Source organism: Pseudophryne corroboree, chromosome 3, assembly GCF_028390025.1.
Source record: "Pseudophryne corroboree isolate aPseCor3 chromosome 3, aPseCor3.hap2, whole genome shotgun sequence".
NCBI lineage: Eukaryota > Metazoa > Chordata > Amphibia > Anura > Myobatrachidae > Pseudophryne > Pseudophryne corroboree.
This window is the reverse complement of record NC_086446.1, coordinates 290,134,398-290,422,755: the sequence shown is the minus strand read 5'-3', so window position 1 is coordinate 290,422,755 and position 288,358 is coordinate 290,134,398. Positions and strand designations below refer to the sequence as shown.

The following is a 288,358-nucleotide window of genomic DNA, read 5'->3' as shown; positions in this document are numbered from 1 at the left end:
GCGGGACATTCACTATCCTCATTAAGACACGTTAATTGATCACATCCCATCATCATTGCATGGAGGAGATCGCAATGGAAAACTTCTACGTTGTGAACCAAAGTGGATTCATTACTTGAATACGGTCCACCCGGCAGGGTCAAATGAACGCCATAATTGGAACACTTTTCTTTAATATTATATGTAGAGGCTGCCCTAAGGATAAGACACCATCACTGTATACACTATATAAAACTACATCTGAGGTAGTGCTAGCATTTGGGCACTGTATATATGCCCCCTATGGGGTCAGTGCCTCGTTTAGCTTTCTGCCAGTAACAACTATTCAACCCTCGTCCATATTATCACCTTAGTTTGAATGGATTAACCACTAGGGTATTACACTAGCATAACTCCATTAAGATGTCAATGCAGCAGACTGGGCATCATTAAGTATATTATAGTAATTTGATACAACAGTACTTTAAGTAGATTATTATTGTATATTTAGCTTAAAATTACATTACATTTTAGATGCCTGTCACACTGTTTGCTATTTTAGGTGTGATTCTCCTGCCTCCAGGCGGGGCCGGGGAGGCAGATCGGCACCCTGAGTCTGGTTACCAGGCAGCGCAGGACGCGTTGCCGTGGAGATACAGACGCCAGTGGGCTGATGTCACCATAAGTGACGCCCGTGAACGGAACTTGCAGGAGACGCTGTCCGGACCTGGTTCTCTCTGGCGGCGGAGGTCCTGCTCTATTTAGGTAAGAATCTTTGTTCATTTACCTTTTGTTATCTGCCATGTTGCACTACTAGGTAGCTTTGAAAACGGTACCGGTGTGGTACTGAAACGTCAGTTCTTTAAGTATGCTGCAACGCTGTTCTCTCACTAAAAAAACACTTTATAATTTTATTGGAGAGCCGCAGTTTATTTTGCACCTTATCTTTCTTCATCACAGAAGGTACCCTCCAACCTTGGATTCTACAGCGCAGAGTGCGGGTTCATATACATGGACTATATATATATATATATATATATAGTTGTAATGACGAAGAAAAAAAATCATCTGGTCGTTATCAGCAAGGTGTGCTGCTCCCCATCAAATGCCGCCCCTAGGCACTTGCCTCACGTCCCTAGTGGGAAATCCACTACCGCATACGACAACATCACTTGGAACGCTTACAGCGAAGATAGCCACTGAAATAGAAGAATGTCTCCTTAACTATGGAAATGCAAGGAAGTTGCTGGACACAGGCCCAACTTTAGTAAGGCCAGTTACGACAGGAAAACATCATGGGGGATCATTGATGAGTCCTTGTCATTGCGGCTGCTTACCAATGTCTAGTCTGGCTGAGGAGGTCTTTAATGTTGAGGTTTCAGAAAGCCACTGCGAGGAGGAGTTTAAAGGGGTACTTGTAGAAGATCTAGTCTGGATAGCAGTCAAGGTTTTTCAGTTAATGTGATATGTTACTGTCAGAAACCTGCAGTAGGAAGGGAAATTCCCATCTTTAGTGAATATGATGTTGTCGAAGGATCTTTGTTACTGTTTGAAAGTCTCTGCATTTCTGAATTGTGGAAGGAGCTACATCTTGAAAGATTTGAAGCTGCATGTCTTGGAAAGAAGTAGAAGGGTTGTCTCACACAGCCAGGACAATATTTTCTCTTTTGAGCTGTAATAATGCAGGCGGATGATGATGTCACTAGAGAGCTGAGATTATGTGGTTTTGGCTTTGATGGATCTGTGAGCTCTGTCCAGAAGGCATTCCTCATTGGAGAGAACCGGAGCAACAGGTTGGAAAAGATCTTGTAGGAAGGAGGGGAATATTGAGTTCAAGAATGTTGCGGATCCAAATTTTATTGTGTCAAGAGTGATTATCTAGATCATTCAGATTTAATTTCAGCATGAAGACAGGCTAAGGGGGTCATTCAGACCTGACCGCACGTTGCCGTTCATCGCAGCACAGCGATCAGGTCAGAAGTGCACTGCAGTGCGCCGGCGCATTGCTGACAGCCAACGGCTGTCATTGCCTAACGATTGCCCTTGCCTGATTGGCAGGCAGAGGAGGTTGCTGGGTGGGAGAGGGCGGCACGGCGGCGGTTGGCCACCGTTTTGTGGGCGCGGTACGGCCAACGCAGGCGTGGCCGGACTCTGCGGGGGGGGCGGGCCAGCCAGTGACGTGTAGCTCCCGGCAAGCGCGCAAAAGCTGCGCGGGTAGGGAACTACTCCTGAAGTGCAAAAGCATCGCAGCTGTGCAATGCTTTTGTACTTTTGAGGATGCTTGGGGGGGCCGGGCCTGACATGCGGGCGGACTAGCCCTGTGATGGGCGTCCCCCCGCATGTCAGTGTGCCTGATAGTAGCCCTGCAAAATTTTGCAGGGCTACGATCAGGTCTGAATTTAGGCCCAAACTCTTTATCAATGTGACCATGGGATCAACAGAGGTCATCTGCTTTTGTTCCCACGACGTCCGTTCGAGAGCGCACCCAGTCAAACAACCAAAAAGGACACAGTCTTACAGCAGAAGCACAGGCAACAGCTGAATAAGCATATCAGTAAGATGTAGAAGCTCACCCTTGCAGTATGAGAAGGCTTTTAATATGTGCAGGCTCAACCTTGTAATATGAGCAGGTTAGTAAGCTGTGCAAACTCACTCTTGCAATATGAGCAGGGTTATATGATGTGCATACAGGGCCGGTGCAACGTTTCTCAGCACCCTAGGCAAATAGTCAGTGACAGACGCCCCGACCTCCGACCCCCCCATGCAGACACGCAATTTTATAAGTTCCATAGCCACCGCCTGATAATTTTGCGATTTGGGTTAGGGTATCAGCAATAGTATATTAGGGCTGATTTCCCAGTGTGGGTTAAGGTTAAGGGTTGTTATTATTAGGGAGAGATGTGTGTATATATATATGGAGGCACGCTGGATTCACTCCCTGGATACTTTGGTACCCAGGGGACTGAATGAACAATTGAACTGGAACTGTTTTCTTTAGTATATTTTATCTGCTATGGCCTGTGCGGTATTTATTTATTATAGTGCACGGTAGTTTATAGTTTGGCGATTGAGCAGTGCATTATAAAGTAACAATAAGTAGTAAAGTGTTTGGGTATGTTTAATGCGATTCTGGTTATCCTGCCTACCAGTATTACTTATGGATCCAGACGTCATCTGTCCTGTTGTTATGGTGATGGTGTTGTATTGTTTATTCTGTCTCCTAGTTACGGCCCGACCGGAAGTAGCGCTGCAGAGCGCACGTCGCACTCACGTGACGTCACCGGAAGGCGCCGCAGTCAGCGTCCACGCTGTCTGTTTCACATGGTGAACTCAAGGTATAAAGGTATGTACATTCTATTGCTTCTTTGTTCTGACGAAAGTTTATGTATTAAACTGAAACGTTAACCTCTGCCAGGCGTTACTACGCCGTTTATTCATTATCTTTATACGAAAGACCCGCTGAGTGCCGCTCCTTTTGGACTCCTACATTGTCTGCCGCAATACAGATAAGTGAAGGCACCGGGGCAAATATTGTCTATTATCCAGAGTGCCAGCTTTTGTGTCCTTATATATATATATATATATATATATATATATATATACACAGTATATAATATACGTATGGATCACAAACAATATCCCAGCGATTGGGATGCCGGCTGTCAAAATAAAGACCCTAGATTAAAATCCCAACACTAACTAATTAAGTAAACTAACCCTGATCCCTATCCCTCCTAACCATTCCTCCCCCCGCAGCCTAACCCTAACTGGGGGTGCCTAACCCTAGCTCCCCCTACCCGCAGCCTAACCCTAGTCCTCCCACCACTGCTGACTAACCCTAATCTTCCCTACCCACAGCCTAACCCTAACCCTCCCACCCCTGCAGATTAACCCTAACCCTCCCACCCCTGCAGAATAACCCTAACCCTCCTACCCGTGCATACTAACCCTCACACCCCCTATAGTCTAATCCTAATCCCCCCCTACCCGCAGCCTGACCCTAACCTCTTCCCTCCAAATAGTAATCTGGAGCCATACTACAACGCTACACTGGTTCCCCCAAGCCCCGCTGTTCATAATGGAGATGCACAAGAATAGGGTGGTCTTCAGGTTGCCGGCAGCTGGGCTCCTGGCGACCACCATACCGGCGCCGGAATCCCAACCACCGGCATACCGACATCTTTTCTCCCTCTTGGGGGTCCACGACCCCCCTGGAGGGAGAATAGAAAGCGTGGTGCGCCACCGTGCCCGCAGCTCATTTGCACTCATCCAGCTGTCGGTATGCCAGCGGTCGGGATTCTGGCGCCGGTATGCTGGTCGCCGGGACCCCGACCGCCGGCAAACCATACTACACCCAAGAATATACTGCATTTATATATACTGTACATATATCTATACACACACACACATATATATATACATATATATATATATATATATATATGTAGAGGAAGGAATGGCACTCCCAAAGCAATAGCAGGCAAAACAGCCGGTGCCCTCACAATAAATGCATATAATAGAATGGAGGTGCGGCACTCACGGCTTACAATAACGGACACATTGCGGTCACGTCCTTATAGTAACGTTTCAGTGCCCTAGCACTGTCGTCAGACTTTATTAGAGAATAAAAGAATAATACACATACCTTTATAGCAAGTGAACAAGAAAAGTGAAACCACGCTGGACGCCGGGACCGGGACGAAGCACCCGCCCTGAGGCAGCAAAATGATGACATCATATTACTGAGCACCAGTAAACGAATATCATTAAACTCTCATCACCATGGTGATACTAAAAACAGGAAGTGAGCGGAAGAAATACAGCAGCATAGTAAATGATGGATATAATACCATAAACAGCACAGTACAAAATCAATAATGTAGGCTGGCATCAGAAATAGCAACAAGCAAATCAATGAATTATAATGCCAACTATTTAACCAAGCTAACACATAAAAATAGCAGCATGTAGAGCCAGACAGAATGACACATTCAATAGAAACAGGCATATGAAATACCATCATTAAGACCTTTGGGTGCTAAAACACCCAAGCGCATAATCCAACGGGTCTCACACTGTAATAGTTTGCGTGATCTATCACCCCCTCTAATGGAGGGAGGGATCTGATCGATCATACGTTAACGCAAACTATTAAGAGGGTGGCGTATATACATACACACACATATATATATATATAGTAGTGGTCATTCCGCGGCACTCACTAATGAATCACAGTATAGAGTAGATGGTAGTTAAACTGCAATCTATATATATATATATATATGAGATGAGCGCCTGAAATTTTTCGGGTTTTGTGTTTTGGTTTTGGGTTCGGTTCCGCGGCCGTGTTTTGGGTTCGAACGCGTTTTGGCAAAACCTCACCGAATTTTTTTTGTCGGATTCGGGTGTGTTTTGGATTCGGGTGTTTTTTTCAAAAAACACTAAAAAACAGCTTAAATCATAGAATTTGGGGGTCATTTTGATCCCAAAGTATTATTAACCTCAAAAACCATAATTTACACTCATTTTCAGTCTATTCTGAATACCTCACACCTCACAATATTATTTTTAGTCCTAAAATTTGCACCGAGGTCGCTGTGTGAGTAAGATAAGCGACCCTAGTGGCCGACACAAACACCGGGCCCATCTAGGAGTGGCACTGCAGTGTCACGCAGGATGTCCGTTCCAAAAAACCCTCCCCAAACAGCACATGACGCAAAGAAAAAAAGAGGCGCAATGAGGTAGCTGTGTGAGTAAGATTAGCGACCCTAGTGGCCGACACAAACACCGGGCCCATCTAGGAGTGGCACTGCAGTGTCACGCAGGATGTCCCTTCCAAAAAACCCTCCCCAAACAGCACATGACGCAAAGAAAAAAAGAGGCGCAATGAGGTAGCTGACTGTGTGAGTAAGATTAGCGACCCTAGTGGCCGACACAAACACCGGGCCCATCTAGGAGTGGCACTGCAGTGTCACGCAGGATGTCCCTTCCAAAAAACCCTCCCCAATCAGCACATGATGCAAAGAAAAAGAAAAGAAAAAAGAGGTGCAAGATGGAATTGTCCTTGGGCCCTCCCACCCACCCTTATGTTGTATAAACAAAACAGGACATGCACACTTTAACCAACCCATCATTTCAGTGACAGGGTCTGCCACACGACTGTGACTGATATGACGGGTTGGTTTGGACCCCCCCCAAAAAAGAAGCAATTAATCTCTCCTTGCACAAACTGGCTCTACAGAGGCAAGATGTCCACCTCATCTTCACCCTCCGATATATCACCGTGTACATCCCCCTCCTCACAGATTATCAATTCGTCCCCACTGGAATCCACCATCTCAGCTCCCTGTGTACTTTGTGGAGGCAATTGCTGCTGGTCAATGTCTCCGCGGAGGAATTGATTATAATTCATTTTAATGAACATCATCTTCTCCACATTTTCTGGATGTAACCTCGTACGCCGATTGCTGACAAGGTGAGCGGCGGCACTAAACACTCTTTCGGAGTACACACTTGTGGGAGGGCAACTTAGGTAGAATAAAGCCAGTTTGTGCAAGGGCCTCCAAATTGCCTCTTTTTCCTGCCAGTATAAGTACGGACTGTGTGACGTGCCTACTTGGATGCGGTCACTCATATAATCCTCCACCATTCTATCAATGTTGAGAGAATCATATGCAGTGACAGTAGACGACATGTCCGTAATCGTTGTCAGGTCCTTCAGTCCAGACCAGATGTCAGCATCAGCAGTCGCTCCAGACTGCCCTGCATCACCGCCAGCGGGTGGGCTCGGAATTCTGAGCCTTTTCCTCGCACCCCCAGTTGCGGGAGAATGTGAAGGAGGAGATGTTGACAGGTCGCGTTCCGCTTGACTTGACAATTTTGTCACCAGCAGGTCTTTCAACCCCAGCAGACCTGTGTCTGCCGGAAAGAGAGATCCAAGGTAGGCTTTAAATCTAGGATCGAGCACGGTGGCCAAAATGTAGTGCTCTGATTTCAACAGATTGACCACCCGTGAATCCTTGTTAAGCGAATTAAGGGCTGCATCCACAAGTCCCACATGCCTAGCGGAATCGCTCCCTTTTAGCTCCTTCTTCAATGCCTCCAGCTTCTTCTGCAAAAGCCTGATGAGGGGAATGACCTGACTCAGGCTGGCAGTGTCTGAACTGACTTCACGTGTGGCAAGTTCAAAGGGCATCAGAACCTTGCACAACGTTGAAATCATTCTCCACTGCACTTGAGACAGGTGCATTCCACCTACTATATCGTGCTCAATTGTATAGGCTTGAATGGCCTTTTGCTGCTCCTCCAACCTCTGAAGCATATAGAGGGTTGAATTCCACCTCGTTACCACTTCTTGCTTCAGATGATGGCAGGGCAGGTTCAGTAGTTTTTGGTGGTGCTCCAGCCTTCTGTACGTGGTGCCTGTACGCCGAAAGTGTCCCGCAATTTTTCTGGCCACCGACAGCATCTCTTGCACGCCCCTGTCGTTTTTTAAAAAATTCTGCACCACCAAATTCAAGGTATGTGCAAAACATGGGACGTGCTGGAATTTGCCCATATTTAATGCACACACAATATTGCTGGCGTTGTCCGATGCCACAAATCCACAGGAGAGTCCAATTGGGGTAAGCCATTCCGCGATGATCTTCCTCAGTTGCCGTAAGAGGTTTTCAGCTGTGTGCGTATTCTGGAAAGCGGTGATACAAAGCGTAGCCTGCCTAGGAAAGAGTTGGCGTTTGCGAGATGCTGCTACTGGTGCCGCCGCTGCTGTTCTTGCGGCGGGAGTCCATACATCTACCCAGTGGGCTGTCACAGTCATATAGTCCTGACCCTGCCCTGCTCCACTTGTCCACATGTCCGTGGTTAAGTGGACATTGGGTACAACTGCATTTTTTAGGACACTGGTGAGTCTTTTTCTGACGTCCGTGTACATTCTCGGTATCGCCTGCCTAGAGAAGTGGAACCTAGATGGTATTTGGTAACGGGGGCACACTGCCTCAATAAATTGTCTAGTTCCCTGTGAACTAACGGCGGATACCGGACGCACGTCTAACACCAACATAGTTGTCAAGGACTCAGTTATCCGCTTTGCAGTAGGATGACTGCTGTGATATTTCATCTTCCTCGCAAAGGACTGTTGAACAGTCAATTGCTTACTGGAAGTAGTACAAGTGGGCTTACGACTTCCCCTCTGGGATGACCATCGACTCCCAGCGGCAACAACAGCAGCGCCAGCAGCAGTAGGCGTTACACGCAAGGATGCATCGGAGGAATCCCAGGCAGGAGAGGACTCGTCAGAATTGCCAGTGACATGGCCTGCAGGACTATTGGCATTCCTGGGGAAGGAGGAAATTGACACTGAGGGAGTTGGTGGGGTGGTTTGCGTGAGCTTGGTTACAAGAGGAAGGGATTTACTGGTCAGTGGACTGCTTCCGCTGTCACCCAAAGTTTTTGAACTTGTCACTGACTTATTATGAATGCGCTGCAGGTGACGTATAAGGGAGGATGTTCCGAGGTGGTTAACGTCCTTACCCCTACTTATTACAGCTTGACAAAGGGAACACACGGCTTGACACCTGTTGTCCGCATTTCTGGTGAAATACCTCCACACCGAAGAGCTGATTTTTTTGGTATTTTCACCTGGCATGTCAACGGCCATATTCCTCCCACGGACAACAGGTGTCTCCCCGGGTGCCTGACTTAAACAAACCACCTCACCATCAGAATCCTCCTGGTCAATTTCCTCCCCAGCGCCAGCAACACCCATATCCTCCTCATCCTGGTGTACTTCAACACTGACATCTTCAATCTGACTATCAGGAACTGGACTGCGGGTGCTCCTTCCAGCACTTGCAGGGGGCGTGCAAATGGTGGAAGGCGCATGCTCTTCACGTCCAGTGTTGGGAAGGTCAGGCATCGCAACCGACACAATTGGACTCTCCTTGTGGATTTGGGATTTCGAAGAATGCACAGTTCTTTGCTGTGCTGCTTTTGCCAGCTTGAGTCTTTTCATTTTTCTAGCGAGAGGCTGAGTGCTTCCATCCTCATGTGAAGCTGAACCACTAGCCATGAACATAGGCCAGGGCCTCAGCCCTTCCTTGCCACTCCGTGTGGTAAATGGCATATTGGCAAGTTTACGCTTCTCCTCCGACAATTTTATTTTAGGTTTTGGAGTCCTTTTTTTACTGATATTTGGTGTTTTGGATTTGACATGCTCTGTACTATGACATTGGGCATCGGCCTTGGCAGACGACGTTGCTGGCATTTCATCGTCTCGGCCATGACTAGTGGCAGCAGCTTCAGCACGAGGTGGAAGTGGATCTTGATCTTTCCCTAATTTTGGAACCTCAACATTTTTGTTCTCCATATTTTAATAGGCACAACTAAAAGGCACCTCAGGTAAACAATGGAGATGGATGGATTGGATACTAGTATACAATTATGGACGGGCTGCCGAGTGCCGACACAGAGGTAGCCACAGCCGTGAACTACCGCACTGTACTGTGTCTGCTGCTAATATAGACTGGTTGATAAAGAGATAGTATACTCGTAACTAGTATGTATGTATAAAGAAAGAAAAAAAAAACACGGTTAGGTGGTATATACAATTATGGACGGGCTGCCGAGTGCCGACACAGAGGTAGCCACAGCCGTGAACTACCGCACTGTACTGTGTCTGCTGCTAATATAGACTGGTTGATAAAGAGATAGTATACTCGTAACTAGTATGTATGTATAAAGAAAGAAAAAAAAAACACGGTTAGGTGGTATATACAATTATGGACGGGCTGCCGAGTGCCGACACAGAGGTAGCCACAGCCGTGAACTACCGCACTGTACTGTGTCTGCTGCTAATATATAGACTGGTTGATAAAGAGATAGTATACTCGTAACTAGTATGTATGTATAAAGAAAGAAAAAAAAACCACGGTTAGGTGGTATATACAATTATGGACGGGCTGCCGAGTGCCGACACAGAGGTAGCCACAGCCGTGAACTACCGCACTGTACTGTGTCTGCTGCTAATATAGACTGGTTGATAAAGAGATAGTATACTCGTAACTAGTATGTATGTATAAAGGAAGAAAAAAAAACCACGGTTAGGTGGTATATACAATTATGGACGGGCTGCCGAGTGCCGACACAGAGGTAGCCACAGCCGTGAACTACCGCACTGTACTGTGTCTGCTGCTAATATATAGACTGGTTGATAAAGAGATAGTATACTCGTAACTAGTATGTATGTATAAAGAAAGAAAAAAAAACCACGGTTAGGTGGTATATACAATTATGGACGGGCTGCCGAGTGCCGACACAGAGGTAGCCACAGCCGTGAACTACCGCACTGTACTGTGTCTGCTGCTAATATATAGACTGGTTGATAAAGAGATAGTATACTCGTAACTAGTATGTATGTATAAAGAAAGGAAAAAAAACCACGGTTAGGTGGTATATACAATTATGGACGGGCTGCCGAGTGCCGACACAGAGGTAGCCACAGCCGTGAACTACCGCACTGTACTGTGTCTGCTGCTAATATATAGACTGGTTGATAAAGAGATAGTATACTCGTAACTAGTATGTATGTATAAAGAAAGAAAAAAAAACCACGGTTAGGTGGTATATACAATTATGGACGGGCTGCCGAGTGCAGACACAGAGGTAGCCACAGCCGTGAACTACCGCACTGTACTGTGTCTGCTGCTAATATAGACTGGTTGATAAAGAGATAGTATACTCGTAACTAGTATGTATGTATAAAGAAAGAAAAAAAAACCACGGTTAGGTGGTATATACAATTATGGACGGGCTGCCGAGTGCCGACACAGAGGTAGCCACAGCCGTGAACTACCGCACTGTACTGTGTCTGCTGCTAATATATAGACTGGTTGATAAAGAGATAGTATACTCGTAACTAGTATGTATGTATAAAGAAAGAAAAAAAAACCACGGTTAGGTGGTATATACAATTATGGACGGGCTGCCGAGTGCCGACACAGAGGTAGCCACAGCCGTGAACTACCGCACTGTACTGTGTCTGCTGCTAATATATAGACTGGTTGATAAAGAGATAGTATACTCGTAACTAGTATGTATGTATAAAGAAAGAAAAAAAAACCACGGTTAGGTGGTATATACAATTATGGACGGGCTGCCGAGTGCCGACACAGAGGTAGCCACAGCCGTGAACTACCGCACTGTACTGTGTCTGCTGCTAATATATAGACTGGTTGATAAAGAGATAGTATACTCGTAACTAGTATGTATGTATAAAGAAAGAAAAAAAAACCACGGTTAGGTGGTATATACAATTATGGACGGGCTGCCGAGTGCCGACACAGAGGTAGCCACAGCCGTGAACTACCGCACTGTACTGTGTCTGCTGCTAATATAGACTGGTTGATAAAGAGATAGTATACTCGTAACTAGTATGTATGTATAAAGAAAGAAAAAAAAACCACGGTTAGGTGGTATATACAATTATGGACGGGCTGCCGAGTGCCGACACAGAGGTAGCCACAGCCGTGAACTACCGCACTGTACTGTGTCTGCTGCTAATATAGACTGGTTGATAAAGAGATAGTATACTACTAATATTATATATACTGGTGGTCAGGTCACTGGTCACTAGTCACACTGGCAGTGGCACTCCTGCAGCAAAAGTGTGCACTGTTTAATTTTACTATAATATTATGTACTCCTGGCTCCTGCTATAACCTATAACTGGCACTGCAGTAGTGCTCCCCAGTCTCCCCCACAATTATAAGCTGTGTGAGCTGAGCAGTCAGACAGATATATAATATATATAGATGATGCAGCACACTGGCCTGAGCCTGAGCAGTGCACACAGATATGGTATGTGACTGACTGAGTCACTGTGTGTATCGCTTTTTTCAGGCAGAGAACGGATATATTAAATAAACTGCACTGTGTGTCTGGTGGTCACTCACTATATAATATATTATGTACTCCTGGCTCCTGCTATAACCTATAACTGGCACTGCAGTAGTGCTCCCCAGTCTCCCCCACAATTATAAGCTGTGTGAGCTGAGCAGTCAGACAGATATATATAATATTATATATAGATAATAGATGATGCAGCACACTGGCCTGAGCCTGAGCAGTGCACACAGATATGGTATGTGACTGAGTCACTGTGTGCTGTGTATCGCTTTTTTCAGGCAGAGAACGGATTATAAATAAAACTGGTGGTCACTATCAGCAAAACTCTGCACTGTACTGAGTACTCCTAATGCTCCCCAAAATTAGTAAATCAAGTGTCTCTCTAATCTATTCTAAACGGAGAGGACGCCAGCCACGTCCTCTCCCTATCAATCTCAATGCACGTGTGAAAATGGCGGCGACGCGCGGCTCCTTATATAGAATCCGAGTCTCGCGATAGAATCCGAGCCTCGCGAGAATCCGACAGCGTCATGATGACGTTCGGGCGCGCTCGGGTTAACCGAGCAAGGCGGGAAGATCCGAGTCGCTCGGACCCGTGAAAAAAAACATGAAGTTCTGGCGGGTTCGGATTCAGAGAAACCGAACCCGCTCATCTCTAATATATATATGTGTATATATATATGTGTGTATATATACTGTATATATATATATGTGTGTATATATATATATATATATATATGGAAGGGATTATCCGCACTGTGCTGCTCATCAAAATCCACATAAGATGATGCTCAACTCCACGGAACAGTTAATTCCATTAGACAGTCAATTGTAAAGGAGGGCACTCACCAGTTTTTTGTAAAATAATAGCTGTAGTTTTAATATTGAATCATCAAGTCGACGTTTCGATCACATCCCAGTGATCTTTGTCAAGACACCAAACAATATTCCAGGCAACAGGACACCACAAGTAGCATGCTACTTGTGGTGTCCTGTTGCCTGGAATATTGTTTGGCCCTCCTTTACAATTGACTATATATATATATATATATATATATCAACACAGGGTAGGGCGATGCAGTGTCACAAAGAAGCCTAACCTCATTCCTCCACGTAGAGGCCCCCCTGCATGACCACGGCAAAGGTGACAGGACTGGCGGGGATAACAGTTCCACACAGCGGTCACTGTGTGGGAGGATGCGGCTCACTCCTCGCTGCACACGGAGCACAGGGGCAGACGCCGGTCACTGCCAGGGAGCCATGTACGGATGTACAGTGCGGCGCTGTCAGTGTGTTACCCGCCGCCTGCACTGTGCTGCTCACCTTATCCCTCTGCTGGGCTAGTGAGTCAGTGAGTTGCGCCGTGTGGAGATCCCGCCCCCGGCCGCCTCCTCGAGCTCCAGCAGCTCCGTGCCATGGTCTACATTGCTTGGTAGACCCGGCGGAGGGAGCAGATCTTTTACCCTGTCACCGGGTCGGGAGGGCGGGGGTAAGCGAGCGACACAGTCACTTCCCTCAATTTTTTTTATTTAGTTGAACTTTTTTTTTAGTTGAACTCAGCGACGCCCTTTAAGTGCTACCGCCCTTAGGCAGCTGCCTAAAGCTGCCTAATGGTGGCGCCGGCCCTGTGTGCATACACCCCCTTGTAGTTTGATCAGGCTTGTAAGATGGGGAGGGTTAACGTTGTAACAAGTACTGGCTAGTAAGATGTGCAGGCTCACACTCTAAAATATGGGCAGGCTGGTAAGATGTGCAGGCTCCTTCTCAAAGTATGAACAAGCCTATATGAAGTGCAGGATCACCTTGGCAATCTGCAAAGTCCTATAAAATGTGCAGGCTCGTCAGATAATAAGTACAAGCTTACAATATAATAATATGAGCAGGCTCCCAAATTGTCTACTGTTGCTCAGCACTAGGAGCATCCAGTGAGGCAGACAATTCCTGAACAGTGGTGCACAGCCTCGCAGTGCAGAGATCCGGTACAGGCAGAAGGTAGTCTGGAGAAGTTTTAAATGTCAGGATCAAGGAGTCGCCAGCAGCAGCAGGGTCCAGACTCGAGGTGCCAGGTCTGACAGAAAGCACCAGTGCAGAGGCAGCCCTCAGCACAGCTGGTCAGCAGAAAAGTCTTAGGTGCCGGGACCAGGAAGCTGCCAATAGCAGCAGCAGACGCCAGGCACAGAGTGTTGGGGCCAGCAGGAAGCACCAGAGGAGCCTCAGCGCAGCATGACTGCGTGAGTCGCACACCAGAGACAGCTGAGGCAGAGCCATCAGGGCTGAGAGAGGTAAGACAGGACCCTCTTGTGGATGTTGCACAGAGCAGGGAAGGGGATCCACCAGGTAGCCACCAAACTTGAGGAAATGGTGCGGGCAGCGTGGTAGACCCAATGTGGTGAGGTGGCCAGGCAGATACTACGGGCATTTAAAACCAGTCCCTGACGTGCCGCAGTGGTCTATGAAGGGGATCAGGGCAGATCATCCCTCCCAGACCCAGGATGGTCAAGGAAAATGTGCAAAAAAGGAAATAAAAGCCAGAGCTCCTCCAAACCATAACCACCTACGATAGCTGTCAAGCCATACCCCCGTTAGTTTCTTTTTCTTAGCTGTCAGGAGTGGAACTCAATGTGTCATCTGCTGTTGTACCCCAATAACGTCTCTTCTATATACCACTGTTGTAACACATTGTTATTTGAATCACTGTCAGTTTCAGTCAGTCTGGCAATTCTCCTCTAACCTTTCTCATTAAGAAGGAGTTTTTGCCTACAAAACTCTGTGTCACTGGGTGTTGCTTGTTTAGCGCACTATTTATCTATGAACTAAATTACCAGTAGATCAGCATCTGGCACTAACAAACATCCCACAGTCAAAGTCATTTAGAGTAGATGCCATTTCTTCCCTATTCAGGTGTTTGGTCTAAACAACTGAACCACTTGACCATATCTGTATGCTTTCATGCATTATTGCTGCCACATAATGGGCATTAACAAGCACATGTACTGGTGTACCAGATAATAAAGCCACCGAGTATACATGCTCATTAAAATTGGTGCCTCAATGATGTCACTAGAGTGAATTGTTAGGCTGTATTCTCATCTACGTTGGTTAAACCCACAACATGGCTGCCTACACTGTGTGACAGGTAAAGGTGCATTTAAAACAGATATTGATAGCATGAATAATACGGACACTTCTTTTTCCAGATTATTCACTCCTCAACCTTAGGACAGCGACCGCACTACCAGAGCTTTTTTCACAACATGACAGCGAAGAATGATTATCCCTCTATTGTAAGAACCATTTGTGATTTTATAATTGAAAGAAAGGCATTACAACCGATAGCTAAGTCTTACTGCCTGGGCAGAAACCGAGCATGGCTCCAGATTATTCCCCTCCTTTGCCAATAAAAGGAGTGTTATGATTCTGGCAATGATATAATCAGCAGGGTTTATAGTTGGGATGCAGTAAAACCGCATTGAGCAATGAAGCCAGGACATTTAAAGGACTTTCATTGTCTAAGGGGGTATGATACATAGTGTCACAGTTAAAATAGTCAAATATTGTACCATTTTTTTTCTATCAACCTCTTCAAGACTGGAGATTGTTTCTGTTTAAAAACCAGATATCTTATGATTTATGTCCTGCTGTTTATGTTCATTTCCTAAAATACTCAAGTTTATCCAGCGGCGGCTCCTTACATGTGTGGCCATATAAATGTGCATATAAATGTGCATATACATTGGATCGCAACCCTGCACATGCATCGGCCGACTTCAAGCGAGTGCATTGGCTGCAGATCCTAGAAGCCAGGAAGATCTCTTCAGGAACAAGCAGAGAGCTCTCTGCTATCTTATGCTGGCCATACACTAGGTCGATATTGTGTACGAATACACAATATGCATCCGTAATTCAACCCAGCGCTTGCATATTGTGCATGTTTTGGGTGCAAATACGATGCGATGTGCGACCCCGCGGGTCGTTCATCGCATCAACTGATCATATGTATTACACATATGATCAGTCGATCCCGGCCGCCGGCAAATGCGGAGGTAGGATAGATCGTACTGTGCTACACTCTGTATTAAGTGCAGTTTTCATCTAAGTTGCTTTGCCAGTTCCAGTCCTGTTCAGAGGCAATGTTAGTTCCAGCCTGAGTCCGGTGATTCCATTGCCAGTTCCAGTCCTGTTCAGAGGCAATGTTAGTTCCAACCTGACTCCGGTGATTCCATTGCCAGTTCCAGTCTGGTTCAGAGGCAATGTTAGTTCCAGCCTGACTCCGGTGATTCCATTGCCAGTTCCAGTCCGGTTCAGAGGCAATGTTAGTTCCAGCCTGACTCCGGTGATTCCATTGCCAGTTCCAGTCTGGTTCAGAGGCAATGTTAGTTCCAGCCTGACTCCGATGATTCCATTACCAGTTCCAGTCCGGTTCAGAGGCAATGTCAGTTCCAGCCTGACTCCGGTGATTCCATTGCCAGTTTCAGTCCGGTTCAGAGGCATTGTCAATTCCAGCCTAACTTCAATGACTCCAATGCCTGTTTCAGTGCGGTCCAGAGGGATAGTCATTTCCAGCCGGTTGCAGTCCAGTCAAAAGCACGTGTCAGTTCCAGCCTGACTCCAGTCCCATTCCAGCTGTTTTCAGTCCAGTCCAGAGACTCTTATCTGTCACATCCTGTATCTAGCATATTCAGCAGCTAGATATATCTCAGTTCTCCTGTTTCAGTACTGCCTCAAGCGCAAGAACGCTATACACCCATCTAGTTTCCTGCACTCAGCACCAACTACTGAACCACCAGTTTCATCCTCGGGGACACAAGAATTCCCTGATATGACTGTACTTCTATAATTTGGATTAATTATACTCAAGGAGATGACCAACAATTGTGAAATATATACATTTAGAAGGTGAGATTACACTTTTCCTTAATCTTTCAGATAGGTAAGGTATCCTCTAGGAAGCCCAAATTCACCACAAGGCAGCAAAAACTTGTTTTTTTATATTAAATCTCTGTCTTACAGACACCAACCTTCTGGTCTGTTATCCTGCATAAGTCTGGACTCCCTGAAAAGTAGAATAATAAATAGCTGCACTTGTCTCTATACTGGGTAAGCCTATGATCATGATTGTCCAGTAAACGGTTTAATTTTTTATTGTGAGTGGCATGCAATCTGCACGCAATGGTGATGTTCATGTAGCTGAGCGATTACTTGCAACTGCGCATGCACAAAATATTCTGAAAACCCTTACGGCACACACATTACACAGTGTGTGCAAACAAAGGCACTGTTGCGATCGATTCAGACAGTAAAAGAAAGTTGGCAGAAAAGTGACAGTGTTCCTAGACTGCGACTGGAAAGTGACTACTGGTGTATGCAAAAATAGGCCATACAGTGGGCTTATCAATGCAAGTGGCTGCTCACATAGGAGGCCATACTTAATGGAGAAACTGCACCTGCCATAGGGCTGGTGCACGTTTCAGTGGTGGAATATAAGTACGTGCCAATTAGAACTCCAGCGTGGAGACAGCCCTAAAAGTAGGCATTTCAATACTTCAGGGACGTGCAGTCAGGGGAGGCACCCCCTGTCATTAATGATTAAAATATTATAAAGAAGATACTTATGACACATATTCTCTGTCATGAGTATCTGCTTTATATTATCCTAATCATACCTCCTGTCTAAAATGTGTTTGGGAGGCACCGATCGTGGTGCCTCCCTGTCAGATAGGGAAAGGTATGGAGAGCGGGGGGCGGGCACGGGCGGGGCCTAGCAGTGGGCATTAAAAGCCCATTGAAATAACATGGGAAACTGGCACCATTAGAGGTGCCGCTTTCACACAGGGACGTGCTTTTAACCTATGAAAGCACGTCCCCTGTCAGTCAGGCCACAGTGATTGACCAGCGGATCCGTCACTGGATCCGCTGTCAAACACTGTTGTGGGCGCGGTGGAGGTGCGGGTGTCGGTGGAGGTGGGGCGGCGGAGGTGCGGGCGGCGGAGGTGCAGGCGGCGATAGGCAGCGGAGGTGCGGGCGACGGAGGTGCAGGCAGCGGGGCGCGGGCGGCGGTGCAGAGTTTGGGCAGCGGAGCGGTACCAATTTAAAAAATGGCGTCATAGCGTCATTTTTTAAATTCAAGATGGCCACCCCGCCCCCTCCGGCTGACTTATATAAGTCAGCGCGAGGGAGCGGCTGTCAGTCCGACGGCGGAGGAGGAGCGGAGAAGAGCTCCCGAAGGCAGAAGACGTTGGAAGTCCTGGATGGGCGGCGGCTATGCAAAAGAGCTTAGCAGCCGCCGCCCACCAGGTGAAGATGCTGGAAGCCCTGAGGAAGGCGACGGCCATGCAAAAGAGCTTAAAGGACCCCATTTTCATTTTTTGCGGTCCCCACTTCCGAGGAATTCCAGATCTGGGCTGACTGGTTTGGGGGGTTAGATTAATGTTATGGCAGGGGGACCCCATACCGAGTGTCTCCCCTGCTATGGCATTATCCCCCCTGGCTGGTTCTGCCTGGTGCTGGTTTCACGAATGTAGGGGGGGTACACTTTTTTTTTTTACCCCACTCTGTTTTTGGGGGGGTGTTAGCTGTTTTTGCCTCCCCAGCCACTGACCTCACCGCACGCCACTGCAATACTTGCACACTCAGCCGCATGAATGGGCGACCCGCATGGATGTATACAAAGAAAGTTGTATGTAGGACATTTGCATAAACTCGCATATGGGCAACCTCCAGAATCAGGACCAGAAGGTGTTACATGTTAATGGGATGCAGTCAATTTACCTCCAATCAAAATCCCGACGGTCGAAATCCCGACAGCAATTGACCGACGGTCAAAATCCCGACATGGGCAAAATACCGACAAGGTCAAAATACCGACATGTGAAATGCCGACAGGTCAAAATGCCGACATGAGCTTTTCATGATGTTATCATTGAAACCGACTTGTTCATACTTTACCATCCCAGTGGACTTGGAGGGGGAATATAATAGTGTGCCGAGCACGGCGAGCGCAGCAAGCCATGCGAGGGGACGTGGTACACTTATATGGTGTCCATGTCGACCTATGTTGACACACACGCACAAAAAACAATGAAAAACGCATGTCGGTATTTTGACCTGTCGGCATTTTACATGTCAGTATTTTGTCCATGTCGGGATTTTGACCTTGTCGGGATTTTGACCGTCGGTCAATTGCTGTCGGGATTTAGACCGTCGAGATTTTGATTGGAGGTATTTCATACCTATCCCATGTTAATGCCTTCAGGGTTTGCAATAATTTGTATGTTCTGCTTGAAAACTTATAAAGATTCATCTATCTACAGAGTACTTTGGATTAATCTAAATTACTGTGTATTTATTAATTTGGATTATATGTGCTGTTCAGTCCAGCTCTGCGCAACCACATTATTTCAAACATTTAATTTCTACAGGGTACATCAAATGACCCACGAATGCCATATTAATACAGATGTGTTTTTGTGCAGGGGCAATTAGACATACAAGGGAGATTGCACATTTCACTGACTTTATACCTTTAGATGTTAATTTTAAGATTATCCTTACTTTCTTAGGGGGAGATGTATTAAGAGATAAAATGAAGTAGCTGACCGAAGCAACCAACCAGCTTCTGTCATTTTAAAGACTGTGGGGGTCATTCAGATCTGATCGCTGCTGTTCGTTTTTGCACAGCGGGCAATCAGGTCATAACTGCGTATGCATCGCAATGCGCATGGTGGTCGGTCAACAACAACGGGCATCGCCGTTCGCAAGGTGATTGACAGGAGGAAGCTGATTGTGGGTGGTAATTGACTGTTTACTGGGAGTGTTCAGGAAAATGCAGGCGTTCCCAAGCGTTTTCAGGGAGGGTGTCTGACGTAAGCTCCGGCTCCGATCAGCCTGATTCTATCGCACTGGAAGAGTAAGTCCTGGGCTGCGCACAGACTGCACATACAGAACATTAGCAGCTCGGGCGTACACATCGCATCGCACACTTGCACGGCTTAAATACACTCCCATTGGCGGCGACTATCTGAACGCAGGACAGCAAAAAACGCAGCCCAACGATAAGATCTGAATGACCTCTTGTGCTTGATAAATGTCAATTAGCAGCTGACTGGCTGCTTTTGGTAACTTTTACACTTTATCTCTCTCCAAGGCTTGATACACATCCCCTTAATCTTTACTTTTGCAACTCAGCTGTTCTTGGATGAATCTCTTTTCCCAGAGCCTTTTAGGAGAGCTGTGAGCACTCTGATGTCTGTAGTGCCACCAGTAAAAGCAACTGAAGTACTGGAGTGAACAGATCTAAATATCAAATACTGTATAAATTCTCCCTTTTACCCAACTCATTTCCTGAAGGAATGCTCCTGGCCACCAGAAGAAACAGAGTGCTTCCCTGGGACCAGGCGATCACATTTGGGTCATTCCATTTCATTTGGCAGAAAACAGATGAGACTCGGGAGATAAGAGAGAATGGCTGCCCAGGAATCATTGGCAGAAAATATCACTCCCATTGCCTTATTACAGTATACTGCACATAAACCATTGAGCAGATACAATCACTAATGTAAAAAGCAAAGAGCTAGCTTTTCTTTAACTCAGTAACAGCAGCCACTAGAATATTCCCAATACTGTTGATGTCAGTGCATCTATACCATAGAAATGTGCAAGAACTTGCAGTTGTGATAACTTACATACCAGCTCAAGAAGGAGTACATACAAAATACTGGCGGCTGGGATGCTGGTGGTCACATGACCAACAGTGGCATCCCAAGAGTATTTTTATCCTCCCCTGTCCCCTCCCCTGACCCCCTAGGAGTGGCAGCTATGGCTAACCCTCTATGGGTGTTGGCTATGGCCAACCCTCGGGGGGCTATGGATAACCACTGCCCTAGTGCCTAACCCTAAGCCCCCCTAGTGCCTAACCCTACCCCACCCCCCCTCCCGAGTCCTAACCCTGGACCCTGATAGTCACCTTCAGGAAGTCGGCTGTTGGTGATCCGGTGCCGGTCTCCTGAGAGGCGTTGGGGCTCTGCTGTCAATCACATGACCTCCGGCTTACCGTCAAGACATACCATAATCACATCTACACACAAGTGGTAAACAATGGTTTGAGGAGGATTCATTTAGCTATATCTTATAGAAAATTGTGTCTTTTTTATTATCATTATTTGGTAAAATGTGTAGGAATCTTGAGAACCTTGATCCATTATATTGGGCTATTTGGGATGGAAATATGTTTATTTATTGAATGTGAATACTATTAATTTAAGGTTTGGATGTTTGTTGTGAAATAGATCTATTTATGAAATACTATTAATGTCAGCACTAGATGCAGTGGAACAAGGCAGACTTATTATATGTGGTTCTATTGAGATTGCTACACTTTCCATGTTTCATGTACCTATTCGTTTTCCAAACAGGGCTCCAACACTCCAGAATCCAGTCAAGCAAAACTTGCTTTAGACAACATAAGTAACAGCAGGTAGGGAAACCATCAAGAACAGGTAGGAGAGAGCTCTATAGCTGAGCATACACAACTATGGGGCAATTCAGAGTTATACGCATCAGAGTGTAACTGGGTGGCACTGGCAACTGGGCAAAGGGCGTGTAGTAGACATGTAAGCACTATGGCGGTCTATGCTGGGTTGTGTGTAAGCAGACATGTCAGGCGGATCCTTTGCAGCACGTATAGGGCTGCTGCATATACGCGCTGACAGTGATGGCAACTGCTTTCACAAGCCAATGGATAGAGCTGGTCTGGTCGCATAGATGTGGCCTTCTCTGAGTACAGGCAAAGATCCACATTCATTTGTGAGCAAACAATGTGTCGGACTTGCCTAGAATGTGAAGAAAACAGAAAAAATGTACTTATTGGCGAGAAAAGGTATTGTATAAAACTAGCTCAACTGGCCTTCATAAGTGCAGATAGAGACTTTGCACACACTTTGTATGAAAGTTAAAACTGTGACATCTGGATGGGAAAGCGGGGTTTGCAGGATGACACAATTTAATTGACTTTAGGGGACAGAAATTGCATATTTTTGGGAGGTGTTTCTGATTAAACATCTCTATCTTATGTCTTTCCTAACAAAATGATTTTTTTTCACCTCCGCTGAGATGGTGGAAGTTAAGCACTAGCATTTATGTTTAATGGAACGCCTTTTGCATCATCGTGGGGCAGTTTATACAGGAAGGCGTATATTTAAAGATATACAAAGCACTTAACAGAATACATTATAATATACAACAGTGACACCTGTCCCTTAATGCCCCCTAATAAAGGTTCCAACAGACAGTATTTTAGAAGAAAAATACAAACATAAAAAGCTAAAGTAAAAAAGCAAGCAACTGGGCAAAACCATGTTGCACGGCAGGTGGGACAGATGTAACATGTGCAGAGTGCTAGATTTGGGTGGGGTGTGTTCAAACTGAAATCAAAATTGCAGTGTAAAAATAAAGCAGCCAGTATTTATCCTGAACAGAAACAATATAAATGTATTTGCTCCACACAAAGGGGGTCATTCTGACCTGATCGTAGTTGTGCTAAATTTAGCACAGCTACGATCACTGACACAGACATGCGGGGGGACGCCCAGCACAGGGCTAGTCCACCCCGCATGTTTGGCCCGGCCCCACAGCACATGTACAAAAACATTGCCCAGCGGCATAGTGCAATGTATGGGGACACACAGGGGGGCATGTAGAGGAACACGCTGTGGGGGAGCATGTGACACTTAGGGCATTTGGGTCACATAGGGGAATATTGTCCAATAGTATCCCCTTTTTCCCCAAAAAAATATTTGATAATCCGATTATTTTAGTCTGAGAGTTTTTGGTTTTTTTTTGGGGGGGGGTGATGAAAATCCTAGTTTCGGCCCTGAAGAAGAAGTACACATTAGCCCTAAAGCACAAAAAGTAAGGTACAGTATAGTAGCTTAACATGCTTGGATGCATATTAAAAAGCTTTCTATTAAAATCTGTATTAAACATTAACATAAACAGGCACACACTAGAAAGCCATAACACAGTAGCGGAACTTCTGAGTGGTGGACCCAGATGCAAAAATACCCCTTTCAGACCAAAAATGCAGGGTCTAACCCGGGAATTCGGTCCCGGGATCATGCAGGGACATTCCCGGGTTGGGCCCCGTTTATACCAGCATTTGGAGCCGGGACATCCCGGGTCGGCACCTTTCATACTGAACCCGGGATGGCCCTGCATTTTATGAGAATGTCATTAGAAATGGCCCTTTTTAAGGCCCACAAATATGAGGTCATTACAGAGAGGGAGGGAGAGAGGAAGGGAGGGCAGGCCTGCTCACCTCATTGCAGCAATCATGGCCGACGGAGTACCACTGTGTATGCCTCTGTTCCTGATTGTTTGGGCTTTACTGCTGTTTGACCCAGCAAGTGAGAGTCTGATGCAGCTTCTGACTTTGTGCTCTATAGTGCAGAGTTATACCTGGAGGAGGAGAGCTTTATTTTTGGCAGAGAGGGCCAGGACTCGGAGACAGTATTTGCGCAGGAGGAGAAACCTGATTTCGCAGACTCTGGCTTCTGTTATGCGAATTAGTACCGCGTCCGACCGAAGAATGTGGACCAGAGACCGCCCTCATGGTGATGTTTTCATGGAGACTGTGGAGGCTTATCAAGATGAGGAGTGGATGAGCCACTTTCGCATGTCACGTCCAACGTTCCAATACCTGCTGGACCTACTCACCCCTGCACTTACTATGCAGACCACCCACTACCTGACACCTATCCAGCCAAGGAGGAGACTGGTGATTGCACTGTGGTGGTATGCTGCGCCAGGAGAGTACCGCACAATCTCCTGCTTGTTCGGTGTTGGGATCTCCACTGTCTGCAGTGTTATACACCAGTTGACGAAGGCTATACTGGATACACTATACAAAAGGTTTATCTGCTTACCGCAAGGGCAGCGCCTAGATGACCCATATCCCCATCATTGCCCCTCGTGACAACCCGGCAGATTATTATAACCGCAAGGGATGGCATTCCATTGTCTTACAGGCTGTGGTTGACCATAAATACTGGTAAGTAAATTTGTCAATGTGTTTTGCTTTTTTTTTTAAATGCAGTGTGCCTTTATTTTTTGTAAAAATTGTTAAAAAATTTCTTTTAGCTTCACTGATGTATATATTGGCTGGCCTGGGCGAGCACATGACGCTCGTGTTCTTGCCAACTCAGATTTGTACAAGATTGCGGAGGACAAGCGGGGTGGATGGCTTTTTCCCAGAGAGGTAAAAAAAAAAAAAATATATATATATATATATATATATTATTCACCCCCCACCCCCTCCAATGTTTCTTTAAAGGGTTTGCCAGATTTCACTTTCGGTTGTCAGTTGTGATGGAATATGTGTGGCCTGTAGTGTTTCTCTTTGTAAAAGGTTTATTGAAATAGGAGTCCCTGTAGATTGCTGTCACCTGCTTCACCCCCATACCTGTTTCAGCAATCAAGTGATGCCCATACTCTTGTATTTCTTTTCAGAAATCAAAGACAGTGGATGGGGTGGACATCCCAGTCCACATCATTGGGGATGCAGCCTACCCTTTACGCCACTGGCTAATGAAGGGGTACACCCAGCATTTGCAGCTGTCTCCCATCCAAGTGGCATATACCCACACTCTGAGTTCGGCACGGATGTTGGTGGAGAATGCCTTTGGCCGCCTGAAAGGACGTTGGCGCTGCCTCATGAAGAGGAATGATGTTGACCTCAAATTTATGCCCCATGTAGTAGCGGCCTGCTGTGTCCTTCACAACATATGTGAACTGCAGAAGGAACAGTTTCCAGAGGCGTGGACTGTGAAGGACCCTGAAGTGACACCCTCTAGTGTAGATTTGTAGGTGTCTGGTGGGCAACATTCCTCTAGTGCCGAACTCATTAGGGAAACCATTTGTACCAACCTTAACGAGATGTTAAAATAATTCAGAATGTTTACAATTTTACATGAACAAAAAGTTTGCACTGTTTTATCCTTTGTTTTAATTGCACAAAACCAATCGGTTAAATGCACAGGCATATATATATATAGTAAAGCTTGGCATAAAATGAGAACATGTGGCGAACACATAGCAAACATATTAATATAAAATCCCCCGAAAAACCAATCCCACCCTTCCCCCCTTCCAAACATGAAAATTGGGACCGTATAACTGGGCCAAACTATCAAAGTTAAATACACAGTTCAAGGCAAACACTGCCTATGGCAATTGTCTATACACTTTGTAATCTGGAGATGGATTCGGGTTAGGGGGGTCATAGTAGGGACCTCTAGAATACGGGGGATAACTCTGCTCGGGGACAGGAGGGGCCTAGATAGCTGGGTACATATGAGTACCCTGAATGCGAGGCAAGATGCGTTCCAGGAACTGAAATTGCCGGTCTTGGTAGTCGCACAAGATGCGTTCTTGGTGTCCCATTATCTGCGTTATGAAGGATTGCTGCAGCTCTCTTTCCGCCTCTATAAAACGGAGTTGGTGGGCATCCTCCTGTTGCTGCATGTTGTTGTCCATGTCGCGCAGTTCTTCAACTAGCACCTTTGTCATTGCCCGTGCAGCAAGCTCCACTTTGTTGACTTTGCGTTTCCTCTTGGGAACTGAAAATACTGCAAGGGGGGTAAGAAGGAAAAAAGGGCATATAAGAAAAAGCAGTGATGTGATCGGACGTGTTTGTGGCATCCTCCCACCTGCACTAGATACAACTATATGGCGGGCGGTTATGGGGGCATATAGTGCAGAATTCATGTTTATTGGAATGCTGGTGTTTAGAACAGAAATAATGGTAAGCAAGGACAAATACTTACTATTGGTGCGCATCACAGGGGGATTTGCCTGGAGGGCCGCGCCCACATCTGTTTCCTGGACAGTCACAGCGTCCGCACTGTTGCCGGGTAAACTGTCTTCAGTCGGGTTGGCGGATGAGTCCAGATCGGGGTGGATAGGATCATCTTCAAATAGTATGGGAGATGATGTTGTTCGCCCACATTGGGTACTTTCCATGCTGGACTCACTCTCCTTAGCAGCCACAAAGGGTGAGGGAGTGGCAGAGCTGGAGAATGACAGGCTGATGGGGTCACTGAGCGCAGTGTTGCCAAAAACTGACGCACATTGCTCATAAAACATCCAGTTGCGCCTTACAGCCCCACTTTTGTTCCGGTTGTGGTCATGGATGCGGTTAAACTGTTTTTTTAGCGTTTTCAGTTAATTCACCACTTGTTGTTGGCTACGGATGATGCCCCGCGAGGCCAGGGTCTTCGCTATGTTATGGTATATCTGGGCATCCTTTACAGTACCTGTGATCTGGCGCCTGATCTCCTCTTCCCCTCTAATGCTTAAAAGCTCCCTCACCTCCTCATTTGTCCAAGACATTGCAGGGCTGCAGGGGTTAAAAAGCGCTGCGGGGGTCTGTTGTACCACAGAGCTGCAAAGTACCTGCCTCCATGCTGTGTGATGCCTCTGCGCGTCTCTGAAAAATCACAACACCAGGAAGTGCCCAGAATAGCCAATCAGCATCAGCAAAGGCAACCCGGGAAGGCGGGACATGTCCCTGCACCGTTCATACTGGCCAGGGTCCCGGGAAGATCCCGGGACCAACCCTGGAAGAAAGCAGGGTTGAAATGCAGGGGCATGGTTCCCGGGATTCTGTCCCGGGACCCTTTCACACCAGCGCTATACCCGGGTTGTTGCCGGGATCATCCCGGGAAAATAGGCTGGTGTGAAAGGGGTATAGAAAGCCATGAAACAGTAGCGGATATTCTGAGTGGTGGACCAAGATGCAAAAATATAATTTGGGCCCCCCCAACCCAAGTTCAGGAATGTGCAGTGAGCTAAATGGCTCAGGAGACACTGGCTAGCACCAGAGCCAGATTTACACAAATATATGAGCCAAAGGGTACATATGGGCATTACATACAGTTGGAGCAGTATAAACGCCTGAAAATTTGGTGAGTTTTTATTAGAGATATGAGGAAAAAATAGGAAGGTGAGGCACTGCCTCACCTGCCATAGACTTTTTACTCCAGAGTTTTGGCTATAAAAAATATTAGAATAATACAAAGAAGATATTTCAAACATAATCTTTGAATTTTTCATATACTTTATACAGTCAGACCTCTGACTCAAACGATAGTATGACAGGAAAGGCTCTGCCTCACCCCACCGCACGTCACTGCAATATGCCACATTGCAATGGGTGACAGGGAGAAGCAAAGGGTGACAGCAAAACACATGGGGAGGCAGAGGATGAGAGGGAGAGACAGTGGGTAAAGGTGGGTACACACTAGTAGATATACCTGCAGATCAATTGATCTGCAGATATATCTATGGACGGATCGGGCAGTGTGTTCAGCATACACACTGCCCGATCCGTCGGGGACTGACGTCATGAACTGGGCGGGTGTGTACACACGCCCGCCCAGTTCAGCTGTCAATCACCGCCGCAGCATGTGTATGGGCGGTCGGCCCACCTCCCCGCACACACACAGCGACGCGCCAATATATCGGTAGATATATTGGCCATCGGCTGTGCTGCGCGGCCGACGCGATACGTCTGTGAATGACGGAGTTCACAGACGTATCGGCCGTACACACTGGCCGACGCTCCCGCGATATATCGGCCGTTCAAGAGAACGGCCGATATATCGACCAGTGTGTACGGGCCTTAACAGAGGAAGGGCCATAACTAGGTGTGTGTGGAGTGTGCCACTGCACACAGCGCTGCAGGATAGGGGTGCTGTTGTCAGCACTTGTCAATTATCTGTTTTAAGTAGTTTCACTTGTAGCTTACCCGCTTTTTGAAGCCCAGCATCTCCTGACCACCCGTTTCCATCCCCCACCCCTTCCTTCACTAATAGGGATACAGCATTCATGAACTTAACTTGAGAGCTCTTTGTTATTTAGTCACACTGTCCTTTAATTCATTTCAAGATGCTGATTCTACCCACTGCATGTGGCATTGCAGTCAGACACTCTATTCATTAAGCTATCTCCCCTAGATAGAAAGCTCGAGAATTCTAACTATTTGGAATTTTCAAGTACTTAAGTTATCAATGAGTTGGATGTAATTGTCAACATTTTAAAAATAAGAATTTACTCACCGGTAATTCTATTTCTCGTAGTCCGTAGTGGATGCTGGGGACTCCGTCAGGACCATGGGGAATAGCGGCTCCGCAGGAGACAGGGCACAAAATGTAAAAGTTTGACCACTAGGTGGTGTGTACTGGCTCCTCCCCCTATGACCCTCCTCCAAGCCTCAGTTAGGATACTGTGCCCGGACGAGCGTACACAATAAGGAAGGATTTTGAATCCCGGGTAAGACTCATACCAGCCACACCAATCACACCGTACAACTTGTGATCTGAACCCAGTTAACAGTATGATAACGTAGGAGCCTCTGAAAAGATGGCTCACAACAATAAACAACCCGATTTTTTTGTAACAATAACTATGTACAAGTATTGCAGACAATCCGCACTTGGGATGGGCGCCCAGCATCCACTACGGACTACGAGAAATAGAATTACCGGTGAGTAAATTCTTATTTTCTCTGACGTCCTAGTGGATGCTGGGGACTCCGTCAGGACCATGGGGATTATACCAAAGCTCCCAAACGGGCGGGAGAGTGCGGATGACTCTGCAGCACCGAATGAGAGAACTCCAGGTCCTCCTTAGCCAGGGTATCAAATTTGTAGAATTTTACAAACGTGTTCTCCCCTGACCACGTAGCTGCTCGGCAGAGTTGTAATGCCGAGACCCCTCGGGCAGCCGCCCAAGATGAGCCCACCTTCCTTGTGGAGTGGGCATTGACAGTGAAATATATATTTTCAATGCTCTGACAACGTCCAGCAACTTGGAATCCTCCAAATCGCTAGTAGCCGCAGGCACCACAATAGGCTGGTTCAGGTGAAACGCTGATACCACCTTAGGCAGAAAATGAGGACGCGTCCTCAATTCTGCCCTGTCCGAATGGAAAATCAGATATGGGCTTTTATACGATAAAGCCGCCAATTCCGACACTCTCCTGGCTGAAGCCAGGGCCAGTAGCATGGTTACTTTCCATGTAAGATATTTCAAATCTACCGATTTGAGTGGCTCAAACCAATGGGATTTGAGAAAATCCAAAACTACATTGAGATCCCACGGTGCCACTGGGGGCACAACCGGGGGCTGTATATGTAGTACTCCTTTTACAAAAGTCTGGACTTCAGGAACTGAAGCCAATTCTTTCTGGAAGAAAATCGACAGGGCCGAAATTTGAACCTTAATGGACCCTAATTTGAGGCCCATAGATAATCCTGTTTGCAGGAAATGTAGGAATCGACCCAGTTGAAATTCCTCTGTCGGGGCCTTCCTGGCCTCACACCATGCAACATATTTTCTCCAAATGCGGTGATAATGTTGTGCAGTCACCTCCTTCCTGGCTTTGACCAGGGTAGGGATGACCTCTTCCGGAATGCCTTTTTCCCTTAGGATCCGGCGTTCAACCGCCATGCCGTCAAACGCAGCCGCGGTAAGTCTTGGAATAGACACGGTCCCTGCTGAAGCAGATCCCTTCTTAGAGGTAGAGGCCACGGATCTTCCGTGAGCATCTCCTGAAGTTCCGGGTACCAAGTCTTTCTTGGCCAGTCCGGAGCCACTAGTATCGTTCTTACTCCCCTTTGCCGTATAATTCTCAGTACCTTGGGAATGAGAGGCAGAGGAGGGAACACATACACTGACTGGTACACCCATGGTGTTACCAGAGCGTCCACAGCTATTGCCTGAGGGTCTCTTGACCTGGCGCAATACCTGTCCAGTTTTTTGTTGAGGCGGGACGCCATCATGTCCACCATTGGTCTTTCCCAATGGACTACAATCATGTGGAAGACTTCTGGATGAAGTCCCCACTCTCCCGGGTGAAGATCGTGTCTGCTGAGGAAGTCTGCTTCCCAGTTGTCCACTCCCGGGATGAACACTGCTGACAGTGCTATCACATGATTTTCCGCCCAGCGAAGAATCCTTGCAGCTTCTGCCATTGCCCTCCTGCTTCTTGTGCCGCCCTGTCTGTTTACGTGGGCGACTGCCGTGATGTTGTCCGACTGGATCAACACCGGCTGACCCTGAAGCAGAGGTTTTGCCAGGCTTAGAGCATTGTAGATTGCTCTTAGTTCCAGTATATTTATGTGAAGAGACGTTTCCAGGCTTGACCACACGCCCTGGAAGTTTCTTCCTTGTGTGACCGCTCCCCAGCCTCTCAGGCTGGCATCCGTGGTCACTAGGACCCAGTTCTGTATGCCGAATCTGCGGCCCTCTAACAGATGAGCACTCTGCAACCACCATAGCAGAGAGACCCTTGTCCTTGTCGACAATTTTATCCGCTGATGCATCTGCAGATGCGATCCGGACCATTTGTCTAGCAGATCCCACTGAAAAATTCGTGCATGGAATCTGCCGAATGGAATCGCTTCGTAAGAAGCCACCATTTTTCCCAGGACTCTTGTGCATTGATGCACAGACACTGTCCCTGGTTTTAAGAGGTTCCTGACGAGTTCGGATAACTCCCTGGCTTTCTCCTCCGGAAGAAATACCTTTTTCTGAACAGTGTCCAGAATCATCCCTAGGAACAGCAGACGTGTCGTCGGGATCAGTTGGGATTTTGGAAAATTCAGAATCCACCCGTGCTGTTGGAGCACTACTTGAGTTAGTGCTACTCCGACCTCCAGCTGTTCTCTGGATCTTGCCCTTATCAGGAGATCGTCCAAGTAAGGGATAATTAATACGCCTTCTCTTCGAAGAAGGATCATCATTTCGGCCATTACCTTGGTAAAGACCCTGGGTGCCGTGGACAATCCAAACGGCAGCGTCTGAAACTGATAATGACAGTTTTGTACCACGAACCTGAGGTACCCTTGGTGTGAAGGGCAAATTGGGACATGAAGGTAAGCATCCTTGATGTCCAAGGACACCATAAAATCCCCTTCTTCCAGATTCGCTATCACTGCTCTGAGTGACTCCATCTTGAACTTGAATTTTTGTATGTACAGGTTCAGAGATTTCAGATTTAGAATAGGTCTTACCGAGCCGTCCGGCTTCGGTACCACAAATAGCGTGGAGTAATACCCCTTTCCCTGTTGTAGAAGGGGTACCTTGATTATCACCTGCTGAGAATACAGCTTGTGAATGGCTTCCAATACCGTCGCCCTGTCTGAGGGAGACGTTGGCAAAGCAGATTTTAGGAACCGGCGAGGGGGAGACTTCTCGAATTCCAACCTGTAACCCTGAGATACTACCTGCAGGATCCAGGGGTCCACCTGCGTGTGAGCCCACTGTGCGCTGAAATTCTTGAGGCGACCCCCCACCGCCCCTGAGTCCGCTTGTAAGGTCCCAGCGTCATGCTGAGGCCTTTGCAGAAGCCGGCGAGGACTTCTGCTCCTGGGAAGGGGCTGCTTGCTGCAGTCTCTTACCCTTTCCTTTGCCTCTGGGCAAATATGAATGTCCTTTTGCTCGCTTGTTCTTATAGGAACGAAAGGACTGCGGCTGAAAAGACTGCGTCTTTTTCTGCTGGGAGGGGACTTGAGGTAAAAAGGTGGACTTCCCGGCTGTTGCCGTGGCTACCAAATCCGATAGACCGACCCCAAATAATTCCTCCCCTTTATACGGCAATACTTCCATATGCCGTTTGGAATCCGCATCGCCTGACCACTGTCGTGTCCATAGACTTCTTCTGGCAGATATGGACATCGCACTTACTCTTGATGCCAGAGTGCAGATATCCCTCTGTGCATCTCGCATATAAAGGAATGCGTCCTTTAATTGCTCTATAGTCAATAAAATACTGTCCCTATCCAGGGTATCAATATTTTCAGTCAGGGAATCCGACCAAGCCACCCCAGCACTGCACATCCAGGCTGAGGCGATTGCTGGTCGCAGTATAACACCAGTATGTGTGTATATACTTTTTAGAGTATTTTCCAGCCTCCTATCAGCTGGATCCTTGAGGGCGGCTGTATCAGGAGACGGTAACGCCACTTGTTTGGATAAACGTGTGAGCGCCTTGTCCACCCTAGGGGGTGTTTCCCAGCGCGCCCTAACCTCTGGCGGGAAAGGGTATAACGCCAATAACTTCTTTGAAATTAGCAGTTTTTTTATCATGGGTAACCCACGCTTCATCACACACGTCATTCAATTCCTCTGATTCAGGAAAAACTACAGGTAGTTTTTTCAGACCCCACATAATACCCCTTTTTGTGGTACTTGCAGTATCAGAGATATGCAAAGCCTCCTTTATTGCCGTGATCATATAACGTGTGGCCCTACTGGAAAATACGTTCGTTTCTTCACCGTCGACACTAGATTCGGTGTCCGTGTCTGGGTCTGTGTCGACCGACTGAGGCAAAGGGCGTTTTACAGCCCCTGACGGTGTTTGAGACGCCTGTACAGGTACTAACTGGTTTGCCGGTCATCTCATGTCGTCAACCGACTTTTGCAGCGTGCTGACATTATCACGTAATTCCATAAACAAAGCCATCCATTCCGGTGTCGACTCCCTAGGGGGTGACATCACCATTACCGGCAATTGCTCCGCCTCCACACCAACATCGTCCTCATACATGTCGACACACACGTACCGACACACAGCAGACACACAGGGAATGCTCTGATAGAAGACAGGACCCCACTAGCCCTTTGGGGAGACAGAGGGAGAGTTTACCAGCACACACCAAAGCGCTATAATTATATAGGAACAACCTTATATAAGTGTTGTTTCCTTATAGCTGCTTAAATATATATAATATCGCCAAAAAATGCCCCCCCTCTCTGTTTTTTACCCTGTTTCTGTAGTGCAGTGCAGGGGAGAGCCTGGGAGCCTTCCTAGCAGCGGAGCTGTGTAGGAAAATGGCGCTGTGTGCTGAGGAGATAGGCCCCGCCCCCTATTCCGGCGGGCTCTTCTCCCGGTTTTTCTGAGATCTGGCAGGGGTGAAATACATCCATATAGCCTCATGGACTATATGTGATGTATTCTTTTTAGCCAGAAAGGTATTAACATTGCTGCCCAGGGCGCCCCCCCCAGCGCCCTGCACCCTCAGTGACCGCCGGTGTGAAGTGTGCCTGAGCGCAATGGCGCACAGCTGCAGTGCTGTGCGCTACCTCATGAAGACTGAAAAGCCTTCAGCCGCCGGTTTCTGGACCTCTTCTTACTTCGGCATCTGCAAGGGGGTCGGCGGCGCGGCTCCGGTGACCCATCCAGGCTGTACCTGTGATCGTCCCTCTGGAGCTAGTGTCCAGTAGCCTAAGAAGTAAATCCATCCTGCATGCAGGTGAGTTCACTTCTTCTCCCCTAGGTCCCTCGTTGCAGTGAGCCTGTTGCCAGCAGGACTCACTGAAAATAATAAAACTATCAAAACTTTTACTCTAAGCAGCTCTTTATGAGAGCCACCTAGATTGCACCCTGCTCGGACGGGCACAAAAACCTAACTGAGGCTTGGAGGAGGGTCATAGGGGGAGGAGCCAGTACACACCACCTAGTGGTCAAACTTTTAAATTTTGTGCCCTGTCTCCTGCGGAGCCGCTATTCCCCATGGTCCTGACGGAGTCCCCAGCATCCACTAGGACGTCAGAGAAAAGTAATTAGCAGCTCTTCCAACGCACCCATGAGGTGGCTGCCTAATGTCGTTTTTTGGGGGTGTCACCAGTAGCCCTAATCCTCAGCTTTCCTTTCTGTTTAGTTAAATTGTTTGTTTTTCTGTGCAGGGTAAATACTAGCTGCTTTTGCATGTAACCCACAAATGTTAGGGTGTGTACACACGGTGAGATAAATCTGTGAGATTTTGACTATATAGTCAAAATCTTATGAAAAGTTAGTGCATATCTCATGGTGCTAGGCAGCTTGCGATACAGATTCGATCCCGATGCACGCTCACGTGGGGTTGGTATCGTAAGGCAGGCAAGTCAATCTTGACTACCTAGTGTACAATCTAGTACAAAGTATAGTCAAAATTGGCACTTAGTCAAAATTGTACATAGACAAAATCTCAAGCACAGATAGTCAAAATCTATGCTATCTGGGCTCTGGGGGAGTTCAAGGGAAATCTCATAGTCAAAATCGAACATAGCAGGGATCTCACCGTGTGTACACACCACACGGTGAGATTCGGACTTAACCGATTCTCACTGTGCGACAGGGGCCGGGTTGGCACTTAGCCAGTATCGCAAGCACATAATGAGTGTGCTTGCGATCCTGGTTCTGTGCGATTTTGGCTAAGTGTCAATCTTGACTATCTCTTCTATAGAGATAGTGAAGATTGACTTGCCTGCACAGTCTATTTTTTCTGCCGATGCTGACCGAGCGGGGCCGCGCATCGGCATCGAATCGGGATCGCAAGGTGACTGTCACCTTGCGATCTGCACTATATGGTCAGAATCGGAAGAAAAGATCTCACCGTGTGTACACACCTTAAGACAGCTTTATTTTTACACTGCGATTTAGATTTCAGTTTGAACACACCCCACCCAATTCTAAATCTGTATGAACATATTACATCTGCCCCACCTGCAATGCAACATGGTTTAGCCCAGTTGCTTGCTTTTTTGCTTTACTTATAAACATGAATCAGGCCATTTGTGTAGTCCCACAAAGGGCCTACACAAAAAGTGCCGGCTGTAATCTTGCCAGTTCTGATGCATGTGTCACCCCAGAGAAGGGAGAAAGCATTTAATGATTTTTCCGTACAATGGGGGTCATTCCGAGTTGTTCGCTAGCTGCTTTCGGTCGCAGTGCGGCAATTAGGTGAAAAAGCGGCATTTCTGCGCATACGTATGGTGCGCAGTGCGCACGCGCGACATACTTTCACACAAAACTATGCAGTTTCACACAAGGTCTAGCGACGCTTATCAGTCGCACTGCTGATCGTTGAGTGATTGACAGGAAGTGGGTGTTTCTGGGCGGAAACTGACCGTTTTCGGGGAGTGTGTGTAGAAACGCAGGCGTGCCCGATACAAACACAGTAGTGGCTGGGAAAACGGGGGAGTGGCTGGCCGAACGCAGGGCGTGTTTGTGACGTCAAAACAGGAACTAAACAGTCTGAAGTGATCGCAAGCTAGGAGTAAGTTTCCAGCTGCTCAGAAATTGCACAATCTTTTTTTGTAGCAGCACTGTGAACCTTTCGTTCGCACTTCTGCTAAGCTAATACCCCTTTTCCACTAGCTTTTTTAAACACGGGTAAATGTGCGGGATATATATACAGTATATGTATACTGTATATATATCTCTCAAACAGAATTCCTGGAGTGCGCTATATTCCTTGAATATTTATTCTTCAAATCTTCCAAACAATGGAAGCAGACTGTAGGTTGGAGAATTCTTAAAGAGATTATTCACACGGTATCCTGTAACAGATATCCCCTCACCGGAAAATCACCCAGACAAAAGGCCAATTAGTACCAATTATTGGTTTATTTACACAATTTTTAACATACACAATACAAATGTTGTACAGAAATAAAATTTGTATATCAGTGAGAGAAGTCCAGATCGTGTAGATGACGAATTAGATCCTCCCTCACCTTCACGAGGTGTGAGCTCAAAAGGGAGAATTATTATTATTACCAGTTATTTATATAGCGCACACATATTCCGTAGCGCTTTACAGAGAATATTTGGCCATTCACCTCAGTCCCTGCCCCAGTGGAGCTTACAATCTATATTCCCTACCACATGTACACGCACACACATTCACACTAGGGTTAATTTTGTTGGGAGCCAATTAACCTACCAGTATATTTTTGGATTGTGGGAGGAAACCGGAGTACCCGGAGAAAACCCACGCAAGCACGGGGAGAATATACAAACTCCACACAGTTAGGGCCATGGTGGGAATCGAACCCATGACCTCAGTGCTGTGAGGCAGTAATGCTAACCATTACACCATCCGTGCTGCCCTTGAGAATCTTCACAATCTGGATTGGTGACTCATAGCTGACAGACCCTGACTTCATCAGGGGTAATTCCTTAAAGGTGAAAGGTGAGAAAAGATATTTCTTTAATAATTAAAATTTTATATAATGCGGAAAAAAAAAGTGGATTTTTAATAATAAACAAATACCACAAAAAAGGGCAGGACCACAACATTGGAGTTTATATAGAGAAATAAGCATACAAAAAAAAGACAAACTCTTTAGTTGGTCTCACTAGCAAAAAAAGGTGCTTTTTAAACTAATAGACTTAGGGGGGCATTTACTAAGCAGTGATAAGAGCGGAGAACTGAGCCAGTGGAGAAATTTCCCCATCAACCAATCAGCAGCTCTGTATCATTTTATAGTATGCAAATTATAGATGTTACTTCAGTGCTGATTGGTTGCCATGGGCAACTTCTCCACTGGCTCACTTCTCCTCTCTTATCACTGCTTAGTAAATGTACCCATTAGTCCATTAACACATACCTTGGTGAGTCTTTTTCTCTAAACAAACCCTATCAGGGTCCTTAATCACAAAAATTTGCGATGAAAGTCATCAATAATGATCGTATAGATGTCCTTAAACACACATAAACAGATTTAAAAGACAAGGTGTGTAATACAAATCTAAATAACACCAACTATTATAGAAGAGTATCGAACTCCACACCTACATATCTACATGGACTAAAATAATTTAAATTGATTTAGATGAAGAACATCTCATATATAAAATTTTGTCTAAAAAGAGGGATTTATATAGTAAAAATCTAAATAGCGTGTGGTGTGTCAGCCATCATAGACTAAAATACAAAGCATACATACCATAGTAGTACAACAGAGGTTAAAAATATGTTGACAATGAAAACCTCCACAGTGTGATTCACATATAAATCCTTAGAATAAAATAAACTGTTTCAGCATACATATAGACAATTCTCTTGTAATTTCTCCAAACAGTAACTTTAAACGGTTCAAATGTAACTCAAGTTTACAAATCAGAGCCAGAACTAAAATATAACACTGAACATTGGGGGTAATTCCAAGTTGATCGCAGCAGGAAATTTTTTAGCAGTTGGGCAAAACCATGTGCACTGCAGGGGAGGCAGATATAACATGTGCAGAAAGAGTTAGATTTGGGTGGGTTATTTTATTTCTGTGCAGGGTAAATACTGGCTGCTTTATTTTTACACTGCAATTTAGATTGCAGATTGAACTCACCACACCCAAATCTATCTCTCTCTGCACATGTTATATCTGCCCCCCTGCAGTGCACATGGGCCCTCATTCCGAGTTGATCGGTCGCAAGGCGAATTTAGCAGAGTTACACACGCTAAGCCTACGCCTACTGGGAGTGTATCTTAGCTTCTTAAAATTGCGACCGATGTATTCGCAATATTGCGATTACAAACTACTTTGCAGTTTCTGAGTAACTTCAACCTTACTCTGCCTGTGCGATCAGTTCAGTGCTTGTCGTTCCTGGTTTGACGTCACAAACACACCCAGCGTTCGCTCAGACACTCCCCCGTTTCTCCAGCCACTCCTGCGTTTTTTCCGGAAACGGTAGCGTTTTCATCCACACGCCCATAAAACGCCGTGTTTCCGCCCAGTAACACCCATTTCCTGTCAATCACATTACGATCGCCGGAGCGATGAAAAAGCCGTGAGTAAAAATACTATCTTCATTGTTAAATTACTTGGCGCAGTCGCAGTGCGAATATTGCGCATGCGTACTAAGCGGATTTTCATTGCGATGCGATGAAAAATACCGACCGATCAACTCGGAATGAGGGCCATGGTTTTGCACAACTGCTAAAAAATTTCCTGCTGCGATCAACTTGGAATTACCCCCATTGTACCAATTTACACATAGATGTTTATTTGAGACCTTACAACAGAGGTCTCTCCTGTAGTGTTGCTTTTGTCTGTGCCAGGGACGTGCAGTCAGGGGAGGCAGTGCCTCCCCTGTCATTAATGAATACAATAATACAAAGAGATACTTATGACACATATTGTGTGTCATAAATATATGCTTTAGCACTGATGTTATTGTAATAATTTTTTCCTTGAAGAAACCCTGTGTTATGTGTTTTGGAGGCACCTCTATCGGTGCCTCCTGCTGTCACTGTGAGAGAGCAGGACGGGGCCATGCGCTGGGCAGTGAAAGCCCGTTAAAAAAAACAGCAGATGCGGCACCTTACAGAAGTGCCGCTTTAGAATGGGGCGTGCTTTCAGCTCATATGAAAGCACGCCCCCACCCCTTTCAGCAGCTACCTGGCCGAGAATGCAGACATGTCACAGTCTGACATGTCTGCAGCAGCAGCAGCACAGGATGACTGCTCCCCCCCCTACCCTCTTTGCATGGCCACTCCCTCCCCTGCACCAGCAACCAATCTCTACTGCAGCATACATACATTCTTCCTCCCCTCCGGAGGCTCCGCCCCCTCGCGCCGGAGGCCACGCCCCTTCCCGATCTATCTGTGAAGATATGATTTCTCCCCAGCCAGCTCCGTGGGATGAACCAGGGAGGGAATATATAGAGACTGCAACCCACCACAATCATATATATATATATATATATATATATATATATATATATATATATGGTTTGGGGTATATATTAATATTATATAGGGGTTTTGTATTAATATTATCTCTAGGGGAGTGGGTTGGTAAATAATATTGTGTGGGGGTTGTATCACCATCATGGGGTTGCTGCCTATGGGCGCCAGCACTTGAAGGGCGGCGCTGAGTGGAACAAAAAAATGAAGGAAGTGACTGTTGACTGTGCAGTGCGCTCGCCGTGAGGGGGACCCATTCCCTGCTCGCCCGGTGTCAGATCTGCCGTTAGAGCCACATGTCCGGGGTTGTTCCCACCAGCACCTCCAGCGTCGCTCGCTCACTCCCCAGCCCCCGCCTGGGACCACAAACCGTGTAAGCGGTGACGGAGCTGCTGGAGCCCGAGGAGGAGGCCGGGTGCAGGTGGCATTTAGTATATTACTTATCATGCAGCCTGGGACCCGCCAGCAGGAGCCAGAGGCCTAACTTTACTATGAGGATGACGGCTCAGGGTGCCATTGACTTCCTATAAGCCGGCGATAGAGCACATCGCTGGGGCCAGCAAAGCTTACCATGTACTTGCAGGTTGCTTGCTGACCCCTTACCAGGGACAAGTGGCCGCCTCTCTACAAAAGCTCCTCCGGCTCAGACACCTATCATCTGGTTGGTGCGGAAGTCAGTGATTCCACACTTCACAGGATCAGCCACGGGGAGTGAACATTCCAGGAGCCCCATCAATGGACACAGGAGGCCGGGGGGCACCAAGACTGGCACTGCTGCTGCTACTACTTCAGGTAAGTCATTGTCACTGTCTCTACTTGCCTGATGTACAGTACACCCAGAGCAGCTTCTCTAGTACAGCCCCATGCCCTACATTATGCTGCACATCTGACGGCTCCCTATGCCCCTGACTGCTCCCTATTGCCCTGATACACCCTGACTGCTCCCTTTGTGTCCCTGATATACCCCGACTGTTCCCTATGTGTCCCTGATACACCCCGACTGCTCCCTATGTGTCCCTGATACACCCCAACTGCTCCCTATGTGTCCCTGACGCACCCCGACTGCTCCCTATGTGTCCCTGATACACCCCGACTGCTCCCTATGTGTCCCTGATGCACCCCGACTGCTCCCTATGTGTCTCTGATGCACCCCGACTGCTCCCTATGTGTCCCTGATGCACCCCGACTGCTCCCTATGTGTCCCTGATGCTCCCCGACTGCTCCCTATGTCCCTGCTGCACCCTGACTGCTCCCTATGTGTCCCTGATGCACCCCGACTGCTCCCTATGTGTCCCCGATACACCCCGACTGCTCCCTATGTGTCTCCGATACACCCCGACTGCTCCCTATGTGTCCCTGATACACCCCGACTGCTCCATATGTGTCCCTGATACACCCCGACTGCTCCCTATGTGTCCCTGATACACCCCAACTGCTCCCTATGTGTCCCTGACGCACCCCGACTGCTCCCTATGTGTCTCTGATGCACGACGACTGCCCCCTACGTGTCCCTGATGCACCCCGACTGCTCCCTATGTGTCCCTGATGCACCCCGACTGCTCCCTATGTGTCCCTGATGCACCCCGACTGCTCCCTATGTGTCCCCGATACACCCCGACTGCTCCCTATGTGTCCCCGATACACCCCGACTGCTCCCTATGTGTCCCTGATACACCCCGACTGCTCCCTATGTGTCCCTGATACACCCCAACTGCTCCCTATGTGTCCCCGACGCACCCCGACTGCTCCCTATGTGTCCCTGATGCACCCTGACTGCTCCCTATGTGTCCCTGATGCACGACGACTGCCCCCTATGTGTCCCTGATGCACCCCGACTGCTCCCTATGTGTCCCTGATGCACCCCGACTACTCCCTATGTGTCCCTGATGCACCCCGACTGCTCCCTATGTGTCCCTGATGCACCCCGACTGCTCCCTATGTGTCCCTGATACACCCCGACTGCCCCCTATGTGTCCCTGATGCACCCCGACTGCTCCCTATGTGTCCCTGATGCACCCCGACTGCCCCCTATGTGTCCCTGATACACCCTGACTGCTCCCTATGTGACAGCAGTAGGTGACAGGTAGAGGGTGATGCCAGGGAGCTGGTGACAGGGAGAGAGTGCTGTCACCCTTTCCCTGGCATCATCTTCTCCCTGGTGTCACCCTCTGCCTGTCACCCACTGCCTCTCTCCGTCACCCTCTCACTGTAACCCACTGCATCTACCCTGCATCACTGTCTCCCTATCACTATCTCTCTCCTGTCACCCTCTGCCTTTCCAAGGCATTACCCTCTCCTTCGTCATACGAATACAGCATTCCCATTGTGGATTTGTTGTGTGGCTACACCCTCATTGCAAGACCACACCCAGTTTTCCGGGAGCACATGTGCCTTTGGCACACGCAGGGACAGTGGCGGTAGCGGGTATGGTAGATGCTAGAACCAAGTGGGCTAAAGAACCTCTGATATCAGGAGGAGGAGCTAGGCTGGCGGGACAGTTCTTTCACTATGCACGCCACCCACTACTACCTTTAGTAACCTGTGGCGAGCGGAGCAAGCCACCGTGCCCAAAGCGTGGCGAATAAAGCAAGCCCACAAGGGTACATTTCGGGTACCCTGTTCGGCCCTGGTGATGTCAGAGGTTCTTTCTCCAACTGGGTTTTAGCCATAACCTAGCGGGCATCGGCTCGGGGGTGGCAGCGGACATTGGCTCGACGGCGGTAGGGGTCATCAGTGGGACTCGGCAGACATTATGGCTGCAGTGCCTCACCAGCCACTGACCTCACCGCACGCCACTGGTCTGTGCGCAAGATAAGGATGTTGTTTGTATGTGTTTTATATTTTATATATATATATATATATATATATACACACACACACATTCTAAAAAAATTATTGGTCTAAAAACAAAGGGGAAAAAAACAAACAAGGTCACTGCTATATATTTTTGATGTTTAGATTGGGTCCACTGCTTCTGCTTCTGTTTAGTGTCCTTCAAATGAGATGGGAAAAATGCCAAGGTCATAGCACGTTGTGTGGCACTTAGAACAAACGCTGTTCATCTGTAGCCATTGTGTCAGGCAAGTGACATGGAAGGTATGGTATCCAGATGATACAGCCATTTCCATTCCAACTTTAATGTCAGACATGCAGATGGTACAGTATTCCACGTCCTCTCCTTCTGCAACAGTGCGTCTGCTGTAGGTGGGAATACTGGGCAGAATGGGCCTAGGGATGTTCTCCAGCCTCAGGAGTCCTGCCCTCAGTGCAGCTGGCTGATTTTCACTGGCACTGGGCTCATTTCTTCCTCTTTCTGATGATGGTCCAGCTCTTTCTCTTCCCGATGATGGTCCAGCACTTTCTATTGCCGATGACGGTGCCGTTCTTCCTGATGATAGGCCATCTCTTCCTCTCCCAAATGATGGTCCAGCTGTTCCTCTTCTTCATGATGGTCCACCATTGGATGGTCTGCAGCGTCCTGACCTCAGCCATTTTTCACCGATGTTATGGTTTGTTCCTTCATTCCCAAGCAGCTGGGCTAATTCCCTTCTGCTCATTGTAGCTGATGACAGTAGCTGTAAAAAAAAAGAAAAAAAGAAGTGAGTAAGAAATAAACCACAGATGTGATTGTGCACTGAGATACAGTCACTGTTGAATCGACGGCTGCAAATACTAGTAAGCAAACATGATCTCTCTTGGGAGGCTCTTTCTCATGCGTCAGCAGCAGCTTCAACTCAACCATGGAGAATTCAAATGTGGCATGCGGGCGGCAGTTGGTGATGGCCGTGCTTCACATCAGCAGCATCTTCCCACTGATATTACACAGTGATACATGTAGGAGATCAGTGGGGAATAAGTGGGGAATGACATGTTAGTGCTGATGAGTCATTACACCAAGAAAAGGATAGTTTGGGGCATCTACCGAAACGATCTAATTTCTGCTGCTGACCCAGTGAGTTCAACTGTCATTGCTGCTGCCATCCCTACTCCTCCATTGCCTATCTCTGTGGCCTCTGTCGTGACAGCAGCCAACATTATAACTTTATATTGGATATATATATTTCTCTTACGTCCTAGAGGATGCTGGGGACTCCAAAAGGACCATGGGGTATAGACGGATCCGCAGGAGACATGGGCACACTAAAAAGTCTTTTACTGGGTGTGAACTGGCTCCTCCCTCTATGCCCCTCCCCCAGACCTCAGTTAGACTCTGTGCAAGGAGTGACTGGACACACACTAGGGGAGCTCTCCTGAGTTTCTCTGGAAAAGACTTATGTTAGGCTTTTTTATTTTCAGGGAGACCTGCTGGCTACAGGCTCCCTGCATCGTGGGAGTGAGGGGAGAGAAGCAGGACCTACTTCTTCTTAGTTCAAAGGCTCTGCTTCTTAGGCTACTGGACACCGTTAGCTCCAGAGGGTTCGATCACTTGGTGCGCCTAGATGCTTGTTCCCGGAGCCGCACCATCACCCCCCTCACAGATGCCAGAAGAAAGAAGCCGGGTGAGTATTAGAAGAACAGAAGACATCAGACGGCAGAAGGCTTCAGTAACGGAGGTACAGCACAGCGGTAGCGCTGCGCTCCATGCTCCCACACACATCACCAACGGCACTAACAGGGTGCAGGGCGCTGGGGGGGAGCGCCCTGGGCAGCAGTTACTGGGGTCAATTCTGACTGGCACAGAGTACTTTCGGTGCCCGGGCACTGTATACCATACCCCCGGCAGTATAAATATTTAAAATTATAGCGGGACTATAGCGCGCCGGGAAGGGGCTGGGCTTAGCCGCACAGCTCACCAGCGCCATTTTCTCTCTCTTCACAGCCGCTGCAGAGACGCTGGCCCGGTCCTCCAAGCTCCTTCAAAGTAACAAGGGAGCAAAACAGGGGGGGGGGGCACATACAATTTGGCGCTTTCTTGTGATTAATGACAGCGCTATCCACATATATTATTGCTGGTTGTATATGGGCGCTGGGGTGTGAGCGGGCATATTCCCTCTGTGTTTCTCTCTGTAGGCTTCCCTGTGGGTCTGTCCCCTTGTTTGAGAGTGTGGGTGTGTCGGTACTACGTGTCGACATGTCGGAGGCTGAGTGTTCCTCCCCAGAGGAGGTTACTGGGGGCGCAGAAAAGGATTTGGGAATGACTCTGTCGGCACAGCCGACTGCTGATTGGGTGAATATGCTGAGTACACTGAATGCAAATGTGGCTTTATTGTCTAAGAGGCTGGATAAATCGGATTCTCAGACACAAACATGTAGGAAATCCATGGAGGACGCTTTGTCTCAGGTACAGACCCCCTCGGGGTCACAGAAACGTTCATTTACCCAGATGGTAGATACATATGCCGACACGGACTCTGATTCCGATGTCGATTTCAATGAGGCTACTTTACACCCAAGGGTAGTTAGGAGTATTCAGTACATGATTGTGGCTATTAAAGATGTTTTACATATCTCTGAGGAACCTGCTGTTCCAGACACGAGGGTTTGCCTCTTTAAAGGGAAAAAACCTGAGGTGAAGTTTCCCCCCTCTCATGAAATGAACGCTCTTTGTGAAAAGGCTTGGGAGTCGCCGGATAAGAGGTGGCAGATTCCCAAGAGAATATTTATGGCGTATCCTTTTCCCTCTGATGACAGGGAGAAATGGGAGTCATCTCCCAATGTCGACAAAGCTCTATCCCGACTGTCCAAGAAGGTGGCGCTGCCGTCTTCTGACACGGCTGCTCTCAAGGATCCGGCGGATCGCAAGCTGGAGACGACATTGAAGGCCATTTTCGTTAATACTGGTGCATTGCTCAGACCTGCTGTGGCGTCGGTATGGGTGAGTAGTGCTATTGCTAAATGGGCTGACAATTTGGCTTCTGATATGGCTACCCTTGATAAGGATAACATTCTTTTGACTCTTGGTTATATCTAGGACGCTGCTGATTACCTAAAGGATGTGGCGAGGGATGTTGGCCTCTTGGGATTAAGAGCCAATGCCATGGCGGTCTCGGCCAGGAGGGCGCTGTGGACTCATCAATGGAATGCTGATGCCGACTCCAAGAAAAATATGGAAGCTCTCCCCTTTAATGGTAGTGTCTTGTTTGGTGACGGCCTTGCTGACCTGGTGTCTACCGCTACTGCGGGTAAGTCATCTTTTCTTCCTTATGTTCCCACACAACAGAAAAAGGTGCCCCATCAGCAGATGTAGTCCTTTCGGCCTAATAAATACAAAAGAGGTAGGGGTTCGTCCTTCCTCGCTTCAAAGGGTAGAGGAAGGGGAAAGAGGTAGCCTGCAGTGTCAGGCGCCCAGGACCAAAAGTTCTCCCCTGCCTCTACCAAGTCCACCGCATGACGCTGGGTCTCCCATGCGGGAGTCCGTGCCGGTTGGGGGCCGCCTCCGAGTCTTCAGTCAGGCCTGGTTTCAATCGGACCTGGATCCTTGGGTTTTAGACATAGTGTCCCAAGGGTACAAACTGGAGTTTCAGGAGATGCCCCCGCGCCACTTTTTCAAGTCGGCCCTTCCAGTTTCTCTTCCAGAAACAGCAGTAGTAAATGCTGCGATACAAAAGCTGTGTCAACAGAGGGTCGTGGTGCCGGTTCCCCGTCCCAACGGGGGGAAGGGTTCTATTCAAGCCTCTTTGTCGTGCCGAAGCCGGACGGCTCGGTCAGACCGATTCTGAACCTAAAATCTGTCAATCCATACTTGAAAACTTTCAAGTTCAAGATGGAATCTCTTCAAACTGTAATCTCCAGCTTAGAAGGGGGGGATTTTATGTCGTCAGTCAACATAAAGGATGCCTACTTACACGTCCCGATCTATCCCCCTCATCAGGCCTTCCTGAGATTTGCGGTTCAGGATTGTCATTACCAATTTCAGACGTTGCCGTTTGGGCTTTCCACGGCCCCGAGGGTTTTCACCAAAGTTATGGCGGAAATGATGGTACTCCTTCGTAAGCAAGGGGTCACAATTATCCCGTACTTGGACGATCTCCTGATAAAGGCGAGATCAAAGGAAAAGTTGTTAAGAAATGTGGAACTCTCCCTGTCGGTTCTGCGACATCACGGTTGGATTCTAAATTTGCCGAAGTCTCAGTTGATCCCGACAAATCGGCTGCCCTTCTTGGACATGATCCTAGACACGGAACTACAGAGAGTGTTTCTTCCGGCGGACAAAGCTCTGGAAATCCAGACCATGATCAAGGAACTTCTGAGACCGGCAAGAGTGTCGATTCATCAATGCACTCGAGTGCTAGGGAAGATGGTTGCGGCTTACGAAGCCATTCCGTTTGGCAGGTTTCATGCTCGGGTGTTTCAGTGGGATTTGCTGAACAAATGGTCCGGGTCTCAACTGCACATGCACCGGAAAATAAGTCTATCTTCCAGGGCCAGGATTTCTCTCCTGTGGTGGCTGCAAGGCTCTCACCTTCTAGAGGGACGCCGATTCGGAATCCAGGACTGGGTTCTGCTGACCACCGATGCCAGTCTCCGAGGCTGGGGGGCAGTCTCGCAAGGAAGAAGTTTCCAGGGAAAATGGTCAAGCCAGGAGTCTTGTCTCCACATAAATGTTCTCGAGTTAGGAGCCATTTACAACGGCCTCCTGCAAGCGATGAACCTTCTTCGGGGTCTCCCTGTCCTGATCCAGTCGGACAACATAACAGCGGTGGTGTACGTAAACCGCCAAGGCGGAACAAGGAGCAGGGCGGCGATGGCGGAAGCAACAAGAATTTTCCGCTGGGCGGAACAGCACGTGAGCGCTCAGTCAGCAGTCTTCCTCCCGGGCGTGGACAACTGGGAAGCAGACTTCCTCAGCAGACACGATCTCCATCCAGGAGAGTGGGCTCTTCATCAAGAGGTATTTGCAGAAGTGACGAGGCGTTGGGGCATTCCTCTGATAGACATGATGGTGTCTTGCCTCAACAAGAAGCTTCCGAAGTATTGTTCCAGGTCGAGGGATCCCCAAGCCTGTGCGGTGGACGTCCTGGTAACTCCGTGGGTGTTTCAGTCGTTGTATGTGTTCCCTTCGCTTCCTCTCATTCCAAGGGTGTTGAGGATCATAAGACGAACAAGGGTTCAGGCTATACTCATCGCTCCAGATTGGCCTCGGAGGGCCTGGTATCCTGATCTTCAGGAATTACTAGTGGAAGATCCCTGGCCGCTTCTTCTAAGAGAGGACCTGTTACTGTAGGGGCCATGCGTGTTCCTGGACTTACCGCGGCTGCGTTTGACGGCGTGGAAGTTGAACGCCAGATCCTAGCCCGGAAGGGTATTCCCGGGGAGGTCATCCCCACTCTCCTTAAGGCTAGGAAGGAGGTCACGGCGAAACATTATCACCGTATTTGGAGAAGGTATGTGTCATGGTGTGAAACCAAAACAGCTCCTGCAGAGGAGTTTCACTTGGGTCGCTTCCTCCATTTTTTACAGGCAGGCGTGGATGCAGGCCTGAAATTGGGTTCTATCAAAGTGCAGATTTCGGCTTTATCTTTTTTCAAAAGGAATTGGCCGTCCTTCCTGAGGTTCAGACTTTCGTGAAGGGAGTGCTGCATATCCATCCTCCATTTGTGCCACCCGTGGCACCATGGGATCTTGAAGTGGTATTGCAGTTTCTTATGTCTCACTGGTTTGAGCCTTTGCGTAAGGTTGAGTTGAAGTTTCTCACTTGGAAAGTGGTCATGCTTTTGGCTTTGGCGTCTGCCAGACGAGTGTCCAAGTTGGCGGCTTTGTCTCATAACAGCCCATATTTGATTTTTCATGTGGATAGAGCGGAATTGAGGACTCGTCAATTTCTGTCGAAGGTGGTGTCTTCGTTTCACATAAATCAACCTATTGTGGTACCTGTGGCTTCGGATGCTGTGGCAGTCCCAAAATCTCTTGATGTTGTAAGAGCTTTGAAAATTTATGTCGCCAGAACGGCTCTTACTAGAAAAACAGAGGCTCTGTTTGTTCTGTATGCTTCCAACAAGATTGGAAATCCTGCTTCTAAGCAGACTATCGCATGCTGTATTTGTAATACGATTCAGCACGCTCATTCTTCGGCTGGGCTACCGTTGCCGAAGTCAGTAAAGGCCCATTCTACCAGGAAGGTGGGTTCGTCTTGGGCGTCTGCCCGAGGGGTCTCGGCGCTTCAACTTTGCCGAGCAGCTACGTGGTCGGGTTCAAACACTTTTGCTAGATTCTACAAGTTTGATACCCTGGCTGATGAGGAACTTATGTTTGCTCAATCGGTGCTGCAGAGTCGTCCGCACTCTGCCGCCCGGTCTGAAGCTTTGGTATAGACCCCATGGTCCTTTTGGAGTCCCGAGCATCCTCTATGACGTAAGAGAAAATAGGATTTTAATACCTACCGGTAAATCCTTTTCTCCTAGTCCGTAGAGGATGCTGGGCGCCCATCCCAGTGCAGACTGTTCCTTTCATGTGTTTTGATACTGGTTACTTTCGGTTACACAAGGTTTGTGTATCAGTTGTTTTCAGCTTGTTGCTGTTGTTAGTTCATACTGTTATCTGGTTTCCTGTTGCTCCTGTTGTACGGTATGTTTGTGGTGTGGGCTGGTAGTTTTCTCGCCCTTAGTTAACAATAATCCTTTCCTCGAAATGTCCGTCTCTCCTGGGCACAGTTCCTATAACTGAGGTCTGGGGGTAGGGGCATAGAGGGAGGAGCCAGTTCACACCCAGTAAAAGTCTTTTTAGTGTGCCCATGTCTCCTGCGGATCCGTCTATACCCCATGGTCCTTTTGGAGTCCCCAGCATCCTCTACGGACTAGGAGAAAAGGATTTACTGGTAGGTATTAAAATCCTATTATATACAGTATATGCCGTGTAATAATAGTGAAGTGTGATTACATTAAATTTAATGATCAACAGAAATGAACATATTTTGAATGCTATAAGGATTGATGTTACAGGTCTGAAGGCATGGGACAAGCTGCCTTGAGTGGTATAGCTATTGGACAGATGGAGGTTATAAGCAGTGAGTGGGATGTCCAAAATGCAGAGGATTCCAGCCAGACAAGCTATGATATGTGAGTTGCTATTAATTCAAAGTATGTTTATTTCTATTGTTTGCTAAAATAAGAATTTACTCACCGGTAATTCTATTTCTCGTAGTCCGTAGTGGATGCTGGGGACTCCGTAAGGACCATGGGGAATAGACGGGCTCCGCAGGAGACTGGGCACACTATAAGAAAGATTTGGTACTACCTGGTGTGCACTGGCTCCTCCCTCTATGCCCCTCCTCCAGACCTCAGTTAGGATACTGTGCCCGGAAGAGCTGACACAATAAGGAAGGATTTTGAATCCCGGGTAAGATTCATACCAGCCACACCAATCACACCGTATAACTCGTGATATTAAACCCAGTTAACAGTATGAAATATAACTGAGCCTCTCAACAGATGGCTCAACAATAACCCTTTAGTTAGGCAATAACTATATACAAGTATTGCAGACAATCCGCACTTGGGATGGGCGCCCAGCATCCACTACGGACTACGAGAAATAGAATTACCGGTGAGTAATTTCTTATTTTCTCTGACGTCCTAGTGGATGCTGGGGACTCCGTAAGGACCATGGGGATTATACCAAAGCTCCCAAACGGGCGGGAGAGTGCGGATGACTCTGCAGCACCGAATGAGAGAACTCAAGGTCCTCCTCAGCCAGGGTATCAAATTTGTAGAATTTAGCAAACGTGTTTGCCCCTGACCAAGTTGCAGCTCGGCAAAGTTGTAAAGCCGAGACCCCTCGGGCAGCCGCCCAAGATGAGCCCACCTTCCTCGTGGAATGGGCTTTCACTGATTTAGGATGCGGCAATCCAGCCGCAGAATGCGCCAGCTGAATTGTGCTACAAATCCAGCGAGCAATAGTCTGCTTAGAAGCAGGAGCACCTATTTTGTTGGGTGCATACAGGATAAAAAGCGAGTCAGTTTTCCTGACTCCAGCCGTCCTGGAAACATAAATTTTCAAGGCCCTGACTACGTCCAGTAACTTGGAATCCTCCAAGTCCCTAGTAGCCGCAGGCACCACAATAGGTTGGTTCAAGTGAAAAGCTGATACCACCTTAGGGAGAAACTGGGGACGAGTCCTCAATTCTGCCCTATCCATATGGAAAATCAGATAAGGGCTTTTACATGACAAAGCCGCCAATTCTGACACACGCCTGGCCGAAGCCAAGGCCAATAACATGACCACTTTCCACGTGAGATATTTCAGATCCACGGTTTTAAGTGGTTCAAACCAATGTGATTTTAGGAAACTCAACACCACATTGAGATCCCAAGGTGCCACAGGAGGCACAAAAGGGGGCTGAATATGAAGCACTCCCTTTACAAAAGTCTGAACTTCAGGCAGTGAAGCCAGTTCTTTCTGGAAGAAAATCGACAGAGCCGAAATCTGGACCTTAATGGAACCCAATTATAGGCCCATAGTCACTCCTGACTGTAGGAAGTGTAGAAAACGACCCAGCTGAAATTCCTCTGTAGGGGCCTTCCTGGCCTCACACCACGCAACATATTTTCGCCAAATGCGGTGATAATGGTTTGCGGTTACTTCTTTCCTGGCTTTTATCAGCGTAGGAATGACTTCCTCCGGAATGCCCTTTTCCTTTAGGATCCGGAATTCAACCGCCATGCCGTCAAACGCAGCCGCGGTAAGTCTTGGAACAGACAGGGCCCCTGCTGTAGCAGATCCTGTCTGAGCGGTAGAGGCCATGGGTCCTCTGATAACATTTCTTGAAGTTCCGGGTACCAAGCTCTTCTTGGCCAATCCGGAACCACGAGTATCGTTCTTACTCCTCGCCTTCTTATTATTCTCAGTACCTTTGGTATGAGAGGCAGAGGAGGGAACACATAAACCGACTGGTACACCCACGGTGTCACTAGAGCGTCCACAGCTATCGCCTGAGGGTCCCTTGACCTGGCGCAATATCTCTTTAGCTTTTTGTTGAGGCGGGACGCCATCATGTCCACCTGTGGCCTTTCCCAACGGTTTACCAACAGTAGGAAGACTTCTGGATGAAGTCCCCACTCTCCCGGGTGTAGGTCGTGTCTGCTGAGGAAGTCTGCTTCCCAGTTGTCCACTCCCGGAATGAACACTGCTGACAGTGCTAGTACGTGATTTTCCGCCCATCGGAGAATCCTTGTGGCTTCTGCCATGGCCACCCTGCTTCTTGTGCCGCCCTGTCGGTTTACATGGGCGACTGCCGTGATGTTGTCTGATTGGATCAGAACCGGCTGGTTTTGAAGCAGGGGCCTTGCCTGACTTAGGGCATTGTAAATGGCCCTCAGTTCCAGAATGTTTATGTGTAGGGACGACTCCTGACTTGACCAAAGTCCCTGGAAATTTCTTCCCTGTGTGACTGCGCCCCAGCCCCGAAGGCTGGCATCCGTGGTCACCAGGACCCAGTCCTGTATGCCGAATCTGCGGCCCTCTAGAAGATGAGCACTCTGCAGCCACCACAGTAGAGACACCCTGGTCCTTGGAGACAGGGTTATCAGTTGATGCATCTGAAGATGCGATCCCGACCACTTGTCCAAGAGGTCCCACTGGAAGGTCCTTGCATGGAACCTGCCGAATGGAATTGCTTCGTACGAAGCCACCATTTTTCCCAGGACTCGTGTGCAGTGATGCACCGATACCCGTTTTGGTTTTAGGAGGTCTCTGACTAGAGATGACAGCTCCTTGGCTTTCTCCTGCGGGAGAAACACTTTTTTCTGTTCTGTGTCCAGAATCATCCCCAGGAACAGTAAGCGTGTGGAAGGAACCAGTTGTGACTTTGGAATGTTTAGAATCCAGCCATGCTGTTGTAGCACTTCCCGAGATAGTGCTACTCCGACCAGTAACTGCTCCCTGGACCTCGCCTTTATTAGGAGATCGTCCAAGTACGGGATAATTAAAACTCCCTTTTTTCGAAGGAGTATCATCATTTCTGCCATTACCTTGGTAAACACCCTCGGTGCCGTGGACAGTCCAAACGGTAGTGTCTGGAATTGGTAATGGCAATCCTGTACCACAAATCTGAGGTACTCCTGGTGAGGAAGGTAAATTGGGACATGCAGGTAAGCATCCTTGATGTCCAGGGATACCATGTAATCCCCCTCGTCCAGGCTTGCAATAACCGCCCTGAGCGATTCCATCTTGAACTTGAATCTTTTTATGTATGTGTTCAAGGATTTCAAATTTAAAATGGGTCTCACCGAACTGTCCGGTTTCTGTACCACAAACAGTGTGGAATAGTAACCCCGTCCTTGTTGAAGTAGGGGTACTTTGACTATCACCTGCTGGGAATACAGCTTGTGAATTGCCTCTAGTACAGCCTCCCTGCCCGAGGGAGTTGTCGGTAAGGCCGATTTGAGGAAACGGCGGGGGGGAGGCGCCTCGAATTCCAGCTTGTACCCCTGAGATACTACTTGAAGGATCCAGGGATCCACCCGTGAGCGAACCCACTGATCGCTGAAATTTTTGAGGCGGCCCCCCACCGTACCTGGCTCCGCCTGTGGAGCCCCACCGTCATGCGGTGGATTTGGAAGAAGCAGGGGAGGACTTTTGTTCCTGGGAACCTGCTGCGTGGTGCAGCTTTTTTCCCCTTCCTCTGCCTCTAGTCAGAAAGGACCCGCCTTTTTCCCGCCTGTTTTTCTGGGGTCGAAAGGACTGTACCTGATAATACGGCGCTTTCTTAGGCTGTGAGGGGACATGGGGCAAAAATGCTGACGTCCCAGCTGTTGCTGTGGAAACAAGGTCTGAGAGACCATCCCCGAATAACTCCTCACCCTTATAAGGCAAAACTTCCATGTGCCTTTTAGAATCTGCATCCCCTGTCCACTGCCGAGTCCATAAGCCTCTCCTAGCAGAAATGGACAATGCACTTATTCTAGATGCCAGCCGGCAGATCTCCCTCTGTGCATCTCTCATGTACAAGACTGAGTCTTTTATATGCTCTACGGTTAGCAATATAGTGTCCCTGTCCAGGGTGTCAATATTTTCTGACAGGGAATCTGACCATGCAGCAGCAGCACTGCACATCCACGCTGAAGCAATAGCTGGTCTCAGTATAACACCAGTGTGTGTATATATAGACTTTAGGATAGCCTCCTGCTTTCTATCAGCAGGTTCCTTTAGGGCGGCCGTATCCGGAGACGGTAGTGCCACCTTTATAGACAAACGTGTGAGCGCTTTATCCACCCTAGGGGGAGTTTCCCAACGTGACCTATCCTCTGGCGAGAAAGGGAACGCCATTAGTAATTTTTTTGAAATCACCAATTTTTTATCAGGGAAAGCCCACGCTTCTTCACACACTTCATTTCATTCTTCAGATGGGGGAAAAACTATTGGTAGTTTTTTCTCCCCAAACATAATACCCTTTTTTGAGGTACCTGGGTTTATATCAGAAATGTGTAAAACCTCTTTCATTGCCTCAATCATGCAACGAATGGCCCTAGTGGACATTAAATTTGACTCATCGTCGTCGACACTGGTATCAGTATCCGTGTCGACATCTGTGTCTGCCATCTGAGGTAGTGGGCGTTTTAGAGCCCCTGATGGCCTTTGAATTGCCTGGGCAGGCACGAGCTGAGAAGCCGGCTGTCCCGCATTTGGCATGTCGTCAAATTTTTTATGTAAGGAGTCAACACTTGCACTTAATTCCTTCCATAAGTCCATCCACTCAGGTGTCTGCCCCGCAGGGGGTGACATCACATTTATAGGCATCTGCTCCGCCTCCACATGTCTCCTCATCAAACATGTCGACACAGCCGTACCGACACACCGCACACACACACAGGGAATGCTCTTAAAGGAGACAGGACCCCACAAAAGCCCTTTGGGGAGACAGAGAGAGAGTATGCCAGCACACACCAGAGTGCTATATAATGCAGGGACTAACTGAATTATGTCCCCTATAGCTGCTATAATATTTACTGCGCCTCAAATTTGTGCCCCCCTCTCTTTTTTACCCTTTTCTGTAGTGTAGACTGCAGGGGAGAGTCAGGGAGCTTCCTTCCAGCGGAACTGTGAGGGAGAAATGGCGCTAGTGTGCTGAGGGAGATGGCTCCGCCCCTTTTTCGGCGGACTTTTCTCCCGCTTTTTCTGTATTCTGGCAGGGGTAATTACCACATATATAGCCTCTGGGGCTATATATTGTGGTTATTTTGCCAGCCAAGGTGATTTTATTGCTGCTCAGGGCGCCCCACCCCAGCGCCCTGCACCCTCAGTGACCGGAGTGTGAAGTGTGTATGAGGAGCAATGGCGCACAGCTGCAGTGCTGTGCGCTACCTTGGTGAAGACTGAAGTCTTCTGCCGCCGATTTTCCGGACCATCTTCTTGCTTCTGGCTCTGAAAGGGGGACGGCGGCGCGGCTCCGGGAACGAACACCAAGGACGGGTCCTGCGGTCGATCCCTCTGGAGCTAATGGTGTCCAGTAGCCTAAGAAGCCCAAGCTAGCTGCAAGCAGGTAGGTTCGCTTCTTCTCCCCTTAGTCCCTCGTTGCAGTGAGCCTGTTGCCAGCAGGTCTCACTGTAAAATAAAAAACCTAATATATACTTTCTTTCTAGGAGCTCAGGAGAACCCCTAGTGTGCATCCAGCTCGGCCGGGCACAGAAATCTAACTGAGGTCTGGAGGAGGGGCATAGAGGGAGGAGCCAGTGCACACCAGGTAGTACCAAATCTTTCTTATAGTGTGCCCAGTCTCCTGCGGAGCCCGTCTATTCCCCATGGTCCTTACGGAGTCCCCAGCATCCACTAGGACGTCAGAGAAATTTAATGTAATCGTACTTCACTACCGTGCGCCCCCTTTTTCATATTCTTATGCAGATACTGTTGTTACATTGAGGAATAGAGAATGGAGGGGTGCTGCATGAAAGATTATTTTACTAACATGCATACTGGATTAACTCTGCACATGGTAATAAAACTTTTCTGTGCCAATATATATCATGGGGAACGTACGTACGTACGTACATACACACACACACATATATATATATATATATACACACACACACATATATATATATATATATATAACTGTATACACCTGGTATACACACTAGGGATGGCAGCATCAATGACAGTTTAACTCACAGGGTCCAGCAGCAGACCAGAGATGATTTCAGTAGATGCCCCAAATCACCTTGTTCTTGGTGTAATGATTCCTCAGCACTAAAGGTGCATACACACGGAGAGATTTTGACTATGAGAGATTTTGACTAACTTTTCCCTTGAACTGGCAGTAGGAGATTTTGACTAACTTTACCAGAGATTTTGTCTAACTATGCAAGAGATTTTGGCTATGGGAGATTTTGGCTATGGGAGATTTTGACTATCTCATTTAAATAAGGGGATGAGTGTCATATATAGGATGATTTTACAGGGTGGCTGGTATTTAAATAGCTAAAAGTAAAAAAAAAATTTGCGTGGGGTCCCCCTTTCTATGTAAAACCAGCCTCGGGCTCTTTGAGCCAGTCCTGGTTGTTAAAATACAGAGGAAAAAATGATTAGGGTTCCCCTATATTTAGACAACCAGCACCGGGCTCTGCGTCCGGTCCTGGTTTAAAAAATACGGGGGACAAAAGACATAGGGGTCCCCCGTATTTTTCAAACCAGCACCGGGCTCCACTAGCCAGGGAGATAATGCCACAGCCGGGGGACACTTTTATATTGGTCCTTGCGGCCGTGCCATTACCCCCCCAACTAGTCACCCCTGGCCGGGGTACACTGGAGGAGTGAGGACCCCTTAAATCAAGGGGTCCCCCCCTCCAGCCACCCAAGGGCCAGGGGTGAAGCCCGAGGCTGTCCCCCCCATCCGTGGGCGGTGGATGGGAGGCTGATAGCCTTTCAATAGTAATATTGTTCTTTACAGGTGGCCTACAGGTCCCAGCAAGCCTGCCCCAGCATGCTGGCACTTGGAGAACCACAAGTGCCAGCATGCCTGGACATAAAGGGCCCGCTGGCACCTGTAGTCCACCTGTAAAGAAAATATTGGAAAAAAAACACGACACATTCTTTAAAAAATCCTTTATTAAACTGGGTCTTCACCTGGGGGCGGCGGCCTTTAAGCTCTTTTGCATGGCCGCCGCCTTCCCAGGGCTTCCGGCGTCTTCACCTGGGGGGGCGCCACCTCCCCAGGGCTTCTGGGGTCTTGCTCCGGCGTCTTCACCTGGTGGGCGGCGGCTGCTAAGCTCTTTTGCATAGCCGCCGCCCATCCAGGACTTCCACGACGTCTTCAGTCTTCAGGAGCTCTTCTCCCCTCCTCCTCCGCCGTCGGACTGAAAGCCGCTGCCTCGCGCTGACTTATATAAGTCAGCGGGAGGGGGCGGGGCGATGACGCGGCGAGCCGTGATTGGCTCGCGGCGGCCATCTTGAATTTCAAAAATGACGCTGAGGCGCCATTTTTGAAACTGGTACCGCTCCGCTGCCAAACTCTGCAAGATAAAGGTAAATTTCCCCCGCCCGCACCGCTGCCGCAACCCGCCGCCGCCCGCACCGCCGCCGCCCACACCGCCACCGCAACCCGCCGCCGCCCACACCGCAACCCGACGCCGCCCGCACCGCCGCCGCAACCCGCCGTCGCCCACACCGCCACCGCAACCCGCCGCCGCCCGCACCGCCGCCACAACCCGCCGCCGCCCGCACCACCGCCGCCTGCAACATCGCTATCGCTGGGAAAAATCGCTGGCCTCTTAAAGTATTAGCGATTTTGACTAACTTTTGCAGCGACATAGCCAAAATTGACTTGCCTGCACTGACTATTTTTCCCAGCGATAGCGACCTAGCGGGGACGCGCATCGCTATCGCTGCCTGTATACACACGGAGCGATCTGCACTAACTTTCTGAGCGATTTTGACTATATAGTCAAAATCGCTCAGTTATATCGCTCCGTGTGTATGCACCTTAACATGTCATTTCCTACTTATTCCCCACTGATTTCCTACATGTATCACTGTGTAATATCAGTGGGAAGATGCTGCTGATGTGAAGCACGGCCATCACCAACTGCCATCACCAACTGCCACCCGCATGCCACTTTTGAATTCTCCATGGCATAAAACACCAGTGCACGGCAATATCACCGGCATTTCTTGAGTTGAAGCTGTTGCTGATGCATGAGAAAGAGCCTCCCAAGAGAGATCATGTTTGCTTACTAATATTTGCTGCCAGAGATTTACCAGTGACTGGATCTCAGCGCACAATCACATCTGTGTTTTACTCTCTCTTTTTTTTTTTTTACAGCTACTGTCATCAGCTACAATGAGCCAAAGGGAGTTATGGCTAGGTCAGGATCATCCAATGGCGGACCATCATCAGGAAAAGGAACAGCTGGACCATTATCTTGAAGGGGAAGAGCTAGCCCATCATCAGGAGGAACAGCACTATCATCGGGAAGAGAAAGTGCAGGATCATCATTGGAAAGAGAAAGAGCTGTACCATCATCGAGAAGAGTAAGAGCTGGACCTTCATCGGGTTGAAAAAGAGCTGGACCATCATTGGGAAGAGAAAGAGCTGGACCATCGTCAGAAAGAGGAAGAAAGTCCAGTGCCAGTGAAAATCGGGCAGCTGCACTGAGGACAGCACTCCTGAGGCTGGAGAACATCCTTAGGCCCATCCAGCCCAGTATTCCCACCTACAGCAGACGCACTGTTGCAGAAGGAGAGGATGTAGTGTACTGCACCATCTGCATGTCTGACATTCCATGTCCCTTGCCTGGCACAATAGCTGCAGATGAACAGCGTTTGTCTTGTGTGCCACACAACATGCTACAACCTGGGCATTTTCTTCCATGTTATCTTAATAACACCAAACAGAAGCAAAAGCAGAGGACCCATAAAAATTATAAAATTGCGAGCTTGTTGTTGTTTTTTGTCCCTTTGTTTTAAGACCAATATTTTTTTATATTATATGTGTGTGTGTATCTCTCTCTCTCTCTCTCTCTATATATATATATATATATATATATAGCAGACTTGGAGACTGCGGCACTCGTAATTGATGAAAAAAATGCTGTTTAATGAGTCAAACCCATAATAAGAATGCCATGCAAGGCCGACGTTTCGGTGCCGTGCACCGTTTTCAAGGCAGGCATGTAAAATGGACAAACATAACACATGAATTACACTCACCTAAATAGGAGACATGTCACAGCTCACGGGAGAGCCGGGTCCGGTGTGCGCTTCCGCCAGCCGCAGCCGCTGGTGCGTCACGTCCGGTGACGTCAGACGGCATCCGCTGTGGCTACCTAGGCGACGCGTCCCGTTTCCCTGGCGACGCGTCTGTTAGCCGGGCCAACTGCAGGATACCTCCAACTCATCTCCCCGGCCCTCACCGCAGGCGTCTACAAACAAGCAAAGGTGCATGATCACAGAATAGGAATTAAACATTCAAATGTCTATATTCAACATATACACAACATATTACTCGTTACTGTGAATGATGCATATAGCGGACGGCAAATGATCACACGGCCCCTAGCAGCAGCAGTCAAAGCACCTGTAGGTGGACAAAAATTCCATAGGCTGGCATGGCTAAGGTGCATGTCAAACAAATTGCGGGAACCCAGATGTTACCAATATCTGAGTTCCAGCAAATAAAGAAAGGTAAAGAGAGATGCTAAATAAATATCAATAAGCTGAAAGACAGTCCATGAGACAACCTCACAACGAGGCTGTCAGCGAAATACGTTCCAGTTGAGTCGCTCGTTCATGCCATGGGGGGCCACAGTATTCAGGACGTGAATCCACCTGCTCTCGCACTTGAGCAGTTTGCCGTCCCGATCACCACCTCTAAGAGACACTGGTATGTGGTCAATCAGGATATGTTTCAGTTGCGCCAGAGAATGTCCTGCTGAGAGAAAGTGACGGGCCACAGGCTGGTCCGCCACCTTAGTCTTCAATGCTCTGTTGATTGATGAACGATGTAAGGCCATTCGTTCACGGACCGTTCGTGTTGTCTTGCCCACGTAATACTTGGTACATGGCCAGATGATGATATATACCACATGTGTTGATAGACATGATAACGCAAAGTTAATCTTAAAGCTGCGGTCAGTGTGTGGACTTTTAAAGCAGCTACCTGTGATCATATGATTGCAGGTGGTGCACCTTGGGCATTTATAACAGCCGGGTGTGCTTCCGCTGGTGTCTGGCTGAACCCGGTGATGTCGGTATGAACCACCATGTCGCGTATATGTTCCGTCCCCTGGTGAAGCAAGCCATCGGTTTCTTTTGTCTAAAGCACTGTAGGTCTTTGTCTGTGGCGACAATTGGCCATAGTGCCCGACTGGCTCTTTGCACAACCTGACTTGCAGTGTTAAACGCCATTTTCCATGGTATAGCAGTGTTATTTGTACGTTCTCGCGGAAGCAGCAGCTGATCTCTGCCCATGGATTAAACCTCCTGTTTTTGTTGCTTCAAGGAGTTAAGGCTATAACCCCTTGTGATGAATTTATCTATAACAGCGTCAATCCCTCTAGCGGCTGTATCGAGATTATCTGCAATTCTGGCCACCCTCATCATCTGGGACTTCGGCAGGCCCTTTTTAAGGGGTTTAGGGTGGTGACTTGATGCCAATAGAAGTGTATTTCTGTCCGTTGGCTTAGAGTATAGCTCCGTGTGCAGGCCGTCCGGTTGAAGTGTGACAAGTACGTCCAGATAATGAATGGAGGACATGCTCTGTTGAGAAGTAACCTTGATAGTGGACTCTCTACTGTTTATTTCTTCCACCATCTGATGGAGCAATTCCTCACTTCCGGTCCACAAGATGAACAAGTAATCGATGTAGCGCATGTAAATTTTAATGTGCCGTCGGTAATCTTCTCTTTGAAAGAACATGGAGACCTCTTCCTGAAACATGAAAATGTTTGCATAACTGGGTGCCACATGGCTACCCATGGCGCAGCCTGACAGTTGGCGATAGAAGTGGCCATTGTATATGAAGTAATTTCTAGTCAGGGTGAGTTCTAAAAGCTGCATGAACGGATCTATATCCATGTCTTTGATGCCTTGGGATTCATAGAACCACCTAGTGGCCGCCATATATATATATATATATATATATATATATATATAGCCAAACAATCATAAGCGGCACTCACGGGACTCCTCAAATGAACGGGTCAGACCCGTTCATTTGAGGAGTCCCGTGAGTGCCGCTTATGATTGTTTGGCTATTTTACAGTTGCAGAGCTGTTTAAGAGGGCACCAGGCGAGTTGACTTCTAAAGCACAGAGTGCCGAGTTCCATATGCAATATATATATATATATATATATAAAATTTTCATACATAGTTTGTTTTCTGAACAATAAGTAAGAACATAATTGATACAGTTTTTCTTTAAATAAATGTGTCAATGTACACTTACAGAACAAACGTACAATCATTCACTGCTTTGTCCCTTCCCTGAGGTGACAAGATTACAGTCTGCACTTTTTGTGCAGACCCTTTGTGGGACTACACAAATGGCATGATTCATGTTTGTAAGTAAAGCAAACAAGCAAACAACTGGGTGGGTTGTGTTCAGACTGAAAATTAAATTGCAGTGTAAAAATAAAGCTGTATAACATTTGTGGGTTACATGCAAAAGCAGCTAGTATTTACCCTGCACAGGAAATATATAACCCAATGTAACTAAACAGAAAGGAAAGCTGGGGATTAGGGCTACTGGCGACCTTCCCCCCCCCCCAAAAAAAAAAAAAAACCCAACAACAACATTAGGCAGCCACCTCATGGGTGCGTTGGAAGAGCTGCTAATTACTTTTTCAAATGTTGACAGTTACATCCAACTGATTGATAACTTAAGTACTTAAAAATTCCAAATAGTTAGAATTCTCTAGCTTTCTATGTAAGGGGAGATAGCTCAATAGGTCCGACCCGGGAATTTAAACATGGATCCAACCTGGCATCGACCCAGGTCAGACTTAGGGTTGCCACCTCTCCCTGATTTCCTGGATTCTCCAGGATTTGGTGGCAACCCTCCAGGAGGCTATTTTCTTCACGCGGATTCCTGGATTCTCCAGGAATAAGGGGACCCTGTGAGCACCAGCAGTGCTCACAGGAACTCAGTGAACTACAGTGACTGTCTCGTGAGATGATGACATCAAATCTGGCGAGACTGTGTTCAGCCCAGACTGAGCCGAAGCTGCCGTGATGCTGCCATCGGCAGCTCTTTCTTAGCGTTTCCCGGGCTGCGCTTGCGGACCGCAGACTGAGCCAAAACTGCCGCGACGCTGCCATCGGCAGCTCTTTCTCAGCATTTCCCCAGACTGCACCTGCGGACCGCAGACTGAGCTGAAGCTGCCGTGACGCTGCCATCGGCAACTCTTCCTAAGCGTTTCCCCGGGCAGCGGTGGTGAAGTAACGCCGGCCCGCCTCATGTGAAAAGAGCAACGAGAGCTGACAGGCATGTCACACATATATTTATAATATAATGAGCATGCATGAAACAAATAGAGGCTCAAGTTATATATACATATATGTATATTTTTTAATCACTAACAGACACCTTTTAGTAGTGCATTTGTTTGTTTAACCAATTGAAGCTTGATATTGATTAGGTTGTGTGCATGGTTTTTCCCTCTTTCACACAATCTAATTTTAGGGCACCAAATGTCTGTAATTTATTAAGTATTTAAGTGGCGACTATTATATTCCTATTTATATAGATACACTGTTTCATTTAGACTGTTTGTACGTAAAATATTTTAGAAATATTGTACATCATTTTATTTACATGAACATTGCGTGGTGCTGCGGGAGGGGGGGGGATCTCCAGGAATCGATGATGCATGAGGTGGCAACCCTAGTCAGACCCCTTTATACTGCACTTCAACCCGGGTTATTCCCTGGTTGGCCCCTTTCACACTGAACCCGGGTCAGCCCTATAAACACTATGGTTGTCATTTAAAATTTACTTTTTCAGGCTTTGTCCAGGGCATTTTCTGCTGACATCATCAGAGAGACACAGGTACATGCCATCAGCAATGTTTTGTGAGTTCCGGGTTGGATAACCCGGGTCAGACGCTTTCACACTGCACTACAAACCTGTATCAGACCCTCGTATAACCCTGCTTTAACCCCTTCAGTGGCAAGTTTTGTATTTAAAAACATACCCTGGGGGGCGTGTTTTTAAATTGAAGTGGGAGCGGAGAGGGGGGGAGGGGGGGGGAGCGATGGGGCAGGGCGAGGTAATCGCCTTGTGATCGTCAGCATAAGGTATTTTACAGCTAAGCCCGCCCCCCGGCCAATAGGAGTCCGGGGTGCGAGCTAAACTCCATAGTGGAGTATACTGATTCCCATGGCTGTCCCTGTGGAATCAGTCAGTAGTATGCCCGGAAATCTTCCAGGGTAGCCAGCGATTTCCGGACAAACCACTGAAAGGGTTAATCCTGGGTTGAAATGCTGGGTTGCTCGACCCGAGGTATATCACTTTGGCACTTTCACACTGTACATCGACCCAGGTTGACCCAGCAATAACCTGGGTTATTTTGGCGATGTGAAAGGGGTATGAATAACAAAGAGCTCTCAAGTTAAGTTCATGAATGTTGCATAGGTATTAGGGACAGAATGAGTGGAGGAAGGAGACAGGGGCAGTTCGGAGATGCTGGGCTTCAAAAAAGAGGTAAGATACAAGTGAAAGTAATTAAAACAGATAATTGACCATTTATTTATTTATTTATTAGCAGTTTCTTATATAGCGCAGCATATTCCATTGTGCTTTACAATTAGAACAACAGTTATAGAACAAAACTGGGCAAAAACAGACATAGTGGTATGTGGTATCTTGTGGCCCTGCTCGCAAGCTTACAATCTATAGGGAAATAGGCATTGATACACAAGGATAGATGCTACCTATTGCATAATGATCCACCAGATTGCTAGGTTCTTAATGGGTTGTATGATATGATCACCCAGCAATGCTGGAAGACAATGTGAGGTTATGTGTACTGTACAGAGAGGATGTGATTAGAAAGAGAAGTATTGAAGGTTATGTGGGTGGGTCTGGAATTTGATAGGCTTGTCTGAAGAGGAGAGTTTTCGGGGAACGTTTAAAGGTTTGGAGACTAGAGGTGAGTCTTATTGTGCATGGGAGGGCCTTCCACAGAGTGGGTGAAGCACAGATAAAGTCTTGTAATTTTGAGTGGGAACAAGTAATACGTGTGGATGAGAGACGCAGATCTTGTGCAGAGCGGAGAGGTCTGGTAGGAAGATATTTTGAGATGAGCGAAGAGATGTATGTTGGTGCAGTTTGGTTAATAGCCTTGTATGTAAGTAATAGTATTTTATATTGACTTCCAGTTCCGGCACGGCTGATGTGAGGCGGCTCTCACCTCAGCTCCGGTGCCGACTGCCCGTTTACACTACTAGGGCCCACCCTAGCGACCGTCCACAAAGCCGCGGCAGCTGCCGGGTACTGTGTGGGTGACTTTTCATGTACTTCCGTCACCCACACCACGAGCCGCTTCGCCCGCCGCACCCGGATCCTGCCTGCCATTTGTCCGGAGGAACTCCCTCACTCACCCACCCGCTGCTACGGGATCGTCGGTGCTGCCCGTCGTCTGCTCCACGCAGCTCCGTGACCTGCTCTCACTGACCGGCAGGCTACCCTGCTGCGCTGACGTCATCAGCTCCACGGGCCAAGCCGCCCGCCACGCCTGCAGCCTGTCATCTCCCTCTCAGGGGTCATATCTCCACCTCGCTTCCTGGCTGCTCATCGCCACCCTCCTCAGCCGCCTTCCTTGGAGCTCAGGTGATGGGACTGCGGTCCTGCAGTGAGACATGCTGCGGGCTCTCCTGCTGGCCGCAAATGGAGCATACCTAGTGACATTCTTCTGCCACTCTTCACTTCACGGTCCCACTGGCTGTGTCGTAATCTGCAAAGCTGTGAGTACTTTCTGGTGGGCTAGGGGACATTCTGAACAACTTCTGTAGCCACTACTAACCTTGTGCCGCCTGGTTAAAGCTCACAATCAGCCACAAGTATCTAGTTGTTTCTAACTACATCTCAAGGCAGGGCTTGATATACTATACCTTCACGTTCCTCTATGGACAGGTCCAATGACTGGAAAGCACCCGTGCCCAGACCGCTCTGCATCCCACAAAATGAATGTGGGGACAGCTGTAGACATGGACACCTCTACTATCAGCCTCCCTCAATTGTCATTACTTTCTACTGCTCCTTCTACGATTCAACAACCCCCTGCAACCACCGCTGCAGCAAATCATCCCACACTTGCTTCCCCCCCTTCCTGTCTTACATATGCTGATGTGGTACAAGCTGTGAGGGAAACAGTGCAGCCTATGCTAAAGGAACAAGCTGCAATTAATGCAGCTGCACTCCAACAAGCAGTCACGGATATTAAGAGCCAATGCAAACAACTGGCCAAAAGAGTCTTGGCAGTGGAACATACGGCCGTGGAAAATTTCCAAGCCATTTCCTCTCTGCAAGATCTCACTGCGCAGCTGAAACAATCTGACACTCAGGTATGGGCTAAATTGGACGACTTGGAAAATAGATCCTACAAAAACAATTTGCGGATTATGGGATTGCCAGAATCCCTTAAAGGGCCGGCCTTATACCACTTTTTGAAGCAGACCCTGCCTGAACTACTTGACATCTGAGATGCTTGTTCGGACCTTGTAATTGAACGGGCCCATCGGACAGGACAGCTGCATGACTCTTCTTCTCCTAGGCCCAGGGTTGTTTTGTTCAAATGCCTGAATTAAATCCACAAGGAAGCCATCTAGTCCACCTCTAGGAGAGGGAGAGATCTCACGTGGAACGGCACCAAACTTCTTATTTTTCAGGACAATTCCCCTAAACTGACGCTACTTCGTAAAACATTCACCCTAGTGTGTTTACAACTAGTCCAAGACGGGAGGAAATTCGCCCTTCTTTACCTGGCTCGTCTACGAATCTTCAATGGCACGGCCTTCAAAGATTTTACTTCAGCTGAAGATGCGATGGCATATGTTCAAGAGCAGTTACACTCGTTTATGGAAGCTGACACCTGAGGATATTGCCTTTTGATTACAAGATGTCCTTGGGAGCTCTCTACTGCATCCATACACTTCTTCTAGAGACCATGTACACGGACTTCTCCTGCCTTTTGTCACTCTATTGCTGCTGTCACTGTTGGGACATTCATCTCTGTGGTCATGTATCAGTTACACGTTTGTCTCTATCCTCTTTCTTTAGTTATTTTTGTTGCATACACTTTCTTTTTCTCTACTGGATATTTTATTATATGCCATATTATCTCCTCCCCTCATGATAATATTGCTATGCCTTACTTTTTAACATTGTTCATTATTGTTATGGCAGTATTGCCGATTTTGGTTACATGTGTGATGGTTGTTGGTTAAGTTCTCAACTTATGTTCTCTAAACAGGGCGGTTTTGGCTGGGAGCTCCGCCTTCCAAACAACTTTACACCCTGTTTTATTTCAATTGCGTGAATTGTGAAGTTGTCTTTCTTCCAACTATTATTGGAGTACTCTTTGTACTCCTTCCTCTTTCTCTTCTTCTTCCACCCTTCTCCCTCTCCCCTTCCCAGCATTTTTCTATGATATTTTTTGCGGAGTCTGTGTCATTTATTTATTACCTGTACTTTACAATATATGGAATCGATTAAGTGGGGCTCTTGGAATGTGGGAGGTATCCACTCTCCAATTAAACGTAAGAAACTACTTGTTAGGGTCTCCTGCTCTGTGCTGCCACGTCGTCATGGCAACCGGGAGACAAGTGCTAGCGGAGTAAACTGAGCGTAGCTGATACTCCGGTTCGGGTCTTTTGCTGTGCAGTGGTTACAGGCTCTGTGTACGGCAGGGGATCCGGTGCTGGTTTTTGTGCTCACAGTCTGTGAGGTCTGAGTGGGGCGTGGACAGCACCTGCTATATAAACCCTCTTTCTCAGGTTAGGCAGATGCTGCTGAATCTTTGTTGGTTAGTCAGTTCCTGAAAGCTAGCTAGTACTGTGTAAACTTTGTATTTGTTTGTTGCTTACTGCAAATAGGCCTTGGGATTTGGTATTACACTCTGCCAATCCAGACCTAGCAGTAAGACTGGAGTCAGTCGTTTAACCTGCTGGGGTTCTTTTGCTACTCTGTGAACCTAGCAAGTTTGCGGCTGTATTCTCAGACTTGCCTGCCAAAATCCTTTCTCACTGTGCAAGGTGTTCAGGTGTCAGTTTAGTGGCAGTAAGCTGAACCAGTGCACTGCAAGTGAAGACTAGGATTGTGGAGACTCTCCTTGTGTCTATTATTCCATCTCTGACCAAGGAGTTTACTGCCACACCCATTGGTAACCCTTTAGGGTTTTGCTGTTGCCCTTAGCAACAGCATTTCGGGTTCTCTACGTATTAAATCACAACATCTCGCTTCTTTCCATCTGAGCATTCCTAATACTAGAGAGACACCCAGTTTCTTAGCCTTTGGGCTTCTCTGTTCACCTTGTGTTTATTTTGTTACCCTATCACCTTCTGTGTATGTAATGTCATATTCCCCAGTCTGTCTGTGAGTTCATTTGTTTTGCATCCCTCTCCGTTCAGACACCAGTACATTCCTGCTGGCTCTGGTGTGCATAACACTACTCCTCTATTTAAATAAACTACATTTAGATTTAGCACTATTGGAAGAGACACACTTAACACTTTCAGAAACATTAAAATTATCCACCCTGGGATGGACAGTTCTTGCAACTGCCCCCTATTCTTCCAAAGCCAGGGGAGTTGCTCTGTTGGCAAAAAAAGTACTCCCTATAGAAATACTCCACACTGATATTGACCCTGACGGTAGATATGTACTGGTTAATCTTTCCCTCTTTAACTCTCAGTATACTTTTTGTAATATCTATGCCCCTAACTCTCACCATGCTACATTTTTTCGCAGATACTACGCAAACTGACCCCTTTTATGTCCAGCTATTTACTTTTAGGGGGCGACTTTAATGTGGATTCCTTCCCATTTATGGACTCTAATTCTTCTGCACGCAGAAGGCCTTCTGTTAAGATTGGCATCCCTTTTCTTTTGCAGGAGTTAATGCTAATTGATGCCTGGAGAGCTCTGCACCCCATCGATAGGGACTTCACATGTTTATCTGCCGCTCATGGGTCACTCTCACGAATTGATTATATTCTTTTGTCTGACCCTCTCTTTTCTAATATAATAGATGCTAACATTGAGCCAATGTTCCTTTCTGACCATTCCCTTATCTGGGTATCCTTTTCTCCTTCTTTAGATATGGGCTCCTATAAACTTTGGCGCTTTCCATCTTACTTCGCTTCTTCCTTGGGTTTCTGCAATAAGCTTGATGTGTTTTGAGAGGAGTTCAGACTTTATAATCTTTCCACTTTGGAGTCAGACCCTATCCTCTTCTGGCAGACATCTATGGCTGTGATTAGGGGTCGCATAATTCAATATGTCTCCCAGACTAAAAAAGGACGTGATTCCGCACATAAACTCCTCCAATCTCAACTAACAACAGCCTATCAAGTTTATAAGACTTCCCCGACTCCAGGTAATAAATCTGGTTTTGTTTTGGCTAAACACAAATTTGATGGCCTCCTCGCTTCTATGGGTGTTAAACATTCTTTTTACAAAGACCATAGGTTTTATAAGTTTGGTAACAAAATCGGCCGCCTGCTTTCCAATTTAGTGAAATCCTTCACACCCTCATCTCTCATACACTCTATCCAGCGCCCTGATGGCACTTATACCTCCATGGGCAAAGATATTGCTTCCTTATTTTAAAAAAAATTACACAGATATATATATACCCAACCCCCCAGGGATATTTCTGGTGAATTTTCTTTTTGGGAGTCTACTGATACCCCTTCCATTCCAACCGACTTTCATGCTGCTATATGCGCACCATTTACACCTCAGGAAATTGAAGCAGCCATAAAACAGCTTAAACCCGTGAAGTCCCCTGGTCCAGATGGGTTCCCGGGAGAGTATTACAAAATACTCCTCTCAAGACTCGTAGGCCCATTGGTATTGGTTTTTAATGCCCTGCTTATTGCTCCTTCTATGCCCAAATATTTTACAGATGCTATCATCCGCCTGCCGGGCAGGAACCCCCACTTACCTGGTTCCTACAGACCAATATCTCTACTCAATGTAGACTATAAATTGTTCACTAAACTTATGGCAGGTAGGATAAAATATCTGCTGCCCGGGGTGATTCATTCGGTCCAGACGTGCTTCATAGTCGGTAGACATTCCTCGGCTTATATCCGCAAGGTTATTGTGGCTTCCCATTGGATAGGCTCCACTTTAGATACTACCGCCTCTTTTTTACTATCACTCGATGCTGAGAAAGCGTTCGATTTGGTTTCCTGGGAACATTTATTTAATACCCTTAACAAATTAAATTCCCCTCGTCAATTGACCTCTCTTCTATGTATACTATATACTGACTACCACTCTCGTATTATATGTAATGGATACCTGTCAGCCCCTATACCCCTGGGCAGAGGCACCAGACAGGGCTGCCTCCTCTCCCCCCTACTATTTGCATTGGCCATTGAACCCTTAGCGATTGCTCTCCGCAACCTCCATGAATTTCACGTTGTACATATCGCTCATCATTCCCTCAAAATAGCGTTATTTGCGGATGACATGTTAGTGTTTCTATCTGATCCTCTCATCTCCATCCCGACCATTCTTCACTCCATTAATTCTTTTGGCCTCTTCTCAGGTTTTAAAATAATTATGACAAGTCTGAGCTCCTCCCATTATCCTCTTCTGCGTCTGGTCTTCTCACTTCTTCTCCCTCTTCTTCTGTCCTATCTATATTCAAACATAATATGTCCAGATTAAAATATTTGGGCATATACATTCCGCCCTCTTTGTCCACTATTTATGCCCTTAATTTTACTCCTGTTTTACAAACCATTGCAACGCAATTAGAGACCTGGACGCCTCTACCCGTGTCCCTTATGGGAAGAATTGCTGTGCTGAAAAGCATTATTTTTCCTAAACTTTCTTATCTTATCCAGATGCTACCATACGCTTTGACGAAACTAGACACCCGATACTGTGAGAAACTTTTTACCAAATTTCTATGGTCAGGTAAGAGACCTCGTGTGGCCCTGGCCAAACTTAAACTACGCAAAAGTGCAGTTGGCCTGGCTGTGCCAGATATCTCTGCTTTCACCAAAGCTGTAGCATTTAGATATATTTTTGACTGGTTACTTTCTCGTTCTACCTATTCTGACTTCACTTTAGAACAAACACTTTCCGCTCCATATGATCTTCGTGCTCTCCTACATACCCCTAAAACTGCTCTTCCTATGTCTATCCGTACTAACCCTCTCTTTTGGGATACCTATTTGGCATGGTGGTCTGTAAACAAATCACTTAAGAGAAACCCGGCTCATTCTAAATTTATCTCCTTTTGTGGTAACCCCTGTTTCCCAGCGGCTTTAGACAATGCAAGGTTCTTCCATTGGCAACATAAAGGCACTGCACTAATTAAAGACGTGTTTGATCCTGGGGTTGTATTGATGTCCTTTTCTGACTTAATTAACAATTACCAGATCCCACATGCAGACTTTTTTATGTACCTGCAATTACGACATTATGTCCTTTCCTTACCCCTCCATATGACCCGACCCTTGGCGTTGACCCTCTCATGCAAACTGTTGCTTTAGTTTCATGTTCCTCTTATAGAACCTCCTATATATATTGGGACATCCTATCTGGATTTGAATTAAAGCTCTGGGCTTCAACTGTTAAGAGCTGGGAGATGGACTACCTCTCTCCCATGTCTCACAAAGTATTGACAGATAATTTTTCTACTATCCTCAAAGCGCTCCATTCAACACAACTTCAAGAGACACATATTCAATTTACACATAGAGCCTACATCACACCAGGCCAACGAAAACATATGGTTCCTTCTGAATCTGCTAACTGTCTAAATTGTGGAACTCCCAATGTTTTGTTCCTACATTGTTTTTGGAACTGCCCTAAGATAAAGAAATTCTGGTACAAAGTCTTATGGTTTATTAACTTAACATTCCATCTTAAACTAAAGTTAAATTGCAAAGCAATGCTTGGGCTGATTTTCACGGATTGGGACATCCCTTCACAATACAAACACCTTTTCCCATTACTATATGTTATTCTAACTTTAGGGAAAAAGTTGATCCTTACTAATTGGATTGTCAAATCTCCCCCTAGGCTTGATACTTTGCGATCATGCCTTATTCGTACCTTATACTTAGATCACAAGTCAACCTTGCCCAATGTCGACAGTAATGTTATACGCTTTTATAAAAAATGGGGACCATTTATAGAATCTTTGGATTCTTCCCAACAACAACATCATGTGCTATCTCTATTTGATTCGACAACATGGTTCTTACTACATTTCATTGCCACTGGCCTCTAAGTATGTTTGTTCCTTATACTACTGATTATTCAACTGGCCTGTTATGTGAATTATTTTCTAATTTTTGATACTCATCTTGTTACATGCCTGTTGTAGGAATGTTTTTCTATGGTCTTTGCCGACACAGCCTCCGTAAACTCTGTCCCTCCCTTCCCCCCTCCCCAGTTCATTCTCCTTGCCCTTTCTTTATCTATCTTCTCTAATTTTACTCCCTTTATTTTATGTACTATTTGTGCAAGTGTATCTTCTCACCTGATTGCAGGTTAATACGGAACTATTTTGAATACTGTATTGTTCTATTGTTAACAAAAAAACTCCATGATATGCTTGTCTCATCTTTTGACATGTTTGATTGTCTTCTTTCTCCCGCTTTCAAGAATGCATAAATGTATGTACAGTTGTGCTCATAAGTTTACATACCCTAGCAGAATTTGTGATTTTCTGGCCATTTGCCAGAGAATATGAATGATAACTCACAAAATTTTCTTTCACTCATGGTTAGTAGTTGGGTGAAGCCATTTTATTGTCAAACAACTGTGTTTACTCTTTTTAAATCATAATGACAACAGAAACTACCCAAATGACCCTGATCAAAAGTTTACATACCCCAGTTCTTAATACCGTGTATTGCCCCCTTTAACATCAATGACAGCTTGAAGTTTTTTGTGGTAGTTGTGGATGAGGCTCTTTATTTTCTCAGATGGTAAAGCTGCCCATTCATCTTGGCAAAAAGCCTCCAGTTCCTGTAAATTCTTGGGCTGTCTTGCATGAACTGCACGTTTGAGATCTCCCCAGAGTGGCTCAATGATATTGAGGTCAGGAGACTGAGATGGCCACTCCAGAACCTTTACTTTATTCTGCTGTAGCCAATGACAGGTCGACTTGGCTTTGTGTTTTGGATCATTGTCATGTTGGAATGTCCAAGTACGTCCCATGCGCAGCTTCCGGGCTGATGAGTGCAAATTTTCATCCAGTATTTTCTGATAACATGCTGCATTCATCTTGCCATCAATTTTGACCAAGTTTCCAGTGTCTTTGTAGCTTACACATCCCCAAAACATCAGCGATCCACCTCCGTGTTTCACAGTAGGAATGTGTACCTTTCATCACAGGCCTTTTTGACTCCTCTCCAAATGTAACGTTTATGGTTGTGGCCAAAAAGTTAAATTTTGGTCTTATCACTCCAAATGACTTTGTTCCAGAAGTTTTGAGGCTTGTCTCTGTGCTATTTGGAGTATTGTAAGCGGGATGCTTTGTGGCATTTGCGTAGTAATGGCTTTATTCTGGCGACTCGACCATACAGCCCATTTTTCTTCAAATGCCTCCTTATTGTGCATCTTGAAACAACCACACCATTTTTTTTCAGAGAGTCCTGTATTTCAGCTGAAGTTATTTGTGGATTTTTCTTTGAATCCCGAACAATTTTCATGGCAGTAGTGGATTAAATTTTTGTTGGTCTACCTGACCGTGATTTGGTTTACACAGAATCCCTCATTTTCCACTTCTTAATTAGAGTTTGAACACTGCTGATTGGCATTCTCAATTGCTTGGATATCTTTTTATGTCCCTTTCCTGTTTTATACAGTTCAATTACCTTTTCCCGCAGATCCTTTGACAATTCTTTTGCTTTCCCCATGACTCAGAATCCAGACATGTCAGTGCAGCACTGGATGAAAGATGCAAGGGTCTTTCAGGAGTCCAGAAACTCACTGACCTTTTATGCACACACACTGATTACAAGCAAACAGATCACAGGTGAGGATGGTTACCTTTAGTAGCCATTCAAACCTGTTTGTGTCAACTTGTCTGCTTGTTATCAGGTCAAAATCTCCAGGGTATGTAAACTTTTGATCAGGGTAATTTGGGTAGTTTCGGTTGTCATTATGATTTAAAAAGAGTAAACACAGTTGTTTGACAATAAATGGCTTCACTCAACCACTAACCATTAGTGAAAGAAAAGTTTGTGAGTTATCATTCATATTCTCTGGCAAATGGCCAGAAAATCACAAATTCTGCTAGGGTATGTAAACTTATGAGCACAACTGTATGTATCTTTCTTTGCTACCTTATAAAAACTCAATAAACATATTTAAAAAAAAAAAGTATTTTATATTGAAACAGCGCCCCCTATCCTGCAGCGCTATGTGCAGTGGCACACACCGCACACACCTAGTTATGGCCCTGTACAGCAGTATATTTTAGTACCTGCATCACTAGATATTAAATACAACACAGTAAATTGAAGCTCTGTGACATTGCTCTAGCATCTGATAAATAATAAAACAGACCTGTACAGTACATCACTAGAGTTTATTTTCTCCACAGACCAAGATATAATGGAGACCAGAAGTTCAATGGTCCACATATATCCTGTCTTTGTGTCCTACCACCACCCCAAGAGATGCAGAGGCATGGGGGAGGTTTGGAAAGTTATATTTTACATCTTCCTTAGTTCACACATTATTGCTAAGTTAAAGGGAATTCTGTTCAATGAACTTGTGTTATTGTATGGTCATAATTTTACATTTGTATGCAAACGAAATCCAATGGGCTCTATGGGTAAAAAACACAAACCATGCATCTAACCAAACAGGCAGGCCCGGCGCTACCCGCTCAGCAAAGGGATGCAGTGCAGGGAGGCACCAGGCTGGAGAGGCGCTCTCCCCACTCTGCATCCCTGCTGCTGCGCCTGTCTCCCCTGCTGCTGCCGGCTGCTATGCCTGTCACACTGACAGGCAGCAGCGCTGGCAGCTTCAAGCCTCCTTCCCCCTAACCTGCAACAGCAGCTGTTTGCAGTGCACTATGCAAGTCCTGAAGAGGGAGCGGAGCTACATGGGATGGATGGGGCAGAGCTACATGGACCAAGCTGTTGTACAGTGTAGAGTGAGAGGAAACAGATCTGGCCAGCCAGGTTTAGGTATGTGCAGGGTGAGAGAGAAACATGTGAGTGGTTTGTGTGTATGTTTGTGTGTGTGTGTGTGTGTGTCTGTGTGTGCATTATGTATAAGCGCCACTTCGATGGGCATTATACATAAGGGCGCTATTACTGGTGGGCATTATGTATAAGGACGTTACTACTGGCGGGCATTATGTATAAGGACGATACTTCTGGGAGGCATTATGTATAAAGATGCTACTACGGGGGGCATTATGTATAAGGACGCTACTACTGGTGGGCATTATGTATAAGGATGATACTTCTGGGAGGCATTATGTATAAGGACGATACTACTGGTGGGCATTATGTATAAGGACGATACTTCTGGGAGGCATTATGTATAAGGACGATACTTCTGGGAGGCATTATGTATAAAGATGCTACTACGGGGGGCATTATGTATAAGGACGCTACTACTGGTGGGCATTATGTATAAGGACGTTACTACTGGCGGGCATTATGTATAAGGATGCTACTACTGGCAGGCATTATGTATGAGCGGCGCTACTACTGTAGGCATTATGTGCATAAGCAGCACTGCTACGTGAGATGTATTGTGAATAAGATTGTGCTACTGTGTGGCGTAATTTGAAATGGAGGTACTATTGTGTTGCCATGCCTTTTACTTGTGAGACCACAACCCTTTTCTCAGCGGCACACGCTGCTCCTTTATGAACTATGGGAGGGGGCTAAATTCAGATTTTGCAGGGGGGCACCGAACACCCTAGCCCTGACCCTGCAAACAGGTACCAAAAAAGAAAAAGAAAACAAGATATAAGTAAATGAAGGAAAACTATAAGGGGATAAAACAAAGTTGAATGCAAGTGCATTAAATGTGCATTTTGGCTTAAAAACAGAGTGGCAGCCAGATAGGTTTGGTGTCATAGCGTCGCTGTCAGTGTACACTTGTACTAGTCCTATCGATGCACAACTCTGCTTAATGCGTAATTCACCTGTCACACCTTCACTGACATTAGTCAACATAAGAATGTCCGTTTGCAGCCTAGTTCTTGGTCAGTTTGTGACATAATTGCGTACAACTCATCCTCGCCTACACTTGCATATACTTGGCAGTGCAGAGCTACAGTATTTATTAAACATCTAACACTGGAGAAATCGTTGACATAGCAAATGATTACATAGCTGATGGTAGATACTGCCACCCCCGTGAATCTCTATGGGGATGGTAAAATTTACCAAATAACTCCAGGTCCAAAAGGCTTAGATTTCTGGAGGTTGTCACATTAGCTAATGCCTTTCTTCGTATGGCATTAGCTACCATTCCCATTGGTAAATCTCCGGCAACAGTGAGCTTTACAATTCGCGAATGCACAGCAAATAAGCAGTGTCCTTCTGGAAGTGATGCCTTTCATGCTAGCAGCGAAATACTTTTAAATGATAAATACTGAATTGCTCCTAATGACAATTTGCACAGCTGAGCTGAAAAGTGCACGGTAAGGATACAGTACCCTCCACAGCTGACTATGAAAAGCAGTTTGCTCTTGATTGAGCTTTGCACATAGAATTGAAATGTGTGGTACAGTATGCAGGCCAGGCATTCATTTGGCTGCTCTTAAATGCCTCTTAGCATGCTTATCACATGATATCTGATGTGTTATTTTTAGGATGAGCTGAACTGAACTTCTCTGTTACACTCTTCTAAACTTATCTGTAAACTACTGCACAATATTTTGCTTAGTCTACATGCACATATTAAAGAAACAGAAATATTATAATATTTAAGAATTGCATATTACTGCAAACTCACACTAAACTCAAAAGCCAATCATAGCTTTTGTAACTTGGGCAGGAGACAAGAGTTACAATGGAGTTCATAGTTACATGGAATGGCACACCCTTTACATTGTGGACCAACTTGTACACAGAAGAATTACCATTTTCACCAAATTATTCTTGGCTTTTCAGTTGCCAATGCATTGGTCAGTGGTTCCACCTGACACTCACAATGGAGCTACGGGTTGGTGGTCCAGGACCAATTCAACTTATTTATGGTCAATGTTATAGGCAAAACCAGTGCTGTTGGCTACCAATCATAAAATATGTGGACAAACAAAAGTGCATCCCTGTCTACTATGGGGTGTGGATCATTAGGTCCACCAATATTAGGTTGACAATCACTAGGTCGACCCCATATGGTCGACATGCACAAGGTCAATGGGCCGACAGTGAAAAGGTAGACAGGTACAAAAGGTTGACACAGTGAATAGATCGACATGGAAATGGACGACACCAAAAAGGTCGAAACATGATTTTTTGCATTTTTGGGTGTGATTTTGTATGTTTAACCACGTGACCCCAATTAGTGTACCATGTCCCCTCACATGGTTTTGCTTCATTCACCATGATTCGGGCAAGGTGACACTATTCCCAATTATAGTCCACGTGGATAGTAAAGTATGAAAAAGTTGCAAAAATGAAAAAAAATAAAAATCCCCAAAAAGTATGTCGACAATATGAGTCAAACATTGTCATGTCGACCATTTAAACATGTCGACCTTTTGTACCTGTCGACCTAATGCATGTCAACCATATTGGTCGATCTATTGACTGTCAACCTTATTACTGTCTGGATACTTTACCACCATATAACTGAACCTATGGATGAAAGGTTAGCAAACTTAAGTGCACTTAATTTAATACTATTTTCTGAATTTCTCAATAAGAAACTTTTTTCCTAGGGGTGCCATGAAAAAACTGCTGATGTTACAGGTGCTTGTAAACCACTGCCTTTTCTCATCCCCACCACCTCTTTGAGGACAGCAGGTGTTTGCAATGGTCCTGGCTGCTGACAGCAGTGAGCATGATACTGAGGAAAAACACCCAAAACACAGCTACTCCAACACAGGAAGCAATCTCAGTTAAAATAAATGATGTAGGACATTCATGATTGACAGCATATCATATTTTAAGAGTAGAAGGAAGAACAATAGACTGCTTTCACAACGCCTCAGGAATAGATAACTAATAAATAAACAACAAATTTCCCTGATAGATGTGCAGCTGAAAAACACTAAGTGGGTGTTTGTAAAGAAACAAATTAAAACAAAAGAATCAGCTGTGCTATATACCAGGGAGAAAAACAATAAGGGGTATGAGAGCCGATGTGTACAAGATAGATTTATTAACCATAAATGTAATAGAACAATTGATTAATAATCAAATTGTAACAATACATGAAACATTAAAAATGCATAGATTAAATAAAAAATAAAAAAGCACACCTCGAAGCAGTATATCCCATTCAATGGAATAACAGCTGTTTTAATTCTCTGAGTGAAAGTCCACACGTGGTATGAAGCTCAGCTGATATATAGAGCAATAAATGACAGACAGTCCCGAAATTATGAACACAAAGCTGAATGCTGAAGACACAGTGAAAAGTCAGCTAAATGTATGTCCCATAAGCATCCAAAACGGGCAGTCCCGATTGTGAGCACAAAGTGAGGTGATGAAAGTGAGTTAATACCTCTCCTTATGTAGGCTGGTCCAGAGCCGAGCGTCCTCGGCAGTGTGTCCTGCAGTGCCCACTAGTGCGAATGCCGCAGAGGAGAGGGAGCCGTAAATTCACTGTGAAGTTAGAGCCGTTTGTTGATATGGACGGGTCCCGCCTCCTTCAGCACACCTTGCAAAGGTATCCGTCTTTGGAAGCAACTTACAGAGATTGTAAGAGCAGTTGCGGACTCGTTCTCCCCGCCAGCCGTCCATATCAACAAACGGCTCTAACTTCACAGTGAATTTACGGCTCCCTCTCCTCTGCGGCATTCGCACTAGTGGGCACTGCAGGACACACTGCCGAGGACGCTCGGCTCTGGACCAGCCTACATAAGGAGAGGTATTAACTCACTTTCATCACCTCACTTTGTGCTCACAATCGGGACTGCCCGTTTTGGATGCTTATGGGACATACATTTAGCTGACTTTTCACTGTGTCTTCAGCATTCAGCTTTGTGTTCATAATTTCGGGACTGTCTGTCATTTATTGCTCTATATATCAGCTGAGCTTCATACCACGTGTGGACTTTCACTCAGAGAATTAAAACAGCTGTTATTCCATTGAATGGGATATACTGCTTCGAGGTGTGCTTTTTTATTTTTTATTTAATCTATGCATTTTTAATGTTTTATGTATTGTTACAATTTGATTATTAATCAATTGTTCTATTACATTTATGGTTAATAAATCTATCTTATACACATCGGCTCTCATACCCCTTATTGTTTTTCTCCCTGGTATATAGCGCAGCTGATTCTTTTGTTTTAACATATTTTAAGAGTGACTGATTTGTTTAGTGTATTCACCTCCTGCTGTCTCTCCTCGTTACAACCGTGCCACAGCACCACAACCTTCCCAATGACTGCTTTATTAATGACCACATGCATATTCACCATTAGCAGCTACAGTTGTTATTCTGCTACTGTAACTTATGTATCGAGTATATCCAGGGTTGCCTCCCATACACTATTCCTTCCCAACTCTTTCCTTCCCTGTGACTGCAAAATCTTGAGTGGATTGTCTACAACCGCCTTTCTTTTCTCCCACTCCCCGCTTGATCCATTTCAGTATGGCTTTTGTCCTCTCCACTCCACTGAAACTGCATTCACCAAAGTTAGACTCATCAATGACCTCCTTGCTACCAAATTCAAGGGCCACTACTCTATGCTCATTCTCCTAGGCCTCTGTGCTGCTTTTGACACAGTGGACCACCCACTCCTCCTGCAAATCCTTCACTCCCACAGTCTGCATGACACTGCCCTCTCCTGGCTATCCTCCTACCTCTCTGACCATTCTTCCTCTCTTTCCTTACATGGCTGCACTTCCCCTCCCACTGTTTCTTCCAGTAGGTGTCTCCCAAGGTTCTGTTCTTGGATTTCACCTTTTCTCCCCATCCTCTTTCAGTGAGCTCATCAGCTCTTTTGGCCTCCAATATCATCTTTATACTGATGACAGATCTACCCCTTCTTCCCTGACTTTCACTTCTCTCCTCATTCATATCTCCAACTGTCTCTCTGCTATTTGCTGCTGGATGTCCCAGCACTTTCGTAAACGTAACATGTCTAATGCTGGGTTTACGCTGGAGTGGTGTACCTGGCCGATATCGAAAGCAACGGCACCCTGCATTGGCAAGTGCATACACACTTGCTGATGCAGCGGGGTGACAGAGCAGAGGGGGATGCCATGCTGCATTTGTCAGCATGGCATTGCTTGCAATGTTTTCTGATGGACTCTGCAGCAAGGTAGGACAGAATACATCGCTAACAACGGCTAAGGCATGCAGATCGGATACATACACTAGACGATATGGCCGATATATCGTCTAGTGTGTACCCGGCTTTAGAATGAACAGATAATCTTCCTACCCTTCTGAAAAACCTCACCTCCCTCACTTTATCTATTGACAGTACCATCATCCCCTCTAGCCCCCAAGTGCGCTGTCCTGGAATTATTCTTGTCTCCTCCCTCTCCTTCAGACCACACATTATGTACTTTTTGGAGTCCTGCCATAACAAGACAGTATAGGGTGAAACAGTACAGTACAAAGAACAGTACAATATAGTAGACAAGTAACAAATAGCACTGCAACTCTGACTGACTGCACCCCTTGCATCAGTGACTGATGCAAGGGGTGCAATGGAAACACATGGAATTAGCTGAAACCTGTACATATTAGTGTGGGCACAGATAACAGGTCTAGGTTATCTGAAGAAGTTAAAACAAGGCAGGGGTGGAGCCCTGGGCAGTTCAATTCACCATCTTAAAGAATATATGTAAAATTGACAGTGCTGCTACTTAATGTTCTAAGTTCCAAAAATATAATATAGCAATACTGTATTCAGACTTGTCTCTACTTATCCTCTATAAACAGTTTTCCAAGATAACCACTTACTGGTAATCCACTGGATAATTAATCATCCACAAAGTTTCTTATACTCTATAAAATATTTTAAAAGTCATTAAAAAAGGCACAAAAAAACCCAACAACTTTAAAGTAGAGATGAGCAGGTTTGGTTCGTCGAGATCCGAACCCCCCCGAACTTCACGTGGTTTACACGGGTCCGAGGCAGCCTCGGTTCTTCCCGCCTTACACGCAAAACCCAAACGGGGGAAAATGTCATCATCCCGCTGTCGGATTTTCGCGAGATTCGGATTCCATATAAAGAGCCGCGCGTCGCCGCCATTTTCACTCGTGCATTGTCGAGATAGCAAGAGGACGTGGCTACGTTCTCTGCCTGAATAGCCCAATATCAGATAAATATCATCTCAATATCTGTGCTCAGCATCAGTGCTGTATTGTGGTGACCAGTAGTACAGTACAGTAGTCCATTGCTGTATTTTGCTGCTCCTTGTCAGTTCTTATCCTGAACAGTGCTTAGTATCTGTGCTCATTATTATCATTGCTGCATTGTGGTGACCACTGACCAGTATATAGTAGTACAGTACAGTAGTCCAGTGCTGTTCTTGCTGCCCAGTGTCAGTTCTATTATCCTGAACAGTGCTCAGTATCTGTGCTCATTATTATCATTACTGCATTGTGGTGACCACTGACCAGTATATAGTAGTACAGTACAGTAGTCCAGTGTTGTTCTTGCTGCCCAGTGTCAGTTCTATTATCCTGAACAGTGCTCAGTATCTGTGCTCATTATTATCATTGCTGCATTGTGGTGACCAGTATATGGTAGTACAGTCCAGTAGTCCAGTGCTGTTCTCGCTGCCCAGTGTCAGTTCTATTATCCTGAACAGTGCTCAATATCTGTGCTTATTATTATCATTGCTGCATTGTGGTGGCCAGTATATGGTAGTACAGTACAGTAGTCCAGTGCTGTTCTCGCTGCCCAGTGTCAGTTCTATTATTCTGAACAGTACTCAGTATCTGTGCTCATTATTATCATTGCTGCATTGTGGTGACCAGTATATGGTAGTACAGTACAGTAGTCCAGTGCTGTTCTCGCTGCCAAGTGTCAGTTCTATTATTCTGAACAGTACTCAGTATCTGTGCTCATTATTATCATTGCTGCATTGTGGTGACCACTGACCAGTATATAGTAGTACAGTACAGTAGTCCAGTGCTGTTCTCGCTGCCCAGTGCCAGTTCTATTATCCTGAACAGTGCTCAGTATCTGTGCTCATTATTATCATTGCTGCATTGTGACCACTGACCAGTATACAGTAGTACAGTCCAGTAGTCCAGTGCTGTTCTCGCTGCCCAGTGTCAGTTCTATTATCCTGAACAGTGCTCAATATCTGTGCTCATTATTATCATTGCTGCATTGCGGTGACCAGTATATGGTAGTACAGTCCAGTAGTCCAGTGCTGTTCTCGCTGCCCAGTGTCAGTTCTATTATCCTGAACAGTGCTCAGTATCTGTGCTCATTATTATCATTGCTGCATTGTGGTGACCACTGACCAGTATATAGTAGTACAGTACAGTAGTCCAGTGCTGTTCTCGCTGCCCAGTGTCAGTTCTATTATCCTGAACAGTGCTCAATATCTGTGCTCATTATTATCATTGCTGCATTGTGGTGACCTGTATATGGTACTACAGTACAGTAGTCCAGTGCTGTTCTCGCTGCCCAGTGTCAGTTCTATTATCCTGAACAGTGCTCAGTATCTGTGCTCATTATTATCATTGCTGCATTGTGGTGACCAGTATATGGTAGTACAGTACAGTAGTCCATTGCTGTATTTTGCTGCTCCATGTCAGTTCTATTATCCTGAACAGTGCTCAATATCTGTGCTCATTATTATCATTGCTGCATTGTGGTGACCAGTATATGGTAGTACAGTACAGTAGTCCAGTGCTGTTTTCGCTGCCCAGTGTCAGTTCTATTATCCTGAACAGTGCTCAGTATCTGTGCTCATTATTATCATTGCTGCATTGTGGTGACCAGTATATGGTAGTACAGTACAGTAGTCCAGTGCTGTTCTCGCTGCCCAGTGTCAGTTATATTATCCTGAACAGTGCTCAATATCTGTGCTCAGTATCAGTGCTGCATTGTGGTGACTAAAAGTCCAGTGTCTTGTGCTGCATCTTGCTGCTGTAGGGTGCTGTGGTAGTGTCCTGTCACTGTGCATAGGTCATCATCATTCCAGTCACAGAGGTATCTGGTATCTATCTAGTGGTATCTAATTCCAGACATTACTGCCGCCTAATTCCAGATATATTACTGGCATATAAATCCACACATTTAAAAATGGAGAACAAAAATGTGGAGGGTAAAATAGGAAAAGATCAAGATCTACTTCCACCAAGTGCTGAAGCTGCTGCCACTAGTCATGGCAGAGACGATGAAATGCCATCAACGTCGTCTGCCAAGGCCGATGCCCAATGTCATAGTGGAGAGCATGTAAAATCCAAAAAACAAAAGTTCAGTAAAATGACGCAAAAATCTAAATTAAAAGCGTCTGATGAGAAGCGTAAACTTGCCAATATGCCATTTACGACACGGAGTGGCAAGGAACGGCTGAGGCCCTGGCCTATGTTCATGGCTAGTGGTTCAGCTTCACATGAGGATGGAAGCACTCATCCTCCCGCTAGAAAAATGTTAAGCTGGCAAAAGCACAGCAAAGAACTGTGCGTTCTTCTAAATCACAAATCCCCAAGGAGATTCCAATTGTGTCGGTTGTGATGCCTGACCTTCCTAACACTGGACGGGAAGAGGTGGCTCCTTCCACCATTTGCACGCCCCCTGCAAGCGCTGGAAGGAGCACCCGAAGTCCAGTTCCTGATAGTCAAATTAAAGATGTCACTGTTGAAGTACACCAGGATGAGGATATGGGTGTTGCTGGCGCTGAGGAGGAAATTGACAAGGAGGATTCTGATGGTGAGGTGGTTTGTTTAAGTCAGGCACCCGGGGAGTCATCTGTTGTCCGTGGGATGACTAAGGCCATTGACATGCCTGGTCAAAATACTAAAAAAAAATCACCTCTTCGGTGTGGAATTATTTCAACACAAATGCGGACAACTGGTGTCAAGCTGTGTGTTGCCTTTGTCAAGCTGTAATAAGTAGGGGTAAGGACGTTAACCACCTAGGAACATCCTCCCTTATACGTCACCTGGAGCGCATTCATCAGAAGTCATTGACAAGTTCAAAAACTTTGGGTGACAGCGGAAGCAGTCAACTGACAACTAAATCCCTTCTTCTTGTACTCAAGCTCCTGCAAACCACACCACCAACTCCCTCAATGTCAATTTCCTCCTTAGACAGGAACGTCAATAGTCCTGCAGGCCATGTCACTGGCAAGTCTGACGAGTCCTCTCCTAACTGGGATTCCTCCGATGGATCCTTGAGTGTAACGCCTACTGCTGCTGGCGCTGCTGTTGTTGCTGCTGGGAGTCGATCGTCATCCCAGAGGGGAAGTCGGAAGACCACTTGTACTACTTCCAGTAAGCAATTGACTGTCCAACAGTCCTTTGCGAGGAACATGAAATATCACAGCAATGACTCAGGCCTTGACAACTATGTTGGTGTTAGACGTGCGTCCGGTATCCGCCGTTAGTTCACAGGGACTTAGAGAATTGCTTGAGGTACTGTGTCCCCGGTACCAAATACCATCTAGGTTCCACTTCCCAAGGCAGGCGATACCGAGAATGTACACAGATGTCAGAAAAAGAGTCACCAGTGTCCTAAAAAATGCAGTTGTACCCAATGTCCACTTAACCACGGACATGTGGAAAAGTGGAGCAGGGCAGACTAAGGACTATATGACTGTGACAGCCCACTGGGTAGATGTATTGCCTCCCGCAGCAACAGCAGCAGCGTTGGCACCAGTAGCAGCATCTCGCAAATGCCAACTTGTTCCTAGGCAGACTACGCTTTGTACCGCTTTCCATAAGAGGCACACAGCTGACAACCTCTTACGGAAACGGAGGAACATCATCGCAGATTGGCTTACCCCAATTGGACTCTCCAGGGGATTTGTGACATCAGACAACGCCACCAATATTGTGCGTGCATTACATGTGGGCAAATTCCAGCACGTCCCATGTTTTGCACATACAATGTATTTGGTGGTGCAGAATTTTTAAAAAAACGACAGGGGCGTGCAAGAGATGCTGTCGGTGGCCCGAAGAATTGCGGGCCACTTTCGGCATTCAGCCACCGCGTGCCGAAGACTGGAGCACCAGCAAACACTCCTGAACATGCTCTGCCATCAGCTGAAGCAAGAGGTGGTAACGAGGTGGAATTCAACCCTCTATATGCTTCAGAGAATGGAGGAGCAGCAAAAGGCCATTCAAGCCTATACATCTGCCTACGATATAGGCAAAGGAGGGGGAATGCACCTAACTCAAGCGCAGTGGAGAATGATTTCAATGTTGTGCAAGGTTCTGCAACCCTTTGAACTTGCCACACGTGAAGTCAGTTCAGACACTGCCAGCCTGAGTCAGGTCATTCCCCTCATCAGGCTTTTGCAGAAGAAGCTGGAGACATTGAAGGAGGAGCTAAAATGGAGCGATTCCACTAGGCATGTGGGACTTGTGGATGGAGCCCTTCATTCGCTTAACCAGGAATCACGAGTGCTCAATCTGTTGAAATCAGAGCACTACATTTTTGCCACCGTGCTCGATCCTAGGTTTAAAGCCTACGTTGTATCTCTCTTTCCGGCAGACACAAGTCTGCAGATGTTCAAAGACCTGCTGGTGAGACAATTGTCAAGTCAAGCGGAACGTGACCCGCCAACAGCTCTGGAGCTGCCAGGAAATGGATAACATTTCCAAAACCACCCGCTGGCGGTGATGCAGGTCAGTCAGGAGCGATAGCTGACATCTGGTCCGGACTGAAGGACCTGCCAACGATTACTGACATGTCGTCTACTGTCACTGCATATGATTCTGTCACCATTGAAAGAATGGTGGAGGATTATATGAGTGACAGCATCACTGTAGGCATGTCAGACAGTCCGTACGTATACTGGCAGGAAAAAGAGGCAATTTGGAGGCCCTTGCAAAAACTGGCTTTATTTTACCTAAGTTTCCCCCCCTCCAGTGTGTACTCCGAAAGAGTGTTTAGTGCAGCCGGTAACCTTGTCAGTAAACGGCGTAGGAGGCTACTTCCAGAAAATGTGGAGAAGATGATGTTCATCAAAATGAATTATAATCAATTCCTCCGTGGAGACATTTACCAGCAATTGCCTCCAGAAAGTACACAGGCACCTGTGAAGGTGGATTCCAGTGCGGACGAATTAATACTCTGGGAGGACTGGGATGTGCACAGTGAAAGGGGTGAGGAATCCGACGATGAGGATGAGGTGGACATCTTGCCTCTGTAGAGCCAGTTTGTGCAAGGAGAGATTGATTGCTTCTTTTTTGGTGGGGGCCCAAACCAACCAGTCATTTCAGCCACAGTCGTGTGGCAGACCCTGCAAAACACGTCCGAATCCAAAACACAACAGCGTAACCGAGTCCAAAACACAAAACACGAAAAATGTCCGGTGCACATCTCTACTTCAAAGTACCAGAAATAAAAAGTCTCCTTATATTGCATATACCGGGTTCCAACAGATTTAATAGAAGGAGCTCCCTGCATTACTTGAAGTCCTATAAATGCGGTGTTTCTTATGCTGTGTACAAAAGGTGTTATCCCGGGATTCCTACTACTGTATGTTGCACCGCTAGTTTTCCAGGTCTCCGATGGTCAGTGTATATCCACACTCTAGGCTGCTGTCTCACAGTAGTAAACGGTATGGGTATCCCGCCAATTAATAGCTCCAAGCAGGTTTGCACTGTCCGCTGTGCTCTCACCCCAGCTGCAGATGCTGCCATGCTGCCACTCTCCCGTATTACTTCAAGGGGACCCAAGCTGTCTCTTTTTTGTTCTTAGTGACCGCTTCCACCTGCCACCAATGCATTTCAACCCTAATGTCGGTCTTTGTCAAGGCACCTATACCAGTTGTAGAGTGTAGCTGGTATATAAGAAGTAGGAATGAGAACAAGAGGAAGAGAGCCCTGAGCATGGAGTCTAAGGGGAAGGGGGGAGGCAAACAGAAGACATAAAAAGTAAGCCAGTGTAAGGGGAGAGTAGGAAGCAGGAGTGGGAGAATTGGATTGTGCAAGAAGGTGAGTTAGACTACATGGCGACATGGTTAGCTGGAAGATGGCTATGCTTTTATGAATAGGTGGGTTTTCATTGCCTGCTTAAAGCAATGCAGGATGGAAGATAATAATAAGTCTACTGGAAGGAGGGAGATTAGACCTTTAATCACCCTGGAGACAACTAAGACCCTCACCCACTCACTGGTTGTCACCACACTGGACTACTGTAATCACCTGTTATTTGGCCTCCCTGTCTCCCACCTCTTTCAACTCCAACCTGTCCTCAGTGCTGCTGCCCGGCACATCTTTCTCTCCAATGCACTTTTGTCTGCCTCTCCTCTCCTACAAGCCCTACAATGCCACCTCTCCTCCTTAGTGACTACTTCCTCTTTACCTCCCACTGGAAAGCTCTCTCTCTCAGACTCTCCGCCTCTCTCTGCAAACTTTCTCTCAACCCACTTCTTTATCAAAGCTGTCCAGCTGTCATCCTAACCCACTGCTCCATGCTCCTTAAGATTGTAAGCTCTCATAAGCAGGGTCCTCTTCCCTTATGTGCTTTTCCTTCGCACACTTCTATCATTTCCGTCACACTGCCCCACTGTTCATTTGAATATTATAATTGCTGCTTCAGCAATGTCAATAAACCTTGTCTATGTTCTGCAATGTTCTGTACTGTAAGTCACTTTTTTCTTGTTTTGCTCATACTTTTATGTACTGTAATGTGATGCAGACCCCTTGTGACTCTATATAAATAAAGGATAATAATAATAATATTAATAATAATACTATATTTCTAGTGCTTTTAAAACATATTGGAGCTCATTTAGCTGTGGATTCGTTTGCGATCCTTACATACTAAAAATAAATTCATTGGATGCATATCTGTTACAAGTGTTCATATGCCCTGACTTAGAGTTGTAAGCTATGCTGTTTTCGCAATTGAACGTTTATTGGCAAACTGAGCATGTGCTGCAATCACACTGTGCATGTGTTATGATGACTTGGTGAGTCAACTTGCAGTGAGGATTTCATTGCAGAGTGATTGACAAGAAGTGACCGTTTAGGGGCGTTAACAGGTAGTGGCAGCAGAAATGCAGGCATGTCATGGCCATTTTCGGGGCGTGTATATGATGTATGCAGAGAAACATGGCGCCTGCGTCGTGTGAAGTGGGCATCTCATTTCATTACTGGCCAGCAGCTTCAATTGCTAACATTAGCAGTTCCGTAGCCTAGAGAACCGCAATTGCATTAGCGTACAACTCTGAATCAGGCCCATACTTAAACCCCATAATACAGATGTTATATACTTGCTGCAGTCATGCTAAACAGCCCCTGTATTTTGTATGAAAATACAGTTGAAGTCACACACAGAATATAGACTTTCTGCATATCATTTTAATCAGCAGAAGCCGCTCGGCACTCACACATGTGTAACGCGATTTATAGCGCACGGAGCAAAGATGTAAGAGGACACATCTGTAACATATGTGGCTGAAAGGGTCGCAGAGAGGGGGTGGGGCGGGTACTACTTACCTGGGCTTGTCTGGGGGCCCAGTGGAGGGCTGAGTTGCCCATGAAGGAAGAGCAAGGCACCCATAGGTGCACACTGCCACTTCCCACACAAAGGGGCAGATGTATAAAGCCTGGAGAAGGGATAAAGAAGTGATAAACCAGTGATACGTGCAAGGTGATAACGCACCAGCCAGTCATCTCCTAACTGTCATTTTTCAAATCTGTAATGACTGGCTGGTGCATTATCACCTTGCACTTATCACTGCTTTATCACTTCTTTATCCCTTCTCCAGGATAATACATCTGCCCCATTGTCCACATTCACTGTTTTTCTGTGTGGGCATGGCCACACCCATCTCTCTCTCACCTGGGCCCCCAAATGTCTAAGCAGCCGTGTTGATCGTTTTTTTTTTTTTGGGGGGGGGGGATAATTTTGCAATTCCCTCCTATTTTGTTAATTAGTACCCACATGCAAATTTAGTAAATTTCCCTGAGCAACTGCCACACTTTTTTACGGAACATGCTCAAGGAGAAGTCGCTTGCATACAACAAACAGAATATCAGATGCACTTTTTTTTAAACAAATGTTTTTACACAGAACAGTTTACATCCAATTACAATTCAGACATGGAGCTTCGTCCTTGTCCTTTCATGATGCTTTGCTTGCCATACATAGCAGGGGATCAAGAGCACAATAAGGGAGGAGAGAATTCAAGAGGAGACATCTCTTAATTTGGCCTGGTTAAAAATAGCACAAAAAGGGCGACGAGAAAGCCAGGCTAGCAGGTCGAGTAGTCAATGGATTTAGGGGAGAGATAGTGTAACCGCTCTTACAGCCTTGGTGTTCTACAGCTCACAGGTTATTTTTACAGTGACTGACTAAATATGGTCAGAGAGGCACTGGCACAGGAGGCCAATCACAGCATGACCTAAGTGCTTAGCTGGGAATATACACACATGAAAGGTGGTTTCCCTTTCTAACCACTGTTTTGTAATCCTATCCCTAACACATACACTTACTGCCTACCACACATTCTTGACCTGCATTAAAACTGACTTCCTTTCCTTTGGTTCATTATGTTTTTTATTAATCCAATTTTTCTCCAGTGACATATGGAGTCCCACTAAAAAAACAAAAACGGAAAAAAAAACATTTATTACCAATTTTGGAAACGCTGGTCTGTAACTTGCACGTGAGTGCTGATATTTACAGCGGGAGATTATTTAAACAATGGTGAACATTTATTAGGAAGTCAGGCTAGCTTTTCACAGAACACTGGTGCAAGAGAGGCTGTCCTGGCCCACTGCTACAACACAATTTTTACACTGCACTTTTAACACAGCATTTCAAGCCAAGAATAACACAGCACTGCATTGAGGAAATATGCACACCCTTCATCAATGCATGTGCTGTGGACATCCATTCCTTTGCGATGTCCCTTTACGTGGAGCCTTGAGACTGTGAATGCTGCCTCTATTTCATGCACCCCTCCATGTGCCACTTCCTATATTACTGGAGATCTTTATCCTGAAGACTCTCTATATCACCCATCGCAACATTATATCTCCAGGGAGGATGCAAAGAATTGGGCTGTGTTGAGGTGCCTGAGATGATTACGAGTGAGGTGAGGAGGTGGAGAAGCCGGTGAGGGGGTGGGAGGAAGCTGGTATTTTCTCTCTTTTAAAGTGTGTACTAATACCATTACAGGGCCTGTTCTCTTTCTCCTTTCCTGCATTAGAGATTGGCTCTGGGAGAGGGGAAGGCGGTTGCAGCATAATATTACCTTGTGATTCCATGACCCTCCTCTATGCATCCCTAACTCTCAAAAGCTGATTCAGCTTTCAGCTTCAGCTCTGGTGACTCCACTGCTGCAACAGACTCTTCTAACAGGGTATGTCTCTCTCTCTCTCTCTGCTGTTCTTTCTTCCAGTAGCTGCACCACAGCAGCTTGCTCTTAATGCTAGCACAGAAAATTACCTGGTCCATTCAAACTTGCCTAGTGAGTTTAGATGAGCATCTCTGCTTGGGATCGGATGCCTCCTCTGTGCTTTGCAGCTGGGGTGCATTGATGTGCTTCTTTGGTTGGCTGTGTGTAGGATGAAATTACTCATTGCAGAATTCTGCAGAGCAAGCAACTGAAGTAGATGTATCAGGCTGAAATCTTACAACTTTGACATGTAATCGTTGGGCAGAGTTAACCTGTTCACTGCTGGCAGAGGCCTGCTTTGCCAGAGGCATTACAGCCCCTTAGTTGCTGCAACAGAGAACTGATTAACCCAAGCTGTGTACAGCTTTTATCATGACAGGGAGTATTGTACAGAACCCGGAAAGAGCTTAGTGTTTGTTTAATTAATAAGGAACATTCCCTCTATGAAATCATATTCCACAGTTAATGAGTGGTCACAGCAGGCTTATTGTAACAAATGTTATTTAATAAGAGCATGCTCCACGTCCTGCAATAGGACGAGTTCATTCATTATAATTTAAACCATATACCTAATTGTGTACATAGTAAAGCGGCAAATATATCTTATAAAACATTAGAATACGTCATTGCATAGGAACAAACGTTACGTGTATATGAGACAGACTAGCTCATGACTAGCTATATATTCTGTGAGTATCAGCATCATGTTTTTGCGACTTTGAAGTGTATATAAACTTTTAAAGCAGAGTCAATATTGGTTTTAACAGGATGTTCTATTAAAATTAAAATTGGACACACTTAACACCTTCTGATGTATATAGATTTGGTTTGATCTCAGTTATTATAGTGTTGAAGACACATGCTCTGTAGCCATAATCCCAGGCATATGTTATATACAAGGTCCATTTATGTTGTAGTTACAATCCAAGCAAAATATTTCTTCCATCATACATAATATGTTTGAAAGCGGATTGTGTGGCTTTGTGCGGCTATGCTGTAACAGTGACAGGTAGCCTAAAATGCAGAGAGGGCCCAGTCTGTAAAGGAGAAAAATGTGGCATACAGAAAATACCACACCACCCATGTAGGCCATGCTGAGTTATGCTGCTGCATGTTCTATGTCATTTTAGCAAGCCGACTCTCATAAATATTCTCATTATTAATATACTGCAGAGCTACACATACTACAAGCACGTGAAAGAAGTTCCTGCAGGAAGCAGTGATCTTGAGAAAACACTTCATGTGTTTCTGGGAGTTTGACAGCTTTTTTTACCAAGTGTGCTCTAGGATGTAGAAATTCTTTGCTACAGATGTGTCAGTGTAAATGAAACATGGATGGCACCAATACTTTGTCAAACTGGAATTGAATGGGTTGAAGTCGGAACTTTGGTGCTAATATTCTGTGGTTATTTGTAAATATCCAGTTTATACTACACGCAAAATATCAGAAATCCTGTTCAGTTTGCTTTGTAAAAAAGATTCAGTCTTTTTGTCTTAAACAGATCACTATCTTCTATTACACCAAGATACACTGTATATATGATGAGTTTTTATAAAGAACGTTAGTGTCTAAATAATAGTCCTGAAATGTAACAAAATGTCTAAAATGATGGCAAGGTTTGTGTCATACATTGGAAATGAGATTACTGTTTCAGAAGATGATATTAGGTAATACATTTATGGCGACATTTATGCCCTGAATTGTGAGGGGGTGAAAAACAGCATAGCAAAATGAAAAACCTGAAAATCTCCTGTCTCAAATATTGGCTTTACATAGAATACAAAATCATTTTCTTTTTACAGCTGTACATACATTACTTTCATTTATTTAGTAAAGACACACATATACAAGTTGCCACAACTAACATGAGCAGGATCAGCAGAAGCTGGTAAGCATCTCTAAACGTTTGACTGCAATGAATCTAAATCAGAAAGGATTCATCGTAAAGCATGACAAGACTAATTCAATGTACACAGTTGCCCTGGTGTAATCTTTATTCACACTCTGTATTCCCAATCTCATATAATATTATAATAGATGTTCAAATAACATAACTGAAACTTTTTATTTACAAAAATGAAAATACTTTCCCTCTTTTATTTTACTTTTATTTATTTATTTTTTAACAAATCAGATATGCCAGATTATCCAGGTAATCCCTATGAAACCTATTTCCCGATTAATATTTAACCATATAAATCTTCTAAATAAAATAAAAAGGATCACAGACTTTTAAGCAGTGTAATCAATTATACCTTATTCAATTACAGTGCAGACAAGTCCGTGCTATGTCCTATTTGTTTATATTTAAATTTTTTGCAGATGGTAGACCTCACCCAAGTGACTAGATGACTGACTGAATTATTATTGGTTTGTAGTTGCATTTACAGATATTGATATAAGACTATATATTTTGATGTACAGTATACAGTATAACTCCTTAACTACACAACTAGTCCGAAGACTCCTTGTACTCCTGTGAGATTAGAGATATTAATCAGTTCTTGGGAAGACAGTCCATTGAAAGAATTCAATCCTACATTCCCTTGTCAGTAGAAAAAGCATCAGATTATTGACTCAATTAGCTTCATATACAGGAAGAGATTTCTGGTGCCTCAACCACATAAAAACGGGTTTAACTATGTAAAATAACAGTGAAAGAAAGGAATCCAGAGTGCTCCGAGTGCTACGGTAATTTTATTCCATCTTCTTTAAAAGGGTTCATAAAAAACAAACCCTTGAAACAGAAGCATCAAAATTCATTAACACTAAAACAGCCATTCTACGTTAGCCTGTAAATTGCTATTGATCTGCATAGTTCTCCTGACTTGTGTGTGTAATGTTACAGGGAGGAGGGTAGCTGGGTTACAGTAAAATGAGGCAGGTAAGTAGACCAGCTGAGCATACCATTACAGCAGTGCTGAGTGAGCAGGAAACACCACGGTGACCTCTCGTTTAGTCAGATGCCTAAATCCTGCTCATAATAGTCCTCTATTCAGTGTGATCATCATTTTCACTAGTGGCACTCACTGTACATTGTTAGGGGAGCTTTAAAGCTCAGAGTAGATGCAAAGGAATGAGTGAGCAGAGAGAGAGAGAGAGAGAGAGAGACACTAGGGAGAGACAAAGAGAAGGGACAGATTGGTGTTAAGTACTAAGAGAGACATACTGATACAGAGACCAGCATACATGGCCTGTAACCTGCCTGATTTCCACGCTATCCTGATATATATTTCATTTCAGACGCCTACTCACATAATAATTCTGTCCCGCTATGGAGATATCGATCAAAATAATGCCATTTAACATAAAAAGATATCAGAGCAGAGGGCACAGCATTCGTCTATAGTGTGGAAAGATGCAGCCTGCTGCAGTGACATCTACGGACCCCAGAGGTAAGAATATCCCTTACTTTCTTTGTTTGTGGCTCACCCTGTTGTGTCTGCCTCCCATGCTGTTTTAACCTCACCTCTGCTGTTGCCACCAGCTGTCACATTGACACGGAATTGTAGTAGGGGTGCCAAATTTGGTATCAGGGGCCATGACCCTTTGCAGTTGGGTCTATAGAACACGATACATCGCTACTTGCCCTGTACTGAAACACTTAGTTGTACTGTAACTTTTATCTTGTTTACGATGTAATCTCTTATTTTTTTTTACTATGCTGTTTTATCTGGACTGGTTAAAATGAAATGAAATGTGTTAGACATGTTATTTATAATCAGGTTATGCAGGCAGAGGGCCTGTACGTTTTATAGCAACTGTAGGCAGACAGCTTATGTGTGCGCGCAGTTATAACCATGTGAGATCTCTAGAGGAAGAACATGAGACAATGTGCCTTGTGAATGCATGGAGCGGTATAGGAATGATTAAATGCCCCATTCTGTTTATGCATTATCAATAGTTGTTACACTTCTTTTTGCTGACAAAACAGTTTTGCTAAATATTTCGAAACAATTAAAAAGTACGTTACTTCAAACAAATAAATAACCCAAAACTGTTACATATATTTCAGGAGTATGGAAATACAGTGCATTTATTTCCATAAAAAACATAGTTTGGTTTCTAGTGAAATCACATCTGGTGTTTGTTTCTACGAGTTAGCGATTGTTTGTATTTAGATATTATGATGCTGGATTAGTGCTAATGAAGGGGTTAACTAATATCAAATGAAGTGTAATATGTTACATTGTAATACCAAGGCTATATTCTGCACTGTATACATGGGGTGCTGTAAGTGCAGAATAGGGGTGTATGTAGATTGCAGTGTTTTGTATCTTGTGTTACAAATATACAGTAAATATTCACTGTGGTACGTTATACATTTTATTTCATAACAAAGTAACCAAGCAAACTTTTTAAATAAACTAAATTCTAAATAAAAGTTACACAATATAAATACATATTTGTATCTGCTGTGTCATATATGAATATACTGATACAGACAGCCTTAATTTACCAGATGAAAGTCAGTTTCAGTTTAGTCATTCACTTCTGTTGGGACTGAGTGATTAAATGTAATTATATATGCCGTACGTTGTAGTAATACCAAACAGAACCATGCCCTACAATGCTCATGAATTTAATGCATCCACATTATATCATAGATTGGAGATAATGAAAACCATTTTCTCAAGCATGATCAGTAGTGAAAGGTTTGAGCTGTTTTAAGATACCTCAACACTCCAATTTTTGGACTCGCAGGACGCATACCCTATTTGGGGGACATACTTCTTTATACGTCCATATGGAAATACCACTGCTGTGGAATGTAAAGAAGTATGTATCTCAGGTGGGGATTAGCTGCAGCGGAGTCCACCGGACAGCACGCTTGTGAACTGATAGGCATTTGGGCTCAATAGTCCATCTTGCACACTTGTAGGAGATTATAGGGTGAGATAAGAACACCCGACATGGTTTTGCAGCAAACGTCAAAAATAGACCAAACTTGTGTTAAACTTTATATCATCATTATGTTTAATTTCCATCTGAAGACCATATCGGCTAATATATAATGCAAACAAATTCAGATCTGGAGGATAGCAAAACCTGGCAATCACCTACCTGGGGACTTCAAACTATACCTTTCATTTTCCATTTCTTTCTCTACAGTTTCTGCAAAAGAGAGAAAATAGACTGGGTCCCATAGTAAGATTTTAAATGATCGCCATCACTTTAACCTCAATCACATTCATACTCATGAAATCACATCTATTGTCTTAAATCAAATTCAACGCCGCAACACAATCAGACTATTGTCTGTACTACAGTAAATTGTAATATCAACATTTTCTCCTTTCATATTGTATTGATCCAAAGGAAGGCAAACAAATACACTTTCCTCATCCCTGGTATCAGATAACTGTCTGAATCCTTATCCTGAAGAAACTATAATGTCTGCATGGAGGCCCTTACGGGCACATATTTCTCTATTGGTCCATAGCTCTAGTCACATGGGTGACCTCTCAGTAGTCATTACAAGAGGTATAAGAATCATTACTTCTGTTTAAGGGGTGTCAGAGCTTATCGGAATGTGCACATGTCAATTTGTTGCACCTACGGTTTAGGTGTCATAAAGTTGCAAAGCTGTCTGCTCAATTAGGCTCACACATTGCTCTTCAGTGCGAGTCACAAAGTAAGGAGTGAAACACAAATGCATAATTATAGCTGGCTTTCTTTGCCCCTAACTTGCCCGACTTTATTAGAAATGAAAAATAGGGTACAATGAGCAGTAAAACATCTATACTAAATTCCGACCCTTGCAAATATTTTCTGTTCACACCTATAAGCATTCTTACTGACAGCCACCGATTTTATCTGCACTGTATTTATGCACAGGGGCAGATGTACTAAGCCTTGGAGAGAGATAAAGTGGACTGTGATAAAGTACCAACCAATCAGTTCCTATCTGCAATGTTACAGACTCTGGGGTCTACGTACTAAACCTTGGATAGAGAAAACGTAAATGGAGATAAAGTACCAGCCAATCAGTCCTAACTATAATTTTTTTCAACACAGCCTGTAACATGGCAGTTAGGAGCTGATTGGCTGGGTACTTTATCTCTTTTCACTTTATTACTCTCCAAGGCTTAGTACATCTGCCCTTATTATATGAGTCACAAGGAAAGGTGGTTCAGAGTAGGGAAACAAGGGGATGCACGCTAACTGTATGGCTTGGAATTAAACTGTTAATAAACCCACTGAGGCCCAAACTCCCCTGATGTCTATGTCAGTTGTAGTTTAATAATGTCCACAAAAGGTAATGATAGTCGGCATGAAGGTGAATTAATGAGGGGTGTGGGATAAAATTATAAAGGCAAGAAGTGCGTGAACGTTATGTTACACCTTTGCATCTAGAATGCATGGCATGCAACCAAACAATGTATCTGTGCATGCTGTAAATGTGCATACGAATGTGTGCGAAGCACAATAGCAGGTGCACTAGGCAGAAAGTCACATTTCTACATTACGCCTGCCTTGCAGAAATGACCCATCATCACAAGATGGTGAAAAAAAAGCCCTTTTTACAGTAATTAGAGACAGACTAGATTTACCCTCCAAAGACTGCAATACAGCAGAGAGATGCAGTGTCCTCAAAATCTTCAGAAATAAACTGCAGTGGAATTATTTTAGAAGCTATCAATACACCTGCAAGCTATTTAACCTGTTCATAGGAATTACCCTTTCTGTGTTTCACTCCGGTAGTGAAAGGATCAATACATTTAAAAAAAAAAAAGGAAAAAACCCTGACCTAGCAGACTGTGAGAAGAGTCAATTGATGATCTTGTACTCGTGGTGTGTACTGTTGTACTACTTTGACTGTGTCAGCAGGTGGAACCGCTCATCAGGACATTAAATATTCAAAGAGCTGACTGCGGCAGGGCCAGAGAGGCTCCAGCAGGATGAAACTCGCTGTCCAGGCTTATATGTGTAAGAATCACAGGCCCATGCCCATTATATGATCTCTTCACTTTTGTGCTTTTGTTATCAGGTAATAAGCAAAGACAGGGACAAAACAGGTTTTCTGGTCTGTAAATTTAAAAAATAGATTATAATAGATGAATGGAATATTAAAACTTTAAATACCAAACAGTAATTAGTGTGACATATGCAAGGTCTGCTCTAGTTCAAGTAAAACAAATAACCTGAATAATCCAACATTCATACATTTTGCTTATTTATACAATTCTGTTTCCACTGTAATTTGCAGTGTCAAACTGCAGTGTTAAAGAGTTAAAGTTTGGATTACATTTTCATTCACTTAGCATTAGAAACTACCATCTATTAGCACAAGCAAGTATTTTTCATATAACCTTATTAGCTTGGAGATTCCTTCCTGCATCTTTTACTAAAAGTGTGAGTTTAAATGCAGGTTTAGGGGGTAATTCAGACCTGATCGTAGCAGCAAATTTGTTAGTAGTTGGGCAAAACCATGTGCACTGCAAGGGGGGCAGATGTAACATGTGCAGAGAGAGTTAGATTTGGGTGGGGTGTGTTCAAACTGAAATCTAAATTGCAGTGTAAAAATAAAGCAGCCAGTATTTACCCTGCACAAAAACAAAATAACCCACCCAAATCTAACTCTCTCTGCACATATTATATCTGCCACACCTGCAGTGCACATGGTTTTGCCCAACTGCTAACAGACTTGCTGCTACGATCAGGTCTGAATTACCCTCTTACTTTTGTGCTTCTCAGTCATGTCTTTACACAATCAGTAAGAATTACATTTGCTGCCTTGCAATATGCTTCAGCTCTGCTGTGTTCATTCTTCTGGACAAAACTGAATCTAGAGTGCAGATTTTTACCATATTCCAGAACAATGGCAATATAAAAGAGTATACCTGATGATGTAACGATATGGCTGGAATGTCCAGAAAACCTGAAAAGAAACAGACGCTCATTTAGTAAAAGTCACAGCAATTCATGTACAAGTCGATACATGGAAAATGGCAATAACCTTTAAAAGAAACATAGTTACATTTATAATCTGTGCAGTACTGGTTAAAAAAAATGAGGGTTTGTTTGTGGTTTTAAGTATAAAAACCCTTATCTGGTAGCCTACTAATGTTATCTGGCATTTATTTGCAATAAAAATGCAAGTACAAACCCCATCAATATGTTCGTATGACATTTATAGCATTTTTAGGTGCATTCTGGAGCTAACTGTAGGTCAGCTAGGCTTCTCTAATGCAGTCACTTGCAGTAAGTGCAAGTGAAGGACCAACCAATGTCTGGCAAAATGCAATACTTCCAAATGCAAGTGGGCATGAAGCCATGCTCCAAATGCAAGTGGGTATGAAGCCATGTGAAATTATGTTTTCCATGCATTGCCCTAGGCCCAAATATAATAGCCTTTGATACTAAGGGCACCAACGTGATTCAAGTAAAATAGCTGCTAGACTTACATTTTAAGGCAAACCCAACCTCTAATTGTGCAGGTAGATTTGAGCACAACACTAAGTAAAAGGACAAAAATGTGGAAAGCTATTTGCTATTGACCATAACAGCAGTTTATTGCACTAAACTTTTGCTGTAGCATGTAAAATAGCTACACATAGCTATGTTGCAGTGTAAAATGCAGGAAGAGGTACTATAATATTAGTAGAACTGGTCCATTATAAAGCATTGGGTAATCTGTATCAATTTAGGTTATTTCTGACAAAAGATAAAATACTGTAGACAGTGAAATAATATAATTGCTGCAATAACTTTAGGTCTTGCTTTACTCTTCCTGATTCTTTTCACAGTTCTCTATGTTTATTGGCATATTACAGCTTTTGAAAACTGCAATAAACAAATGTACAATATTTATAAGGAACTTTGATCAATTAGAAGATAGAAAACAAGACTTACTGAGTAAAATGACACACCAAAACAGACTTGGGTGATAATAAAATAATTGCTAAACAATAAAAATGACTAAATAATTGAAATAAAGGCAGATCAGCTGAGAGAAAAGAAATATAGCCCAACACAAGCAGAAACATACCATCACTAAAAAGCCTCTGTGTACACCTTATATTACCATAGGATGGCACATTTATTAATAATCACAATTTAGCACAGAGAATAAGAGTTTTAATTTATTTTCTCTAACGTCCTAGTGGATGCTGGGACTCCGTCAGGACCATGGGGGGATAGCGGGCTCCGCAGGAGACAGGGCACATCTAAATAAAGCTTTTAGGATCACATGGTGCGTACTGGCTCCTCCCCCTATGACCCTCCTCCAAGCCTCAGTTAGGTTTTTGTGCCCGTCCGAGAAGGGTGCAATCTAGGTGGCTCTCCTAAAGAGCTGCTTAGACAAAGTTTTTTTAGGTTTAAATCTCAGTGAATCCTGCTGGCAACAGGATCACTGCATCGAGGGACTTAGGGGAGAGATTTCCAACTCACCTGCGTGCAGGATGGATTGGAGTCTTAGGCTACTGGACACTTAGCTCCAGAGGGAGTCGGAACACAGGTCATCCTGGGGTTCGTCCCGGAGCCGCGCCGCCGACCCCCCTTACAGACGCTGAAGATCGGAGGTCCGGAAAGCAGGCGGCAGAAGACTCCTCAGTCTTCATGAAGGTAGCGCACAGCACTGCAGCTGTGCGCCATTGTTGCTACACATCTCACTGATTCAGTCACGGAGGGTGCAGGGCGCTGCTGGGGGCGCCCTGGGCAGCAATATTAAATACCTTTAGTGGCGAAAAATACATCACATATAGCCATTAAGGCTATATGTATGTATTTAACCCAGGCCAGTTTTCTTAAAACCCGGGAGAAAAGCCCGCCGAAAAAGGGGCGGAGCTTATTCTCCTCAGCACTCAGCGCCATTTTCCTGCTCAGCTCCGCTGGTGAGGAAGGCTCCCAGGATTCTCCCCTGCACTGCACTACAGAAACAGGGTAACAAAGAGAAGGGGGGCATAATTTGGCGATATTGATATATTAAAAGCGCCTATATCAAAAACAACACCTTCTAGGGTTGTTTATATACATTTATAGCGCTTTTGGTGTGTGCTGGCAAACTCTCCCTCTGTCTCCCCAAAGGGCTAAGAGGGTCCTGTCTTCGATTAGAGCATTCCCTGTGTGGCTGCTGTGTGTCGGTACGTGTGTGTCGACATGTATGAGGACGATGTTGGTGTGGAGGCAGAGCAATTGCCGGTAATGGTGATGTCACCCCCTAGGGAGTCGACACCGGAATGGATGGCTTTAGTTATGGAATTACGTGATAATGTTAGCACATTACAAAAGTCAGTTGACGAAATGAGACGGCCGGAAAACCAGTTAGTACCGGCTCAGGCGTCTCAGACACCGTCAGGGGCTGTAAAACGTCTCTTACCTCAGTCAGTCGACACGGGTACCGACACAGATGAATCTAGTGTCGACGGTGAAGAAACAAACGTATTTTCCAATAGGGCCACACGTTATATGATCACGGCAATGAAGGAGGCTTTGCAGATCTCTGATACTGCTGGTACCTCAAAAAGGGGTATTATGTGGGGGGTGAAAAAACTACCTGTAGCTTTTCCAGAATCAGAGGAATTGAATGACGTGTGTGATGAAGCGTGGGTTAACCCAGATAGAAAACTGCTAATTTCCAAGAAGTTATTGGCATTATACCCTTTCCCGCCAGAGGTTAGGGCGCGCTGGGAAACACCCCCTAGGGTGGATAAGGCGCTCACACGTTTATCAAAGCAAGTGGCGTTGCCGTCTCCTGATACGGCCGCCCTCAAGGATCCAGCAGATAGGAGGCTGGAAACTACACTGAAGAGTATATACACACATACTGGTGTTATACTGCGACCGGCAATAGCCTCAGCCTGGATGTGCAGTGCTGGGGTAGTGTGGTTGGATTCCCTGACTGAAAATATTGATACCCTGGATAGGGACAGTATTTTATTGACTCTAGAGCAATTAAAGGATGCGTTTCTTTATATGCGAGATGCTCAGAGGGATATTTGTACTCTAGCATCAAGGGTAAGCGCGATGTCCATATCTGCCAGAAGAAGTTTATGGACGCGACAGTGGTCAGGTGATGCGGATTCCAAAAGGCATATGGAAGTATTGCCATATAAAGGAGAGGAATTATTTGGGGTCGGTCTTTCGGACCTGGTGGCCACGGCAACTGCCGGCAAATCCACTTTTTTACCTCAGACCCCCTCCCAACAGAAAAAGACACCGTCTTTTCAGCCGCAGTCCTTTCGCTCCTATAAAAACAAGCGACCAAAAGGACAGTCTTATCTGCCGCGAAGCAGAGGAAAGGGTAAGAGAGGGCAGCAAGCAGCCCCTGCCCAGGACCAGAAGCCCGCCCCGGGTTCTACAAAGCCATCAGCATGACGCTGGGGCTTTACAAGCGGACTCAGGAGCGGTGGGGGGTCGACTCAAGATTTTCAGCAATCAGTGGGCTCGCTCACAAGTGGACCCGTGGATCCTGCAGATAATATCTCAGGGTTACATGTTGGAGTTCGAAAGGTCTCCCCCTCGCCGGTTCCTAAAGTCTGCTTTACCAACGTCTCCCTCAGAAAGGACGTCGGTATTGGAAGCCATTCACAAGCTGTATTCTCAGCAGGTGATAGTCAAGGTACCCCTCCTACAACAGGGAAAGGGGTATTATTCCACACTATTTGTGGTACCGAAGCCAGACGGTTCGGTAAGACCTATTCTAAACCTGAAATCCTTGAACCTGTACATACAGAAATTCAAGTTCAAGATGGAGTCACTCAGAGCAGTGATAGCGAATCTGGAGGAAGGGGACTTCATGGTGTCCCTGGACATAAAAGATGCTTATCTGCATGTCCCAATTTACCCCTCACACCAAGGGTATCTCAGGTTCGTGATACAAGACTGTCATTATCAGTTTCAAACGCTGCCGTTTGGTTTGTCCACGGCTCCTCGGGTCTTTACCAAGGTAATGACCGAAATGATGGTTCTTCTACGAAGAAAAGGCGTATTAATTATCCCTTACTTGGACGATCTCCTGATAAGGGCAAAGTCCAGAGAACAGCTGGAAGTCGGTGTAGCACTAACCCAGGTAGTGCTTCAGCAACACGGGTGGATTCTGAATCTTCCAAAATCTCAATTGACCCCGACAACACGTCTGCTGTTCCTGGGAATGATTCTGGACACGGTTCAGAAAAAGGTGTTTCTCCCGGAGGAGAAAGCAAGGGAGTTATCCGAACTTGTCAGGAACCTCCTAAAACCAGGAACTGTGTCAGTACATCAATGCACAAGAGTCCTGGGAAAGATGGTGGCTTCTTACGAAGCAATTCCATTTGGCAGATTCCATGCACGAACATTTCAGTGGGATCTGCTGGACAAATGGTCCGGATCGCATCTGCACATGCATCAGCGGATAACACTGTCACCAAGAACAAGGTTGTCTCTCCTGTGGTGGTTGCAGAGTGCCCATCTGTTAGAGGGCCGCAGATTCGGCATACAGGACTGGGTCCTGGTGACTACGGATGCCAGCCTACGAGGCTGGGGAGCAGTCACACAGGGAAGGAACTTCCAGGGCGTGTGGTCAAACCTGGAGACATCCCTTCACATAAATATACTGGAGCTAAGAGCGATCTACAATGCTCTAAGCCTGGCAAAACCGCTGCTTCAGGGTCAGCCGGTGTTGATCCAGTCGGACAACATCACGGCAGTCGCCCACGTAAACCGACAAGGCGGCACGAGAAGCAGAAGAGCAATGACAGAAGCGGCAAGGATTCTGCGCTGGGCGGAAAATCATGTCATAGCACTGTCAGCAGTGTTCATCCCGGGAGTGGACAACTGGGAAGCAGATTTCCTCAGCAGACACGACCTTCACCCGGGAGAGTGGGGACTCCATCCAGAAGTCTTCCACATGATTGTGAACCGTTGGGAAAAACCAAAGGTGGACATGATGGCGTCTCGCCTCAACAAAAAATTGGACAGATATTGCGCCAGGTCAAGAGACCCTCAGGCAATAGCTGTGGACGCTCTGGTAACACCGTGGGTGTACCAGTCAGTGTATGTGTTCCCTCCTCTGCCTCTCATACCAAAGGTACTGAGAATTATACGGAAAAGGGGAGTAAGAACAATACTAGTGGCTCCGGACTGGCCAAGAAGAACTTGGTATCCGGAACTTCAAGAGATGCTCACGGAGGATCCGTGGCCTCTACCTCTAAGAAGGGATCTGCTTCAGCAGGGACCTTGTATGTTTCAAGACTTACCGCGTCTGCGTTTGACGGCATGGCGGTTGAACGCCGGATTCTAAAAGAAAAGGGCATTCCAGAGGAAGTTATTCCTACCTTGATGAAGGCTAGGAAGGAAGTGACTGTACAACATTATCACCGCATTTGGCGAAAATATGTTGCGTGGTGTGAGGCCAAAAAGGCCCCAACGGAAGAATTTCAATTGGGTCGATTCTTACATTTCCTGCAAGCAGGATTGTCTATGGGCCTAAAATTGGGGTCCATTAAAGTTCAAATTTCGGCCTTATCAATCTTTTTCCAGAAGGAATTGGCGTCAGTTCCTGAAGTACAAACTTTTGTCAAAGGTGTACTACATATACAACCCCCAATGGTGCCTCCAGTGGCACCGTGGGATTTGAACGTAGTTTTGCATTTTCTCAAATCTCATTGGTTTGAGCCTCTAAAATCGGTAGATTTAAAATACCTTACATGGAAGGTAACCATGTTATTGGCCCTGGCTTCAGCCAGGAGAGTTTCAGAGTTGGCGGCTTTATCGTACAAAAGCCCATATCTGATTTTCCATTCGGACAGGGCAGAACTGCGGACACGTCCTCATTTTCTCCCTAAGGTGGTTTCGGCTTTTCACTTGAACCAGCCTATTGTGGTGCCTGCGGCTACTAGCGACTTGGAGGACTCCAAGTTGCTGGACGTTGTCAGAGCATTAAAAATATATATTTCAAGGACAGCTGAAGTCAGAAAATCTGACTCGTTGTTTATATTGTATGCACCCAACAAGATGGGTGCTCCTGCGTCTAAACAGACGATTGCACGTTGGATCTGTAGCACAATCCAATTTGCACATTCTGTGGCAGGCCTGCCACAGCCTAAATCTGTAAAGGCCCACTCCACAAGGAAAGTGGGCTCATCTTGGGCGGCTGCCCGAGGGGTCTCGGCATTACAACTTTGCCGAGCAGCTACGTGGTCAGGGGAGAACACGTTTGTAAAATTTTACAAATTTGATACTCTGGCTAAGGAGGACCTGGAGTTCTCTCATTCGGTGCTGCAGAGTCATCCGCACTCTCCCGCCCGTTTGGGAGCTTTGGTATAATCCCCATGGTCCTGACGGAGTCCCAGCATCCACTAGGACGTTAGAGAAAATAAGAATTTACTTACCGATAATTCTATTTCTCATAGTCCGTAGTGGATGCTGGGCGCCCATCCCAAGTGCGGATTGTCTGCAATGTTTGTACATAGTTATTGTTACAAAAATCGGGTTATTACTATTGTTGTGAGCCATCTTTTCAGAGGCTACTTCATTTGTTGTTATCATACTGTTAACTGGGTTCAGATCACAAGTTGTACGGTGTGATTGGTGTGGCTGGTATGAGTCTTACCCGGGATTCAAGATCCTTCCTTATTGTGTACGCTCGTCCGGGCACAGTACCTAACTGAGGCTTGGAGGAGGGTCATAGGGGGAGGAGCCAGTACGCACCATGTGATCCTAAAAGCTTTATTTAGATGTGCCCTGTCTCCTTCGGAGCCCGCTATCCCCCCATGGTCCTGACGGAGTCCCAGCATCCACTACGGACTATGAGAAATAGAATTATCGGTAAGTAAATTCTTATTATTGATGTGTACAATGGGAATAAGAAATTAATTACTGTGGCAATGTATCAAAAAACACCTGCAGGGAAATGGACTCCGATAGTAACCTGTCCCTTGCGAACTGTAAAAAGTAAAGTTGGTGCTTATGTATTCACTTTACTTGTGGGACCGTGCCCGGCGTTCTTACTGCGCATGTCTGGTCACTGGACCACACTTGTGCATGTTGCAGCTATCAGAGAGGGATCCTAGGGATCTCTCTCCTCAAAAATAATCTGAAATGTAGCCTATTTGGAAAAAGTAGCTTTTCAGAGTTGGTATATTTCATAATGTACCAAGCTCCTACAGAGATACTTTTGGGGGCTGCTTTTGCAATTGAAAACTGAGGGGGACCCTATTATCAAAATGGTCTAATTTCTGTTTTCTTAAGATAAGGGGGTCTATTTACAGTATGAAGCCTTGGAGAGTGATAAAGTGGAGATAAATAAAGTTCCAGCCAATCAGCTCCTAATTGCCATGTTACAGGCCCTGTTTGAGAAATGACAGCTGGGAGCTGGTTGGCTGGTACTTTATCACTCTCCACTTTACCTCTCGCCAAGGCCTTCTAAATACACTCCAAGATTTGTAAAGCGTAGAATTGTACAGATGTCTACATTTCGCTCTTGATTGGCAGGATAAATGTCCCATCACATCACCCTCCCAAGATTTTAATGGGTAAAGGGGGAGGGGGGTTAGAGTATGGAAACCTGATCGATTGATGATTTGTTTTCATGTGGCCTCAATCAATAGTGACATTCTAGATTGATAGTATTGCTGAAAAGCCAGATCTTGACTGCACTAACAGTATTGTACTTTTGTGACCAGCCCTTTTAGGTAGCACTTTATGGGGCTGATGCATAGCTGACCATAAATGAGTGTAACTATAATTTATAAAGACAAATGCAAAAATGAATAGCATGTGATATGGTTTAGTTAAAAACAGCAGCATTTGTGCCTGGTTTGCCACACAGATACTGTACATGTTGTAAACCATTTTTTTATGTGCAACAAAAAGCAAAAACATTAAACACGCTCACAAAACCAAAGTCTAAGTTTATGTGATAATGAATACACCCATGTCAGCAGACTGATCGCTAACAGCCAATTGCAAGCAATTTGCTAGTGACAGTGACCATCATCATCTGCTATATGCAACCTGTGCTTGACCACCCGAAAATGTTATGGTTTTCCCAGACTGAATTTTTATTTTTATTGTTTTTTTAAGAGGTGGCCATTCACACAGCGGATTGGACTGTCCACTAGGCAGTTGTAAGCGATTTTATAGACTCACAAATTCTCACTGTGCATGTGCATGAAAAAGCATCTTCTGAATTAAGAATGGAAGGATGGCAGGACAGCTATGAATGGCAGGATGGCAGGACAGCAATAAACTGAAGGATGGCAGGACAGCTATGAATGGAAGGATGGCAGGACAGCTATGAACTGAAGGATGGTAGGACAGCTATGAATTAAAGGATGGTAGGACAGCTATGAACTGAAGGATGACAGGACAGCTATGAATGGAAGGATGGCAGGACAGCTATGAACTGAAGGATGGTAGGACAGCTATGAATTGAAGGATGGCAGGACAGCTATGAATGGAAGGATGGCAGGACAGCTATGAACTGAAGGATGGTAGGACAGCTATGAATTGAAGGATGACAGGACAGCTATGAACTAAAGGATGGCAGGACAACTATGAACTGAAGGATGGCAGGACAGCTATGAAGGGTGGATGGCAGGACAGCTATGAACGGAAGGATGGTAGGACAGCTATGAACGAAAGATGGTAGGACAGCCATGAACTGAAGGATGGCAGGACAGCTATGAACAGAAGGATGGCAGGACAGCTATGAACAGAAGGATGGCAGGACAGCTATGAACAGAAGGATGGTAGGACAGCTATGAACAGAAGGATGGCAGGATAGCTATGAACGAAGGATGGTGAGACAGCTATGAACGAAGGATGGTAGGACAGCTATGAATGGAAGGATGGCAGGACAGCTATGAAGGGAGGATGGTAGGACAGCTATGAACAGAAGCATGGTAGGACAGCTATGAACGGAAGGATGGTAGGACAGCTATATCACATCTCAGTGTATATAGTCATCATCTGAGCTTATAATATGACTGTCAAATATGGATGTTTAGAGCAAGTGCAGAACTTCCATGTTTTCAGATTTGAGGGACTATGTATCAGGCTTTGGAGAAAGGTAAAGTGGGCTTTGGAGGAAGGTAAAGTGGAGTAGTTGCCCAAAGCAACCAATAAGCTTCTAAAGCTGGGTACACCTATTACCAATCACTCGATCGATAGGATTAAATGCTCAACAGCCGAAGTACTTTGTACCCGGTTTGACCCCCGTACACATTGTGATAGAAATAGCTGTGTGTGGGCTTCTATGGGATTGGATTGATCGGCCTGACAATTGAATAGATGTGTACCCACATACTGTCATTTCAAAGACTGTGCTACATATATGACAGTTACAAGCTGATTGGTTACTTTCCACAATATCTTCACTTTGGTTATTATTCAATGATCCCAGTTAAGCTAACAGGGGTGAAAAGGGTGGTATTCCCAGGCTTTATCACCTGAGGCTTTTTTAATTCCAGACCTTTTTGCATTCCAATCCCTTTTTATCACCCGTTCACATATTCCCGTGCAGTAACACGTGTTAACGGGCGTTAACACACAGAATCCGTTAAAAGTTCATTTGTGCGTTAACAGGGTCATGGCACCTGTTAACCCTCTAGATTTTGAGAATTTTGTTTCATGTCATACACATAACAAAAATCTCCAATAAGTGCTGCCAGCAGGCTCACTTTGGGGGTAATAGGAATAACCCCAGGGGGATCAATTAGTCTCCGATAAATTACCGCAGCTAATTGAATTCCCCTTTATATCTATGGCTTGATACATTTTCTCTAAGAGCAGATAGATGCATACTGCAACCTGACAAAAATGGACATCTAGCTGTTGGGCTGTACAGATCTAGACAGGCACTCCCCTGCAGCCTGCTAGGATTTCCCTTTACAGTGGACAATCCTTGGTCACATCATATAGAATTTCCTTTGCTTAATAGGGAAGTCAGTCTTTGGATACCTGCACAGGAATCAGGTTGGCCAGGAAAGTGACAGTTCCTGGCCATTTCAGTGGAACCCAAGGCTGTCATTTATAAATGACACCTTACCACTTTGTAACGTAAAACTAATGTGGGTTAGACACATGTTAAATCTGTTATGTTTAAAAAAAATTGAATTAGTGGAATATACTGTAAGGGGTATATGTAATAGGGTCCGAGCTGCCGTAGGTCCAGGATTTCGTTCAAGAATGGTCATATTTTGCTTTAAAATACATCTTTTCTCGGACAAAATCCTGGACCTCCGACAACTCGGACCCTAAGACATATACCCCCTACAAGTTTGCTATTTTACTTTATGTATTATGCTTTTGGAACCTATTACACAACATGATCAGAAAGATCCAATTAATTTACATAAATCAGCTAAATACATTTATATCAAATATGTGGTGCTGACTAATTAAGCTAACTGGAAACTTCCAATTGCTTATTAAGTCCTCGAAGGAGAGGGATACTGCCGGGGTGCCAGAGCAAGTCCTGGTGATTTTTCCTAAAATTAACGATTTTAGGAAAAATCAGACTTGCTCTGGAGGTGTGATGATTTCTATAGAAATCACCACGTCTCATTTTCTCTCCTCTAATTGAATAGCAAAACCCTGCGGCTGTGGGAAAAGCCCTGCATCCTGTGTATTTATCTCTGTGCTACCTTCCTCTTAAGAGCCCTACGCATTTAAAGATCCGCCGCCGAGCTGCCCGACGGCGGATACGGCCGACGGGGGCGATCCGGCAGTGGGGGGGCAGTGACGGGGGGAGTGAAGTTTCTTCACTCCCCCCGTCACACGGCTCCATACAAGTGCAGGCAAATATGGACGAGATCGTCCATATTGGCCTGCATGCACAGCCGACGGGGCACCAGCGATGAACATGCGCGGGGCCGCGCATCGTTCATCGCTGGTGACTCCACACTCAAAGATATGAACGTTATCTCGTTCAATAATGAATGAGATCGTTCATATCTTTAAAGGTTTGTCGGCCAGTGTGTAGGGCCTATCACACTCTTCCCTTCCTTTAGAAGAAAAAAAAAAATTACCCCTGCATCAGTGATCGGGACTCAGTTCTCAATATACCTGACAGTAGGCACAAAAGTCCTGGCCATCAAATAAGTGAGATAGTCACAACAACTGAGATATGTATCATTTTTTTTAGAGTCTATAATTATTTATTTTTATTATTTCTTGGGGGTGCAAATACAGATTTTTTTTGCAAATACGGGAAATACTGGCTTCTTTTGCATGCAGCTATACAGCCTTGTTTTTACTCTGAAATTTAGAGATCACCTAGGACACGCTGTTCACAACTGTAAATGTCACTGCATGTTTCAGAACTGCTCTACCTGCAGTGCAACATGGTTTTAGTCCTGTTAATTTCTTGGCGCATATCAGCCTTCAGTTCATTAATGGTTCTTGGGACCTCAGCTTTCACATGACTTTTGGCTGTGTAAAGTCCTTTCATGAAGCTCATGTGGACTGTTTTCCATCCAGCAATGAATATTCTGCTTGTTAACATAGCCAGACAAATAAAAGTGAGCTTCGTCAAGAAATTGCAGCAATAACGCCAGAAATTATCCGCCCAATGAAGCAAAACTTCAGAAATCAACTACAAATGTGTATCTCCTTTAGAATGTAAGCTCTCACGAGCAGGGCCCTCTTCCCTCGTGTGCTTATCCTTTTCTTACTTTAACAATCCTCAACTGACCAAATCCCGCAGTTTTTTGGTCACCTAGAAACTTATCTCTATGTCGTTGGTGTAGTTATGCTTAGTTACCCTGTTCTTGTCCTATATTGTCTTCAACTGTAAGTCACTGTTTTCCTGTTTTGATAATATGCATATGTACTCTGTAACTGGGCGCTGCGGAACCCTTGTGGTGCCATATAAATAAAGGATAATAATAATAATAATAATAATAATAATAGAATGATGGCCACCATACATACCTTATTCAAAACCAATTGAAAATAAACCATTTCATGCACTTTTAGATTATGTACTAAATGCTGAATAGCACTTGCCATGCCTTTTTTGTTAACCTTTAAAGTCTAGGAGGTTTCTTGCCTCACCCTGTACCTAGTGTGCTATTCTATATGTAAACTAAGATGCAAAGGTGGGAAACAAAAGTAACAGAATTCAGGAAAGAGTGCATAAGTTAGGGTAAACCGGCAAAAGACAGGTCTGATAGGGTTGGGTACGGGATCCCGGCGGTCGGAATCTCGACGGTCAAAATACCGACGCCGGGATCACGACGGTCAGAATTCCATCAGGGCAGGGAGCAAAATGAAGCCCCTTGCAGGCTCGCTATGCTGCGGGCTCGGTGGCTCGCTTCACTCGCCACAGGTTCTATTCCCATTCCATGGGTGTCGTGGACACCCAGGACTAGGAATAGCTGTGGCAGCGCTGCCAGCATTCTGGCAGTCGGGACATCCCGTCTGATACTAGTGCCCTGCTCCATGCATTGTTATGCTTAATCTGCGACTTTATACCAATTCTTTTGCCAAATTCCTAGTACAACAAAAGCAAAGTAAGATGCAAAATTAATGAAAAAGTAGAAAATTGAGGAAAAAGTATGCAGTCTGTGTAAAAAGGCAAAAGGCAGGTCCTATATGAGTGATCTGTGCCATGCATTATTATGCTGTATCTCCAACTTTACGCTTATCCCTTGGAAACAGAAAAACTAATCCTAAATACCTAATACACTAAGGGGGAATTCAATTAGCTGCAATACCGCGGTAATGTACCACAATCTGACTTTTTGAGGACATTACCAATAAATGACTGCAAAAAGTGACTTATCGTGGGTTTGCGTGCTCTTGCGATTCACCCTATTCAATTGTAAATTTGCAAAAAAACAGGTTACTTGCGATGATTCTTATTCTTAAAACCAAAGAAAAGTGTAGAAGAAAATGTGCCTGTACACCCCCAAAAGCCAGACTGAGATAGGGAAACAGTATAGAAGTCTATTAGTGGGTCATAATAAAAAGATCTGAGGTAATAAAATTGGGTCAAATGGCTGTTATATGCATTTGTCTAAAAAAGTTAAAAAAAGATGGAAAGCAAGTGTTTTCAGCAAAATACGTGCTCATATTAAATTGGGGGTACAGAGAAAATAGGATTTTAGTACCTACCGGTAAATCCTTTTCTTCTAGTCCGTAGAGGATGCTGGGGACTCCAAAAGGACCATGGGTATAGACGGGATCCGCAGGAGCTTGGGCACACTGAAAAGACTTTGACTGGGTGTGAACTGGCTCCTCCCTCTATGCCCCTACTCCAGACCTCAGTTATAGGAACTGTGCCCAGGAGAGACGGACATTTTCGAGGAAAAGATTTTTGGTCAAACTAAGGGCTAGAACATACCAGCCCACACCACAACATACCGTACAACCGGAGTAACAGTAAACCAGATAACAGTATGAATTTAACCACAGCAACAAGCTGAAAACAACAAATACACAACCCGTGTGTAAACCAATGCAACTAATAAGAATACACTGCAAGTAACCGTCCGCACTGGGATGGGCGCCCAGCATCCTCTACGGACTAGGAGAAAAGGATTTACCGGTAGGTACTAAAATCCTATTTTCTCTTACGTCCTAGAGGATGCTGGGGACTCCAAAAGGACCATGGGGTCTATACCAAAGCTCCAACACGGGCGGGAGAGTGCGGACGACTCTGCAGCACCGATTGAGCAAACATGAGGTCCTCCTCAGCCAGGGTATCAAACTTGTAAAACTTAGTAACGGTGTTTGAACCCGACCACGTAGCTGCTCGGCAAAGCTGAAGTGCCGAGACCCCTCGGGCAGCCGCCCAAGATGAGCCCACCTTCCTGGTAGAATGGGCCTTCACTGATTTCGGCACCGGTAGCCCAGCCGAAGAATGAGCTTGCTGAATCGTACTACAAATCCAGCGTGCAATAGTCTGCTTCGAAGCAGGATGACCAATCTTGTTGGAAGCATACAGGACAAACAGCGCCTCTGTTTTCCTGGCCACCGCTGTTCTGGCGACGTAGATCTTCAAAGCTCTCACAACATCAAGAGACTTTGGAACTGCCACAGCATCTGTAGCCACAGGTACCACAATAGGTTGGTTAATGTGAAACAAAGAAACCACCTTCGGCAGAAATTGTTCACGAGTCCTCAATTCCGCTCTATCCGAATGGAATATAAAGTACGGACTCTTGTGAGATAAGGCCGCCAACTCAGACACCCGCCTGGCAGATGCCAAAGCCAACAGCATGACCATCTTCCAAGTGAGAAACTTTAACTCAACCTTACGCAAAGGTTCAAACCAGGAAGACATAAGAAACTGTAAGACCACGTCAAGATCCCATGGTGCCACCGGGGGCACAAACGGAGGATGGATATGCATCACTCCCTTCACAAAAGTCTGAACCTCAGGGAGAACAGCCAATTCCTTCTGAAAGAAGATAGATAAAGCCGAAATCTACACCTTGATGGAACCCAATTTCAGGCCGGCATCGACGCCTGCCTGCAAAAAATGGAAAAACCGACCCAAGTGAAATTCTTCCGCAGGAGCAGCTTTAGTCTCACACCACGAAACATACTTTCTCCAAATACGGTGATAATGTTTCGCCGTAACTTCCTTCCTCGCCTTAAGGAGAGTGGGAATGACCTCCCCGGGAATACCTTTCCGAGCTAAGATTTGGCGTTCAACTTCCATGCCGTCAAACGCAGCCACGGTAAGTCTGGAAACACGCATGGTCCCTGCAATAACAGGTCCTCTCTTAGAGGGAGTGGCCAAGGATCTTCCACAAGTAATTCCTGAAGATCTGGATACCATTCCCTTCTTGGCCAATCTGGAACGACAAGAATCGCTTGCACTCTTGCTCGTCGAATGATTCCCAGTACCTTTGGAATGAGAGGAAGCGGAGGGAACACATACACCGACTGAAACACCCACGGAGTTACCAGGGCGTCCACTGCACTGGCTTGGGGGTCCCTTGACCTGGAACAATACCTCGGAAGCTTCTTGTTGAGGCGAGACGCCATCATGTCGATCAGCGGAGTTACCCAACGTTTCGTCACTTCTGCAAATACCTCTTGGTGAAGAGCCCACTCTCCCGGATGGAGATCGTGTCTGCTGAGGAAGTCTGCTTCCCAGTTGTCCACTCCCGGAAGGAAGACTGCTGACAGTGCGCTCACGTGCTGTTCCGCCCAGCGAAGGATTCTTGTGGCCTCCGCCATAGCCGCCCTGCTCCTTGTTCCGCCTTGACGGTTTATATGCGCCACCGCTGTTATGTTATCCGACTGTATCAGGACAGGCCGACCCTGAAGAAGGCTTCTTGCGACCATTTCCCCTGAAAATTTCTTGCCTGGGTGACTGCGCCCCAGCCTCGGAGACTTGCATCTGTTGTCAACAGGACCCAATCCAGGATACCGAATCGGCGCCCTCCTAGGAGTTGAGAACTTTGTAGCCACCACAGGAGATAAATCCTGGCCCTGGGAGATAGACTTATCTTCCGGTGCATGTGCAGGTGAGAACCGGACCTCTTGCTCAGCAGATCCCACTGAAACACCCGGGCATGAAACCTGCCAAACGGAATGGCTTCGTACGCCGCAACCATTTTCCCCAGAACCCGAGTACATTGATGAACCGCCACACTTTTCAGCCTCAGAAGCTCCCTGACCATCGTCTGCAGTTCCAGAGCTTTGTCTTCCGGAAGAAACACCTTCCGTAAGCCCGTGTCCAGAATCATGCCCAGAAAGGGCAACCGAGTGGTCGGAATCAACTGAGACTTTGGCAAATTTAGCAGCCAACCGTGTTGTCACAGCATGGACAGAGACAAATTCCCATTTCTCAGCAACCGTTGCCTGGACCTCGCCTTTATCAGGAGATCGTCCAAGTACGGAATAATGGTAACCCCTTGCTTGCGAAGGAGAACCATCATTTCTGCCATGACTTTGGTGAAAATCCTCGGGGGCCGTGGAAAGCCCAAATGGCAACGTCTGAAATTGGTAATGAGAATCCTGTACTGCAAACCTGAGGAAAGCTTGATGCAGAGAATATATCGGGACGTGTAAGTAGGCATCCTTTATGTCGACTGACGCCATAAAGTCTCCCCTTTCTAGGCTGGAAATCACAGCTCGAAGAGATTCCATCTTGAACTTGAATACCTTCAAGTATGGATTGAAGGACTTTAGGTTCAGAATCGGTCTGACCGAACCGTCCGGTTTCGGTACCACAAAGAGGCTCGAGTAGAACCCCTCCCCCCGTTGGGACGGGGGAACGGGAACAATGACCCTCTGTTGACACAACTTTTGTATTGCTGCCTTCACCACCTCCCTGTCCGGAAGAGACACTGATAAGGCCGAAATGAAAAACCGGTGAGGGGGCACCTCCTGAAACTCCAGCTTGTATCCCTGAGATACTATATCTAGGACCCAAGGATCCAGGCTTGATTGAACCCAGACCTGACTGAAGATCCGCAGACGGCCCCCCACTGGTCCGGACTCCCCCAGGGAAGCCCCAGCGCCATGCGGTGGACTTGGTAGAGGCAGCGGAGGACTTTTGGTCCTGGGCGCCTGATACTGCAGGCGACTTTCTTCCCCTTCCTCTACCCTTTGAAGCGAGGAAGGACGCTTGTATTTATTGGGACGAAAGGATTGCATCTGCTGATGTGGTGTCTTTTTCTGTTGTGTGGGAAAATTGGAGTCGGCATCAGCATTCCATTGATGAATCCACAGCGCTCTCCTGGCCGAGATCGCCATGGCATTGGCCCTTGATCCTAAGAGACTAACATCCCTCGCCGCATCCTTCAGGTAATCTGCAGCGTCCTTGATATAACCAAGAGTTAAAAGAACATTATCTTTATCAAGCGTATCCATATCAGCAGCTAAATTCTCAGCCCATTTAGCAATAGCACTATTCACCCATACCGACGCCACAGCAGGTCTGAGCAATGCACCCGTATTAGCGAAAATGGACTTCAGAGACGTCTCCAGCTTGCGATCCGCCGGATCCTTGAGAGCTGCCGTGTCAGGGGACGGAAGCTCCACCTTCTTAGACAACCGGGATAGAGCCTTGTCGACATTTGGAGACGACTCCCATTTTTCCCTGTCATCAGAGGGGAAAGGATTCGCCATGTAAATTCTCTTGGGAATCTGCCACCTCTTATCCGGCGACTCCCAAGCCTTTTCGCAAAGAGTATTCATTTCATGAGAGGGGGGAAACTTCACCTCAGGTTTCTCTGACGTCCTAGTGGATGCTGGGAACTCCGTAAGGACCATGGGGAATAGCGGCTCCGCAGGAGACTGGGCACAAAAGTAAAAGCTTTCTGACTAGCTGGTGTGCACTGGCTCCTCCCCCTATGACCCTCCTCCAAGCCCCAGTTAGATTTTTGTGCCCGGCCGAGAAGGGTGCATGCTAGGTAGCTCTCCAGAGCTGCTTAGAGTAAAAGTTTTAAATAGGTTTTTTTTTTTTTTTTTCAGTGAGACCTGCTGGTAACAGGCTCACTGCATCGTGGGACTAAGGGGAGAAGAAGCGAACTCACCTGCATGCAGAGTGGATTGGGCTTCTTGGCTACTGGACATTAGCTCCAGAGGGACGATCACAGGTTCAGCCTGGATGGGTCCCGGAGCCGCGCCGCCGGCCCCCTTACAGAGCCAGAAGAGCGAAGAGGTCCGGAAAAATCGGCGGCAGAAGACGTTCCTGTCTTCAATAAGGTAGCGCACAGCACTGCAGCTGTGCGCCATTGCTCTCAGCACACTTCACACTCCGGTCACTGAGGGTGCAGGGCGCTGGGGGGGAGCGCCCTGAGACGCAATAAAACATGTTTTAAACCTTATATGGCTAAAGAAATGCATCACATATAGCTCCTGGGCTATATGGATGCATTTAACCCCTGCCAGTTTTCCTAAAAAAAGCGGGAGAAAAGGCCGCCGAAAAGGGGGCGGAGCCTATCTCCTCAGCACACAAGCGCCATTTTCCCTCACAGCTCCGCTGGAAGGACGGCTCCCTGACTCTCCCCTGCAGTCCTGCTACAGAATCAGGGTAAAACAAGAGAGGGGGGGCACTAATTGGCAGAAAATACATATACAGCAGCTATAGAAGGGAGAAACACTTATATAAGGTTATCCCTGCATATATATAGCGCTCTGGTGTGTGCTGGCAAACTCTCCCTCTGTCTCCCCAAAGGGCTCGTGGGGTCCTGTCCTCTATCAGAGCATTTCCTGTGTGTGTGCTGTGTGTCGGTACGATTGTGTCGACATGTATGAGGAGGAAAATGATGTGGAGGCGGAGCAATTGCCTGTAATAGTGATGTCACCCCCTAGGGAGTCGACACCTGACTGGATGGTAGTATGGAGTGTCAGCACTTTGCAAAAAACTGTTGACGACATGAGACAGCCGGCAAATCAGTTAGTGCCTGTCCAGGCGTCTCAAACACCGTCAGGGGCTCTAAAGCGCCCGTTACCTCAGATGGTCGACACAGACCCAGACACGGATACTGACTCCAGTGTCGACGGTGACGAGACAAACGTAATGTCCAGTAGGGCCACACGTTACATGATCACGGCAATGAAGGAGGCTTTGAACATTTCTGATACTACAAGTACCACAAAAAGGGGTATTATGTGGGGTGTGAAAAAACTACCCATAGTTTTTCCTGAATCAGATGAATTAAATGAGGTGTGTGACAAAGCGTGGGTTTCCCCCGATAAAAAACTGCTTGGTCGGATTCCCTGACTGAAAATATTGATACCCTGGATAGGGACAGTATATTATTGACTATAGAGCATTTAAAGGATGCATTACTATATATGCGAGATGCACAGAGGGATATTTGCACCCTGGCATCAAGAGTAAGTGCGTTGTCCATTTCTGCTAGAAGAAGTTTATGGACACGACAGTGGTCAGGTGATGCGGATTCCAAACGGCATATGGAAGTTTTGCCGTATAAAGGTGAGGAGTTATTTGGGGTCGGTCTGTCAGACCTGGTGGCCACGGCGACGGCTGGGAAATCCACCTTTTTACCCCAGGTCACCTCTCAGCAGAAAAAGACACCGTCTTTTCAAACTCAGTCCTTTCGTCCCCATAAGGGCAAGCGGGCAAAAGGCCACTCATTTCTGCCCCGGGGCAGAGGAAGGGGAAAAAGACTGCAGCAGGTAGCCTCTTCCCAGGATCAGAAGCCCTCCCCCGCTTCTGCCAAGTCTTCAGCATGACGCTGGGGCTTTACAAGCGGACTCAGGCACGGTGGGGGCCTGTCTCAAAAATTTCAACGCGCAGTGGGCTCACTCGCAAGTGGACCCCTGGATCCTGCAGGTAGTATCACAGGGGTACAAATTGGAATTCGAGACGTCTCCCCCTCGCCGGTTCCTGAAGTCTGCTCTACCAACGTCTCCCTCCGACAGGGAGGCAGTATTGGAAGCTATTCACAAGCTGTATTCCCAGCAGGTGATAATCAAGGTACCCCTCCTACAACAGGGAAAGGGGTATTATTCCACGCTGTTTGTGGTACCGAAGCCGGACGGCTCGGTGAGACCGATTTTAAATCTGAAATCATTGAACACTTACATAAAAAGGTTCAAATTCAAGATGGAATCACTCAGAGCAGTGATAGCGAACCTGGAAGAAGGGGACTATATGGTGTCTCTGGACATCAAAGATGCTTATCTCCATGTCCCAATCTACCCTTCTCACCAAGGGTACCTCAGGTTTGTGGTACAGAACTGTCATTATCAGTTTCAGACGCTGCCGTTTGGATTGTCCACGGCACCACGGATCTTTACCAAGGTAATGGCCGAAATGATGATTCTTCTTCGAAGAAAAGGCGTCTTAATTATCCCTTACTTGGACGATCTCCTGATAAGGGCAAGATCCAGGGAACAGTTAGAGGTCGGAGTAGCACTATCTCAGGTGGTGCTACGTCAGCACGGGTGGATTCTAAATATTCCAAAATCGCAGCTGATTCCAACAACACGTCTACTGTTCCTAGGGATGATTCTGGACACAGTCCAGAAAAAGGTGTTTCTCCCGGAGGAGAAGGCCAGGGAGTTATCCGAGCTAGTCAGGAACCTCCTGAAACCAGGACAAGTGTCAGTGCATCAATGCACAAGGGTCCTGGGAAAGATGGTGGCTTCTTACGAAGCGATTCCATTCGGAAGATTCCATGCAATAACTTTTCAGTGGGATCTGCTGGACAAATGGTCCGGATCGCATCTTCAGATGCATCAGCGGATAACCCTACAGTATCTCCAAGGACAAGGGTGTCTCTCCTGTGGTGGTTGCAGAGTGCTCATCTTCTGGAGGGCCGCAGATTCGGCATTCAGGACTGGATTCTGGTGACCACGGATGCCAGCCTGAGAGGCTGGGGAGCAGTCACACAGGGAAGAAATTTCCAGGGCTTGTGGTCAAGCATGGAAACGTCTCTTCACATAAATATCCTGGAACTAAGGGCAATTTACAATGCCCTAAGCCAAGCAAGGCCTCTGCTTCAGGGTCAGTCGGTATTGATCCAATCGGACAACATCACGGCAGTCGCCCACGTAAACAGACAGGGCGGCACAAGAAGCAGGAGGGCAATGGCAGAAGCTGCAAGGATTCTTCGCTGGGCGGAAAATCATGTGATAGCACTGTCAGCAGTGTTCATTCCGGGAGTGGACAACTGGGAAGCAGACTTCCTCAGCAGACACGACCTCCACCCGGGAGAGTGGGGACTTCATCCAGAAGTCTTCCACATGATTGTAAACCGTTGGGAAAAACCAAAGGTGGACATGATGGCGTCCCGCCTCAACAAAAAACTAGACAGGTATTGCGCCAGGTCAAGGGACCCTCAGGCAATAGCTGTGGACGCTCTGGTAACACCGTGGGTGTACCAGTCAGTGTATGTGTTCCCTCCTCTGCCTCTCATACCCAAGGTATTGAGAATTATAAGACGGAGAGGAGTAAGAACTATACTCATGGCTCCGGATTGGCCAAGAAGGACTTGGTACCCGGAACTTCAAGAGATGCTCACAGAGGACCCGTGGCCTCTACCTCTAAGGAAGGACCTGCTCCAGCAGGGACCTTGTCTGTTCCAAGACTTACCGCGGCTGCGTTTGACGGCATGGAGGTTGAACGCCGGATCCTGAAGGAAAAAGGCATTCCAGATGAAGTCATCCCTACCCTGGTCAAGGCCAGGAAGGATGTAACCGCAAAACATTATCACCGCATTTGGCGAAAATATGTTGCGTGGTGTGAGGCCAAGAAGGCCCCTACAGAGGAATTTCAACTGGGTCGTTTCCTGCATTTCCTGCAAACAGGACTATCTATGGGCCTAAAATTAGGGTCCATTAAGGTTCAAATTTCGGCCCTGTCGATCTTCTTCCAAAAAGAACTGGCTTCAATGCCTGAAGTTCAGACGTTTGTCAAAGGGTACTGCATATACAGCCTCCTTTTGTGCCTCCAGTGGCACCTTGGGATCTCAATGTAGTGTTGAGTCTCCTAAAATCACATTGGTTTGAACCACTCACCACTGTGGAATTGAAATATCTCACATGGAAAGTGGTCATGCTGTTAGCCCTGGCTTCAGCCAGGCGTGTCTCAGAATTGGCGGCTTTGTCATATAAAAGCCCTTACCTAATTTTTCATTCAGACAGGGCAGAACTGAGGACTCGCCCTCAATTTCTCCCTAAGGTGGTTTCAGCGTTTCACATGAACCAGCCTATTGTGGTGCCTGCGGCTACTAGGGACTTGGAGGACTCCAAGTTGCTGGACGTAGTCAGGGCCCTGAAAATATATGTTTCCAGGACGGCTGGAGTCAGAAAATCTGACTCGCTGTTTATCCTGTATGCACCCAACAAGCTGGGTGCTCCTGCTTCTAAGCAGACGATTGCTCGTTGGATTTGTAGTACAATTCAGCTTGCACATTCTGTGGCAGGCCTGCCACAGCCAAAATCTGTAAAAGCCCATTCCACAAGGAAAGTGGGCTCATCTTGGGCGGCTGCCCGAGGGGTCTCGGCTTTACAACTTTGCCGAGCAGCTACTTGGTCAGGGGCAAACACGTTTGCTAAATTTTACAAATTTGATACCCTGGCTGAGGAGGACCTGGAGTTCTCTCATTCGGTGCTGCAGAGTCATCCGCACTCTCCCGCCCGTTTGGGAGCTTTGGTATAATCCCCATGGTCCTTACGGAGTTCCCAGCATCCACTAGGACGTCAGAGAAAATAAGAATTTACTTACCGATAATTCTATTTCTCGTAGTCCGTAGTGGATGCTGGGCGCCCATCCCAAATGCGGATTGTCTGCAATACTTGTATATAGTTATTGTTACAAAAATCGGGTTGTTTATTGTTGTGAGCCATCTTTTCAGAGGCTCCTACGTTTATCATACTGTTAACTGGGTTCAGATCACAAGTTGTACGGTGTGATTGGTGTGGCTGGTATGAGTCTTACCCGGGATTCAAGATCCTTCCTTATTATGTACGCTCGTCCGGGCACAGTATCCTAACTGAGGCTTGGAGGAGGGTCATAGGGGGAGGAGCCAGTGCACACCAGCTAGTCAGAAAGCTTTTACTTTTGTGCCCAGTCTCCTGCGGAGCCGCTATTCCCCATGGTCCTTACGGAGTTCCCAGCATCCACTACGGACTACGAGAAATAGAATTATCGGTAAGTAAATTCTTATTTTTTCCCCTTTGAACAAGCAAATCTTTGTTTCCTGCACCGCAGGTTCGTCAGAAATATGTAAAACATCCTTTATAGCCACAATCATGTACTGAATACTCTTAACTAACCGTGGATGTAAAGCAGCCTCAGTGAGGTCGACATCGGAATCAGAATCCGTGTCGATATCCGTATCTACCAACTGAGTAAAAGGCCGCTTTTGCGACCCTGATGGGGTCTGCACCTGAGACAAAGTATCCTCCATGGATTTCCTCCATACCTGAGTCTGAGACTCCGATTTATCCAACCTTTTAGACAAAGAGGCCACATTTGTATTAAGCGTACTTAACATTGTAAGTAAATCAGGTGTCGGCTGCGCCGACAGGGCCAACTCCAGACCCACATCTGCTCCCCCAGCAACCTCCTCCGGGGAATAACACTCAGCCTCAGACATGCCGACACGGAGTATCGACACACCGACACACACCGCCTCAGCTAGGGGACAGACCCACAAGGAAGCCTAGATAGAGAAACACAGAGGGAGTATGCCAGCTCACACCCCAGCGCCCATATATCCCAGAACACAATATATGGTGAAAGAGCTGCTATGGAAAACAATAATTATGCACCAATAACTGTGCTACCCTCCCCCCCCGATTAGCTCCCTGTTACTTGTAATGGAGCTTGGAGGTCCCGGGCCAGCGTTCTCTGCAGCGGCGTGGATGAGAGAAAATGGCGCTGGTGAGCTGTGCAGCTAAGCCCCGCCCCTTCCCGGCGCGCTTCAGCCCGCTAAAATTTGAAGAATGAAAATGCCGGCGGGGGTCTGAAAAACGGTGGCGAGGCACCGAAAAGCCTTTTGCCAGCTCCCAGACTCAGTAACATGCTGCCCAGGGCGCTCCCCCCCCAGCGCCCTGCACCCTGTGAGTGCCGTTGGTGAAGTGTGTGGGAGCATGGAGCGCAGTGCTACCGCTGCGCTGTACCTCGTTACTGGAGTCTTCTGCCGTCACTGAAGTCTTCTGCCTTCTGCAAACTCACCCGGCTTCTTTCTACTGGCTTCTGTGAGGGGGGTGACGGCGCGGCTCCGGGAACAAGCAGCTAGGCGCACCAAGTGATCGAACCCTCTGGAGCTAATGGTGTCCAGTAGCCTAAGAAGCAGAGCCCTTAACTAAGTAGAAGTAGGTCTGACTTCTCTCCCCTCAGTCCCACGCTGCAGGGAGCCTGTAGCCAGCAGGTCTCCCTGAAAATAAAAAACCTAACAAAGTCTTTTCTAGAGAAACTCAGGAGAGCTCCCCTAGTGAGTGTCCAGTCAGTCCTGGGCACAAAGTCTAACTGAGGTCTGGAGGAGGGGCATAGAGGGAGGAGCCAGTTCACACCCAATCAAAGTCTTTTCAGTGTGCCCAAGATCCTGCGGATCCCGTCTATACCCCATGGTCCTTTTGGAGTCCCCAGCATCCTCTAGGACGTAAGAGAAATGGGTATATATTTGGGTCATTTTAAGCCACTATCAACAAATTTCCCAAAAAAACCCAGATTACTCCGACCTGCAAGTCTAAAAACACTTGTCCCACTCATAAAGCACCCCAATGTACCTGTCCCCAAAAATGATGTCATTATTGGCCAAGTAAAAATATTTGGCAGGTGTCCCAGGGGTTCTGAACTACTGTAAATCCTGACATTTTTACCTTAAAATAGAGATTTCCCCAAGGTTTTCACCTGCTCAGAGGTGGGGAAGTGAAATTTGCGGTAAACCTACAGCATGGAGAATTATCAACAGTAATTTATCACTGACAATTAAATAGGGGCTTATCGCAGGTTACCATAATGTCCCAGATTTTACTATGAAGTGCAGTTTTCGTGGCAACTGAATTCCCACTATGGGGGTAATTTAACGTGGCTCATTGATCGCATGGTGCCTGTTCAATTCATCCGAAAAACATTTGTGTGAAAAGCACGGGCTTCAATTGACATGTCTGAAACATGTACAAACTTTTTTTGTGGCATAACTGAATTCCCCCTATATACGAACTAAGAAGCAAAATTGAGGAAAACCAAGAATGAGAAAAAAGTGCACAGAAATTGTGCCAGGCGTCTTGTGCCACATGGTACAAAAAGGATAAGCGTATGAGGATACATCTGTATTTTGTGCATTATATAGGACTGGATTAAGGAGTCTATGACGGATATGAAATAGGGTGTCATTTTCATGAAACAGTGAGAACTTGATTAAGGCTGTAGATTTAAAACACTAATTTAAAATGCAACACAAGGTTGTTTTTGCCTTTTAAATTATTGCCGCCTTAAATCTACAGCCAAATTCGTCGAGATCACACAGGTTCATGGAAATCACATCCTATCACACATCTATATACAGTGTTGTCACTATTTGTAGGAAAAGCCACAAAAATGTGCATTCGTTATCACTGCATAATATTAGATACATTTTTTCTGAGCTATTATTGTAGAGATGTTAACTGAATGTTTGTAGTGCAATGAGTTAAGGCCCATATAGACGGGCCGATGCGGGAGAGATGTGTGCTAAGCGAAACGCTCAGCACACATCTCTCCCACCGCTCAGCACAGCGCGATCTGTGCTGAGTGTGCGGGGGGAGACGGGGGGGGGAGCGCTCACTTCACCCAGCGGGTGAAGTGAGCGACCCGCTAGATTGGCCTGTACGGCAGGACAATCTAGCAGCAGCGATAGCGATGCACAGGGCTGCGCATCGCTATCGCTGTAGGGGGTACACACGGAGCGATCAGGCTTATATTCTAAGCAATCTAGTCAGATTGCTTAGAATATCGCTCCGTGAGTACCCCCCTTTATAGTCTTGTTTTGCACTCTAACACAGTGTTTCCCAACCTTGGTCCTCAAAGCACACTAATACTGTAGCCCAGGTTTTAGTGATATCCATGCTGGAGCACATATTGTTAAATCAAAATAACTGAGGAACTAATAAGTCACCTGTTCTCAAGTATAGATATCCTTAAAACCTGGACTGTTAGTGTGCCTTGGGTACCATGGTTGGGATCCCTGCTCTACACAATTCAAGTTTACTTCATGACTGATTTATTGAGCGCTGATTCCCTTTACCATTTACATGACTGGATTTAAGGGGGCATTTATCAGCTTCTAACTCTCTTGTACAGGCTGTGTTTGAAAAATGACAGGAGCTGATCAGTTAGTGTTTATTTCTCTCCACTTTATCTCTATCCAAGCTTTGATAAATACCCATCTTAATACCACTTAAAAGTGGTGATGTTGCCCATAGCAAACAATTAGATTCTGTCTATCATTTCTCTATTGCATCCTAGAAAATGATAGACATAATCTGATTGGTTGCTATGGGCAACATTACCACTTTTAATTTTTAGAACCTTTAGGGGAGTATTCAATTAGTGTTGGATCCTCTCCGACACTGAGGATCCGACACTTTAGTATTCTATTGCGGGCTGTTTCCGCCCGTTTCCCCCCTGATTCCTACCATTCATTGTCTCCCTCTCTTATGGTCGGAATCAGGGGGTATGAATAGTCGGAATCAGGGGGAAACACAGTCGAAAACACATGGATGAGCAGAGATCCGCTCATCCATGTGTTTATCGATATGTCGTTATTTTAGACAGGGCGGAAAACCGGCACTTCAATTGAATATTGAAGTGTTGAAAAGTGCCGACCTTTCCGCCCTGTCGAAATGATTGAATACTCCCTATAGTAAATTTACCCCACAGTGTTCATTACAAATGAAAAAGTTTAGGTCTTTTCTTTACAGTTTACAATTTACAGGACGGGGCTTACATGTCTCTCTAGTACACTGGAGTATGCTCTCTGCCAGGATTAATGTGGCTCTCTTGGCTTGTTAGTCACTATTAAAAGTGAGTAAAGTGCTGGGACGTTGCATAGGTTATATGAGTTGTAAAAGTAAAATTATTATGACAAAACAAAAAAATGATGTTCCAAATATATGATTATTCATTGTTACATTATCCAGCACAGTGGTATTGTGTTGGCATTTTATTTGATTAAAAGTAGTAACTCCTCTGGATATTGGATAAAGTGCTTAGCAATTATGAAAGATCTTATTATTTTGGCTGAGGTGAAGTTAGACGTGAAGAATGGCAAAGCCTTAATGAATTGCTTTCTTTTAGAATAAATTGTAAACGTTATTTGCGTATCATCCAATAAAAAAAGGCTATTGTGCTGAGTCAGCCTCAGAAATGTGCACGTCTGATTGCAGGAGGGAAAACCTCAGCACTGCAGTGCTGCCTGCGTGTGGATAACTAGCAGCTGGGGTGCAGTGGCCACCATTGTGTGACTGATTCCAAAGCCAGGATGTGATGGGTGGCTCGCTGATAACAATTTGCCTATATATTGTAGAGGCTAACGTGATAGCTAGCATGAATACTAAAATGTATTTATTTTTAAATATTATCAAGACTCAGAAAGATCAGAAAATGTCCAGGCCTATTGCATGTATATTTTTTTTATTTTGTTCTAATATATTTCTTGTTTCTGTGATTCATCAGGCAGGGTATTGATGTTTATTTGTGGAGATAATTAAGCTGTCAAGTGTCTGCTTACAACAATCTACCGTTGCAGCGAGTGCCTGCTCTGCCGCAGTTTGCTGCTTTGTAACTAGACAAGGCATTTATTAAATTAACTGAGATGTAGAGGGTATCGCAAAATTTTTAGGCCATTTACCCTTAAAAATATATATATTTTCCCACTCTGCATTTCCATGTATTACACTGATCATGCTGCATTTTTACATCAAGTGCTTGTTAATAGCAGATAGAACAATAACCGACATTTCACATCCAGATTAAATGTGTTTATTTATTAACAAACAGTTTATTATATAGCGCAGCTTATTCCGTTGCGCTTTACAATTAGAACAAGAGTAATAGAACAAAACTGGGTAAAAACAGACATAGAGGTAGGAAGAACCTGCTCGCAAGCTTAAATGGTTAACAAAGTAGAGGCGCAACCACTGCAGGTTCCACATGTTGGGTGCAATATTCTTGCTGCTGTGATACAAAGTAATAAGAAGTAGCATTGCCTAAAAGACTTAATATAAGGATACTGTTTAATATTTCATAATCATCTTTACTAAACCCAAGTCATCTGTCTAAGAAAGCCTGCAGCACAGCATGGAGTGTTTAGTACATCTCAGTATTACTAGCACAGTGCTTCAGTGTGTGGTCTCTGGGACAGCCCTGCCTGCGTGCATCAAGCAGTCTGTCTGTAGCAGTGCTCAATTCAAATGAGACTGCAGAGCGGAGCGGCCCGAGTGCATGTTCCGTCACATCCTAACAGACAATGTGCAGCTTGTCCTGACTGTGACCTTGACGTGGCCTGTGTCAGCACATTACAAGGTTTCTCTGCACACCAAAAGGCAATATTGAAACTATTTAGCTAAATACATGGATAGATGTCCACCCTTAAGCTTTGTGTTCATGTGGGGAACTAAAAGTAGCTTTCTTTCCAGCCAGGCACTTAAATATAAAGCTGCAGTTCTGTATGCAGCACTACTAACCTTGAAATCCATATGTTGCAAAAAGGGGGGGGACCTGGACTGCATATCCTATTATAAAAATATCACAATTAACATGGAGCATAATTGAAGTTCTTAGCACACATTTGCGCAAATATGCGGGCCCATGTACCGCGGCCAGGTGACTTCACCACATGGGTCCCTAACATTCCTAATACTATCACATTCTATAAATGTATTCAGGACTTACCTCTAAATAGGGCTTTATCAATGTGTGATCCATATGTTGCTACAGTGATCAATGTGTTGTGTGAAACAATAATCAGCGATTCAAACTATGAGATAAATAAAGGTGCCAGAAGAGATACTGTAATTAGTACTGTATGACAATGACAGTGACTGAACCACCTTACTTCATTTGTTTTATAGGACGCTTTATTTATACGCTCACTATTCCAGGCAATTTACCCTGTTATTTTTTCTTTTGGTCTTCTTGATAGAAATATCTATGTACTGCTGTCACCTATATTAACATAGCAGTCATTTTATTCTATATGTCTCATGAAAGGTTCTATACTCCAATATTTGCTAATTGTGCTTTTTGTTATATTAATATAGAAGCACAGAATGTGACGGCATAAGACCCACTTGGCCCATCTAGTCTGCCCATGTACATGTACACACTTACACATTAGGGTTAATTTTGTAGGGAGACAATTAACCTAACAGTATATTTTTGGAATGTGGGAGGAAACCAGAGCACCCAGAGGAAACCCACGCAAGTACAGGGAGAATATACAAACTCTCAACATTTAGGGCTGTGGTGGGAATTAAACCCGTAAGCTCAGTGCTGGGAGGCAGTAATGCTAGCTGGACTGCTCTGTAGGGTAGCAAGAATTACAGTATATTTTAGAGACTACTTTCTGGGTCACAAATTTAAGCCAGGTACACACTAGACGATACTGTAAATTATCACTTTGAGACGAACTGGAACGACAAATCATCGTCATCATCCAGTGTGTACGCACCATTGCACACTCCTGTGAGTCGTTTGTTGCATCTTATGATCTGCCTGCAGTGCTTGCAATCTGAAGATATCTTTAATGATTTTGAGCAAATTATTAAATGTGTACACACTACCTGAATATATACCGGATATATTGCAAACAGTCAAACGACCAAACAATGCAAGAGATACTGTTTGGTTGTTTGTAAGATTCAGGGGTGTATCTACCTATTGGCCAGGATGGCACTCGCCAGGGGCGCCAAGCAAGGAAGGGGCGCCGCCTGGCTGTGCCACCCGCGGCCAAAGGATAGAAAAGCAGTACTGTCAGACTGTACCTGGTGAAAATCTGTTACTGCTGGAGCGGCGCTGGTGTCCGGCAGCACCGCACTTGTAATCAGACTCAAAATAAACTACAGCTCCCAGCAGCCCTTGTTGCTGGGAGCTCCTGGCAGCAAGGGCTGCTGGGAACTGTAGTTTAGTCTGCTTACAAATACGGTGCTGCCGGACACTAGTCTGATCACTAGTGCAGTGCGGTGCTGCCGGACACTAGTCTGATCACTAGTGCAGTGCGGTGCTGCCGGACACTAGTCTGATCACTAGTGCAGTGCGGTGCTGCCGGACACTAGTCTGATCACTAGTGCAGTGCGGTGCTGACGGACACCGGCGCGGCGGCGGCAGTAACAGACTCTCACCAGGTACACAGTAATTGTTATATAGCACAATGCTATAGATCTATTTGTTGTTGAAGATAATAAAAAAGTGTCAGTGTTTGGGAGAAGGGACTATAGAATCTGGAAATCTATACGATTTTCATGCATGTTAGATGTAAGTAAGTAGTAAGTAAGTGAAAACTTTAACTTGTTGAGTGTAATAAAGAAAATACATATCTTACCTATTTCAAGGCCATGTTCAAGGAAACGTACATCAGTTAATTGTATAATTGATCATTTTATCTTGAAAGTGATGGCACCCTGATGTTTTTTCTAACAGGAAGTACTTTTACCATCCAACTAATAGTGTTTGGTTAATGGCTGGGTCCATTTGAGGCTCATCTCACCGCAGCTCATTAGCATTTCATTCAGGATGCAGTCAAGATGCCGGCATTTGGCATCCCGGCGATCGGAAAGCTGACGCCAGCATCCCGACACTGCTCGGAATGCTGATGCTGGCATCCCAACATAGATAGCGATGCAGAATGGCAAAATCCAGATTGAGTTGGTGCCAAAGTCTGTACTGGCAAGCCACGTGGGAGGGTTAGTGTTAGGCTGCGAGGGTGGGAAGGCTAGGGTTAGGCTGCAGGGAGGGAGATTAGGAAGGGTGGGTTAGGGGTAGGCACCACTGAAGAAGCTTTTGGGGGAGGAGGGCAGGTTAAGGTCAGGCTGTGGGAAAGGTGGGTTAGGGGGGAGGGATGGTGTAACGTGAATGCGAGACACTACTGTGCGGTGTAATGTGAATGAGGGACACTACTGTGTGGCATAATTTGAATTGGAAGTACTATTGTGTCCACACCCTTCCCCCACAAGACCATGCCCCATTTCCAATACTCACACCTTATTCCAAATGTGTGTAGGGGGGGCGCCAGCCCCTTACTTTGCCAGGGGCGCTCGGACCCCTAGATACACCCCTGGTAAGATTGCACAGTGTCTACGCACAATATAATTTGTCCAGGAGTAGGAAATTCGGGATGACCATCAAGTTGTTTATACATTGTCTAGTGTGCACCAAGCGTTGGGAAAATGTGTCAGGCAGTAGCATTTATAAAAAAATATTTAAAAAAATTCTTAATTACATAAAACAAATAATGATTTTGGACACCACAGTATTTCTTTACCAGCTGACACAAGCCTCACTCTCACTACTCTGTGCTGTTAGGAGACCCTGCTCCTATCACTATGTCACTCTCAATGTGTGGTTTCCAGCTAACATCTATTTCCATTCTCTAATCATGACAATGGGCCTGATTCATGTTTGTAAGTAAAGCAAAAAAAGCACGTAACTTTGTGCCTGTAACAAACCATATTGCAATCCAAGGGGAGCAAATACATTAAAACATATTTCTGTGCAGGTTAAATACTGGCTGCTTTTGCATGCACAGTACCCAACAAATGTTAGACAGCTTTATTTTTACACTGCAATTTAGATTTCAGTTTGAACACGCCACACCCAAATCTAATGCGCCCTACACATTAGGCGATGTGCCGCCGAGGTGCCCGACGGCCGATACGGCCGACGGGCGACCCGGCGGCGGGGGGGCAGTGAAGGGGGGAGTGAAGTTTCTTCACTCCCCCCTTCACCCGGCTCCATAGACGTGCATGCAAATATGGACGATCTCTTCCATATTGGCCTGCATTCACAGCCGACATGTCACCAGCGATGAACGAGCGCGGGGCCGCGCATCGTTCATCGCTGGTGACTCCACACTGCACGATATGAACATTATCTCGTTCATTAATGAACGAGATCGTTCATATCGTGCAGTAATATCGGCATGTGTGTAGGGCCCATAACTCTTTCTGCACGTTACATCTGCCCCACCTGCAGTGCAACATGGATTTGCCAAGTTGCTTGCTTTTTTGCTTTACTTACAAATATGAATCAGGCGGGCCCAATGTTCTCCCTGAGATAATCACACAAGTGTACATGACACTCCCACAAGATCAGCAAGCTCATCTCCTAAAACACTCTGCACTGAAAACCAGATTGCCTACATTCTAATAATTGTATTGGTTACAGGTGACACAGATATGCAGATGCAGATTTTTAACACGTGGGTGTACTGACCCTAGTCAAATGTGTCTTAAAAAAGTTGTACAAAAATTAAATTAAAACTGCACAAGAAATTCTAAAAAATATATATATGCATGGCTCAATTATAGTTTTTTTTCCACACAATTTTATGAAAGCATTACATGACAATAACAGTTGGCAACAAAACTGCTCATAATTAGTGCTGTAGGTCCCATCAGTAAAACCTCTGGATCTTCAGCCTAGGGCTAGCTGTATTATTTTGAACGGCTGACTTTTATAATAGAACAGTAGGCGTTTGTTATAATCGTAAAGGCCACAATAATTTGGATCACAAGTGTAATAAGGAAGGTAATTTACCAAAGTAGCTTCATTTTGGCCCAAGTAATGAGAATGGTAGTTTTAACATATGTGCATGAACAGCCCAATAATTCATGTTTGGAGTAGGAGGTACCAATGCTACGTTTGTGCCCGTAATACACACCCACAGATCTGCGCAAATACATCTTACTTCATCAGTTTATCTACTTCACCATTTGCTCCAATTATAACTAATTGGACACATATTGCATTTTCATGGTATCTCATTTTCTATTGATTGTAACGGGGATGCTGGGATTTTGCCATATAAAGCAGTATGTAGAAGCTGAAGCTGTGTAAAAATGCTGATCGTACTACACTGCATGGGATTATGCAGTCAGCAGATGTTTTAAAACCTACTTAATTGTTGCTGTTTATAATACAAAACAAAACATAGTGTGTTAGGGGATGAGACTCTGACCATGTGAGGTGGAAAAAAGAGGTAGGTGCGCCGCATGAACGGGGGCAAGTGCAGGGCTTCAACACAGGGTGCTCAATATTTTCACTTGAATATATATATATATATATATATATATATATATATATATATATATATATAGGGGGAAAAAAGTATTTGGACAGCCACCGATTGTGCAAGTTGACCCACTTAAAAAGATGACAGAGGTCTGTAATTTCTATCATAGGTACACTTCAACTGTGACAGACAGAATCTGAAAAAAAAACTAGGAAATCACATTGTATGATTTTTAAACAATTTATTTGTATATTCTTGTGGAAAATAAATATTTGGACGCCTACCAAGCAGCAAGATTTCTGGCTCTCACCAACCTGTTACTTCTTCTTTAAGAAGCTCTTCTATCCTCCACTCGTTACCTGTATTAATGGCACCTGTTTGAACTGGTTATCTGTATAAAATACACCTGTCCACACCCTCAAACAGTCAGACTGCTACCTCTCCACCATGGCCAAGACCAGAGAGATGTCTAAGGACACCAGGGACAAAATTGTAGAGCTGCACAAGGCTGGGATGAGCTACTCGACAATAGGCAAGTTGCTTGGTGAGAAGAGATCAACTATTGGCGCAATTATAAAAAAATGGAAGAAATACAAGATCACTGACAACCTCCCTCGACCTGGGGCTCCATGCAAGATCTCACCTCGTGGGGTATCAATGATCTTGAGAACGGTGAGGAATCAGCCCAGAACTACACGGGGGGACCTGGTCAATGACCTCAAGAGAGCTGGGACCACAGTCACAAAGGTTACCATTAGTACCATTAGTAACACACTACGTCGTCATGGATTGAAATCCTGCAGCGCGCTCGGTGGCTGTCCAAATACTTTTTTGCCCCACTGTCTGTATATGTGTGTGTGTGTGTGTGTATGTGTATGTATATATATATATATATATATATATATATATATATATATATATTAATTAGTTATGATCTCGACAGTCGGGATCACGGTGGTGAGCATACAGACGCTGGGATCCCGGACACCAGAATGCCAGCAGGGGGCCCAGGACTATTCCCACGACACCCACAGAGTGGGAATAGAACCTGTGGCAAGCACAGAGTGACACCAAGGCCGCAGCATGGCGAGCACACAAGGGGCTTCATTGTGCTCGCCCCCCGTCGGCATTCTGGCGTCCGGGATCCCAGCATCAGTACACTGACCGCCGGTATTCCAATCGCCGGTTACCCGTACCCAAGCCTATATATATATATATATATATATATATATATATATATTTTAAAATAAAAAGTAACCTTTTTTCTGCACTATACCACTAGTCTCAAACCACTGAGAAATACCTTCTGTCAGATGAGGTATAAAAAATAGATATGAAAAGGAAAAAGGTTCTAGTGGGAGCCAATACGCCTTTAGAATAACTATGTTTAAAAGTTTTTATTCATACACAAACCGACGACAATTGCAACCTAAACATTCGTCTTTGGTACAAATTACTAAAAATTCAGTAAAATTATATAACAATCTTATATAAACACATATTTCAGTTGATGTGAGGATTTTACAATCAGGTGATCACAATCAGAATTGTGAAGAGATATATCTCCAACCAGAAATCTGTGGTGAAGGCTTTATGAATCCGAGATCGCGAAACCCAACGCGTTTCGTCCGTTAGGACTTCATCAGGGGTTAACAATCAGATTCTTACAATAGATTGGATTACCACTGGTTATGACCGGCTAGGGTTCTCAATGTTATATCCAATCACAAGTATATTTTCAATTAATTTGGTATCTAAATAGATTTCATCATAACAGAGAATGACATTTTAGGTTGAAGTTAGGTGATGTTCTATTCCCTAATTTCATCAGGGGTAATGAAACTCTACAGTCCACCTCGGCTTCAATAAGTATCACCAAAAGGGTTTTAATAAATTCCCAATCCTGAACAGTACTGTACCTTCTTACTGGGACATGCACACCCTCACAGGATCACAACCACCGTGGTTGTGATCCTGTGAGTGTGTGCATGTCCCAGTAAGAAGGTACAGTACTGTTCAGGATTGGGAATTTATTAAAACCCTTTTGGTGATACTTATTGAAGCCGAGGTGGACTGTAGAGTTTCATTACCCCTGATGAGATTAGGGAATATAACATCACCTAACTTCAACCTAAAATGTCATTCTCTGTTATGATGAAATCTATTTAGATACCAAATTAATTGAAAATATACTTGTGATTGGATATAACATTGAGAACCCTAGCCGGTCATAACCAGTGGTAATCCAATCTATTGTAAGAATCTGATTGTTAACCCCTGATGAAGTCCTAACGGACGAAACGCGTTGGGTTTCGCGATCTCGGATTCATAAAGCCTTCACCACAGATTTCTGGTTGGAGATATATCTCTTCACAATTCTGATTGTGATCACCTGATTGTAAAATCCTCACATCAACTGATATATGTGTTTATATAAGATTGTTATATCATTTTACTGAATTTTTAGTAATTTGTACCAAAGACAAATGTTTAGGTTGCAATTGTCGTCGGTTTGTGTATGAATAAAAACTTTTAAACATAGTTATTCTAAAGGCGTATTGGCTCCCACTAGAACCTTTTTCCTTTATATATATATATATATATATATATATATATATATATATATATATATATATATACATACACATATATACACATACACACACACACACACACACACACACACCTACCTATATATACACTTACATACTATCCCTTTAAACTGGGACACTCATGAATTACATGAGTGGCTGCTTAAAACCAGGTTACATGTAGGCTTGAAGTCAGCCAGCCACAGAGTCTGTGTAATTCAGGAGTGTGCCGGTTTAAAGGGATAGTATGGTAAGACTATGGGCCTAATGGGGGTCATTCCGACCTGATCGCATGCTAGGATTTTTCGCTGCGCTGCGATCATGTCACTACTGCGCATACATATGCACCGCAATGCGTAGGCGCGTCGTACGGGTACAAAGCGGATCTTTGCTGAGCGATGGATTTAACGAAGAATCCATTCGCACAGCCGATCACAAGGAGATTGACAGGAAGAAGGCGTTTGTGGGTGGCAACTGACAGTTTTCTGGGAGTGTTTGGAGAAACGCAGGCGTGTCCAAGCATTTGCAGGGCGGGTGTCTGACGTCAATTCCAGACAAAAACAGGCTGAAGTGATCGCAGTGGCTGAGTAAGTTCTGAGCTACAGCTCGGCTGCACATGCGATCGCATGCTTGCAAAGCAAAAATACACTCCTCTATAGGCGGCAACTATCTGTTCACAGCGCTGCAAAAAATAGCTAGCGAGCGAACAACTCGGAATGACCCCCAATGTTAGCTAATGGGCAAAACCATGTGCACTGCAGGGGATGGGGGGGGGGGGGGGGGGCAGATATAACACGTGCAGAGAGAGTTAGATGTGGGTGGGTTATTTTGTTTCTGTGCAGGGTAAATACTGGCAGCTTCATTTTTACACTACAATTTATATTCAGTTTGAACACACCCCACTCAAATCTAACTCTCTCTGCACATGTTATATCTAGCCCCCCTGCAGTGCACATGGTTTTGCCCATTCGCTAACAAATTTGCTGCTGCGATCAGATCTGAATTAGGCCCAATGCAGGCCCAGATTAACACTCCGGGGGGCCTGGGTTACTTAAGTCAAGGGGTCCCCCAGACACACATATATATTTATATATATTTTGCATACACAAACACGCACACACAGCAAACGTATGTACAACACACACACTCAGCATACATATATATATATATACACACACACACACAAACACACATTACCCACCCACACACACATATAGCATACATACATATACACATCACACATGTCATACAGTCACACACAGCAATCATACCATCACACCCAGCATACATACACACAGCTTTCCTACAGACACACACATAGCATGCATACATACACTCAACATACCTACACACACACACACACACACACACACACATGCACACTCACAACATACCTACAAACACATATAGTGTATACACACACACGGGATCCGGTTTCTAGGTCGACAGGGTTTCTAGGTCAACAGGGTCTCTAGGTCGACATGTTCTAAGTTGACAGGTCAAAAGGTCGACATGAGTTTTTCACGATTTTTTTCTTTTTTTGAACCTTGTCATACTTAACGATCCACGTGGACTACGATTGGAACGGTAATCTGCACCTTGCCCGAAGCATGGAGAGCGAACCGAGCAATGCGAGGGGACACTGTGCACTAATTGGGGTTCCCGGTCACTCTACGAAGAAAACGACACCAAAAAAACATAAAAAACTCATGTCAACATTTTGACCTGTCGACCTAGACCATGTCGACTTAATGACCCTGTCGACCTAGTTACTGTCGACCAATAGTTGTCGACCTAGTTACTATCTACCTTCCATACCACACACACACACACACACACACTATGAAGCACTAACCAAGAGAGGAGAGGAGGAGGAGATCCATGTGAGCCGAGCTGCTGCTGCTGCACGTGGTGGTAAGCAGCTACCTCGGCTGTGTATGTGTGACTTTGCAACAATGTTTCCAAAGCAGAGAGCTCTGGTGATCAGAGCTCTCTGTGAGGAGAGCGGTCGCCAGCCGGGGAGCTGCTTTAGTTATGCCTGCGATGCAGAGATGGAGACAAGGCTTTCTCCATCTCTGAAAAACTAATTTGGTCTTGCAAGGGGGGGCCCTGAGATTTGGGGGGCCCAGGGTACCCCCTGCCCCCCCCACACACACACACACACACACACACACACACACACACACACACACTTTAATCCGGCTCTGGCCCAATGTATGTATGTATTGAAGACAAAGAGAAATGTGCAGGCCATACTTGCCTACCTTTTTAGTCTCCTCTCCGGGAGAAGCCGGAGAGGAGACACAGCATGATACTTCGAGGGGCAAGTCCGAACTGTGATATCATTATGCCCCGCCCCCAAGACGAGGAGATGTCCACGATTTGCTGGTGGGGCTAAATGACGCGATTAGCCCTGCCCTTTCACACGGCTACCGAGAGTGTATTAATTTTATCCCCATCCTGCCCACTTCACTAGAAAGAGGGCGGAAATCTGTGGGATGCGAGAGAGTCACCTACATTTCCGGGGTTGCAGGGAACTGGCCAAAAAATCAGGAGCCTCCAGCTGCTTCCGGAAGGGTAGGCAAATATGATGCAGGGGTGCCGACGCTTAAATATAACAAACCTTGGAGAAGTTGCCTATGATAACCAATCAGCTGCTACATATCACTTTATAGAATGCACTTGACAAATGTTGCCTCAAAGCTTATTGGTTGCATGGGCAACTTCTCCACTCTTTTCATTGCTTCATACATCTACCCCAAAATAAATTACTGACAGTATTAGGAGTTCACTAAAATAATCCTGTATCACAGCACTTGTCCAAAATGTCCCAAGTCTGAAAAACAAAACCAATAATATGTGCCGCTAGTTGTGCAGTATTTTCTGCTTCCACCCCTATGTGGTCAAATTAAAATGTAAAAGTGATGTTTAGCCTTGTACCAATAATAAATAAGGTTATCTGAAATAGACAATGTCCTTTTCACGATGTATAGCATGTATATGTTTTAAATACTGTATATATCTAATAGCGTAAAACTTTATATATTTATTAAAAGTAAAAAGCACACTCACAATAAAAAAGTTTGATATCCATTACCCTTTGATAACGTCCTGTGTAGGACGAAACCCGGCAGTAAGTTACAGCCATGTTTGGTCCTGGGAGTTCCAGCTGCTACTGCATGCGGTCTTCCTCATTGTGGCAGGAGCAGGAACCATTTGTTATACCAACTTATGTGGCTTCCAGCATCTTTGTGTGAGGTGGGCATCATCATAGCATTATGCCACTGCCACCATTCTTCTTGGAAGGGATAATGGGGGTAATTCCAAGTTGATCGCAGCAGGAAATTTTTTAGCAGTTGGGCAAAACCATGGGGGTAATTCCAAGTTGATCGCAGCAGGATTGTTTTTAGCAATTGGCCAAAACCATGGCCCTCATTCCGAGTTGTTCGCTCGGTATTTTTCATCGCATCGCAGTGAAAATCCGCTTAGTACGCATGCGCAATGTTCGCACTGCGACTGCGCCAAGTAACTTTACTATGAAGAAAGTATTTTTACTCACGGCTTTTTCTTCGCTCCGGCGATCGTAATGTGATTGACAGGAAATGGGTGTTACTGGGCGGAAACACGGCGTTTCAGGGGCGTGTGGCTGAAAACGCTACCGTTTCCGGAAAAAACGCAGGAGTGGCCGGAGAAACGGTGGGAGTGCCTGGGCGAACGCTGGGTGTGTTTGTGACGTCAACCAGGAACGACAAGCACTGAACTGATCGCACAGGCAGAGTAAGTCTGGAGCTACTCTGAAACTGCTAAGTAGTTAGTAATCGCAATATTGCGAATACATCGGTCGCAATTTTAAGAAGCTAAGATTCACTCCCAGTAGGCGGCGGCTTAGCGTGTGTAACTCTGCTAAATTCGCCTTGCGACCGATCAACTCGGAATGAGGGCCCATGTGCACTGCAGGGGAGGCAGATATAACATGTGCAGAAAGAGTTAGATTTGGGTGGGTTATTTTGTTCCTGTGCAGGGTAAATACTGGCTGCTTTATTTTTACACTGCAATTTAGATTGCAGATTGAACTCACCACACCCAAATCTACTCTCTCTGCAAATGTTATATCTGCCTCTCCTGCAGTGCACATGGGCCCTCATTCCGAGTTGTTCGCTCGGTAATTTTCTTTGCATCGCAGCGATTTTCCGCTAATGTTCGCACTGCGCCAAGTAAATTTGCTAAGAAGTTTGGTATTTTACTCACGGCATTACGAGGTTTTTTCTTCGTTCTGGTGATCGTAGTGTGATTGACAGGAAGTGGGTGTTTCTGGGCGGAAACTGGCCATTTTATGGGTGTGTGAAAAAACGCAGCAGTTTCTGGGAAAAACGCGGGAGTGGCTGGAGAAACGGGGGAGTGTCTGGGTGAACGCTGGGTGTGTTTGTGACGTCAAACCAGGAACGAAACTGACTGAACTGATCGCAGTGGCAGAGTAAGTGTCGAGCTACTCAGAAACTGCTTAGAAATTTCTATTCGCAATTTTGAGAATCTTTCGTTCGCAATTTTGCTAAGCTAAGATTCACTCCCAGTAGGCGGCGGCTTAGCGTGTGCAATGCTGCTAAAAGCAGCTTGCGAGCGAACAACTCGGAATGAGGGCCATGGTTTTGCCCAATTGCTAAAAAAAATCCTGCTGCGATCAACTTGGAATTACCCCCCATGTGCACTGCAGGGGGGGGGCAGATATAACATTTGCAGAGAGAGTTAGATTTGGGTGGGTTATTTTGTTTCTGTGCAGGGTAAATACTGGCTGCTTTATTTTTACACTGCAATTTAGATTGCAGATTGAACTCCCCACACCCAAATCTATCTCTCTCTGCACATGTTATATCTCCCTCCCCTGCAGTGCACATGGTTTTGCCCAACTGCTTTCAAAATTCCTGCTGCGATCAACTTGGAATTACCCCCAATGTTCTTGGTATGATGAGCGGTTTCTCAGGAAGCAACGTTTAAAAATGTTTGAGAGTGCTCAGGTTAACTAGTACCGGTCCCCTCTCTCTAGATTGTAACATACTTACCGACATTCTGGCTGCTCTCTGCGGGAGAGAGCAGCCAGGTCATCTCAGCAGGGGGGCAGGGGAGGGCTGTGACGTGAGGGGGTGGACCAGAGGTGGGATGGGTGCGGGGCAGCGGCGTGACGGGGGCAGGGATACAGTGGCACATCCTTTAAGCCACGCCCTCCGCTCTGTAATGCCGCGATCACCGGCATTACACTGCATGGGGCGTGGCTATGATGACGCGATTCACCCGTCATTGACTGCCCGGACCGCCCACTTTACACACTAAGTGGGCGGACGGGCAGGGGGGACCCCTGAAATCGGGAGACTTGCCTGCTCTTCAGGGGGGCCGGGAGAGTCACCCCAATTTTCGGGAGCCTCCCGGCCATTCCGGGAGAGTAGGCAAGTATGGATTGCAAACTTGCAAGCAGGGCCTTCCTACCTCTAAGACTGTTTGTTATTACCCAGGTTTGTTATATCATTGTTTGGCAACGGAATTTGCTGCGCTATATAAGAAACTGTTAATAAAATAATAAATAAATATATATCACTAGCTTTCTTTCCACATTCATGGCTGTCACTTTCGCCAATTTAACAATATGAAAGCATTAGTTTACAATCTGTGTATTGGGGGTAATGCCAAGTTGATCGCAGCAGGAATTCTGTTAGCAATTGGGCAAAACCATGTGCACTGCAGGGGAGGCAGATATAACATGTGCAGAGAGATAGATTTGGGTGTGGTGTGTTCAATCTGCAATCTAATTTGCAGTGTAAAAATAAAGCAGCCAGTATTTACCCTGCACAGAAATAAAATAACCCACCCAAATCTAACTCTCTCTGCAAATGTTATATCTGCCACACCTGCAGTGCACATGGTTTTGCCCAACTGCTAAAAAATTTCCTGGTGCGATCAACTTGGAATTACCCCCATTGTCGCTTCAGCTCCTGTCAGTTACTCACTGAACGGATGCAGCCTTTTCTGCTCCCACAGCAAAGAGCTTCAGATGCATGCAGGTTACAAGCACTAGGTAGAACAAGCAGTGTGGACAGCACTACTGAATTACTAGCTCTAATACATTTTTAAGATAATATTTGTTCTGTAATCTGTGCTGCTTTGCTTTCTGAATTTCCTTCAACAGTTGATTTTTCTTTGCCATCTTCCCATAAGGGGCAGTTTTATGAAGTGCTGGGTTATTGTCCCATGGACCGTTTTTTCCCACTAGCTATACCATAACTTTGTAAGATGTGACATAGTCCTGTTGGTGACCTCTGTAACAGGTGCCCCTCTAGCACTTGAGAGTGCTGTAAGGGGTAAATTTACACTTTGTTATATACTTTGACTGTTGTAAGATCTTCACGAGATTCTCTTATTTGAAAATGCATCATGGGACCTGGCATGCGGTCTATAGATCTACAGTGTCTAGGTAGACAGACAATAGGTCGACACCAAATGGTCGACATGCGTTAATTCAACATGGTCACAATGTCGACAATGTCATTAGGTTGACATGTAAATGGTCGACAGTGCTCATGGTCGACAGGTACAAAATGTTGACGGGTTCAAATGGTCGACATACCAACGGTCGTCACAGCATGACGAGTCGACGTGAGAATTTTATTTATTTTTCTTTAACTTTTTAATACTTTACCATCCACGTGGACTACGATTGGTAATAGTAACCTGTGCTGAGTGCAGCGTCAGCATAACGAGGCACCTTGCCTTGCTTGCCATGTGAGTGGACACGATACACTAATTACTGTGCTGTGACGGCAAAAACGACACAAAAAATAATAATAAAATGGCGGGTTGACCTTTTTCTGTGTCAACCATTTTTTTGTGTCGACATTTTCATGTTTTCCTTTTGTACCTGTCGCCCTTTTGGAATGTTGACCGTTTAGAGTTCAACCATTTGCCCATATCGGCCTTTTCACTGTCGACTCTTTTGTTTCGACCTATTCATTGTAGACCTTCTTACTGTAGAACCGAAAAAATGGGACCCCTGAGCCGGTTTGTTTCAAATAAATTAAAATACTAATTGTATATACGTGGACATCAATTTATTAAAAAATATTACATCTCGAAACAAGTGAGTGCACCAAGATCGTGTATCTTGGCAAAAGGAATGTGCAATAATGAAATATTATTTTTGTGTATGCAACTAAATAGCTATTATGTTTGTTTTTTTGTAAAATACAATATTTTGCATTGATCAGTGCAAAGAATGCCTGAATTATTCCGTATTGATTCTATGATGTAAGAAAACGAAGTGAGAGAAATGCTGAAGGGAGGGAATACTTGATAGATCCACTGTATATAAAGCCTTGCTATTTCACTGCACGGCTTATGCACTTGCTTGTGTGAGCTAAAAATGACAGTGGTGGAAGTATTCCATAATGAAAATACTACAACACAGGAGAACTATGTGAATCTACCTGTCACAGGTGTTTGCATTTACTTTAAGGGGGTAATTCAGACCTGATCGTTAGGGTGTGTTTTTTGCATCCCTGCAAACAGATAGTCGCCGCCTACAGGGGGAGGGGGAAATCGCTGTGCAGTGGTGCGATCACATGTGCAGGAGAGCTGTACAAGCAGAAGTTTGTGCAGTCTCTGCACAGCTCAGTACTTACTCAGCCGCTGCGATGATCGAGGCCGGAGCTGACGTCACGAATCCTCCCGCCAAACTCCTGGTCCCTCCTGTGTTTTTCCGGACACTCCCTGAAAACAGCCAGTTGCCACCCACAAACGCCATCTTCCTGTCATATTTTCTTGCGATCGCCAGTGCGATCGGATTTCACGCACCATCCCATTGCTCTCCGGCACTGCTGTCCATCGTGCCTGCGCATTGCGGTGCATACGCATGCGCAGTTCAGACCTGATCGCCAGCAGCAATCAAGTCTGAATTAGCCCCAAACTGTAGTGTTCCCATTTCATCACTAAAGACAATTTCACTGGTTACAGAAGGATAGACTAGTGTCATCACTAATAAGTCCACATCACAGAGAAAACTCAGCTTACACCTGTCATATTACATCAATGCTGATATTTTAAAATGTGTTGCCGGCAGCTGCGATCCTGGCAGTCTGCATACCGACGCCAGGATCCCGGCCGGTAGAATTCTGGCAGGGGGGCGAGTGCAACGAAGCCCCTTGCGGGCTCGCTGTGTTCGCCACGCTGCTGGCTCGGTGGCTCGCCACCGGTTCTATTCCTACTCTATGGGTGTCATGGACACCCACGAGTGGGAATAGCCCCTGTTAGCCGAGATTCCGGCTGGAGGCATTGTCAGTGGCCGGGATTCCATTATATATAATGCCACTCTTACTGCATGTGATGCTACATTCTGCTCTGTTTCATTTGTTAACAATCCAATTCTAGGGTGGCTAGGGACTTAAGGCAGCATCAAGTGGATGGTATACAAATGGCTTCATGCTAATTTTCCTAACTTAGGAGTCTATGTACTAGGCCTTGGAGAGAGATAAAGTAGACATAGATTAAGGACCTTATTCAGCATCAGTTGCAGTTTTGCTAAAATTGCTTGCGATTGCATGCTGGGGGCCGCCCAGCACAGGGCAAGGCCGCCCAGCATGCCAATGGCGGCCAGCAATGCGATCACAATACAATTGCGTTTGCATCACTGAAGACGAAGGCATTCGGGCTGCCACCATTTTCCCTGTCACAGACGTCGTGTGTGACGTCGCGCTCCGAACCTGGACCCAATTCCAGCGACGCGCCATGCAATGCCATGCCACATCCCACGCAATGCTGTGTCGCCACCCACTGACCGCCTCTGCCTGTCAATCAGGCAGAGACGTTGGCATAACTGAGATGCACGCATTTCCCTGCTCACGCAGAGTGGGCTCTGCGCATGCACACTGCAGCGGAACACAGTAGCATTGGCTACTGAATAAGGTCCTAAGTACCAACCAATCAGCTCCTAACTGCCATGTTACAGGCTAAGTTTGAAAAATGACAGGAGCTGGTTGGCTGGTACTTAATATCTCCCCAAGGCTTAGTAAATAGACTCCTTAATTTCTAACGGTTTTATAGTTTTACTAATCAGTATGTGCTAACAGCCCATGAAGGAGAATGGGACACTGGCAGAGAGGCTTACAAGTTTTGCTGCTGGGCAATCTGTATGATATATAAGTAGCCATATTCACTAGCATACACCCTGGCAAAATGATCTTGTATGTATGTAATTTACAGTAGGGTCTGCTTTTAATAGTGCTACTTTGCATGCTCTTATGATGTTCTTTTTGTTTTGTTTTTTGGACTCATGGTGGACGATGATCTGCAGTAGCCGCTAATATTGGAGGACTGTTGCCCAACCTGGACCTGCCCAAGATTTCCAGAGCCATTTCCCTCTTACCCATACAGCTGCCATTTTGTCGCAGCTTATTCATGTGAGTAGTGTTTTGTCTTAATTACAAAGTCATTAAGAAACATTTGTTTACAATAACTCAGTAGCACTATCTCGAAAAACAGAGAAAATGCGTTATTAAGAAAAAAGATATTTATCAAGTGTATATCTTCCCCCCCCCCCCCCCCACATGATATCCATGTTTTCCATTGTGTAGTAACTATTTCTGATCCATATCCAGAAGGGCTTTATACCTTATTAGCAAATTATATAGTCCCTTCGGATAAAAACACAGATACGATGGCTCAGGCACTCTCTCAAAAATGATTATTATCAATAGTTCTCTATAAAGATTAGTTTAGAGCAGGCATGTCCAAACTGCGGCCCTCCAGCTGTTGTGAAACTACATATCCCAGCATGCCCTGACACAGTTTTGCAGTCAGAGAATGCTAAAGCTGTGTCAGGGCATGCTGGGATGTGTAGTTTCTCAACAGCTGGAGGGCCGCAGTTTAGACATGCCTGGTTTAGAGAGTACAGAAAACTACAGAAAATAAAAATAAGATTTTAAACCTACCGGTAAATCTATTTCTCCTAGTCCGTAGAGGATGCTGGGGACTCCGTAAGGACCATGGGGTATAGACGGGCTCCGTAGGAGATAGGGCACCTAAAAAGAACTTTGACTATGAGTGTGCACTGGCTCCTCCCTCTATGCCCCTCCTCCAGACCTTAGTTCGAGAACTGTGCCCAGAGGAGATGGACAATACAAGGCAGGATTTAAGCAATCCAAGGGCAAGATTCATACCAGCCCACACCAATCATACCATGTAACCTGGAACATACATAACCAGTTAACAGTATGAACAAACGACAGTAACGGTCCAAGACCTATTCCAACTGTAACAGAACCCTTATGTAAGCAACAAGTCTTGCAGAGTTTCCGCACTGGGACGGGCGCCCAGCATCCTCTACGGACTAGGAGAAATAGATTTACCGGTAGGTTTAAAATCTTATTTTCTCTTACGTCCTAGAGGATGCTGGGGACTCCGTAAGGACCATGGGGTTTATACCAAAGCATCCAATCGGGCGGGAGAGTGCGGATGACTCTGCAGCACCGACTGAGCAAACGCTAGGTCCTCATCAGCCAGGGTATCAAACTTGTAGAATTTAGCAAAAGTGTTTGACCCCGACCAAGTCGCCGCTCGGCAAAGCTGTAATGCCGAGACGCCTCGGGCAGCCGCCCAAGAAGAGCCCACCTTGCTAGTGGAATGGGCTTTAACCGAATTTGGTACCGGCAATCCAGCCGTAGAATGAGCCTGCTGAATCGTATTACAGATCCAGCGAGCAATAGTCTGCTTCGAAGCAGGTGCGCCAATCTTATTAGCAGCATACAGAACAAACAAAGCCTCTGTTTTCCTAATTTTAGCCGTTCTGGCTACATAAATCTTTAAGGCCCTGACTACATCCAGGTATCTGCAGAGCCGGCCCTAGCCAATTTGATGCCCTAGGCAAAATTTTGTCTGGTGCCCCCTAGCTCCGCAGCTAGTTCTGCATCTGTACCTGCAACGCTCAGGTAGTGGGGCCCACCGGGGGGTTACCCTGTGGGCCAGTTCAACTCTGCACAATGCCACACAGTAATGACCATAATACATATAATTCCACACAGTAAAGGAACCTTACACATATGCCCCACATTAGTAATGCCCATAATACACATAATGCCACACAGTAATGCACCTTACACATATGCCCCACATTAGTAATGCCCATAATACACATATACTGCCACAGATACTGCCGCACTTGCTGGTTATACAAAAAGACCAGTACAGTATCAAACATGTAGAAACTGTCCATTCTCTTCACTATTCAGTGTGTTTGCTGGTGTCTGTTACTGCATGCCCTTTACTTTATACTGTGGGAGTGATATGCTCTGCCCTCCAGTCTGATGTGTCCGAAAGTCACGCTGCACTGATGTTTCATATAGAAAAGCACAACGCAACTTACTGACCACGTTACAGTGCTGGGTGGCAGGGGAATTTTACGGCATGGACTGACTAGGAAATAAAGTGTGGGGAGAACATTGCCCATGTTATGTCCCTGCAGACACCTGGGAATTGCACAGGGATAAGGGACACAGGATAACAGGGTCCCCCTCCCCTATGTGCACAAGCAGTATAGGTGATGTCAGGTTTCTGTGAAGCAGTCTTCCAAAATACACATGTGTTATAGAAGCCATCCAGTAATAACCTTATATAGTCAGTGAAAATGTCACAGGTACAGGAATTGCATTTACTTGGCATCTGCTGTCTGTCTGAGGTCTCACAAGTCAGGGGCATTCAAGCATGTCAGAGGAAGTTTAAGGCACAGTGTGCATTTTTTTTACAAATGTAAACAGCAGTGTATACAAGTACTGATTGAATACATTTGGAAAGTAACAGTTAGTTTGCGGACTGTCCCTCCCAGCATGAGATACTGCAGGGACATGCTTGGATGCCCCTAGACATGCTTGGATGCCCTAGGCAAATGCCTAGCCTGCCTATAGCTAAGGCCGGCTCTGGGTATCTGGAATCCTCCAGGTCACTTGTAGCCACAGGCACCACAATAGGTTGATTCATATGGAATGAAGAAACCACTTTAGGCAAAAAATGCGGATGTGTCCTCAATTCAGCTCGATCCACATGAAAAATCAAGTAGGGGCTTTTGTGTGACAAAGCCGCCAATTCAGACACTTACCTTGCTGATGCCAAGGCCAACAGCATGACCACCTTCCAGGTAAGAAATTTCAACTCAACCTTGGTATGCGGTTCAAACCAGTGTGATTTTAAGAACTGCAACACCACGTTCAAGTCCCATGGTGCCACTGGAGGCACAAAAGGGGGCTGGATGTGCAGCACTCCTTTACAAACGTCTGGACTTCTGGAAGAGAAGCCAATTCCTTCTGAAAGAAAATCGAGAGGGCCGAAATCTGTACCTTAACAGAGCCTAATTTCAGGCCCATATCCACTCCTGTCTGTAGGAAGTGGAGAAAACGACCCAGATGAAAATCTTCCGTAGGCGCATTCTTGGACTCACACCAAGACACATACTTTCGCCAGATACGGTGATAATGTTTTACCGTCGCCTCATTCCTAGCCTTTTTTTAAAGTAGGGATGACCTCTTCCGGAATCCCCTTTTTTGCTAGGATTCGGCGTTCAACCGCCATGCCGTCAAACGTAACCGCGGTAAGTCTTGAAATACACAGGGCCCCTGTTGCAACAGGTCTTCCCTGAGAGGAAGAGGCCAGGGATCTCCTGTGAGCATCTCTTGTAGATCCGAGTACCAGGCCCTTCGAGGCCAGTCTGGGACAACGAGTATCGTCTGTACTCTTCTTCGTCTTATGATCCTCAACACTTTTGTGATAAGAGGAAGAGGAGGAAACGCGTAGACCGATTTGAGCACCCACGGTGATACCAGAGCGTCTACTGCTACTGCCTGAGGGTCCCGAGACCTGGCACAATACCTCCGAAGCTTTTTGTTGAGGCGTGACGCCATCATGTCTATTTGAGGAGTTCCCCAAAGATGCGTTACGTCTGCAAAGACTTCTTGATGAAGTCCCCACTCTCCTGGATGGAGATCGTGCCTGCTGAGGAAGTCTGCTTCCCAGTTGTCCACTCCCGGAATGAAGACAGCCGACAGAGCGCTTACATGATTTTCCGCCCAGCGAAGAATCCTTGTGGCTTCCGCCATCGCGACTCTGCTTCGTGTCCCACCTTGGCAGTTCACATGAGCCACTGCTGTGACATTGTCTGATTGAATCAGAACCGGTAGGTTTCGAAGAAAACTCTCCGCTTGTCGAAGGCCGTTGTAAATGGCCCTGAGTTCCAACACATTGATGTGTAGACAGGACTCCTGGTCTGACCAAAGACCCTGAAATTTTTTTTCCCTGTGTGACCGCTCCCCATCCTCGGAGGCTCGCGTCCGTGGTAACCAGGATCCAATCCTGAATTCCGAACCTGCGACCCTCCAGGAGGTGAGCACTTTGCAACCACCATAGGAGGGACACCCTGGCCCCTGGGGACAGAGTTATTTTCCGATGTAAGTGCAGATGGGACCCGGACCACTTGTCCAGAAGGTCCCATTGAAAAGTCCTTGCATGGAACTTTCCGAAGGGAATGGCCTCGTAGGCCGCCACCATTTTTCCCAGAACTCGAGTGCATTGGTGAACTGACACCCTTTTCGGTTTTAGCAGGTCTCTGACCATGTTCTGGATGTCCTGGGCTTTCTCTATTGGGAGGAAGACCTTCATTTGTTCCGTATCCAGTATCATACCTAGGAACGGTAGTCGAGTTGTCGGAATCAACTGTGACTTCGGTAGATTTAGAATCCAACCGTGATGCTGGAGCACTCTCAGAGAGAGCGCCACACTGCTCAGCAATTTCTCCCTTGATCTCGCTTTTATCAGGAGATCGTCCAAGTATGGGATAATTGTGACTCCATGCTTGCGCAGGACCACCATCATTTCCGCCATTATCTTGGTGAAAATCCTCGGGGCTGTGGAGAGTCCAAACGGCAACGTCTGAAATTGGTAATGACAATCCTGTACAGCGAATCTCAGGTATTCCTGATGGGGGGGCATACAGTATATGGGGAAATGAAGGTACGCATCCTTTATGTCCAGAGACACCATAAACTCCCCTTCCTCCATGTTGGCTATTATCGCTCTGAGAGATTCCATTTTGAATTTGAATCTTTTTATGTACAGGTTTAGGGATTTCAGATTCAAAATAGGTCTGACGGAACCGTCCGGTTTCGGGACCACAAATAGGGTTGAGTAGTAACCTCTTCCCTGCTGGTGCAGGGGAACCTTGATTATCACTTGCTGTATACACAGCGTCTGAATTGCAGCTAACACTATGGGGGTCATTCCGAGTTGTTCGCTCGCAAGCTGCTTTTAGCAGCTTTGCACACGCGAAGCCGCCGCCTACTGGGAGTGAATCTTAGCTTATCAAAATTGCGAACGAAAGATTAGCAGAATTGCGAATAGACACTTCTTAGCAGTTTCTGAGTAGCTCCAGACTTACTCGGCATCTGCAATCCGTTCAGTCAGTTTCGTTCCTGGTTTGACGTCACAAACACACCCAGCGTTCGCCCAGACACTCCTCCGTTTCTCCAGCCACTCCCGCGTTTTTCCCAGAAACTGTAGCGTTTTTTCACACACACCCATAAAACGGCCAGTTTCCGCCCAGAAACACCCACTTCCTGTCAATCACATTACGATCACCAGAACGAAGAAAAAACCTTGTAATGCCGTGAGTAAAATACCTAACTGCATAGCAAATTTACTTGGGGCAGTCGCACTGCGGACATTGCGCATGCGCATTAGCGACTAATCGCTCCGTTGAGAGAAAAAAATACCGAGCGAACAACTCGGAATGACCCCCTATATCCCTTTCCGATGTGGAAGCTGGTAGGGCCGATTTGAAAAATTGGCGCTTGGGCAGCTCCTCGAATTCCAATTTGTAACCCTGGGAAACTATGTCCAACACCCAGGGATTCAGGTCTGAACTGACCCAGGCTTGACTGAAAAGTCGAAGACGTGCCCCCACCGGTGAGGGGAGCCCCAGCGTCATGCTGTGGGTTTTGGAGCAGCCGGGGAGGACTTTCGTTCCTGGGCACCTGCCGAAGCAGGTGCTCTTTTGCCTCTGCCCTTACCTCTGGTGAGAAAAGAGGATCCCCGACCTCTTCTGGACTTGTGCGACCGAAAGGACTGCATCTGATAGGGTGTTACTTTCTTTTGCTGTTGGGGAATATATGGTAAAAAAATTTGATTTACCTGCTGTAGCTGTGGAAACCAGGTCCGTCAGCCCATCCCCAAACAATACATCACCCTTATAGGGTAGTACTTCCATATGTTTTTTGGAATCCGCATCACCCGTCCATTGGCGAGTCCATAAGGATCTTCTCGCTGAGATAGACATGGCATTGGCCCTAGAAGCTAGCAATCCAATGTCCCTTTGAGCATCCCTCATAAATTAGACTGCGTCTTTTATATGGGCTAGAGTTAAGAATATAGTATCCTTATCCATATTATCAAATTGATCTGTCAGCTCATCTGTCCAAGCTGCAATTGCGCTACACACCCATGCCGACGCAATTGTCGGCCTTAGCACAGCACCTGCATGAGAATAAATACACTTTAAGGTAGTTTCTTGCCTGCGATCTGCAGGGTCCTTAAGGGCCGCTGTGTCAGGAGACGGTAGCGCCACTTTCTTGGACAGGCGCATCAGGGCCTTGTCCACAGTGGGGGGTGATTCCCAAATCTCCCTGTCCTGCTTAGGGAAGGGGTATGCCATATAAATTCTTTTGGGGATCTGCGGTCTCTTTCCCGGAGTCTCCCAAGCTTTTCCAAAGAATTCATTTAATTCATGAGATGTGGGAAAGTTAATAATCTGTTTCTTTTCCTTAAACATGTGTACCCTTGTGTCGGGGACCGAGGGTTCATCCTCAATATGCAACACATCCCTTATTGCCACAATCATACACTGAATGGTTTTAGTCACCCTAGGGTGCAATTTTACTTCGTCGTAGTCGACACTGGAATCAGAATCCGTGTCGGTAGTAGTGTCTTGTGTTAAGGGACGCTTTTGAGACCCCGACGGGCCCTGTGAGTCGGTCCAATCCGAGGATTGACCCCCTGATGTCCCCCCTAATTCAGCCTTATCAAGCCTTTTATGTAAAGATGCCACACTTGCATTCAACATATGCCACATGTCCATCCAATCCGGAGTCGGCACAACCGACGGGGACACACCACTCATTTGCTCCACCTTCTCCTTGGAGAAGCCTTCCGCCTCAGACATGTCGACACGCACATACCGACACCCCACACACACGGGGATTAACCTATAAGGGGACAAAACCCCAACCAGGCCCTAAGGAGAGAGAGAATGCAAGCACACACCAGCGCTTAAAAACACTGGGAAAAATATGACCAGATAGCGCTTTTCTATATATAATATGCCAATTCCCACTCATTGCGTCGCTAATGTGCCCCCCTCCTCTTTTTTCCAGCCTGTGAAGTTCAGCAGGGGAGAGACCAGGGAGCCAGCGTTTTCCTCATGCAGCTTCTGTGGAGAAAATGGCGCTGGTTAGTGCTGAGGATCAAGCCCCGCCCACCCGACGGCGGGCTTCGGTCCCAGTGATTTTTCAATTAAAATGGCGGGGGATCATAAATTTACTGCCTCCGCAGCCTAATCAATCTGCATGTACCCAAATGTGAGGTTTATTGCAGCCCAGGGCGCCCCCCCCTGCGCCCTGCACCCTTCAGTGCTGCTCTGTGTGTGTGTGACTGGGAGCAATGTGACTGGGAGATCTGATGTCTTCTGCCGCCTAAGATGTCTTCTGCCTTCTCATCCGGCTTCTATCTTCGGCATCTGTGAGGAGGACGGCGGCGCGGCTCCGGGACGAACCCCAGGTGAGACCTGTGTTCCGACTCCCTCTGGAGCTAATGGTGTCCAGTAGCCTTAGAAGCAGTGCCCAACTTGACAAGCCAGCTCTGCTTCTCTCTCCTTGCTCCCACGATGCAGGGAGCCTGTTGCCAACAGGACTCCCTGAAAATAAAAAAAACCTAACAAAATTCTTCTTCAACAGAAAACTCTGGAGAGCTCTCTGCAGTGCACCCATTCTCCTCTGGGCACAAGATCTAACTAACTGAGGTCTGGAGGAGGGGCATAGAGGGAGGAGCCAGTGCACACCCATAGTCAAAGTTCTTTTTAGGTGCCCTATCTCCTGCGGAGCCCGTCTATACCCCATGGTCCTTACGGAGTCCCCAGCATCCTCTAGGACGTAAGAGAAATGTATTTAGCAAAATATGTCTATGTCATACAGGTCGGTTTTTCTTAAATATCCATAAGTCATCTATCTCATCATTATGGTGTTTGGTTATTTTCTTCACATTTCCGACAAATGGTTTGATAGTTATTATTAGCGCATATGTAAAGGTTGCCGCAAAGTCTACCATACGAACACATTATATAGTATGTATTTTTTTAAATTGTAACTTATTACAATACAACATTTTGTGATAATAAAAATTGCCTATAGTGCCCATAACCAACCATGTATAAAGAGTTTTGTGATACATAACAGAGCTGGAACGTTTCACCATCACGGGAGGATCTACTTTCCATGGCTGAATGCTTTGCTAAAGCTGGTAAAATGGAACCAAATCAACTGTTGAATGGATTTGGTCCCCTTCAACCAGCTGCAGCTGTGCATTGATCACTCTGACACAGCTGCGGGCTGGAGGAAGCACTTACTACGTGACCCATCCTCAACTTCTGAAGTTACCGGGCCACCATCACTAGGAAATGCATTACGATTGAAACCACACAATTCATCACCCATCTCCGCTTTGATATGGGGAGCAGCCAGTGCTTGATCCTCTAAGTGCGTGCTAGCCAATGCTGGGTAACTGAGGCTTTAGAAGACTATAATCTGGACATTTTCTCCATATACAACTCATTGTGAAGAAGGAGTTGTGGTGGGTGGAGTGCATTAGAGAAAGCTGGTCTGCTTAGTAGTGGTGCACAGTATGTCTCTCCTGAATGCATATATTAAAATGTGTAATGCTCCGACAAGACCCACCATTACCTGTAATGTTGTTTAAACAGTCTCCACTGAAACAAAAAATTGATTTATTGGAATTTGCTTAAAATCTCATACTGGTGCCATCATTAAATTTTTATATTGTATGAAGAATTTGCCTCTTGTCAATTATTAATTTCTGAACAATAGATTGTTTGGTAAACTGTCTATAATGCAATGTAAACACGTTGAATTAAAAAAACAAAAACACTTTTGTGAAAAGTATGTTTTACATAGTGCCTTGTGTAATCAGTGTTAAAAATACAAAATTATACCATGCTCTCTCCAAGCATAATATCAAGGCACACTGTGTGGCATCACCATATGCCAGCTTCAGCGTCCAACTCATCACTGCTCCCTGGTGACCTATATCACAGCTCCACTACCTATGAGCACGCAGGACATGTAAGAGGAAGACCGCCACATAGCATGCAGAGCCGGATTAAGGGGGGCAGGGGGTACGTTACCCTGGGCCCCCCAAATCTCAGGGGCCCCCCTTGCAAGACCAAATTAGTTTCTCAGAGATGGAGACAGCCTTGTCTCCATCTCTGCATCGCAGGCATAACTGAAGCAGCTCCCCGGCTGGCGACCGCTCTCCTCACAGAGAGCTCTGATCACCAGAGCTCTCTGCTTTGGAAACATTTTTGCAAAGTCACACATACACAGCAAAGGGAGCTGCTTACCACCAGGTGCAGCAGCAGCAGCTCGGCTCACATGGATCTCCTCCTTCTCCTGTCCTCTCTTGGTTAGTGCTTCATAGTGTGTGTGTGTGTGTGTATACTGTATGTGTTTGTAGGTATGGTGTGAGAGTGTGTGTGTGGATATGTTGAGTGTATGTATGTATGCATGCCATGTGTGTGTTTGTAGGAAAGCTGTGTGTATGTATGCTGGGTGTGATGGTATGTTTGCTGTGTGTATGTATGCTGTGTGTGTAGGTAATGCTGTGTGTGACTGTTGTGTGTTGGTTGGTATGTATGTATGTATGCTGACGTGTGTGTGTGTGTGTATGGATTCAAAAATAGGATTTTAATTACCTACCGGTAAATCCTTTTCTTGTAGTCCGTAGGAGGATGCTGGGGTCCACATTGGTACCATGGGGTATAGACTGGTCCACTAGGAGCCATTGGCACTTTAAGAGTTTGAGAGTGTGGGCTGGCTCCTCCCTCTATGCCCCTCCTACCAGACTCAGTCTAGAAACTGTGCCCGAGGAGACGGACATCGTCGAGAGAAGGATTTTCAACAGATAGTGGCGAGATTCACACCAGCTCACACACAAGGCAAACCAAGCTAACTAGCTTGAAATATCCGCAACGGCTGAACAACATTGCTTACCAAGTAACAAAACGGTACTTAACCTAGAACTAAGCAGTACTGAACTAAATAACCACTGCAGGATCCCGAAGCGCTGGGCGCCCAGCATCCTCTACGGACTACGAGAAAAGGATTTACCGGTAGGTAATTAAAATCCTATTTTCTCTTATGTCCTATAGGATGCTGGGGTCCACATTAGTACCATGGGGATGTACCAAAGCTCCCAGAATGGGAGGGAGAGCGCGGAGGGTTCTGCAAAACTGATTGACCAAACTTCAGGTCCTCAGCGGCCAAAGTATCGAACTTGTAAAACTTTGCAAACGTGTTCGACCCAGACCAAGTAGCCGCTCTGCAAAGCTGTAAAGCCAAGACACCCCGGCAGCCACCCAGGAAAAACCCACCTTACGAGTAGAGTGGGCCTTAACAGACGTAGGACACGGTAATCCTGCCGTAGAGTACGCATGCTGGATAGTGAACCTAACCCAGCGAGAGATTGTCTGCTTAGAAGCAGGACACCCAATTTTCTTGGGATCATACAGGACAGAGTCCGATTTCCTGTGACGAGCAGTCCTCCTCACATAGATTTTAAGAGCCCTTACAACATCTAAGGACTTTGATGAAATTGAGGAGTCAGTCGCAACTGGCACCACAATAGGTTGTTGATATGAAATGCCGACACAACCTCCGGAAGAAACTGCTGACGTGTCCGAAGCTCAGCTCTGTCTTCATGGAAGATCAAGTAAGGGCTTTTACATGACGAAATCCCAACTCCGACACATGTCTAGCAGAAGCTAAGGCCAACAAAGTGACAGCCTTCCACGTGAGAAACTTGACCTCAACCTCCTGTAGAGGTTCAAACCAGTCCGACTGGAGGAACTACATCATCACGTTAAGATCCCAGGGTGCCGTAGGCAGTACAAAGGGAGGGTGGATGTGCAGAACTCCCTTCAAAAAAGTCTGAACCTCAGGGAGGGCAGCCAACTGGATAGGGCCGAAATTTAGACATTTATGGATCCTAACCTCAGGCCCATATCCACACCTGCTTGCAGGAAGAGGAGAAAATGTCCCAGTTGAAACTCCATATTAGGAAACTTCTTGGACTCACACCAAGATACATTTAGATACATATTTTTTCCAAATACGATAGTAATGTTTAGACATTACTTCTTTCCTAGCCTGTATCAGGGTAGGAATAACCTTGTTCGGAAATGCCCTTCCGAGCTAGTATCTGGCGTTCAACCTCCATGCCCTCAAAAGTTGCCGTGGTAAGTCTTGATAGGCGAACGGCCCCTGCTGCAGCAGGTCCTCCCAAAGAGGGAGAGGCCTCGGCTCTTCTAGCAGTAGATCCAGAAGATCCGCGTACCAAGCCCTTCTTGGCCAGTCCAGAGAAATGAGGATTGGCTGAACTCTTGTTCTCCTTATGAGTTTGAGAACTCTTGGAATGAGTGAAAGTGGAGAAAACACGTACACCGACTGGAACACCCACGGAGTCACTAGGGCGTCCACCGCCACTGCTTGCGGGTCCCTCGACCTGTAACAATACCGCCGAAGCTTCTTGTTGAGATGAGAGGCCATCATGATGATCTGAGGTACACCCCAAAGATGTTACCTCCTTGAACACCTCTGGATGGAGACCCCACTCCCCTGGATGGAGATCGTCTCTGATGAGGAAGTCCACTTCCCAATTGTCCACTCCCGGAATGAAGCTTGCTGACAGCGCCAACGCGTGTTTTTCTGCCCAGAGGATGATTCTTGTTACCTCTGACATTGCAGCTCTGCTCTTCGTTCCGCCCTGTCGGTTTATGTAAGCCACTGTCGTCACATTGTCTGACTGCACTTGAATGGCCTGATTTCTCAGAAGATGGGCCGCTTTGAGAAGACCGTTGTAGACGGCTATTAGTTCCAGAATGTTTATCGGCAGGCTGACTTCCAGACTTTACCACCTTCCTTGGAAGGTTTCCCCTTGAGTGACTGTGCCCCAGCCCCGGAGACTTGCATCCGTGGTTAAAAGGATCCAGTCCTGAGTCCCGAACCTGTGGCCCTCCAGAAGGTGAGGGAATTGCAGCCACCAGAGGAGTGAAATCCTGGCCTTTGGCGTCAGACGTATTCTCTGGTGCATGTGCAGATGGGATCCCCGACCACTTGTCCAGGAGATCCAGTTGGAAGGACCGAGCATAAAACCACCCGTACTGCAGAGCCTCGTATGAGGCCACCATCGTCCCCAGAAGGCAAATGCACTGATGAACCGACCCCCGGGGTGGCTTCAGGACATCCCGGACCATTGTTTGTATCATCAATGCTTTTTCCTCTGTAAGAAACACCCTCTGCACTTCCGTGTCGAGGATCATTCCCAGAAAGGACAACCTACTGGTTGGTTCCAAATGTGATTTTGGAAGATTCAGGATCCAACCATTTTCCCTGACAAGCTGGGTCGTGAGAGCTATGGACCATAACAGCTTCTCCTTGGACGATGCCTTTATCAGCAGATCTTCCAAATATGGAATTATGTTCACCCCCTGTCTGCGGAGGAGAACCATCATTTCCGCCATCACCTTGGTGAATACCCTCAGTGTTGTGGAGAGGCCGAATGGCAGGGCCTGGAATTGAAAATGACAGTCCAACAGTGCAAATCGGAGATAAGCTTGATGCGGCAGCCAAATCGGAATGTGGAGGTACGCATCCTTGATATCCAGGGATACCAGGAATTTCCCCTCCTCCAGACCTGATATCACTGCCCTTAGAGACTCCATTTTGAACTTGAACTCCCTTCAGAAAGGGGTTTACTGATTTCAAGTTTAGAATGGTCCTGACCGAACCATCTGGTTTCGGTACCACGAAAAGGTTCGAATGGTAACCTTTGTTTTGCATCTGGGGAGGAACTGGAACAATAACCTGTGCCTTCACCAACTTCTGGATGGCTCCCTGTAGGGTAGCCCTGTCTGCCGGCAAAGCTGGCAAGCCGGATTTGAAGAACCGGTGAGGAGGGAGATCTTGTAATTCCAGCCGGTACCCCAGGGACACAATATCTTGTACCCAGGGATCCAGGCCGGACGACACCCAGACATGACTGAAACTTCTGAGTCTCGCCCCCACCTGCCCTACCTCCAGGCTGCACGGTCCTCCATCATGCTGAGGACTTCGGCATACTGGAAGTAGGCTTCTGGTCCTGGAAACCCGCAGCAGCAGGTTTCTTGGATTTTGGTCGACCTCCTCTAAAGGTGTTAGACCTTGTTTTAGCAACCCGAAAGGACTGAGTTGCAGCTGAAGAAAAAAGTTTCTTCGTAGCAGGTGCAGCTGAGGGAAGAAAAGATATCCAATGCTTCCCCAAAGAGAGCCTGACCTGTGTAGGGTAGGGTCTCCACACCTCTCCTGGATTCCGCGTCGGCAGACCACTGGCGCAGGCACATTCCTCGACGAGCTGAGACCGACATGGAAGCTACTCCTGCAGCCACTGAACCCAGGTCTTTTATGGATTCTACCATAAAACCTGCAGAATCCTGAATGTTACGTAAAAACAATTCAACGTCACTTTTATCCACTGTATCCAAATCCTCAAGTAACATGTCTGACCACTTTACTATAACTTTGGAAATCCATGCACAGGCAATAGTAGGACGTAGTATCGCCCCTGAAGCCGTGTATATGGATTTGAGCGTAGTATCAATTTTGCGATCAGCCGGCTCTTTTAAGGCGGTAGATCCTGGGACAGGATGCCCCTCATAACGCCAACACTGTGTGCCACTGAGCCTTCTCGGAGCACAGCCGCACAGAGCTGCGCTCCTACCATTGTGCCGTCGTATCTCGCCATCTTCTGATCTTCTGGCTCTGTAAGGGGGTGGCGGCATGCTGCCGGGGTGAGCAATCCCCTGTGGCGAGGAATGTTCGATCCCCTCAGGAGCTCAGTGTCCTGTCAGCAGAGACAGTGGCTCAGACCCCGCAGGGCGGACACTACTCCCCCCGCCCTCCCCCCCTTAGTCCCTCGAAGCAGGGAGGCTGTTGCCAGCAGCCTCCCTGTGCCTAAACTCTAAATAAAATAATAAAAGTAAAAGAACTCCTATGGAGCTCTCCTAGCTGTGACCGGCTCCTCCGGGCACATTTTCTAAACTGCACAAAGAATGAGAAATCACTTCTGCGCTCATCCAATGACAAAACAATGAAAAGGTATAACAGGAGAAAGTTTGTAATAAACAGTCTTTAGTAAAAACGCTGTTCTTTTTCATGGAAGTGTGCAAGATGACTTGATGCGTACCGTACTCACGTTAAAACGTGGTATGTCCCTCGTATAAAGGTATCTTTGGGACTTCGTTCCCTTCTTTTCTCCTACTTCTCCAAATGAGGCACTCGATAACTTCTTATCCTCGAGGATGAGAAGGAGGAACAGGAAAACAGCTGTAGTAAGGTCGTAATAATGAAGAACTGCTTCTAGGGTGCGTAACTCCTATATCCTTATACTTTTAGTGAGGGGGCGCATACTATATGTTAATACACAAAAAAGCAGAGACTCATAAAGGTATCTTTGCTTCTATCGTGATTCAAGGGATGATACTAGGAGTAAACCAGTGATAAGGACAGTGGGCGTACCCAACTCACACTTGATAGTGTGAAGACCTGTACATAAAAGGTATCTTTGGAGTGGTCCTAATAATCCGGAATTCTACTCCTCTCTAAAATCAGGGTAGGGATGGCTTGATGCGTACCGTACTCACGTTAAAACGTGATGTGCCTTTCGTGTAAAGGTATCTTTGATACTTCGTTCCTTTCTTTCCTCCTACTTCTCCAAATGAAACACTCGATTGGTTCTTATCCTCGAGGATGGGGAAAAGGAGACAGGAAAACGACTGATACTGTAGTAAGTACGTAGTAATGGGTGACCATTTCAAAAAAAGGGTAACCCCTCTGTCCTTATTCCCTTAATGAAGGGGTGCGTGCCATACTCACATCCGTGCAGAAAGGGTGAAAACACATAAAGGTATTTTTACTTCTACCGGTAGTTCATTCAGAGCCACTTTCACACAGGTGGGATAGATGATAAAAATAATGGGCGTACCCAACTCATACTTAGTGGTGCTCCAGACCGGGCGGGAGAGTGCGGACGACTCTGCAGCACCGATTGAGCAAACATGAGGTCCTCATCAGCCAGGGTATCAAACTTGTAGAAACTAGCAAAAGTTTTGAACCCGACCAAGCAGCTGCTCAGCAAAGTTAAACCGCCTAGACTCCTCGGGCATCCGCCCAAGATGAGCCCACCTTCCTGGTAGAATGGGAGTTCACAGACTTCGGTAACGGCAATCCAGCCGTAGAACGAGCATGCCGAATCGTATCACAGATCCAGTGTGTAACAGTCTGCTTAGAAGCAGGAACCCCAATTTGGTGGGGAGCATACAGGATAAACAGAGCCTCTGTTTCCCCAATCTGAGCCGCTCTGGCGACATAAATATTCAAAACTCTGACTACATTGAGAGACTTCGAATCAGCCAAAGCCTCTGTAGCCACAGGCATCACAATAGTTTGGTTGATCAAATAGGGCTCTTGTCAGACAAAGCCGCTACTTCCGACACCTGCCTTGCGGACGCTAAGGCCAACAGCATGACCACTTTCCAAGTGAGAAATTTTAACTCAACCTTTCGTAAAGGTTCCAACCAGTGTGACATAAGAAACTGCAACACCACGTTAAGGTCCCATGGTGCCACTGGGGCACAAATGGAGGTTGGATGTGCAGCACTCCTTTCACGAAAGTCTGAACTTCTGGAAGGGTGGCCAATTCTCTTTTGAAAGAAAACTGATAAGGCCGAAATCTGCACTTTAATGGAGCCTAACTTTAGGCCTGCATCCACTCCTGCTTGCAAAAAATGGAGAAAACGACCCAGCTGAAATTCTTCCGTAGGAGCCTTCTTGGATTCACACCAAGACACATACTTCCTCCAAATACGGTGGTAAAGCTTCGCGTTACTCCTTTCCTAGCCTGAAACAATGTGGGATACTTCACCGGAAATACCCTTTCGGGTTAGGATATGGCGTTCAACCGCCATGCCGTCAAAAGCAGCCGCGGTAAGTCTTGATACACGCCCGGTCCTTGCTGTAACCGACCTCTCGTAGAGGAAGAGGCCAGGGATCTTCTATGAGTAAGTCTTGAAGATCTGGATACCAAGCCCTCCTTGGCTAGACCGGAACAATGAGGATCGCCTGAACCTTTGTTCCACTTTTTTGTTTTTCACCTTCGGAAAGAGTGAAAGTGGAGGGAACACATAGACCGACTGAAACACTCATGGTGCCACGAGGCCGTCCACTGCTTTTGCTTGAGTGTCCCTTGATCTGGAACAATATCCCTGAAGTTTCTTGTTGAGGCGAGACGCCATCATGTCTAATTGAGGAATTCTCCAAATACTTGTCACTTCTGTGAAAACTTCTTGATGAAGACCCCACTCTCCTGGATGGAGATCGTGTCTGCTGAGGAAGTCTATTTTTCCATTGTCTACACCCGGAATGAAGACCACTAATAGCGCGTTTACATACCTTTCCGCCCAGCGGAAAACTTTTGCGGCTTCTGCCATTGCCGCTTTGCTTTTCGTTCCGCCCTAGCAGCTTACTTACGCCACTGCTGTTAAGTCGTCTGACAGAATTAAGACGGGCAGATCGCGAAGAAGATGTTCCGTTGTGAATAGCTCTTAATTCAAGAATGCTTATTGTAGACAAGCTACCCGGCTTGACCTTTTCCCCTGGAAAGACTGCTCCCCAGCCTCGGACACTTGTGTCCATGGACACCAGGATCAAATCCTGGATCCCGAACCTTCGTCCCTCTAGAAGGTGAGAACTGTACAGCCACCACAGGAGAGATATCCTGGTCCTGGAAAATAGGATTATTTTCCGGTGCATGTGCAGGTGAGACCCGGACCACATGTCCAACTGGTCCCGCAAAAACCACTCTGGCATTTGACCTGCTCACCGAATGGCCTTGTAGGCCGCAACCATCTTCTTCATCAACAGAACATATTGATGGGTTTACACTGTTGCAAATCTGATCCGACTCTGGATCCTCAGATCTCTTTTCCACAGGAAAAAACAACTCTTAACAGTTCAGAATCTAATCTTATTCCCAACTCCGACAACTGCGTCGTTGGGATCAACAGCGATACTCTGTGTTGAAGAACTGTCATAGAGAAACAACGATTTCTACCACTTGTTTCTTGACCTCGCCGTAGTCTGGAGAGCGTCCCAGTACAGAATAATAATGGCTCTTACTATTGGAGGAAAACCATAATATTGCCATCACTCCGGTGAAATGGCAATGACAAACTGGAATAGCAAACCAGGTAAGCTTAATGCGGATGAAACCGCATTTACACCCTCTTTCTTCTTATACAAGTTGGAGATCCCTGCCCTGAGAGGTTCCATCTTGTAGTTCAATTTCTTAAGTAGAAATCTTTTTTGGATTGTTCTGACCGAGCTGTCTGGCTCAGAAGCACGAAAAAGCTTGAAGAACAGCTTTTTTTTTTTGTGTGTGAGAGAGACAGCAGGACAACGTTCTGATCCTGACCCAACTACTGTATGGCGTTGCATACTACCTCCCCGTCCAAGGGAAAAACGGTGAGGGGAAACATCTGGAAACTCCAGTATGTCCCCCTTTGTACTCTATTCTTAACTCACTAGTCCAAGTCCATTCTAGGACTGACTGAAGAGTATTAGACGAGGTCCTACTAGTGTGGACTCCAGCAAGATAGACCCAGCGACATGCGGTGGATGTGGTAGAAACAGAGGACGATATCTACTTTTGCGAACTGAAAAAGGCTGCAGACCTCTTACCTTTTCACCTTCCTTTACCTGCAAAGAAGGGGAAAAAAAACGGTATCCAACCGGTTAAAATGACTGCATCCTACAAAAAATGCGTCACCAACCGTTGTGAGGGAACATAGCTCAAGAAGGTAGACTTACCAGTGGTATCTGCCGAGATCAACTTAACAAAGCCATCCCCAAACCAGGTTACACCTTCATAGGGAAGATACTCCAGTAATTCTCGGAGTCAGCCGCAGCATTCCCTTGGTGAATCCACAACGCCCTCCTAGTCGAGACGGTCATGGAATTGGCCCGCGAACCCAAGAGACCCATACCTCTTGTAGTCGCACGGCAGCAAGCTGCAATGTTCTAGATAAGACCCAACTTAAGAAATATCTCATCTCTCCCCAGGGTAATTATATCGGATGACAAGGTAACCGACCATTTCTGAATACAAGCATTCCCCCATGCGTATGTAATGCAAATATCATCAAAGCATATAATTAAAATATCACTTAGCTTCCTGTAAACGATCCTTTGTGACAGGGGCCCGTGCAGACCAGGGTTTGACTTTCACTTTATTCTATCCATGGCGGGAAAAGAATAAACACTCGGACTCCTCGTGAGGATTTGAGACCATCTTGTCACAGCTGACCTAGAGCTTTATCAACAGAGCAACCAGCACATGAGAAGAAATAACTTTACTTCAGCATTCATTATAAATTGTAATATAAATATACACATTTAAATACACATATACACACATATATCTATATATACATCTCGTGTATATATATATTTTGTCAGGAACAGCAGGGTCCCTAGTGACATTAATGTGTTCTGAATGTGTATGAAGTTCTGAACATGTACTGAATGCCAATGTTGTGGATCTAACCAGGAAACATTATGGTCGACATAAGACATAGTATTCGTCGACAACAGGGAGTAGTAACCGGGCAAAATAACATTCTTGCGACCCCGAGGGGTCTGAGGGAAATATATACATAATTTTAATATCACTCCCCCACAAATACTACCACGTCTGTGCTCAAGCTACAGCTCAATGGATCCTTACCATACATATATATATATATATATATATATATATACACTGCTCAAAAAAATAAAGGGAACACTAAAATAACGCATCCTAGATCTGAACGAATGAAATATTCTTATTAAATACTTTGTTCTTTACATAGTTGAATGTGCTGACAACAAAATCACACAAAAATTATCAATGGAAATCAAATTTATTAACCCATGGAGGTCTGGATTTGGAGTCACCCTCAAAATTAAAGTGGAAAAACACACTACAGGCTGATCCAACTTTGATGTAATGTCCTTAAAACAAGTCAAAATGACTCGAGGCTCAGTAGTGTGTTGCCTCCATGTGCCTGTATGACCTCCCTACAACCCACACAATTGGCTCAGGTAGTGCAGCTCATCCAGGATGGCACATCAATGCGAGCTGTGGCAAGAAGGTTTGCTGTGTCAGCGTAGTGTCCAGAGCATGGAGGCGCTACCAGGAGACAGGCCAGTACATCAGGAGACGTGGAGGAGGCCGTAGGAGAGCAACAACCCAGCAGCATGACCGCTCCCTCTGCCTTTGTGCAAGGAGGAACAGGAGGAGCACTGCCAGAGCCCTGCAAAATGACCTCCAGCAAGCCACAAATGTGCATGTGTCTACTCAAACAATCAGAAACAGACTCCATGAGGGTGGTATGAGGGCCTGACGTCCACAGGTGGGGGTTGTGCTTACAGCCCAACACCGTGCAGGACGTTTGGCATTTGCCAGAGAACACCATGATTGGCAAATTTGCCACTGGCGCCCTGTGCTCTTCACAGATGAAAGCAGGTTCTCACTGAGCACATGTGACAGACATGACAGAGTCTGGAGACGCCAAGGAGAACGTTCTGCTGCCTGTAACATCCTCCAGCATGACCGGTTTGGCAGTGGGTCAGTAATGGTGTGGGGTGGCATTTCTTTGGGGGGCCGCACAGCCCTCCATGTGCTCGCCAGAGGTAGCCTGACTGCCATTAGGTACCGAGATGAGATCCTCAGACCCCTTGTGAGACAATATGCTGGTGCGGTTGGCCCTGGGTTCCTCCTAATGCAAGACAATGCTAGACCTCATGTGGCTGGAGTGTGTCAGCAGTTCCTGCAAGACGAAGGCACTGATGCTATGGACTGGCCCGCCCGTTCCCCAGTCCTGAATCCAATTGAGCACATCTGGGACATTATGTCTCGCTCCATCCACCAATGCTACGTTGCACCACAGACTGTCCAGGAGTTGGCGGATGCTTTAGTCCAGGTCTGGGAGGAAATCCCTCAGGAGACCATCCGCCACCTCATCAGGAGCATGCCCAGGCATTGTAGGGAGGTCATTCAGGCACGTGCAGGCCACACACACTACTGAGCCTCATTTTGACTTGTTTTAAGGACATTACATCAAAGTTGGATCAGCCTGTAGTGTGTTTTTCCACTTAAATTTTGAGGGTGACTCCAAATCCAGACCACCATGGGTTAATACATTTGATTTCCATTGATAATTTTTGTGTGATTTTGTTGTCAGCACATTCAACTATGTAAAGAACAAAGTATTTAATAAGAATATTTCATTCATTCAGATCTAGGATGTGTTATTTTAGTGTTCCCTTTATTTTTTTGAGCAGTGTATATATACAGGTATAGGTTTTTTACATTATCATGTTAATTTCCACCCAGTCATACAGTTGGTGCCGACAGGGTCACCCACATACGACTGTCTCTCCCATACAGTGTTTACTTTGGAAAAGCTTATAACTACCGACATGCTGACACTTCAACTACTGAATCAAGTATCCTCAGGAGTCGGCAACGCAGACAGAGAGATTCCCATAGCTGTTTGTGGCAGAGCACTCACACATGTCGACACACGTGTACTAAATCGCTATAATGGGTAGATTCCAGTATCTGACAGGGAAAACACAGAAATCTTTTACAACTCATTAACCACACGCTCATTTATATATATATATATAGTGGTTCTTATATGAACCTATAGTGCACTAAACAACTGTGCCCCCCTCCGTTTTTCACTGTTAGTTGTCCCACAGTGTTTTGGAGGGCCAGCGTCTCTGTGAGGAGAAAATGGAGCTGTATAGAGTTGTGAGGGATAAGCCACGCCCCCTTCTCGGCGCGCTTCAGTCCCGCTAATTTTTTATATTTTTATACTGGCGGGGGTCTGTATACAGTGCCTATGCACTGTATACTTCTTTGCCAGGATGTATTATGAGGTATAATTGCTGCCCAGGGCGCCCCCCCTGCGCCCTGCACCCGTGTAGTGCCGCTTGTGTGTGGGAGCAATGGCACGCTGCGCGGTACCTCCTAGACTCTGAAGTCTTCTGCCGTCACTGAAGTCTTCTGTTCTTCTAATACTCACCCGGCTTCTTTCTTCTGGCTCTGTGAGGGGGGTGACGGCGCGGCTCTGGGAACGAGCAGCTAGGCGAACCAAGTGATCAGACCCTCTGGAGCTAATGGTATCCAGTAGCCTAAGAAGCAGAGCCTTGAAACTCACAGAAGTAGGTCTGCTTCTCTCCCCTCACTCCCACGATGCAGGGAGCCTGTAGCCAGCAGGTCTCCCTGAAAATAATAAACCTAACATAAAGTCTTTTCAGAGAAACTCAGGAGAGCTCCCCTAGTGTGTGTCCAGTCTCTCTGGGCACAGAGTCTAACTGGGGTCTGGGGGGGCATGAAGGGAGGAGCCAGTTCACACCCATTCAAGGTCTTATGGTGTGCCCATGTCTCCTGCGGATCCCGTCTATACCCCATGGTCCTTTTGGAGTTCCCAGCATCCTCTAGGGCGTATGAGATAGATAGATATATATATATATATATATATATATATATATATATATATAAAAATATATACCGGTAGTTGTGTCTGGGTGCCCCCTTGACTTAAGTAACCCAGGCCCCCTGGAGCGTTAATCCGGCCCTGATAGCATGTATACTACATTTGCACAGAATGCACATTAATATATGTTGTTAGCTTTCAGACATTGGGGAACTGCAGTATTCAGTTGTTACATTGGCCCTCATTCCGAGTTGATCGCTCGCAAGGCGATTTTAGCAGAGTTACACACGCTAAGCCGCCGCCTACTGGGAGTGAATCTTAGCTTCTTAAAATTGCGAATGATGTATTCGCAATATTGCGATTACTAACTACTTAGCAGTTTCAGAGTAGCTTCAGACTTACTCGGCATCTGCGATCAGTTCAGTGCTTGTCGTTCCTGGTTTGACGTCACAAACACACCCAGCGTTCACCCAGACACTCCCCCGTTTCTCCGGCCACTCCTGCGTTTTTTCCGGAAACGGTAGCGTTTTGATCCACACGCCCATAAAACGCCGTGTTTCCGCCCAGTAACACCCATTTCCTGTCAATAACACTACGATCGCCGGAGCGAAGAAAAAGCCGTGAGTAAAAATACTATCTTCATTGTTAAATTACTTGGCGCAGTCGCAGTGCGAATATTGCGCATGCGTACTAAGCGGAATTTCACTGCGATGCGATGAAAATTACCGAGCGATCAACTCGGAATGAGGGCCAAGGTACTTTGAAAAATATACTATTTCAGAAATCTGACAGGTCTCTTCACATAGACAGGAAATGGTATCCGGAGCTCTGCTCAGAAAAGCACTTCTTTTAAACAGCAAAGTGGAGAATTATGATAACGTTATCCTTACAGAGGGACAGATGTGATGTACTAAGCCTTGGAGAGAGATTAGTGGAGAGAGATAAACTATCCGCTCCTAAAAGGCATTTTTCAAGCACAGCCTGTAAAGCTGGGTACACACCTGGCTGACGGATCGACCATTCAGCTGATCCAATCATCTGCCCGATGTGTCGTGCCTGAGGTCACAACTGGGCCGCCTGTAGGGTCAGCACGATATATCTGTGAACGACGTCGTTCACAGATATATCAGGGGTACACACCCGCTGACAGGCTCGCGCTATATAGGCTGTCCATTCACTGGTCGATATATTGCTCAGTGTGTATACCTAGCTTAATATGGCAGATGAGAGCTGAATGGCTGGCACTCTATCTCTCTCCACTTTATCACTCTCCAAGACTTAGTACATCTCCACCATAATCACTAAAATGACAGCACAGAATGGCATTCCTGTATAGAGTATACCTACTTTACCATAAATATACCTAAACTAAAAAATACAAAACAGCCCATGCATTAAAGATTTGAAAGGCTTCTAAATCTAACCTTTAGGGTTTACATCAAGTAGGATTCTTGTAAATGAATTGAAAAATTACAGCAATCTTATTCATTACAACTGGATTGGTTGGTAGTTCCTGTTTAATATACAAAGTTTCCACTTTGTGTTATTATTATTATTATTAATATCCTTTATTTATATAGGGCCACAAAGGATCTGCAGCACATAAACAAATAAGCAATAAGCAGTGCCGTAACTAGGCATTTTAGCGCTGTGTGCAAGAAATGGCATTGGCGCCCCCTCATGCAAGACAGGGGCAGTGCGTGCGCAGGCGCACAAAAAATATATAGGGGCGTGGCTTCATGGGGAAGGGCATGGCCACAAAATAATACAAATTCATACTACGGTGCATGGTAGCGCCACTACACCAGGTAGAGACACTTTTACACATTATGGCAGACATCGTCCCCCTTTTTACACATTACGGCAGACAGCGTCTCCTTTTTACAAATTACGGCAGACAGCGTCCCCCTTTTTACACATTACGGCAGACAGCATCCCCCTTTTTACACATTACGGCAGACAGCGTCCCCCTTTTTACACATTACGGCAGACAGCATCTCTTTTTTACACATCACGGCAGACAGCATCCCCTTTTTACACATTACAGCAGACAGCGTCCCCTTTTTACACATTACGGCAGACAGCGTCTCCTTTTTACACATCACGGCAGACAGCGTCTCCTTTTTACACATTACGGCAGACAGTCCCCCTTTTTACACATTACGGCAGACAGAGAATAGAACAGTGAGCGACATGAGGGAGGGGGCAAAAAGAAAGTGAGATGAGGGGGGGGGACAACAGTGAGTGACATGGGGGGGAGAACATTGAGTGACATGAGGAGGGGAGAACAGTGAGTGACATGAGGGGGGGGGGGCAGTGAGTGACATGAGGAGGAGAGAACAGTGAGTGACATGAGGGGGGAGCAGAACAGTAAGTGACATGTGGGGGAGGGAGTAGTACAGTGAGTGACATGAGGGGGGGTGAGTAAGATGGTGGGCCCGTTCACTCCGCGGGTGGCATCAGTCCAGATCTGCACCGCAGGCACAGGCAGTTTGACACTGGCTGTTTACTAAACCTCCGGCTCCTACCATGCTCTCCTCCCACCGGTCACTGCGGTTTCCCAGAGGGTGCTGTGCCTAGAAGCCTAGGTGTCCTGTCTGTGACCCTCTCCCTATCGCCAAGTATCTGTCTGCAGGAGTGGATCCTGCCTGACAAATCCACGTCCGGCTCTTGCTGCTCCGGAGGGGGGGGGGGGGGGGGGCGCGGCTCCATGATCTGTGGTGAGAAACCAACAGCTGCAGGTTCCAGGGATGGCGGGAGCCCTTGGCCAACTGGCGTTTCAGCCCATAAACGGACACCCTGCCCACGCCGTTATATGATGTTTGTGAAACTGCAGGCGGGCATGTGGGAAGGAGGGACGACCTTCAGAATTTCAGGGGGCGGTCCTTCAGGCGGCAAACGGCAGGCATGCTGCAGTACAGGTAAAAAAAAAAATCCTGTCTACCGCATGCAGATCACTGATGAGGGCTGTATTTCTGGGGGCCCTGCCACTGGCCCCTTGGGACCCGCCTGGCCTTAGGCGGACACCTAGGTTGCATAGCGGTAAATCCGCTTCTGCCTGCAGCCGGTTCTTCCGCTCTCTCTCCTCCCGCTGTGCCCGTTCCTGCTCCTCTCTCTCCTCACTGCTGACAGACGGGCTGTTACTGATCACTCTTTCCTATGATCAACAAGAAGCGGAGGGTAGAGAGAGACGGGCGAGGGGGGGGGGGGGTGCTGCCGATGGTGCGCCTTCAGTGCATGTGCGCTGTGGGCAAGGCACCATCGGCACACACCTAGTTACGGCACTGGCAATAAGAAAACAGTGACTGTGACTGGCTTACAGTCAGAGCCGTAACTAGACTTGTTAGTGCCCCCCCCCCACACACACACATTTTTACAATATGGACATTAGGCGCATGACTCAAGGGGAAGGGGTATGACAAAATTGATACAAGCCCACATTATATATATATATATATATATATATACATACATATATATATATATATATATATATATATATAAAAATTTCTCTATCTATCTATTGCACACATTTACAGAACACTGCAAGAGAATGAATTTGGACACAAATCATCTTTATACCACATTCATGCACTCAACCCGAGAGCTTGCCACCATTCAGTCACAATTCCCCTCATTAAATAACACATTTCAATATACTACCACACCCAGGACCCTCAACCTGCTGTATCCCAGCCAAACAACCCACGCACCAAGCCATTTGATCCCGCATAAAAACGATGCGATTACCTACTTTATGCATCTACCTGTACACCGTAAATAATAACCAGCACCATAATTGAGCAGATCCATTACATAGTACAAGGTAACCTTCAAGTAGAACTCTTCAGCTTGGAATTCTCTAGCTTTCTATGCAAGAGCAGATAGCTCATTGAATATAGTGTCCGAATGCCATAGGCAACAGGGTTTGAATCCCAGGCACATCAGCATCCTGAAATGTAATAAAGGACAGCGCGACTGAACAACAAAGAGCTATCAAGTCACATCCATGAATGTGGTATAGGTATTAGCGACAGAAGGGCTGGGGGTAGGAGACGGGCAGTAGGGAGATGCTGGGCTTCAAAAAGGGGGGACGCTGCAAGTGAAAGTAATTAAAACAGATAATTGACAAGTGCTGCCAAAAGCATCCCCTGCAGTGCAGTGCTATGTGCGGTGCATACTCAGCACACACCTAATTACGGCCCTGATTACAGTTCAAGACAATATGGTTTGGACAGGGTATATAAAAGTAGCTGCTTCAGCAGACAACACTGAAATAAGTACCAGGGTGGCAGAAAACTGAGGGATTTGGTGCCATCAAAGAGAGTATGGAGTAGAAGATAGTTTAAGCAAGAGAAAGAAAAGCAGATGAGGAAAGAGGGCCCTGCTCGTGAGAGCTTAAATATTTTGGAGTACTAAGTGAAGATAGGACGGATGCACCAGGGCATTATCAGGCCTCATATCAATATTTTGAGAGCCCTGTCCACTTGCCAGATTTAATCTACACACCAAATAACTGAGATCTGTGGTCAGCCCAAAGCAATAATTAGGTCTGCAACACAATGCTACATTTCCACCAGCCTCATACCTGCATCAGATGTATAGCCCCAATCCTTCTATACTCCTCACCTGTCAAAGATTATAGAAAGTATTATTATTCAGCCAGACCGATCTGAGAGAGAGGGAAGGGTCTCCCTTAGGTCCGGAAGTCACAATGCTACAAGACCACATTACTATACCATCCAACATGACCTGACCCATTCCATTAGGTACAAAATGATCTATTCCTGGACTTCCTTTCCAGTGGCAGTTACAGAGGTGGGGCTGCAGCACAGTCCAAAATTCAAACAGGAGAGCCACACCAACTGCCATTAAGTCCTGGCTGACAATGTTTGGCAGTTTGGGGGTGGCAGTTGGTGTGGCGTCCCTATCTGAATTTTGGATTATGCTGCAGCCCCACCTCTGGAACCGCCACTGGAAAGGAATTCCAGGAACAGAACATTTCGTACCTAATTTAATGGGTCATGTTGGAGGGTATGCATTACATAGGCCAGGGGTAGGTAAAATATGGCACTCCTGCTATTGGGAAATTGCACATCCCAGTATGCCCTGCCACAGTTTTGCTGTTAGGGCTTTCTAAACCTGTGACAGGGCATACTGGGCTGTGTAATATTACAGCAGCTGGAGAGCTGGACTTTGTATCCTTGACGGTATCCGGTCTTTAGGTTGACATGGTCATTAGGTTGACCACGATTGGTCGACATGCATTAGGTCGACATGGCCACTGTGTCGACATGGTCACTAGTTTGACATGGCAAATGTCGACACATGAAAAGGTCGACATGCATTTTTCACATTTTTTCCCATTGTTTGAACTTTTTCATACTTTACGATCCACGTGGACTACGATTGGTAATAGTAACCTTGCCCTAAGTATGGTACGCAAAGCAAGCCATGCAAGGGGACACGGTACACTAATTGGGGTTCCCAGTCACTATAGAAGAAAACGACACAATTTTAAAAAATAACAACTAATGTCGACCTTTTCCCATGTCGACCTATTACATGTTAACCTAATGACAGTGTCGACCTATTTCAGGTGTCAACCTAGTCACCGTCGACCAATAGAGGTCAACCTAATGACTGTCAACCTAGTTTCTGTCGACCCAATGATCCACACCCTTCCTTGACATAGGCTGCTAACCTTTACATTTATTCATTAATAGTTTGTCCGAAAGCAGTGGAGAAAGTCACGGCTGCTTTAAAGTCTGCTTTCGCCTCTCCTATGACCTAACCCTGCCCAAAAAATCCCAGTGGTATCTAATGACCATTGACATTATGCTAATGTCTTAAAGGCATTATGTCGTTCTTGTCTACCAAAGCTTGATGAGAAAGTTAATTTGCTGTCACCTTACCCTTTATTGTAAATCCATACTCTATGCATAGAATTGTCCCACTGAATGCAGACACATGGCTTCACCTTCCTGTACACACACGCAGTATAGTACTCCTGTATATGGTATAGTACTCCTATACACACACGCAGTATAGTACTCCTGTATATGGTATAGTACTCCTGTACACACACGCAGTATAGTACTCCTGTAAATAGTATAGTACTCCAGTACACACACGCAGTACAGTACTCCTGTATATGGTATAGTACTTCAGCACACACACGCAGTACAGTACTCCTGTATATGGTATAGTACTTCAGTACACACACACAGTACAGTACTCCTGTATATGGTGTAGTACTTCAGTACACACACGCAGTATAATACTCCTGTATATGGTATATTACTCCTGTACACACACACACACACAGTATAGTACTCCTGTATATGGTATAATACTCCAGTATACACATGCAGCATAGTACTCCTGTATATGGTATAGTACCCCAGTACATACACGCAGTATAGTACTCCTGTATACAGTGCCGTAACTAGCCATTTTGTCGCTGTGTGTAAGAAACAGCATTAGCGCCCCCCCCCCCCCCCAAATATAAAACAGGACCAATGCGCGCCGTAGGTGGACGCCAAAATTATAGGGGCGTGGCTTCATGGGGAAGGGGTGTGGCCACATAGCTCCCTTTTACACAGTACGGCAGGTAGAGTCCCTTTTTGCACATTAAGCAGGAAGAGTCCCCCATTTGACTCCTTATGGCAGGCAGAGTCCCCCCTTTACACAGTACGGCAGGCAGAGTCCTCCTTTATTACATATTACAGCCAGAGAGAGAGAGTGTGTGAGTGAGTGAGTGAATGAGTGAGTGAGTGAGTAAGTGAGAGTGTGTGTGTGTGTGTGTGTGTGTGTGTGTGTGTGTGTGTGTGTGTGTGTGTGTGTTTCTCACACCTGTTCAGGCGATAAGGCATCCAGGACTACAAGGCGCCGTACAATCACTCCCAGTCCCTCTCCCCGGCTGACGCGGCGCAGACCATCATGTACAGGCGCTCCACTCCCTCTCCACAGTTGACACGGCGGCGGGGCTCACAGGCGGCGTCACTACACGCAGCGGCTGCTCGTGTACGTGTGCACGCTGCTGAAGGACTCACACGCCTCTCCAGGGCTCACACGCGGAATTACAGCACAACGGGCTGTGTGGCCACCACTCCACTTCCCTTACACAGGCGGCGGCTGGCGACAGGCACCGGCGTACTGCAGAAATTTCAATACTCCGTCACTGAATACATAGCTGTACAAGGGGATGTGCTGCCAGACGGTCGCTTCCACTGCAGTTGCGCTGTGGGCAAGGCACCATTGGCACACACCTAGTTACGGCTCTGCCTGTATATGGTATAGTACTCCTGTACATACAAGCAGTATAGTACTCCTGTATATGGTATAGTACTCCTGTACACACATGCAGTATAGTACTCCTGTATATGGTATAATACTCCTGTATACACACACAGTATAGTACTCCTGTATATGGTATAGTACTCCAGTACACACACGCAGTATAGTACTCCTGTATATGGTATAGTACTCCTGTACACACACGCAGTATAGTTCTCCTGTATATGGTATAATACTCTAGTACACACACGCAGTATAGTACTCCTGTATATGGTATAGTACTCCTATACACACACACACACACACACACACACACACACACACACACACACACACACACACACACACACACACACACACAGTATAGTACTCCTGTATATGGTATAGTACTCCTGTACACACATGCAGTACAGTACTCCTGTATATGGTTTAGTACTCCTGTACACACACACAGTATAGTACTCCTGTATATGGTATAGTACTCCAGTACACACACGCAGTATAGTACTCCTGTATATGGTATAGTACTCCAGTACACACATGCAGTATAGTACTCCTTTATATGGCATAGTACTCCTGTACAGACACACAGTATAGTACTCCTGTATATAGTATAGTACTCCAGTACACAGATGCAGTATAGTACTCCTGTATATGGTATAGTACACCAGTACACACACGCAGTAGCAAGATCCGCCACTGCTGCCCGCTGTGTCCCCCGTCCGCCTCCGCTGCGGTCCCCGTCCGCCTCCTGTGAAGGGAACTAGACGCTATGCGTCTAGTTTCCCTTCGTGGAGAGTAACTTTGCTGAGCGGTGCGCGATGACGTCATCGCGCACCGCACAGCAAAGGTCCTCTCCACGAAGGGAACTAGACGCATAGCGTCTAGTTTCCCTTCGTGGAGAGGACCTTTTGCTGTGCGGTGCGCAATGACGTCATCGCGCACCGCTCAGCATTCAAGCGGCGCTAGCAATGTACAGGGGGCGTAACTGACCACGCCCCCTGTATTAGGCCACACCCCTCTTCCTGCCCGGGGCGCAGAGCGCCCTTGAACCGGCCCTGCACACACGCAGTATAGTACTCCTGTATATGGGGGGTAATTCTGAGTTGATCGCAGCAGGAACTTTGTTAGCAGTTCGCAGAGCCGGCCATAGGTATAGGCAAACTAGGCAATTGCCTAGGGCATTTGATATGCCTAGGGGCATCAGCAGCTTCTGCTGATTAAAATGATATGCGGCATGCCTATATTCTGTGTGTAGCATTTTATATGCAGATACAGCCACAGTCTCACACAGTATATAGGCATGCCACATATCATTTTAATCAGCAGAAGCTGCTTGTGCATCCTAGCCACATAGCAATGCAAATAAGATGCATTTTCATAAAAAAAGGTGCCCGACGTTAGCATTGAGGCAAGATTTATGAGGACACATCTGTATCCAAGCAGAGGCAGAGGTCACAGTGTTAGTGGCAGTGTGAGTGCTGTGTGCATGTGAGCGGGTTGGTTGTGCAGTAGTGTTCGGAATATGTGTAAGGAGAATTATGTGTGTTATGTAAAAATGCATTAATAATGTGCAACATATGTGTAAGGGGCACTATGTGTGTCATTATGTGTATAAGGGCATTAATAATGTGCGGCATATGTGTAACAGGGTAGTACTGTATGTGTATCATTATGTGTATAGGGGCACTAATGTGCAGCAAATGTGTAGGGGGCACTATGTGTGTCATTATGTGTATAAGGGCATTAATAATGTGCAGCATATGTGTAAGGGACATTATGTGTATAAGAGCATTAATAAGGGTTGGCATAATGTGTAAGGTGCATTATGTTTATAAGGACATTAATAATGTGTCTCATAGGTATCCGTTCACATGGTCGACCATGTTATGGTCGACAGTCATTAGGTCGACCACTATTGGTCTACATTGACATGGTCGACATGGACACATGGTCGACACGTGAAAATGGTCGACACGTGAAAAGGTCGACATGGTTTTTTTTCTTTTCTTTTGGGGAACTTTTCCATACTTTACGATCCACGTGGACTACGATTGGAACGGTAATCTGTGCCGAGCGAAGCGGTAGCGGAGCGAAGGCACCATGCGAGGGTACGCGGTGCACTAATTGGGGTTCCCAGTCACTTTACGCAAAAAACAACACCAAAAAAAGTTAAAAAACTCATGTCGACCTTTCCATGTGTCGACATTTCATGTGTCGACTATTTTCATGTGTCGACCACGTGTCCATGTCGACCATGTCAATATCGACCAATAGTGGTCGACCTAATGACTGACGACCATAACATGGTCGACCATTCATACCGGAACCGTCTCATATGTGTGAGGGGCATTACTGTGTGGTATTATGTGTATAAATGCATTACCAATGTGTGGCATTATGTGTATAAGGTGCTCTGCTGTGTGGCGTAATGTATAGAAAGGGCACTACTGCGTGGTCTAATGTGAATAAAGGGCAATATGGTGTGGTGTAATGTGAATAAGGAGCAATTCAGTGTGATGTAATATGAATAAGGGGCTCTACTGTGAGGAGTAACGTTTATAAGGTAAAGTGATACTACTGTGGGATGTAATATGAATTATGGACACTATCGCATGATCAAATGTGAATAAAGTTGCAGTACTGTGTGGCGTAATTGGAATTGGGGTTACTATTGTGTGGCCATGCCCCTTGCCAGCAAAAACACACCCCTTTTTAGGCTGTGCACCAAATGTGCGAACTGTTTCTATTTAAAATATATGGGGTAGGAACACCGAAATAAGGACTGCGATGGGTGGGGGGTGATGGTGCTGGGAAAGGGGTGCAAGGTCAGAGGCGGAACCAGCGGTTGTGCTAGGGGGCACCAGCCAAAATTTTGCCTAGGGCATCATATTGGTTAGGGCCGGCTCTGATCACATGATGCCCTTTAACACAAGAAGTTAACAGGCGTTAACATGCCTGTCGTGAGGCTAACTGAATATCATCCCATGTTAAAGCCCGAGGCTCCATCCGTTAATTACCTGTGGTGAAGTACTGTTGGTAATTGAATCTCCCCCTAAATAGGAACAGCAGATGCACAATAAAAGATCTGCATTAGTGCTATTCAAAGGGAATACATATGTAATCCTGGCAGGCGTGATGCCGGCTGTCAGTATCCCGACAGCAGCATCCTGCCCGCCAGAATGCCAGCAGAGGGGCGAGCACTTAGTCCCCTTGCAGGCTCGCTGCGCTCGCCACAGGATCTAATCCCACTCTATGGGTGTCGTGGACACCCAGGAGTGGAAATAGCCCCCATGAGCTGGTATTCTAGCTGTCAGCATTGTCGGCTGTCGGGCAAATTGATTGCCTCCCATTGAAAGTGCACCATCACGTATTAGTGTATGTCTGTGTGCACAAGTGCAGTTGTAGTCTACTTAGCTTTTGTACTGTTGTGACTCTTCCCCAATCAGCATTTTCTACTAAACATTACAAAGCTGTACAATTATCTTCATAAACTATTCAGCATACATTTCCCAGGTTTTCTTTCATATAGTGTTTCCTTTACTTCACTGATGCTGCTTTCACATCGCAAATGCCGGATCCTACCCGGTAAGAGAAACGTGTACTTACCGGGTGGGATCCGGCATTTGCGCTCCGTTGCTGGCTTTCCGACCCGGCAATATACCGGGTCGGTTGCCATAGCAGCGGAGGGCGCAGCAGCAGCAGGGGCGGGGGTGGAGGTGGCGCCGGGAGATGAGCTCATCTCCTGCGCCGCCTCTGCCTATACTGTGAATGGGAGCCGTGTCGCATCGGAACAGCTCCCATTCACACTGCGCCTGACCCGGTAATCAACCCGGTAATAACCCTTCTTTTTTACCGGGTTGAATTACCGGGTCAGACGACCCGCTAATTCACCAAAGGACCTTTCACTTCGCACACGGACCCGTTTCGACACGGCAATATGCTGTGTCGATACCGGGTTTTTAGTGCGATGTGAAAGGGGTATGAGAGTGAGAGCCTTTGCCATGCATTGCTTGCTGTAGAGCAGTGACGGGGTAATTCCAAGTTGATCGCAGCAGGAATTCTGTTAGCAATTGGGCAAAACCATGTGCACTGAAGGGGAGGCAGATATAACATGTGCAGAGAGAGATAGATTTGGGTGTAGTGTGTTCAATCTGCAATCTAATTTGCAGTGTAAAAATAAAGCAGAGAGTAATTACCCTGCACAGAAATAAAATAACCCACCCAAATCTAACTCTCTCTGCAAATGTTATATCTGCCTCCCCTGCAGTGCACATGGTTTTGCCCAATTGCTATCAAAAATCCTGCTGCGATCAACTTGGAATTACCCCCAGTATTCCATTGTATTTACCATGGGGGTAATTCCAAGTTGATCGCAGCAGGAAATTTTTTAGCAGTTGGGCAAAACCATGAGCACTGCAGGAGAGGCAGATATAACATGTGCAGAGAGAGATAGATTTGGGTGGGTTATTTTATTTCTGTGCAGGGTAAATACTCTCTGCTTTATTTTTACACTGCAAATTAGATTGCAGATTGAACACACTACACCCAAATCTAACTCTCTCTGCACATGTTATATCTGCCCCCCCTGCAGTGCACATGGTTTTGCCCAATTGCTATCAAAAATCCTGCTACGATCAACTTGGAATTACCCCCCATATGTACATGCATAATGTTGCTATGAGGTTATAATGCCGACAATGGGGGTAATTCCAAGTTGATCGCAGCAGGAAATTTTTTAGCAGTTGGGCAAAACCATGTGCACTGCAGGGGGGGCAGATATAACATTTGCAGAGAAAGTTAGATTTGGGTGGGTTATTTTGTTTCTGTGCAGGGTAAATACTGGCTGCTTTATTTTTACACTGCAATTTAGATTGCAGATTAAACTCACCACACCCAAATCTATCTCTCTCTGCACATGTTATATCTGCATACCCTCCAACTGTACCTTTTTAATAGGTACAGTACCTTTTTTTTATGGTCTGTACCGATTTTTGGCTCTCCAAACTTCCATTGAAAGTATAGGAAAAGGGGCGTGACCATGCCCCCCACTTTACCCGTGACCATGCCCCCTTTTCTAATTTGTACCGATTTTTATGTGTCAAATGTTGGAGGGTATGTATCTGCCTCCCCTGCAGTGCACATGGTTTTGCCCAACTGCTAAAAAATGTCCTGCTGCAATCAACTTGGAATTACCCCCAATGTCTTTTCAACTTAGCTCTAAGGGGCCCTACACATATCACGATGCGCCGCCGAGGTGCCCGACGGCCGATACGGCCGACGAGCGACCCGGCGGCGGGGGGGCAGTGACGGGGGGAGTGAAGTTTCTTCACTCCCCCCGTCACGCGGCTGCATTGAAGTGCAGGCAAATATGGACGAGATCGTCCATATTGCCCTGCATGCACAGCCGACAGGAGACCAGCGATGAACGAGCGCGGGGACGCGCATCGTTCATCGCTGGAGTCTCCACACTGAAAGATATGAACGAGTTCTCGTTCATTTATGAACGAGATCGTTCATATCTTTCAGAAAATCGGCCAGTGTGTAGGGCCTATAACCCTAACCACTAATCCTCTCCCTAACTGTAACCCTAATCCATAATCAGTAAATATTTCACTATGTCAACAGGTGTCGACAGGGGCCAGAACTGTTAGTACAAAATAAAACATAAAGCTGATATTTTCTTAATTTGAATTTAAGGTTTATCTACCAAAATATAATGCTGAATTCTACTATACTGCGTGTGTGTACTGGAGTACTATACCATAAACAGGAGTACTATACTGCTTGTGTGTACTGGAATACTATACCACATACAGGAGTACTATACTGAGTGTGTGTACTGGAGTACTATACCACATACAGGAGTACTATACTGCGTGTGTGTTCAGGAGTACTATACCATATACAGGAGTACTATACTGCGTGTGTGTACTGGAGTACTATACCACATACAGGAGTACTATACTGAGTGTGTGTACTGGAGTACTATACCACATACAGGAGTACTATACTGCGTGTGTGTTTAGGAGTACTATACCATATACATGAGTACTATACTGTGTGTGTGTACTGGAGTACTATACCACATACAGGAGTACTATACTGCGTGTGTGTACAGGAGTACTATACCATATGACAGATTAAAACATTTAAAGATTAATAAATCACCAGGGCCCGATGGTATTCATCCAAGGGTTCTAATGGAGCTTCACTCTGAACTGGCAAACCCGCTATCTTTGATCTTTGAGGATTCAGTTATATCAGGTATGGTTCCCAAAGACTGGCGTATAGCGGAAGTAGTGCCTATATTCAAAAAGGGAAGTAAAGCTGAACCGGGTAATTATAGACCAGTTAGTCTTACATCTATAGTGGGGAAAGTATTGGAAGGTATTCTAAGAGATAGTATTCAGAAGTTCCTTGAAACCAATAAGGTCATTAAAAGGAATCAACATGGGTTTATGAAGGACAGATCCTGTCAAACCAACTTACTTGGCTTTTATGAAACAGTGAGCGCAAACCTAGATCAGGGTAAAGACGTGGATGTAATCTTTTTAGACTTTGCCAAAGCGTTCGATACTGTACCACACATGAGACTTATATACAAGCTACAAGAATCAGGGCTAGGAAGCACAATATGCACTTGGGTCAAAAACTGGTTAGATAATAGGAAGCAGCGCGCTGTGGTTAATGGATCTTTTTCAACTTGGACTGAAGTGCTAAGTGGTGTGCCACAAGGCTCAGTATTAGGACCGCTATTGTTCAATATTTTCATTAACGACCTAACAGAAGGTCTAGAGAGCATGGTGTCAATTTTTGCAGATGATACCAAATTGTGTAAGGCTATAAATACAGAGGAGGATGCAGAGTCTCTTCAGAACGACTTAGTTAAATTAGAAGCATGGGCAGCCAAATGGAGAATGCGCTTCAACACAGACAAGTGTAAGGTAATGCACTGTGGTAACAAGAACAAAAATTACACCTACCTACTAAATGGGGTAAAATTAGGGGATTCTGTACTGGAAAAGGACTTAGGTGTCCTCATAGATAGCAAGCTAAGCAGTAGTACCCAAAGTAGGACTGCAGCAAAGAAGGCTAATAAGATATTAGCATGCATAAAACGGGGTATTGATGCTAGGGACGAGAGTATTATACTCCCGTTATATAAATCACTAGTGAGGCCACACCTTGAATACTGTGTACAGTTCTGGGCACCGTACTACAAAAAGGATATCCTGGAGCTTGAAAAGGTACAGAGGAGGGCGACCAAACTAATTAAGGGCATGGAGACGATGGAATACAAGGAAAGGCTTGAAAGACTAGGCATGTTTACATTGGAAAAGCGGAGACTAAGAGGGGATATGATCAACATCTACAAATATATAAGGGGACAATACACAGAGCTTGCGCGGGACCTGTTTTTGGTTAGATCAACACAGAGGACTCGTGGACACTCGCTCAGGTTAGAGGAGAGGAGATTCCGCACAATACGGCGTAAAGGCTTTTTCACGGTAAGGACAATACGTGTTTGGAATTCCCTGCCCGAGGGAGTTGTAATGGCGGAATCTGTCAACACCTTTAAGAATGGGTTAGATAAATTCCTATTGGATAAGGATATCCAGGGGTATGGTGCATAGTCATGCATTATAGTTACTATAAATAGGGATAAAATGCAATGGCTGACAGCAGCATCAGTCAAAAATTTTAGTCAAATCATCATGCATAGGACACCACAAATAGGTTGAACTCGATGGACAATTGTCTTTTTTCAACCTCAGATACTATATACAGGAGTACTATACTGTGTGTGTGTGTACAGGAGTACTATGCCATATACAGGAGTACTATACTGCGTGTGTGTACTGGAGTACTATACCATATACAGGAGTACTATACGGCGTGTGTGTACTGGAGGGGTGGTATTCATGTGACCGCCGGTCAGCTGACCGACAGTCACATGACCTCCTCCACCAGCCCGACGGGTCACTATCCCGATGGTTGGCATGCCGACCAACAGGGACTATTTCCACTCGTGGGTGTCCACGACACCCATAGAGTGGGAATAGAACCCGTGGCGACCGCAGGTCGCCACTGAGCCCGCAGCGCGGCGAGCCTGCAGGGGGCTTGCTGCACTCGCCCCTCCCCGCCGGGATCCCGGAGTCGGTATGCTGCCGGGATCCCGGCGTCGGTAAGCTGACCGGCGGTCTCCTGACCGCCGGTCAGCAGTACTACACCCGTACTGGAGTACTATAACATATACAGGAGTACTATACTGCGTGTGCATACCTCCCAACATGACCCTTTCCAGGAGGGACAGAATGTTCTGCTCCTGGACTTCCCTCTTAATTTATGATTGCTATCACCTGTGCTGAAACACCTTTCTTATCCATTCACCTGTTCAAAACGGGTGCCGGCAATCATAAATTCAGAGAAAAGTCCAGAAGGAGAGCATTGTGTCCCTCCTGGAGAGGGTCATGTTGGGAGGTATGCGTGTGTGTACAGGAGTACTTAACCATATACAGGAGTACTATACTGCGTGTGTGTACAGGAGTACTATACCATATACAGGAGTACTATACTGCGTGTGTGTACAGGAATAATATACTATATACAGGAGTACTATACTGTGTGCATATACAGGAGTACTATACCATATACAGGAGTACTATACTGCGTGTGTGTACTGGAGTACTATACTATATACAGGAGTACTATACTGCATGTGTGTACAGGAGTACTATACCATATACAGGAGTACTATACTATACCATATACATGAGTACTATACTGCGTGTGTGTACAGGAATACTATACCATGGGGGTAATTCCAAGTTGATCGCAGCAGGAAATTTTTTAGCAGTTGGGCAAAACCATGTGCACTGCAGGGAAGGCAGATATAACATGTGCAGAGAGAGATAGATTTGGGTGTGGTGAGTTCAATCTGCAATCTAAAATGCAGTGTAAAAATAAAGCAGCCAGTATTTACCCTGCACAGAAACAAAATAACCCACCCAAATCTAACTCTCTCTGCAAATGTTATATCTGTCCCCCCTGCAGTGCACATGGTTTTGCCCAACTGCTAAAAAATTTCCTGCTGCGATCAACTTGGAATTACCCCCATGGTTTTGCCCAACTGCCAGAACCGGCCCTAACCAATATGATGCCCTAGGCAAGATTTTGGCAGGTGCCGCCTAGCACCGCCGCTAGTTCTGCAGGAGATGCCTGGCGTGAGTCAGCTGACAGCTCTGCTAACGTCGGCCACCTTTTGTTTATGAAAATGCATATTATTTGCATTACTATATGGGTAGGATGCACAAGCAGCTTCTGCTGATTAAAATGATATGCAGAATGCCTGTGCGACTGTGGCTGTATCTGCATACGAAATGCTACATTACAGTGATTTCCAGGAATACACGCAACGTAGGGGATGGGGCCACGATGACGCGATTCAGCCGGGAGACTTGCCCACTTCGGGGAGGCTGGGAGCGCCACCCGATTTTCGTGAGCCTCCCACCTGTTTTGGGAGAGTAGGCAAGTATGCTTTAAACAGCATGGGGGAAATGTACTGTAATAGCCTCTATGTCACAGGCTCACAGGCATCAGCGCAATTCCGGCAGCAATACATGATGCCTGTGAGTCTGCCGTATATACATATTTCCCCAATGTGATCTAAATAGGAAATTGCTACTAATGAATTTTATTAATATCAGAAAATAGAAAACACAATACAAAAATGAAGTAATACAAAGGCGCTGCTTGACACTATATTCTATCCTTAATTTCTTTTGTCCTTAATCGATTCTTTCAGCAGACAATATTCTTCCTTCCAACCAGAGCAACCTCAAAGACCACAATCTTCCAACCTATGTTTCGCACCTTTCAACTGACCTCTTTGAACAGAGTATATGCATCAAAAGGTTTCTTTTCATTCTCCATACAATGCTTATCATAAAGCTGGACAGCCACTCGTCCTTGACCTTGTAATGGACACTCACCTCTTAGAGGTTCCCTGTGTGCATGGAAAGGTTTCTTTCACTCCTTCCTCGTTCCAGACAGTAATCGCTCTCTCATCACAATGTGGGTAAAAAGATATTTTTGACGGATATCCAACAATAAACAGATATTTATTCTCAATTAAATAGGTATATCCACAAAAACGATAAAAACATAAACCCAAACACAGAAAATGACCCAAAATAGGCTTCTGGTTTGCTCCACCGTGCACCCTCAGGTATAAAGCACCACGTTTGCCACTTATTCGGCAAACTTCTATATAATATAGAGTGCCGTGCCGCGGGACACTTGCAGGGGTGCCTCAGGTTGGTGGTCAAGGACCAATTCAAACTATTTATTGTCAATTTAATAGGCAAAACCAGTGCTGATGGCTTCCAGTTATAAAATATGTGGACAAACAGAAGCAAATCTTGTCCCTCACCACACAACTGACCCTAAGGATGACATATAAACATAATTTACTTAATCTAATATTTTTTTCGAAATTTCTCAATAAGAAAATTGTGGCCTAGGGGTGCCGTGAAAAAAAATCTGACAATCCAGGGTGCCGTGACTCACAAAAGTTTGGGATCCACTGGCCTAGGGTATAAAAACACCAACGCGTTTCGGATTTGATATCCTTCCTCAGGGTGATCTAAATAGGAAATTGCTACTAATGAATTTTATTAATATCAGAAAATAGAAAACGTTGCTTTCTAGTGAGAAAATAAAACAAAATAATAATGTCACGTACATGACTTATTCTTATGTCACATACCTGACCATTATAATTCTAATAATAAATTGTTCTTAATATTTTGGGGATTTTAGATAGGCTGATGTTAATTTCTTTTGCAAAACAGATTTTGTAAACCAAATAATCTGGGAGAAAAACTATTGTGCAAAGGATCATGAGGCTAATTCAGACCTGATCGCTAGAAAATGATTTTTGCACTGCTGCAAGCAGATAGTTGCCGCCCACAGGTATTTTAGCTGTGCAAGTGTGCAAACGCCTGTGTAGCAGAGCTGTACAAACAGATTTTGTGCAGTCTCTGCACAGTTCAGGATTTACTCAGCAGCTGCGATCACTTCAGCCTGTCCGGGACCGGAATTGACATCAGACACCCGCCCTGCAAACGCTTGGGAATTCCTGTGTTTTTCCAACCACTCCCAGAAAATGGTCAGTTGCCACCCACAAACGCCTTCTTCCTGTCAATCTCCTAGCGAACGCTCATGCGAATGGATCCTTTGCACAAACCCATCGGTGAGCAGCGATCCGCTTTGTACACATGCGGCGCGCCTGCGCATTGCAGTGCATATGCATGCGCAGTTTAGACCTGATCGCAGGCTGTACGAAAACGCGGCCTACCGATCAGGTCTAAATTTCCCCCCATGTACAGTATGTGAGTGTAGAAAATAACCTAAGTATTCTCAGATACAACAATTTTTGATGGGGCAGTTTTATTCAGAATACATTGAAAATCTTATATGTAAAAATAAAATTTGTCCTTCTGTATTGTATTTCTATACAAATCCACAGTTTACAAACGAAGATCGTGAAATTTTACGTACAAGCGTATTAAAACATGGCGGAGGCAACTAAAACAATTTGAAATCCATAGCACCCCTAGGGGGGCAGACAGCAGCACAGAGTATATCAGGAGACAGCATAACTCCGAAATTCCTGGAGCAATGTACTAAAAAATTGGTACACATATGCCTTCCAATCTGCCAACAAACACTGTGGGAGGAAGACACACCTAGCACCTTTAGGGGTGGGACAGCAGCACAGAGTATGTCAGCAGACACCAAAACTGTGGCTGGCCTGGATCAATTTACACCAAATTTGGTACACATCTGACTTAAAATCTTGGAACAAACTCTGTGGGGGTTAGACACCCCTAGCGGTGGGACAGTGGCACAGAGTATTTCAGGAGACAGCATAACTCCCGAATGGCTAGACCAATTTACAACAAACTTGGTACACATATGACTTACACTCGGTGAACAAACACTGTGGGGGTCCGACACCCCTAGTACCCCTAGGGGTGGGACAGCAGCACAGAGTATTTTCGGAGACAGCAAACCTGTGGAGGGCCTGGAGCAATTTACACCAAACTTGGTACACATCTGACTTAAAATCGTGGAACAAACTCTGTGGGGGTTAGACACCCCTAGTGGTGGGACAGCGGCACAGAGTATTTCAGGAGACAGCATAACTCTCAAATTATTAGACCAATTTACAACAAACTTGGTACACATGACTTACACTCGAGAAACAAACACTGCGGGGGTCAGACACCCCTAGCACACCTAGGGTTGGGACAGCAGCACAGAGTATGTCAGCAGACAGCATAACTGTGGAAGGCCTGGAGCAATTTACACCAAACTTTGTACACATATTACTTAAACTTTGGGAACAAACACTGTGGGGATAACACACCACTAGCACCCCTAGGGGTGGGCCAGCAGCACAGACTATGGCCCTCATTCCGAGTTGTTCGCTCGGTATTTTTCATCGCATCGCAGTGAAAATCCGCTTAGTACGCATGCGCAATGTTCGCACTGCGACTGCGCCAAGTAACTTTACTATGAAGAAAGTATTTTTACTCACGGCTTTTTCTTCGCTCCGGCGAACGTAATGTGATTGACAGGAAATGGGTGTTACTGGGCGGAAACACGGCGTTTCAGGGGCGTGTGGCTGAAAACGCTACCGTTTCCGGAAAAAACGCAGGAGTGGCCGGAGAAACGGTGGGAGTGCCTGGGCGAACGCTGGGTGTGTTTGTGACGTCAACCAGGAACGAAAAGCACTGAACTGATCGCACAGGCAGAGTAAGTCTGAAGCTACTCTGAAACTGCTAACTCGTTTGTAATCGCAATATTGCGCGTACGTCGGTCGCAATTTTAAGAAGCTAAGATTCACTCCCAGTAGGCGGCGGCTTAGCGTGTGTAACTCTGCTACATTCGCCTTGCGAGCGAACAACTCGGAATGAGGGCCTATATCAGGACATGCATGATATGTCAGTGATGACAGGGCTCCATGTGACAGGGGCAGTGACATGATGTGAGGAGGGGAATGCAGGTAGCACAAACCCACACACTGAGAGTTATATAGTGGAAATAACACAGCCCCCAGCAGCACAGAGTATATCAGGAGATACATAATGTGCTGTGCTATTTTTAAATTGGCTTTTCATTTTATTGATGTGTATAACATTTTACATGCTTTTTATACTATGTTATTTATACTGTCTGTTTAATATTTAAATACATTTTTGTAAATAAATATTCTTAAAATCCCGGGCAACGCCGGGTACTCCAGCTAGTAGATAATAAATACGCAGTGGACCTTTTAAGTAAAGTATAGATAAGTTTAAAGAAAAAACAAACTGAATCATACCTTACCAACAGAGTTTCTAAATATTTACACAACACTAAAAATAAGTACTGTAGAGGTGCAAACACATTTGCAGAAAAAGTAAATGACGTTGCTCATTTTCAGCCTTCCTGAGCGACGTCGTTTACTTTCTCGGCAAGTGCGTATGCCGGCTATGACGAACGATGCGCCCCCGCGGGTCATTAACGACCCTCGCTGTCGGCCGTGCAGGCTGTACAGTTATTCTGCATTTTTCTCTGCATGGCAAACCCTGGGTTGACGTGCTGAAACCCTGCGCGTAAAATGCAGAATCTAATGTGTTTCTCTGTACATTAAGGGGGTAATTCCGAGTTGATCGTAGCTGTGCTAAATCTAGCACAGCTACGATCATCATCCCTGACATGCCGGGGGACACCCAGCGCAGGGCTAGTCCGCCCCTGCATGCCAGTGTCGCCCCCCGCACAAATACAAACGCATTGCACAGTGGCGATGCCTTTGTATTTGAGGAGTAACTCCCGGCCAGCGCAGCTCCTGCGGCTGGCCGGGAGTTGTTCGTCGCTGCGTGAGACGTCAAGCAGCCGCCGTGGCCCACCCCCCCAACGGTCCGGCCACGCCTGCTTAACGCCGCCGTTCAGCCATAGCCAGATTAAGGGGGGACACAGGGCATACAGTACCCTGGGCCCCCCTTTGTTAGGGGGCCCCCCAGCCAGAGCACACCGACATTGCTAGCTTTCCCTCTCACGCAGTAGCAGAACCAGACAGCCAGAATGCGAGTAGGGCAGTACAGAATGCGAGCAGGGCAGTATGCATTGCAGGTAGAGTATCAGGTTTTATGAGCTACCGATTGAGCTTTCCGACCAGAGGAGAGAGAGGATTGTGGAGAGAGCTGTAAGTGACACAGGGATCCCAGCTTCTCCTCCCTGCCTGGGTGCCTGAGTCTTATGTAACCTGGCATTATTCAACTATTAGTTTAAATCTAATATACCCCATTGGATTAAAATAAGAATTTACTCACCGGTAATTCTATTTCTCGTAGTCCGTAGTGGATGCTGGGAACTCCGTAAGGACCATGGGGAATAGCGGGCTCCGAAGGAGACTGGGCACTCTAAGAAAGAATTAGGACTACCTGGTGTGCACTGGCTCCTCCCTCTATGCCCCTCCTCCAGACCTCAGTTAGGGAAACTGTGCCCGGAAGAGCTGACACAATAAGGAAGGGATTTGGAATCCCGGGTAAGACTCATACCAGCCACACCAATCACACCGTACAACTCGTGATACTATATCCAGTTAACAGTATGAACAACAACTGAGCCTCACGAACAGATGGCTCATAACAATAACCCTTTAGTTAGGCAATAACTATATACAAGTATTGCAGACAATCCGCACTTGGGATGGGCGCCCAGCATCCACTACGGACTACGAGAAATAGAATTACCGGTGAGTAAATTCTTATTTTCTCTGACGTCCTAATGGATGCTGGGAACTCCGTAAGGACCATGGGGATTATACCAAAGCTCCCAAACGGGCGGGAGAGTGCGGATGACTCTGCAGCACCGAATGAGCAAACTCAAGGTCCTCCTCAGCCAGGGTATCAAACTTGTAGAATTTTGCAAATGTGTTTGAACCCGACCAAGTAGCAGCTCGGCAAAGTTGTAAAGCCGAGACCCCTCGGGCAGCCGCCCAAGAAGAGCCCACTTTCCTTGTGGAATGGGCTTTTACAGATTTAGAATGCGGCAGTCCAGCCGCAGAATGTGCAAGTTGAATCGTGCTACAGATCCAGCGAGCAATAGTCTGCTTTGAAGCAGGAGCACCCAGCTTGTTGGGTGCATACAGGATAAATAGCGAATCAGTTTTCCTGACTCCAGCCGTCCTGGAAACATATATTTTCAGGGCCCTGACTACGTCCAGTAACTTGGAATCCTCCAAGTCCCGAGTAGCCGCAGGCACCACAATAGGTTGGTTCACATGAAAAGCTGAAACCACCTTAGGAAGGAATTGGGAACGAGTCCTCAATTCCGCCCTATCCATATGAAAAATCAGATAAGGGCTTTTACAAGACAAAGCCGCCAATTCTGATACACGTCTGGCCGACGCCAAAGCCAACAGCATGACCACTTTCCACGTGAGGTATTTTAGCTCCACGGTTTTAAGTGGCTCAAACCAATGTGACTTTAGGAAATCCAACACCACGTTGAGATCCCACGGTGCCACTGGAGGCACAAAAGGGGGCTGAATATGCAGCACTCCTTTAACAAAAGTCTGAACTTCAGGCAGTAAAGCCAGTTCTTTTTGGAAGAAAATCGACAGAGCCGAGATCTGGACCTTAATGGAACCCAATTTTAGGCCCATAGTCACCCCTGACTGTAGGAAGTGCAGAAATCGACCGAGCTGAAATTCCTCCGTTGGGGCCTTTCTGGCCTCACACCAAGCAACATATTTTCGCCATATGCGGTGATAATGTCTTACGGTCACATCTTTCCTAGCTTTAATCAGCGTAGGAATGACTTCCTCCGGAATGCCCTTTTCTTTTAGGATCCGGTGTTCAACCGCCATGCCGTCAAACGCAGCCGCGGTAAGTCTTGGAACAGACAGGGCCCCTGCTGCAGCAGGTCCTGTCTGAGCGGCAGAGGCCATGGGTCCTCTGAGATAATTTCTTGAAGTTCTGGGTACCAAGCTCTTCTTGGCCAATCCGGAACCACAAGTATAGTTCTTACTCCTCTCCTTCTTATTATTCTCAGTACCTTGGGTACGAGAGGCAGAGGAGGGAACACATAAACCGACTGGTACACCCACGGTGTCACCAGAGCGTCCACAGCTACCGCCTGACGGTCCCTTGACCTGGCGCAATATCTTTTTAGCTTTTTGTTGAGGCGGGACACCATCATGTCCACCTGTGGCCTTTCCCAACGGTGTACAATCATTTGGAAGACTTCTGGATGAAGTCCCCACTCTCCCGGGTGGAGGTCGTGCCTGCTGAGGAAGTCTGCTTCCCAGTTGTCCACTCCCGGAATGAACACTGCTGACAGTGCTAACACATGATTTTCCGCCCATCGGATAATCCTTGTGGCTTCTGCCATCGCCATCCTGCTTCTTGTGCCGCCCTGACGGTTTACATGGGCGACCGCCGTGATGTTGTCTGACTGGATCAGCACCGGCTGGTGTTGAAGCAGGGGTCTTGCCTGACTTAGGGCATTGTAAATGGCCCTTAGTTCCAGAATATTTATGTGTAGGGAAGTCTCCTGACTCGTCCATAGTCCTTGGAAGCTTCTTCCCTGTGTGACTGCCCCGCAACCTCGAAGGCTGGCATCCGTGGTCACCAGGACCCAGTCCTGTATGCCGAATCTGCGGCCTTCTAGAAGATGAGCACTCTGCAGCCACCACAACAGCGACACCCTGGTCCTTGGAGACAGGGTTATCCGCCGATGCATCTGAAGATGAGATCCGAACCACTTGTCCAACAGATCCCACTGAAAGATCCTTGCATGGAACCTTCAGAATGGAATTGCTTCGTAAGAAGCTACCATCTTTCCCAGGACTCGCGTGCAGTGGTGCACCGACACCTGTTTTGGTTTTAGGAGGTCTCTGACTAGAGATGACAACTCCTTGGCCTTCTCCTCCGGGAGAAACACCTTTTTCTGTTCTGTGTCCAGAACCATCCCCAGGAACAGTAGATGCGTTGTAGGAACCAGCTGCGACTTTGGAATATTCAGGATCCAGCCGTGCTGTTGTAGCACTTCCCGAGCTAGTGCTACTCCGATCAACAACTGTTCCCTGGACCTCGCCTTTATAAGGAGATCTTCCAGGTACGGGATAATCAGAACTCCCTTTTTTCAAAGGAGTATCATCATTTCGCCCATTACCTTGGTAAATACCCTCGGTGCCGTGGACAGACCAAACGGCAACGTCTGGAATTGGTAATGACAGTCCTGTACCACAAATCTGAGGTACTCCTGGTGAGGAGGGTAAATGGGGACATGCAGGTAAGCATCCTTGATGTCCAGTGATACCATGTAATCCCCTTCGTCCAGGCTTGCAATAACCGCCCTGAGCGATTCCATTTTGAACTTGAACCTTCTTATATAAGTGTTCAAGGATTTCAAATTTAAAATGGGTCTCACCGAACCGTCCGGTTTCGGTACCACAAACATTGTGGAATAGTAACCCCGTCCCTGTTGAAGGAGGGGTACTTTGGTTATCACCTTCTGGGAGTACAGCTTGTGAATCGCCTCCAGCACCGCCTCCCTGTCTAGGGGAGTAGTTGGCAAGGCTGATTTGAGGAAACGGCGAGGGGGAGACGTCTCGAATTCCAGCTTGTACGCCTGAGATACCACTTGTAGAATCCAGGGATCCACCCGTGAGCGAACCCACTGGTCGCTGAAGTTCCGGAGACGGGCCCCCACCGCACCTGGCTCCACCTGTGGAGCCCCAGCGTCATGCGGTGGACTTAGAGGAAGCGGGAGAGGACTTTTGTTCCAGGGAACTTGCTGTTTGGTGCAGCTTTTTCCCCCTACCTCTGGGCAGAAAGGACGCGCCTCTAACCCGCTTGCCTTTCTGGGGCCGAAAGGACTGTACCTGATAATACGGTGCTTTCTTTGGCTGTGAGGGAACATGGGGTAAAAATGTTGACTTCCCAGCCGTCGCTGTGGAAACGAGGTCCGAGAGACCATCCCCAAACAATTCCTCACCCTTGTAAGGCAAAACCTCCATGTGCCTTTTAGAATCCGCATCACCTGTCCACTGCCGAGTCCATAATACTCTCCTGGCAGAAATGGACATTGCATTTATTCTAGATGCCAGTTGGCAAATATCCCTCTGTGCATCTCTCATGTATAAGACTACGTCTTTAATATGCTCTACTGTTAGCAATATAGTGTCCCTGTCAAGAGTATCAATGTTATCAGACAGGGAATCTGACCACGCAGCTGCAGCACTGCACATCCATGCTGAAGCAATAGCCGGTCTCAGTATAATACCTGAGTGTGTATATACAGACTTCAGGATAGCCTCCTGCTTTCTATCCGCAGGCTCCTTTAGGGCGGCCGTATCCGGAGACGGTAGTGCCACCTTCTTTGACAAGCGTGTGAGCGCTTTATCCACCCTAGGGGATGTCTCCCAACGTATCCTATCCTCTGGCGGGAAAGGGTACGCCCTAAGTAACTTTTTGGAAATTACCAGTTTCTTATCGGGGGAAACCCATGCTTCATCACACACTTCATTTAACTCTTCAGAAGGGGGAAAAACCACAGGTTGCTTTTTCTCCCCAAACATAATACCCTTTTTTGTGGTACCAGGGTTAATGTCAGAAATGTGCAACACATTTTTCATTGCCGTAATCATGTAACGGATGGCCCTATTGGAATGTACACTAGTCTCATCGTCGTCGACACTGGAGTCAGTATCCGTGTCGACATCTGTGTCTGCCATCTGAGGTAGCGGGCGTTTTTGAGCCCCTGATGGCTTTTGAGACGCCTGGGCGGGCACGGACTGAGAAGCAGGCTGTCCCACATCTGCTATGTCATCAAACCTCTTATGTAAGGAGTCGACACTGTCACGTAATTCCTTCCACATAACCATCCACTCAGGTGTCGACCCCGCAGGGGGTGACATCACATTTATCGGCACCTGCTCCGCCTCCACATAAGCCTCCTCATCAAACATGTCGACACAGCCGTACCGACACTCCGCACACACACAGGGAATGCTCTGACTGAGGACAGGACCCCACAAAGTCCTTTGGGGAGACAGAGAGAGAGTATGCCAGCACACACCACAGCGCTATAAATCACAGGGATGTACACTATAATGAGTGATTTTACCCTATAGCAGCTATATATATATGTATTTGCGCCTAAATTTAGTGCCCCCCCTCTCTTTTTTACCCTATTGAGCCTGGAAACTGCAGGGGAGAGCCTGGGGAGCGTCCTTCCAGCGCAGCTGTGAGAGGAAATGGCGCCAGTGTGCTGAGGGAGATAGCCCCGCCCCCTTCACGGCGGACTTCTCCCGCTTTTTTCATGGATATATGGCAGGGGATTTTACACATATATAGTCTTAATGACTATATTATGTGTATTTTTGCCAATGTAAGGTAATCTTATTGCAGCCCAGGGCGCCGCCCCCCAGCGCCCTGCACCCATCAGTGACCGGAGTGTGAGGTGTGCATGGGGAGCAATGGCGCACAGCTGCAGTGCTGTGCGCTACCTTAATGAAGACCGGAGTCTTCAGCCGCCGATTTCCTGGACGTTCTTCTTGCTTCTGGCTCTGCAAGGGGGACGGCGGCGCGGGACCGGACGACCGAGGCTGGGCCTGTGTTCGATCCCTCTGGAGCTAATGGTGTCCAGTAGCCTAGAAGCCCAAGCTGGCTGCAAGCAGGTAGGTTCGCTTCTCTCCCCTAAGTCCCTCGTACCAGTGAGTCTGTTGCCAGCAGATCTCACTGAAAATAAAAAACCTAAATATACTTTCTTTTCTAGAAGCTCAGGAGAGCCCCTAGTGTGCATCCAGCTCGAGCCGGGCACAGATTCTAACTGAGGTCTGGAGGAGGGGCATAGAGGGAGGAGCCAGTGCACACCAGGTAGTCCTAATTCTTTCTTAGAGTGCCCAGTCTCCTTCGGAGCCCGCTATTCCCCATGGTCCTTACGGAGTTCCCAGCATCCACTAGGACGTCAGAGAAATTTAATATACACAATTCATACAACGTGACCCAGTCCTGGAGGTATAACATGCTATCTTAAGTTATGATTACAATCACCTGTGGTGAAACACCTTTCTTATCTATTAAATAATTCAACACAGGTGACACCAATCAGATATTAAGAAGGAAGTCCAGGTTGAGAGCATTTTGTCCCTCCTGGAATGAGTCATGTTGGGGGGTATGCACAATCTAAAATATACTCCCTCTCCTTCCCCTGGGGCACCCCTTGTCTTAAGTGCCCCGGGCACCCCCAAGGTTTAATCCGGCCCTGCGTTCAGCCCCCTCCCGCCCAGCGACCGCCTCTGTCTCAGAGGCGATCGCTAGGTAACGAAAGCTGCCATGCGCCGGCGCACAAAACTGCGACAAACTGCAGCGAGCGATCGGGCCGAAATGACCCCCTAAATGCAGAGCGGTGCATTTAACACTGATTTTCCTTGCAGCTGCTGAGGCTGGGCAGAAAAATCCAGCCTCTGGGGAATAGTGCATGGAGTTCCTGCAGCTAACTGAATCTCCCCCTATAATCCTTCATTCCTTAATCCCATCATCCGATTCACCTCATAGTTTCCTCCATCAATCATTCTGAGGTCCAAATACTAAGGGGAGATAAGGGGGGCCAAACAATTAAGACAGAGAAAATCCATGTACATATTGCTTGTCAATGGCCCTCATTCCGAGTTGTTCGCTCGGTATTTTTCATCGCATCGCAGTGAAAATCCGCTTAGTACGCATGCGCAATGTTCGCACTGCGACTGCGCCAAGTAACTTTACTATGATGAAAGTATTTTTACTCACGGCTTTTTCTTCGCTCCGGCGATCGTAATGTGATTGACAGGAAATGGGTGTTACTGGGCGGAAACACGGCGTTTCAAGGGCGTGTGGATGAAAACGCTACCGTTTCCGGAAAAAACGCAGGAGTGGCCGGGGAAACGGTGGGAGTGCCTGGGCGAACGCTGGGTGTGTTTGTGACGTCAACCAGGAACGACAAGCACTGAAATGATCGCACAGGCAGAGTAAGTCTGGAGCTACTCTGAAACTGCTAAGTAGTTAGTAATCGCAATATTGCGAATACATCGGTCGCAATTTTAAGAAGCTAAGATTCACTCCCAGTAGGCGGCGGCTTAGCGTGTGTAACTCTGCTAAAATCGCCTTGCGACCGATCAACTCGGAATGAGGGCCAATATGTACTAAAGGTATCGCTTGTTGACATGTAAAGGGATTTTTCTACCTTCAGCCTGCTAGCGCTAACAGCATACCAGAGTCTCACACTGCCATAGGCACTCATGTCAGCGCTAAGTAAACCAGCTATTACTGAGGCATACTTGCCTACGTTTGAAAAAGCATTTCAGGGATAGTGACACCTATCTGCGCGGGCGCGTACTGCTACATCTGAGAGGCGTGTCATGAAAATGACTTAAATCCAAATGTAAATGAGCCCCAAAGTTAGTAAGATCTATTTGTTGAAGAAAAGACACTGATATTTTGCAGGATTTGTTTGTGTATTGTGTTTTACAAGAGGTTCCATATACAGGAGCGGTTCTTGGTGCGGGCAAGAAGTGCCTGCGCCCGGGGCGTGGTCGCAGTCACCCCGCAGGCACCGCCGCCTACCCGCACCCCGCTCCCCGGCTGCAGCGGATGCCGTGGGCTGTGTGGGCGTCCGCTGCAGCCGGCACCAGTGACAGTCTGCTATGGGAGAGACGTCATGACGTCTCTCCCATAGAGAGGAGCTGCGGCGGCCAGACGGAGCAGCAGTAGAGCGGTCGGGAAGCAGGAGCGGAGCAGTGGTAAGTATTGTTTTTTTTATTTTTGTGTGTGTTTGACAGGGGGCACAGCACCAGAGGGCACAACTATTGGCACAGCAATGGGGGCACAGCAGCAGAGGGCACAACAGGGGGCACAGCAGCAGAGGGCACAACAGGGGGCACAGCAGCAGAGGGCACAACTATTGGGGGCACAGCAACAGGGGGCACAGCAGCAGAGGGCACAACTATTGGGGGCACAGCGACAGGGGACACAACTACTGGGGGCACAGCAACAGGGGGCACAGCAGCAGAGGGCACAACTATTGGGGGCACAGCAACAGAGGGCACTACAGGGGGCACAGCAACAGAGGGCACAACAGGTGGCACAGCAGCAGAGAGCACAACTTTTGGGGGCACAGCGACAGGGATACAACTACTGGGGCAAAGCAGAGGGCACAACTATTGGCACAGCAATGGGGGCACAGCAGCAGAGGGCACAACAGGGGGCATAGCAGTAGAGGGCACAACAGGGGGCACAGCAGCAGAGGGCACAACTATTGGGGGCACAGCAACAGGGGGCACAGCAGCAGAGGGCACAACTATTGGGGGCACAGCGACAGGGGACACAACTACTGGGGGCACAGCAACAGGGGGCACAGCAGCAGAGGGCACAACTATTGGGGGCACAGCAACAGGGGGCACAGCAACAGAGGGCACTACATGGGGCACAGCAACAGAGGGCACAACAGGGGGCACAGCAGCAGAGTGCACAACTATTGGGGGCACAGCGACAGGGATACAACTACTGGGGCAAAGCAACAGGGGGCACAACTACTGGGGCAAATCTACTGGGGGCAAAGCAACAGGGGGCACAGCAGCAGAGGGCATAACTACTGGGGCAAAGCAACAAAGGGCACAACTACTGGGGGCAAAGCAACAGGGGGCATAGCTACAGGGGGCAAATCAACTGGGGGGCACAATACTTGGGGCAAATATGGGGGCATAACTGTGGCCACGCCCCTCCCCTATGAAGCCACGCTCCTACTTTTTGACGCACGCCAAAGGCGCGCACAAATTGTTTTGCCGAGTGGGGGAGGGGGCGCCAGCGGAAACTTTCGCACTGGGCGCCACATGGTGTAGAACCGGCCATGTCCATATACTGTAAGTGGCTATAGGGATCATTGTGCCTTATAACCAATGCAGGGAAATGGCACTAATGATCCCATTTCAATGTATGTATCTCTGATTTATTTTTACCCCAAGAATGTAATAGCTGCATAATGGGGATAAGGTGCAATCAGGGAGATTAATGGACTTTTTAGGGAGTGAGGGAGATTGCTACTATTTCAGGGAGAATGCAGAATGAGGGATGGTAGGCAACTATGTACTGAGGGGACCTGTCACTTACCATGAGCTGTCTCCAGCGCCACCTTCCTCACTTCTTGTAGCTGCTGTTACCTGCCTCCCAGTCTCCACAGTGAAGAAGCAGGAAGTGAGCTCTTTGTCAATTTGGCCAGTTGTCAATAAAGGTGTTTTATTTGTAAGTCTTCCTGGCAGTCACTGCTGCAGTTGCATAGGAGAGATGTTAGTTAAACTGGGTACACACATGTGGCCGACCCGCCGACCTATTTATTGATTAGTAAGTGCATACACACCATACTTAGCGACTTTATGGCTGCTCTCTCCGGGAGAGAGCAGCCAGGTCGGCTCAGCAGGGGGCGGGTCAGTGACATGATGAGTAGAGGGGGGCGGACCAGAGGTGGAATAGGGGCGGAAGTGGGGTGGGGGCATGGCTGATGGATTGTGTCATTTAAGCCACGCCCCCTGCTGTGTAATACCACTATTACTGGCATTATTCTGCAGGGGGCCCAATTCAACAAGAATCGCGTCATTGACCGCCCGGACCGCCCACTTTACTCGCTAAGTGGGCGGTCGGGCAGGGGTACCCCAGAAATCGGGAGACTTGCCTGTTCTGACGGGGGGAGGGAGGGTCACCCTATTTTCGGGAGCCTCCCGGCCATTCCGGGAGAGTAGGCAAGTATGATACACACTTACGATGTGTTGTGCCTCACGTCACAACTGGGATGCCCAGTTGCAGTGTCAGTCACCGGCCGTGCCTGTCGCAAGTATATGCCGTATACACAGCCAGATGCACCGATATACAGTATCTGTGCTACACAGCCACATGACCGACAGTGGCATCCCAAACAACACTGACGATTCTGAAACCGGATGAGGTAAGTATTCTACCCCTCCCCTTTACCCTTACCCTACAGGGGTGACAGCTATGGCTAACCACCACCCCTAGCGCCTAACCCTAACTCCCCTTAGTGCTTATTCTTAATCCCCCTCCCCGGACCCTAACCCACACCCACGTCACTTTGTTCACAGACATATTGGGGGTACACACCCACCGAAGGCTTGCGATATATCTGCCATCCAGCTTTACACATAGTTCAGTTGGGAGGAACGTTCACTCTCCTCGGTGGGGCTAATTTTTGTAGAAATGTGAGGGTTTGGATTTGACCCTGATTTATTCAGATCTCAAAATGGGTTTTGTCACATGTTTTGGATAGCCAATAAGAAAAATCAGGATAAATCCAACCGTGCGCTAATTTGTCAATAAGAACTCAGTAAATCTGAACCAGCAAATCTCTAAGTTTTTGATAAATATGGGATAGCTGCCTCCAATTACAGGCGAATCAAGAGCTACTTTATCTCCACGTACATAGGGGGTCATTCCGAGTTGTTCGCTCGCAAGCTGCTTTTAGCAGCTTTGCACACGCTAAGCTGCCGCCTACTGGAAGTGAATCTTAGCTTATTAAAATTGCGAACGAAAGATTCGCAATATTGCGAAAAGACTTCTCTGTGCAGTTTCTGAGTAGCTCGAGACTTACTCTGCCAGTGCGATCAGTTCAGTGCTTGTCGTTCCTGGTTTGACGTCACAAACACACCCAGCGTTCGCCCAGACACTCCTCCGTTTCTCCAGCCACTCCCGCGTTTTTCCCAGAAACTGTAGCGTTTTTTCACACACTCCCATAAAACGGCCAGTTTCCGCCCAGAAACACCCACTTCCTGTCAATCACATTACGATCACCAGAATGAAGAAAAAACCTCGTAATGCCGTGAGTAAAATTCCTAACTGCATAGCAAATTTACTTGGCGCAGTCGCACTGCAGACATTGCGCATGCGCATTAGCGACTAATCGCTCCGTTGCGAGCAAAAAATAACGAGCGAACAACTCGGGATGACCCCCCATAGGGCCTAATTCAGACCTGATCATAGATGTGCTAAATTTAGCACATCTATGATCAGCTTCCATGACATGTGAAGCGACGCCCAGCACAGGGCTAGTCCGCCCCGCATGTCGGGCCCTACCACGCCGCACAAGTACAAAAGTATCGCACAGCGCCGATGGTTTTGTACTTGAAGAGTAGCTCCCTACCAGCGCAGCTCCTGCTCGCTGGCAGGGAGCTACTCATCCCTGTCCGGGTCGCAGCGGCTGCATGTGACGTCATGTAGCCACCGCGGCCCGCCTCCCCGCCCGGTCCAGCCATGCCTGCATTGCCCGGACCGCGCCCCTAAAACGGCAGCCAATTGCCGCCGGCCCGCCCCCTGGCAGGGAGCTACTCATCGCTGTCCGGGTCGCAGCGGCTGCATGTGACGTCATGTAGCCGCCGCGGCCCGGCCCGCCCCCCCCCCCCCCCCCCCCTCACGGTCCGGGCATGCCTGTGTTGCCAGGGCCGCACCCATAAAACGCCAGCCAAATGCCGCCGGCCCGCCCAGCGACTGCTTCTGCCTTTCAGGCAGAGGCGATCGCAGGGCTGAGATGGCCGTCGGCTGTCTGGCATGCCCAAGCGCACTGCGGCGCTGGCGCAGTTCAGACCTGATTGGCTGCTGTGCGAAAATGCACAGCAACGATCAGGTCTGAATTAGGCCCATAGAGCCCAATGTAACAGATAGTCAACTCTGGCTCTCAGCTTTGTATCTCTACCTTAAGTAATAATAAAAAAATATATATATATCAGTGTCAGGAAACAGCATTTAGCGTCTGCCTGATTATAAAGAGAACCTTTTTGTGTTTTCTGATTGCACATTCTCCAAAACCAGGCATATGCACATTTCATTCGCATATCCACTTGTCACTGAAGAAGCGTAACTGGGCTGTTACTGGCAATATCACATAGACAAACTTTCAGTGAGCACGTGTTGACTGAATTGCGTCCTATGCACACTTAGACGGAAACGTAAATTCACCTAATTCCAGGCATATAATCTGCATTAAATATAAAATGGCGCACGTGTACCATGAGTTTCAGTCTGAGTATATATTTGGGGTCAATGCACCAGAAAGATGCATATAAAGGCACCTATGCACATTTAGTTCTTTTTTGTCCCCAAATGGTTTCATTCCTTTGCTGCTCTTAAGAATCAAGTATAATGCAACCCTACTATAACATACAAAGACAATATAGTGACTAGAGAGTTACGTAATCAGTATAAAAGAAGTCTGCCTGTGCGCCTTTTCTGACGTCTAATATTGTAACAATATTTCACAGTACTGGGTGCGTTATCCAATATTTAAAAAATATAATTTCTCTGAGTAATTTCTTGGATGGCAAAATAAGTATTATGGGGGTCATTCTGAGTTGATCGCCCGCTAGCTATTTTTTGCAGCGCTGCGAACAGATAGTCGCCGTCTATAGGGGAGTGTATGTTTGCTTTGCAAGTGTGCGATCGCATGTGCAGCCGAGCACTACAAAAAAGTTTTGTGCAGGTTCTGAGTAGCTCAGAACTTACTCAGCTGCTGCGATCACTTCAGCCTGTCAGGTCCCGGAATTGATGTCAGACACCCGTCCTGCAAACGCTTAGACACACCTGCGTTTTTCCAAACACTCCCAGAAAACTGTCAGTTGCCACCCACAAACACCTTCTTCCTGTCAATCTCCTTGCGATCGGCTGTGCGAATGGATTCTTCGTTAAATCCATCGCTCAGCATCGATCCGCTTTGTACCCGTACGACGCACCTGCGCATTGTGGTGCATATGCATGCGCAGTTCTAACCTGATTGCAGCGCAGTGAAAAATTCTAGCGTGCAATCAGGTCAGAATGACCCCCTATATCATGCCCTTGATTTGCCTGGAGTACACCACAATCAAATCCTCTAGCAAGCAGCAGAGCTGTAACTAGATACTTTAGCGCCCTGTGCCAGAAAGATAAATCCCCCCCCCCCCCCCCCATATTTCCAATAGGGACACAAGACACATGCCTCATGGGGAAGAGGCATGACAAATTCGATCCCAGGGAAAGTCCATGCCATGATGCCCCTTCCCACATAATGCACTGAGCTGCCATAATGCACTGAGCTGCTAAGTATCTGCTTTGTATAGCTATATGCACCAATGTTTGCACGCTGCACTTTAAAATGAAAATTCAGTAAACTGTTTGCTGCTACTAAGGTGTGCTGGTTTATTTCACAATATCTATCTATCTATCTATCTATCTATCTATCTATCTATATATATATATATATATGTAGAAGTGATGGCGACACTCCACAGACTTTGAGAGAATTAAAACAGCATTTTCTTTATTTGGTCCTACGCTGTTTCGGGTAACAACTTTGGTATGCGTGTATATATATATATATATATATACACACACACACACACATTTATAGAACACTGCAAGTAAGAGGGTTTGGACACAAATCTTCTTTATACCACATTCCTGCACTTAACCTGAGAGCTTGTTTTTAGTTTTTATTCAGTTACAATACCCTTTATTAAATAACACATTTCAATATACTGCTATACACAGGAATCAAACCTATAACCTGTTGGATTCCAATCAAACATCCTACTGATTGAGCTATTTGATCCTGCATAAAAAGTATGAGAACTATATGAAGCTACAGTACTTGTACTTTCTAAAAAAAATGATCAGCATTGCAATTGAACAGATCTATGTAGTGTGCAGCCACACATTATTATTATTATTATTATTATTATTACTACCAGTTATTTATTTACTACACACATATTTTGCAGCACTTCACAGAGAATATTTGGCCATTCACATCAGTCCCTGCCCCAGTGGAGCTTATAATCTATATTCCCTACCACATGTATACACACACACATTCACTGTAGGGTTAATTTTGTTGGAAGCCAATTAACCTACCAGTATATTTTTTGGAGTGTGAGAGGAAACTGGAGCAAACCCACGCAAGAACGGGGAGAATATACAAACTCCACATAGTTATGGTCATGTTGAGAATTAAACCCATGACCTCAGTGCTGTGAGGCAGTAATGCTAACCATTACATTATCCGCATCCAATCACTTGCAGCCAAACACTACATAGATCTGCTCAGCTGCAATGCTGATAATTTTTTTCACAAAGTACAAGGTAAGCTTCAAAAAGTTAGAATTCTCCAGCTTTCTACGCAAGGGTAGATAGATCAATGAATAGACTGTCTGACTGCAATGCCACAAGCAATGGGTTTGATTCCCGGGTATGACAGCATCTTGAACTGTAATAAAGAATAGTATGACTGAATAATAAAGAGCTCTCAATTTTAAGTTTATGAATATTGTATAAGTATTAATGATAGAATGGGTCGGGATAGGAGACAGGGGAGGTCAGGAGATGCTGGGCTTCAAAAAGAGGGGAAGCCGCAAGTGAAAGTAATTAAAATAGATAATTAACAAGTGTTGCCAAGAAGTGCTACCTACCCTGCAGCACTATGTGCAGTGGCACACTATGTAACACACCTAGTTACGGCCCTGCATCACAATGCATTCAGTTGCAGGCACTTAGACAGTACCTCTGTGACATCGTCATGCTGTCAGCTGTGGGCAGCTAGGCAGTACCTCTGTGACATCACAATTCATTCAGCTGCAGGTAGCTAGACAGTACCTCTGTGACATCACCATGCATTAAGATACAGATAGCTAGACAGCTCTTCTGTGACATCACAATGTATTCAGCTGTGGGCATCTAAAAAGTACCTCTGTGACATCACAATAGATTCAGCTTCAGGCAGATAGACAGTAGCTCTGTGATATTACAATTAATTAAGATACAGAAAGGAAGAGACTACCTCTGTGACATCACAGTGCAATTAGCTGCAGGTAGCTATACAGTACCTACAGTATGTGACACAATGCTTTTAGCTGCAGTCAGCTAAACAGTAACTCTGTGACATCAACAGTACCTCTGTGACATCACAATGCATTCAGCTGCAGGCAGCTAAACTACCTCTGTGACATCACAATGCAATCAGCTGCAGGCAGCTAGACAGTACCCCTGTGACATCACAATGCAGACAGCTGGGGCAGCTAGATAGTACAGATGTGTCCTCACACATATTTGCCTGGGATGTGAATGCATCACTGGCTCCTAATCGTAGCATGGTGTTCTGTAGCGGGCGTCTGCATATGCATGCACCCGCTACTCCACAATGGGATTGTGATGAATACGGCTGCAGGCAGCAGAGAAGCGACTCTCCCACTGCCCGATTACACGGGAGGGAAGGGGGGGCACTTAAGAGAGACGGGCAGCGTGGTGCTGTGCGCCCACAGTCCGTCTTATTACACAGTTTCCATTGGTGCGATCGCAGAAGTAGCAGCACAATAGCCTGCTGGCGTAGTTTTATGAGTGTGATGACACATCTGTACCTCTGTGACTTCACAATGCATTCAGCTGCAGGTAGCTAGAAAGTACCTTTGTGACATCACAATCAGTGGCGTAAGTTCGTCACAGTCGCCCGGAGGCAAGATAAATATTGGTGCCCCCCTATTTCCTATATTAAGATAAGTATATGGATGTATGTGCGCGTGTGTGTGTGTATATATATATATATATATATATATATATAGAGAGAGAGAGAGAGAGAGAGAGAGAGTGTGTTCTGGAAAAAAATTATATACTGCATTTACACATTTAATTGTCTTTTATTTTAAACCACACAATTCTTAGCAGTCATACCCAGGATTAGAACCCATGACCTGTTACACTGACAGCAGACACTTTACTGATGGAGCTATTTATTCCTGTAGAGGAAGCTTGAGAATTCTAACTATGGGGGTCATTCCGAGTTGTTCGCTCGCAAGCGGATTTTAGCAGATTTGCTCATGCTAAGCCGCCGCCTACTGGGAGTGAATCTTAGCATCTTAAAATTGCGAACGATGTATTCGCAATATTGCGATTACACACCTCGTAGCAGTTTCTGAGTAGCTCCAGACTTACTCGGCATCTGCGATCATTTCAGTGCTTGTCGTTCCTGGTTTGACGTCACAAACACACCCAGCGTTCGCCCAGACACTCCCCCGTTTCTCCGGCCACTCCTGCGTTTTTTCCGGAAACGGTAGCGTTTTTTCCCACACGACCATAAAACGGCCTGTTTCCGCCCAGTAACACCCATTTCCTGTCAATCACATTACGATCGCCAGAACGAAGAAAAAGCCGTGAGTAAAATTCCTAACTGCATAGCAAATTTACTTGGCGCAGTCGCAGTGCGGACATTGCGCATGCGCATTAAGCGGAAAATCGCTGCGATGTGAAGATTTTTACCGAGCGAACAACTCGGAATGACCCCCTATATGAAGTTACGTGTAATTGTCAGAGAAGTATCTTCATATAGTTACATTTCTCATATTTCCTATACAGGAGCAAACAGCTTCATCAGTAAGGTGTCTGCTTCCAGTGTAATAGGTTGTGGTTTCTAATCCTGGGTATGACACTTGTAAAATTAGTATATTCAGTATAATAAAGAGGGTGTGATTTGTAAAGTGCAGGGACCAGTGAGGAAGTCGGCCACTGAAAAGACAGCAACAGCTATCAATTAACTTAATTCAATGGTGTCACAGAATGGGAGCAGAGGTGCCCCCCTTCAGAGCAGGAGCCCGGCGGCAGATGACTCCGTTGCCTCCCAGAGTTCTGCCTCTGATCACAATACATTCACCTTTAGGAAGCTAAAAATTAATTCTCTGACATCACAATGCATTTAGCAGCAGGTAGTTATACGGTACTTCTGTGATATCACAATGCAGGCATTTAGCTGCAGGCAGCTAGAGAGTACCACTGTGACATCACAATGCATTCAGCTGCAGGCAGCTAGAGTGTAGCTCTGTGACCTCACAATGCATTCTTCTCTGTAAGGGGAATAAAGATTCGGAACTCACTGCTGGAGGAAGTAGTAATGGTAGACTCTATAAACGCATTTAAAAACGGATTGGACAAATTTCTAACAGGAAAACGTATCAAGGGCTTTAGCATTTAGCATATTGACATTAAAATTATCTGGAAGTGGTAGGAATCATTGCTGTAAATCGGTACTAAACCATTACTTCAGCATGCACATTATAAAATAAACAGATTAATGCAGAATACAGGTTGAAGTTGAACCCGATGGACATTTTGCCTCTTTTCAACCTCACTGACTATGTAACTATGTATCTATGTAATTAAGCTGCAAGTAGCTAGACAGTACCTCTGTGACATCACCATGCATTAAGAAACAGCTAGACAGTACCTCTGTGACATCACAGTGCATTCATCTGTGGACAGCTAGAGAATACCTCTGTGACATCACAGCATATTCAGCAGTAGGCAGCTAGACAGAAGCTCTGTGACATCAGAATGCATTAAGATACAGAAAGGTAGAGCGTACCTCTTTGACATCACAATTAGAGATGAGCGCCGGAAATTTTTCGGGTTTTGTGTTTTGGTTTTGGGTTCGGTTCCGCGGCTGTGTTTTGGGTTCGACCGCGTTTTGGCAAAACCTCACCGAATTTTTTTTGTCGGATTCGGGTGTGTTTTGGATTCGGGTGTTTTTTTCAAAAAACCCTAAAAAACAGCTTAAATCATAGAATTTGGGGGTAATTTTGATCCCAAAGTATTATTAACCTCAAAAAACATAATTTACACTCATTTTCAGCCTATTCTGAACACATCACACCTCACAATATTATTTTTAGTCCTAAAATTTGCACCGAGGTCGCTGTGTGAGTAAGATAAGCGACCCTAGTGGCCGACACAAACACCGGGCCCATCTAGGAGTGGCACTGCAGTGTCACGCAGGATGTCCCTTCCAAAAAACCCTCCCCAAACAGCACATGACGCAAAGAAAAAAAGAGGCGCAATGAGGTAGCTGTGTGAGTAAGATTAGCGACCCTAGTGGCCGACACAAACACCGGGCCCATCTAGGAGTGGCACTGCAGTGTCACGCAGGATGTCCCTTCCAAAAAACCCTCCCCAAACAGCACATGACGCAAAGAAAAAAAGAGGCGCAATGAGGTAGCTGACTGTGTGAGAAAGATAAGCGACCCTAGTGGCCGACACAAACACCGGGCCCATCTAGGAGTGGCACTGCAGTGTCACGCAGGATGTCCCTTCCAAAAAACCCTCCCCAAACAGCACATGACGCAAAGAAAAAAAGAGGCGCAATGAGGTAGCTGACTGTGTGAGAAAGATAAGCGACCCTAGTGGCCGACACAAACACCGGGCCCATCTAGGAGTGGCACTGCAGTGTCACGCAGGATGTCCCTTCCAAAAAACCCTCCCCAAACAGCACATGACGCAAAGAAAAAAAGAGGCGCAATGAGGTAGCTGTGTGAGTAAGATTAGCGACCCTAGTGGCCGACACAAACACCGGGCCCATCTAGGAGTGGCACTGCAGTGTCACGCAGGATGTCCCTTCCAAAAAACCCTCCCCAAACAGCACATGACGCAAAGAAAAAAAGAGGCGCAATGAGGTAGCTGACTGTGTGAGAAAGATAAGCGACCCTAGTGGCCGACACAAACACCGGGCCCATCTAGGAGTGGCACTGCAGTGTCACGCAGGATGTCCCTTCCAAAAAACCCTCCCCAAACAGCACATGACGCAAAGAAAAAAAGAGGCGCAATGAGGTAGCTGTGTGAGAAAGATAAGCGACCCTAGTGGCCGACACAAACACCGGGCCCATCTAGGAGTGGCACTGCAGTGTCACGCAGGATGTCCCTTCCAAAAAACCCTCCCCAAACAGCACATGACGCAAAGAAAAATAAAAGAAAAAAGAGGTGCAAGATGGAATTGTCCTTGGGCCCTTCCCACCCACCCTTATGTTGTATAAACAAAACAGGACATGCACACTTTAACCAACCCATCATTTCAGTGACAGGGTCTGCCACACGACTGTGACTGAAATGACGGGTTGGTTTGGACCCCCACCAAAAAAGAAGCAATTAATCTCTCCTTGCACAAACTGGCTCTACAGAGGCAAGATGTCCACCTCATCATCATCCTCCGATATATCACCGTGTACATCCCCCTCCTCACAGATTATCAATTCGTCCCCACTGGAATCCACCATGTCAGCTCCCTGTGTACTTTGTGGAGGCAATTGCTGCTGGTCAATGTCTCCGCGGAGGAATTGATTATAATTCATTTTAATGAACATCATCTTCTCCACATTTTCTGGATGTAACCTCGTACGCCGATTGCTGACAAGGTGAGCGGCGGCACTAAACACTCTTTCGGAGTACACACTTGTGGGAGGGCAACTTAGGTAGAATAAAGCCAGTTTGTGCAAGGGCCTCCAAATTGCCTCTTTTTCCTGCCAGTATAAGTACGGACTGTGTGACGTGCCTACTTGGATGCGGTCACTCATATAATCCTCCACCATTCTATCAATGGTGATAGAATCATATGCAGTGACAGTAGACGACATGTCCGTAATGGTTGTCAGGTCCTTCAGTCCGGACCAGATGTCAGCATCAGCAGTCGCTCCAGACTGCCCTGCATCACCGCCAGCGGGTGGGCTCGGAATTCTGAGCCTTTTCCTCGCACCCCCAGTTGCGGGAGAATGTGAAGGAGGAGATGTTGACAGGTCGCGTTCCGCTTGACTTGACAATTTTCTCACCAGCAGGTCTTTGAAACCCAGCAGACTTGTGTGCGCCGGAAAGAGAGATCCAAGGTAGGTTTTAAATCTAGGATCGAGCACGGTGGCCAAAATGTAGTGCTCTGATTTCAACAGATTGACCACCCGTGAATCCTTGTTAAGCGAATTAAGGGCTCCATCCACAAGTCCCACATGCCTAGCGGAATCGCTCTGTCTTAGCTCCTCCTTCAATGTCTCCAGCTTCTTCTGCAAAAGCCTGATGAGGGGAATGACCTGACTCAGGCTGGCAGTGTCTGAACTGACTTCACGTGTGGCAAGTTCAAAAGGTTGCAGAACCTTGCACAACGTTGAAATCATTCTCCACTGCGCTTGAGACAGGTGCATTCCACCTCCTATATCGTGGTCAGTTGTATAGGCTTGAATGGCCTTTTGCTGCTCCTCCAACCTCTGAAGCATATAGAGGGTTGAATTCCACCTCGTTACCACCTCCTGCTTCAGATGATGGCAGGGCAGGTTCAGGCGTTTTTGGTGGTGCTCCAGTCTTCTGTACGTGCTGCCTGTACGCCGAAAGTGTCCCGCAATTTTTCTGGCCACCGACAGCATCTCTTGCACGCCCCTGTCGTTTTTTAAAAAATTCTGCACCACCAAATTCAAGGTATGTGCAAAACATGGGACGTGCTGGAATTTGCCCAGATGTAATGCACGCACAATATTGCTGGCGTTGTCCGATGCCACAAATCCACAGGAGAGTCCAATTGGGGTAAGCCATTCCGCGATGATCTTCCTCAGTTGCCGTAAGAGGTTTTCAGCTGTGTGCGTATTCTGGAAACCGGTGATACAAAGCGTAGCCTGCCTAGGAACGAGTTGGCGTTTGCGAGATGCTGCTACTGGTGCCGCTGCTGCTGTTCTTGCGGCGGGAGTCCATACATCTACCCAGTGGGCTGTCACAGTCATATAGTCCTGACCCTGCCCTGCTCCACTTGTCCACATGTCCGTGGTTAAGTGGACATTGGGTACAGCTGCATTTTTTAGGACACTGGTGACTCTTTTTCTGAGGTCTGTGTACATTTTCGGTATCGCAACCCTAGAGAAATGGAACCTAGATGGTATTTGGTACCGGGGACACAGTACCTCCAACAAGTCTCTAGTTGGCTCTGCAGTAATGATGGATACCGGAACCACGTTTCTCACCACCCAGGATGTCAAGGCCTCAGTTATCCGCTTTGCAGTAGGATGACTGCTGTGATATTTAATCTTCCTCGCAAATGACTGTTGGACAGTCAATTGCTTGGTGGAAGTAGTAAAAGTGGTCTTACGACTTCCTCTCTGGGATGACCATCGACTCCCAGCAGCAACAACAGCAGCGCCAGCAGCAGTAGGCGTTACACGCAAGGATGCATCGGAGGAATCCCAGGCAGGAGAGGAATCGTCAGAATTGCCAGTGACATGGCCTGCAGGACTATTGGCATTCCTGGGGAAGGAGGAAATTGACACTGAGGGAGTTGGTGGGGTGGTTTGCGTGAGCTTGGTTACAAGAGGAAGGGATTTACTGGTCAGTGGAGTGCTTCCGCTGTCACCCAAAGTTTTTGAACTTGTCACTGACTTATTATGAATGCGCTGCAGGTGACGTATAAGGGAGGATGTTCCGAGGTGGTTAACGTCCTTACCCCTACTTATTACAGCTTGACAAAGGGAACACACGGCTTGACACCTGTTGTCCGCATTTCTGGTGAAATACCTCCACACCGAAGAGCTGATTTTTTTGGTATTTTCACCTGGCATGTCAACGGCCATATTCGTCCCACGGACAACAGGTGTCTCCCCGGGTGCCTGACTTAAACAAACCACCTCACCATCAGAATCCTCCTTGTCAATTTCCTCCCCAGCGCCAGCAACACCCATATCCTCCTCATCCTGGTGGACTTCAACACTGACATCTTCAATCTCACTATCAGGAACTGGACTGCGGGTGCTCCTTCCAGCACTTGCAGGGGGCGTGCAAATGGTGGAAGGCGCATGCTCTTCACATCCAGTGTTGGGAAGGTCAGGCATCGCAACCGACACAATTGGACTCTCCTTGTGGATTTGGGATTTCGAAGAACGCACAGTTCTTTGCTGTGCTTTTGCCAGCTTGAGTCGTTTCATTTTTCTAGCGAGAGGCTGAGTGCTTCCATCCTCATGTGAAGCTGAACCACTAGCCATGAACATAGGCCAGGGCCTCAGCCGTTCCTTGCCACTCCGTGTGGTAAATGGCATATTGGCAAGTTTACGCTTCTCCTCCGACAATTTTAGTTTAGGTTTTGGAGTCCTTTTTTTTCTGATATTTGGTGTTTTGGATTTGACATGCTCTGTACTATGACATTGGGCATCGGCCTTGGCAGACGACGTTGCTGGCATTTCATCGTCTCGGCCATGACTAGTGGCAGCAGCTTCAGCACGAGGTGGAAGTGGATCTTGATCTTTCCCTAATTTTGGAACCTCAACTTTTTTGTTCTCCATATTTTATAGGCAGAACTAAAAGGCACCTCAGGTAAACAATGGAGATGGATGGATTGGATACTAGTATACAATTATGGACGGACTGCCACGGTTAGGTGGTATAAAAAAACCACGGTTAGGTGGTATATATTATAATAATAATACAATTATGGATGGACGGACTGCCTGCCGACTGCCGACACAGAGGTAGCCACAGCCGTGAACTACCGCACTGTACACTGGTTGATAAAGAGATAGTAGTATACTCGTAACAACTAGTATGACACTATGACGACGGTATAAAGAATGAAAAAAAAACCACGGTTAGGTGGTATATATTATAATAATAATACAATTATGGATGGACGGACTGCCTGCCGACTGCCGACACAGAGGTAGCCACAGCCGTGAACTACCGCACTGTACACTGGTTGATAAAGAGATAGTAGTATACTCGTAACAACTAGTATGACACTATGACGACGGTATAAAGAATGAAAAAAAAACCACGGTTAGGTGGTATATATTATAATAATAATACAATTATGGATGGACGGACTGCCTGCCGACTGCCGACACAGAGGTAGCCACAGCCGTGAACTACCGCACTGTACACTGGTTGATAAAGAGATAGTAGTATACTCGTAACAACTAGTATGACACTATGACGACGGTATAAAGAAAGAAAAAAAATACCACGGTTAGGTGGTATATATTATAATAATAATACAATTATGGATGGACGGACTGCCTGCCGACTGCCGACACAGAGGTAGCCACAGCCGTGAACTACCGCACTGTACACTGGTTGATAAAGAGATAGTAGTATACTCGTAACAACTAGTATGACACTATGACGACGGTATAAAGAATGAAAAAAAAACCACGGTTAGGTGGTATATATTATAATAATAATACAATTATGGATGGACGGACTGCCTGCCGACTGCCGACACAGAGGTAGCCACAGCCGTGAACTACCGCACTGTACACTGGTTGATAAAGAGATAGTAGTATACTCGTAACAACTAGTATGACACTATGACGACGGTATAAAGAAAGAAAAAAAAATACCACAGTTAGGTGGTATATATTATAATAATAATACAATTATGGATGGACGGACTGCCTGCCGACTGCCGACACAGAGGTAGCCACAGCCGTGAACTACCGCACTGTACACTGGTTGATAAAGAGATAGTAGTATACTCGTAACAACTAGTATGACACTATGATGACGGTATAAAGAATGAAAAAAAAACCACGGTTAGGTGGTATATATTATAATAATAATACAATTATGGATGGACGGACTGCCTGCTGACTGCCGACACAGAGGTAGCCACAGCCGTGAACTACCGCACTGTACACTGGTTGATAAAGAGATAGTAGTATACTCGTAACAACTAGTATGACACTATGACGACGGTATAAAGAATGAAAAAAAAACCACGGTTAGGTGGTATATATTATAATAATAATACAATTATGGATGGACGGACTGCCTGCCGACTGCCGACACAGAGGTAGCCACAGCCGTGAACTACCGCACTGTACACTGGTTGATAAAGAGATAGTAGTATACTCGTAACAACTAGTATGACACTATGACGACGGTATAAAGAATGAAAAAAAAACCACGGTTAGGTGGTATATATTATAATAATAATACAATTATGGATGGACGGACTGCCTGCCGACTGCCGACACAGAGGTAGCCACAGCCGTGAACTACCGCACTGTACACTGGTTGATAAAGAGATAGTAGTATACTCGTAACAACTAGTATGACACTATGACGGTATAAAGAATGAAAAAAAAACCACGGTTAGGTGGTATATATTATAATAATAATACAATTATGGATGGACGGACTGCCTGCCGACTGCCGACACAGAGGTAGCCACAGCCGTGAACTACCGCACTGTACACTGGTTGATAAAGAGATAGTAGTATACTCGTAACAACTAGTATGACACTATGACGACGGTATAAAGAAAGAAAAAAAAATACCACGGTTAGGTGGTATATATTGTAATACAATTATGGATGGACGGACTGCCTGCCGAGTTCCGACTGCCGACACAGAGGTAGCCACAGCCGTGAACTACCGCACTGTACTGTGTCTGCTGCTAATATAGACTGGTTGATAAAGAGATAGTATACAATACATACAACAATATACTACTATACTGGTGGTCAGGCACTGGTCACCACTAGTCACACTGGCAGTGGCACTCCTGCAGCAAAAGTGTGCACTGTTTAATTTTAAATTAATATAATATTATGTACTCCTGGGGGCTCCTGCTATAACAACCTGCAGTGCTCCCCAGTCTCCCCCACAATTATTATAAGCTTTGCCTTTTATACATTGATGTGCAGCACACTGGGCTGAGCTGAGTGCACACAGACTGAGTCACACTGTGTGACTGGCTGCTGCTGTGTATCGTTTTTTTTCAGGCAGAGAACGGATATAGCAGAGAACGGATATATTATATTAAAATAAATAAAAGTTAACTAACAACAACTGCACTGGTCACTGTGGTAAACTCTGTCTGACTCTGCACAATCTCTCTCTCTCTTCTAATCTAATTTCTAATGGAGAGGACGCCAGCCACGTCCTCTCCCTATCAATCTCAATGCACGTGTGAAAATGGCGGCGACGCGCGGCTCCTTATATAGAATCCGAGTCTCGCGAGAATCCGACAGCGTCATGATGACGTTCGGGCGCGCTCGGGTTAACCGAGCAAGGCGGGAGGATCCGAGTCTGCTCGGACCCGTGAAAAAAAACATGAAGTTCGTGCGGGTTCGGTTTCAGAGAAACCGAACCCGCTCATCTCTAATCACAATGCAATTAGCTGCATGCAGATGTACAGTACCTACGTGACACACAATGCTTTCGGCTGCAGGCAGCTATAGAGAACCTCTGTGACATCACAATGCATTCGGCTGCAGACAGCTAAACAGTAACTCTGTGACATCAACAGTACATCTGTGACATCACATTGCATTCAGCTGCAGGCAGCTAGACAGTACCTTTGTGACATCATTCAGCTGGAGTCAGTTAGACAGTACCTCTGTGATATCACAATGTAATTAACTGCATGCAGATATACAGTACCTATGTGAAACACAATACTTTCAGCTGCAGGCAGCGCTGCAGACAGTTAGAGAGTACCTCTGGGATATCACAATGCATTCAGCTGCAGACAGCTAGAGAGTACCTCTGTGACATCACAATGCATTCCACTGCAGTCAGCTAGACATCAACAGTACATCTGTGACATAACAATGCATTCAGCTTTGGGCAGCTAGACATTACCTCTGTGACATCACAATGTATTCAGCTGCTGGCAGCTAGACAGTAGCTCTGTGACATCACAATGCATTCAGATGCAGGCAGCTAGACAGAACCTCTATGAATTCACAATGCATTCAGTTGCAGGCAGTTAGACAGTACGTCTGTGAAATCATCATGCATTAAGATACTGATAGCTAGACATTACCTCTGTGACATCACAATGTTTTCAGCTGCAGGCGGCTAGACAGTAGCTCTGAGACATCACAATGCATTCAGACGCAGGCAGCTAGAAAGTGCCTTTGTGACATCACAATGCTTTCAGCTGCAGGCAGCTAGACAGAAACTCTGTGACATCACAGTGCATTCAGTTGCAGGCAGCTAGACAGTACATCTGTGAAATCACCATGCATTAAGATACTGATAGCTAGACATTACCTCTGTGACATCACAATGTATTCAGCTGCAGGCGGCTAGACAGTAACTCTGTGACATCACAATGCATTCAGATGCAAGCAGCTAGAAAGTACCTTTGTGACATCACAATGCATTTAGCTGCAGGCAGCAAGACAGTAACTATGTGACAGACAATGCTTTCAGCTGCAGGCAGCTACACAACCTCTGTGACATCACAATGCATTCAGCTGCAGACAGCTAGACAGTACCTCTGTGAAATCACCATGCATTAAGATACTGATAGCTAGACAGTACCTCTGTGACATCACAATGCAGTCAGCTATGTGCAGCTGGACTGCACCTCTTTGACATCACAATGCATTCCGCTGCAGGCAGCTAGACAGTAACTCTGCGACATCACAATGCATTCAGCTGTGGGCAGCTAGAGAGTACCCCTGTGACATCACAATGCATCCAACTGCAGGCAGCTAGACAGTACCTCTGCGACATCACAATGCATTCAGCTGTGGGCAGCTAGACAGTACCTCTGTGACATCACAATGCATTAAGAAACAGATAGGTAGACAGTATCTCTCTTACATCACAATGGATTCAGCTGCAGTCAGCTAGACAGTACCTCTGTGACATCACCATATATTGAGATAAAGATAGATAGAGAGTACCTCTGTGACATAACAATGCATTCAGCTGCAGGTAGCTATACAGTACCTATGTGACACAGAATGCTTTTAGCTGCAGGCGGCTAAACAGTGACTCTGTGATGGAGAAGCGCACACAGCCCGTCTTATTACACAGTTTCCATTGGTCGATCGCAGGACACTCCCACGTATAGTAGCAGCAAAATAACCTCCTGGCGTACTGTAATGCCGAGATGTATACGCATCGTGGCAATCAGCAGGCTATTTAAAGCAAAGATGTATGAGGACACATCTGTACCTCTGTGAAATCACATTGCATTCAGCTGCAGGTAGCTAGAAAGTATCTTTGTGACATCACAATACATTCACCTTTAGGAAGCTAAAGATTACTTCTCTGACATCACAATGCATTCAGCTGCAGGCAGCTATACAGTACCTCTGTGATATCACAATACATTCAGTTGCAGGCAGCTAGACCGTACCTCTGTGACATTACAATGCATTCAGCTGCAGGGAGCTAGACAGTACCTCTGTGACATCACCATGCAAGACTGCGTAGGGAACATACTGTGACCATAGCAGCATAAACGAACCGTCGGGGCTTCCGCAGCGCCGCTCAGTGCATCACCTTGGCTTGGAAGGGGTTAATGTTTTGTGGTGGGAGGAACGTGGAGAGGGTCCGAGGGGCTGATTGGCTGGATCATGTATAGGGGCTGGCCTGTCATACATATAGGCTGCTGACAGGGTACTTCCTCCCTCTTTTCAGCTCTTCTCTTGACTGTAAGTATTGATCTCATTTAATATATCCTACACCCCTTTTTCTCTCTCATACTTCTAACATATCCCTTTCTACTTCTTTCACTCCCTCTCCTCTGTTCTTTTACTGTCTATATTCCCACTTCTCCTTCTTTACCCTTCTATTCTTACCTGGGTTAATAGTTGCTCTGTGCCTCCCCTATGGCCGCCAGAATGTCAGCTCGCACCGCTGCCCCCCACCCGGCTCCTGGACGTCCTGAGGTCCAGCCAGCCCGGGGAGTGCCTGCTGCGGCTGCCGGAGAGGTTTTGGGCGCGTGCGGCCGGCCTCAGCGGCCCGCCCATGCTCCCCCGCGAGTGCGCTCTCCGTCCCCGCTGCTAGCCGCGGCGGGGGACGGAGCGCGGGGGATAGAGGGCGCACGCTCTGCCGTCCCTGAGCCCGTCGCTAGGCGCCACCAGCAGCAGCTCCGATCACGTGGGGCCAGGACGGAGCTCCCGGCCCGTGGATCGGCGGCTGGCTGCCACCAGGGGGCGCTACTGTGCCCGAAATGTTTATTTTAAATAAAATAAAATAAAAAATAATTAAAATCTAAAAAATAAATAATAATAATAAAAATAAATAAATAAAAAAATAAATAAAAAGGTGGGGGGAACCCACGGACCTCCACTACTGGGGTTACTGGGCGGGCGGGGGGTCGCGTGGCTGCCTGACACATGCAGTCTAGGCAGCGTCTGTGTGCGGCTTCTCATACTGCCAACTGGGGGGCTCGATGAGGCCAGACACATCTGGCCGCCGCCCCCCCCCCCCCCCCCCTTCGGCCGGTCAGGTCCGGCCTGCGCCCTCCCCCGACAGAGCGGGGTGTCGCCCCCGCTCTGCGGTTTTACATCCCCCGTTGCCAGTTGCGGATAGGGCAGGGCCATTTAGAAGAGGGCGTTCTGCAGCCCTCCTGACCTCTCCTGCCATGGTTGGACCCGTGATGCCGGCCCCTCCCGCCGGCTAGTGGCCCGCTTTGTACTGCCGCCAGCCGTCAACTTGCAGCCCTACCGGTTTCATACGGGGGCGGCGGGCGACGACAGTAGGCGAGCGATCAGTCCCTCCCCGCGTCCAGATGTCTAATTCCGTAGCTGCAGCGGACAGCACTCAGCCGACGTTGAGCCGCCTCTTTCTAGTTCTGGCGACTCTCCGGCTTCGCCTCCAGGGGCCTTTCCCCCGACGGGAGGTTTGTGTACCTCCCGTGGGGCGTGCGAATCGCGTGACGCATCTGATTTTAGAGCCCCTGTCACGGCGGCTGATCCCGTGGTGAACGCCACCACCTTGTCCGCTATTTGTGCTGCTGCCGTGTAGCTCCCTTGTTATCCTCCGTACCCGGGAGACCGGGATGGGCCGCCGCCTTTTGACAGATAACAATGCGCAATCTCTCCTGTCCTCTGGCGTGACGGTCGCCCCGCCTGCCCCACTCCCCGCGGCTGCGGGTCCGTTTGGGGAACGGGGGAACATTGTCGCTTTTGTTTCCCCAGCCGCAGACGCCGGGCCAGGAATGGAGTCAGTCGACGCATCTACAAGAGTACGGCGGCTGCTGGGACGGACGGAGTTCCCCCTCTTACTGGTGAGTCTTCATCGGGCCCCTGACTGGTCCGACGGGAGCGCAGTTACCCCCGTAGTGGGGGGGGGGAACTAGTACTCAGTCCCGCTCCTCTCGCAGCGGCAACAGTGCGCGCAGGGGTACCGGCAAGCGCGATAGGCGCAGTGGCACGGACTCTTCCCTTGCCTCCACATCCTCGGAGGGTGTGTCCCCTTCCTGCGACAGTTTGCAGGGTCAAAAACGCAGCGAGCTACGGCATTCAACCTATTCCGCCTCGCAAGTGTCGGGGGAGTAGTACACTGTTCTCTGTGCCAACACGGCAGTGCACCGTGGTCTCCGGCCCCGGTCTGGGACCGGATCCGTAAGGGCCTATCTGCTTATATTTTGCTCTTACTAGTGATGCTTGTATAGCCTTGCTTTCGGCTAAGCAAAAGGGCCGGAACAGCGAGGACGCTTTGCGCTCCTACACGACTTGAGTTAGGTGCATGTTGATCTTGGCGGCGTGTTACTCAGAGTCGCGCCTGGTCGAACACATGAACATCGTGCGCCTTCAATTCCTTATACACGTGCTGTACCATACTTGGCGGCGTTACTACTGGAACTTCCGGGGCAAACAGCATGGGCGGCAGATCTATACCTTCGGTAAAAAGGATGTGGGAGTACAGCAGGAACAACGGGTTCCACGACCGGCCTCTCATTCTGCCAGCTTTTGCGGTGGTTCATGGCGCGCGGGGGCGTGGTTAATTCTTCACTTTCAATCCTGCCCAATGCGGTTTGGGGCGGGGGTGTCGCATTCGTCACTCCTGCATCAGCTGTGGCGTAGGGCACGGGATCAAGGACTGCCCCAGTACACGGCACAGGGGTAATTTCTCTCGCTGAGCCGCGCTCCTGCGGCCCCAAGCGTTGGCTACAGCCCCCTCCCCAATTAGACTTCGAGCGCTCATACCCTGGCTGTGACGGCTCACGCGGCCGGTGGACGCCCTATTCTTACCTCGGGTTTTCGCACCTAGTTGCCTCTTGCCGATACATGGTCTGGCGGATCACGGGGCTAGTACGAACTTGCATTCGGCTCAGTAGTTTCCGGGTGTGCTCCGGCTTAAGGTTGCGGCCGCATTGTCGTTGGCCGGGATGATAGGCTTTGTCATCCATCTTACCTGTCCTCTCGGGCCATCTGTTAATAAGGCTATCCCTATTATCAGGTAGGGTCGTTTAACTATCTGTAAGTTTGATTCGACCATAGATGCCATTCGGTCGTTTGGTCCGGGGGCGGCTATGTGTAATTGGACATCGCGTCAGCATTTCGCTCCTTCCGCTGCACCCTTTCGCCTTTCGATTATGGGTTTTCAACTGGATGATGGCTAATATATCCATCGCTGCCTCCCTGTGGGGTTTTTTCTCTCTCGTGCGCTGACTTTGCAAGGTGCAGTTCTTTCCTCCACTGGGGTCCGCAGCAAGCGGCGGGCCAGCGGGGTATGTCGCACTACCTGGATGATTTCTTTGCTCGGCCCACCTGGCTCTGTTCGCTGCGTCGTCTTGCTGCGGTGGCCGTTGGCAGGGTCCCTCCGTTTACCTCAGGATTCAGAAGGATACGGTCGGGGGTCTCTGAAGGCTCCTTGGGGACACGGTGTTGCGTCTTCCCGATGGTTTCCTCTATGAGCTCACCGTGGACAAGCTTACTCTACAACAGGCGCAATCCTTCTTGGGCCTGTTTTCTTTTTGCTTGGAACGTTATCCCAATGGGTAGAGTTTTGCTGTGGGAAATTGGAATGGGCGACAGTTTGGATTGGACACCCTCATCATTTTCTTAGTTTAGCACTCACGGGATTTACGTATTTGGACGGTTTTCTAGTTCGTTTCCCCTCCTCTCTGGAGTTTTTCACGGACGCCTCTGGTGCTTGCGATTCTTGCTGTTGCTGGATGTTTTTTCCCATATTGGGCACAGTGGCGCTCTGGCGCTATGCCCTGCATAACAGACAGGTGGTCTTCTGGTGCGACCATTTGGGCGTGGTTTTTTGCCATCATTAGGCAGGAGTCCACATCCTTGCTGGACTGCGGGTCTTCGCGCAGATAGTCTTGCTATGCTGGGTGAACAACATTACGTTGTGAGACAAGCATGTCCCAGCCGAGCGCAACGAAATTGATGATACCCTTTCTCGCGGCGACTGGCAGTGGTTTCGGCAGTTAGCTCCTGCAACTTTAATCCAAGGGGACTTCTGTCCTGCTTCTGTGTGCGGATCGGAGGATTTAACCCACAGGTCTTTGGCTCCTGCGCTACCTTCTGGAGAGGGGCCATAGTGGGTAAGACCCCTCACAAGGCAGATGGCCCATCGTTGCTTTGGATTCGGGATGGCTGGGATGGTGGCAGAAGGCCGATCCCATAACATCTGGGTAGCAGGCCCTCAGGGATAGTGGCAGAAGGCCGATCCCATAACATCTGGGTAGCATGCCCTCAGGGATGGTGGCAGAAGGCCGATCCCATAACATCTGGGTAGCAGGCCCTCAGGGATGGTGGCAGAAGGCCGACCCCATAACATCGGGGTAGCAGACCCTTGGCGATGGTGGCAGAAGGCCGATCCCAGAACATCTAGGGTAGCAGGCCCTTAGGGATGGTGGCAGAAGGCCGATCCCAGAACATCGGGGCAGATGGCCCTCCAACATTTAGGTTATTATTTCAATTATGATTTTGCGATATCTTATTTTCCTGAGATGTCTGCTGTCTGCTATATGGCCCATAACATCTGGGTAGCAGGCCCTCAGGGATGGTGGCAGAAGGCCAATCCCATAACATCTGGGTAGCAGGCCCTTAGGGATGGTGGCAGAAGGCCGATCCCAGAACATCGGGGCAGAAGGCCCTCCAACATTTAGGTTATTATTTCAACTATGATTTGAGATATTTTATTTTCCTGAGCTGTCTGCTTCCTGCTATGTGTGATAAATATTTTCAACCGTCCCTTAGTTCTTCCTTTCAGTCAATAAAGGCCGTCGACGCACGCCCCGAAGGTTTGGGATTTTGGATTCAGCGCTCACGATACGGGGATACGATATTGGGGATACGGGTTCGCCTCTTCATGGTGGCCTTTACGATGTCCTTTCCACGGTACGTTCAGGGTGGGTGAGCTGGGGTCCGTCTCTCGGACTTCAGCCTCACCCGTGCTGGCGGCCTGCGTCGTCATATGCCCCGACGGTTTGTGGTGTCGGATTCAGCGCTCCAAGACGGACGTAGTCGGCAGGGGGCTGTGGGTTCGAATGTGTCAGGCTCATGCGCGGGGCATTTGTCCAGTGCCCGCGGCCCGGGCTTGTTCGTCCCTTCGGCCTCCAACGCCCACCGGGTAGCTCGTCCATCGTGACGGTTCCCCGTTGTCCAGATATCACTCCCGGTCGGTTTTGGAACGTTGTTTTTTGTACCTGGGTCTATCTCCGGCCGACACTGGGACTCACTCTTTCCGCATCGGCGCTGCGCCAGCAGCCGCTGCGGCGGGTTGGTCCGAAGTCGAAGTCCGGGCACTGGGTAGGTGGAGGTCTGGTGCAGTCATACGCTATATCAGGCCTTTTCCTCCCAGTGCGCCCCTTTGAGGACTAGCCGCTCGCCGCAGTTGCACTTTGCGATTGCGGGGGCCTTGAGGAATTTTTGTTTTATCGTTGGTTTTAATTACGGCTTTTGGCGGCTAACGAAGTTTTGTGTTTTTGCCTCAAGTCAAATTGGGCGACCCTTCCCCCCAAAACCCCCTCCCCATTAGGGACGCAGTTAGGTTGCCCATCTACTACTCATACTATATTTATTTTGCTTATTAACCCGCGTCACACCCTTCTTTTGCAGGACGGCGGTTAGGTCCGCACTTTATATGATTTGACGGCCATTCATACATCTACGGGCTGTTCGTGTCTGGGCTGGCCCGGCCAAAGCTGCGGTCTGTTCGCTGGTGGGGGCGTAGAGGCCTCCGCCGGGGATGGCCTGCGGGACTGGCTCCGGGCGGCACCCACGGCCGGCTGGTATACTGATCTTCTTGGGGGACCTTATTCACATTCTTAGGTACCTTTAGGTAGTTTTTCTTGGGTTTCGTTGCATTAGTCCGTATTCTACTTTTATGTCTCTTTAGTTAGTTTTGTTCTGCTTCTTAGGTCCCTTTAGTTAGTCTTTTCGGAGTAGGTGGCGGTGGCAGGTTGGTAACCTGGCAGTTGGCCGGTTTCTGAACGGTTACTTAATTTTAATTATGAGTTCAAGGTTAGTAAGTTTGGGTGTACTTTTAGGTAAATTTTATAGTTTTATAATTAGTTTACGGGCATCGCTTTACCAAGTGGGTCCATATAACTGGTATAAACATATGTGGATGGCGGGGCCGGTGGCCCAATTTTTACCATGTAGGGGCGGAGCGTACCTCCGTCCCTGCAACTGTTGGTGGGGCAGGGGTAGTGGCAGAAGGCCGACCCCTGTCCTTGGATTTTTGATTTTCGATGTCTGGGATGGAGGCAGGAGGCCGATCCCGGAACATCTGGGGCAGAAGGCTCCCTCACACATATGTTTTTTATTGCTTGTTTTTCTGTATTATAACATTGATCACCCATGTTACGTTTATCATGCTTAACCGTTCTTCTCCCCGCCACCTTAGTTAGATAGGGAAGTCTGCATTTTAGTTTTAGTATTTAATAGGCCTCCCTATCAGTCAGAAAATAAAAGCTGACCCCTTTCACGCCAATTACAGTTGTTGTGTCTTTATTTTATAAGATAAGTGTGCTTGAGTGGCGCGTGGATGCATCTGACGTGTGAGGTTTAAGACTGCGTAGGGAACATACTGTGACCATAGCAGCATAAACGAACCGTCGGGGCTTCCGCAGCGCCGCTCAGTGCATCACCTTGGCTTGGAAGGGGTTAATGTTTTGTGGTGGGAGGAACGTGGAGAGGGTCCGAGGGGCTGATTGGCTGGATCATGTATAGGGGCTGGCCTGTCATACATATAGGCTGCTGACAGGGTACTTCCTCCCTCTTTTCAGCTCTTCTCTTGACCCGCCCTCCCGCCCTGGGGACTTGGTTTTGGTTTTTATTTTATTTTTGTTCTACAGTCGGGTTCATTGTGTCGGCTTTTGGTGGCCGGTTTCTGAACGGTTACTTAATTTTAATTATGAGTTCAAGGTTAGTAAGTTTGGGTGTACTTTTAGGTAAATTTTATAGTTTTATAATTAGTTTACGGGCATCGCTTTACCAAGTGGGTCCATATAACTGGTATAAACATATGTGGATGGCGGGGCCGGTGGCCCAATTTTTACCATGTAGGGGCGGAGCGTACCTCCGTCCCTGCAACTGTTGGTGGGGCAGGGGTAGTGGCAGAAGGCCGACCCCTGTCCTTGGATTTTTGATTTTCGATGTCTGGGATGGAGGCAGGAGGCCGATCCCGGAACATCTGGGGCAGAAGGCTCCCTCACACATATGTTTTTTATTGCTTGTTTTTCTGTATTATAACATTGATCACCCATGTTACGTTTATCATGCTTAACCGTTCTTCTCCCCGCCACCTTAGTTAGATAGGGAAGTCTGCATTTTAGTTTTAGTATTTAATAGGCCTCCCTATCAGTCAGAAAATAAAAGCTGACCCCTTTCACGCCAATTACAGTTGTTGTGTCTTTATTTTATAAGATAAGTGTGCTTGAGTGGCGCGTGGATGCATCTGACGTGTGAGGTTTATTGAGATACAGATAGTTGGACAGTACCTCTGGGACATAACAATGCATTCAGCTTTGGGCAGCTAGACATTACCTCTCTGACATCACAATACATTCAGCTGCAGGCAGCTATACGGTAGCTCTGTGATATCACAATACATTCAGTTGCAGGCAGCTAGAGTGTACCTCTGTGACATCACAAGGCATTACAGGACCTCTGCGATATAACAAATCATTCAGCCTACAGACAGCTATACAGTACCTCTGTGACATCACCATGCATTGAGATACAGATACCTGGACAGCACCTCTGTGACATAACAATGCATTCAGCTTTGGGCAGCTAGACATTACCTCTGTGACATCACAATGTATTCAGCTGCAGGCAGCTAGACAGTAGCTCTGAGACATCACAATGCATTCAGACGCAGGCAGCTAGAAAGTGCCTTTGTGACATCACAATGTATTCAGCTGCAGGCAGCTAGACAGTAGCTCTGTGACATCACAATGCATTCAGATGCAGGCAGCTAGACAGAACCTCTATGAATTCAGAATGCTTTCAGTTGCAGGCAGTTAGACAGTACGTCTGTGAAATCATCATGCATTAAGATACTGATAGCTAGACATTACCTCTGTGACATCACAATGTTTTCAGCTGCAGGCGGCTAGACAGTAGCTCTGAGACATCACAATGCATTCAGACGCAGGCAGCTAGAAGGTGCCTTTGTGACATCACAATGCTTTCAGCTGCAGGCAGCTAGACAGAAACTCTGTGACATCACAGTGCATTCAGTTGCAGGCAACTAGACAGTAACTCTGTGACATTAACGGTACATCTGTGACATCAATGCATTCAGCTGCAGGCAGCTAGACAGTACATCTGTGAAATCACCATGCATTAAGATACTGATAGCTTGACAGGACCTCCTTGACATCACAATGCAGTCAGCTATGGGCAGCTGGACAGTACCTCTTTGACATCACAATGTATTCAGCTGCAGGCAGCTAGACAGTAACTCTGTAACATCACAATGCATTTAGCTGTGGGCAGCTAGAGAGTACCCCTGTGACATCACAATGCATTCAACCGCAGGCAGCTAGACAGTACCTCTGTGACATCACAATGCATTCATCTGCAGGCAGCTAGAAATTTCTTCTTTGGCATCACAATGCTTTCAGCAGCAGGTATCTGGACAGTACCTTTGTGACATCACAATGCATTCAGAAACAGACAGGTAGACAGTATCTCTGTTATATCACAATGGATTCAGCTGCAGGCAGCTATGCAGTACCACTGTGATATCACAATGCATTCAGCTGCAGACAGCAAGAGCGTACCTCTGTGACATAACAATGCATTCAGCTGCAGGCAGCTATACAGTTCCTATGTGACACACAATGCTTTTAGCTGCAGGCGGCTAAACAGTGAGTCTGTGATGGAGAAGCTCCCGCAGCCCGTCTTATTACACAGTTTCCATTGGTGCGATCGCAGGATGCTCCCATGTATAGTAATAGCACAATAACCTCCTGGCGTACTGTAATGCCGAGATGTATACGCATCGTGGCAATCAGCAGGCTATTTAAAGCAAAGATGTATGAGAACACATCTGTACCTCTGTGAAATCACATTGCATTCAGCTGCAGGTAGCTAGAAAGTACCTTTGTGACATCACAATACATTCACCTTTAGGAAGCTAAAGATTACTTCTCTGACATCACAATACATTCAGCTGCAGGCAGCTATACGGTACCTCTGTGATATCACAATACATTCAGTTGCAGGCAGCTAGAGCGTACCTCTGTGACATTACAATGCATTCAGCTGCAGGGAGCTAGACAGTACCTCTGTGACATCACCATGCATTGAGATACAGATAGTTGGACAGTACCTCTGTGATATAACAATGCATTCAGGTTTAGGAAGCTAAAGATTACTTCTCTGACATCACAATACATTCAGCTGCAGGCAGCTATACGGTACCTCGTGATATCACAATACATTCAGTTGCAGGCAGCTAGAGCGTACCTCTGTGACATTACAAGGCATTACAGGAACTCTGCGATATAACAATTCATTCAACCTACAGACAGCTATACAGTACCTCTGTGACCAGGGCCGGTGCTAGGGTATTCGGCGCCCCCCTGCAAACTATAAATTTGCGCCCTCCCATATTCCTTTGGCGCGCGCCGGGAAAAGGGGTGTGGTCTCACAAGTAAGGGGCATGGCCACACAATAGTACCCCCATTTAAAATTACGCCACAATGTAGTACAATCTTATTAATCTTATACGTAATGCCCCACCCGTAGTAGTAGCGTCCTTATATGTAATGCACCCCAGTAATAGTAGCATCCTTATACATAATGCCCCCCAGTAGTAGTAGCATCCTTATACATAATGCCCCCCAGTAGTAGAAGTGTCCTTATACATAATGCCCCCCCCAGTAGTAGTAGCATCCTTATACATAATGCCCCCCAGTAGTAGTAGTGTCCTTATACATAATGCCCCCCCAGTAGTAGTAGCATCCTTATACATAATGCCCCCCAGTAGTAGTAGCATCCTTATACATAATGCCCCCCAGTAGTAGTAGTGTCCTTATACATAATGCCCCCCCAGTAGTAGTAGCATCCTTATACATAATGCCCCCCAGTAGTAGTAGCATCCTTATACATAATGCCCCCCAGTAGTAGTAGCGTCCTTATACGTAGTGCACCCCCAGTAGTAGACGCGTCCTTATACGTAATACCCCCCAGTAGTAATAGCGTCCTTATACGTAGTGCACCCCCAGTAGTAGAAGCGTCCTTATACGTAATTCCCCGCTAGAAGTAGTAGCGTCCTTATACGTAATGCCCCCCAGTAGTAGTAGCGTCCTTATACATAATGCCCTCCCAGTAGTAGTAGCGTTCTTATACGTAATGCGCCCCCAGTAGTGGTACCGTCCTTATACATAATGCTCTGCGCACTAGTAGCATCCTTATACGTAATGCCCTCCCCCCAGTAGTAGCATTGTTATACGTAATGCCCTCCCAGTAATAGTAGCGTCCTTATACATAATGCCCCCAAGTAGTAGTATTGTCCTTATACGTAATGCCCCCCCCAGTAGTAGTAGCGTCCTTATACGTAGTGCACCCCAGTAGTAGTATCGTCCTTATACGTAATGCCCCCAGCCCCAGTAGTAGTAGCGTCCTTACACGTAATGGCCCACCCAGTAGTAGCGTTGCTACACGTAATGCCCCCCCTGTAGTAATAGCGTCCTTATACGTAATGCCCCCCCCAGTAGTAGTAGCGTTCTTACATGTAATGCCCCCCCCCCCCAGTAGTAGTAGCGTCCTTATACGTAATGCCCCCCCCAGTAGCAGTAGCGTCCTTATACGTAATGACCCCCCCAGTAGTAGTAGCGTTCTTACATGTAATGCCCCCCCCCAGTAGTAGCGTCGTTATACGTAATGCCCCCCCCAGTAGTAGCGTCCATAAAGCGCGCGCACAGACATACCTCACACACACACACACACACACACACACACACACACACACACACACACACACACACAATTCACACATATATACACACACATACACACCCACCATATACACACACACACACTTCTCTCTCACCCTCCACATACCTAAGCCAGTCTCCCTCTGTACATGAGCAGCCTGGTCCGTGTAGCCCCGCCCCTTCTGACCCGTTTAGCCACGCCCCTTCCGTCCCGTGTAGCTCCGCCCCCTTCTGTCCCGTACTCGGCGCTGTCACACAGCACAGGTGAGGGGAGGGAGGAGGCGTTTCATGCTGCAGGTGCCCGCTGCCAGTGCCTGTCATACAGTGACAGACACAGCACTGGCAGCTGCACCAGCAGCAGGGGGGACAGGACGGCGCAGCAGGGAAGGAATGCAGAGCAGGGGGAGCGCCTATCCGTCCCAGCGCCTCCCTGCACTGCATCCCTTCGCTGAGCGGGTAGCGCCGGGCCTGTCTGTGACATCACCATGCATTGAGATACAGATAGCTGGACAGTACCTCTGTGACATAACAATGCATTCAGCTTTGGGCAGCTAGAAATTACCTCGTGACAGCACAATGTATTCAGCTGCAGGCAGCTAGACAGTAGCTCTGTGACATCACAATGCATTCAGATGCAGGCAGCTAGACAGAACCTCTATGAATTCACAATGCATTCAGTTGCAGGCAGTTAGACAGTACGTCTGTGAAATCACCATGCATTAAGATACTAATAGCTAGACATTACCTCTGTGACATCACAATGTATTCAGCTGCAGGCGGTTAGACAGTAGCTCTGAGACATCACAATGCATTCAGACGCAGGCAGCTAGAAAGTGCCTTTGTGACATCACAATGCTTTCAGCTGCAGGCAGCTAGACAGAACCTCTGTGACATCACAGTGCATTCCGTTGCAGGCAACTAGACAGTAACTCTATGACATTAGCGGTACATCTGTGACATCACAATGCATTCAGTTGCAGGCAGCTAGACAGTACATCTGTGAAATCACCATGCATTAAGATACTGATAGCTAGACAGTACCTCCTTGACATCACAATGCAGTCAGCTATGGGCAGCTGGAGAGTACCTCTTTGACATCACAATGTATTCAGCTGCAGGCAGCTAGACAGTACCTCTGTAACATCACAATGCATTTAGCTGTGGGCAGCTAGAGAGTACCCCTGTGACATCACAATGCATTCAACTGCAGGCAGCTAGACAGTACCTCTGTGACATCACAATGCATTCATCTGCAGGCAGCTAGAAATGTCTTCTTTGGCATCACAATGCTTTCAGCAGCAGGTATCTGGACAGTACCTTTGTGACATCACAATGCATTCAGAAACAGACAGGTAGACAGTATCTCTGTTATATCACAATGGATTCAGCTACAGCCAGCTATACAGTACCACTGTGATATCACAATGCATTCAGCTGCAGACAGCTAGAGCGTACCTCTGTGACATAACAATGCGTTCAGCTGCAGGCAGCTATACAGTACCTATGTGACACACAATACTTTTAGCTGCAGGCGGCTAAACAGTGAGTCTGTGACGGAGAAGCTCCCGCAGCCCGTCTTATTACACAGTTTTCATTGGTGCGATCGCAGGATGCTCCCACGTATAGTAACAGCACAATAACCTCCTGGCGTACTGTTATGCCGAGATGTATACGCATCGTGGCAATCAGCAGGCTATTTAAAGCAAAGATGTATGAGGACACATCTGTACCTCTGTGACATCACAATGCATTCAGCTGCAGGTAGCTAGAAAGTACCTTTGTGACATCACAATACATTCACCTTTAGGAAGCTAAAGATTACTTCTCTGACATCACAATACATTCAGCTGCAGGCAGCTATACGGTACCTCTGTGATATCACAATACATTCAGTTGCAGGCTGCTAGAGTGTACTTCTGTGACATTACAATGCATTCAGCTGCAGGGAGCTAGACAGTACCTCTGTGACATCACCATGCATTGAGATACAGATAGTTGGACAGTACCTCTGGGACATAACAATGCATTCAGCTTTGGGCAGCTAGACATTACCTCTGTGACATCACAATATATTCAGCTGCAGGCAGCTAGACAGAACCTCTATGAAATCACAATGCATTCAGTTGCAGGCAGCTAGACAGTACGTCTGTGAAATAAGCATGCATTAAGATACTGATAGCTAGACATTACCTCTGTGACATCACAATGTATTCAGCTGCAGGCGTCTAGACAGTAGCTCTGAGACATCACAATGCATTCAGACGCAGGCAGCTAGAAAGTGCCTTTGTGACATCACAATGCATTTAGCTGCAGGCAGCTATACAGTACCTACTGTATGTGATACACAATGCTTTCAGCTGCAGGCAGCTAGACAGAACCTCTGTGACATCACAGTGCATTCAGTTGCAGGCAACTAGACAGTAACTCTGTGACATTAACAGTACATCTGTGACATCACAATGCATTCAGCTACAGACAGCTAGACAGTACATCTGTGAAATCACCATGCATTAAGATACTGATAGCTAGACAGGACCTCCTTGACATCACAATGCAGTCAGCTATGGGCAGCTGGACAGTACCTCTTTAACATCACAATGTATTCAACTGCAGGCAGCTAGACAGTACCTCTGTGACATCACAATGCATTTAGCTGTGGGCAGCTAGAGTACCCCTGTGACATCACAATGCATTCAACTGCAGGCAGCTAGACAGTACCTCTGTGACATCACAATGCATTCAACTGCAGGCAGCTAGAAATGTCTTCTCTGGCATCACAATGCATTCAGCAGCAGGCATCTGGACAGTACTTTTGTGACACCACAATACATTCAGAAACAGACAGGTAGACAGTATCTCTGTTATATCAGAATGCATTCAACTGCAGGCAGCTAGACAGTACCTCTGTGACATCACTTTGCATTAAGTTACAGATAGCTAGAGAGTACCTTTGTGAAATAACAATGCATTCAGCTTTAGTCAGCTAGACATTACCTCTGTGACATCATAATGTATTCCTCTGCAGGCAGCTAGTCAGTATCTCTGTAACATCACAATGCATTAATATAAGACAGTTAGGCCCAAATGTATTAAGCGTTAACAAGAGATAAATCTGAGACGCATATGGAGAGATAAATGACCAGCCAACCAGCTCCTAACTGTCATCAAACACAGGCGGTGACATGGCAGCTAGGAAGCTGATTGGCTGGTCATTTATCATTCCTTATGCGTCTCAGATTTATCTCTTGTTAACACTAGAGATGAGCGCCTGAAATTTTTCGGGTTTTGTGTTTTGGTTTTGGGTTCGGTTCCGCGGCCGTGTTTTGGGTTCGAACGCGTTTTGGCAAAACCTCACCGAATTTTTTTTGTCGGATTCGGGTGTGTTTTGGATTCGGGTGTTTTTTTCAAAAAACACTAAAAAACAGCTTAAATCATAGAATTTGGGGGTCATTTTGATCCCAAAGTATTATTAACCTCAAAAACCATAATTTACACTCATTTTCAGTCTATTCTGAATACCTCACACCTCACAATATTATTTTTAGTCCTAAAATTTGCACCGAGGTCGCTGTGTGAGTAAGATAAGCGACCCTAGTGGCCGACACAAACACCGGGCCCATCTAGGAGTGGCACTGCAGTGTCACGCAGGATGTCCCTTCCAAAAAACCCTCCCCAAACAGCACATGACGCAAAGAAAAAAAGAGGCGCAATGAGGTAGCTGTGTGAGTAAGATTAGCGACCCTAGTGGCCGACACAAACACCGGGCCCATCTAGGAGTGGCACTGCAGTGTCACGCAGGATGGCCCTTCCAAAAAACCCTCCCCAAACAGCACATGACGCAAAGAAAAAAAGAGGCGCAATGAGGTAGCTGTGTGAGTAAGATTAGCGACCCTAGTGGCCGACACAAACACCGGGCCCATCTAGGAGTGGCACTGCAGTGTCACGCAGGATGTCCCTTCCAAAAAACCCTCCCCAAACAGCACATGACGCAAAGAAAAAAAGAGGCGCAATGAGGTAGCTGTGTGAGTAAGATTAGCGACCCTAGTGGCCGACACAAACACCGGGCCCATCTAGGAGTGGCACTGCAGTGTCACGCAGGATGTCCCTTCCAAAAAACCCTCCCCAAACAGCACATGACGCAAAGAAAAAAAGAGGCGCAATGAGGTAGCTGACTGTGTGAGTAAGATTAGCGACCCTAGTGGCCGACACAAACACCGGGCCCATCTAGGAGTGGCACTGCAGTGTCACGCAGGATGTCCCTTCCAAAAAACCCTCCCCAATCAGCACATGATGCAAAGAAAAAGAAAAGAAAAAAGAGGTGCAAGATGGAATTGTCCTTGGGCCCTCCCACCCACCCTTATGTTGTATAAACAAAACAGGACATGCACACTTTAACCAACCCATCATTTCAGTGACAGGGTCTGCCACACGACTGTGACTGATATGACGGGTTGGTTTGGACCCCCCCCCAAAAAGAAGCAATTAATCTCTCCTTGCACAAACTGGCTCTACAGAGGCAAGATGTCCACCTCATCTTCACCCTCCGATATATCACCGTGTACATCCCCCTCCTCACAGATTATCAATTCGTCCCCACTGGAATCCACCATCTCAGCTCCCTGTGTACTTTGTGGAGGCAATTGCTGCTGGTCAATGTCTCCGCGGAGGAATTGATTATAATTCATTTTAATGAACATCATCTTCTCCACATTTTCTGGATGTAACCTCGTACGCCGATTGCTGACAAGGTGAGCGGCGGCACTAAACACTCTTTCGGAGTACACACTTGTGGGAGGGCAACTTAGGTAGAATAAAGCCAGTTTGTCCAAGGGCCTCCAAATTGCCTCTTTTTCCTGCCAGTATAAGTACGGACTGTGTGACGTGCCTACTTGGATGCGGTCACTCATATAATCCTCCACCATTCTATCAATGTTGAGAGAATCATATGCAGTGACAGTAGACGACATGTCCGTAATCGTTGTCAGGTCCTTCAGTCCGGACCAGATGTCAGCATCAGCAGTCGCTCCAGACTGCCCTGCATCACCGCCAGCGGGTGGGCTCGGAATTCTGAGCCTTTTCCTCGCACCCCCAGTTGCGGGAGAATGTGAAGGAGGAGATGTTGACAGGTCGCGTTCCGCTTGACTTGACAATTTTGTCACCAGCAGGTCTTTCAACCCCAGCAGACTTGTGTCTGCCGGAAAGAGAGATCCAAGGTAGGCTTTAAATCTAGGATCGAGCACGGTGGCCAAAATGTAGTGCTCTGATTTCAACAGATTGACCACCCGTGAATCCTTGTTAAGCGAATTAAGGGCTGCATCCACAAGTCCCACATGCCTAGCGGAATCGCTCCCTTTTAGCTCCTTCTTCAATGCCTCCAGCTTCTTCTGCAAAAGCCTGATGAGGGGAATGACCTGACTCAGGCTGGCAGTGTCTGAACTGACTTCACGTGTGGCAAGTTCAAAGGGCATCAGAACCTTGCACAACGTTGAAATCATTCTCCACTGCACTTGAGACAGGTGCATTCCACCTCCTATATCGTGCTCAATTGTATAGGCTTGAATGGCCTTTTGCTGCTCCTCCAACCTCTGAAGCATATAGAGGGTTGAATTCCACCTCGTTACCACTTCTTGCTTCAGATGATGGCAGGGCAGGTTCAGTAGTTTTTGGTGGTGCTCCAGTCTTCTGTACGTGGTGCCTGTACGCCGAAAGTGTCCCGCAATTCTTCTGGCCACCGACAGCATCTCTTGCACGCCCCTGTCGTTTTTTAAAAAATTCTGCACCACCAAATTCAAGGTATGTGCAAAACATGGGACGTGCTGGAATTTGCCCATATTTAATGCACACACAATATTGCTGGCGTTGTCCGATGCCACAAATCCACAGGAGAGTCCAATTGGGGTAAGCCATTCCGCGATGATCTTCCTCAGTTGCCGTAAGAGGTTTTCAGCTGTGTGCGTATTCTGGAAAGCGGTGATACAAAGCGTAGCCTGCCTAGGAAAGAGTTGGCGTTTGCGAGATGCTGCTACTGGTGCCGCCGCTGCTGTTCTTGCGGCGGGAGTCCATACATCTACCCAGTGGGCTGTCACAGTCATATAGTCCTGACCCTGCCCTGCTCCACTTGTTCACATGTCCGTGGTTAAGTGGACATTGGGTACAACTGCATTTTTTAGGACACTGGTGAGTCTTTTTCTGACGTCCGTGTACATTCTCGGTATCGCCTGCCTAGAGAAGTGGAACCTAGATGGTATTTGGTAACGGGGGCACACTGCCTCAATAAATTGTCTAGTTCCCTGTGAACTAACGGCGGATACCGGACGCACGTCTAACACCAACATAGTTGTCAAGGCCTCAGTTATCCGCTTTGCAGTAGGATGACTGCTGTGATATTTCATCTTCCTCGCAAAGGACTGTTGAACAGTCAATTGCTTACTGGAAGTAGTACAAGTGGGCTTACGACTTCCCCTCTGGGATGACCATCGACTCCCAGCGGCAACAACAGCAGCGCCAGCAGCAGTAGGCGTTACACGCAAGGATGCATCGGAGGAATCCCAGGCAGGAGAGGACTCGTCAGAATTGCCAGTGACATGGCCTGCAGGACTATTGGCATTCCTGGGGAAGGAGGAAATTGACACTGAGGGAGTTGGTGGGGTGGTTTGCGTGAGCTTGGTTACAAGAGGAAGGGATTTACTGGTCAGTGGACTGCTTCCGCTGTCACCCAAAGTTTTTGAACTTGTCACTGACTTATTATGAATGCGCTGCAGGTGACGTATAAGGGAGGATGTTCCGAGGTGGTTAACGTCCTTACCCCTACTTATTACAGCTTGACAAAGGGAACACACGGCTTGACACCTGTTGTCCGCATTTCTGGTGAAATACCTCCACACCGAAGAGCTGATTTTTTTGGTATTTTCACCTGGCATGTCAACGGCCATATTCCGCCCACGGACAACAGGTGTCTCCCCGGGTGCCTGACTTAAACAAACCACCTCACCATCAGAATCCTCCTGGTCAATTTCCTCCCCAGCGCCAGCAACACCCATATCCTCCTCATCCTGGTGTACTTCAACACTGACATCTTCAATCTGACTATCAGGAACTGGACTGCGGGTGCTCCTTCCAGCACTTGCAGGGGGCGTGCAAATGGTGGAAGGCGCATGCTCTTCACGTCCAGTGTTGGGAAGGTCAGGCATCGCAACCGACACAATTGGACTCTCCTTGTGGATTTGGGATTTCGAAGAATGCACAGTTCTTTGCTGTGCTGCTTTTGCCAGCTTGAGTCTTTTCATTTTTCTAGCGAGAGGCTGAGTGCTTCCATCCTCATGTGAAGCTGAACCACTAGCCATGAACATAGGCCAGGGCCTCAGCCGTTCCTTGCCACTCCGTGTGGTAAATGGCATATTGGCAAGTTTACGCTTCTCCTCCGACAATTTTATTTTAGGTTTTGGAGTCCTTTTTTTTCTGATATTTGGTGTTTTGGATTTGACATGCTCTGTACTATGACATTGGGCATCGGCCTTGGCAGACGACGTTGCTGGCATTTCATCGTCTCGGCCATGACTAGTGGCAGCAGCTTCAGCACGAGGTGGAAGTGGATCTTGATCTTTCCCTAATTTTGGAACCTCAACATTTTTGTTCTCCATATTTTAATAGGCACAACTAAAAGGCACCTCAGGTAAACAATGGAGATGGATACTAGTATACAATTATGGACTGCCTGCCGACTGCAGACACAGAGGTAGCCACAGCCGTGAACTACCGTACTGTACTGTGTCTGCAGCTAATATAGACTGGTTGATAAAGAGAAGATGTCTATGTAACTATGTATGTATAAAGAAGACTGAAAAAAATCCACGGTTAGGTGGTATACAATTATGGACGGACTGCCTGCCGAGTGCAGACACAGAGGTAGCCACAGCCGTGAACTACCGTACTGTACTGTGTCTGCAGCTAATATAGACTGGTTGATAAAGAGAAGATGTCTATGTAACTATGTATGTATAAAGAAGAATGAAAAAAAACCACGGTTAGGTGGTATACAATTATGGACGGACTGCCTGCCGAGTGCAGACACAGAGGTAGCCACAGCCGTGAACTACCGTACTGTACTGTGTCTGCAGCTAATATAGACTGGTTGATAAAGAGAAGATGTCTATGTAACTATGTATGTATAAAGAAGAATGAAAAAAATCCACGGTTAGGTGGTATTACAATTATGGACGGACTGCCTGCCGAGTGCAGAGACACAGAGGTAGCCACAGCCGTGAACTACCGTACTGTGTCTGCTGCGACTGGATGATAAATGATATAAAAAATATATATATATCACTACTGCAGCCGGACAGGTATATATTATATATTATATAATGACGGACCTGCTGGACACTGTCTGTCAGCAGAATGAGTTTTATTTTTATAGAATAAAAAAAAAAAAAACACACAAGTGAAGTCACACGACGAGTGTTTAACTTTTTCAGGCAATCACAATATAAGTATACTACTAACTATACTGGTGGTCAGTGTGGTCAGGTCACTGGTCAGTCACACTGGCAGTGGCACTCCTGCAGCAAAAGTGTGCACTGTTTAATTTTAATATAATATGTACTCCTGGCTCCTGCTATAACCTATAACTGGCACTGCAGTAGTGCTCCCCAGTCTCCCCCACAATTATAAGCTGTGTGAGCTGAGCAGTCAGACAGATATATAATATATATAGATGATGCAGCACACTGGCCTGAGCCTGAGCAGTGCACACAGATATGGTATGTGACTGACTGAGTCACTGTGTGTATCGCTTTTTTCAGGCAGAGAACGGATATATTAAATAAACTGCACTGTGTGTCTGGTGGTCACTCACTATATAATATATTATGTACTCCTGGCTCCTGCTATAACCTATAACTGGCACTGCAGTAGTGCTCCCCAGTCTCCCCCACAATTATAAGCTGTGTGAGCTGAGCAGTCAGACAGATATATATAATATTATATATAGATAATAGATGATGCAGCACACTGGCCTGAGCCTGAGCAGTGCACACAGATATGGTATGTGACTGACTGAGTCACTGTGTGTATCGCTTTTTTCAGGCAGAGAACGGATATATTAAATAAACTGCACTGTGTGTCTGGTGGTCACTCACTATATAATATATTATGTACTCCTGGCTCCTGCTATAACCTATAACTGGCACTGCAGTAGTGCTCCCCAGTCTCCCCCACAATTATAAGCTGTGTGAGCTGAGCAGTCAGACAGATATATATAATATTATATATAGATAATAGATGATGCAGCACACTGGCCTGAGCCTGAGCAGTGCACACAGTCAGATATGGTATGTGACTGACTGAGTCACTGTGTGTATCGCTTTTTTCAGGCAGAGAACGGATATATTAAATAAACTGCACTGTGTGTCTGGTGGTCACTCACTATATAATATATTATGTACTCCTGGCTCCTGCTATAACCTATAACTGGCACTGCAGTAGTGCTCCCCAGTCTCCCCCACAATTATAAGCTGTGTGAGCTGAGCAGTCAGACAGATATATATAATATTATATATAGATAATAGATGATGCAGCACACTGGCCTGAGCCTGAGCAGTGCACACAGATATGGTATGTGACTGAGTCACTGTGTGCTGTGTATCGCTTTTTTCAGGCAGAGAACGGATTATAAAGTAAACTGCACTGTCCTCACTAGTAAACTCTCTCCACTCAGTCTCTACACTTCTACAGTAACAGTACTCCTCCTAGTCAGCTCCAGTAAATCTCTCTCAGTCTCTTATAATCTAAATGGAGAGGACGCCAGCCACGTCCTCTCCCTATCAATCTCAATGCACGTGTGAAAATGGCGGCGACGCGCGGCTCCTTATATAGAATCCGAGTCTCGCGATAGAATCCGAGCCTCGCGAGAATCCGACAGCGTCATGATGACGTTCGGGCGCGCTCGGGTTAACCGAGCAAGGCGGGAAGATCCGAGTCGCTCGGACCCGTGAAAAAAAACATGAAGTTCTGGCGGGTTCGGATTCAGAGAAACCGAACCCGCTCATCTCTAGTTAACGCTTAATACATTTGGACCCTAGAGAGTAAATCTGTGACATCACAATGTATTCAGCTGCAGGCAGTTAGAAAGTACTTTTGTGATAGCACAATGAATTAAGCTAAAGACAGGTAGACAGTACCTCTGTTACATCACAAGGCATTACAGGACCTCTGCGATATAACAATTCATTCAGCCTACAGACAGCTAGACAGTACCTTTGTGACATCACCATGCATTAAGATACAGATAGCTAAATAGTACCTCTGTGACATCACAATGCATTCAGCTGCAGGCAGATAGACAGTAACTCTGTGATATCGCAATGTATTCAGCTGCAGTCAGCTAGACAGTACCTCTGTGAGGGCTTGGCATGATATCCTGCCACACGGGATGCCAATTGTCAGTATACCAACATCCCGAGCAGTGGAATGCGGCAGGGGAGCGAGCGCAATGAAGCCCCTTGCGGGCTCGCTGGCGATGGATTCTATTATACCTCTATGGGTGTCGTGGACACCCATAGAGGGGGAATCACCTACCTCGCCAGTATACCGGCAGTGGTATGGTGCCCCCATTGGGATTCCGGCAACGGTATTGTGACAGCCAGGATCCATATGAGCGGTATGCTAACCGCATACCCTCTATGACATCATAATGCACTAATATGCTAATAACTAGACAGTACCTCTGTGACATCACAATGTATTCAGCTGCAGATAGCTAGAAAGTACCTCTGAGACATCACAATGCATTCAGCTGCAGGTATCACAAAGGTACCTATGTCACATCACCATTTATTAAAATACAGATAGCTAGACAGTACCTCTGTGATATCACAATTCATTAAGATGTGGGCAGCTAGAAAGTACATCTGTGACATCGCAATGTGTTGAGCTGCAGGCAGCTAAACAGAATCCCTATGACATCACAATGCATTAAGATGCAGAAAGGTTGAGAATACCTCTGTGATATCACAATACATCTAGCTTCAGGCTGCTATACAGTACCTACGTGACACAAAGAAAATGGATTTGGACACAAATCCTCTTTATACCACATTCCTGCACTTAATGTGAGAGCTCGTTGTTATTAATTTACAATACCCTTTATTAAAGAACACATTTCAATATACTGCCATACCCAGGATTAAAACCTATAACCTGTTGCATTCCAGTCAAACACCCTACTCATTGAGCTATTTGATCCTACATTAAATTATGAGAACTATATGAAGCTACTTGTACTTTGTAAAAAAAGAATCAGCATTACAATTGAGCAGATCTATGTAGTGTGCAGCCACACATCCAATCCCTTGCAGCCACATACTATATAGATTTGCTCAGCTGCTATGCTGATCTTTTCTTTTTTCAAAAAGTACAAGGTATGCTTCAAAAAGTTAGAATTCTCTAGCTTAGAATTCTCTAACTTTATATGCAAGGGCAGATAGCTTAATGAATAAACTGACTGCAATGTCACGAGCAATGGGTTTAAGTCCAGGGTATGTCAGCATCTTGAAATGTATTAAAGCACGTGTGACTGAATAACAAAGAGCTCACAAGTTAAGTTCATGAAAGTATAAGGCGCCCATAATTTTATTGTGATTAACTTAAAACACCTTATTTAAGATAGCTAGCACTAAAATAACAACACAGACCAACTTATAACTAAAATAATGACACAGACACCGATAGCTGGAGTTAAAGGTCAGACGTATTTATTGATGGCTGACCTGATGTTAAACTAGAATTATGCTAATTATTCATTTATGTTGGAGGATGGCAAAGGAAAAGTCGCTACCAGACGCCAGCTCCAGTCACTTAAATTGTATCCACAAAAATTGTAGGAGGGCTCTAAACAACAACACCACCTCCTACCTGCATAACTCGCATTGTGCAGGACTCACCACTCTTCTCTTTGGCAAATATTGATGTTCCCGCAGGGGAATGGTTATTGTTCACCCGCAAGGTAAGGACACACTCGCCGTCTTTCCAAAAGAGGGTGCCCCACAATGACCAAGTATGCCTAGCTGACTGCTTGCTGGTAGTGACTTCCCGCCGATCTGGCTGTTAATAGGCAACGAAATTGAAGAACAAAAAAAAAAAAGCAGAAGAAAAAACATCCGAGCGGGCGGGAGTGCATTCCAAAAAATGGCAAGAGGAAGTCTGAGGCACATGACTGGGGATTATATACTACCCTATGCCTACACCCACCATTCCTGATTGACATACCAACACACCTATGGGAAAACTACCCTGACTTCTGAAAACTACCTAGCAACTGCTTAGTCATTAACAACCAATCACAAAAATTGGGGCTCTTAAATAGCCTCGAATTTAGTCAGTCCTTAGCTAATCTTAATGACTGAAGGGATGGTGAAAGGAGACAGGGGTGGTCAGGAGATGCTGAGCTTCAAAAAGGGGGGAAGCTACAAGTGAAAGTAATTAAAACAGATAATTGACAAGTGCCGTCATCTGCTCCCCCTACCCTGCAGCGCTATGTGCGGTGGAATACTCCGCACACACCTAGTTATGGCCCTGGAAAGCAGCTCCCCTTTCATCCAATTAAGGCTGAAAATGTTGTCGGTCCTAGAGCTGGATTATCCTAGGAGCGACAAGGGCAGCCGTCCCGGGGCCCCCACAGACTGCTTTATAAATCGGAGCAGTCTCCCTCAGCAGCCGCCGAGGAGCTCCGTGTACAGAGCATACACGGAGCTCCTCGGCGGCTGCTGACAGAGACTGCTCCGATTTAAAATGCAGTCTGTGGGGGCCCCTAACGTGCGACTCAGTGCCTGTCGGCCCACCTGCGCACGGGGGGGGGGGGGGGGGGGGGGGGTGTTTCTTCGGCCGCAATTTTTAGTGGTGGGGGCCCCCACACGTTCGTTGCCCGGGGCCCCCACCAGCCTTAATCCGGCCCTGGTCGGTCCTGTGTAAATTTGTGATTTTTTTTTTTATGTGGTAATAATTGAAAAATGCAGTGAGTCTACCTTAAGCTGCAATCATTGTTTTACCCTTTAATAGATGGATGAGCAAACTTTCTAGGTCATTTTATGCTAGGCAGTAGCAGTGAAAGCCCATTATCACTCATCCCATGTGATGGGATGGTTTTGGGATCCCAGATCTTGGGATAGCGGCAGTCAAAATACCGACAGCGGCATCCCAACCTAACCCTCCTTACCCACAGCCTAAACCTAACCCCCCCCCCCCCCCCATGCAGCCTAAACGTGACCCTCCCTGGCAGTGCCTAACCCTATCCCCCCTTCCTCTCCCTGTAGCCTAAACATAACTACCCCTTCCCACAGTCTAACCCTCCGGTTGCCCAGAAACCTCCCTCCTCCTGGCAAGTGGCTCAAATTATGACAACAATAGTAATGGTATATAATATGATTACTAGAGCTGCCACTATATCATACAGTTTAAGGGACAGAGCATAGTTGCTGCAAGTGCCTAGTGGTAGCAGCTTCTACCAAATTGCGGTGTGTGTGGATGTGAGTCCTCAGTCAGTGACCTGGACCAGAGAGTAGCTACCAGGAAGAAGAGACAGGTGCCTTACCATGAGGTGGGAGAATGTGTGCTTAGAAAGTGCAGAACTGGTTCTATTATATTTGTATATTTATTTATTATAGTATATTTAACCTTTTCCTGGCCACTTATTTATATTATGTAAATATGTTTAATACAGCCTATACTATAAACCATCTATAGTGTTATATATTAAAACTGTATTCCATGTTCTGCAGAGTGGGAGATTGTGGATTGCATTTGGAAACCCCCCTTTAGAAATCTTGCATTTGCCACTGCCGGGGGAGCCTGACCCTAAGGGGGACATTTATGTAATGTCAGCCCCTGTGATGGTGTAGTGTCGTACCTGTGTTTCCAGATGGCGCTTGCAGATTCAGGACCTCTCATAGCTTCTTCCCCAGGAACCTGTGGCAGAAGGATGGACACCCCAAGGAGGACCCCGCGGATAAAAGAAATGCAAATTGAGGGTGACAACAAGTTTATTAACTCAGAGAAAGATAGTCACCGTTCTTTATGGATTCAAGTGTTGGCTAGTAAATCAAGTTTACCTCAAAGGCACAATTCCTAATATCACATATCATTTGCATAGTAGGCATACATGTGTCACAACGTCAGCATAAGTGCTTTTCTCAAAACAGTATAACCCCACAATGACGCTTTGTAAGACTGATTCCCAAATGCTCAAACAGTATACTAACGAGCCACTAGGTGGTGGTATGAACTCAAATAAAAGAAAATCTTTAACGTTACACACAATCCGGAGAAGTCCATACATATAAGTTTAGATGGACCACAAAAGTCACCTTATATATAGGGATCAATTGCAGATAACCAGGGAGGTAACTGGCATGGGTCAGCATGGGTTTGTGGAAAGTGTTAGCGTTAGACTGATAACGTGCAGATAACACCTGGGCTTTGTTAGGAGGTAGGTAGGAAAACAGTCTGCAGGCAATGTGGGAAGTCTTATGCAACGCTGAGGTGTAAACACGGGACTACCCCATGCATGGTCCCTAGGGAGGCAGGGGCTGCCTAACCTTGTAGTGTGAGTGCACCCCCCTTCACTACGGGACTTGTCTCGCCTGCGCAATGTGTCTCTCTATATGAAGCTCTGGGGAGCTGTGCACATGGAGGGTACCTGGCTCCTTCAATGGCAGTAGTGGCACTGTTGTGGCTGCTGGGTTTTCCCCAGTGCTGCTGCGGCTGCTGGGATCCCCCCGGTGTTGCTGCGGCTGCTGGGACCCCTTGTTTCACCCTGCTGCGGCTGGCGGCTCCTCTCCTCGCTCAGCAGCAGCGTGTCCTGACAGGAGATGCGCTGCTACGGAGGGCGGCTCTGCCCCCGGCTGGCTGTGTGCAGCGGCTGGTCTCTCCTCCTCTGCTCGGCGGTCTCCCGGTGCATGGCCGCGGCTGGCGGGTCTCTTTCAGTCCTGGTACTGGTGGCGGCTCTGTCCCGGAGGCTCTTGGCGGCAGCAGACCCTCCTCAGCACCGAGGTCCCGCTTTTCTGCTGCCCGTCTCGGCTCTCTCCTGCGCACATGCACTCGGTGGCGGTGGTCAGCTGTCCTCCCTCCTGGCTGTGCGGCAACTCTCCCTTTTGTCACGGGTCCTCCCTCTTCTTTTCCGCGCCCAATTCAGCCAATCACACGGGATTCCAGGACTTCCCGCTTTCTGGCATCCGGCGGGCGGTCCTGGATCCCAGTGCCCCAGCTGTTACAGGCACTAGGTAAGGGGTTTTAACCCTAACAGTGCCTACTACTAAAAAGTCCCTCAGGCAGCACTGGCTGCCATTATGGCTACAGCGATATGCAACAGGGGTACTCAAACGTGGGTGTCACATTTACTAAGCAGTGATAAGAGCGGAGCTGTGAGCCAGTGGAGAAGTTGCCCCATCAACCAATCAGCAGCTCTGTATAATTTTCTAGTATGCAAATTGTAGATGTTACTTCAGTGCTGATCGGTTGCCATGGGCACTTCTCCACTGGCTCACTTCTCTGCTCTTATCACTGCTTAGTAAATGTCCCCCTAAGTCCTCCTCCTCCTTGTCCCCACAGCCTAACCATAACCCTCACCCCACAGCCTATCCCTATCACCCCCCCCCATGGCTTACCTATTGTAGTGTTGGGATTGCGGCGTCGGTACTTCGACTCCCAGAATCACGACCCCCGGGATCCTTACCAGATCCCCATGTGATAATAGAGCTTTTCACCTCTTCAGTCAATTCAGAGATTGGGTTATTGTAGAACGATTTCTGCATCATTCTGCCTAATTAGTGCAAATATCACTTCCTCATACCATGTTATAGGCAGAGCCGTCTTAACAGCAGTGTAGGCCATGGGCACAGCAATGGACTGGGCCCCCTAGCCACCCATCAGCGGTAGGGGTGGGGGGTTCTATCAGCGGCAGGCTTTGATGTCCCGCGTGCAGAAGGGGGGTTCTATCTCTCGCTCAGCATGTAGGACCTGGAGAAATAATTTCTGCTAATTACTTCTTTACTGCACAGATGGGGCAGGAAGGAGAACACTAAACTGTAGAAGGGGACATTGGGCTGAATGAAGGGGCCAGGGTACGTGACTTCCAGGGTGGTAGGGGGTGTTTAATACACAGGGGAGGGGTCAATAGTGGAGTGGGCTTAATATTCATAATTTTCCGGGGGTCAGGGCAGCTTGATTTACTACAGATATCTCCAGTTCCTGGAAATAGATTTCTTAGAGTTAATGGGATAAAAGAAACAAGAGAGTCACACCTTTCAGGAGGTACTGGGGACTTGGGGATCAGAGTTCAGGAGTCAGAGCAATCCATCAACAAAAATATAAAACTGCATATTAGGCGTGTGGAGCTGGAGCAGGGACCAGCTGCTTGAAGGCTGATATCTCTGGTTCTGGGCAAAGTAAAGACAAGCTGCCAGTGTCTACTGAAAGGGGAGAGTCCTAGCTTTTGTAGTATACTCTCAGAAAAACTCTAAGTCAGACAGAACCTGAGATATCTGGCTGGTAAGAACAATTAACTGGCTTGGATGGGGATCACTGCTTTGAAATCGGATATCTCCGGTTCCCCAGGGCCGATTTTCAAAAATCTGGTACCCCTGGAAAGAGGGGGCCCTCAGCTATCAGCCTAGGGCCCTTTTACTCCTGGGGCCCTTGAGCAAGAGCCCATTGAGCCCATACAAAAAGACGGCCCTGGTTATAGGGAAAGCAATTCAGAAAAGAATTGGAAACCCAGCTTTCCGTTTCGCTATGCAAAATAATTTTAGCATCTGTGGATGGTGCAATGAGTCCAAAAACCAGAGAAGAGTACACACTACACACTAGATGATTTTGAAACAATAAAGATATAGATTTCCCTTTAAACGTCCCCAGCAACAGAATGAACGATATAGAGCATACACTCTGAATGATATAGTGAACGATTTCATTCAGTGACATCACCCCTCCCATCCCTGAACATGCAGTCATGAGAGATATAGCCTAAATTTGACCATGTTCAGTTGATAAAGGTAAACGATTATAACCCACGGGAGCATGCATCGATATCATTATAGTCAGAGGCGGATTGGCCATACGGTCTACAGGGAAGATTCCCGGTGGGCCGGCGAACCCGCGGGGCCTGTTTTGTTTGAGGACATGTGGTCCTTTTTATAGACATAATGAATAAGATGCAAAATAAGAATTTACTTACCGATAATTCTATTTCTCATAGTCCGTAGTGGATGCTGGGACTCCGTCAGGACCATGGGGAATAGCGGGCTCCGCAGGAGACAGGGCACATCTAAATAAAGCTTTTAGGATCACATGGTGCGTACTGGCTCCTCCCCCTATGACCCTCCTCCAAGCCTCAGTTAGGTACTGTGCCCGGACGAGCGTACACAATAAGGAAGGATCTTGAATCCCGGGTAAGACTCATACCAGCCACACCAATCACACCGTACAACTTGTGATCTGAACCCAGTTAACAGTATGATAACAAAAAACGAAGTAGCCTCTGAAAAGATGGCTCACAACAATAGTAATAACCCGATCTTTGTAACAATAACTATGTACAAGTATTGCAGACAATCCGCACTTGGGATGGGCGCCCAGCATCCACTACGGACTATGAGAAATAGAATTATCGGTAAGTAAATTCTTATTTTCTCTAACGTCCTAGTGGATGCTGGGACTCCGTCAGGACCATGGGGATTATACCAAAGCTCCCAAACGGGCGGGAGAGTGCGGATGACTCTGCAGCACCGAATGAGAGAACTCCAGGTCCTCCTTAGCCAGAGTATCAAATTTGTAAAATTCTCCCCTGACCACGTAGCTGCTCGGCAAAGTTGTAATGCCGAGACCCCTCGGGCAGCCGCCCAAGATGAGCCCACTTTCCTTGTGGAGTGGGCCTTTACAGATTTAGGCTGTGGCAGGCCTGCCACAGAATGTGCAAGTTGGATTGTGCTACAGATCCAACGTGCAATCGTCTGTTTAGACGCAGGAGCACCCATCTTGTTGGGTGCATACAATATAAACAACGAGTCAGATTTTCTGACTCCAGCTGTCCTTGAAATATATATTTTTAATGCTCTGACAACGTCCAGTAACTTGGAGTCCTCCAAGTCGCTAGTAGCTGCAGGCACCACAATAGGCTGGTTCAAGTGAAAAGCCGAAACCACCTTAGGGAGAAAATGAGGACGTGTCCGCAGTTCTGCCCTGTCCGAATGGAAAATCAGATATGGGCTTTTGTATGATAAAGCCGCCAACTCTGAAACTCTCCTGGCTGAAGCCAGGGCCAATAGCATGGTTACCTTCCATGTAAGGTATTTTAAATCTACCGATTTTAGAGGCTCAAACCAATGAGATTTGAGAAAATTCAAAACTACGTTCAAATCCCACGGTGCCACTGGAGGCACTATTGGGGGTTGTATATGTAGTACACCTTTGACAAAAGTTTGTACTTCAGGCACTGATGCCAATTCCTTCTGGAAGAAGATTGATAAGGCCGAAATTTGAACTTTAATGGACCCCAATTTTAGGCCCATAGACAATCCTGCTTGCAGGAAATGTAAGAATCGACCCAATTGAAATTCTTCCGTTGGAGCCTTCTTGGCCTCACACCACGCAACATATTTTCGCCAAATGCGGTGATAATGTTGTACAGTCACTTCCTTTCTAGCCTTAATCAAGGTAGGAATAACTTCCTCTGGAATGCCCTTTTCTTTTAGAATCCGGCGTTCAACCGCCATGCCGTCAAACGCAGACGCGGTAAGTCTTGGAACATACAAGGTCCCTGCTGAAGCAGATCCCTTCTTAGAGGTAGAGGCCATGGATCCTCCGTGAGCATCTCTTGAAGTTCCGGATACCAAGTTCTTCTTGGCCAGTCCGGAGCCACCAGTATTGTTCTTACTCCTCTTTTCCGTATAATTCTCAGTACCTTTGGTATGAGAGGCAGAGGAGGGAACACATACACTGACTGGTACACCCACGGTGTTACCAGAGCGTCCACAGCTATTGCCTGAGGGTCTCTTGACCTGGCGCAATATCTGTCCAATTTTTTGTTGAGGCGAGACGCCATCATGTCCACCTTTGGTCTTTCCCAACGGTTCACAATCATGTGGAAGACTTCTGGATGAAGTCCCCACTCTCCCGGGTGAAGGTCGTGTCTGCTGAGGAAGTCTGCTTCCCAGTTGTCCACTCCCGGGATGAACACTGCTGACAGTGCTATGACATGATTCTCCGCCCAGCGCAGAATCCTTGCAGCTTCTGTCATTGCTCTTCTGCTTCTCGTGCCGCCTTGTCGGTTTACGTGGGCGACTGCCGTGATGTTGTCCGACTGGATCAACACCGGCTGACCCTGAAGCAGTGATTTTGCCAGGCTTAGAGCATTGTAGATCGCTCTTAGCTCCAGTATATTTATGTGAAGGGACGTCTCCAGGTTTGACCACACGCCCTGGAAGTTTCTTCCCTGTGTGACTGCTCCCCAGCCTCGTAGGCTGGCATCCGTAGTCACCAGGACCCAGTCCTGTATGCCGAATCTGCGGCCCTCTAACAGATGGGCACTCTGCAACCACCACAGGAGAGACAACCTTGTTCTTGGTGACAGTGTTATCCGCTGATGCATGTGCAGATGCGATCCGGACCATTTGTCCAGCAGATCCCACTGAAATGTCCGTGCATGGAATCTGCCGAATGGAATCGCTTCGTAAGAAGCCACCATCTTTCCCAGGACTCTTGTGCATTGATGTACTGACACAGTTCCTGGTTTTAGGAGGTTCCTGACAAGTTCGGATAACTCCCTTGCTTTCTCCTCCGGGAGAAACACCTTTTTCTGAACCGTGTCCAGAATCATTCCCAGGAACAGCAGACGAGTTGTCGGGGTCAATTGAGATTTTGGAAGATTCAGAATCCACCCGTGTTGCTGAAGCACTACCTGGGTTAGTGCTACACCGACTTCCAGCTGTTCTCTGGACTTTGCCCTTATCAGGAGATCGTCCAAGTAAGGGATAATTAATACGCCTTTTCTTCGTAGAAGAACCATCATTTCGGTCATTACCTTGGTAAAGACCCGAGGGGCCGTGGACAAACCAAACGGCAGCGTTTGAAACTGATAATGACAGTCTTGTATCACGAACCTGAGATACCCTTGGTGTGAGGGGTAAATTGGGACATGCAGATAAGCATCTTTTATGTCCAGGGACACCATGAAGTCCCCTTCTTCCAGATTCGCTATCACTGCTCTGAGTGACTCCATCTTGAACTTGAATTTCTGTATGTACAGGTTCAAGGATTTCAGGTTTAGAATAGGTCTTACCGAACCGTCCGGCTTCGGTACCACAAATAGTGTGGAATAATACCCCTTTCCCTGTTGTAGGAGGGGTACCTTGACTATCACCTGCTGAGAATACAGCTTGTGAATGGCTTCCAAAACCGACGTCCTTTCTGAGGGAGACGTTGGTAAAGCAGACTTTAGGAACCGGCGAGGGGGAGACCTTTCGAACTCCAACATGTAACCCTGAGATATTATCTGCAGGATCCACGGGTCCACTTGTAAGCGAGCCCACTGATTGCTGAAAATCTTGAGTCGACCCCCCACCGCTCCTGAGTCCGCTTGTAAAGCCCCAGCGTCATGCTGATGGCTTTGTAGAACCCGGGGCGGGCTTCTGGTCCTGGGCAGGGGCTGCTTGCTGCCCTCTCTTACCCTTTCCTCTGCCTCGCGGCAGATAAGACTGTCCTTTTGGTCGCTTGTTTTTATAGGAGCGAAAGGACTGCGGCTGAAAAGACGGTGTCTTTTTCTGTTGGGAGGGGGTCTGAGGTAAAAAAAAGTGGATTTGCCGGCAGTTGCCGTGGCCACCAGGTCCGAAAGACCGACCCCAAATAATTCCTCTCCTTTATATGGCAATACTTCCATATGCCTTTTGGAATCCGCATCACCTGACCACTGTCGCGTCCATAAACTTCTTCTGGCAGATATGGACATCGCGCTTACTCTTGATGCTAGAGTACAAATATCCCTCTGAGCATCTCGCATATAAAGAAAAGCATCCTTTAATTGCTCTAGAGTCAATAAAATACTGTCCCTATCCAGGGTATCAATATTTTCAGTCAGAGAATCCAACCACACTACCCCAGCACTGCACATCCAGGCTGAGGCTACTGCCGGTCGCAGTATAACACCAGTATGTGTGTATATACTCTTCAGTGTAGTTTCCAGCCTCCTATCTGCTGGATCCTTGAGGGCGGCCGTATCAGGAGACGGCAACGCCACTTGCTTTGATAAACGTGTGAGCACCTTATCCACCCTAGGGGGTGTTTCCCAGCGCGCCCTAACCTCTGGTGGGAAAGGGTATAATGCCAATAACTTCTTGGAAATTAGCAGTTTTCTATCTGGGTTAACCCACGCTTCGTCACACACGTCATTCAATTCCTCTGATTCTGGAAAAGCTACAGGTAGTTTTTTCACCCCCCACATAATACCCCTTTTTGAGGTACCAGCAGTATCAGAGATCTGCAAAGCCTCCTTCATTGCCGTGATCATATAACGTGTGGCCCTATTGGAAAATACGTTTGTTTCTTCACCGTCGACACTAGATTCATCTGTGTCGGTACCCGTGTCGACTGACTGAGGTAAGGGACGTTTTACAGCCCCTGACGGTGTCTGAGACGCCTGAGCCGGTACTAACTGGTTTTCCGGCCGTCTCATTTCGTCAACTGACTTTTGTAATGTGCTAACATTATCACGTAATTCCATAACTAAAGCCATCCATTCCGGTGTCGACTCCCTAGGGGGTGACATCACCATTACCGGCAATTGCTCTGCCTCCACACCAACATCGTCCTCATACATGTCGACACACACGTACCGACACACAGCAGCCACACAGGGAATGCTCTAATCGAAGACAGGACCCTCTTAGCCCTTTGGGGAGACAGAGGGAGAGTTTGCCAGCACACACCAAAAGCGCTATAAATGTATATAAACAACCCTAGAAGGTGTTGTTTTTGATATAAGCGCTTTTAATATATCAATATCGCCAAATTATGCCCCCCTTCTCTTTGTTACCCTGTTTCTGTAGTGCAGTGCAGGGGAGAGTCCTGGGAGCCTTCCTCACCAGCGGAGCTGAGCAGGAAAATGGCGCTGAGTGCTGAGGAGAATAAGCTCCGCCCCTTTTTCGGCGGGCTTTTCTCCCGGGTTTTAAGAAAACTGGCCTGGGTTAAATACATACATATAGCCTTAATGGCTATATGTGATGTATTTATTTTGCCACTAAAGGTATTTAATATTGCTGCCCAGGGCGCCCCCAGCAGCGCCCTGCACCCTCCGTGACTGAATCAGTGAGACGTGTAGCAACAATGGCGCACAGCTGCAGTGCTGTGCGCTACCTTCATGAAGACTGAGGAGTCTTCTGCCGCCTGCTTTCCGGACCTCCGTCTTCAGCGTCTGTAAGGGGGATCGGCGGCGCGGCTCCGGGACGAACCCCAGGAGGACCTGTGTTCCGACTCCCTCTGGAGCTAAGTGTCCAGTAGCCTAAGACTCCAATCCATCCTGCACGCAGGTGAGTTGGAAATCTCTCCCCTAAGTCCCTCGATGCAGTGATCCTGTTGCCAGCAGGATTCACTGAGATTTAAACCTAAAAAAACTTTTTCTAAGCAGCTCTTTAGGAGAGCCACCTAGATTGCACCCTTCTCGGACGGGCACAAAAACCTAACTGAGGCTTGGAGGAGGGTCATAGGGGGAGGAGCCAGTACGCACCATGTGATCCTAAAAGCTTTATTTAGATGTGCCCTGTCTCCTGCGGAGCCCGCTATTCCCCATGGTCCTGACGGAGTCCCAGCATCCACTAGGACGTTAGAGAAAATAATTTGCATATACGAAAATTACTTTGCCACTTAGCCTGTGATTGTAGATGATCTAGTGCAGTGGTTCTCAAACTCGGTCCTCAGGACCCCACACGGTTCACGTTTTCCATGTCACCCAGCAGCTGCACTGTGTATCACCAACTGTCACATTTTGAAAATCTACAGGTGACCTGCAAAACATGAACCATGTGGGGTCCTGAGGACCGAGTTTGAGAACCTGTGATCTAGTGTATGCTCTGTCTGCCTGCTTGGCTGACATATAAGATTGAGTGAATAGTGATTGGGATACGGTTGGTGTAATAAGCAAGAAAATATATCTTTCTAAAGAATGATAAAGTTTCCTAAATTCTGAAGGTGTATCATATAAATGTGCTTATAATATTTAATTTTATTTATTTTTAACTTCCCCCTTGATGCTGGACATGCCCACTATCTGGAAAGTCTTGGGGGGAGGGTGCTGCTGCCATGGCCCATGGCTAAACCTTACACGTTTTGTGTTGCCCATGTGGGATCACTAGTACAAATTTTTCCAGGGCTGCTTTTTGTTCCCAATCCGCCCCTGATTATAGTGCATACACATATCTTTATTGTTCACTTAAATCGTCTAGTGGGTATTCCCCTTTAGTTACACCATTAATTATTAAAATAACACAAAGAAGTTACTTATGACACATATTATGTGTCATAAGTATATGCTTTAGCTTTATATTATTTTAATTAATCATTTTTATTCATAAAAAAAAAGCTTACATTTGTGTTTTGGAGGCACCGCTCCAGGTGCCTCCCGATATCAATGAGACCGGGCCGGAAGCGGGGGGCGGGGTCGACCATCGGGCAGTAAAAGCCCGTTAAAAATAGTAATGCAAGCGGCACTTAAACAAGTGCCGCTGTGACAGGGGCGTTGCTTTCAGTCATGTGAAAGCACGCCCCCTGTCACTGAAACAGCTCTTATTGGGCAGTGGGCGGATCGGCTCTTGCAGGCAGGGGGCGGATCGGCTTGTGACAAAACGGCAGCCGGTCCCTGCCTGACAGCAAACCCGCTACCCGGGCCGGCTGCCGCAAGCGTAAGTCACCCGCCACTCAAACTATACAGCAGCGCCAGGGAGAGTACGGATTAGGGCTGCAACGGAGACAGCGGTCAGCACTGGTATAGGGGGTACTATGACCTCCGTTGCAGCCCTACTCTCCCTGCAAATGATGCAGCATTGCAGCTTTAGCAGGAGAATGGCGGCGGCGGGGGCGGCGGGGGGGTTGCAGCAGATTCCAACATGACCTGTGTATTTTGAGCAGATTCCAACATGACCTGTGTATTTTGAGGGGGGGGGGGGGGGGGGGGGTTGCAGCAGATTCCAACATGACCTGTGTATTTTGAAAATGTGTCAGATGGTAATACATACAGCTATGCACCAGCAAGGGGATTTGTTAAGGATCCTTGACAAATCCCGTTGCTGGTGCACAGGTGTACGTATTACCACCTGACACATTTTCAAAATACACAGGTCGTGTTGGAAAAATACCAACCCCCCCCCCCCACTCCTCCCCACCACCATTCCCTGTTGGAATATACTGCAGCGGCATTACCCCTTCTAAAGGTGCATCATATGCAGGGAGAACTGGGCTGCAACGGAGGTCATGCCCCCATCCCAGTGCTGATCATGTACAGCTGGAGCAGAGGTTCGGCGCCATTCCCCCCCAACCCGATTGCAGGCCGCGTCCACCCCCGTGTCCAAGCTCCCCTGGATCACACAGGAAAGAGGTGTGAGGTGCCGGAGAAGAGGGACCCATCACTTCCACTCCAGATGTCCGAGTGTCCGCCGGTCCTGTGTGAGCCTGCTGTCAGTATGGAGGGAGCACCGGTGGCCGGGACCCAGGAGCTAAAGAGGAGGTAAGATCCTTGCTCAGCTTATTCAATTAACACCGAGTCCCTTCCACTCTCATCCTGCCCACATCTTCCCACCACTACTCCCATCCTGCCCCCCTTCTATTACTCCCTGCCTGCCCTCCTACTCTGCACTACTCTTACTCCCATCCTGTCTCCCACTATCCACCACCACTTCCATCCTGCCCCCTGCTCCCCACCACTACTACTCTCAGCCTGCTCCCTGCTCTTCACCATGACTACTCCCGTCCCTGCTCTGCACTTCCACTGCTCCTATCCTGCTTCCCACTATTCCTCCCACCATGCCCCCAGCAGTGGCGGAGTGTATGGAGCTTGTGCTCCATGTCTCGCAGTACAGTACCCACCCAAACTAACACTCCTGCCTCTGGAACATACCCGTAATCCCCCCCCCCCCCCGGCCTCTTGAACTTACAGTACACCCCCAGGCCAGCGGGTACATACAGTACACTACCCACCCTACCACCTCCTCCCCCTGGCCCCAGGGACACACATTCCCCACCCTGTCCACTGGCCCCCTATACCCCTATACACAGTACCCTCCCAAAATGGGGCAGCGGCAGTAGTGGGCATTGGCTCGGCGGTAATAGGAGTCATCGGCAGGACTCAACAGACATTATGGCTGCAGTGCCTCACCAGCCAATGACCTCACCGCACGCCACTGAGTTACACCATTGGTGTGGCTGAATAAAGGCTCCAGGTATCTGCTTCTAAAGGTTTCAGGGTAGCTGCTTCCTTAATAAAGTCATCAGGGTGGCTGCTTTCTGCAGCCAGACCACAACAGCAGAACTCACCGTCTGTCGTCCAGTGAGTCCATAATCTCATATCTGTACATGACTAGTTCAGGGACTTCATCTGTCTTAGAGATGGACATTGTGACCAGGATGAGGGTTGAGAAGCACCACAAAACCTGGCACTGTTTATATCTAAGGGAGGCGTTGTGAATAAACATATATAGGCCTTTTCTACCTCTGGTGTAAGAAGCCAATGTATAGCTGCTTCTCCAACTGGTGCCGGTGCATATCCCAGCGATAGAGCAGAAAGCTGAAATAGAGATGGACATTGGAAACCATGGTTAGCAACCATCAATGTTCCTGATTTAAATGAAGTACTTTATCAAATTGCTGGATGCTGCTTTATATGCCCATCTGATGGCTGACTGCAGGGCCACCATCAGGGGGGTGCTGAGGTCACAGCTGTCCTGGGCCCAGCCTCTGTGACAGAGAAGGGAGGGCCCGGGCTGCTCATGCCGTCGCCCACCCGCCACCGTCCGCAGTGCTGTATCGAAAATGTCCCTTCCAAAATGGCTGCCGCATCACCACATCACTCTGACGCGGTGGCCATTTTGGGATTGATATTTTCAATTGATATTTGAAGCAGACAGGCAGGCGTGAACAGTGGGAGTGGGGAGGGGAATCCCCTGACAATGAGCAGTGCCCCTGACAACGAGCAGGTACTGTTATAATTACTTTGTGGGGCATAATATGATGACAAGGGCATTTATGTGGGAGCATAATATAGTGTTAGAGGCATTACTGTGTGGAGCATAATATGGTGATGGGCATAACATGGTGTCAGAGGCATTACTGTGTGGGGCATAATATGGTGATGGGCATAACATGATGTCAGGTGCATTACTGTGTGGGGCATAATATGGTGACAGGGGCATAACTGAGGGGGCATAATATGGTGTCGAGGGCATTACTGTGGGGACTTAACATGGTTCAAGGGGCATAATATCGTGTTGCTTCTATTTTTTTAAATATATACTTATATTTTTATATATAAACATATTTTTTCTTAACATTTTTTTGGTTGTTGTTGGGGGGGGTCTGCCTATTTTGACAGCCCCGGACCCAACAATTTCTGATGGCAGCCCTGCCTGACTGCTTGAACTTAGCAGCAGACACCCAGAAGTGGTGTCCGCAGCGCAGCTTATGTGCGCATGCATGAAGCTCCAGCTGCTTCTGCGCATGTGGACAGTATCACCATCTATGATTATACCATTGTATGGTTATGATGCACTGGCTACAGTGGCTAGTAGACATTGCAGTGCATGTTCTGATGTCAGAAGCCCAGCTACTAGTCGATGACAGTTTTCCAATATCAATCCCTAGGCTGAGGTCGTCGTTGGTCATTGAAAGTGCACATGCCCGTTCCACAGGAGCGCATGCGCAATGAGTTTTACATTTCATATATCCGTGATATTTTAAGCACCACATACAATTGATTCAAGTAGTGACATAGTTAATTCTAAAGCGGAAAATCATTATGTTGTCGCAATGCTCTAATCTCCCTCGCCAAGTCATTACATGGTGACAATGTAAGTTTATGAATGTTATGCTCTTTATTACCTGAAGGAACATTAAACTACACAGATTTCACTTGGTTATGGCACAGTTAAAATGTAATGGTTGTAATGGGTGTCACATAATTAAATTAAAATTGTGAGGAACAGTAAATGTTCTTTACTGAAATGAAACAAAACTGTTCTACCACAAGACACAAAGAGCAAATATTAGGGGTACTTTAACCATTCCACCCACCAACCTTTTGGTTTATTCTATTGTAGATATCATTACACTATCAATGCCTTGTCTATTTAACAGAGATGTGCGGAGGACACTTTTCAGATTTTGTGTTTTGGTTCTGGATCCCCGCTCGTGTTTTGGATCTGGATTGGTTTTGCCAAAACCACACTTTCGGGTTTTGGTTTGGGATCTGGATGATTTTAAAAAAATACATAAAAACTGCTAAAATCACAGAATTTGGGGGTAATTTTGATCCTACGGTATTATTAACCTCAATAACATTAATTTCCACTTATTTCCAGTTTATTCTGAACACCTCACACCTCACAATATTGTTTTTAGGCCAAAATGTTGCGCTGAGGTGGCTGGATGACTAAGCTAAGCGACCCAAGTGGGCGTCACAAACACCTGGCCCATCTAGGAGTGGCACTGCAGTGTCAGACAGGATGGCACTTTTAAAAACTGGGTCCCAAAGAGCACATAATGCAAAGAAGAAAAAGAGGTGTAAGATGGAATTGTCCTTGGGCCCTCTCACCCACCCTTATGTTGTATAAACAGGACATAAACACTTTAACAAACCAATCATTTCAGTGACAGGGTTTGCCACACAACTGTGGCTGAAATGGTTTGTTTGGGCCCCCACAAAAAAAAGAAGCAATCCCCCCACCACAAAAGAAGCAATTCATCTCTCCTTGCACAAACTGGCTCTACAGAGGCAAGATGTCGTCCTCATCCTCCGATTCCTCACCCCTTTCAGTGTGTACATCCTCCTCCACACAGAGTACTTATTCGTCCCCACTGGAATCCACCATCACAGGTCCCTGTGTACTTTCTGGAGGCAATTTATAATTCATTTTGATGAACATCATCTTCCCCACAATTTGTGGAAGTAACCTCCTACGCCGATTGCTGACAAGGTTACCGGCTGCACTAAACACTCTTTCGGAGTACACACTGGAGGGGGGCAACTTAGGTAGAATAAAACCAGTTTGTACAAGGGCCTCCAAATTGCCTCTTTGTCTTGCCAGTATACATAAGGACTGTCTGACATGCCTACTTGGATGCTGTCACTGATATGATCCTCCACCATTTTTTTAATGGTGACAGAATCATATGCAGTGACAGTAGACATGTCAGTAATTCTTGGCAGGTCCTTCAGTTCGGACCAGATGTCAACACTTGCTCCTGACTGCCCTGCATCACTGCCAGTGGGTGGGCTAGGAAACCTTATCCTTTTCCTTGCAGCGCCAGTTGCAGGAGAAAATGAAGGAGGAGCTGTTGACGAGTCACATTCCGCTTGAGTTGACAATTTTCTCACCAGCAGGTCTTTGCACCTCTGCAGACTTGTGTCTGCTGGAAAGAGAGATAAAATGTAGGCTTTAAACCTAGGATCGAGCATGGCAGTCAAAATGTAGTACGCTGATTTCAACAGATTGACCACCCTTGAATCCTGGCAAAGCGAATGAATCACTCCGTCTTAGCTCCTCCTTCAATTTCTACAGCTGCTTCGACAAAAGCCTGGTGAGGGGAATGACCTGACTCAAGTTGGCAGTGTCTGAACTGACTTCACATGTGACAAGTTCGAAGGGTTGGAGAACCTTGCAGAAGACGGAAATCATTCTCCACTGCGCTTGAGTCAGGTGCATTACCCCTCCTTTGCCTATATCGTAGGTGGATGTATAGGCTTGAATGGCCTTTTGCTGCTCCTCCATCCTCTGAAGTATATAGAGTGTTGAATTCCACCTCGTTACCAACTCTTGCTTCAGGTGATGGCAGGGCAGGTTCAGGCATGTTTGCTGGTGCTCCAGTCTTCGGCACGCAGTGGCTGAATGTCGAAAGTGGCCCGCAATTTTTCAGGCCACCGACAGCATCTCCTGCACGCCCCTGTCATTTTTCAAAAAATTCTGCACCACCAATTTAATTGTATGTGCAAAACATGGGACGTGCTGGAATTTGCCCAGATGTAATGCACGCACAACATTGGTGTCGTTGTCCGATATCACAAATCCCCAGGAGAGTCTAAATGGGGTAAGCCATTGTGCGATGATGTCCCTCAGTTTCCGTAAGAGGTTATTAGCGGTGTGCCTCTTATGGAAACCGGTGATACACAGTGTAGCCTGCCTAGGAACGAGCTGACGTTTGTAAGATGCTGCTACTGGTGCCGCTGCTGTTGCTGCTGCAGGAAGCAATACATCTACCCAGTGGGCTGTCACAGTCATGTAGTCCTTAGTTTGCCCTGCTCCACTTGTCCATATGTCCTTGGTTAAGTGGACACTGTGTACAACCGCATTTTTCAGGACACTGAGGACACTTATTTTAATGTCCCTGTACAGTCCGGGAATCACTTACCTAGTGAAGTGGAATCTAGATGGGATTTGGTACCAGGACACACTACCTCCATCAATTGTTGAAATCCCACTGCACTAATGGCGGATACCCTACGCACGTCTAACACCAACATAGCTGTCAAGGCCTCAGGTTTGCAACAGGATGACTGCTATCATATTTCATCTTCCTCGCAAAGGACTGTTGACCAGTCAATTGCTTAGTTGAAGTAGTACAAGTGGTCTTCCGACTTCCCATCTGGAATGACGATCGACTCCCAGCAGCAACAACAGCAGCGGCAGGTGTACCACTCAAGGATCCTCCAGAGGATTTCCAGTTAGGAGAGGACTCGTCAGTCATGCCAGTGACATGGCCTGCAGGACTACTGACGTTCCTGACTGAGGAGGAAATTGACGCTGAGGGAGTTGGTGGTGTGGCTTGCAGGAGCTTGGGTACAAGATGAAGAAGGGACTTAGGTGTCAGTGGATTGCTTACGCTCTTACCCAAAACTTCTGAACTTGACAATGACTTCTGATGAATGTGCTGTAGGTGACGTATAAGGGAGGATGTTCCTAGGTGGTTAATGTCCTTACCCCTACTTATTATGGATTGACAAAGACAACACACGGCTTGACACCTGTTGTCTGGATTTGTGGAGAAATAATTTCACACCAAAGAGGTGGCTTTTTTGGTATTTTGCCCAGGCATGACAATGGGCTTATTCATCCCATGGACAACTGTCTCCCCTGGTGCCTGATTTAAACAAGCCACATCACCATCAGAATCCTCCTCATCAAGTTCCTCCTCAGCGCCAGCAACACCCATTTCTTCATCCTGGTGTACGTCAACAGCGACATCACTGGCGTATCTATAATGGGTGCAGTGTGCAGAGGTCCAGAGGGGGCCCACACCGCACACACAGCACCCATTTCTTCTATACTCACGTTTCCGTGACTGTGTGTGGGCCTTCTCCCGTAGCCGTCACTGCCACTGCTAGCGCTCTGAGCACTAGAGACTCTGGCACAGTGCCAGAGTCTACAGCGTATGTGCAGAACTCTGAAAAAATGGCATTGTGGCACTGTGCCAGAGTCTCAGTGCTGAGAGTGCTAACAGCAGCGGTGACGACTACAGGAGAGGAGGGGGCCCACACATGCAGTCTGCACACGGGTCCCCCCCTTGCTAGAAATGCCTCTGAGTGACATCTACAATTTGAATATCAGAAACTGGACTGTGGGTGCTCCTTCCAGCACTTGCAGAGGGCGTGCAAATGGTGGAAGGAGCCACCTCTTCCCATCCAGTGTTGGGAATGTCAGGCATCGCAACCGCCTACACACTTGGACTCTCCTTGGGGATTTGTTAATACCATCTTAGAACGCACAGTTCTTTGCTGTGCTTTTGCCCGCTTAACTCTTTTCATTTTTCTAGCGGGAGGATGAGGGCTTCCATCATCATGTGAAGCTGAACCACTAGTCATGAACATAGGCCAGGGCCTTAGCTGTTCCTTTCCACTCCGTGTCGTAAATGGCATATTTGCAAGTTTACGTTTCTCCTCAGACAATTTAAATTTTTTTGGGTGGGTCATTTTACTGAACTTTTGCTTTTTGGATTTTACATGCCCTCTACTATGACATTGGGCATCGGCCTTGGCAGACGATGTTGATGGCATTTTATCGTCTACTGTATGTCATGACTAGTGGCAGCAGCTTCAGCACTAGGAGGAAGTGGTTCTTGATCTTTCCCTATTTTATCCTCCAAATTTTTGTTCTCCATTATTTTTCTGGAGTTATATAATAATATGCGGCACAGGAGAGTGTACCCCTACACCACACAGGGCAATCCCTGCAAAAATTATTTGGATTAAATATGAATAACTCCTTTATTTGGAGTAAATAATATACAGCACAGGACAGAACCACTGGACTTATACGGTAGTACAGCTGGAGTTATACGGCAGTACCGCTGGACTTATACGGCAGTATCCCTGGACTTTTACGGCAGTACCCCTGGACTTATACGGCTGTACTGCTAGACTTATATGGCTGTACCCCTGGACTTATATGGCTGTACCCCTGGACTTATATGGAAGTACCCCATGACTACGGCAGCATCACTGGATTGGACTTATACAGCAGCACCACTGGACTTATGGGAGCACAGGACACCACCACTGGACTTATGGCAGCACAGGACACCACCACTGGAGTGACTGGACTGATGCAGTACAAGACACCACCACTGGACTAATGCAGCACAAGACAGCACCACTGGACTAATGCAGCACAAGACAGCACCACTGGACTGGACTTAAACGGCAATACCGCTGGGGTTATACGGCAGTACTGCTGGACTTATACGGCAGTACCCCTTGACTTATACGGCAGTACCGCTGGACTTATATGGCAGTACCGCTGGACTTATATGGCAGCACCACCGGACTGGCCTTATACGGCAGTAACATTGGACTGGACTTATACAGCAGCGCCACTGGACTTATATGGCAGTACCCCTGAACTTATATGGCAGTACCACTGGACTTATACGGCAGCACCACTGGACTGGACTTATACGGCAGCACCACTGGCCTGGACTTATACAGCAGCACCACTGGACTTATGGCAGCACAGGACCACTGGAGTGACTGGACTGATGCAGGACAAGACAGCATTACTGGACTGGACTTATACAGCACCACCACTGGACTTATGGCAGCACAGGACACCACCACTGGAGTGACTGGACTGATGCAGCACAAGACAAAACCACTGGACTGCAGCACAAGACAGCACCACTGGACTGGACTTATACAGCAGCACTGGACTTATGGCAGCACAGGACAACACCACTGGACTTATGGCAGCACAGGACATCACCACTGGAGTGACTGTACTGATGCAGCACAAGACAGCACCACTGGACTGATGCAGCACAAGACAGCACCACTGGACTAATGCAGCACAAGACAGCACCACTGGACTAATGCAGCACAAGACAGCTCCACTGGACTGGACTTATATGGCAGTACCGCTGGGGTTATACGTCAGTACCGCTGGACTTATACGGCAGTACCCCAGGACTAATACGGCAGTACCGCTGGACTTATACGGCAGTACCGCTGGACTAATATGGCAGTACCCCTGGACTTATACAGCAGCACCAACGGACTGGCCTTATATGGCAGTACCATTGGACTGGACTTATACAGCAGTACGCTGGACTTATACGGCAGTACCCCTGGACTTATATGGCAGTACCACTGGACTTATACGGCAGTACCCCTGGACTTATACTGCAGCATCACTGGACTTATATGGTAGCACCACTGGACTGACTTATACGGCAGTACCACTGGACTGGACTTATACGGCAGTACCGCTGGACTTATACGGCTTCTACAGCATCACCACTATACTGGGCTTATACGGCAGCACCACTGGACTGAACTTATACAGCAGCACCACTGGACTGGACTTATATGGCAGCACCACTGGACTTATGGCAGCACAGGACACCACCACTGGATTTATGGCACCACTGGACTGGACTTAAATGGCACCACCACTGGACTGATGCAGCACAAGACAGCACCACTGGACTGATGCAGTACAAGACAGCACCACTGGACTGGACTTATACAGCAGCACCACTGGACTTATGGCAGCACAGGACATCACCACTGGAGGGACTAGTCTGATGAAGCACAAGACAGCACCACTGGACTGATGCAGCACAAGACAGCACCACTGGACTGGACTTATACAGCAGCACTGGACTTATGGCAGCACAGGACACCACCACTGGACTGATGCAGCACAAGACAGCACCACTGGACTGATGCAGCACAAGACAGCACCACTGGACTGGACTTATACAGCAGCACTGGACTTATGGCAGCACAGGACACCACCACTGGACTGATGCAGCAAAAGACAGCACCACTGGACTGATGCAGCACAAGACAGCACCACTGGACTGGACTTATACAGCAGCACTGGACTTATGGCAGCACAGGACGCCACCACTGTGACTGGACTGATGCAGCACAAGACGCCACCACTGGACTGATGTAGCACAAAACAGCACCACTGGAATGATACAAAAGAGCAGGTTGCCACCCCACGCACCACGCCACTTTCCAGCACAGACACTGGGAAACACGTCCTCTTGCTAAACTCTCCAGCACTGGAGTGAAAATGGCAGCAACGCGCGGCTCCTTATATGGAATCCAAAACCCGTGAGAATCCGACAGCGGGATGATGATGTTTTGCCTTGCTCTGGTTTCCGAGTCTGGCAGGAAAACCCAAGCCGGACTCATATACAGACTCGGAGCATGAAGTTCCGGGGGGTTCGGTTCTCAGGGAACCGAACCCACTCATCTCTACTATCAGAGCCGGCCATAGGCATAGGCAAACTAGGCAATTGCCAAGGGCATTTGATATGCCTAAAGGCATCAGCAGCTCCTGCTGATTAAAATGATATGCTGCATGCCTATATTCTGTGTGTAGCATTTCATATGCAGATACAGCCACACTCTCACACAGTATATAGGCATGCTGCATATCATTTTAATCAGCAGAAACTGCTTGTGCATCCTAGCCACATAGCAATGCAAATAAGATGCATTTTCATTAAAAAAAGGTGCCCGACGTTAGCATTGATGCAAGATTTGTGAGGACACATCTGTATCCAAGCAGAGGCAGAGGTCACAGTGTTAGTGGCAGTGTGAGTGCTGTGTGCATGTGAGTGGGTTGGTTGTGCAGTAGTGTTCAGAATATGTGTAAGGAGCATTATGTGTGTCATGTAAAAATGCATTAATAATGTGCAACATATGTGTAAAGGACCACTATGTGTGTCATTATGTGTATAAGGGCATTAATAATGTGCGGCATATGTGTAACAGGGTACTACTGTATGTGTGTCATTATGTGTATAGGGGCACTAATAATGTGCAGCAAATGTGTAGGGGGCACTATGTGTGTCATTATGTGTATAAGGGCATTAATAATGTGAGCCATATGTGTAAGGTACATTATGTGTAAAAGGGCATTAATAAAGGTTGTCATAATGTGTAAGGCGCATTATGTTTATAAGGACATTAATGTGTCTCATATGTGTAAGGGGCATTACTGTGTGGAATTGTGTATAAATGCATTACTAATGTGTGGCATTATGTGTATAAGGTGCTCTACTATGTGGCATTGCGTATAGAAAGGGCACTACTATGTGGTCTAATGTGAATAAAGAGCAATAGGGTGTGGTGTAATGTGAATAAGGAGCAATTCAGTGTGATGTAATGTGAATAAGGGGCTCTACTGTGAGGAGTAATGTATATAAGGTAAAGTGATACTACTGTGGGATGTAATATGAATTATGGACACTATCGCAAGATAAAATGTGAATAAAGTTGCATTACTGTGTGGTGTAATTGGAATTGGGGTTACTATTGTGTGGCCATGCCCCTTCCCAACAAGAAGATGCCCTTTTTTGGGCTGTGCGTCAAATGTGCAAACTGTTCCTATTTAAAATATAGGGGGTACAAGGACTGCTATGGGTGAGGGGTGATGGTGCTGGGAAAGACGTGCAAGGTCAGAGGCAGAACCAGCGGTGGTGCTAGGGGGCACCAGCCAAAATCCTGCCTAGGGCATCATATTGGTTAGGGCCGGCTCTGTCTACTATTTAAGTTTATTTTATTCATCATTTCATCCAACTATCTGTTCTCATATGAAAATTGGCATACACCCCAAGCTTTATAAAGAAGATTGCCTATGTTGGTTCTCAGGCACCCTAGGGTGTGGGTGGCCTTATACAGGATTTGGGGTCACTCACATCTGACTTGTAGGTCGACACCTGAACAGTGTAGATGAAAACAGCAATTTTTGTTGCAGCATGGAAACATGTTACAGATTTGGCGCTGTAGTTGTTACTGGACCTTGTTAAGACCTGTAGTTTAGGTGAGAGATGGTACAGTATAACTAGGTTTACTGATTACACCAGTTTTCACATTTGCGAATAGTACTGTTTGTGTGACTCTTGAATAGATGCCACAGTCATAGTAAATAAGTTTATTTAGCTTAAATCTGAAATACCAGATGAATTGGAAGACTGATAATCTTTCGAAAAACAATATATTATTAGTAAGGTGCAAACTGAGAGCCAATTAACTTTTGCTCTAATTTTTTTTTTTATAAAGAACTTATCGTACTCCAAAAATTGTGAAGAGACGCAGCACACTTGTCGCTAAGAACACTACAAGCAGTGGGTTCTACTGCCAAATATACTTACGACTGGTGTGCAATAAGTTCCAGGATGTACAAAAAGTATTATCTTTACAAACAAAGTGAACATTAAATTTTCTCAAAGTATTCACCAGAGGAGTCTATACAAAGTTGCATGCACTCAAACCACTTGGTGAAGCAGCTAGACCAGTCTGAAACAGGTATGTCTTATACATGCTAGATGATGATTTCCACTGCAGCTTTCAGGTGACTCAAAATTAATCCCACTCACCTTGCGCTTGAATTGTGGGAACATAAAATTGCAGGTGGCCAGGTTTGGACTGTACAGTAGATGACCAAGCATTGATGCATTAATGGGCCAGAAAATCTACCACTTTCATGGACTTGTGGACCGATGGACGATGGAGAAGTTCTTGGAAACAACCACCATCTGCTTGGCCATATGGTGTTCACATTTGAACTTCTGTGGTGGTACACCTCCGACTGGGGTTCACTGGGCCACTGTTGTTGGGTCTCAGGGTCAAAACTGTAGATCCAGGATTCATTGCCCCATCAAACCTGGCCAGCATGTTGTGGCACCAAGTCATCTGAGCCTCCTTCTGCTCTCAAGTCAGGTGATGGGGCACCCAGCATGCAGAAACCTTGCTCAGGCCAAGCTTTTTGTGGCATATCAAGCAGCTGGATCTCCTTCTCTAACAAGGCCACGGTCACCCTGGTGTCCACCTCAACTATGGCCTGCATGTTAGTAATGTTCTCATTTGTGATGGCGGACACAGGTTGACCGCTCCGCTCCTCGTCTTCCATAGATCGTCTCCCATGTTGAAATTCTGCAACCACTCAGGAAGGTGCTTCCTCAAAAATGTATTGCAATCTGTCAAAACTCTCCTGCTGTCACAGAACACTCTTGTAGTCATAGAAGATCATACAGTAGCTCTCCAGTGGCCTCTGTTGAGCTCCCTAACAAGTTTGTAAAGGAAGTGAACATGCTGACTTCTTCGGTGTGCAATAATACATATATATGTTTCTGTGCCTTAACATTTCACAAGAACTTTAGTCACAGACTACAGTTTACAACCAGACAATCAGATTGTGTCTACTTCACCTACGGCATGCACTGCACATCTGGAAACTTAATACGTAAATCATTTGAAATACAGATATGTCCACTCACATCTAGCCTCCTGGCACGTTAAACAGCCCTTCTAGTCACTCCATGCTGTGGGGTGACTCGGTAGCGCGGAGCATCTTTACGTGCAACTGTTTCCAATAAAATGCATTAATATCCTAGAAAACACTGTAACTTACCATTTCATATACATATACAGCCACGGTCGCACTCAGAATATAGGCATGCCACATATTTTAATCAGCAGAGTCTGCTTGTGTGTCATATTCACATAGCAATGCGACTAACACTCATTTTTTACAAAATAAGACGCCTGATGCTAACTGAGTTGCATGGGACCTGTCAGCTCACTCACGCCAGGCATCTCCAGCTACGTGGCATATTGAGGCAAGATGTATGAGGAAACATCTGTACAGTACAAACAATAGTTGTTATGAGCACTAAAAATATAATGAGCGTAATAGAATATTAGGATTGTGTTCTTTCACAAACCAAATTTGCTGTTTTATAGGGTTCTTCAGAAGAATTGAGCTTGTAAATGTGCTTTCCCAAATAGACTGTCTTTCAGTGGTACAAAGACAGACATGACACTTATTACATGGGATTATACGTACATCTTCAGCCATCTAAAGTGTATTTATATATCTCATCCTGCAACACACTGTATATGTAATAGGGTCTGAGTTTGTCGGAGATGCGGGTTGTCGGACGATAATTGGTTGGTTATGCCCTGTAAATGATTGCCACTTTAAAAATACAACCATTTTTGGATGACATCCAGCACCCCTATTACATATTCCCCACTGGGATGCAGTTAAAATACCGTCTGTCGGGATCCCAGTGTTCAAGAGACCGACACCGGAATCCCAATAGTCAGTAAAATATAGACACCCGGAATCCCAAACACCTCCTGGTAATCCCACTCAGTTGGTGGGTCCTCGCCACCAAACAAGAGAGAATATAACCTGTGGCGAGCATAGGGAGCCACTGGGCCCGAAGTGTGGCGAAGGTAGCGAGCCCGTGACGGGACTTGCTACCAGAGGCCCTCATTCCGAGTTGTTCGCTCGCAAGCTGCTTTTAGCAGCATTGCACACGCTAAGCCGCCGCCTACTGGGAGTGAATCTTAGCTTAGCAGAATTGCGAACGAAAGATTCTCAAAATTGCGAATAGAAATTTCTTAGCAGTTTCTGAGTAGCTCGACACTTACTCTGCCACTGCGATCAGTTCAGTCAGTTTCGTTCCTGGTTTGACGTCACAAACACACCCAGCGTTCGCCCAGACACTCCCCCGTTTCTCCAGCCACTCCCGCGTTTTTCCCAGAAACGGCAGCGTTTTTTCACACACACCCATAAAACGGTCAGTTTCCGCCCAGAAACACCCACTTCCTGTCAATCACACTCCGATCACCAGAACGAAGAAAAAACCTTGTAATGCCGTGAGTAAAATACCAAACTTCTTAGCAAATTTACTTGATGCAGCCGCAGTGCGAACATTGCGCATGCGCAGTTAGCGGAAAATCGCACCGATGCGAAGAAAAATAACGAGCGAACAACTCGGAATGAGGGCCAGAATTCTATCTGCTGGGACATCATATGTATTCCACTGCACCATATGTTTTATGCACATGGGTTTGGTGCTAAACTTTGCATCCTGTAGTCAATGTGCCAGTCTAAACAAAAACCTTTATAATCAGGCGAAACTGCACCAAGGGCCTAATTCAGAGTTGATCGCAGCAGCAAATTTGTTAGCAGTTGGGCAAAACCATGTGCACTGCAGGGGAAGGGGGCAGATATAACATGTGGTGCAGAGAGAGTTAGATTTAGTGTTCAAACTGAAATCTAAATTGCAGTGTAAAAATAGAGCAGCCAGTATTTACCCTGCACAGAAACAAAATAACCCACCCACATCTAACTCTCTCTGCAAATGTTATATCTGCCCCACCTGCACTGCACATGGTTTTGGCCAACTGCAAACAAATTTGCTGCTGCGATCAACTCTGAATTACCCCCCAAATACACACATAATGTCACAAAACTTCATCTACAGCTTCATAACTGACCCATATCTCAGCATTCTCTAAGGCCTATGTAATTGGGAGTAAGAGAAAAGAAATCCCATTATTCAAATCCACACCTTATCGTCATCCATTTTTCTTCCAAATGATGTGTCTGCAATATGCCAAGAGAGGTGCAGTATTCTCAGAAGTACTGTATCACCAGTTCTTACAACAATCATTCAGAAAATTTTATTTCTTTCTAATACACCTTACCTAGAAATGTCTATTACATCACAGACAAGATATTTACGAAGCAAACCTATTTAACCATACATATGTTTTAATTAATTCTTCCTAAACAGTAGTTATCTTATAAAGAGGCAGACATCTTATGCAGTAAGATTTTTGGGTCAACAAAAAGAAGGAAATTTAATAAACCTAGATTACTGTTAGATGTAATAATCACTGAATAGTCCGTATATTTTTTTGGATAAGCATGAGTGCCGCACCTGGGACATTATTAATCATATTATGTGAGGGCACCAGCGCCAGCTTTGGAAGGCTTATTGGGAGTGCCGGACCACTCCCTTCATTTTATTTCATGTGAGTGCCGCCATTGGAGGACTATATATAAATATAAATAAATGAAGACTCAGACAACAGCTTGTAGGCAACGTTTCAGTGCTTCCCAGCACTTTTATCAAGTCAATGAATGCAGTACAAAAATACAAATCTATATATACCCTCAATCCCAATTAGCACAATAAGACACCCCCCACCAATTTCCTGTTCTACCAAACGTCCAAACAGGAAGTATACAAAGTGACCATAGTAACCACAACAGATACAAATATAACAGTTAAAAACAATGTCATGACAAACACTACATGAAATTAAAAACAATCCATAATAAAATTATAATATTGGACAATGCATTATACAATATATCCTAGCTCACTTATGGCTATGTGGTTAGATGTATGTTTTAATTAAACTTCAATCCTGAACTGAAAGCCCTTGAATCCCTCCACACTGAGCATGCAAAAATACCCTTATCTATCTCCAATCAAACTACAGTAGATAGCATAAGTAATATAAACCCCATGTCAGGTTCGGTTTTACTTGTGTCCCCGGAGGGGGCGCTAGTGGGTCAGTGGAGGTAGGATGGAAGAAGTGAGGAGGCTGGATTGGGTTTCTGCGCATCAGCGCAATGGTGTTTTATTAACATAAAAGTTCACACAATAAGGCAGCAGAATAACGTGCAGGAATAAACAATAAAAAGTATGCAATGGAAATGGTGCAGCTTGGAAGCTGAGAGTCTATGGAGGAAATGGTAATGATGGATAAGTTTACTGGTGTGAGAACCAGAATGGTTTAAAACGTGGAGCCAGCAGAGATGGTAATAAATGTGTAGCAAACCTGGTAGCAGATGCAAGAGACTCAGGTGGAAGTCCACAGTGTAGTTCGTTAGGCACAGGCAGCTAGCAAGCTGCTTCACAGGTGAGGTGATGGAATGCACCTGGAGAGAGTCTCTACTGCTGAGGCTGAAGCACACAGTGGTTGTAGATAGGTGTGGAGCCAAATACAAATGCAGGGATTGCTGATGCTTGTAGTTCCACGGAAATACAGGAAGGTAACCAGGAACACGGAGGAACAGGTAGGTAACCAGGAACACGGATGAATCCAGGCACATGGGTCGCAGGAGTGACACAAAGTTCAGGACAACCACAGGCTCACCCTGCAGCTCCTGATATACCCTCTGGTGTGCAGACATTGGTTGGAGTGGGAAAAGGAGGTGCGGCCAAGCTCCGGATTGGCCGCCGTACTCTGACCGATGGAGACTGTCATGGCGGCGCCCATGCCGCGGCCCGGCGGGAACGCGGCGTGCTCACACGCCCGCTGTTACAGGAGCGTTCCTAGGCCCAGGATGACGTCTGGCGGCAGAGGAGCGGACGACAGCAGAACGTAGGGACCCCGGACGGAGTCCGCACCGACGGACAGATGTGGCTGTGGTGAGTCGATTCCTGACAGTACCCCCTCCTTTATGGGTGGGCACTGAACACCCACGTGGCTTGGAAGGATGAGTTCTGTGGAAGACACGGACCAACCTTGGAGCATGGACATCTGACGAATTCACCCAACTTCTCCCCTCAGGACCATAACCGGACCAGTCGATAAGGTATTGTAGACGACCGTACCGGCAACGGGAATCCAGAATCTTCTCTATCTCGAACTCCACGCCCCGCTGAGTTCGCACTTTGGGGCCGACTGGAAGAGCTCTTTGGAAGCGATTCAGGACTAACGGTCTGAGGAGAGAGACATGAAAGGCATTAGGTATTCGTAGAGAAGGTGGTAACTTGAGCTTGTAAGCCACAGGACTGATGACTCTTTCGATGGAAAAGGGACCGATGAAACGTGGTGCAAATTTCATCGACGGGACTCTAAGACGGAGGTTCCGGGTGGAAAGCCAAACCTTGTCACCAGGTTTCAGGCTAGGTACTGCACGTCTTTTGCGGTCAGCAAAGAACTTATACCGGCTAGAAGCCTTCTTGAGAGAAGCATGAATCTTCCTCCAGGTTGAAGAGAACTGACTCAAGACAGCAGTGGCAGCAGGAACATCAATGTGAGGAAGTTCTTGAAAATCTGGAACACGGGGATGTTGTCCATATACAGCAAAGAACGGAGTTGTTTCTGTAGCAGTATGGTAGCGGAAATTGTGGGCAAATTCAGCCCATGGGAGCAGGTCCAACCAGTCATCTTGAGAAAACGAAACATAAAGTCTTAAAAAGGTTTCTAACTCTTGGTTTACCCTCTCCGTCTGCCCATTCGTCTGAGGGTGGTAGGCTGACGAAAACTTGAGGTTGACTTGCATGGCAGAACAAAGGGCTCTCCAAAATCTTGCCACAAACTGAACTCCACGGTCAGATATAATTTCAGTGGGTAGTCCATGTAAGCGGAAAATCTCCCGTAGGAAGATTTGGGCAAGCTTTGGTGCGGAAGGAAGACCCTGGAGTGGTACAAAATGGGCCATTTTGGTAAACCTGTCAACCACAACCCAGATGGTATTGAATCCTTGAGAAGAGGGAAGGTCAGAGATGAAATCCATGGACAAGTGTGACCAGGGACGGCTGGGAACAGATAATGGTTGTAACTGACCTGCTGGAGATTGTCGAGGAGTCTTGTGCTGCGCACACTTCGGGCAGGATGCCACGAAATCTTTGATGTCAACTTTCATCTTCGGCCACCAGTATGTCTCAGAGAGGAACTTGAAAGTTTTCAGGACACCAGGATGCCCAGTGAATTTGGACTGATGAGCCCAAGACAGCAACTTGGAACGGAGTTCTGGGGAAACAAAAGTCTTACCAGGAGGTGGAGCAGGAGAAACTTGAGACGAAGCAAATACCACTGTACTCAGGATGGAATGCGGAACCGAGTCAGACGTCTCCTCTTCGGACTCCATAGATCGGGATAAAGCGTCTTCCTTGATATTCTGAGAACCTGGGCGGAAATGAAGCTTAAAGTTAAAACGAGAGAAGAACATGGCCCACCGGGACTGGCGAGGATTGAGGCACTGGGCTGCCTTCAAATAAAGCAGATTTTTATGATCCGTATAGATGTTGAACGGAAATTTGGCCCCTTCCAGGAGATACCTCCATTCCTCAAGGGCCAGCTTGATCGCTAGTAGTTCTTGATCTCCAATGGAATAGTTAGCTTCTGCAGGGAGGAATTTACGAGAATAAAATCCACAAGGGTGAATCTTCCCATCAGTTCCCTTCTGGGAGAGAACAGCTCCAACTCCTACTGTGGAGGCATCCACCTCCAACTCAAATGGCTTGTTTACATCCGGTTGAGACAGAACTGGAGCAGACATAAAAGCCAGCTTGATCTTTTGAATTGCCGCTAAAGCTTCTTCTGACCAGTTGGAATGATCTGCCCCTTTCCGAATTAAGTTGGTAATAGGAGCGATGAGAGTTGAAAATCCTCGGATAAACTTCCTATAATAATTGGCGAATGCCAGGAATCGCTGAATAGACTTGAGACTACTTGGAATGGACCAATTGGCAATGGCTTCCAACTTTGTCGGGTCCATCTGGAGATCCGATCCGGAAATTATATACCCCAGGAAGGGTATGGAGGGAACTTCGAAGGTACACTTGGATAATTTGCCATAGAGACGGTTCTCACGAAGACATCGGAGGACCTCACGGACTTGCAGACGATGAGAAGAGAGATCTTGGGAGAAGATGAGGATATCATCCAGGTAAACTACGAGGTATTTGTACAGAACGTCACGGAAGATTTCATTAACAAAGTGATGGAACACTGCTGGGGCATTGCTCAACCCGAATGGCATTACCAGGTACTCGTAATGACCATCTCGAGTATTAAAAGCTGTCTTCCATTCGTCACCACTACGGATTCTGATGAGGTTGTAGGCACCGCGGAGATCTAACTTGGTGAAGATGCGGGCTCCCTTAACTCTATCAAACAATTCAGTGATGAGTGGTAATGGATAACTGTTTTTGATGGTAATGTCATTGAGACCCCGGTAGTCAATGCATGGACGTAATCCTCCATCCTTTTTTTTAACAAAGAAGAAGCCCGGACCAGCGGGTGAAGATGAGGGACGGATAAATCCTCTCTGTAAGTTCTCCCTGATGTAGTCACTCATCGCCTCAGTTTCAGGAACGGATAACGGATAGGTACGCCCCCTTGGTGGTTTCTTGCAGGGAATGAGGTCAATGGGGCAATCCCACTCTCTATGGGGCGGCAGAACATCAGCGGCCTTTTCACTGAAGACGTCAGAGAAATCTTGGTAAGCCGCAGGAAGATTTGACTGGGTTTTGACTTCAGAAGACTTGATAGGACAAACTTGGGCTAAGCAGGACTGGCGACAATGCGAACCCCAGGAAGTGAGTTGTAACGTAGACCAATCAATCTGCGGATTATGAAGTTGGAGCCAGGGCATTCCCAACACGATCTCCTGGGTTGCCTGAGGAATAACTAAAAACTTTATTAATTCAGAATGCAGGTACCCGACTCCCAGAACCACTGGTCTGGTTTGGTGAGAGATATTCCCCTTGGAGATTCGGCTACCATCTACTGCAGTGATGTAGACTGGATATGAGAGTTCGCAGATAGGCAAACGAAACTTATCTACCGCAGCTTGAGTGATGAAGTTTCCTGCGGCTCCACAGTCCACTAACGCAGATGCAGACTGAAGACCATCTGTAGTCTCTAAAGTCACAGGAAGAATGAGGTCTTGGTTTGAAGGAGCTTGTCTAGAAGATCCCAACTTGACTCCTCCTTTACAAGTCAGGATCTGGCATTTCCCGAACGCACTGTACAAGAATTGATCTGGTGACCTGCAGCCGCACAATAAAGACACAATCTCTCACGGAGTCTTCTTGACCGCTCCTCAGGAGTTAGACGGGACCTATTGATTTGCATAGGCTCATCAGAAGGTGGAGACTGAAATTGTACTGAAGGTACCATTCTTGACTTGCGCGGCTCACTACGAGCACGCTCACTGTTGCGTTCGCGGATGCGAGAGTCCAACTTGATGCATAGAGAAATCAGTTCAGGCAATTGCTCAGGGACATCGCGGGTTGCCAGTTCATCCTTGATCCGATCTGAAAGTCCATGCCAGAAGGCTGCTACCAGGGCTTGATTATTCCACTGAATCTCTGCGGCTAACGTCTGGAACTGGATGACATATTGTCCCATACTCCGGGTACCTTGACGAAGCTGAATAAGGTCTGCAGAGGCTGATGTTGCACGACCTGGCTCGTCAAAGATACGTCTGAAGGTTGACACGAATTCAGCGTAGTTGTTCATCAGAGGGTCAGCACTTTCCCACAGAGGAGACACCCAACTCAAGGCAGAACCAGAGAGCAGTGAGATAATGTAGGCAACCTTGGATCTTGACGTGGGGAAATTGTGTGATAATAATTCAAACTGGATTTCACATTGGTTAAGGAACCCGCGACATAACTTCGGACTGCCATCATATTTGCTAGGCACGGGCAGGTGCAAGCGTGACACTGGAGCTGATGCAGCCGGCGTAGAAGAACTCACAGCACTTGCAGGTGCTGGGGTAACTGGAACTGGAGTAGCAAGTACACTAGGCAGGGTTTGCTGTAGTGTATCAATCCGGGAGGACATCCCTTGCAGAAACTGGAACATCTGCTGCTGCACAGCCTCTTGACCATCCAAGCGGGAGACCAGATTTTGTAAGGCCCCTGACCCCACACTCTGACCACCGTCCGAGTCCATCGGTCCTGAACTTACTGTCAGGTTCGGTTTTACTTGTGTCCCCGGAGGGGGCGCTAGTGGGTCAGTGGAGGTAGGATGGAAGAAATGAGGAGGCTGGATTGGGTTTCTGCGCATCAGCGCAATGGTGTTTTATTAACATAAAAGTTCACACAATAAGGCAGCAGAATAACGTGCAGGAATAAACAATAAAAAGTATGCAATGGAAATGGTGCAGCTTGGAAGCTGAGAGTCTATGGAGGAAATGGTAATGATGGATAAGTTTACTGGTGTGAGAACCAGAATGGTTTAAAACGTGGAGCCAGCAGAGATGGTAATAAATGTGTAGCAAACCTGGTAGCAGATGCAGAAGACTCAGGTGGAAGTCCACAGTGTAGTTCGTTAGGCACAGGCAGCTAGCAAGCTGCTTCACAGGTGAGGTGATGGAATGCACCTGGAGAGAGTCTCTACTGCTGAGGCTGAAGCACACAGTGGTTGTAGATAGGTGTGGAGCCAAATACAAATGCAGGGATTGCTGATGCTTGTAGTTCATACTTGCCTACCTAACCCTCTCCATGAGGGAGAAAATGCTCTGTTCCTGGACTTTCCTGGTAATGTATGATTGTCATCACCTGTGGTGAAACACCTTTCTTATCAATTAACTAGCTCACCACAGGTGATGGGAATCATACATTACCAGGAAAGTCCAGGAACAGAGCATTTTCTCCCTCATGGAGAGGGTCAGGTAGGCAAGTATGTTGTAGTTCCACGGAAATACAGGAAGGTAACCAGGAACACGGAGGAACAGGTAGGTAACCAGGAACACAGAGGAATCCAGGCACATGGGTCGCAGGAGTGACACAAAGTTCAGGACAACCACAGGCTCACCCTGCAGCTCCTGATATACCCCCTGGTGTGCAGACATTGGTTGGAGTGGGAAAAGGAGGTGCGGCCAAGCTCCGGATTGGCCGCCGTACTCTGGCCGATGGAGACTGTCATGGCGGCGCCCATGCCGCGGCCCGGCGGGAACGCGGCGTGCTCACACGCCCGCTGTTACAGGAGCGTTCCTAGGCCCAGGATGACGTCTGGCGGCAGAGGAGCGGACGACAGCAGAACGTAGGGACCCCGGACGGAGTCCGCACCGACGGACAGATGTGGCTGTGGTGAGTCGATTCCTGACACCCCATCTCATATGTGTCTTTATATCACAATGTATCCCCTACGTGTATAAGGAAACACTCATTAGAGGAAAGCCTGCATCCCAATATTTTCATTTAACCCCTTAGGGGTCAATGAGTCAAGGCGTAGCATCCATTCTGCCTCTCTCTGCAGCAGCTTAGTGGATCGATCCCCACCTCTAGAGAGGGGGGGGGCACATGATCATAATCCGATATCTCAAAGAGAAAAGATTATGTTTAGCACCCTTGAAATGACGTGCAACTGGTTGTATGCTAGACCCAGTATTGATGGCTGCCCGTATGGCTGTGCGATCTTGTGCCATCCTTTCGCGGAAAGTGACCTCAGTTTTTCCTACGTAAATTTTAGAACATGGACAAGTTGTCACGTATACCACATACCGACTGGTGCATGTGAGTCGATGTCGGATGTAATATTTAACTCCTGTATAAGGATGGTGAAAACTCGCTCCTGTTTGTAAGAAGCTACAGGTGGTACATTTGGGACATTTGAAGCAACCATTCTTAGGTTTACCCAGGGAGGTACTACTTTGTTTCTTCCATAACTGTGATATATCATTACGCACCAAATAATCTTTTACATTTTCGCCCCGTCGGTAACAAGTCATAAGGGACTTATTATGTAATGCCCCCAAATCTTTATCCGATGTGATCATAGGCCAAAGAGACTTAGCTTTATTGTTTACATTGGTGCTCATGTGAGTATGTTTACTGACCCACACATGTCGATTACTGGCACTCTTTCTAACTATAGGTGTCAACAATTGATCAACAGGTACAGATAAAGCTTTGTTTCTGACCTTGATTAAATCATCCTCTCTATAGCCTCTCTGCAGAAATTTCAGAAACATGGATTCCAGCTGTTTAACCCCTACTTCTCTGTTGTCACAAATACGAAGTGCTCTTAAAAATTGAGAATAAGGTAGTGCATTTTTTAATGCAACTGGATGCACACTGGATCCTTGTAATAGATTATTTCCGTCTGTGATCTTCGTAAATAACGCCGGTGAAAGTCTACCGGCTGTTTTAGTAAGTCATACATCAAGAAAATTGACCTTGTCCCTATCTAAGTAATAGGTGAACTTAACTGGACTACCACTAGAATTATGTGTTTCTATGAGACAGGTAAAGTCTTGTTCAGTCCCTTCCCATACAATAAGGAGATCATCTATGTAGCGGAAGTATGCCACAATCCTATCCGCAATGTCTTGATTAGCAAAGAATAATTGCTGTTCAATGATAAACATAAAAGCATTAGCGTACGATGGGGCCATATTGGACCCCATCGCACAGCCAGAGATCTGAAGGTAGTACTGGTCATCATATGAGAAAAAATTCCTCGTTAGGACCAATCTCAAAAGGTCCAAGAAAAGTTCTATAGGTGGACCCACATAAAGTTCATTATTGACTATTAGTTCATTAGTGGCCTATATCCCTGCCTCATGAGGTATACAGGTATACAGGCTACTCACATCAACTGCACACAGTAAGCATGTGTCAGACAAAATAGGCAACTTCTTTAGTGCCAATAGCAAGCTTGTGGTATCTTTCAAAAACGTCAGTCTGGCTTGCACACAAGGCTGCAACGGGTGGTCTTCTGTATGCCGAATGTCGGGATCCCGGCGCACAGTATACCGGCGCCGGAATCCCGACACCCGGCATACCGACAACTATTCTCCCTCGTGGGGGTCCACGACCCCCTGGAGGGAGAATAAAACAGTGTGGCGCGCGTAGCGCGCCACCGTGCCCGCAGCGTGGCGTGCGCAGCGAGCCCGCAAAAGGCTCCTTTGCGCTCGCCACGCTGTCAGTATGCCGGCGGTCGAGCTCCCGGCGCCGGTATGCTGGGCGCCGGGAGCCCGAGTGCCGGTATACCGTACGACACCCGGCTGCAACAAAGCATCCAGATAAATGGAAACAGGTTGTTATAATGACCCTCTGGCCGCTATAATGGGCCTACCTGGGGGTTAATAAGTTGTTTATGGATCTTAGGTTAAATATAGAGCAATGGTTTAATAGGATATTGTACAGTCAATGCTTGTTTGACTTCACTGGAAATACAGCCGTGTGTGCAGGCCTCTGCAAGTACCTTGTCAAGTTCACCCTTGAAAACAAATGATGGATCTGTATTGAGCTTTCTGTATGTATTTACATCTTTAAGCTGTCGTTCCACTTCAAACTTATAGTCGGTTAAGTTTAACACAACCAATTGTGCTTATTGGGGTTGAGGGTATATATAGGTTTAGTATCTGTGCACTGCATTCATTGGCTTGATAAAAGTGCTGGGAAGCACTGAAACATTGCCTACAAGCTGTTGTCTGAGTCTTAATTTATTTCATCCCGAGTGCCGCCATTGGAGGATATATCACACACAGCCTATGGGCTGAAGGTGAGGAAGGCACCGGGTACAGCTATTTGCCATTTCCAGTGAGTGCCGGAGCTTGGAGGATATATATATATATACATACTTTTTATTATTCTGTCTGCCTCTACCTTCCCATGTCTGTCCCCAATCTGTCTCTCTCATCTCTCTCTCTCTACTGTTTGTCTCAATCTTTTTTATCACTGTCCTCCTTCCCATCTGTCTCTCTCTCTTCTCTGCCCCTCGCCGTTTTTCTCTGTCTCTATCGGCACTTACCCCTACATTTTTTCTGTCTCTCTCTCCCATCTGTTCCTTCTCCCCCATCTCTCACTTCCATCTTTGTCACCCATCTCTTTTCATCCTACACCTCCCCAACTCTCTCTAATCTGTGTCCCCCCCACCCCAGAAGGAGAGAGGCTTATATACTGTACCTTTCACTTGAGTACTGGGAGCCTCTGGTGCTCTCAGTGCATGTGTGTTAGGGGAACAAGGCCTCTCTTTTGTCCCAAGCAGTCACTGAGAGCGCTGAGGGTATTGTACCTGCCACCCCACTGTGCAAGAGATGTTTTCCTATACCCCTGGTGGCTGCAGGGAGGCTGTGGCTGAAGCTGGGAACATACTTGTCCAAACCTCAGGATACTCAACTCCCAAACAAGCAGTTGGTCCAACATTGGACAAGTGTGAACCTTCAGCCAACTGACCGATCCTGTTCGCCTGGTGGCTCTCCTGGTTCTTAAACATGCTTAAAAACCAGGAGACCCAACCCCTTACCAGCTGACCAATTGCACAGAGTATAGGCTGCTGAGACCAGAGCTACAGACCGATCTCTGATACCTGCAGCTCACCACACTATCTGCAGTCGGGTGTGGTGGCAGTGTCGGATACTGAGGGATCTCAGCACTGTCCTTCGATGCTGCGGGACCCCAAAACTATCTTCCGATGCGGTGGGATATGGCAGAAGCATCAGGAATGGCAGTGGGCCTGGATCCTGGAGGATCCAGTACCCATGAGCCATTAAGCTAGTACTGCACAGTTTGGCAGCGGGAGCAGGACAGCGGTGGTGGCTGCTCTATGAGCGCAATATGGTGTGTCAGATTTCAAAAATGGCACCATGAGCCATGATTGGCTTGCCAATAGTGCCCTTTTTGAAGTTCAAAGTGACTGAGAAGCAGCGGCTGGCATTCCAACAATGGGGAAGGGGGTTAAAGTTCCTTAAGGCAGAAAACAGAGGAGGTCCTGAGGAGGCAGCAGCCACGCAAATGAGCTTTAGGGCCACCACCACAGGTGAAGGAGCAGAAATAAAATGCCTGAAGCCAAGTGGAGGCGGTGGCCATGCTAAAGATTTTAAAGGTCGCCACCCCCAGGTGAAGGTGCAGGAAGAAGATGCCGAAAGCCTTGGGGAGGTTGCGGCCATGCGACAGTCATGCAAAAGAGCTTAAATGCCACTGTCACCCAGATGAAGAGGTGGGGAGAAGATGCCAGAAACCCTGTGGAGAGCTTTAAAGCTGCTGCCCCCCAGGTGCAAGTGCTGTCCTTTAAACATAAAAATCAAGTGTCCTGTTTTTATTTTAATATTTTCTTTACAGGCAGACTACAGGTGCCAGCGGGCCCTTAATGACTCTGGCAGGTTTGCTGGGACCTGTCGGTTGCCTGCAAAGAACAATACTAACAGCTTCAACACTGTACCCACCACTACTTGGTGTGAGGGGAGAAACTGGGCTGGTTGTTGCTATTTTCAGGGGTCTCTGCTTTACGAGGAATTCCAGCCTTGTGCTGGTCAGTTCTCAGTTCTGGGTGTGTTAATGTGATGTGAGGGAGACTCCATGCTGACTATCCCCCTGCTTGTTCAGTCTCTTGCTGTTTATTGGAAAATAGGGGAAACTCCACGCTGGTTTTTCCCCCAGTTTCCATTACCAGATCAGCTCAGAGGTCTAAGGCTGCTTATTAATTTTTGGAGGACCTCACTTATTTTTATTTTTTTATTTTATATAATATGGGAAACAACAATTTTTTTTATTAAAATCTGCTGTCCATCCCCCAGCCACAATGATTTAATAGTTCTCAACCCCTCTTCAACATTGTCATTAATAAATTCATCCCCTCCCCCATCACATTATTATTCATAAATCCCCTTTCCCCCACAGCCAAATATATTTTTTCAGCAGATTATTTTAGTGAATGCAGATTTGAGGTCTGCTGAAAAATTGTACACCTGGATTGGCTGTATAATCTACGTCCAGGTCTGCAGTAGGATTATATAAACAGTGTGATCTGAGGATTGGACAAGTGTGTACCCAGCTTAAGGCTTCTGTGAAGTTTAAACTTGTATTCGATGTTCCAGTCCCTCCAAACATGGCGTAAATAAGTCCACATTGGGACATATTCCGAGGTGTGGGAACTTTCGCATAACTTGGCCTTCATTGGTAGCCTACTTGCTAGTAGTCTTCCACTGCTAGACAGCCACCAGGATCTGAAGAAGTGTGTGCCTTTTAGCAGTGGTTTTACCTGTATTGGGAAGATTGGCGTTGTTACAGTTGAAGCTGAATGTGAGCAATACTGCATTGTCTCCTACTATATGTACACAAAGGATGTTGTTCAAATCCAGGCGCTCAAAATGTTGGTTGACAGAAGACTGGGGCTGGAATCCTTACACCTCTGGGAATCCCAATGCAGGAATTCCGATAGCTGACATCCCAAATGTAAGTATCAGGGGGAGGTTAGGGTTAGGCTGCGGGAAGGGAGGTTAGGCTGCCCGGGGGGGAGGTTAGGCTGTGGGGACTGCAGTGACGTGCGGTGGGGTGAGGCAGATGAGGCAGAGCCTTTCCAGTCATACTTACATTCGTACCAGAGTTTTGACTGTATAAAGTATATGAAAAATACAAAGAATATGTTTGAAATAACTTCTTTGCATTATTCTAATAATTTTTATAGCCAAAACTCTGGAGTAAAAAGTTGATGGCAGGTGAGGCAGTGCCTCCCCTGCCTATCTCTTCTGCACATCTCTGATCAAAACTCACCAAATTTCCAGGAGTTTATACTGCCACACCTGTCTATAATGCCCAGATGTACCCTTTGGCTTATATTTTGTGTGTAAATCTGGCTCTGGTGCTAGCTAGTGCCTCCTTAGCCTTTTAGCTCACCGCACGTCCCTCGCAGGAGGGAGGGTTAGGGTTAAGCTGCAGGAAGGGAGCGTTAGGGTAAGGCTTCGGGAAGAGAGGTTTAGGCTACAGGAGGAAAATTTAGGGTTAGGCTATGGATTGGTTGTGGGGAGGGAGGGTTAGGGAAAGGGTAAGAATTAGCCTTACCTTCCTTGCAGAGAACTATCAGGATTCTCACCATATAACACCTGTACACAGAGCACACTGCGTGGACAAAACTCACTATGATACAACCATGTACTTCTCACACTTTCAATGGAACAGGGAAGAGACATAGGGAAGCTGCTTCTTGGAGACATTATGCAAATGTAAATTAATCCACTCTAGTAAATGGAAGTGTCCTATACGCTCACACTATAAAATCAATGTAAGAAACGGAAAGTACTGCAAATGCTGGCACCAGCTATTAGAATAATTATTTTTTTTTTTTTTAGGATGAAATGTTTTTGGAGATAACTGTCTTTTTTGAAACATGCACACACTGGAACTAGAGATGAGCGCCTGAAATTTTTCGGGTTTTGTGTTTTGGTTTTGGGTTCGGTTCCGCGGCCGTGTTTTGGGTTCGAACGCGTTTTGGCAAAACCTCACCGAATTTTTTTTGTCGGATTCGGGTGTGTTTTGGATTCGGGTGTTTTTTTCAAAAAACACTAAAAAACAGCTTAAATCATAGAATTTGGGGGTCATTTTGATCCCAAAGTATTATTAACCTCAAAAACCATAATTTACACTCATTTTCAGTCTATTCTGAATACCTCACACCTCACAATATTATTTTTAGTCCTAAAATTTGCACCGAGGTCGCTGTGTGAGTAAGATAAGCGACCCTAGTGGCCGACACAAACACCTGGCCCATCTAGGAGTGGCACTGCAGTGTCACGCAGGATGTCCCTTCCAAAAAACCCTCCCCAAACAGCACATGACGCAAAGAAAAAAAGAGGCGCAATGAGGTAGCTGTGTGAGTAAGATTAGCGACCCTAGTGGCCGACACAAACACCGGGCCCATCTAGGAGTGGCACTGCAGTGTCACGCAGGATGGCCCTTCCAAAAAACCCTCCCCAAACAGCACATGACGCAAAGAAAAAAAGAGGCGCAATGAGGTAGCTGACTGTGTGAGTAAGATTAGCGACCCTAGTGGCCGACACAAACACCGGGCCCATCTAGGAGTGGCACTGCAGTGTCACGCAGGATGGCCCTTCCAAAAAACCCTCCCCAAACAGCACATGACGCAAAGAAAAAAAGAGGCGCAATGAGGTAGCTGTGTGAGTAAGATTAGCGACCCTAGTGGCCGACACAAACACCGGGCCCATCTAGGAGTGGCACTGCAGTGTCACGCAGGATGTCCCTTCCAAAAACCCTCCCCAAACAGCACATGACGCAAAGAAAAAAAGAGGCGCAATGAGGTAGCTGTGTGAGTAAGATTAGCGACCCTAGTGGCCGACACAAACACCGGGCCCATCTAGGAGTGGCACTGCAGTGTCACGCAGGATGTCCCTTCCAAAAAACCCTCCCCAAACAGCACATGACGCAAAGAAAAAAAGAGGCGCAATGAGGTAGCTGACTGTGTGAGTAAGATTAGCGACCCTAGTGGCCGACACAAACACCGGGCCCATTTAGGAGTGGCACTTCAGTGTCACGCAGGATGTCCCTTCCAAAAAACCCTCCCCAATCAGCACATGATGCAAAGAAAAAGGTTAGGTGGTATACAATTATGGACGGACTGCCTGCCGAGTGCAGACACAGAGGTAGCCACAGCCGTGAACTACCGTACTGTACTGTGTCTGCTGCTAATATAGACTGGTTGATAAAGAGATGTCGTAGTAGTATGTATGTATAAAGAAGAAAAAAAAACCACGGTTAGGTGGTATACAATTATGGACGGACTGCCTGCCGAGTGCAGACACAGAGGTAGCCACAGCCGTGAACTACCGTACTGTGTCTGCTGCGACTGGATGATAAATGATATAAAAAATATATATATATCACTACTGCAGCCGGACAGGTATATATTATATATTATATAATGACGGACCTGCTGGACACTGTCTGTCAGCAGAATGAGTTTTATTTTTATAGAATAAAAAAAACAACAACACACAAGTGAAGTCACACGACGAGTGTTTAACTTTTTCAGGCAATCACAATATAAGTATACTACTAACTATACTGGTGGTCAGTGTGGTCAGGTCACTGGTCAGTCACACTGGCAGTGGCACTCCTGCAGCAAAAGTGTGCACTGTTTAATTTTAATATAATATTATGTACTCCTGGCTCCTGCTATAACCTATAACTGGCACTGCAGTGCTCCCCAGTCTCCCCCACAATTATAAGCTGTGTGAGCTGAGCAGTCAGACAGATATATAATATATAGATGATGCAGCACACTGGGCTGAGCCTGAGCAGTGCACACAGATATGGTATGTGACTGAGTCACTGTGTGTATCGCTTTTTTCAGGCAGAGAACGGATATATTAAATAAACTGCACTGTCTGGTGGTCACTCACTATATAATATTATGTACTCCTGGCTCCTGCTATAACCTATAACTGGCACTGCAGTGCTCCCCAGTCTCCCCCACAATTATAAGCTGTGTGAGCTGAGCAGTCAGACAGATATATAATATATATAGATGATGCAGCACACTGGGCTGAGCCTGAGCAGTGCACACAGATATGGTATGTGACTGAGTCACTGTGTGTATCGCTTTTTTCAGGCAGAGAACGGATATATTAAATAAACTGCACTGTCTGGTGGTCACTCACTAGTAAACTCTCTGCACTCTCTACACTTCTACAGTACTCCTCCTAGTCCTAAGCTCCAGTAAATCTCTCTCTCTTATAATCTAAATGGAGAGGACGCCAGCCACGTCCTCTCACTATCAATCTCAATGCACGTGTGAAAATGGCGGCGACGCGCGGCTCCTTATATAGAATCCGAGTCTCGCGAGAATCCGACAGCGTCATGATGACGTTCGGGCGCGCTCGGGTTAACCGAGCAAGGCGGGAGGATCCGAGTCTGCTCGGACCCGTGAAAAAAACCATGAAGTTCGGGCGGGTTCGGATTCAGAGAAACCGAACCCGCTCATCTCTAACTGGAACATTATCCTCCTGAAACGCTATATTTATATAGCACTTCTCTATAATAATTATGAATAGAGGCCTTTAATTATTTTATCACTGTATTTATTATGTCATTGGATTGTGGCAGTCTTTGTAATGAGATGAGCTGCATCTTCAGTCTCTTACATTTCGGGAAGTAAATGAATGAAGTTGAAGGTTCAGATTTAAAATAAGGTAGAATCTCATTGTCAGAACTATACTTGTAAGAGAGATATGGGGTAAATAAAAGGATTCCCTGTTATGTTAAAACATTCTGCTTATTTCCCAGCTTGGTGTTTCATTTGTTTCTGCTCTCCAGTTACTTGTAGTGTTGACCATTTGCAGAATTAAATCATTGTATTTAATTGCTAGTTGTCTCTGTCTTAATGAACTCCAGCTCTTGAATTGGCTAATGTAATTAGGCGCACTAAAGCACTGAACTATTTCAAGCAATCCGACATTGAGCGGCTGAAACTCCACGGGGAGAAAATGAAGAAAGACTGCAATAATTGGTATGTACTGGTGTAGGACCAAGTACAAATATAGGCAGTGGACAGTAAGGCAGCAACCGGAAGAGACCTGGCACAATAAAAATGCTTTAAGGCACCAACTGGAATCTGGTTAGCGGTTTTTAATGCTAGCAAATATTAATATCAAATGTGTTTATACTACAGCTGAGAGTTCTTTTGGAGCTCCTTGTGGGCTTTCACAATTCAGTTACCCTGGGGAATACATGTGGCGTGAACAAGAGGTGTTCCAAATACCAGAGCCATCACTACGTGTGTGCCAGGTGTGCCTGGCACACAGCGCAGTCGCTCTGAGGGCGCAACTGCACACATTCCAAGTCAGCGGCTTGTAATGAGTCAAACTGACGCATTACAAGCCGCCTGTGTGCGCCGGAGGAGGAGAGGAGCAGCCAGGGCCGGACTGGGACTAAAAATAGGCCCTGGCATTTTTGAAGCACACAGGCCCACCTCTGTGACTCCTCCCCTTACTATTCCTGACTCCTCCCACTTATTAGTCTATGCTCTTACAAATATAATTAATATTCTAACAACATACAAGTGTACATCATTCTCTATTAAAATACACACAACCAGTGGTTGAAGTGGAAATTTTTAAGTGGGGGTATGGAAATGTGAACTTTGCAATTAAGCGCGCGCCGAAGGCACGCGTGCTCCAGAAAAGGGGGCGTGGCCACTCAAAAGGGGGCGTGGCCTTCGGTGTAGTTTACCACACCATACACCCCTTATACGCATTATGCACCACAATAGTAGGACCCCTTATACTATCTAGTACTGGTGCCTCTTTCACATTATACCACACAGTATGAGCCAAAATTCACATTATAGCACCATTATGAGCCGAAATTTACATTATAGCACACGGTATGAGCCGAAATTTACATTATATGCCCCCAATAGTGCAGTGCCAGATCCACAATTGCCCCCACAGTGCCAGGTATACAAATGCCCCCACAGTGCCAGGTATACAAATGCCCCCACAGTGCCAGGCATACAAATGCCCCACAGTGCCAGGTATACAAATGCCCCCACAGTGCCAGGTATACATATGCCCCCACAGTGCCAGATCCACAAATGCCCCCACAGTGCCAGATCCACAAATGCCCCCACAGTGCCAGATCCACAAATGCCCCCACAGTGCCAGGTATACAAATGCCCCCACAGTGCCAGATCCAAAATTGCCACCACAGTGTCAGATCCACAATACCTGACACTGTGGGGGGAATTGTGGATCTGACACTGTGGGGGCAATTGTATACCTGACCGGTATACAAATGCCCCCACAATGCCAGGTAAACAATTGCCCCCACAGTGCCAGGTATACAAATGCCCCACAGTGCCAGCCAATTGCCCCCACAGTGCCAGGTATACAATTGCCCCCACAGCAGCCAGTGCTGCAGCTGCTTACCGCTGCTGCACTGCTGCTGCTGCTTCTCCTCCGGGCTCCGGCTGTGAGGGACGGGTGAGTCAGGAGAGGAGAGCGCCCGCCAGCGCGGCTGTGTCTGGCGCAGCGGCATATAGTGGACTTCGTTCAAACCAGCCGCCGGTTCGTGAGCCAATCAGAGCTTGCTGACTGGAGGCTTCTGATTGGCTGCCGGTCCGCGAGCTCTGATTGGCTCATGAACCGGCGGCTGGTTTGAAGTCCGCTATACGCCGCCGCGCCAGACACAGCCGCGCTGGCGGGCGCTCTCCTCTCCTGACAGCTGAGATACGCTGCCGCCGGACTGAGCGGCAGCGTGTATCAATGAGCGCTGGACCGGCCCACGTGGCCATCGGCCCTTCTGGCATTTGCCAGAAGTGCCAGATGGCCAGTCCGGCCCTGGGAGCAGCTCCGTAGGCAGTGGAGAAGGAAGAGGAGGGAGGGGGAGGAGGGAGCCGCAGCAGCACTATGTAATTGGTAGCGGCGCCGCTGCAGCTGTCCCTCTCCTTCCACATAGGCTGGTTGCCGCGCTGTGAATTCTGGGATGCGCTTCCCTCATCCCAGCATTCACAGCGGCGGCAGCCAGCCAATGCGGAAGGAGAGGGACAGCTGCAGCGGCGCCACTACCAATTACATAGTGCTGCTGCGGCTCCCCCTCCCTCCTCCTCCATATCCCCTGCCTCCAGAGCTGCCAGCACCGAGGAGCCTGAAGCCTATAAAACGGAGACGCTGTCTGCCGTAATGTGTAAAAAGGGGACACTGACTGCCGTAAAGTGTAAAAAGGGGACGCTGTCTGCCGTAATGTGTAAAAAGGGGACGCTGTCTGCCGTAATGTGTAAAAAGGGGACGCTGACTGCCGTAATGTGTAAATAGGGGACACTGTCTGCTGTAAAGTGTAAAAAGGGGACGCTGTCTGCCGTAAAGTGTAAAAAGGGGACGCTGTCTACCTAATGTGTAAAAAGGGGGCGCGCACTGCCTCTATTTTATATGAAGGTGGGCGCCAATGCCATTTCTTGCACACAGCGCTAAAATTTCTAGTTATGGCACTGCCAAATACTAAAAGCAAAACTGGATGTTACACTGGTAAGGGCAGTAGAGTGAATGGCGACATGAAAATTAATGGATATTAGTGTTCTTATACATGTGTTTTTGTTAGCTTTTCCAATATTAATACTACACATGGACAGTAATACCCCTTTTCCACTGAAATCCCGGGTTCAACACAGTTTTGGAACACGGTCAGACCCCATTCAAACGGCACTGGGAACCTCAGTTATTCCCAGATCGGCGACATTTACACCTCACAAGGGTTTAGTCTTTCTGTTGCGCCGGCACTTGAATATTATATCATCTCCATGCATCAGTGATCTGGCTCTCTCTATGCTTTTAACGGAACCCGGGTCGGATGACCCAGGTCAACTGTTTACACTGCCCTTTCCCGAGTCCAACATCACTGCTTGCTACCCAGGTTGGGGTCTCAGGTCACTGGACCTGGGTTATTTTTTTGGGGCGCTTTTCCACTGAGATGCGACACGGGTTGCGTCAGTGAGAAAGGGGTTAAGTAACACCAGTGGCTATATAGCTTTAAAGTTAAAAAAAAGCTATAGGAAAAAAACACTGAATGTTGACACTAGTGGAAGAAACAAATAGTGCTAAACATTGTGATTTAGCAAAATAATAAAAAGTAACAAGGCAGGTAAGCTCGCCAGGGATAGTATAATAAAACTACATTCATTAAAACAGGTTTACAGATAGGAGAGACTGGGGTGGAAACCACCATATTGTACATAATATCATGACATAGAGAAGCTCAGCTCATTTAAATATACCGGTAATGGGCATGAATGCATAGCTCCCAACATTTACCGAGATAACAACCGGTCAAGGGAAACTCAACTCCTGAACTATTTATCTTTTCTAACTGAATTCCGTCCACTATAATGCACGGATTGATTTTTGTACCTGCAAATTCTGCAAAGTACCTGCTCAGATAAATGGTGACAATTGTGAATGGATATTGCATTTATTCATTGCGAGGTATAATAGATAAGACAATGCATTACAAATGTGCTGCGCTATTGCATTTTGTGTAATAGATGAGCCCCATGGTTCCTGGAAGAAGAAAGAGCAAGCGCCCTCAGGTGATTCTCAAATACTACTAAAATATCCAGTTCACTTTGATATATCTAATATAGGAGACTTGTGATTGAATATCACGTAATGTCCTTACCTGGAGATTTCCTGCTTGTAGTTGGTTTTACTAAATAATAAAAATACTGTGTTTTCTTACATTAAATGCACATTAGGAATCTCAATTTTTAAAAGCACTATCTGGAAATTATGGAAGGGAGCCAAATACAGTCGTAAAATAAATCTATTTTTAAGAATCAGCCGTACTTGTTGAGAAAGACAATAAAGCTTAAGATGTAATAAATCATAAGGCATACAGGAGGTGCAGGGACCCGCTAACCCATCCAGTAACAGAGAGGTTAAATGCCTTCCATGGCTGCTGAATTCCAATAAATCTCATTTATAGCGATATCTGTAATTAAGCCATAGACGTAAGAAGCAGACGGAGAAAAGCTGTGTAAGAACAGAAATTGATGAGAAACTTACAAATATCACAGTCTTCTACTGTATTTAATAATGAAAAGGGATTTATGTCTATATGAACACTAGCGAAAGGTACCAGATCATTGCCTGGCATAATGTGTATAGCAATGTGGGAGTGGGACAACATAACTGAAGGTCCATGAATGATACGTAGCGTGACAGGCGAATGGTTGTGTTTCAGTTGTGGAAGGCATGCCAGCTGATATTAAAGAAAGCAATATGGCAACTCCTCTGTCACCTACCACAGTGTCTCAAAAAACTGGGTGCCACAAGTAGGTGGCCTGGCATCTTTTTTGGCTGAATGGGATCAGTATTAATGACCGATGGACGGGATGCCGGTGGACAGCATACCGACACTGGCATCCCATCCATCATAATCCTGACAGTCCCCCAGTAAGCCCCCTAACCCTCACCCATTCCCTACCCTAATCCTCCCTTGTGGGTGCCTAACCTTCCCTGGTGGTGCCTAACCATACCCCTCCCTTCCCTGCTGCCTAAATCTAACCCTACCCGCTTGATGCCTAACCCTAACCTCCCCTTCTATGTGCCTAACACCAACCCTCCCTCCCCAGACCCTAACCTACCCTGCACTTCCCCTAACCCTAACCTCCCTTCTTCAGCCTAAACCTAACATCCTCCCTGCAGTAGGACGTCAGCGCGTCCCGCTGTCAGGATGTTCGTGATGCTGGCTGTCAGTATTGTGGCACTGACATCCCGTTTGGCATTGGCATGTAGACACCAGGATAGCGTCCTTCTTCGGGATGCTGGCATTGGTACAGCGAATACTGGTATCTCGGGTGTCGGTTAGGTAACTGCTTCCCGGCTGAATTGTGCACTGCCTCTAGACTTATGCTGGGCATACACTGGCAGATAAAATGTCTGTCAGACCGACATTTTATCTAACAGCCTGACTCCCAGCAGATATCATGGCCATATCCTGGGGGAGATGTACGATTGTGCAATATGGGGTTTTAGTGGTGCACTGATACCGCTTCTCCCCCCTGTATTACTGGGGGGGGGGGGGTTGTATGTCATTATCAGTGCTCTCCTATATGAAAGATAGCGCGCCGATGTGTCAGCCAATATATGAATGGTCAATGGCCTTGACCGTTCTGACAGCTGCAGCTAACGATTTCAACAGCTTTCGTTGTCCCTTCACAGCACTGTCCCTGGCTGCGGGGATCTGGGCTGCATGGGAGATCTCGCACATGCCCAAGGGAGCCGGTCGGGAGGAAACAGATCATCAGCACTAGGCTGGTGCGCTGTGAGCTCTGACAGGGATCGCTGGAGGTTTTTTTTGTCTCTCCCCTACTCCGGTAACCAAGAGGTTAACATATCTCGATGCTACTGCTTTCTGCTTTGCCTCTTTACTGAGCTATAGCGGCATTATGCATGTTGCTATATTACATCTCCCACACTGTGAAATATCTCACAGTCAGTGCAGCAGATTTACTAAGCCTTGGAGAGAGATAAAGTGGACGGAGATAAAGTACCAACCAATCCGCTTCTGTCATTTTTCAAACACCTGATGATATGTCCCCATAGAGCTAATGACTTACTGTGGATGCTGTCTTGTATATAGAGACACTCAGTGCCGGCATCTCACATCCACTGCTCGCCAGTGACGTGTGGTGGGGTGAGGCAGGTAAGGCATTTCCTGTCATACTAACATATACGCCAAAGTTTTTTTGAGCATATAAAGTATATGAAAAATACAAAGAATATATTATAAATATCTTCTTTGTATTATTCTAATCATTTTTATAGTTACAACTCTAGAGTAAAAAGTCTACGGCAGGCGAGGCTGCAACCCCCCCCCCCCCCCCGCCCACAACCTTTACCGCACATCTCTAATCAACACCAAATTCCCAGCAGTATATACTGATGCACCTGTGTATAATGCCCACATGTATATACTGCTGCACCTGTGTATTATGCTCACATGTATATACTGCTGCACCTGTGTATTATGCTCACATGTACCCTTTGGCTCATATATTGTGTGTAAATCGGACTCTAGTTTCCTCAGCCATTTACCTCAACGCATGTCCCGGCTGCTTGTGTACAAAAGTGGAAAGCTCAGTCGAAACATTGTTCGCCTTTCACATTTCTGAGCAAGTATATGCCATCTCAGAAAACACTAGGAAAACACTATAACGTACCATTTCGTATGCAGATCTAGCTACAGTCGCACACAGAATATAGGCATGCCAAATATCATTTTAATCAGCTTAAGTAGCTTGTGTGTTCTATTCACATAGCTGTGCAAAAAATACGCATTTTAATGGGAAAGTTACACTCAGCGCTGCCGAGTTATGCCATGCCATGGTGTAACTAGAAGGGCTGTTTAAAGAACCAGGAGACTAGATATACTGTAAGTGGACACATCAGTATGTGCAATGGCATTAATATAATGTGTGTGTGATGATACTAATATATTCGTGTGTGTGAATGTAAAGCATACTAGTGATGAGCGGGTTCGGTTCCTCAAGATCCGAACCCCCCCGAACTTCACCCATTTTACATGGTTCCGAGGCAGCCTCGGATCTTCCCGCCTTGCTCGGTTAACCCGAGCGCGCCCGAACGTCATCATCCCGCTGTCGGATTCTCGCGAGATTCGTATTCTATATAAGGAGCCGCGCGTCGCCGCCATTTTAACTCGTGCTTTGGAGATGATAGCGAGAGGACGTGGCTGCGTTCTCTCAGTTTCTGTGTTCAGTGTGCTGCAAATATCTGCTCAGTGTGCTGCAAATATCTGTGCTCAGTGTGCTTGCAAATATCTGTGCTCAGTGTGCTGAAAATATCTACGTTCTCTGCCTGAAAAACACTCCATATCTGTGCTGCATTGTAGTATATAGTAGGAGGACAGTGCAGAATGTTGCTGTGACCACCAGTATATATATAGCAGTACGGTACAGTAGTCCACTGCTCTACCTCTGTGTCGTCAAGTATACTATGCATCCATACCTGTGCTGCATTTTAGTTGTGCGCAGTATATAGTAGGAGGGGACAGTGCAGAATGTTGCTGTGACCACCAGTATATATATAGCAGTACGGTACAGTAGTCCACTGCTCTACCTCTGTGTCGTCAAGTATACTATGCATCCATACCTGTGCTGCATTTTAGTTGTGCGCAGTATATAGTAGGAGGGGACAGTGCAGAATATTGCTGTGACCACCAGTATATATATAGCAGTACGGTACAGTAGTCCACTGCTCTACCTCTGTGTCGTCAAGTATACTATGCATTCATACCTGTGCTGCATTTTAGTTGTGCGCAGTATATAGTAGGAGGGGACAGTGCAGAATGTTGCTGTGACCACCAGTATATATATAGCAGTACGATACAGTAGTCCACTGCTCTACCTCTGTGTCGTCAAGTATACTATGCATCCATACCTGTGCTGCATTTTAGTTGTGCGCAATATATAGTAGGAGGGGACAGTGCAGAATGTTGCTGTGACCACCAGTATATATATAGCAGTATGGTACAGTAGTCCACTGCTTTACCTCTGTGTCATCAAGTATACTATGCATCCATACCTGTGCTGCATTTTAGTTGTGCGCAGTATATAGTAGGAGGGGACAGTGCAGAATGTTGCTGTGACCACCAGTATATATATAGCAGTACGGTACAGTAGTCCACTGCTCTACCTCTGTGTCGTCAAGTATACTACAAAAGTTCAGTAAAATGACCCAAAAATCAAAATTAAAAGCGTCTGATGAGAAGCGTAAACTTGCCAATATGCCATTTACGACACAGAGTGGCAAGGAACGGCTGAAGCCCTGGCCTATGTTCATGGCTAGTGGTTCAGATTCACATGAGGATGGAAGCACTCATCCTCTCGCTAGAAAACTGCAGTGCCACTTCTAGATGGGTCAGGTGTTTGTGTCGGCCACTTGGGTCGCTTAGCTTAGCCACACAGCTACCTCATTGCACCTCTTTTTTTCTTTGCATCATGTGCTGTTTGGGGACTATTTTTTAAATCTGCCATCCTGTCTGACACTGCAGTGCCATTCCTAGATGGGCCAGGTGTTTGTGTCGGCCACTTGGGTCGCTTAGCTTAGTCACACAGCTACCTCATTGCACCTCTTTTGTTCTTTGCATCATGTGCTGTTTGGGGACTATTTTTTAAATCTGCCATCCTGTCTGACACTGCAGTGCCACTCCTAGATGGGCCAGGTGTTTGTGTCGGCCACTTGGGTTGCTTAGCTTAGCCACACAGCTACCTCATTGCACCTCTTTTTTTCTTTGCATAATGTGCTGTTTGGGGACTATTTTTTAAATCTGCCATCCTGTCTGACACTGCAGTGCCACTCCTAGATGGGCCAGGTGTTTGTGTCGGCCACTTGGGTCACTTAGCTTAGTCACACAGCTACCTCATTGAACCTCTTTTTTTCTTTGCATCATGTGCTGTTTGGGGACTATTTTTTAAATCTGCCATCCTGTCTGACACTGCAGTGCCACTCCTAGATGGGCCAGGTGTTTGTGTCAGCCACTTGGGTCGCTTAGCTCAGCCATCCAGCGACCTCGGGGCAAATTTTAGGACTAAAAATAATATTGTGAGGTGTTCAGAATAGACTGTAAAAAAAACACCCGAATCCAAAACACACCCGAATCCGACAAAAAAAATTCAGGGAGGTTTTGCCAAAACGCGTCCGAATCCAAATCACAGCCACGGAACCGAATCCAAAACCAAAACACAAAACCCGAAAAATTTCCGGTGTTACTTAATACGTAATGGCGCATTCAAGTAGTCCATGGGAATCTCATGCTCTGCACAATACGGGTTATTAAGGTAGGAAAAACCTCTCTTGTCTGTTCTCAGCTCTACGAGGTGTAAGCAAAAATTAGCAAAGTTACAGTATACTGCCTGAATAATCTGTGTTATGTCAATGTGCAATGTTTAAAAATAGAGGGGACTATTCAGCAACAATGTTGATGTTGCCCTGAATATTTTCAGACAATACTGTCCCCTGCACCCACACATCGGCTGCCTCCAAGGCCCGCTGCTCACCCCTTCACCCCTACCCACTGTGAGACCGGCCACTGTAGCCGATAGCACCCCCTCCCCCGCAGGCTGCAGCTTACGCGGAGGATGTAGAGGCGGTGTGCGGGGCCTTTCCTGGCTCGCGCAGGGCCGGTGCAAGGTCTCTATGCATCCTAGGCAAATCTCCAGCCTAGCACCCCCTAACCTGCAAACCCCCCCCCACCTTTCGGCGGGGTAATGCAGGTGGCCACTAGGTGGACTAGGGTATATTGCATTATTACCCATGTACAGAAAGAAGAAACAACACTCATGAACTTTTAAAGTGAAAAAGTATATTTTCGGGCATTTAGTTTGTTCACAATATACAGTACTTTTACCTTCAAATCCTTGAGTGATTACCGTTCTTTCTGCCTATGTATACATGCTAGCTGGCATGTTGGCAATTGTATAGGACACTGAGGCCAATTTACATTTTTCTGCTGAGTGCTATCTATCTATCTATCTATCTATCTATCTATCTATCTATCTATCTATCTATCTATCTATCTATCTATCTATCTATCTATCTATCTATCCTGTATATACTGCATTTGTATATGGGGTCTGGTGGGATATTTAATTGTATGTGTATACATATAGTATTATATACATATATTTGTATGGTCCTTATTGTGTTCCATCCCCCCATCTGTAAGTTAATTACTGACCTCCCCTCCTCCATTTGTACTGTATTGTACCACCCACCAGGCTGTAAGATGTCTGTGGTCCTGTAGAAATCCCCATGGGTTAATTACCTAATAGTTGTTTCCTTGTTTTCCCTCATAATTGGTATGGCTCCTCTTATAGCTGGCAGCAGCATTAAAGCGACGCTGCAGGTACAGACAGACATGTAGTCAGGTGCTGCTTGCTGCTAGAGAGTCGGGATCAGGACTATGAGCAGCGGCCGTGGGGGCGCCCCTTGTGGAGCCATAGTTACATCCGCCTCCTATGTGCCTTCATATGACATGATGTTACACTTGTTAGCACGTAGGAAGCACTGAGGCACTCTGTGGTACAGCCTGATAGCGCCGGCTGCACCTGATTAGACCCTCAGCAGCAGCCAGTGCAGTGTAAGGAGGAGGCCGCACACAGAGTCATCCTTCAGTTTTTTGCTAGATGAATTTAGTGGCGCCCTCCAGGAGCCGGCGCCCCTAGGCAGCCGCCTAAAGCTGCCTAATGGTAGAGCCGGCCCTGGGCTCGCGCCAACTCCATGCTTCCAGTGCCGTGATTCGCAGACATTTAGGGTGTGTGGCCTAATTCTGTGAAGTGCCCGCCCTCATCGGAGACCTCTGCTGTGTTCAGGAGATACAGGTAATGTATCTCCTGCTTGTTCCCCTCCTCTCTGTCCCTCTCTTTCCCTGATACTCTCTCCCTTGCTCCTCTTTCTCTTTCTCTCTCTCTCTCTCTCTCTCTCTCTCTCTCTCTAACACAATCTCACTCTCTCTCCCTGATATTATACTATCCCTATCTCTCTCCCTGACCATGTCACTCTCTCACTCTCTCTCCCTCCCTGACACTGTCATTCTCTCTCTCTTCTCTCTCTCCCTCTCTCTCCAATACCCCTCTCTCCCTCCCTCTCTCTCTCCCTGACACTTTCTTTATCTCTCTCTGACACTGTCTCTCTCTCTCTCCCGACACTGTCTCTCTTCCCCTCTCGCTCCCTGATATTATCACTCTCTCTCCCTCTCTGACACTGTATTTCTCTCCCTAACACTGTCTCTCTCTCCCTCTCTCTGACACTGTCTATCTCTCTCTCTCATTCTCTCTCTCCCTCTCTTTCCCTCCATGACACTCTCACTCTTTTGCTCCCCTCTTTCTCTCTAACTCCCTCCCTGACACTCTTGCTCGCTCCCCTCTCTCTCTCTCTACTACTCCTCTCAATTTTCTCTCTCTCTCTGACACCCGCTCTCCTCGCTCCTGTCTCTCTTTTTCTCATTCCCTTTTTCCATGAAACTCTCTCTTTCCCTGACCTCCCTCTCTCTTCCTCTCTTTCTTGCTTCTCTCTCTCTCCCCCGACACCCCGTGTGTGTGTGTGTGTGTGTGTGTGTGTGTGTGTGTGTGTGTGTGTGTGTGTGTGTGTCTTTCTCTCTCACTCCCCTCACTCTCTCTCTCCTGCTACCAAAAGAGGCATTGTAGTGACAATCGTGGGG

At 46.6% G+C, this 288,358-nt stretch overlaps 1 long non-coding RNA gene across 5 annotated transcripts; it reads left to right on the top strand.

Annotated features, from left to right (window-relative positions):
* Positions 1-87,957: 87,957 nt before the first annotated feature.
* On the top strand, positions 87,958-235,951 carry LOC135055343 (uncharacterized). 5 transcript variants are annotated; one of them, XR_010243722.1, is made up of 4 exons: positions 87,958-88,126; positions 91,407-91,558; positions 140,669-140,774; positions 235,354-235,951. It is a non-coding gene; the product is annotated as an uncharacterized LOC135055343 (long non-coding RNA). The 5 variants fall into 5 exon arrangements; XR_010243721.1 differs by lacking the exon at positions 235,354-235,951 and adding an exon at positions 179,385-181,034; XR_010243720.1 differs by lacking the exon at positions 235,354-235,951 and adding an exon at positions 147,783-148,804.
* The last annotated feature ends 52,407 nt before the right edge of the window (positions 235,952-288,358 follow it).